At 46.6% G+C, this 207,940-nt stretch overlaps 3 protein-coding genes across 5 annotated transcripts; all 3 read left to right on the top strand.

The window, feature by feature from the left end:
• On the top strand, window positions 27,280-33,681 carry ITPRIPL2 (inositol 1,4,5-trisphosphate receptor interacting protein like 2). The gene has a single exon (XM_013974950.2). The coding sequence runs from the start codon at window positions 27,491-27,493 to the stop codon at window positions 29,087-29,089; it is 1,599 nt and encodes a 532-aa protein (XP_013830404.2). The 5' UTR covers window positions 27,280-27,490; the 3' UTR covers window positions 29,090-33,681.
• Window positions 92,731-176,026, top strand: SYT17 (synaptotagmin 17). Of its 3 annotated transcripts, none has more exons than XM_018040977.1 (8): window positions 92,731-93,143; window positions 96,682-96,699; window positions 97,318-97,466; window positions 103,662-103,810; window positions 106,987-107,606; window positions 142,353-142,473; window positions 144,139-144,294; window positions 174,574-176,026. In XM_018040977.1, the coding sequence occupies exons 1-8, from the start codon at window positions 93,129-93,131 to the stop codon at window positions 174,768-174,770; spliced, it is 1,425 nt and encodes a 474-aa protein (XP_017896466.1). In that variant the 5' UTR covers window positions 92,731-93,128; the 3' UTR covers window positions 174,771-176,026. The 3 variants fall into 3 exon arrangements, with proteins under 3 accessions (XP_017896466.1, XP_017896465.1, XP_017896467.1); XM_018040976.1 differs by lacking the exon at window positions 92,731-93,143 and adding an exon at window positions 96,223-96,544 and having other exon boundaries at window positions 96,677-96,699; XM_018040978.1 differs by lacking the exon at window positions 92,731-93,143 and adding an exon at window positions 96,225-96,544.
• CLEC19A (C-type lectin domain family 19 member A) lies at window positions 183,457-207,525 on the top strand. Its single transcript, XM_005697970.3, has 5 exons — window positions 183,457-183,544; window positions 195,539-195,704; window positions 202,452-202,545; window positions 205,802-205,934; window positions 207,446-207,525. Exons 1-5 carry the CDS (start codon window positions 183,457-183,459, stop codon window positions 207,523-207,525), a joined length of 561 nt encoding a protein of 186 aa, XP_005698027.1.

The raw sequence follows: 207,940 nt of genomic DNA, 5'->3' as shown, positions 1-207,940 counted from the left end.
TCTCTCTCCTCTCTCTGCTTTCACAGTGTTGACATTAAACTCAGAGTGGCCCCTGGGGTCTTCTTCAAGTATGAGCACATTGTTATCACACAGCGCTTTCATACATCACCTCCTAACACTCTTCAATCCAAAAGAAGGATGAGGGTCTGTTCCTCTAGTTTCTGCAGAAGAGGGAGAAATTTTTGTTTTCCCAGAATCTAAAACATAGCCCTCCCCCACCTCTAGCTTCATTTCTCTCCAATCAGATCACATTCCTGGCCCTCAACCTGGCCTGGGGGATTGTGACTAATCTCATTGGCCATGCCTCATTACACGGTTGCTCCTGAAGCAAGTGGAGTGGGGACAATTCCAGCCAAGCCATGTGAGTCAAGAGTGGGTAAGGTGGTTCCCCCAAAGGAAACCAGAGTCCCCTCACCAGAAGGGAGAACAGATATTGGGCAGATAAAAAGGCCTGATGTCCCCTGAGCCCAGGAAGTTGTGATGGAGACAGGTCTTGAGTGGATGCAAGTGGGGCAGAGGGTTTCAGATGCGGTGGAAGGCTGAGACCCAGGGGACATTACTATAGCCTCCCCTTGACGGTGAACGAGGACCTCAGTCAGGGCTCTGGGGTGCCAGGTGGCCTAGAGAGATGGTCTGCACCACCCGGGTCTGAGTTCTGGCTCTACCACTTACCAGGTGTTACCTAACCTCTCTGGGCCTTAATTTCCCCCTTGTAAAAGATGGCACTGGGGGTATCATGGATAAATACGAAAACAATATGCTATGTGGAAGGAACCAGTTGCAACGGCCACAGAATATGTGATCCATTTACATGAAATGTCCAGAGTAGGCGTATCTATAGAGACAGAAGGTAGATTCGTGATTGCTTGGGGCTGGGGGAAGTGGGGGTAATAAAAAGATTCTAAAATTGATCGTGGTGATGACTGTACAACTGTGAGTATACCAAAAGTCAGTGAATTATACATCTTTTATCTGTGAATTGTATGGTATGTGAATAAAAGCAACCATGGAGGTTTTTTAAAGATAATACATGTCACGTGTTTTGAGCAGTTCCAGACACACCTGCTCTACCAGCACGATCAGACCCAGAGGTCATGGCCACTCTGACGCTCCCAGGTCCCTGGTGCATCACCATCCTGAATTCCCTCCGTCTGGTCCTCACTTTTCTGAACAGTCCCATCATTCAGTCCTTTCCGTCACTCCACTGATGTGTGTGCCTCTCTCTCCTGGCAGGATACTGACAGCATGGAAAGAAGAAGGGCAGGACTTGTTGGCTAATCAGAAAGGATTCGTGATGGTCAGTTTTATGTGCCCGCTTGACTGGGTCTCGGGGTGCCAGACATTTGGTCAGATGTGATTCTGGGTGTGTCTATGAGGGGGCTTTCGGTTGAGATTAATTCTTGGGTGAGTGAAGCATGTGCCCGCCCTCCTGTGTGTGGGCTTCATCCAATCAGCTGAAGGCCTGATTAGAACAACAGGCTGACCCTCCCGAATGAAGGAGGAAACTCCTGCCTGGCTGCTGAGCTGGGACAGCAACCTTCTGCCTTCGGACTCAGATGGAAACACTGGCCCTTCTTGGGTCTGGAGTCACCAGACTTGACAGAGAACCACGCCATTGGCTCTCCCGGGTCTCTGACTTGCTAGCTGCAGATCCTGGCCCTTGTCAGCCTCCCCAGTCACATGAGTCTCTTCCGTTCTCGCTATGCGTCCTCTTGGTTCCGCTTCCCTGGAGAACCCTGACTAACACAGAAACGAAAAGAAAGATGAGTCAGTGGGGAGTTTCAGGCTGGATGACTAGGAAAACAATCAGAATCTAAGACAAAAATAAGGAATTCAAATCAAGGAAGAGACTGGTTTGTGAAGTTTTCTTTCATTCACAAATACTAATTCAGCGCCTGCCCTGTGCCAGATAAAGTGCCAGTTGTTGGAGATTAAAAGCTCCACCAGTTGCTAAAACCAGAGGCCAAATCTGTCTTTGCCTCTGTCTTCAGCTTTGAGCCTGAACATGGAATGAATCTCAAGATCTACAGTTTAACTCCTCGAATTGCTCTCGGCTCTCTTTCCTTGGCAGGTGGAGAGGCCTCTCATTGGAATCACCATCCCCTGGTGGTTCTCGATGGTAAAGAGCCTGCCTGCCAATGCAGGAACCGCAGGAGACACAGGTTGGATCCCTGGGTCAGGGAGGTTCCCTGGAGAAGGGCATGGCACCTGATCCAGTATTCTTGCCTGGAGGATTATATGGACAGAGGAGCCTGGCATGCTACAGTCCATGGGGTCACAAAGAGTTGGACATGACTGAACATCTAACACTTTCAGCTTCATTTTCACCCATCTTTTAAAAATTCACGACATTTAGTAATGATTTCATTTAAGGTTCAGGAGGACCATGGAAATATTTGAGGTATTTGAAGAGTTACTGTATATGAAATTAGAAAATAGAAAGTTATTGGTATTGATCAAGGTGTACCGACATAAAGTATTTTTGTAGTCCCAAGCAAGTCAAGGTGATAAGAGTGTTAAATACTAACAGTGTTAAGTGCTTGTTGGGGAGGATGAGATAGTGTTTAAGGGAAAATTATCTACATTTTTCAATATAATGCCATTAAGCAAAGCAGGGCCTAAAGTATAGAAAAAATGGGAAGGGGAAAGAGAGCCTCTTCAGACAGGGAGAAAAAGACACCCATCCTGGAAGCAGCTAAGGCTGAGTCCTGCCTCCTAAGGGTCACTCCCTACCTCATGTTTTATTCCCATCTGAGGAAAGGGGATCTTAAGAAAGCCACTCGAAGAAGGGACAGCTTAGGCCCTGATTGCCTCCTTGCAGGTCCATAGAGCATCATGTTTACCCACCCCTAGGAGCCTGGGGGGCATTCAGACTGTTAAATCATCTTGGGTCAAGGGGTGGGGGTCGTCCATTCTCCAGTGGCAGGAAGTCTTGTCTTCCTCTTCTCCATTTCCTTCTTTGTATTCTAAATAGAGTTAAGGGAGGGAATTAATCACTCTAAAAAGGAGACTGCCTTTGGTATTGATTCCTAAGTAGACTTGAGCAAAGCTGGAGATTATCTGGAAGTTTTATCAGGTTTTAAAAAAATGCAAAACCATTCCATTTTCTCTGCACTGCAATCACCTCTTCCCAAGGAGTGGCCCCCGTTATCTCTTACCTGACGTCACTGTCTCTGTTGGGCTCAACGCAAAGGATGTTGTCTCCCCCTACAGTGCAACTGGGTGTGCCCAGACTCTACGCTGAGGTCAGTGAAATATAAACAGAAGTTCTTAGGTGAGACTGTCAGCTCCTTAGGAATGGAGCAGACAGCTGGACCTGGTCCTTTTTACACGCTCCTAACTTGCTTCCAGCCTGGAATATGGATACGATGGCTTACTCCAGAAGTTACTGTGAACTATGAGGCATTGTTGGGGATGAAAGCCCTGGCTAAGGATGACAACCCAAAAAGAGAGAAGACTTCTAGATCCCCGGTGACCACAATACTGCCACCACCATTTCTGGACAGCCCACCTTCTGACCTGAAACTCTTACCATGTTTAAGCCATTGTTACTTTTGGTGTCTGCTAGTAGCAGCCAAAAGTTATCAACCCTAACTGACACTTTTAGTGAATGGCTTCAAGTCTTAGGGTAGACCCCCTTTTTCCAGGAGGCTTTCTCTGATTGCCAACCCTCCACCTGAATTCCCTTCTGTGGGTTCCTGTAATGCTCTATCTGTCCTATGTCAAAGCTCTACCATAGCCTTGTCTCCAAGCCCCACCAGGCTTTAGCCTCCCAAGACTAGGGACCTTGTCTCTCCTGTTATCACTGTAGTCCCAGCTCTAGCACAGCATGGGACCCATTGTGGGTACTTGATACATATCTGTGAATGAATGGATGAATCAGGCACTCACTGTGGACCAAGACAGTCTCTTTTCTCAGGAAGCTCACAGTTTAGATTTCTGCTTTAGATGGAATAGATGTGAAGAAATTAGTTCAAGATCAAGAAGGCAGAATTGATAAAAGTTCACCTGTCCCAGCATAGCAATTTAGTCATTCATTGCCTCCTAGAGTTACCTTTATCTGGAGGCTAATCATGGGGTTTGTGCTTGCCAGCATGGGAGATCAGCAAGCTAAGCATGGGATGAAGGAAGGTTCTACAGTTCTTGGATCACCCGTCTTCACACGGCTTCTTCACAAGAGTCTAGTTTCCGGCAACATGTCTTAGATGCTGGAAGCCCCAGTCCCTCTCCTAGAAATCTGCTCTGAAGATACAGTTCCCCTGGAGCCAAATGACTTTGCAAAAGGAGGTTTATGTCATCATATTTGTGTTAGCAAAAAATATAACCTACCTCCAGACCAGAAGGTAGAACTTCATCCATTAACCAGAAGAGGATCAACTAAACAAACCATGATTTAACTGCCAGGGATTGCTCTGCAGCAATTAAAAAGAATGAGATGGCTGTTCATTGTAATACGGAAACATATCCAAAGAAACACAGTAGTGGAGCAAAACCAAGACGCAGAACAGTATGTATCAATGTTGCCCATCCTTCACCAGCCTGACGAGCTTGAGCTGGAATTCACATCTGTAGGTCAAAGGTTCCCACAAACTATGGCCAAAAAGCCAGCTCTAGCTTTTTCTTTTTAATATATGTATTTTAGTGAAGTATAGTTGACTTACAATGTTTCAAGTGCACAGCAAGGTAATTCAGTTATACAAATACACGTATATTATTTTTGAAATTATTTTCCATCATAAGTTACTACAAGATATTGAATGTAGTTCCCTATGCTATACAGTAAACCATTGTTCCTTGTTGCATATCTATTTTAAATTAGAAATCTAGCATTCTGTTCATACTGTCAAACAAATAGAATCAAAATGTCATAATTTTTTTTGTTAGGCAAAAATTCATGTTTTCTAAAAAATATTCAGTTCAGTTCAGTTCAGTCACTCAGTCGTGTCTGACTCTTTGCGATCCCATGAATCGTAGCAAGCCAGGCCTCCCTGTCCATCACCAACTCCCAGAGTTCACTCAGACTCATGTCCATCGAGTCAGTGATGCCATCCAGCCATCTCATCCTCTGTCGTCCCTTTCTCCTCCTGCCCTCAATCCCTCCCAGCATCAGAGTCTTTTCCAATGAGTCAAGTCTTCACATGAGGTGGCCAAAATACTGGAGTTTCAGCTTTAGCATCATTCCTTCCAAAGAAATCCCAGGACTGATCTCCTTCAGAGTGGACTGTTGGATCTCCTCGCAATCCAAGGGACTCTCAAGAGTCTTCTCCAATACCACAGTTCAAAAGCATCAATTCCTTGGTGCTCAGCCTTTTTCACAGTCCAACTCTCACATCCATACATGACCACAGGAAAAACCATAGCCTTGACTAGACGGACTTAGTCGGCAAGGTAATGTCTCTGCTTTTGAATATACTATCTAGGTTGGTCATAACTTTTCTTCCAAGGAGTAAGAGTCTTTTAATTTTATGACTGCAGTCACCATCTGCAGTGATTTTGGAGCCCCCCAAAATAAAGTCTGACACTGTTTCCACTGTTTCCCCATCTATTTCCCACGAAGTGATGGGACCGGATGCCATGACCTTCGTTTTCTGAATGTTGAGCTTTAAGCCAACTTTTTCACTCTCCTCTTTCACTTTCATCAAGAGGCTTTTGAGTTCCTCTTCACTTTCTGCCATAAGGGTGGTGTCATCTGCATATCTGAGGTGATTGATATTTCTCCCGGCAATCTTGATTCCAGCTTGTGTTTCTTCCAGTCCAGCGTTTTTCATGATGTACTCTGCATATAAGTTAAATAAGCAGGGTGACAATATACAGCCTTGACATACTTTTCCTATTTGGAACCAGTCTGTTGTTCTATGTCCAGTTCTAACATGTCCAGTTCTTCCTGACCTGCATACAGATTTCTCAAGAGGCAGGTCAGGTGGTCTGGTATTCCCATCTCTTTCAGAATTTTCCACAGTTGATTGTGATCTACACAGTCAAAGGCTTTGGCATAGTCAATCAAGCAGAAATAGATGTTTTTCTGGAACTTTCTTGCTTTTTCCATGATCCAGCGGATGTTGGCAATTTAATCTCTGGTTCCTCTGCCTTTTCTAAAACCAGCTTGAACATTTGGAAGTTCATGGCTCATGTATTGCTGAAGCCTGGCTTGGAGAATTTTGAGCATTACTTTATTAGCATGTGAGATGAGTAAATCTGTGCAGTAGTTTGAGCATTCTTTGGCATTGCCCTTCTTTGGGATTGGAATGAAAACTGACCTTTTCCAGTCCTGTGGCCACTGCCGAGTTTTCCAAATTTGCTGGCATATTGAGTGCAGCACTTTCTCAGCATCATGTTTCATGATTTGAAATAGCTCAACTGGAATTCCATCACCTCCACTAGCTTTGTTCCTAGTGATGCTTTCTAAGGCCCACTTGACTTCACATTCCAGGATATCTGGCTCTAGGTGAGTGATCACACCATCGTGATTATCTGGGTCATGAAGATATTTTCTGTACAGTTCTTCTGTGTATTCTTGCCAACTCTTCTTAATATCTTCTGCTTCTGTTAGGTCCATACCATTTCTGTCCTTTATTGAGCCCATCTTTGCATGAAATGTTCCCTTGGTATCTCTAATTTTCTTAAAGAGATCTCTAGTCTTTCCCATTCTATTGTTTTCCTCTATTTCTTTGCATTGATCGCTGAAGAAGGCTTTCTTATCTCTTCTTGCTACTCTTTGGAACTCTGCATTCAGATGCTTATATCTTTCCTTTTCTCCTTTGCTTTCCGCCTCTCTTCTTTTCACAGCTATTTGTAAGGCCTCCCCAGACAGCCATTTTGCTTTTTTGCATTTCTTTTCCATGGGGATGGTCTTGATCCCTGTCTCCTGTACAACGTCACGAACCTCATTCCACAGTTCATCAGGCACTCTATCTATCCGATCTAGGCCCTTAAATCTATTTCTCACTTCCACTGTATAATCATAAGGGATTTGATTTAGGTCATACCTGAATGGTCTAGCTGTTTTCCCTACTTTCTTCAATTTGAGTCTGAATTTGGTAATAAGGAGTTCATGATCTGAGCCACAGTCAGCTCCTGGTCTTGTTTTTGTTGACTGTATAAAGCTTCTCCATCTTTGGCTGCCAAGAATATAATCAATCTGATTTCAGTGTTGACCATCTGGTGATGTCCATGTGTAGAGTCTTCTCTTGTGTTCTTGGAAGAGGGTGTTTGCTATGACCAGTGCATTTTCTTGGCAAAACTCTACTAGTCTTTGCCCTGCTTCATTCCGCATTCCAAGGCCAAATTTGCCTGTTACTCCAGGTGTTTCTTGACTTCCTACTTTTGCATTCCAGTCCCCTATAATGAAAAGGACGTCTTTTTTGGGTGTTAGTTCTAAAAGGTCTTGTAGGTCTTCATAGAACTGTTCAGCTTCTTCAGTGTTACTGATTGGGGCATAGACTTGGATTACCGTGATATTGAATGGTTTGCCTTGGAGACGAACAGAGATCATTCTGTGGTTTTTGAGACTGCATCCAAGTACTGCATTTCAGACTCTTTTGTTGACCATGATGGCTACTCCATTTCTTCTGAGGGATTCCTGCCCACAGTAGTAGATATAATGGTCATCTGAGTTAAATTCACCCATTCCAGTCCATTTTAGTTCGCTGATTCCTAGAATGTCGACGTTCACTCTTGCCATCTCTTGTTTGACCACTTCCAATTTGCCTTGATTCATGGACCTGACATTCCAGGTTCCTATGCAATATTGCTCTTTACAGCCTCGGGCCTTCCTTTATCACCAGTCACATCCGCAGCTGGGTATTGTTTTTGCTTTGGCTCCCCCTTCATTCCTTCTGGAGTTATTTCTCCACTAACAAAAGCTTTTCTACTATACTTGATAAAGCCTTGAGAAATAACATCAAAAATTAAAAAAGGAAGAGATGGAGAAATTGGAGAACATAAACTAAATGAAATGGGAGCACTGAGTATGAAATAGAAAAAAGGAAACAAACTAGATAAAAGTAAAAGACCATCATATAGTCTAGTTGTTTTTCAACATGACTGTTCATTAGAAACATATCTGGAGTTCTGGAGGAAAAAAAAACAATACCTGGGCATTGGGCATTTGTATCTTTCAAAAGATTCTAAGATAATTATGATATATGACGTGCATCAGATTTTAAAAAATGATTGCAGGTTTTTCTATTAGATCCTAGTTTTGGTGATATGGAACTCTATCATTTTTCTGTTGACCAGTCATGATACAATGATATTAAGTGAATAATAGCTCTATAATCACAATAGTAAAAGATGTTTATCAGTTTTCACAATCAAAAGTATAAAATATAAATATAAAATATAAATAAAATATAAATATAAACTCAAAAAAATATCATTACAATTGCAAGCCATAATGGGAACATGATTGACTTAACAATATAAAATAATTACATACAATTTGGGGGTTTAGGCAGAGTGAAATAATAAGTGGAAGTGCATACATGCACAAATTTTCACCCACCCAGGCAGTTTTGCTAGGTGCATTTAATCTATTTACATTTAAAGTAATGATTGATATGTATGATCCTATTACCATTTGTTCTCATAATTGTTTGGGGTTTATTTTCTGTAGGTCTTTTCCTTCCCTTGGGTTTACACCTAGAGAAGTCCCTTTAGCATTTCCTGTAAAGCTAGTTTGGGGGTGCTGAATTCTCTTAACTTTTGCTTGTCTGGAAAGCTTTTGATTTCTCTATCAAATCTGGAGGAGAGTCTTGCTGGGTAAAGTGTTCTTGGTTGCAGGTTCTTCCCTTTCATCACTTTAAATATTTCATGCCTTTCCCTTCTGCCTTATAGAGTTTCTGTGGATAAATCCTCTGAACAGCCAAACGGGAGGTCCCTTGTGTTATTTATCCTTCTTCCCTTGACGCTTTTAATATTTTATCTTTGTCTTTAATTTTTGTCAGCTTGATTACTCTGTGTCTCAGTGTGTTCCTCCTCGGCTTTATCCTGCCTGGCACTCTATGTGCTCCCTGGACTTGGTTGACTGTTTCCTTTCTCATGGGAGGGAAGTTTTCCGCTATTATCTCTTTGAATATTTTCTCAGGTTCTCTCTCTCTCTTCTCCTTCTGGGACCCCTATAATGCAAATGTTGGTGCATTTAATGTTGTCCCAGAGGTCTCTTAGGCTGTCTTCGTTTCTTTTCATTCTTTTTTCTATATTCTGTTCTGCAGCCGTGATTCCCACCCTGCTACCCTCCAGGTCATTTATCTGTGCTCTTGCCTCAGTTATTCCGCTATTGATATCTTCTACTGTATTATTCATCTCCCTTTGTTTGTTCTTTAGTTCTGGTAGGTCTTTGGTAAACATTTCTTGTGTCTTCTCAGTCTTGCCTCTATTCTTTTCCCAAGATCCTGGATCATCTTCATTATCATTATTCTGAACTCCTTTTCTGGAAGATGGCCTATCACCACATTTAGTTGTTTTTCTGGGGTTTTATCTTGTCCTTTCATCTGGGATATAGCTTTCTGCTTTTCCTCATGATTAACTTTCTATAATATGGTTTTTGTTTTAGCCGCTGTGAGACTATGCTTCTCTTTGCTCCTTCTGTCTGCCCTCTGATGGTTGAGACAAAGAGGCTTGTGTAAGGTTCTTGATGGGAGTGACTGCATGCATGCATGTTAAGTCGCTTCGGTCATGTCCGACTCTTCGCCACCCTATGGACTGCAGCCCACCAGGCTCCTCTGTCCATGGGATTCTCCAGGTGCATGTTAAGTCGCTTTGGTCATGTCTGACTCTTCACCACCCTATGGACTGTAGCCCGCCAGGCTCCTCTGTCCATGGGATTCTCCAGGCAAGAATACTGGAGAGGGTTGCCATGCCCTTCTCTAGGGATCTTCCCCACCCAGGGGTCAAGCCTGAGTCTACTACATCTCCTATGCTGCAGACAGATTATTTACCACTGAGCCCCTGGGGAAGGCCTATGGGAGTGACTAGGGAAAACTGGGTCTTGCTCTGGTGGGCAGGTTCTTGTTCAGTAAAGCTTTCATCCAATTATCCGCTGATGAGTGGAGTTGCTCTCCCTCCCTGGTAGTTATTTGGCCTGAGGCGACCAAGCCCTGGGGTCTACAGGCTCTATATAGGGTTAAAGGTGAACTCCAAGAGGGTTTATGCCAAGTGCCTGTCTCTGTGATGAGCCCCTGCCAACCTCTGCCTCAGCAGGAAGCCCTCCAACACTAGCAGGGAGTTTTGATTCAGTCTTCTGTGAGGTCACTGCTCTTCTTCTCTGAGTCTTGTTGTATGCAAAATTTTGTTTGTTCCCTCTAAGACAGGAGTCCCTGTTTCCCCCAGTCCTCTGGAAGTCCTACAGTCAAATCCCCCTGGCCCTCAAGGCCCTGGAGAATCCCAGTCCCTTTGTCAAATCCCCCGGCTAGGAAGCCTGACGTGGGGTTCAGAACCCTCACAACAGTGTGAGAACTTCTTTGGTGTTATTATTCTTCAGTCTGCAGGTCACCCACCTGGTGGGTATAGGATTTGATTTTATCATGATTGCACCCCTCCTACCATCTTGCTGCTCCTTCTTTGTCTTTGGACGTGGGGTATCTTTTTCTGGTGGGTTCCAGCATCCTCCTGTTGGTGGTTGTTCAATAGCTAGCTGCAATTTTTGTGCTCTTGCAGGAGGAGATGAGCCCACATCCTTCTATGCCACCATCTTGAACCAGAGTAGCTGTTGTTATAAATAAAGTTTTATTGGATCACAGTCCAGTCACACCTTTTGCTTCAGTTCAGTTCAGTCGCTCAGTCATGTGCAACACTTTGCAACCCCATGGAGGTCTCCCTGTCCATCACCAACTCCTGGAGTTTACTCAAACTCATGTCCATTGAGTTGGTCCATTGTCAACTCAATGGACCATCTCATCCTCTGTTTTCCCATTCTCCTGCCTTCAATCTTTCCCAGAATCAGGGTCTTTTCAAATGAGTCAGTTCTTCACATCAGGTGGTAACAGCATTGGGGTTTCAGCTTCAACATCAGTTCTTCCAATGAATAATCAGGACTGATTTCCTTTAGGATGGACTGGTTGGATCTCCGTGCAGTCCAAGGGACTCTCAAGAGTCTTCTCCAACACCACAGTTCAAAATCATCAGTTCTTCAGTGCTCAGCTTTCTTTATAGTCCAACTCTCACATCCATACATGACTACTGGAAAAACCAAACTTTGACTAGACGGACTTTTGTTAGCAAGGTAATGTCTCTGCTTTGTAATATGCAGTCTAGGTTGGTCATAACTTTTCTTCCAAGGAGCAAGCATCTTTTAATTTTATGGCTGCAGTCACCATCTTCAGTGATTTTGGAGCCCCCCAAAATAAAGTCTGTCATTATTTCCCTTGCTTCCCCATCTATTTGCCATGAAGTGATAGACCAGATACCATGATCTTAGTTTTCTGAATGTTGAGTTTTAAGCCAACTTTTCCACTCTCCTCTTTCACTTTCATCAAGAGGCTTTTTAGTTCCTCTTCACTTTCTGCCATAAGGATGGTGTTTTCTGCATATCTGAGGTTATTGATATTTCCTGGCAATCTTGATTCTAGCTTGTGCTTCATCAAGCCCAGCATTTCTCGTGATATACTCTACATATAAGTTAAACATGACTGCTTTCTTGGTACCATGCAAAATGAATAGTTGGACCCTCAAAACCCAAAATATTTAACTCTCTGGCTGGCCCTTTACAGAAAACATTTGCTGACCCCTGATGTAGACCTTACTCTCCTTATCTTTAAAATGAGTCAACAAAACCATGACCTGCTTCATAGAGATTGTAAGGATTATGAAACACAATGAACATAAAAATGACTTAGCATTTATAGAAAACATTCAATAAATATAGGTATATTTACCCCTTTGTGTTGTGATTAGTATATAGAGGGAGTGCTTATTATGATTTTCTCACTGATCTTATCCTCCTTTTCCTCTAGCAGAAACAAAGTTTCATGCAAATCTAAGTAAACTACTTTAGATATTCAAGAGTAACTTATTAGATTTATAAATGTGTGTACGTGTGTTGTGTGTGTGTTTGGGGGATGGATGGCATTGAGTTGAGTTATGGGAAACCAATCTCCAACCCATGTGCCAAGTGCCGTCCATGTGTTTCTTCACTTAATCCTACTACCCAGGGCACCTGAAGACTAGAAAACAAGAGACACAGAGTTGATAAGATCCAGTGAGAAAGTCGCTGAGCAGGGGCTGAAACCCGGCACGGTTTTCCTCCAGAATGCCTGTACTTCACGCTATAGGAGCACCTGCCTGTGTCCACTACAAGCAAGCTCTTATAACACCGCGTATCTCCCCTGTGGTTTGCCAGGAGGACCTGGTCAGTGCCTGTTGCCCTGCCTACTTATCTGTGGCAACATTTTCCCTCAAGAGTGTCTGAGTCAATAAATTCCAGGATCTTCTCTACAATGTCAGCCCAGGATGGCTGAGACCTGTGTTTTGTCCACTGGGTGCATCTGAGGCGCTTACAGAAGAGCATGGCACATAGTAGGTGCTCAACAAGTCTGTTCTGAGTCAATGGATGGTAAGTGAATCATCAGTAACCCACCTGCAAGTGAACAAAAGCCACACAGCAGCATGACGACTGTCCTGTAAGATGACTTTGGACACACAAGGATGCCAGGCTCTTGGTCCCTCTCTGTGCTGTGACAAGCTGGACTCAGTTTGGATTTGGGACTTGATTCATGGGACTGAATCACCCACTTCACATCTGGCATGGTCTGGATGGCTCGCCCCAGAGGAAGGGGGTGAGTATTGTTCAAGGCCTCCTACAGGCTAGGGGTGTTGGTAGGCTGTGTCACGCAGGAGCAGAAATGAAACACATCAAATTGAGCCCTGGGTGGCTTGGCTGAAGAAAAGCGAGGTAGAGCATGTGCTCAGCACAGCCCTGACATGAAGGCCGGGCTGATAATCTATCCCTTTGATGCCTGCAGTGTGTCATGGGCCACTTTCAGCCTCAGAAGAAAGCCTGACCTTTGGAGAGGCTATAAAAAGACTGCCTAATTCACTGCTGCTTTCCTCTCCAGCCGCCTTTAACAAAGGAGGAAAGTGAAGGGCCTCTGCTTCTGTGGAAGAAGCACAAAAGCAGCTCAGCATTTTGCGAAGCTGATGGCCAGAGCACCCTGCCACAAACATGCTGCTGCCCAGGCTCAGGGCAGCCTGGTGTGGCCGGGGAGGCCCTGACAGCGGCGGGCAGGGGGGGCATCCTTTCACGCCCACCCCTGGCACCGGCAGACTGAGCTGAGGAGGCATTTGGGAAGGCTGCTCCCAAGGTCACTGGCAATGCCAGCTTTCAAAGACTCAGAAATCACATGTACGCCTATGGTGTATTCACAGGGTCAGATGAAGACCGCCAGACCCTACAACAAGAGCGCCCCGGGCTGCAATTGACCGAAACGCCCCAGAGGATGAGAGTTGCTGCAGGTTTCACAGAAAATGGGCTGTGTGTTCATTCTCCCCATCCTTTCCAGTGTAAGGATGCAACGGGGCAGGGTCCAGCATCAGCAGGGACGATGAAATCCACGTACTGGGAAAGATACCTTTGGACTAGTTTCTCAAATTCCTGGAATATACAGCACTGTATTGATGCATGTGCTCAGTCAGTAAGTTGTGTCCAGCTCTTTGCAAACCCATGGACTGTGGCCGTCTGGGGTTCCTCTGTCCGTGGGATTTCCCAGGCAAGAATACTAGAGTCGGTTGCCATTTCCTCCTCCAGGGGATCTTCCCACCCAGGGATCGAACCTGCGTCTCCTGCGTCTCCTGCATTGCAGGTGGATTCTTTACCACTGAGCCACCTGAGAAGCCTGTACAATCTGTCTGTACACCTAGCGTATTTCTTTCAAGGCTGGATCCCACCACTGTGTTCTCTGGTTGAGCACTGTAAGGGGTTGTTTCTTGGGGCCGTGTTGAAGGGGACAGCAGACTACCAGCTTCCATCTCATGTGCACCAAGATGGGGGCGTGTGCTCCAGACTCAAGCATAGATGGGCAAGTTACCTGCATATTTCACATAAATTAAAAGCACTCCAACTGTGTTCCAGACCTGAACAGTTTCCATCCATTTCCATACATCCTAACTTCATTGCCAAGTACATTCTCCCGAACTATCTTAGAGGTAGAAATGGCCAAATTCTAAGCCTTGTGGGGTTCAGCTTAGGGAGGGGGCTTTGCTGTTTGACTCTTATAAGAAAACTAAATGGTAGAGATTTGGATGCCCGTTGGAGGGGTTAAGATACCACCAAAAAGTGACCAGTATTCAAAACCGGGCATCTTTTCCAGGTCAGAAGCTTCCACCAGACCGGCTCATCATTAAGTCAGTAGTTACAGCACCTTTGATGTCTTTTCTGAAAGGCTCTGTACCCTTGGCAATTCTGGGCTCCTCTCTGCTTTGTTTCTTTTTGGTGTCTTTTTTTCCTCATCCAACAGAGATGCAAATCCACAGTGACCCTCCCTTGGGAGTCAAAACATGCAGGTCCTCTAGGCTTTCAAGGTGCATCACAGAGCCATGCTTTCCGTCCCTGTGGGAAAGATGTCCCAAGCGAAGTTTACGGAGCGGGGGTGACCCTGGGGCATCACGGCCAGGTTGCAGTCTGCTCCTGTCGGTTGGAGCGCCTTGACAACCGTGTCCTGAACAGATGATCACAGGACATCTGTTTGGGGCCGGGTACCAAGCAGTCCACGGGCTCAGTAAGGACTTCTTGTATCTTGCTGCAGGCTTTCATTCTCCCCAGCCCTTCAGATTTCACAGGCTTGTAAAGTGAATTCAACAAATATTTATTCAGTGAGTGATTCTTGTGCCAGGCACTGGGGAGATAACGGGGCATGAAGCAGATAAAAGCCCTGCCCACATTTGAGAGGCCTGGGATCGCCGAGTTTTCACTTTGTTGTTAGCATTTCAAGAAAGAAACCCCTTCCTGTGAACATCATTGCTATCCATTTCTCCTCAGAAGAAAATGACTACTTAACCCTGTAACAGAGTGGAAGGACATACTCTTAAAGGACAGACTTTTTAAATGACTATATTAGAACCATATCATATGAAAATTTAAACTGTTGGGATTCAGCTATGACAAAAAAATCAATCAGCTAATATAAGAAAGAAATTGAAACATGTATTATATCATATGTGAAATGAATCGCCAATCCAGGTTCGATGCATGATACCGGATGCTTGGAGCTGGTGCACTGGGATGACCCAGAGGGACGGTATAGGAGGAAGGTGGGAGGGGGGTTCAGGATGGGGAACACATGTACACCTGTGGCGAATTCGTGTTGATGTATGGCAAAACCAATACAATATTCTAAAGTAATTAGCCTCCAATTAAAATAAATAAATGTATATTAAAAATAAATAAATAAAGACAATAATTAAAAAGGAAAAAATAAAAGAAATGGAAAGTTTTATTTGAGCCAAATTGAGGATTATAACCTGGGAACAGCCTCTCAGAAACCTACAAGAATTGTTCTCTTGGTTGGAGGTCAAGCATGGTTATAAAAGTTTTTGAGACAGAAGGATGTACCGTCAATGATAACAACAGTTTCACAATTTAGCAGAACAGTAGTGGGTCTTGGGTCCTCATGGCGCCTTAGAGGATCAAGAAGGGAAGTTATCTCCTCAGGAGTTGTCCTTTTGATGTTGGGAGAATACTGCTCTTTAGAACTGAGTAGGTATTTCTGCCAATGGGGAGGTTTGCTCGATGAATGACGCAGATATACAACGCACAGTGCAGGCAGAGAGGAGGGCAAAGGGCAGAGAAAACTTTTTATGTTTAAATTTTTCTTGTCTTGCAGTACAATATGAACTTTAGTTCACAGCTACGTAAAAATGTTTCCGGGTGTGGCAGAAAGCTCTTTAAATAGTATGGACTGTCCTGTTGATCACTTTACTTCAAGCTGAGTGCCCGAAGATACATATGATTGCCACAACTTGGCCCATAAACTCAAACCAACCACTTCATCGGGTCCTCAACCACTAAAATTCGGTTTTTAACACTGGAGAAAACTCTGACTGTGATGGCCAACGGAGGACAGAATATCAGTTTCTGCAATAGCAACCTCCTAACAGATTTTCAAATATTCCTTTTCTCTCTCAACATCATATTAAAAACATCTTCAAATATACAGATAAATTGAAAGAACTGTACAAAGAACACTGATGTACCCACATCTTCTGTTCTACCATTACTGTTTAGCTTGACACCTTTCTCACATTTGTATATTCCTCCATCCCTCTCTCCATCTTTCTCATTTTTTTCAACATTTTGAAAAAAAAAATTGGGGGCTGTACCGCACAGCATGGGGGACCTTAGTCCCCCAATCAGGAACCAAAGCTGTGCCCCCTGCAATGGAGGCTCGGAGTCTCAACCACTGGACTGCCAGGGAGGTCCCCGTCTTATTTTTGTTACATTTCAAAGGCAATTGCTGAGGCAGCACATGTCAGCATATGTATTACTTACTAGAATCTGATGTGTGTATGTGTGATTTCTTGGAGGCAAAATTTAGATACAGCGAAATGCCCAAACTTGAAGAGGATCACTTAATGAATTTGAATGTAAGTGTGATCCGAGCCCCTATGCTGATCTACTTTGAACTAAATTTGACTTTCTTTTGCCATGTGCTGATTTTCAAATGTCCCTACCCTGTGAGTCGAGACTCCCCTGTGAATTGAGCTTTATGAAAAATTCCCTTCATATGTCTTATTTTGGTCTGTTGCCCCAGACCCAGGAAAACATGCCCATTTGAAAACATGAGGCAGTTTGCGTATGGGGGGTGGGAGGGTGGGCAAAAATACCAGCTCAGGAATACCCAGGAAGCGTGGGTTTGAATCTCATCTCTACCACTTTCTAGCTCTATGACCTTGGGCAAAGTATGTATCCTATAGCTAGTCCTCAGTTTCCCCAGGGACTGTGGGTAAAAATAGACCATCTCTCATCAGGTTATTCTGTGTGGTGGAGGCTGAATGCGGTTAAATCATGCAGAGTCCTAATGAGAACATCCCTTGCTGAAGGGTGAATTCTCAGGACAGGCTGACCCTCATCACCGCCCTGCGAGCAGGCAGCAAGGACGAGAGGCCTGCAGCCAACTCATTAACTTTATAGACAATTGACTTTGTGCCTTTTGAACTCAGACATTTTATGTTCCACTCAGCTCTGAGTCTCCTTGGCCTCCTTGGCCCTCCAGCCAGAAATGTAATGACTGTCAAAATTCTCTCTATGACATCACCAGGCAATGTCCGGGGAAGTCTGTGTTCGTAAAATGACTCAAACTAGAGGAACTGTGGCAGGTAGGGGTTGGTTGCTTGCTCTCTAATTGGGTGGGATTTCTAGTGTAAATCCCACGGCCTTGAGTTTAATATTGCACCATTTTATTGGCACCAAATTGTATTACAGACTCAGTAGCTCTCTCCTGGCCCTTCATCTCTGCAAGACGGAGCTTCCCTTTGACGGATGCTGGTTTCATTATTCACGACTCTTGTATCAACAGAGGCTTTGAAAATGGAGATCAGGAAAGAGCATTTTCTGGTGAAAAGCTCTTTATCAGTATGGAATTGCTTTGGTGCACTTCTGAAATAAATTGACTTGTTTTCACTGTCAGTACTGAGCAGTGCACTGGACAGGTGTAGCACCTGCTCACAAAAAAAAAAAGCACCTCAGGATATATTTAGAAATATAAACGTTTAATGAGTAATCACACAAATAGTGAATCACAATTAGAATGGAGCCCATTGATCAGATACTGTTGCTTGCCTACTATGGCAAAGTCTGATGACTGCCTTGGAGCATTTATTCTCTTTCTTTTCCATAGTAATGAAACATTTATTCTTAGCAAGATGCTTGCTACCTATGATAACAACAACATTTCCCAGCCTCCTCTGCGGCCATATGTGGCCATGTACAATTCTGGGACTAATCTATTTTTCAAGAAAATATTTATTTATTTGGCTGCACCAGGTCTTAGTTACGGCATGTAGGATCAAGTTCCCTGATCAGGGATTGAACCTGGGCCCCCTGCATTGGAAGCTCGGAGTCTTAGCCACTGGACCACCAGCAAATTTCCTGGGGCCAATTTCAATGTGTGGAGGCATTCCCCTGCCCCCACACTTGCAAGAAATTTTCAGACACCAGTTGGATGTCCTACAATTCAACTCAGTTCTTACATCTGTCTGGAGATAGTGTTGGATCCCACAGGTTAAGGACTCCGTTTTCCCCTGCCTCTCCCCCGTCAGATACCAGTTATCACCTGTGCTTCTGACTGACTGGCTATAGATTGGATGTTCCAACAACTCCCATCCCCATTTTGGGTTTGGTCAGCTTCCTAGAGCAATTCACGGAACTCAGAGAAAGCTTTTACTCACCAGAAGCGCCTTATGTAAAAGGCTGTAATTCTGGTACAGCCAGATGGAAGGCACGCACAGGGCAAGGTGTGTGGGCCAGAGCTCCCATGCCCCCTCCCAGCACACCACGCTCTCTGCACCTCCATGTGTTCCTCAGCTGGAAACTCTAAACCCCTCATCCTTTTGAGTTTTTATGGAGACCTGATTACATAGGCCCTGCTGCTGGGAAAGATTGAAGGCAGGAGGAGAAGGGGATAACAGAGGATGAGATGGCTGGATGACATCACCGACTCAATGGACATGAGTCTGAGTAAGCTCTGGGAGTTGGTGATGGACAGGGAGGCCTGGCCTGCTGCAGTCCATGGGGTTGCAAAGAGTCAGACACGACTGAGCAACTGAACTGAACTGAACTATTACATAGGCACAATTGATTGAATCATTGGCCGCTAGTGGTTGAGCTCAATCTCCAGCCCCCTCCTCTCTGTGGAGGTCAGGGTGGTGGGACTGAACATTCCAACGCTCTAACCAGGTGGTTGGTTCTGGCAACCAGCCCCCATACTCAGGTGCTTCTAAAAGTCACCTCGCTAACAACACAGGACACCTTTGCCTCTTCCATCACTTAGTATATTCCAAGGATTTTAGGAGCTCTGTGCCAGGAACAGAGATGAAGCCCAAATATATATTTCTTATTCTAAGTCACAATATCACACATGTGTCTAAGTCCTGGCCAAGGTAATGTGCAGAAGCAGCATGTGCAATTTTATGTCATGCTCTTAAAAGGAAGAGCGTGCCCTCTCTTTATACTTCTGCTCCCCTGTGGGCTGCAATGCAGGTGGGGGTGTGTGGAGCAGTCAGGGTAGCACCTGGATGTGGTGGGTCAGTGAGATGGAGGCAGTCCGGCTCCCAACCCCATGACTGTTTCAGGAGAGACAAACTGCTATTTTGCTTCAGGCACGGTCATTTCAGGTTTTTCTGTAACGACAGCAGAACTTACATTCTAATACATTGATCTATCACCCAGTCCCCTTCTTCCTTATTAAGAGAGCCCCAAATTTATTCAAGCATCAACTCTTAACACAGATGACTGTACCCCTAACTCAGAGGTAAATTCTTGTTAATATAAACCAATCAGGGCAATGGGCCTGGACAAGATGTAATTCTTGGCCTGGACAAGATTTAATTCTAGGCCATGAAAATTGCTGAAAGTTCTGCTGGGGGATTTCTGTGAAATTTTCCTTGTTCTAAAATAGAGATCCAAGGGAGACGGCCACCTCTCCCTTGTACCTAAAGTACCAGGCAGGGTGTTAGGTCCATCTTGTGATGGATGCTATTGTGTCTGGGTATGATGCTTGGATCTGTGGCAGTTATTATGTAACCAGGAGGAGAGCTAGTCTATAGCTGGAAGCAATCTGATGGCATGATTGAGTCAGTAAATTACATGAGCCTAGAACCATTCCACCTTCAGACTTCCAGTTTGTGAGGTTGTAACATGTCCTGGCCAACCCTCGGGGACCCTGGCCGCTCTATCAGCCAGTGGGGAAGTGTGGCCAGTTAGTGCCCTGTGGGCACACTCTCACAGAAGAGGGGCAGGAGATGGGAAGGACCCATCCCTTCAATTGTCTGCCTTTTTCCTCCCACGGAGATCCAACCAGTCCATCAGTCCTGAATATTCATTGGAAGGACTGATGCTGAAGCTGAAACTCCAATACTTTGGCCACCTGATGAGAAGAACTGACTCGTTTGAAAAGACCCTGATGCTGGGAAAGATCGAAGGCAGGAGGAGAAGGGGATGACAGAGGATGAGATGGTTGGATGGCATCACCAACTCAATGGACATGAGTTTGAGTAAACTCTGGGAGTTGGCGATGGACAGGGAGGCCTGGTGTGCTGCAGTCCACGAGGTCACAAAGAGTCGGACACGACTGAGCGACTGGACTGGACTGAACTGAAGATATTGTGAAGGGGCTCTGTGCAGCCTCGCTGGTGGCTGAGGGGCCTGCTGTGTTTGCAGCAATGCTGTGACCAGCTCTGTATGACTTGAACTGTATGTTCCCCTTCCTTCCCTGCTCCCCCTCTGCCCTCACTCTTGCTTCCTAGGTTTTGCACTCCCAGTAACACATTCATACGCAAGCTATACTCTTAGATTCTGTTTTTCAGAGAACCAGGCTAAAAATCCTCTCCACCCCTGAGTCTGCGTTGCAGGGGAGAGACACACTCATAAGATCTCAGAGCCCGGTGGGGATGGCAAGTATTTCACAAGTGGGGAGTATTATCAGATTCATGGGAACTGAGGCAGCTGCTCCTAAAACAGGAAGGGGGCCTGGAATTTTATCTGGGCTGCTCTAATGCCCCCGTATCAACCCACCATCCTCGGATCAGCTGCTTGCTCTCCTGACTTCTTCTTACCCTCCTCTGAACTGCAATGATTTCTGTTTCCTTAAGGCCTCTGCCTGTTCCATCCTTCTGCTTATACACGAAGTGAAGTGAAGTGAATGTCACTCAGTCGTGTCCGACTTTTTGCTACCCCATGGACTATATGGTCCATGAAATTCTCCAGGCCAGAATACTGGAGTGGGTAGCCTTTCCCTTCTCCAGGGGATCTGCCCAACCCAGGGATCGAACCCAGGTCTCCCATATTGCAGGTGGATTCTTTACCAGCTGAGCCACAGGGAAGCTCACTTATACATGGCTTCGGCTTAATTCTGAACTCTGCTTCTTATGGCTTCTGCGTCCCATTCAGACTCCCCAAGAGAGAAGACAGGTTTGGGTCCCTGGGTCACCATCAAGTACTGGGGGACACTGTTGGCAAAGCTGGGTGTCAGGCCCCCATGTTACAGGCTGCCCTGGCCCAGTCACTTGAGAGTAAGTGTTCAGACACATTTGCAAAAACTTGATTTTGCTGTGATGTTCACCAAAGTGACTGATGGGTGTGTCTCTCTGAAGAGACGACAGACTCGTGTGGGTATTCTGAGCTGCATGCCATGAGCTGTGTAGTAGTACACAGGAGAACCCACAGGAGAGCTTTAGAAAAACAACAGATCATTTATCGCAGATACTCTGAGAATCACTGGAAAAGTTGCAGGAAAGGGCTCTGAGCTCAACTTCCAGAAAACGTCTCCAAGCCACACAGCAGAACCTGGTCAGCACTTGGCAGCTGAAGACAAGCATAAATTAACCTGCCTTCCCAGAATGTGCCCTTTCTGTGCTACACAGACACACCCGAGAGATATTGCAGGTTCAGTTCCAGCCCACTGCAATAAAGCAAATATCACAATAAAGTGAGTCACAAAACTATTTTTGCTTTCCCAGTGCACATAAAAGTTATGTTCACACTATACTGTAGCCTATTATGTATGCGATGACATTATGTCTAAATAAACAATGTACGCACCGTGATTTAAAAATACTTTATTGCTGATCATCATCCTAGCCTTCGAGTCAAAGCAGTAACATCAAAGTTAACAGATCACAGATCACCATAACAAATATAATAGTAATAATACAGCTTGAGATATTATGATAATTACCAACATGTGACAGAGATACCAAGTGAGGAAATGCTATTTAAAAAAAAACGGCACCGATAAACTTGCTCCCAGGGTGATCAAACACATTAAATTTGTTAAAAAAAAAAAAAAATCCATGAGGCAAAGTTAAGCAAAGTGCCATAAAACGTGTGCCTGTAAAACCTTTTACAATGTGAAAGGGAACGAAGCCGAGGGGTTCAGAGTCCAGCTCCAGAGTCAGCCTTGCCAGTGGTGTGACTTTCTCATCCTGTCTCTGCCTCGCTCTGCCCATATGTGAAATGGCACTGATAGCTGGGCTGGTTCTGAGCTTCTCTGCAGAAACCACAGGGCAAGAGCCGAGTCCAGGAGGCACATGGTATTTATCAAAGGGCTCTGGGCACTCGTACCTCAAGCATCTTTGCATAGACATCCTTTCCACAAGCATTTTCACTGCAAAATTAATTGGTCATGAGGCAATTTTGCTGTAAAAGATAAAATAACTGGTTGACAGTTGGGTTTGACTGTTGGCTTTCAACGGGTTGACAGTTTGGTTTCATTTCTCCATTAACATAGGACTGTCCTTCTTCCATCCTGTCAATCTCAGCCCTCATGATCTGTACAGTCATGAGCAGGCATGGCAGTCTTAAAATAGAGGATGATGACAACTATGTATATGGACTTGATAGAAAATATGGTGATAAAATTTACTGCAAGTGTGAAGTAAGAGAGTAAGTCAGAGCACGTACTTATGGCTCAGTTGGTAAAGACTTGGCCTGCAATGTAGGAGACCCAGGTTCAGTCCCTGGGTTGGGATGATCCCCTGGAGAAGGAAATGGCAACCCACTCTAATAATCTTGTCCGGGAAATCCCATGGACAGAGAAGCCTAGTGGGCTACAGTCCACGGGGGTCTCAAGAGTCGGACACAACTTAGCGACTAAACCACCAGACGCCAATAGAACATGATAACAGGTCAGTCTGCAGATCCTTTGGTGATTTGAAGGTACAGAGTTGAACCCACAGCTTCTGCAGAACTTTGGAACATCTATCAGGGGACATGCAACAACCTGCCAAGAACAAACAGCTTTCCCAACACGACACAAAGGTCAGGTACAAATACGTATCCTAGTATTTGGAAGCTGATACCTCTCTTAAAGACAAAAGAAATTTTAGAGAAAAAGCAAAGCTGAACAGGCAGGTGAGACCAAAGCAAAAGAAAGCTTTAAAATATAAGAACAAAAGACTTGGAGGACAAGTGCTTCAGCTCAGTTCAGTCGCTCCGTCGCATCCGACTCTGCGGCCCCATGGACTGCAGCACTCCAGGCCTCCCTGTCCATCACCAACTCCCGGAGCTTATTCATACTCAAGTCCATTGAGTCGGTGCCATCCAACCATCTCATCCTCTGTCATCCCTTTCCCCTCCTGCCTTTAATCTTTGCAAGCATCAGGCTCTTTTCAAATGAGTCAGTTCTTCACATCAGGTGGCAAAAGTTTCAGCTTCAGTGTCAGTCCTTCCAATGAATATTCAAATTGATTCCCTTTAGGATTGACTGGGTTGATCTCCTTGCTGTCCAAGGGACTCTCAAGAGTCTTCTTCAACACCACAATTCAAAAGCATCAATTCTTCGGTGCTCAGCTTTCTTTACAGTCCAACTCTCACATCCATACATGACTACTGGAAAAACCATAGCTTTGACTAGATGGACCTTTGTTGGCAAAGTAATGTGCCTACTTTTTAATATGCTGTCTAGGTTGGTCATAACTTTTCTTCCAAGGAGCAAGCATCGTTTAATTTCATGACTGCAGTCCCCATCTGCAGTGATTTTAGGTACAATCTATAAAATAGAATCATTATCTGTGAAGTATTAACCATAAATTGGCACACATTTTAAATGTATTCAAATACATTTGTATTTTGCCATAAAGTCTTTTAAATTTTGTTATTTATTTCTCATGTTTCATTATTTCCTTTTTAATGCCCCTTTTTTATTTTTCACTGATTTATCTTTTACAGCAACATTGCCTGAAGGCCAATTAATTATGCAATGAAAATGTCTGCAGCAGAAACACCAGATATTATCAAACACACTGTCCTTTCCCATCCACCAAAGCCTGATCAGGTATCACCCTCCTCCCCGCTCCAGGCGCCTTCCCTGGGCCCTCCCTGGGAAGTGAATCACTGCCATTCTTTCTTCACAGGACACACCTCTGGGGAATCAGAAATGTTGGGAGGGCTGTGTATATATATTTGCTGAGCATTAAAAAAAAAAAAAAACCCAAGAGAAGACTTTGTCAAATATTAACCATTAAGGATTTTTAATGAAATAATGGTCAAAAGTTGATGAAACAGTGGCATTTTTTGAATCTACCCACACCATGTGGCATGTTAGTCCTTAAGCAGAGAGCCCCTACTCTTTTACGGCACATCCCCCTCTGCCTGGCACATTGTATGCTGGGTAATAAATTAAGGAAAAAATGAATTTGTACTTGATCTGAAACATACAGTAGATTTTTCCAAGGGCAAATTTCCAAAGTCTGTACCTTGAACTCTCTGGAGGAAATGAGCTATGGAAACTGATTATAGGCAGAAAAGATGATAGTAATGGTAATATCCTACAAGGCAGGAGACGAGGGAGACATGGGTTCAATCTCTGTATGTGCGAAGATCCCCTGGAGGAGGAAATGGCAACCCACTCCAGCATTCTTGCCAGTTAAATCCCATGGACCGTGGAGCGTGGCAGGCTACAATCTATTAGGGTCACAAGGAGTCAGACACGACCACGTGACTTCACACACACACACACACACACACACACACACACACACACGCACACACAGTAATACAGTACATCATTTACTGAGGGTGGCTCCCCCAAAAGGCTTGTCCACATCCTAACCCTGAAACCTGTGAGGGACCCTGTCCCTAACTTAATTTAGGGGCAAAGGGGCTTCAGCATGAGAATTTTGAGGAGACACATTTCAGTCTATGGCACCACCCCAGTTCAGGTTAATCACTGCATTCTCTTCTGTGTGTGCACTGTCGCTCAGTGGTGTCTGACTCTAGCAACCTCATGGACTGTAGCCCGCCAGGCTCCTCTGTCCATGGAAGTTTCCAGGCAAGAATACTGGAGTGGGTTGCCATTTCCTCCTCCAGGGGGTCTTCCGGTCCAAGAGATCGAACCTGCATCTCTGGCATCTCCTTGGCAGGTGGATTCTTTACCACTGCATTCTCTTACTTGGTCACTTCTAGCATAGGACTCAGGGTTTCCCTAAGCATGACATTTGCTGCAACTTTCAGGCAACCAAAACCTTCTTTTCCCTTGCATTGAGGACAAGGTCAGGTTAGAGCAGCCAGGGGCCTCTCCAGACAGATTGGCAGAGAGTGCAGCCCACTTAGAAGAAAGCAGAGCTAAGAAGTGGTTTGAGCAAACCTAGATCCAGCCATACTGAAGTATTCTAGGATCTTAAAGAACTTGGACTGCAAGGAGATCCAACCAGTCCATTCTGAAGGACATCAGCCCTGGGATTTCTTTGGAAGGAATGATGCTAAAGCTGAAGCTCCAGTACTTTGGCCACCTCATGCGAAGACTTGACTCGTTGGAAAAGACTCTGATGCTGGGAGGGATTGGGGGCAGGAGGAGAAGGGGACGACAGAGGATGAGATGGCTGGATGGCATCACAGACTCGATGGACGTGAGTCTGAGTGAACTTCGGGAGCTGGTGATGGACAGGGAGGCCTGCGTGCTGCAATTCATGGAGTCGCAAAGAGTCGGACACGACTGAGCGACTGAACTAACTAAAGGACGTCTCAATTAACCTGACAATAAATGGACAATAAATGCTTTTAAAGCTGCATGTCTGTCACTTGCAACTCAAAGACTCCTGACTTAATAGACTTTGATCTCATGGTTAATTGTAATAGGAGTTGGAGACAGGTACCTGAGTACAGTTCTGCTTCGCTCTGAGAGGCTTTCCTGGGAGTAATCTTGGGGCTTAAGTCAGAAGCCGTCCTCTGAGTCCTGATTCCCAGATGACTTTTGAGTTCTGACATTTTTAATATATTTACCTTTCTCTCCTTTACTGGTGGTGGGAACAAAGAAGGTGCAATGAGTGTAAATAAGTTGTTTAAAAATTATAAGTTCAGATAATTACATAAATGCTGATAACTTCAGGGAGTGCTCCCTGTTATGAAACGAAACAAGGATTCCTGGGCTGGGGGCCCAGCGTAGGCCCTGACAAAGGACCCTTCTCAGGAAGGGACGGCCTCTCGGGTCCTGCTTCCCTGGAGCCAGGTGCAAATGTACAAAGCACAGCTCTGCTAAAAGCTGTGTGACACTGGGCAAAGGCTGAACCTTGTCTGTGCCCTAGTTTCCTCATCTGAAAAATGCAGAAAAATAATAGTGCCCTTTTCATAGGAGGACGTGAGGAGCCAGCGTGTGTGACCTGTATAAAGGCTGTGATCGTCCCTCCAAGGCTGGCTCCTCCTCAATTCCAGGTCTCAGGAACCCACCGTCACCCTCTACAGAGAGCCTCCAGCTTCCGTGGGGCAGCCCCCACCTTGTCACAACCTCACACAGTTTTATTCCTTTCCGCAGCATTTTTCTGCTGTGGGACGCCTCCTTTTTTTTTATGCTTTCCTCTTTTAAAAAGGCCGTTAAACTTTAGGAAGGGCATCATTAGCCCGGTCTATTTCGCCAACTGCTGTTTCACCAGCCTTTGGTCTGCCGGGCACACAGTAGGTATTCAGTAGGTATCGGTTTGAATAAAGGACGGCGGCACACTGGCAGGGGCCGCTTCCGCTCCAGGACCTGCCACGCCACCAATACCCCGCCGCCGCGGCTTGCTGGGGTGAGGGGGGCGGTTTCGGGGGAGGGCGGGGGATCGACGGGCTCCTCTGCGCCGTCTCCCCCTCCTTCCTTTCAACGTCTCAGAGCAACTCTGTGTGAACACAACTCCAGAAAGCTCCCTGGACAGGCCACCACCCCGCAATCAGAGCCTTTCTATCCGCCTTCGGGGAGGGAGGACCGGGGAGGCCAGCTGCCAGCGCGTCCTGAAGTCCCTCCCGCCGCCCCGCGTCGCTCGAAGGCGGAGGCCCTGGAGGGGGCCGACCCCGCCCGCCGGCTCGGCGCGCGGCTTCCAGACTCCGGCATTTCCTCCCCGCTAGCTGGCGCGGTCTCGCCTCCCCTCGGAAGAGGAAACTCCTGGGGCCGAGTAACGGGAACAAGCGCGGAGGGGAGCGGCGAGGGACCTCCGGGTGGGTGCCCCGCAGCTCCGGGAGGGCAGCCCCGGGTAGGCGGCGAGCGCGGCGGGACCAGAAGCTGGCCGCGGGCGGCGTGCCGGAGCGCGGGGCGGGGAGGGCCGCCGGGCCGGACGCCGCGCGCAGTCGGCACAGGGCGCGGCCGGGAGCCGGGGCGGGCGGGGCCGGCCGCTGCTGGAAGGAGCGCTTGAGCTGGGAGAGGAGGCCGAGCTGGAGGGCGGCTTTCCCCGGCCCGGCGACGGGGGAGCCGCCGCGGAAGCGAAGGAGACCGGGACAGTGGGGCTGCCCGGGCGCTGCGCGCATGCTGGGCCGGGGGCGCCGCCGGGGCTCGCGCCCTGGGCTGTTCCGCCGTCGCTGCCCCCGGCGCCCGGCATGTCGGTGCACTACACTCTCAATTTGCGCGTCTTCTGGCCCCTGGTGACCGGCCTGTGCACCGCCCTCGTGTGCCTCTACCATGTCCTGCGGGGAAACGCGGGCGCCCGAACCGAGGCCTCCGACGGCGCGGATGGCGGCTTCCCGCTGCTCAAGGTGGCGGTCCTCCTCCTCCTTGGCTACATCCTCCTGCGCTGTCGCCACGCTGTCCGGCAGCGCTTTCTGCCCGGGCCTCCCCGCATGGGGGGCCACTCTGCCTTCTCGGCTAAACACTTCCCCGAGCCCAGCCTAGACATCTTGCTGGAGAGTTACTACGAGCACGAGGTGCGCCTGTCTCCGCACGTGCTGGGCCACAGCAAGGCACACGTGAGCCGCATCGTAGGCGAGTTGGTGCGGGCTGGCCGTGCCCGAGGGTCCCCAGGCCCCATCCCCGGGGGAGCGCTGGCCTTGGCCTTCCGCGGAGACTTCATCCAGGTAGGGAGCGCCTACGAGCAGCATAAAATCCGCCGGCCCGACGGCTTCGACGTGCTCGTGCCGCTGCGCCTCCCTCCCCTGGTGGCCCTGGAGCCGCGGAGCCTGGGCGCAGAGCCCGAGCTGGCTCCAGCCTTCCACGGCTGCTTCGTGTGTGCACTCAAGGCGCCGCCAGGGGCTTCCGGCGGCCACTGGCTCCGGGACTGCAAACCCTTCTCCGACGGCTTCTGCGTGGATGTCCGCGGGCGGCGCCTCCTTTCGGCCACACTGGTACTGCGCTGGTTCCAGGCGCACCTGCAGCGCTCCCTGGCCACCGTGCGCTACAGCCTGGAGGGGCGTTGTCGGGTCAGCCTGACCCCGGGCGGTCTGGAGCAGCCGCCCACCCTACACGTCTTGCCCTGCCGCACCGATTACGGCTGCTGCCGCCTTTCCATGGCCGTGCGACTCATCCCTGCCGTCCATTTGGGCGACAGCGTCTTCCTGGTGGCGCCACTACCGCCGCCCTCACCTGCCGGGCCCCTGTCGGAGCTCCCGGGAGGCCTGCGTGCCGATGCCCTGTGGGGGGTGAACACAGCGCGCCAGGAGCAGAAGCTGCTGAGCTGGCTGCAGGAAAGGGCCCCTCCAGGAGCCTGCTACCTCAAGTGCCTGCAGTTGCTTAAAGCTCTGCGAGACCTTGGCGCCCGCGGGCTGGACCCGACGGCCGCCGCGCAGTGGGGACGCATCCTCTCCTCGTACGTGCTCAAGTCGGCGCTGCTGGCGGTGCTGCAGCGCGAGGGGGCTCCGGCACCAGGCTGGGACGAGGCGCACCTGGGCGACCGCCTGGAGGAGCTAGTGCAGTTCCTCAGGGACTGCCTGCTGCGACGCCGGACGCTCTTCCACTGCGTCCTGGGCCCTGGAGGGGCGGCCACCGAGGTGGGCCCGCTACCCAAGGTACTGCGTGAAGCTGCCCCAGTTGACCTCCTGGCGGCTTTCGACCGGCAGGTTCGGGAACTCACAGCGGCGCGGTTGCTGTCCACGTGGCGAAGGCTGCCCCAGCTTCTCCGCGCCTATGGCGGTCCCCGCTACCTTGTCAGGTGCCCGCCACCCCGGAGTCAGCGCACCCAAGGGTTCCCTGAAGATGAACCATAAACCCTGTTAGAACCCCCACCTGGCCCAGTGCTCCTGCAGCCCCACTCCACAGGTGGGGCGGGGATGGCAGTGAAGCCTGTTTAAGGCAAGGAAGATGACCTGCAGAAGGGGTTGGAATATTCAGAACGTGGCATCTGGCAGCTTAAACATCACCCCGGCTCCACTATCCAGATAATCATGGCATCGTCACAGCCACCAGAGTGTCCTGGACGAGCTATGGAAAGAGGGCAACTGAGAGTTGGTCCAAATGTTGGTTTGTGTGGAATGATTTTGTAGAAGGATTTAGCTTTTAGGGAGGTTCAGTAAAGCAAGAACTAGCTGCAGAAAAATTCCCTCTGCCAGTTGTTTAGATCTCTCTTGCCCCCCAGTTTAAAGAAGCTAATGTGTTTTTTTTTGACATAACTACTTGGTAGGTCCTGGTTTCCTGGCTGTCTTTTTAAAAATCTGAACCTTTCTCTACAACTGGAACTGTAATTCTATTACAGGGGCTCATGTTCTGAGGTACAGAGTTTCCATTGTTCAGATAAATATCAAGGTATTTTTAAAGGGTCCCATCAAGGGTGTTTGACAGGATTGTGAAGAATTAAGTCACAGGTGTTGAGCGGCAGTCAAGAGCTGGTTAATGAAACTTTCAGAGCAAACAGCACTATATTGATCAGTCCTTTCATTTTGGGGTAATTGCTAGTGCCACGTGTGGCATCGAAAAGGGAGGCCAGTTATATTTGCTATGAAGGGAGGTGCAGTCTTGAAGAGCAGGCTTGCTCAACACCGCTGCAGGCAGGCGCCGGGATGAGCACTCGTCAGCCCCTGCTGTGAGCCATGCTCAGGGCAGAGTGACAATGCTTCAGACAGCACTGGTGAGGGCAGAAAACATGTTGAGTCTCGAAAAAGATGAAGCTCACTCTGCCTAGCAAGGTGGCTCGCCAGGGCTTGCTGCTGGCTAGGGAAAGAAACCTTTTTTGTTTGTTCGTTTTTGTTTTCAAGTCTTTTTAGCAAACTCCTTTTCTTTCTGAGCTTAATGAGATGGTGAAGAGGCAGTGCCTGCTCTCAACCAATCTCAGTGATCCTTTGTGGTTGGGATGTTTTGCTCTGATTGCCCAAGCAGCCTTTTAGCGGCCTGAAGGCCACCTTCGAGAAGCAGTTGATTCAGCACAGGTCTTGCAGTGCATTTCACTTAGAGTTCGGCATCTCTGGGCTCTGTGCTTGAAGATCAGTTATTTCCCAGTCAGTCGACAGGAGGAAGACAGCAGGGGAGGGCAAGCTAGGGGGAGATGGAGGGAGACAGCCCTTGTCAGCTGTATGCTCTTTCTTTTCTTTGGGCATAAACATCACCAGGCTGAGTGTATTTTGCAGCTCATCCATTCTGAAATCCCTCTGTCCTCCCAATTTTCTACTAGCTCTCAATTGCATCAGTCAACATAAAACTCACTTGAAGTTTAGAATGGGCCATCATCTGCTGAGTAGAAAATATAACCAGTCCCAGTGATACACTTTAGGTTTTTTAACTTTTTTTTTTTTTTAACAGAGACTTTTAAAGGTAAAACTTGGAAAACAGAAGTAGTCACATGAATTGGGCCACTGTTTAATTGCTGAGCTATTTGGAGGGAACTTTTAAAACTTTTTAGGGGCCCTCCTTGGCCACTGTGGGAAAATAGTTGTGAATAGATGACTTATAGGGAATCCTTCTCATCAGAACTGCAGAGATTTCTTAGTCCTTTGCAACCTTGGACTGCAAGAGAAACAGTTGCAATGTGCTGTCTCTTTGGGGTTGCGCTGGGGACATTTCCCCTCGATACCACAAAGTCATTCCTAGTTTTTGAGGTCAGTGTTAGGTCGTAAGGTACTGCATTTAGCAAAGGAATCAGTCTACCAACTTCCTGCAAAGATATAAACTGCACAGTTTTTTTTTTTTAATTACTTTTTAAATAAATTTCAAGAGTAAGTAGATCTTTATATAAATATATATTTATAATGTTTCCATACTCAGCTACAATTTCCTCTGTAGTTGGAATAGGGGAAAGCGAGGCTATTGGGAGGGGGGATTGTAAAGCTTTAAAAGCTGAATTTTCCAAATATTTCTAGTTAAGTTGATAGGTTCCTTTTTTGAATAGCATTTTGATGTTTGAATCTAGTAACATACTTACTGTTCTTGTAGTTTCTTTTTTTTTTTTTTTTTCAGGTTAATTACCCAAAGCCTCATCCATCCTCAAGAGTTTTAAATTTTATTTTTTTTAATTAATGGGGCATTGTGTTTGTGAATTTTTAAACTATTAATGTTTTATTTAAATGCCATGCTTGAGCAATTGTTCTCTGTACATGGTAACCAAAAACTTGGAGATTTCGATCAATTTTGATCAATGTTTAGTAATCCAAAACATGTACTGTGTACAAATGAAATAATATGGCATATTAGCCAGGTTCGTGATGGTTGCCCATGGCACTTAAATTAAGCTCAATTCTGTATTTTATTAGGGCTCCATCATGTCCTTGATCTGAAATATATACATTTTTGGTGTATGCTTGGTACTGGAGATTCATATATGCAAATATTCTCATTCCAGAAGGCTCAAAATTGTTCATGCTCTAAGAAAAAAGATTAACTGTCCAGCCAGTGTCTGAAGAAAATGTTTTGGGGAGATGATTCAGCCTTTTTGCCGTAAGACACACTTCGGTAACTCCCACTGACCAGTCTTGGGAGCCATGTCGAAATGCTTGTGGGCTGAGACGGAGATTTTTTTTTTTTTTTTTCAAAATGAAACTGAAGCTGAAAGAAGGGAAAATATGAGCGAACGAAGAGAAATCTGAAGATTTCAGGAAGGAGGACTTAAGATGGATGTGAAAGGAAGAGCTGGGCAGAAGATTTCACTCCATGGGGTGAAATCACATGAGGGTGTGAGAGAGGTTTGGGTTAGGAAACTCGTTGTTTAGATATGTGCTATTTCAAAGCAGGGGTCGCAAACTCAGCAGCCTGCAGAAGCAAGACAGGGAGGTAAATAGGGGAGGGGTGGGTGGTGGGGGGTACTCTGCCCATCTTCAGGGTGCACATTGCTCAGTTCTATGCAGGAAAGAGGGTAGAGTAGGGCTGGAAAAAAAAAAGGATTGTTTCTGAAAAAGGAAGCTTTCTGATTTTTAAACAACATAAAAAAAAAAAAAATCCAAAACACATGTGGGCCAAAAATACATTTGGATGAGCCTGGGGGCTATCAGTTTGCGACCCTTGCCTTACACAGTTAACCCCTCAAGTATGAATAAGGTTATATTTATTGTTATGGGTATGATGTAATATGTGGTTGGGGGTGATATTTCAAGTCTACTTTCTCTCTCAGAACTAAGCTTTATTGTAGAAACAAATCCCCCAAATTAATACGGCCACAGGTAACACTTAACTTTCAATTCCCAGGAGGATTCTCCATCCTAGAACCGAAGAGACTCGACGTCAGGCCCCTGGGGGCCAGCTCTTAGCATTTCCTTTGTGGTGAGTTGGGCCTGAATTCCTTGGCTCTGTCAGAGGCTGCAGATGAGTAATCAGGAAGGATTGTAGAATAACTTGTTTCTTCTTTATTTGTGTGTTATTCTTATTTTTAATTTAGGTTTTGTTTTTTAGTAGTTTCCTAGCCTTTGGGATGATAGTTGGTGGCCGTGAACACCAGAGAAAAATGCCGGGGCCTCCCTGCCAAGCTTCTCAGGCTTGTTACCAGCCCCACTGTTAAGAGCACTGTTCTGATCAGATGTTTCTCTTTCTGACTCAATGGCTCCCACCAAAACTGACATCCTAGCTGGAAGAATTAAACTAATAGCCTTCCAAAGTGTTTCCTTTAGCCTCAAGAAGTAAGTCACTTTTTCTATAAAATGTGGTTTTTGATCTTGATGATGATTTAATTTATCATATACACAGGGAGGAAGATTATTATTATCCCTCCCCAGTGGTGAAAAAAATAAACCTCATGGACATTTCCATTATCCCTTGGGAGGAAAAAAAGTTCAGCGTTATCATTGTGGCATTTGTTAATTTTTTTTTAATTGCTTGTCTGTTTCTTAGACACTACTGTTTATTTTTTTTATACTTTCATAGCACATGATTTTGTGGGAATAGAGCAAGTATAAGTTGGGAGAGGATGAAGATACATGTGATCATCTGTACAGAGAATGGACTAAAACGTGCAGCTAAAATACATGTAATCTCATTTTTTAAGTATCAGATATTCAGGAATATTGTGAGCACCGTTTACTTTTATTTTTAAAGTGCCTTGATTCAGTCACTTGACTTTAAAACATTCCTATTATTTTACTGTTATTTTTAGTGTGGATTTTGACCCTAAACTGTGTATTATGATGCTGTCTATCGGCTGCGGTCACAGCAAATGTTTTGTTCCAATAACAGAGACCAAAGAGGTGATCAAATATGGTTCCGCTGCTACAGTTGTGTGATTAAAAGGTGCTTTAGTCACACCAAATTCCCATGGTCCAAACTGTCGAGGCCAGCCATTTGTTTTCTGTTTCAGGTTGAAGTAAATTTGCACTTTTAATCATATGGGTCACTGGGGACCTTGTTCTTTCATACTTTGCTTTATTAATAAAGGAACTTATAGAAACCTCTGGATTGAACATCAGATTTAGAGAGAGTTCTCATATTCCGGGAGGGCAGCGTGTGGCTACAATAGCTTGTGATTCCTTACACAGGCCACCTGCTTTCAGCGAGTGGGTGTATGGGATGCTTTTCCACACAGCAAAGATGGGATCATTGTACAGAATTGACATCGTGCATGGGTGGGGAAGGATGCCAGTTCATGGCTCTGTGGGCAGCCTGGGGTCTTGCCTTCAAGTCATTTTTTTAGCAAGAAGCTTCTGGCCCTGCCCTTCCTCTCTGCCTCCCACGTCCACCCGCCTCTACCCTCAGTTCGGCTCTCACACACCAAACACAACTCAAGTCTTGGCCTGTGGCTAATTTGTAGCTTAGGAATTTTGCCCAGAAATTTCTTAGCCCCCCTGCCCCAGGCCCTCTCCAAATGGTAAACATTAGCTAATAAGAAAAACCACAAGGCTTTGTGAGAGATGGAATCTCAGAGGCTGCTAGGACTCTTCAAAGTCTTTAGAACCAGGTGGAAGTTGGCTAGTTAAACAGTGGTTGTGTAGAACACTTGCCTAAGGGAAAGGGGTGTGTTTTGATTAGTTTTCAGCAGTTCGTTCTTGGGTGGCTCCTGTCCCCAGGGGGTGAGGACACACAGAGGTAACAGATAGGGTCTCTCTCCTGAATTCACAAGATGCTGCAAGAGGCAGTCAGTTAAAGAAGTCATTTCCATGCAGTGTGGTGGGTGCTAGGTGGGAGGAGGGCCTGGATGCACAGAAGTAGTTTCAGGGAGGGCTGCTTGAAGGAAGCGATTTGCAGTTGAGATCCAAAGATAGACAGGAATTCGCTGATTAAAGGGAGTTGGGCTGGAGAGCAAAGCTTCAGACACAGAGGTGACGGGAGCAGTCAGTTTGGCTGGAAAGTGAGGGTGGGTGGGAGCAAGGGGGCTCCGGTGGCAAAGGATGAGGTGGGAGAGGCAGGAAGGCACCAAGCCACAGGGGTTCCGGAAGCCTGAGCTTCTCAAACTGCATTGTGCAAACCACCTGGGCATCTTGTTTGAATGTAAGTTCTTAATTCCACAGGTCTGGGTGCAACCTGAAAGCCCACTTTCCTCACAGATGATGGCTATGCTGCTGATGCAGGCATAGCACTTTGATTGCAAGGTTGGAAACCACACTGAAAGTCTGGACTGACCCCCAAGATACTGGCAATCCACCTTAGGAAGGAATGGCAGGGTCACATTTGAGTTTGACTCACTCTGAATTGCAAGGTGGAGAATGAAGAGGGTGGCAATTCATCTATTTTTATAAAGTTTTACGGGAACACGGCCATACACATTCGTGTACATACCATCTCTGGCTGCTTCCATTCTCCATCAGCAGGGTGAATAATTGCAACACAGTACTGAAAAGAATCTCTTTGGCCTCTTACAAAAAACCCTGGCTGGAAGACATCTGATGCTGCTGTGGTCCAAGCCAGGCAGAGGGATGGGGACAGAGACACCAATTACTTTGAAGACAGACCAGTGTCATGTTTGGGCCAGTGCTTTACCTTCAAGAGGCCTGTCTTCAAGTCTTGGGTCTTGTTCTTCTCCTCTGTGTGTCTGCAAGTTACCCAATCCTGTCTGAACCTCAATTCCCTCATCTGTAAAATGGGATTAATAATAGAACCTCCCTCATAGGAGTGAGTGAGATTAACTTGACTGTGTCTATAAAGGACTTGCCACATATTCAGCACCCAGTGTGTGTCAGTGTGGAACTAATCATTGAATGGAATTGCCCTTTAGTCTGTCTCCAACCTCTTCGTCTGCTCCCTTTGGGCTCATTCTTCCTCCTCAGCAGGGTCCACCTGACCATATTTCTGTTCCCAGATTTTGTTCCTCCTGCTCCTTGATGCCCATAGTGTTCCCCTCTAGGGAAAGCTCTTACTCGGGTACCATGGTAGCCTGCTTATAAAAGTTGCCCCTATTCTCCAAAGCTCCCTATTCCTCTGCCCCTGGCAAAGTGACTTTGCATTCTCTGCCATCCAGAAGAAAGCCTTTTCACCCACCCCTTGAAACTGAAACAGCTTTGTGAGTTTAGTCAGTAGAATGTGGTAGAAAGGGCATTTTGCTAATTCCCAGCCTAGGCCTGTCTGGTTCCAATTGTTCTCTTGGAACGTGTGAACGACTGGCCTGCTGGGGAATGAGGGACCATGTACCCTGTCGCCAGAGGTGACTGCCACCTTCAAGATGTGACGGAGGCCATTCCCGATGAGCTTTCCCTTCCCGCCCACAACCAAGCAGACAACAGAATGACTGAAGCACTTGAGCAGCCGAGCCCAGCCAAGACCAGCCCAGATCAGCAAGACTGCCCAGCTGGCCTGTAGCCACCAAGCAAAACTGAACACATTATTTTAAGCTGCTGAGTTAGTGGTAGCTTGTAGCTCAGCAATACCCGAATGATTTGGAAGCTCAAAAAAAAAAAAAAAAAGGGAAAGAGGGGCTGCCAGTGCAGTGAACAGGCAGCCTTGACTTCTATGCATTTGACCTTCAGGCAGCCAGACTTTGATAGAAACCACCTTCCCACAGTGAATCCAGGCTTCCCTCATCTGCTGAAGCGCAGTGAGAGTGGGCTGAGTCGTGGCAGTGTTACCATCTTTTGGGGGGCATGTTCACACAGTTGTTTGTGTTCCTGCATTTGCCCTTATCTTGTAAAAGCAAATGGAAGCTGGAAAATGAAAATGCTGATTCAGGTGACAACATGCTGTAGGTCTCAAAAGTAATGCAACTGACACTCATTCAGTGTCCCCTCATGATTAAGCTTCAGCTTCAGTCAGATGCTGGCTGATGTTGAACTTTTGGGTGGTATGTTCAATTGTAAAGGGAAAAACAACAGTGATAAAAAGCATGCTGGGCAACTATCACTTAGGAAGACATTTGGCCACAACCTACAAAAACTTAACCTATAGTGACTTAAATTATTTTTTCTCATCATCTAGAAGCCTGGAGGTAGGCAGCCAAGAGTTCAGGGAATCAGGGACCCAGGCATCTCTTTGCTCTGCCATTCTGGATATTTTCACTTTTATCCTCATTCCTGTTCTGTCAAGCTGCCACAATGGCTACTTCAGCCATGGAGGAGAGAGCCTGGATTAAGGAAGGCAGTAGACTTCCCTGACATCTCATTGGCCAGAATGGTGTCACATGACCACTCCTAGCTGCAAGGGAAGCTGGAAACAGAGTCTGGCATTTAGCAGCCCTGAGCAAAATATGAAAGAAGGATCCGTATTAGTGAATAAATAAGAGTCTGACACAGAAATGCTAGAAACAAATAGCAGAAGATTGTGTCAATGAAATGAGAAGTAGTTGGGGAATTTATAATTCCATAATTATATAATCTAGGACAGGGAGGCCTGGCGTGCTTCGATTCATGGGGTCGCAAAGAGTCAGACACGACTGAGCGACTGAACTGAACTGAACTGAACTGATGCCCATCCAGAGGCCTAGCATATAATAAATGTTATAAATATTAGAACTGAGTGAGTGCATGAGAGTTGCTCAGTCATGTCTGACTCTTTGCAACCCTAGGTACTGTAGCCTGCCAGGCTCCTTTGTCCATGGAATTCTCCAGGCAAGAATACTGGAGCGGGTCACCATTTCCTTCTCCAATTAGGATAGAAGTCCCAGCTCTACCATCCCCTGACTATAATCTTTTAGGCAAGTCCATCAACTTGTCTGAACATCAATTTCCTCATTTGCAAAATGAGGTTGATAATCCCTCTTATTGGCTTATTGGAAGAATCAAAGAGAAATGCATGTGGGATTGAGAAGCACTACCAAATGTTAGCTACAGTATCTTAGGAGTGGTAAGGTGAATCCATATCTTAAGGGAGGGGGCCACCCTGAGGCATTCTGCCCAGAGCCTCCCCAATCCCAAACTTCGGCATTGCTGGGTTGGTGGTAGAATCCTTGCCTCCCCATCGTCAAGCTTCCTTTCACACAGGACTGTGAGTGAGTGCACTTGTGCATATTTGTTGTACATGTTCCTAGAAAGGAGGACATCCAGTGAGAGATCCATCCATACTTGTATCTTTCTTCTGAATTGTGTCATCTTCCAAGCCTTCTCCCCACTTCATTCCTTAAATGAAATTTGAGTCCTGGTGGAAAGCTCTGGCTAGTAGTTCTCAGGCCTGGCCCCGGCTACACAAGGGGCTTTGTAAAATTATCCCCGCTCAGGACTCCATCCTGGCCCAGTGATATCAGAGACTCCCCAGGTGCAGCCCAGGCATGGATACAGCTCTGTGGATGACTCTAGAACGCAGCCAGGGTTGTGAACCACTGACTTAGGTCAGATGGCTCCTCTGAAACCTTTCAGTAGAGAAACTGGGATCTCCCCACCAGCTATTGTGGAGCCACCAGCTGGTATCTGTGAGGTTTGCTTTGTGACAGAGATAGGCAGCTGAAAGGGTGGAGGTGGTGGTGTGGGAATAAAACCCAAGGACAGAACTCTATGACTGGAATGTACAAGGCAGAATATCACTAAACGGGCACAGGATTTAACGCCACTAGCAGTTCCCTTTATCTACAACCCCAGGGATATGGAAACATTTTTAAAAAAGGCATCCGAGTCACCCTGAAACTTCGCGCGAAGAAAAGCCTCTTTAATAGAAGGGATAGTTCCCTCATCCTCTTTGTCTTCTAGCCTGGAGAAAACACACATCATACACAGCCTGCGTTCCCAAAATGCTGGCTCTTTTCCTGAATAGTCAGTGGTTTTGCCTGCACTTCGTCTCAGTGTCTCCCCTCCCCCGCTGCCATCTTGGATGCAGTGACTGAGCCAGCACTTAAGATCAATTGCAGTCCATCAAATCATCTTCCAATGAAGTCAGGGGAAAAAAAATATATTAGGAGTCCCACTGTGTGCCAGACTCAAACTAAAAGCTTTTAAAGACCTTATCGAAAGATGTTTATCTTTATGGTTTATTTAATTATTGGTCTCCTCGAATTCAGAGCTAAGCCTCTGATGCGTGACTGTTGAGCCTTATCAAAGCGAAACCATGAAAACGTATTTCAGTATAGCACAGAGGACTGTACTCACTGCTCTGTGGTGACCTAAATGAGAAGGGAACACAAAAAAGAGGGGCTATATGTATACATACAGAGGATTCACTTTGCTGCACACAAACTAACACAACGATGTAAAATAACTATACTCCAATAAAAATATTTTTAAAAACTTATTTCAACCATGGAGAAAAATGGTTGTGACATTTTAAGATGGGGCCTTCAGGGTCTTGTATGGCAAGAAACTGCACTGAAAACATTGCACGATATTTTAAGCAAAGGATTTGTGATGACTGGTTATTTTTCTTCCTCTGATAAATAACCTGATTTTCAAAAGCAGTCTAATCAGTAGGAATCTCCACTTTCCAAGCCTTCAAAATGCATTCAGACATCCTCACTCGAAACCCAGACCCATGAGAATGGCCAGGAAGTCTGAGTCATTCCTATGTGTGACGGAGACTCTTCTGCTGCTAGCTGAGCATCCCCGAGCAGCCCAGTATCTCCCAGTGCCCCTGGCAGGTTGACTGGGCTGAGCGGCTGGCTCTGACCATTGGGCAGGGAGCAGAAGGGACTAGTGGTGATCCTGCAGAGGCAGTGAAGGCCACACGTGAAGATGCCAGCAGCACAAGATGGAACTGAGAACAACTGCTCTTGCCAGACACCTGATTCATGCTTTGAGTGAGAAATCCACCTTCGTGGTGCTGGGCCTCTGAAAGGAAACATCAGGGTTGATGGTTTCAGCAGCATAGCCCAGCCTGACTTAACTCACGCAAGAGACTGTCCTGGCCTAACCCCGTTTTAGAAGACCCCATTGGAAGCCTTTCAAATTCATGTGTTGATTAAAAATGAGGAGCTGTTCTTCCCTCAGTTCAGTTCAGTCGCTCAGTCGTGTCCGACTCTTTGCGACCCCATGAATCGCAGCACACCAGGCCTCCCTGTCCATCACCAACTCCCGGAGTTTACTCAGACTCACGTCCATCGAGTTGGTGATGCCTTCCAGCCATCTCATCCTCGGTCGCCCCCTTCTCCTCCTGCCCCCAATCCCTCCCAGCATCAGGGACTTTTCCAATGAGTCAACTCTTCGCATGAGGTGGCCAAAGTATTGGAGTTTCAGCTTTAGCATCAGTCCTTCCAATCAACATCCAGGACCAATCTCCTTTAGGATGGACTGGTTGGATCTCCTTGCAGTCCAAGGCACTCTCAAGAGTCTTCTCCAACAGCACAGTTCAAAAGCATCAGTTCCTTGGCGCTCAGCCTTCTTCACAGGCCCCAGATAATCCAAATTGTGAAGTTTTGCATCTCTGTTCACTCATTCAGTAACTGATTATCGACTGCCAACCCGGTGTCAGGCCCTGTACTGGCCCTCGGGACAGAGTGGCTAGCAAAGCAGACACCGTCTCATCTGGCTGCAGCTTTCAGTCTGCTGGAGGAGACAGACACTTATCAAATAAGCCTGCCAGTGAGTGCTGTATAACTAATAGAGGTAGCAATTTTGAAGGAAAGAAACAGGTTTCTATGACTCCGTAAATCAGGAGTTTAAGGCAGCCCTGGTGGGAATTAGGGAAGACAAACTGCAAATCTTGGAGCCCAGCACCGGAACCCATGGGGTCTGTCTCAGAGTGTCACCTTATAGAGTATTTACTGTGTGGGAAGCTCCTTGTCAAAGGCTAGATGCACAGAATCCTTATTTGATTGTTGCAACAGTCCTAGGAGGTGATGCTAATAGCATCCTCGTTATACGGGTAAGGAAGGCTGAACGCCCCATGCCACTTAGTAAGTAAATGCAGACGGGGATTTGAACCCACATCTGCTGGCTCCCCAGCTAACATTTGATGCATTTCTGGCCACCGACAAACTGAGCCAAGGTTAGTCATGCAGGAAGTAGCCCCTCTGGAGTCCCACAGTGGGGGATCAAAATGAAACCAGCAGGCAGATGTTTACAAGTTGCCTGGAAAAGCCACTCGCTGCAGGAGAGGGATAGCTTTCTCCCCACAACCACCCTCAAGCCCCTCCTTAAAGCTCTAGAGTTCCTTTTTCATTTTTACCGCACCTCCCCCGCCGCCCCGCCCCGCCCCGCCCCCAGGGGACTGACTTCATTTTCCTTTCCGCCAACAGGAAGCCCTGGACTCCGCCCTACAGTAGCCCAGCCACGATGGCTGCCCTCCAAACTCAGCCCAGATGCAAATGATGGGACCGGCCAGCTCTCTCTGTTCTCTTGATTTTCTCCCATGCTCCCCTTTCTCCTCATAATAGAAGCAGGAAGGAGGGGTGGGGAGCAGTCATTGACACATCAGCTGTTACAGCTTGTTGATGTGTTTTTACAGGACTAAACAGATTCCATGAAGACACATAGCTACACAGACATACAAACTATACCTTTATATCATATACTTTCATATTATGCTTCACATGTACCACAGACATGCACACTTGACCTTACACACATGTACTCATAGCTGACACTTTTATGTCATATACTGTGTCTAGGCAGTTTTCTGGGTCTGGGCCAACATTTGCCGCCAGGGCCAAATCCAGCTTGTTTGTATGAATAAAGTTTTATCAGAACACAGCCACCCTGGTCACTGTCTTGGTTGCTTTTGCGCCACAGTAGCAGTGCTGAGTAGTTTTGACAGTGACTATATGGCCCCCAAATCTAAAATATTTACTCCCTGGCCCTTCACAGGAAAAGTTTGCTGATCCCATGTTCTAAGTGTTTGAAAACTCTATGAAGTAAATTTATCTATTGCTGCATAACTAACCACCCTAAAACTAAGTGGTTTAAAAATAGCCACTATCATTATTATCTCTCAGGAGTCTGTTGTTAACTGAGCGCTGCTGGCAGTTCTGTTACGGAACTGAACCCGGGTCCACAGCACAGCAAAGCCACACCAGGCTGTAGTGAAGGAAAGTGCAATGTTTATTGCAAGACATCAAGAGAAGAGAATGGGCAGTTTGTGCTCAAGGCCAAAGCTCCTCAACAGCTTTCAGATGAGGGTTTTTAAAGACAGTATTAGGAGTGAAGGTTGCAGGGTACATGATGGACTTTCTTCTGATTGATTAGTAGTGAGGTAACAGGGAAGTGTTGTAGGACCTTCTGGCTCCAACCAGTCTGGGGTCTGCATGCTTGTGGTCAGCATGCAGTCACCATCCTCCTTCGGCTGGTGAGAGGTATCTTAGTTTCTGTAGAACAAGTCGAAGATATGCATCAGAATGTTATCTACACCTCTTCAGGAGGACATATTGTCCTCCCTTCTCTGATCATTAACTGTTCCGGTTCGCTCTTTGGAACCCAGGGAAAGCCTAAGAGACTAAAGCTTTTTCTACAAACAAGAAGTGGAAAGAGTTGTACCCACGAGGGCCCCGCAGGGTCCTTCTGAGGTAGGAGATAGACTGGGCTCCAGGTTGGACCTTTACAATCAGTCAGCCTACTATGTGCATTTCCTGAAGCAAGAGATAGGTGGACTCCAGTTGAGGAATTCACAACCAGCCCCCTGTTGGAAGTAACAACAGAAACAGGGTAAATAGCCAGTCTTTGTCTCTTAAGAACATCTCAAGAGAAAAATCATGGCAAGGACAAAGAGAGGCAAAAACCCTGTCTGAGTAAAGGATAAGGGAGACACTACACAGGCGCAGAAAGGCTTCTTAGAGTCAAGTCAGGGGATAACCCCAGGCCATAATGAGTCTTGCTCCTCCCAGAAGCCTTCACTTCGAGATTCATCTTGGCTGAGAGGTGTGTGCGCATCCTAGAAGAGGGCCCTAGGGTAGGTCAGGTATGGAAAAAGAAACCAGATAACTGGCCTGAAAGGAGACAAAGACTGGGAAGGACTGACCTATATAAATGACTTAACCACGCTTTACTGCGCTGCTCCTCACTAGGAGGGACAGCTACACCTTTTCTCAATGGGTGTGCATCCTTGCCTTGCTTCTTATCGCAACTAAACTGTTTCTCTGTGTGCTCTCCCACTTGTACTGTGTCTAATAATAAACTTTGTACCTGCATTTACAGTTTCTGCCTCTGTGATAGATGCATTTTTCATAGGGGCAAAGATCCAGGGAAAATTATCTTCTAAAGCCTCTAGCCCTTGCTGGTCTGGAGGCTAGGATTCCTGGTTTCCATCCAGGCTACCCAGGTGCAATTCCTGGGCAGGGAATTAAGATCTTGCTTCATGCCATTGTTCACTGCTGCCTCACTTCTCAGGTTCAGTTCAGCTGCTTGTAACGTCAATTGGGACCACAGGGCCATCCAGGCCCATCCACTGGACGGGCGTGCCTCAGTTTCCCTCTATGTGGCGTCACTGTTTGGCTCTAGCTTCTCATGAGTAGGCTACTGGACTCTGAGAGGAAGAGGTCCGTGTGTGCAAATGCAGAACTGCAGGCCTGGTATGGCCCTGATTCCATAGGTCAGAACAAACCATAGGTCCAGCCCAGTTCAAGGGAAGTGACGTGGACTCTACGTGTCAATGGCAGGGGTGGTAAAGAGTTTGTGACCACCTTCTACCCACCACAGTAATTACTTATCTTCATTTTAGACATAGGGAAACTGAAGCACAGATAGGTTAAGTAACTTGCCCACCAACACCCAGCTCATAAGACAACCTCATACATGCCCACTCACACAAATCTGGAGGTGCATACATAGTCACACATCAAACATATATCCACCACACACATCCACAATTCATGTACATGCACACAATTACATCATCATATAGACTGTCGACTTGAAAAATAATCACAGCCTATAAGTTGAGAGAGTTATGTTTTATCTGGTGGGAATTTTTAGAACTTCAAGCCGGGGAGACAGTGTGTCAAGTAACCCTGAGAGAGGCAAGCGGAGGAGCCAGGTTATATAGAAGTTTTGTAACAAAGGGCAGGTAGTTTGAACATCAAAAGATTATTGTTAGTTAAGAAAAACAGACATCACAAGTTAAGGAATTTAGCGCTTTTCTATGTACGGGAAGATCCAAGAGTCTGGGCTCACTGAGATCATTCCTTTCACACTTAGCTATCCTGGGCCAGTATCCTGTGTTTTTTACTTCCTGAGCTCCCTTGGGGCTCACTGTAGGGAGTGGATCGCAGGTATTCTTCCCCTTCCTGAGTGCCCTTAGGACTCAGAAACTCACATCAGAGGGCTGGAATCATTGATTCCACTGTGACAACTATGACATCCATGTTTATTGACATGGCAGGAAACATTCTAATTCTCAACACCAAATTATTGTGCAAATTCATATATACACATTCATATTTGCACACAGACATTCATATACACACACTCCTGGCACACACGCACCCTCACAGATTCCATCCCCCACTCTCACATAATTACGCCTATCCACTTGCGCGTACACACACACGCACAGTTTCCTCCCTCTCCACTGACCATAGTGACTTCCTTCAGTGATTCAGAGGACCTTTTCCTCTCCGTTTCTGCACAGGGTATTGTCCGCATGCCAGAAAGCCCTGTGCCTTCCCACCATTGTGCAAAATCTCTCTCTACCACTGCAAGGCCTATGGGCCTGGGACCTTCGGTCCCCAGCCCCACTTGCAATGGCCATAGGGCTTGAGACCCAGGTGCCTCAAGCTGATGTTCAATGTGGAGGAAATCACTGAGAAACAGGAAAGCAAAGTACATAGCCTGGGGTCACACAGCAGAAGCCATCCCCCCTTCCCCCTGCAGCACACCCTGACCTCCCAGCATGCAGCTGGGTCAGACACTGGGGTTCAGTGGTTCCTGATGCATGAATACATTGGAAGCACTTGTTCAGTGTTGATTTTTTTTAAAATACTTTTTTCTTTCAGAACACAACACAATTGACTGAATGGTATAGAGAGATCCCCATGTACCCACTGCCCCCTCATCATCAACATCCCTCACCAGATGGTACATTTGTTACAACTGATGGACTTCGTCAACTTCAAAAATTGTCACAACCTAGAGATTGAGAGTTATGTTTTATTTGGTGGGAATTTTCAGGACTTCAGGCCCGGGAGGCAGCATCTCAAGTGATCCTGAGAGAACTGTTCCAAGGAGGTGGAGGGGAGGAGGCAGGTTATGCAGAAGTTGCAGCAAGAGACAGATAGTCTGAACATCAGAAGATTATTGTTGATTAAGGAAAACCAGATATTTCAAAGAATTTAGCACTTTTCTATGCATGAGAAGATGCAAGGGTCTGGGCTTACTGAAATCATTCCTTTTATATGCATCTCAGCTACTCATTTGAAAAGACCCTGGTGCTGGGAAAGATTGAAGGCAGGAGGAGAAGGGGACGACAGAGGATGAGATGGTTGGAGGGCATCACCAACTCGATGGACGTGAGTTTGGGTAAACTCCGGGAGTTGGTGATGGACAGGGAGGCCTGGTGTGCTGTGATTCATGGGGCCGCAAAGAGTCAGACATGACTGAGCAACTGAACTGAACTGAACAGCTATCTGGGGCCAGCATCTACGGTTTGATTATTCACATCCTTAGTTCCTTGTTCATCGTAGGGAGTGGCTCAGCTTGTGGTGGCAGCTCCATGGCCACCAGATAGCAGCTATTGTTCTTCCTGGGCTCAAAATTCACGTTTGGAGCACCAGAATCAAGGATGGCTGTGACATCCTTGTTTAACTATATGGCAGGGAATACTCCATTTCATAACTTACACTGACACATCATTATCACCCAAAGTCTACATCAGGGTTCACTCTTGGGTTGCACATCCTTTGGATTTGGATAAATGCCTAATGCTGTGTGCCCACCATTCTATAGCATACAGAGTATGTCCATTGCCCTGAAGTTCCTCTGGGGTCCACCTGTTCACCACTCTCCCCTCCCCCACACCTGATCTTTTTGCTGTCTCCATATTTTGCCTTTTCCAGAATGTCCTATAGCTGGAATCATACAGTATATAGCCTTTTCTGATTGACTTTTCCCATGTTATATTAATAATATGCCCCTAAGTTTCCTCCCAGATGTTCAAGCTGGTTTTAGAAAAGGCAGAAGAACCAGAGATCAAATTGCCAACATCCAATTTGATTTTGCTGGATCATCGAAAAAGCAAGAGAGTTCCCAAAAAACATCCATTTCTGCTTTATTGACTATGTCAAAGCCTTTGACTGTGTGAATCACAATAAACTGTGGAAAATTCTGAAAGAGATGGGAATATCAGACCACCTGACCTGCCTCTTGAGAAACCTATATGCAGGTCAGGAAGCAACAGTTAGAACTGGACATGGAACAACAGACTGGTTCCAAATAGGAAAAGGAGTACATCAAGGCTGTATATTGTCACCCTGCTTATTTAACTTCTATGCAGAGTACATCATGAGAAACGCTGGGCTGGAGGAAGCACAAGCTGGAATCAAGACTGCCGGGAGAAATATCAATAACCTCAGATATGCAGATGACACCACCCTTATGGCAGAAAGTGAAGAGGAACTCAAAAGCCTCTTGATGAAAGTGAAAGAGGAGAGTAAAAAAGTTGGCTTAAAGCTCAACATTCAGAAAACAAAGATCATGGCATCTGGTCCCACCATTTCATGGGAAATAGATGGGGAAACAGTGGAAACAGTGTCAGACTTTATTTTTGGGGGCTCCAAAATCACTGCAGATGGTGATTGCAGCCATGAAATTAAAAGATGCCTACTCCTTGAAGGAAAGTTATGACCAACCTAGGTAGCATATTAAAAAGCAGAGACATTACTTTGCCAACAAAGGTCCATCTAGTCAAGGCTATGGTTTTTCCTGTGGTCATGTATGGATGTGAGAGTTGGACTGTGAAGAAAGCTGAGCACCAAAGAATTGATACTTTTGAACTGTAGTGTTGGAGAAGACTCTTGAGTCCCTTGGACTGCAAGGAGATCAGTCCTGGGTATTCATTGGAAGGACTGATGCTAAAGCTGAAACTCCAGTACTTTGGCCACCTCATGCGAAGAGTTGACTCATTGGAAAAGACTCCGATGCTGGGAGGGATTGGGGGCAGGAGGAGAAGGGGATGACAGAGGATGAGATGGCTGGATGGTATCACCGACTCAGTGGATATGAGTTTGGGTAAACTCCGGGAGTTGGTGATGGACAGGGAGACCTGGCGTGCTGCGATTCACGGGGCCACAGAGTCGGACACGACTGAGCGACTGAACTGAACTCAAGTTTCCTCCAAGTCTTTTCATGACTTGATGGCTCATTTCCTTTTAGTGTGGAAAAATATTTCATCTGGATGTACCACAGCTGATTCACCTACTACAGGACATCTTTGTTGCCTCAGAATTGATTTTTATTAGTGGTTGTCCAGAGAAGGTAGAATAGAAAAGGTCTTCAAATTTTATAAGTCAGACACCAAGGATGTTTTAGAGACACATCAGGTGTAAAGAAGAAAGGTCCCACTCTGTGCCTTCATTCAGTCACCCATTGCATCCCTCTTTAGCCCAAGCCAGACACTACAGTGACCTGGGGAGATTCAAAAATATACCAAGGCCTGGGTCCCATCCACAGAGACTATAAATCTATTGTTTTGGGGTGGGGTATGAGCGTCAGGATTTTGTTAAAGCCCGCCCCCCCCAGCACCACCAACCAGGTAAGTGCAATATGAGCTTGAGAACTACAGGTCCACCTGAGGCAGGAGATAGATGGGCCCCAGGCTGAGCAGCTGGACTTTATCCTCTGTGGACGGATGCTCCAAAATAGCAGGATTCAGGGGAAGCTCAGTCCTGCCAAGATAAGAGATAAAAGACTAAAAAAAAAAAAAAAAAAAGAGATAAAAGACTGCATATTCCTTCTTCGAAGAGTCAAGGACACCTTCCCGACTACCCAACTACACACGCACAGAAAGACTCCTTCCAGGTCAAAAGGGAGGGGGCACCGCCCCACAGTAAGTGATGTCAACTACTGATAAGCTTCGCTAGAATCCATCTTGGCTAAGAGATACATGTGCACACAGGGGAGGACCCTGAAGTAAACCAAATACAGACTCAGAACCAGGCAAAGCAAGATGACCGGCCAACGGAAACCCAGAAGAGATGCCCCATATAAGCGATTCAAACTACCAGAAGGGCGTGACTCTCTCTGAGCCTGTCAGTGTGTCTATCCACACATACTTTTTTTCCTTCTAATAAACTTCCCTCTAGCTCAGATGGTAAAGAACCTGCCTGCAATTTGGGAGACCTGGGTTCCATCCTTGGGTTGAGAAGATCCCCTGAAGAAGGGAATGGCAACCCACTCCTGTATTCTTGCCTGGGAATTCCCATGGACAGAGGAGCCTGGCAGGCTGCAGTCCATGGGATTGCAAAGAGTCGGACGGGACTGAGCAACTAACACTTTCTTCTTTCTTCTCTACTTTCCCTCTCTATGTGGAAATTCATTTCTACACAGTTGACAGGCAAGGACCTTGTCACTGGCCACCGTCCCTGGTGGTCTAGTGGCTAGGATTCATCCCTCTCACCGCGGCCTAGACTTCAATGTTTGGCTGGGAACCAAAACCCTGCTTCAAGCTGCTGCAGGCCAAGACCACCTGAGATCACCCCAGACTCTACTGCAGATACACGATGGTTCTGATGGCTCCAGAGTAGAAGCTGAAGGTTGCCTGTTGGAAGTTTAAAATGAGTGGGTCTGGTCTGATAGTGCAGCATCGCTTAGTATGTGTAGGGTCTCGGCCAGACACACTCTCTTCATTTGTTTGCTCTCAAACACCATCTCCTACTGCCCGTCACAGGCAACTTCACGCATTTAGATGGCTTGATACCTGGAGACATTTGGTTTTACCACCAGTGGGACCTGGCTTTGGCCAAAGTAATCAACACATCTCAGTTTGCCCAGAGCTTTGAAAGTTTTAGCTCTGAAAGTAACATGTCCCTGGAACACCCTTGGTCCCAGGCAAACAGAACAGTTATTCAACCTACTTTGGTCCTTTTTACAAGAAAGTTAAGACAGGTGAATGAATCCCTCTAAAACGCCAGTTTTCAATCTCATTATTAGTTGCTCAGTTATGTCCAACTCTGCGACCCCATGGACTGTAACCTGCTGGCTCTTCTGTCCATGGGATTCTCCAGGCCAGAATACTGGAGTGGGTAGCCTTTCCCTTCTTCAGGGGATCTTCCCGACCCAGGGATCAAACCCAGGTCTCCTGCATTGTAGGCAGATTCTTTACCGCCTGAGCCACCAGGGAAGTCATCTTAGCTGTATGTTGAAAGCATCTGAAAGTGAAAGTGAAAGTCGTTCAGTCGTGTCCAACTCTTTGTGACCCCATGGACTATACAGTCCATGGAATTCTCCAGGCCAGGATACTAGAGTGGGTGGAGTGTTAATAAATATTATTGCCAGGCCTCCAGTATTATACTCTATCATACCCCCAAGTTACTTTTACACCCTTGAAGATTCTGATGTCATTGATACAGAAACAGCTAGGAAACAGGATTTTTAAAAAGCTTCCCAGATGATTCAAATGTGAAGCCAGGGGCAAAGAGCCCTCGGCCAGGTAGCTGAGAATCAGTCCCTCATAGAGGTACCACTCAGGGAAGTGACACTGGACTGAATTCAGACTTGACGAAAAGATGTGCCAGGCAGAAGGGGCAATGTGGTCTGATTTCAGTACTTTGGGAACGTCCCTTTGTCTCTCGGAACCTCAGTTTCCTCATCTGTGAAGTGAGAACCTGTCTCTCAACCAAGTATGCAAGCAAGGTATTTGGCATGGACCATAGTTAAGACTCATGAATAATAATGGAGGGGCCATTTATTGAGCTCATTAGGTACTTGGAGCTCATTAGGCTCTGTGCTGGATAGTTCTTCGTCTGTGACTCACCTGTTGAGTCTCAGAAGCAGCTAGTGTTCTCCCTTCAGAGCAGTCTGCAGTTGGAGGAAGTAGAAAGCGGCTCCCAGTCTGTTAGATTATTTTCACAGAGAGCCAAGCGAATGAGCAAGTGATCCACATAGGTCGGAAACTGACCCTGGGGATCTAAAAAAGTGCACTGGCGCTGGGTTGTTTTTTTTTTTCAAAATGAAAATAGAATTCTTGTTTATTTTTGATCACAGAAATAATATATGCTCACTGTAAAAAGTTCGAATAACACAGAAGCATGTGAGGAAGATCTTTGAACATTCCCATGAGCCACCAGGAGGGGAGAGAAGGGCTGCCCTAGGGGGCCCTTCCCCCAGCCTTGCCTGTCCCTTTCCACCAAAACAGCAGTTCCCATGACATCATCTCCTGCCTCGAGGTCAAAGTGTCAGAGACAATGGCAGGAAGCAGACTTCCAACTTAGGATTCTGATATCAGCTGAGTTGGAAATGGTTTGGCCTGGAGCTGGGACTTGTCTCTGATCAAGGCCTTCGTTTCCTCAGTGGCACATCTGGGCTAACAACTGAACCTGCTTCTTGGGCTTTTGGGGAGTGCGAGGATTGGACGAATTACCAGATGTAAAGCACTTATATCACGAGTTAGCGTCTTTATCACCACCATCAGTGTGGGAAAGAATTTGACTTTCTGGTGCTGCGTGTGCACTCAGTTGTGCCCGACTCTTTGTGACCTTTTGGGCTGTAGCCCACCAGTCTCCTCTGCCCATGGGGTTCCCCAGGCAAGAATACTGGGTGGGTTGCCATGCCCTCCTCCAGAGAGTCTTCCAGACCCAGGGATTAATCCTGCGTCTATTTCTTCTCCTGCATTGGGAAGTGGATTCTTTACCACCGCACCACCTGGGAAGCCTCTCATTCTTATGGATGATCACATATCAGAAGAGAAAGCAGAAGAATACCTCAGATTCTAGCAAGAGTTTCTCCAATGTGACTCCTTTTTCACCCAGGGGTATTTCCCCATGTTTACTTATGCTCTGTCTTTAAAAGTGTTAGCAGCTCATTTCAGCTGAAAAGAACGGAGCCGTCTTTGATCTCTCCAGTCAGCTCACAGCTTCTCCCTTCCCAAAGGCAAGAGCCACCATTGGCTTCCTGCCACCAGGCGGTGGGATCCGCCAGCCCGGGGCCATCTGCCATCACTCCTGGGTTGGCTGGGGCTGCGGGCAGGGCTGCCAGGGCCCTTGAGGGAGGGCCATTCCAAGTTAGCTCACAGCATTGAGGAGAGAGGGGCTTTTCCTTTCTCTCCTCCTTCCCCCAAGGCTGGCACCTCCAAGGAGGGGATGATAAAAGGGGGCATTTTGTGATGGAACCCCAGCCTGGGAAGGAAACAGACTTCTGAGGGGTGGGGATGGGCTGGCAGCCTGCGTAATGACGCTGCCCTCACCTCCTCACTGCGAAGCCTGCCTCCTGTGAATACCTGCAGCTCTGCCCAAGGACACTTAGCCAGGACCGTTCATCCACGTGCAGGAACAGCGGAAGTGCTTGAGAGTTAGAGCGCCTAGCGGCCCTCAACCACCTGGGATCAGATCCTGGCTTTCTGATTCACAAGCGGTGTGATCTTCAGCAAGTTCCTTAACCGTCTGAGGCTCAGTCCTCACACGGTGAACATTCCCTGTCTGAGTCTCCTTGGACAATGGGCAGGAGTTTCTCTAGAGCGCACCCTGAGGTCCAGAGGTGCTGAGTCGTGGAGTGCGGGCGGCTTCAGCGTTTCTAGTGAGGGCGCTCTGACGTGGTTAACAACTTACACTCCCATCAGGAGTGTGTGTGCTTTCCTGCGCTTCTGGAAATACTTTATAAATAGAATTGCAACATTCGTAGTCAACTTTTTTTCCCCATTAACCATGTATATTGGAGAGTTTTCCATATCAAGCCATGTAGATGTGCCTCATTTTTTAAAAAACATTTTTATTGAATTAAAAATGTTAAATGTGCACAACATGATGAGTTTTCAGAGTTTAAAACACCCAAGTAGTCAGTACTTCAATCCAAAAACAGACTGTTAGCCTCATCCCAGAAGCCCCTTGCCTGCGTCTTCCTTCTCCCAACTAAAATAGGTTTATAATAATATGTTCTCTTTTTTTGGCTCTACCACCCAGCATGCGAGATTTTAGACCCCGGACCAGAGATTAAACTCATGACCCTGCAATGGAACCATGAAGTCCTAATCACTGAATCGCCAGGAAATTCCCCATATGTACTCTTTGTGTGTATGTGTGTTTTTGTTTGTGAGATTTATCCATGCAATATTTTGACAATGTCTGAAGATATTTTTGGCTGTCACGACTTTTGGGGCTGGGGGTGATGTTGGCATTTTTGGGTGGGGCCCAGGAATGCCCATAAATATCCTAGCACGCACCAGACAGCTCCCCCACCACCACACACACAGAATATTCGGCCGAAAGGGTCAACAGTGCTCATGGTGAGAAAAACCTGTCGTAGGCCAGACTGAGAACTTTGAATTTTATTCTGATAGTGAAGTTGAGGGAATCCTGAGTTACTGTGAGTCCATCTTAATCGGACATTGCCAAGCTAGTTCCCAAAGTGGCTGTGTGTTCATTCTTTATTAAACATGCATCTTCCTCTGTCATCCCATGGGCAGGTCGTTTTGCCAGGTCCCACTGATTAACTTTACATTGTTTCCAATCTTTTGGCCAATACACCAATGCCAGAAACGACAACCATTTGTCAGTTTGAGAGAATATCATGTTTGAAAGCAAATACCCACTCTTTCTCACACACACATATTTACTTTTTCTGGAGACTCTGTACAATGGGAACACAATCAAAATTTAATTTAAATATAAAGTTCCTTTTTCCCATCTAAATATAAATTACCTTCCTCCCAGCATGTTTGACACTGAACTGACAGAAATGTAAGTCATTTTGGCTTCTGCCATGGATTCATGTCTTGTGCAAGTGGACCCACGATCTGGAAAGATCAAGAGGAAACCCCTAACAGTGTGGGAAATAGGGCAGGCCTCTGCGCCTCCGAGAAGTGGGATTTGGAAAAGCTGAGTGCCAGCCCGGGTGGCCCAGGGGACTGAGAACTGACCCTCCTCTCTGCCTGCAAATAGGATTGACCTACTCTGGGAATCATTTACAAATTGTTTTTCCCATAAATGCTTCATCTGAACTAATTCCACTTCTAAATTAATCTCTGGCTTCTCAGTGCCTTTTATCTTTGTCTAAAATTCAAGTAATAGATAATGCTTTGATTTCAAACGCATGGCCTTAACCTGTAACTATATTCAGTTCAGTTTAGTCGCTCAGTCATGCCTGACTCTTTGCGACCCCATGGACTGCAGCATGCCAAACCTCCCTGTCTATCACCAACTCCTGAAGCTTACTCAAACTCATGTCCATTGAGTTGGTGATGCCATCCAACCATCTCATCCTCGGTCGTCCCCTTCTCCTCCTGCCTTCAATCTTTCCCAGCATCAGGGTCTTTTCCACCTTCGCAGCAGGTGGCCAAAGTATTGGAGCTTCAGCTTCAGCATCAGTCCTTCCAATGAATATTCAGGACTGATTTTATTTATAATATGAATTTCATTTTCATAATAACTATATTAAATGTCTTGATTATTTTTACCTACTTTTCAAGCAGCTGGATTAACAATTTTTTGACAGTAAGTGTTATAGGACAATAAAGTTAATAGAACAAAAAATGTTTAATGCATATAGCATAAAGGAAGACTAAGCCTAGATTCTATTCTATCTGGTTATTGTTAATAAGAATGGGATTTAGCGCTGAATTTTCTGGTAGCCAACGCAAAGAGGAAAACACACACATCACACAATTTCTTGTTTTCTTATCAAGGGAATTTTGCAATAAGGAGTTCATGATCTGAGCTACAGTCAGATCCTGGTCTTGTTTTTGCTGACTGTATAGAGCTTCTCCATCTTTGGCTGCAAAGAATATAACCAATCTGATTTTGGTATTGACCATCTGGTGATGTCCATGTGTAGAGTCATCTCTTGTGTTGTTGGAAGAGGGTGTTGCTATGACCAGTGTGTTCTCTTGGCAAAACTCTGTTAGCCTTTGCCTTGCTTCATTTTGTACTCCAAGAACAAACTTGCCTGTTACTCTAGGTATTGACTTCCTACTTTTGCATTCCAGTCCCCTATAATGAAAAGGACATCTTTTTTTTTGGTGCTAATTCTACAAGGCATTGTAGGTCATTATAGAACTGTTCAACTTCAGCTTCTTTGGCATTAGTGGTTGGGGCATAGACTTGGATTACTGTGATATTGAATGGTTTGCCTTGGAAACAGAGACATTCTGTTGTTTTGAGATGGCACCCAAATACTGCATTTCAACTGTTTTGTTGACTATGAAGTCTACTCCATTTCTTCTAAGGGATTCTTGCCCACGGTAGTAGATATAATGGTCATCTGAGTTAAATTCACTGATTCCAGTCCATTTTAGTTCAGTGATTCCTGAAATGTCGATGTTTGCTCTTGCCATCTCCTGTTTACCTTGACTCATGGACCTAATATTCAAAGTTCCTCTGCAATGTTGTTCTTTACAGCATCGGACTTTACTTCCATCGCCAGTCACACCCACAATAGAATGGAAAACACTAGAGATCTCTTCAGGAGAATTAGAGAAACCAAGGGACTATTTCATGCAAAGATGGGCACAATGAAGGAAAGAAATGGTATGGATCTAACAGAAGCAGAAGAGATTAAGAAGAGGTGGCAAGAATACACAGAAGAACTGTACAAAAAAGAGCTTCACGACCCAGATAACCACGACGGTGTGATCGATCACTCACCTAGAGCCAGACATCCTGGAATGCAAAATCAAGTGGCCTTTAAGCATCACTACAAACAAAGCTAGTGAAAGTGATGGAATTCCAGTTGAGCTATTTCAGATCCTAAAAGATGATGTTGTGAAGGTGCTGCACTCAATATGCCAACAAATTTGGAAAACTCAGCAGTGGTCACAGGACTGGAAAAGGTCAGTTTTCATTCCAATCCCCCAAAAAGGGAATGGCAAAAAATGTTCAAACTACCGCACAATTGCACTCATCTTCTACACTAGCAAAGAAATGCTTAAAACCAGCCAGGCTTCCAATGATCTCCAAGCCAGGGTTCAACAGTACGTGAACCAAGAACTTCCAGATGTTCAAGCTGGAAGACAGAGGAACCAGAAATCAAATTACCAACATCCATTGGATCATCGAAAAAGCAAGAGAGTTCCAGAAAAGCACCTACTTCTGCTTTATTGACTATGCCAAAGCCTTGACTGTGTGGATCACAACAAACTGTGGAAAATTCTTCAAGAGATGGGAATACCAGACCACCTGACCTGAGAAACCTATATGCAGGTCAGGAAGCAAAAATTAGAACCAGACATGGAACAACAGACTGGTTCCAATTTGGGAAAGGAGTATGTCAAGTCTATATATTGTCACCCTGCTTATTTAACTTCTATGCAGAGTACATCATGTGAAATGCCAGGCTGGATGAAGCACAAGCTGCAATCAAGATTGCCGGGAGAAATATCAACAGCCTCAGATATGCAGATGATACCACCCTTATGGCAAAAAGCAAGAGGAACTAAAGACCCTCTTGATGAAACTGAAAGAGGAGAGTGAAAAAGCTGGCTTAAAACTCAATATTCAAAAACTAAGATCATGGCATAGGGTCCCATCGCTTCATGGTAAATAGATGGGGAAACAATGGAAAGAGTGGCAGATCTTATTTTCTTGGGCTCCAAAATCACTGCAGATGATGACTGCAGCCATGAAATTAAGACACTTGCTCCTTGGAAGAAAAGCTATGACCAACCTAGACAGCACAATAAAAAGCGGAGACATTACTTTGCTGACAAAGGTCCGTCAAGTCAGTTATGGTTTTTCCAGTAGTCATATATGGATGTGAGAGTTGGACTATAAAGAAAGCTGAGTTCCAAAGAGTTGATGCTTTTGAACTGTGGTGTTGGACAAGACTCTTGAGAATCCCTTGAACTGCAAGGAGATTAAACAATTCAATTGTAAAGAAATTCAGTCCTGAATACTCATTGTAAGGACTGATGCTGAAGCTGAGACTACAATACTTTGGCTACCTGATGCAAAGAACTGACTCATTTGAAAAGACTCTGATGCTGGGAAAGGTTGAAGGCAGGAAGAGAAGGGGATGACAGGATGAGATGGTTGGATGGCATCACCAACTAGATGCAGGTGAGTCTGAGCAAGCTCTGGGATTTGGTGACAGACAGGGAAGCCTGGCATGCTGCAGTCCATGGGGGTTGCAAAGAGTCGGTCACGACTGAGCGATTGAACTGAACTGAATCAAAGAAAAATGATGCATCTTTAGCTGAGATCATTATTTTTTGATCCTAAGTTCTAAACAGGCTGGATGTGAACAATTTAAATTTATTCTTCCTGTCTGTGTTTCTATCTTTGCTCTTCTTCCTTCTCCCCCATTTGGTGTGGATGCACCATTGTCGCTATCACAAAATGATTGCTGCCAGGCACTGGGCTAGGTGCTTTTCACTGGGGAAATGAGCTGTTATCGCCCTTATTTTACGCTAAAGGAACTGAGGCTACAAGAAGCTAAGGAACGACCCTCAACTCGCATTTGGCCAGCCCTGGAGGTGACAGGTGGGCAGGGTGTCCTCTGGAAGATAAATAACTTGTCCAAAGTCACATGGCTGGGAAGTGTCAGAGCTGGAATTCAAGCAGAAGTGAGATGCCTTAAATATCTTTAGCACATTTGTGTAATTGTAATGGGACGTAGGTGGAAGTTGATTTGGGTTCAGTTCTGCCTCTTAACAGCATCGTAAGGGACTTCTCTAGCGGTCCAGTTGTTGGGAGTCCATCTCCTTGTTGGGGGCCATGGGTTTGATCTCCGGTCGAGTATCTAAGATTCCACATGTTGCAGGGCAGCTGGGCCCGAGCGTGGCAACTAAAATCCGTCGCAACCAAAAATAAATAAAATTTAAAAAAATAGCCACATGATCTGGGCAATTACTTAACTCCATTGAGCCTCAGTTTTTTCATCTAAAAAATAGGTAAATAATAGCCCCAGCCTCAGGAAGTATTGTCTGGATTCCATGAATTGATGCCTAGGGAGGATTTAGTACTAAGTGCGGCAAGGAGGGTGCTCATTATTATCAACTTTTGATACCAAGAGTCCTTGATGATAAAGAAAATGTGGTATACACATATGATGGACTACTATTTATCCTTATAAAAAAGAAGGAAAGGTTATCATATATAACAACATGGATGAAACTTGAGGATATTATGCTGAGTGAAATAAGCCAGACCACAGAAAGTCAAATACAGCATGATCTCATTCATAAGTGGACGTAGACATAGTCAGATTCATTGAAGCAGAGAGTAGAATGGTGGTTGCCAGGGCCCAGCAGGTGGTGGGCCAAGGGCTTCAGTTATGCAAAATAAAGTTCTGGAGATCTACTGTACAACATAGGGCTGATGACTAACAGTGTTACATAATATACTTCAAAATTCACTAAGAGGATAGATCTTATGTTAAGTGCTCTTAACCATTAAAGAGGAAAAAACAAAGGGGCAGGAGGAACTTTTGGAGAGATGAATACATTTATGGCATCGACAGTGATGATGGTTTCACAGGTACATACTTGTCTCCAAACACATCTCGTTATATACATTAAACATCTACAACTTTATATACATGTATAAAGAATCCTTGGTGAGGCAGAAATGGCCAGTTCTGGGCCTGAGATGGGGTCAACCTCTCTTTTCAATTTTATAAGCCTTTCTTTCCCTAGCCTGCACTCCCCCAGCTATCTAATTGCCCTGGGGACTGAAGTGGAAGCAACCAGGACAAGGGCTACAGTTTAATAAACTCCCCTTGAAATGACCGGGAGGCCCCAGCTCTGAGCTGTCTGCAGTGGTTTTCACTGCAAGCCTCGCAGTAATACCTCTGCTTTTATTTGTATTACATTTCCCTGTTTACTAAGCATTATTGCTACACACCCTTGTCTGCCCTCCAACTGCCTCACTTCACCTCTCTGGCAGTTCTGTGAATGGGCCAGGTTCTCATCCCCATTGCATAGATGAAGCGAAGGAGAGGGTTAAGTGGCTTCTTCAAGGTCACTCAGTAGAGTGGATACAGAACCCAGTTATTCTGGTTCCAAGGTCGGGGTTTTCCTCTACCACTTCCTGCTGCAGGCCAGCAGTTAATAAAAACCACTTCTGGAAATAGTTAGGAGCCAGAGCCAGAAAAAAGCACATTTTGAATTGGCCAAGAGGGATTTGAAAAACAACACATGTCAAATCCTTGGCTCTGCTCCTAATGTGGATGCTTATTCTTGTCCCCCGTCCCTGCAGTCTTCATGTGTCTTTATTCTCCTACCCAGAAGCAAAGCGGTAGACTGGTCCATTCATTCACTCAGTGTTATGACTGAACTGAGTTGAAGTTCCTAACGCCCAGTACATCAGAATGTGTCTGCCATTTGGAGAGAGGACCTTTAAAGAGAGAATGAAGGTGAAATGAGATCAGATGTGGGGCGAGGGGGGCCTAATACAATATGACTGGTGTCCTTACAGGGAAAGATGAGGACACAGAAACATGGATGGAGAGGGGACCACGCAAGGGCACAGGGGGAAGGTGGCCATCTGCAAGCTAAAGAGAGAGGCCTTAGGAGCAAACTGCTGACACTATGGTCTTGGACTTCCAGAACTTTCAGAACCAAATGTTCGTTGCTTAAGACCCCCAGTCTCTGGGATTTTGTTGTGGAGGCCCCAGCAGAGTAACGCATTCACGTATTCCCTCATCATACTTTCCTCCACACCTTGCTGCCTGCAGGTCTCTGCTTAACTGTCACATTCAGCGAGGTTTCCTGACTACCCTCTTTAAAACTGCAGCTCCACAGCCCTTTGCTTCACACCCATCAGTTCCCTTTTCTGCTTCATTGTTCTCTGCGGCACTTACCACTATCTGGAAACCCATGTATTTGCTTATTTCTATCGCCACCACCCGCCCCCTATACACTTAGATATAAACATAAAGAAGGCAGGGATTTTTTTTTTTTAACCTGTTTGGTTCACTGCTACATTCGCAGTGCCTTATTCACAGAAGATGCTCTATAAGTTGCACTCCTTATCCTCCTGGCTTGCCATCCATGGCTTGCAGCACTTTGAGCTGCTCTTCTAGAATTATATGCTGCTGCTGCTGCTAAGTCACTTCAGTCATGTCCGATTCTGTGTGACCCTATAGACGTCAGCCCACCAGGCTCCCCCGTCCCTGGGATTCTCCAGGCAAGAACACTGGAGTGGGTTGCCATTTCCTTGTCCAATGCATGAAAGTGAGAAGTGAAAGTGAAGTTGCTCAGTCGTGTCCAACTCTTTGTGACCCCATGGACTGCAGCCCACCAGGCTCCCTTGCCCATGGGATTTTCCAGGCAAGAGTACTGGAGTGGGGTGTCACTGCCTTCTCCAAGAATTATATGTACTTGCCTTTAATTTTACTCATTTAGATATTTTTACAAAGGTGGAAGTTCAGCATGGATGAGAAAAGCAGCCACATAAAGGCACTTTCTAGGGTGATAGAGATGTTCTGTATCTGAATAGGGGTTGGGGTTACACAGCTGTGTACATTTGTCAAAACCCATTAAGGGGTGTACTTAAGATCTGTGCAAACTACCATTTGGAATTTTACCTATACACAAATACTGGATTCCGGGGAATGATAATCTTGCTGAAAAGTCTTTAGGAAGAAGTGAACTGATATCTGCAAATCCTCTGAAATGCATCGACAGCACTCATGATGGATTAAGAGATGGAAAGTGAGATGGACAGATTCAAGATGAAGCACATGGAATAAAATACTAAAGGCTGAGTTTATGTGATCACTGTAAAATTCTTTAGGCTTCTTGGTATGTTCAGAAATTTTTATTTTAAATTTTGGAGAATAAAAATCGTAAGCAAGGCACTCTCTCCTTTTCTGAGGAGAAGGGTACACAGGTTCCTTGAAATACCATTTTCAGAAAAGTTTTCACCAAGCTCCTGATTCATTTTCCTTTTGTATTTTTAATTTCTCTTTTCTCGACTGTGCTGGGTCTTGGTTGCTGCATGCGAGCCTTCTCTAGTTTCGGTGTGCAGTCTTCTCATTGCAGCGGCTTCTCTTTCTGCAAAGCGTGGACTCCAGGGTGCAGGGGCTTCACTAGCTGTGGTGCACGGCTTGGTTGTTCTGTGACTTGTGGAATCTTCCTGGACCGGGAATCGAACCTTTGTCCCCTGCATTGGCAGGTGGATTCTAAATCTCTGGACCACCAGGGAAGCCCTTCTTTTTCCTTCTTGAGTAAACTGTTGGATCATTGGTGCCATTGTAAATAGAACTGTGACTCCTGATTCATCCCAATCTCTTCCAATTTATAAAGTGGATTGCAGGTATTAAATATTTTAGAAAGCCCACCATATTTTTAACATCTATAAACTTTTTTCTTTTGGAATCTGGGGACACATACTACCCATTCAGTCCACTCACTCACTCATTAACTTATTTATTCATCCATTCTTGTCTCTTTCCTTCCTTCCTCCTTCCAATCTTTCTTTCACTAACTCCTTTAATCACCATAATACCTCACTGTTATAATTAAAATCAGACAATGAAACAAGGAAGAATACTTTTTCATATTAATAATCATGTGTTAGAATCTACAGTTTATGTGCTATCATTTTAAATAATTGGAGAAGGAAATGACAACCCACTCCAGTGTCTTGCCTGGAAAAGCCCATGGGCAGAGGAGCCTGGCGGCTTATAATCCATGGATGGAGTTGCAAAAAGTTAGGCACAACTGAACACGTACGCACATTTTAATAATAAGGTTTATTTCTACATCTTCATCAATGTTACATCTGGATATCACTGCCAGATTTAGCAAATAAAAATTCAGGTGAATTTGAATTCCAGATGAACAATGAATATTTAAAAAAATGTATTTATTGCCCCATGCAATGTTTGGGGCATATTTATACTAAAAATCAGTGTTTTTCTGAAATTAAAGTTTAGCTGAGCTTCCTGCATTTTTTTTTCTGGCTATCCTACACACAGACTCACCTCACTTTTATCACCTGTAAAATACAAACCTGGGGAAACATCACTTGTTTTAAAAAATCTTTCGTAATAATTTTATATTTATGGAAAGCTACAAAGACAGCATAGAAAGTTCCAGTATACCCTTCACCTAGCTCCCCAGTATTAAATTTTCTAAAACCATAGTGCATTTGTCAAAACTGAAAAATTCACATTGGCACAGTGGTATTCACTAACCTCCAGACTTTATTCAGATTTTACCAAGTTTTCCACTGATGTTCCTTTTCTGTTCCAGGATCCAATCGAGTGTAACACATCATATTTAATAACTCTGGTTTTCTTTTAAAGTTGCATGTTTTTGGAATTGAGGTTGAGTGTGTTTATCTGCCTTTTCTTATATAAGGGCAACTTTCTATGATTTTAAAAAAATGATTAAGTTTTCACGGCTGACAAAATGTGTATAGGAGAAGCACAGCAAAGAGAAGGATAGGGGACTTCCCTGGTGGTCCAGTGGCTAAGACTCCCCACCCCAAGGCTTGGGGTCCAGGTTTGATCCCCGGTCAGGAAACTAGATCCAACATGCCACAAGTAAAGATCCCGCATGCCGCAGGTAAGACCTGGCTCAGCCAAATAAATAAATATTTTTTTCTTTAAAAGAAGAACATAATCTAAGGCACGGATTACTTCCTCATACATTTTCATTTGGTTACAATCTGGGCATGCTGGTGGGAGTACACTGCATGAGTGAATCTCTTTACATCTGAGCTTCAATTATATTAATAGTAATAATATTATTTATTGAGATATTACTATGTGCTCCTTGGAAGGAAAGCTATGACAAACCTAGACAGCATATTGAAAAGCAGAAACATTACTTTGCCAACAAAGATCTGTCTAGTCCAAGCTATGGTTTTCCCAGTAGTCATGTACGGATGTGAGAGCTGGACCATTAAGAAGGCTGAGTGGGGAAGAGTTGATGCTTTTCAACTGTGGTGTTGGAGAAGACTCTTGAGAGTCCCTTGGACAGTAAGGAGATCAAACCAGTCAATCCTAAAGGAAATCAATCCAAATATTCATTGGAAGGCCTGATGCTGAAGCTCAAGCTTCAATACTTTGGCCACCTGATGCGAAGAACTGGCTCCTTAGGAAAGACTCTGATGCTCAGAAAGATGGAAGGCAGGAAGAGAAGGGGACAACAGAGGATGAGATAGCTGGATGGTATCACCGACTCAATGGACATGAGTTTGAGCAAGCTCCAGCAGTTGGTGATAGACAGGGAAGCCTGGCGTGCTGCAGTCCATGGGGTCACAAAGAGTCGGATGTGACTGAGCAATTGAACAACTGTGAAGTTATGATTATGATCAGATCACGAGCCCCGTGAGGACAGAGACAATCCTTTACTTGTTTCTGGAACCATGACACAGTATGTGGCATACAGTCTGTGCTCTGTAAGTGAAAGTGAAAGTGAAGTCGCTCAGTCGTGTCCGACTCTTTGCGACCCCATGGACACTAGGCTCCTCTGTCCATGGGATTTTCTAGGCAAGAGTACTGGAGTGGGTTGCCTTTTCCTTCTCCAGGGAACTTCCCAACCCAGGGATCGAACCCAGGTCTCCTGCATTGTAGAGAGACACTTTACCGTCTGAGCCACCAGGGAAGTCAAACACTTACCAAATAAAGGAAGTATATCATTGTTCTCCCCAAGTCCCTCACCACCAGTTTAACTGGTTTAAAAGTTTAGATTTTAAATTAGTCAAGTGAGGCTAAGTCATATAGGGGTAATAACTGAATCCCTGAATCTCAGTAGCTTAAGAACATGAACGTTTCTTTCTCATTCCTGCTTCGTGAATGAATTTGGGTAGAGGAAGCAGGGGTGTAGCTCTGCTCCATTCTGTCACTCATAGAGGCTCAGGCTGACTGACGTTCAGACCTCCATCTCTGCATTCTTGGACCCCAGGCCAGAGAACCAGAGAAGGGAAGGTTGCACCTGCTTCTGGTTGCACCAGAAATGACACTGGTCATTTCTGTTATGTGTTTTGGCTAGAAAGAATTACATTGCCTCTCTTAGCTGCAGAGAGGCTGTGAAATAACTTCCTTTATCTGTCCAAAAAGAGGGAACAAAAAGACAACTTGGTGGATCCGTGGCATTATGCTCCATGCGTTTAAATTAGTTTCCTTTAAGCGGAGTACTTGTCATATGTGGCTAAACAGTGCCAAGGTGGAGACAAATTATTCACTTTTATCCACTTGCCTGAACTCCCAGCAGAGGTTGGCACAATGAAAGGTGCATTGTCAGGGCTTGTGGACTGAATAAATACATGAATAAATCAAATGAATGATCACCTAACTTTTCACCTGGCTTTGGAAAGCACATACTCTGAGTCATACTTAATTCCCTCACACCCAGGCTGAACCCTTTAAAAAAGATCCTAGCTAGATTTTTAGAAGAAACAATACGCTTCAGACAAACAAATCACAGGAGGTTGCCTGTGGAGCTAAACTCCAGGCTGAGAAAATGTAATAAAAGAGCCTGTCCCTTCAGGGACTAGACAGAAATGAGGGAGAAAGGTCATGTCAATTCATAGTGGGCACCATTCCTTCAGGAATCAGCATCCTACTCACTGCTGTTCTGACAAGGAAGAGGCATCTCTTTCATGTGACTGTAGGGACTTACTTTGTTTCTGATAAATTAAACTCCAGAGAGTTCCGGGTTGTCAATGAGGGTGTTTTACAACCAAAAGGCTGTATTATGGGCAATATGGGGAAGTCAGAAACATCTCTGCACTACCATTTGGCAAAGCACCAGGAAGGCCTCCTGGGAAAGCATAAGACCCCTTCCTGTTTTTTATTCTCCCGTGTGACTGCACATGGTTTGTCACAGTATCATAAGGTCTCAGAAGGGGCCTCAGAATCATTCTAGAATGACCAGCTTAATTTACAGATGAGGAAATTGGAGCCCAGATTGAACTTAGCAACATTAAACATCTGTGGCTGGGCAGGCTGGGCACTGCACAGCTTAGAGTGTTAATGATGCAGGCCCCCTGAATAGCGCCTCCTGGAGGTGTGTGGTTCCATTGTCCTACATCCTTCCCTCGTGAGGAAAAAATGGTCTCCTGTTGCTTTGAATGAAAAAATGTGTGTAAATTTCAGGTAACTTTGACCTGACATGATTTAAAGGTGATTAGAATCTCAAATTTTTAAAGAGTCTCATTGTTTTTGCTTTCTTTCTGAAAGTCAGTATCCCACTGCAACTAAGAGCTCAGACTCGGGAATCAAGGGAGAATTGTAATTTGATCATTAATTTGTTGTGACCTTCGGCAAGTCAGTTTATGAATACTTCTCTAATATTAAGCTATTCATTTGTAATATGGACAAGGTTACCTACAAGTTATCCATCCTTCTATTTTTTTGCCTACTCTGAATTTGTTCCAGGTAGGAGTGGGCTCACCTTAGACTATGGATCACTAAATCAATCAGGAAATGCTACTTCCTGCTGTCCCAGACTCCTTTGCACCCAGGGGTATCTGTACGATCCTGTTTTGGCCGAGGAGAGGGCAGTGTTCATTTCCAGGGGATCTGATGACACTTGAGCCCCTTTCATTCTTTCACAGACTTGATAGGTCTCGGAGGCTGTGGCCAGCTGGGAGGAGAATCCATCTGCCAAGCTCTGAATCAGAAATCAGAAACCCAAGCTCTCACTCCAGCTGTGCCAGGGGTCTTGTTGTGTGACCCTGGGCTAGCTACTTTTCCTTTGGGGATCTTGGTTTTCCCATGCAAAGTGAAGGGGGTTGGTGCCTAAGAGGTTATTGATGTATTTAAGTCTTCAGAGAACAGGTTTCCCTTGTGGCTCAGCTGGTAAAGAATCCGCCTGCAATGAAGGAGACTTGGGTTCGATCCCTGGGTTGGGAAGATCCCTTGGAGAAGGGAAAGGCTACCCACTCCAATATTCTGGCCTGGAGAATGCCATGGACTGTATAGCCTGTGGGATCACAAAGAGTAGGACACGACTGAGCAACTTTCGCTTCGTTTCAGAAAGCAGTCTTCAGACTTCTTGCCTGGCCCTACTAACCATTACCCTTTTGGCCCCTCTATGAGGGCAAGATGCTAGCCAGCTCCCCGAGAATCCTGGACTCCCTGGGCCATGTGTCACTAGTGGGAGAGGTCACTGTGGGGCAACGGCTGCCCTTCTGCTCTACCCCCGCTCCCTGAGGCTGAGCCAGCTCCAAGATTTATATTCATGAATGGGGGTAGGGGATTAAGACACCCATTTTATTCTAGAGCTTAAACTGAGTGCTCTAATTTAAATTTTAGAAGGAAATTTTTTATTCTTTTTTTAAAAATTGAAGTATGTAATTTCAATGTTATGCTAATTTCTGCTGTACAGCAAAGTGTTATACACATGTATACATTCTTTTAAATTTTCTTTTGCATTATGGTTTATCCCAAGTGATTGGATATAATTCCCTATGCTGCATGGTAGGACCTTGTTGCTTATCCATTTGAAATGTGGTAGTTTGCATCTACCAACCCCAGACTCTCAGTCCACCCCTCTCCCTCTCCACTCTCCCCTCGCTTGGCCGTCATACGGCTATTCTTCTATGTCTGTGAGTCTGTTTCTCTTTTGTAGGTAGGTTTATTTGTGCCATATTTAAAGGAAATTTTACATTGATGATTATTAGGTCTACGTTCAACTATTAATAAAGAAGTGCTTGCGACTCTCTATAGTATAGAAGGGCTGGGCTTCCCTAGTGGTTCAAACACTAAAGAATCTGCCTGCAATGTGGGAGACCCGGGTACCGTCCCTGGGTTGGGAAGATCCCCTGGAGAAGGGAATGGCTACCCACTCCAGTATTCTTGCCTGAAGAATTCTGAGAACAGAGGGGCCTCTCGGGCTACAGTCCATGGGGTCACAGAGTCGAACATGACTGAGCGACTAACACTTTCACAGCAGCTCCCTAAGTAACTTTGAGAGGGAGGAGGAGGAGAAGAGGGGTGGTAAAAGTATTGACGGGGGAAGATTTAGGCTTTCCTGGATCCCTGGGCTCTTCAGCATCTAAAAGATGAGCAAAATCTCAACTCAGGCTAATTCTTACTGTGACCAGGTAGGACCCTGTGAGGACTTCCCAGAATATACCCCCACCCATGTCCACTGCCTGTGTTTTGTCTGTAGGAAAACTTGAGTCAAAGAAAAACTTCAATCAGAGAAGCGAGAAAATGCAGAAAGGAAGGAAAACTGTCAAGCAAGACAAATAATAATAATACTTTAGCCATTAAACCAAGTCAAGGACCCTTAGTTCTCCCTCAAGAGCAATAGATAATATTCTGAGCCATGTCCTTTGAGCTGTTTTCTAGATACTGAAACTCCCACCAGGTGCAATAAGTTAACTGTGTGTTGCCCACAAGCACGTAGTCTCCAGACCAGTTGCAACTAGAAGTTTGACAACGCTGACTCCTGATGACCTCACCACTAACCAATCAGAAGAATGTCCACGAACTGATCACACCCCGCCCCTTGAACACTGTAGCACACTCTTCACTACTCCCTCCAGGAAGGGACACACAGTTTTGAGGGCATTAGCCCACGGTGGCCTCCTTTGCCTGGCAAAGTGATAAAGCTGTTCTTTTCTACTTCATCCAAAACTCTGTCTCCGCGTTACTATTCAGCATTGGTAAACAGAGGCCGAGTTTCACAAACACTGCTGAATTTTTAAGAAATATTTCTGAAACACTTATCTTTTGCCATGTCCCAGCTCTGATATGTTAAGATCCTAAAATCCTGCTAGTCTGATTTGAGATCAACCCTGAATCCCAAATAGCTATCTTTCCAATGGTTTGTGGTTTCCATTCCTAAGACCCAAATACCATTGGTGGTTCCCAGGGGACAGCATTATATGCGTGTGTGTGTGTGTGTGTGTGTGTGTGTGTGTGTGTGTGTGTGTGTACTGGGGGGAGTTTCGTTTTCCCCATCCTTCAGTTTCCATCCATCCACCACTCTTTAATATGCGCAGCTGACATTTTCTTAATCCACTGTGCTATTCAACATCCTCATCGTCAAACCTCCTTTCCACCAGCGTCCTAACTCCCCTCCTTCCATAAAAATCCCGGGACTACCTCTGCTGAGGAGTCTCCAAACATTTTCACTTCCAAAAGGAGCGGAATGGGTTCCATTCTGAAAAACTACTTTCCTCAAAAGCAAACATCCAAGTGACATAGCTGAGTCTTGCCTTCCAGCACCTTTGGTTGGGGTGGAGGGTGGTGGGGTTAGCTCTGCAACCAGGGACCCCAGGGCATTGTCATGCTTTTTAAAGTGGAACAGGCTATTGTTGAGGATACAAGTAGATGCTGTAAATCGGCCATGTGATGCGGATTCTTGTTCTTTTTCCCTGGGCAGGATTTGAAGAGAGAAAAAAAAAAAAAAAGGAAGTAGCCAGCCCAGGTGGCTTAAGAATCCACCTGGAAGACAGGAGATGTGGGTTCAGTCCTTGGGTGAGAAAGATCACCTGGAGAAGGAAATGGCAACCTACTCCCAGTGTTCTTCCCTGAAAAATCCCACGGACAGAGGAGCCTGGCAGGCTAATCCAAGGGGTCACAAAGAGTTGGACATGACTGAGCATGCACACTCTACTTGATAGAAAGTAGGTGGTCCCAGCAGTTGACTGTGCCAAGTTCTGTAGCAGGTATTCAGGAAAGAGAAGTGGAAGAGGTGTAGTTTTGTCCTTGCAGGGCTGGTGGCCTAGGGATGAAACAGACAGAAAGACAAGTAACTAAAATACTGACTAGCTTTGGCCAGCGCCTCTCATAATTTAACATTCACAACTACCTGGGTTCTTCGGAAAATGCAGACTCTGAGAAGTAGATTTGGGAAAGAGCCTGAAATCTGCATTTCTCACAGGTTCCCAGGTGATGCTACAGCTGCTGCCAATCTAAAGACCACACTTGGATTAGCAAGGGGCCGGGCACTTGAAGCATCGTGTCTGGAGCCTAATTCAAATGGATTCAAATCCTGACTCCTCCACTTACCAGCTGAGTGAGTTTGGGGAAGTTCCTTTAGCTCCCTGAACCTCAGTTTCCTCTTCTGTATGAAGATGATAATTCCTACTCAGGGTATCGTGTCAGCATCAAATGATATAATTCAGGTTAAGTGCTCAGCCCAGTACCTGGTACACAATAAGCACAGAAAGCAAAGAGGAACTAAAAGAGCCTCTCAATGAAGGTGAAAGAGAAGGGTGAAAACACTGGCTTAAAACTCAGCACTCAAAAACTTAAGGTCATGGCATCCAATCCCATCACTTCATGGCAAATAGATGGGGAAAAGTAGAAACAGTGACAGATTTTATTTTCTTGGGCTCCAAAATCACTGCAGACAGTGACTGCAGCCATGAAATTAAAAGACACTTGCTCCTTGGAAGAGAAGCTATGACATACCTAGATGCCATATTACAAAGCAGAGACATTACTTTGCCAACAAAGGTCCGTCTAGTCAAAGCTATGGTTTTTCCAGCAATGAGTATGGATGTGAGAGTTGGGCCATAAAGAAAGCTGAGCACTAATTAACTGATATTTTTGTATTGTGGTACTGAAGAAGACTCTTGAGAGTCCCTTGGACAGCAGGGAGATCAAACTAGTCAATCCTAAAGGAAATCAGTCCTGAATATTCATTGGAAGGACTGATGCTGAAGCTTCAATATTTTGGCCACCTGTTGCAAAGAGCTGACTCACTGGGTAACACCCTGATGCTGGGGAAGATTGAGGGCTGGAGAAGGGGAATGACAGAGGATGAGATGGTTGGATGGCATCATTGACTCAATGGACATGAGTTTGGGCAAACTCTGGGTGATAGTGAAGGACAGGGAAGCCTGGCGTGCTGCAGTCTATGGGGTCGCAAAGAGTCAGACACGACTGAGCAACTGAACAACAACAAAGCGCTCGCTAAATTGTAGCTGTTATTGGGAAAGGCAATTAGGAATTCTTTAATTAATTTTCTGTGCATTTTGCAGAATTCTTAATTTTAAAATCATTTTATTGAAATATAGTTGATTTACTATGTTGCATTAATTTCTGCTATAGAGCAAAGTGACTCATTATACCTATATACACATATATATAGTCTTTTTCATTATGGTTTATCACAGAATCGTGAGTATAGTTCCCTGTGTTATACAGCAGGCCCTTGTAGTTTATCTATTCTATATATAACAGTCTGCATCTGCTAATCCCAAACTCCCAATCCATCCCTCTACTACCACTCTTTCCCTTGGCAACCACAAGTCTTGTTTTCTATGTCTGTGAGTCTGTTTCCGTTTCAGGGATAAGTTCATTTGTGTCATATTTTAGATTCCACGTATACCATTGCATGGTATTTGTCTTTGTCTGGCTTACTTCCCTTAGTATGATCGTGTCTAGGTCCATACATGTTGCCGCAAATAGCATTAGTTCATTCTTTTTGATGGCTGAGTAGTATTCCATTATATATTTGTACCACGTCTTCTTTATCTGCTCATCTGTTGATGGATGTTTAGGTTGTTTCCAGGTCTTGGCTATTGTGAATTAGTGCTACTATGAACATATGGGTGCATGCATCTTTTTAAATTATAGTTTTGACTGGATGTATGCCCAGGAATGGGACTGCTAGATCGTATGGCAACTCTATTTTCAGATTTTTGAGGAACCTCCATACTGTTCTCCATAGTGGCTGCACCAATTTGCATTCCGGCTCTGCTCCAGCTGCAGACTTTTTAATGATAACCATTCTGACCGGTGTGAGGTTGCACCTCATTGTAGTTTTGATTTGCATGTCTCTGATCATTAGCAATGCTGAGTGTAATTTTCATGTCCCTGTTGGCCATTTGTATGTCTTAAAGAACTGTTTTAGAATTCTGAAGTTAGAGCTACGGGCATTCAAGGAAGGCTTCACGGAGATGGGGATACGTGAGCTGTTGGGCAGAATGGGAAGAAGTATAGGGCAGCGGGATAGCACGAGCAGATGTCTTACATGTGGCAATGTGCTGGGCACAACTTTTCTTTGGTCAAGATTCAGAGTGACGTGGGATTGGTGGAGGCTCTGCTCTCTCTGCTCCCTCTGCTCCCTCTGCTCCCTCTGCTTCTTACTCATTCCTGCTGCCACTGTTGCTCTGGAAGGGACATGAGTAGGGGTCAGCATGCTCTGTCCAAAACACTAGCTGTGTGTGGCTAGTCAACATTTGCAATGTGCCTAGTGCCACATGTCGAAATGACAACATTTTGGATACACTGGGTTAAAGGAACTATATAAGAAAATATGTAACAAGATACATTATTAGAATTAATTCCACTGTTTCTCTTTAGAAACATTTAGAACCGTTTTAGAAAATGTGGCTGGGGACTTCCCTGGTGGCCCAGAGGGAAGAATCTGCCTTCCAGTGCAAGGGACACAGGTTCAGTCTCTGGTTGGGGAACTGAGATCCCACTTGCAACTAAGCCCAAGTGCCACAATGAAAGAGCCTGTGCGCCACGATGCCCCACATGCCACAACGAAGACCCAGCACAGCCAAAAAAAAAAAAAAAAACCAACTAAAAGTGGGAAAGTGGCTAGTAACAAATATAAAATTAAGTGTGTCTTATTTTATATTTTTATTGGTTTGGAGCCTCCATCTGGTCCTGACTGATTGCCTTGTTGAGACTGGGGCAGGGTCAGTGGGGAGGTCCGACTTGGGGTCTAGGATAAGGTATCATCCCAGTGACTGGGGCAGCTAGGAAAATAGATGTGGGACAGAAATGAGGGATGGATTAGGGGAAGTAAGGAGATCAATCACCTTTCCACCAGAAGTTCACAATGTTCTGTGTGTCAGTTAGCTACTGCTGCATAACAAACTACTCCCAAACCTAGTTGCCTGAAACAAGACCCATTATTAATGCTGACACCTGTTATCATTGTTTGTGGGTCAGTTGGGCAGTTCTGTTGATTTACACCTGGCTGGGCTGATTTTGATCTGGTGTTTTTATGGGCCTGGGATTTAGTTGGCCTGCAGACGGGGCTTAGAGATCCTAATACAACCAGGACGGAGAACTATGGATTTAGACCCTAAAGTAGCAGTTCTCAGACTTGAGCATGCAACAGAATTCCCTGGAGGGCTTATTAAAATATAGATTGCTGGGTCCCACTCTCAGAGTTCATAATTTAGAAGGTTTGGACTGGGTCCTAATCACTTGCTTTTTTTTGTTTTGTTTTGCTTTTTACAAGTTCCTAGATGCTGCTGCTGCTGGTCTGGGACCACAGGAAGAAAAGAACTATGAGGTAATGATGAAAGAAGATTCCTACCAGACAGAATGGGGAAGTAGGATCCACTGGGAGGAGGAAGGAACAGAGAGAGAGGAAGTGAGGTAAGAGAACAGAGAGTCCTCACTCCTCACTTCCTGGAAGAAGTGGCAAAGGCCAGTGAGTTGTTGAGGTCTCCAGAAAGGCTCTGGGGGATCTGAGAGAAACCAGCTTTCCATGACACAGCCTAGGGAGATCATAAGTCTCCAAAGAGAAACCTGCTTTGGGTCAGGGAATCAAATTCAAGGTGGCTCCGGAATGGTAGATTGACAAAGATTGAGGAGGACCTGGGGTGAAGGTGAACTTGAGGGTGGCCTCCCAGGGTCTGGACCACTGCAGAAACTCCCTCCATTCCAAAGGTTTACAACACCCGCCCCCGCCCCCCAACCTTGGGGGCACAGCAGTCACTGTGGTTGACAAAGCTTGGGATTGTAAAGATGCAATCACAGGGACAGGATGATGGAAACATCAGCAGAACTTGCAGTCATTGGTTCCAGCACAAAATCTAGGAAACAACGCAGTCCAGGCCAGTGTAGATGGGCTACTCCATAGCAGACAGCAGCAAGAAGAGAGGCTGATGAGCAAAGCAGGGCTAAGACTAGAGTCAAGCAAGGGAGGCACTTTAGTATCCAAAGTTCAAGTGCAGGGTCAGCGCTCACTGTAACCCCAGGCCCCACACAAACACAAGAGGGGAGGTGAGACCCCTTCTAAACTGAGGTCCCACAGCTGCAGCACTGTAAGTCAATTATGCGTGGGTGCCTGCTTAGTCACTTTAGTCATGTCCAACTCTTTGAGATGGTATAGACTGTAGCCTGCCCGCCTCCTCTGTCCATGGGATCCTCCAGGCAAGAACACTGGAGTGGGTTGCTATGCCCTCTTCCAGGGGATCTTCCCGACCCAGGGATTGAACCCAAGTCTCTTATCTTCTCCTGCATTGGCAGGCGAGTACTTTACCACTAGCACCAGCTGAGAAGCCCAAGTCAATGATACTTCAATTTAAAAAATGTTTTATAATTGCAAAAACAGGTTTTGACAAATGAAAATTTGTCTGAGGCAAGAAAGAGTTTGATCCTCAGAAGACTTGGATAAGGGGTTTGCTGGGAAGCTCAGACATGCCTGAGCAAGGTGGGGCGATAGGTGGGTGCACGTGCCTCTCTGAGAAACTGGCTGAACCGACAGTGTGAGAGCAGGTCTGGGATTAAGCAGACCAGCCCTCTCAGGAACTATTTGATTACTCACTCAGTCAGCAGCATTTCCTTTGGAGAGGGAGGGCCCCTTAGTGGCAGGGACAATCTCCAGGTCTTGCCAGATCCAGGGAAAAGCCTAGGGTTACAGACTTAACATTACTGTTCTTGCTCAGCCACAAGACTGAAGGAAGTGCCCAGAGTCGGTGACAGAGGCCTCAGTGGTTTAATGGATAGGGGATCATACAGGTCTGAAGCAAGGGCCTGGAGTGACCCCCCACCATCTCTGGTGCACAGTGGTCAGGACGTAGCAGCAGCCTTTGCTATGGGGGTAGTGGAGGGGAGGGAGGTGGTTACCATTATAGAGGGAACTGGAATCAGCTTGGCTCATCAGTTGCCAGGGAAACCAGCAGAGGGGCGCGCCTCTTTGACTGACTATCATAGTGGAGACAGCTCTCATCTGAAGATCAGAACGATTACAAGCTGGGGTCAGAGCAAGGATGCTGGCATCATCTGATTAGGCTCCATGGTTAAGAGGGAAAGTCAGTCCTATGAGTGGGGTGTAGGTGAAGCAGGGACTGATTGAGCAGGGGATGTAAGGAGAACAGGAGAGTGGCCATCTCGGGTGGCCTGGTCATATACCCCCAGACAATGGGTATGTAGGCTTATGTGTCAGACATCATCCACTCCGAGACTGTGATGGGGCCTCTGATCTCATCAGGGAGGTCTGTGGCTCTGGCGGTCAAGAATGCAAAAGGTGGTCCCCCAGACAGTGAACAGTTGTGGTGCACGGGCTTAATTGCTCTGCTACATGTGGGATCTTCCTGGATCAGGGATTGAACCCTTGTCTCTTGCATTGGCAAGCAGATTCTTTACCACTGAGCCACCAGGGAAGCCTGGAAGTAGTTATTAAACATCACCAAGTGGTGACAGCCCTGCTGACTGGGATTCCATTCAGGCAGCTACTCATCTTCAACCTGAGGCCCATGAAAAATGCTAGGGTTGTTTCTGGGTAAGGATGAAGAAAAGCACTGTAAGACACACACACTTAGAGGTACTCAACATGCAAAACTCTCTTGGCAGAGCACTCTAGCCTCAGAGATACTTGGATTTAAACTTGCTGGGTAGGTGGGGTTTTGGTTTTGTTTTCATTGTTTTTTTTAATATGTTTTTAATACTAGATAACAGTGAGGCTAGGGTAAAGGAAGAGGGGAATCACAAGTGACTGGGAGGAGTGGGACTCGTGGGGTAGGGCAGTACTGGAGTCTTCTAAGCAGGACAAAGAAGAAGACATTTATGTCATAAGGACGGGGCCAGCTTTAGTGGCAGTGGCACAGATCCCATGCTCAGAAAGACCCTGTGCTTGCATTCATGTTCTGCTGGTCATTGTCTTAAAATTGTTAATATTTTTGGTCAAGGGGCCCCTCATTTTCATTTCGCACTGAGCCCTGAAAAGTATATAGATAGCCAGTCCTGCATAACTGTAAAGGTGGAAGGGACTCGGTAGACACTGAGCTGCCTGCTGTGGACCTTGAAAATATTTGAGATTAAGTTATTAAAACAGCAAGTTGTTTTGCCAGCAAAGTGACTTTATCTGGGAAGAGCAAAGAATTGTGATTGGGGACATGCAATCTTTGGTAAACCATAAGCATGTCCAAAAAACAAAATAAGGGGAAAGAGGGGCAGAGGGAGTTGGAAGGGGCTGTTCTAAGTAAAATTCACTGGGGGAAAAGTAGGAGTTCTGGCAACCCACTCCAGTACTCTTGCCTGGAGAATCCCATGGACAGAGGAGCCTGGCGGGCCACAGTCCATGGGGTTGCAAAGAGTTGAACACAACTCACACTTTCACTTTCAGGAGTTCGGGGCGGTGATGGCTTTTCATTAGCTGAGCCGCAACACTTCTCACTGGCTGGGCTGTTGCTGAGCAGGGAGAAATTCTTCCTTGACGTCTCCTGTTGCAGAGAGCAAGGTGCCTTCTTCCTGTGGGGCAGGCAATTGAGACGGAGCAGCAGTGCCCGAGAGCGCCCCCTTCTGGCCTCTCAATTTTATTTTATTTGTTTTTAAAATTTTTAATCCGACGATAACAGCTTTACAATGTTGTGCTGGTTTCTGCCCTACAATATCATGAATCAGTCATAACTCGGGCCGGGCTCCCCGTGTTCTATAGCAGCCTCCCACTAGCTGTCTATTTTATAGTGTATATACTTTCTCAGTTCGTCCCGCCCTATTCTATTTTTTCATATATATGCTTTAATGGGGGCTTCTGTTTTCACACTGCCGGTGTGGATCATCCAGAGACCATCACCTCTGGACCACCGGCTATCCCAGAATCCTCAACACTTGTAAGTCCCTTGAATGGAGAGAGAGGACCTGGACACATTTGGGGCTGGCTCGTAGAAAGGAAAATCTAGCTGCCCCTGATCGAGGTGGATCTGAATATAACCAGGAGGGCATTTCCCTGTGAGCAGCTGTTAGACCTGTGCTCTCTGAAGTCCGCACTGGCTTCCCCTGCCCAGAGGACATCTTGCTCTTTTTCTGCACATGGGAGGAATACAATGGCTATCTGGTGTTTCTACCTTCTCACCATCTTTAGTTCCTTTGTGGGAACGTCCCTTCTCTTTTCCTTGTGTTTGCAGTGGGCTGCCTTTCATGGTGACCTGTCCCCAGGGCAGGCATGGGCACTGGACCCAGGTTGGGCCAGACCTAGGGCAACATCCCCCTTGTATCCGCACTTGCTGCCAAAGTCGAAGGTACCTCTGGCCTCTGATTGCATTGAGATGGAAATGGCAGGTCACCGAGACAAACTAATCAGAGTATTTTCGCTCTTTCTCATCAATCTCCTGTAATCACAATGCAAGACTCTACTGTGCTGTTCCTGTTGCTACGTGAATCTGGATTCTTCAGTTGCTCGATACGCACAGATCCCCACAGCTGGCACAGTTCACCCAGGGACAGGGTCAGCAGACAAAGGTCTGCACACATGACCAGAAAACCACTTCAAAGGGTCTCAATGTTATGACCTTTTTATTGGCTCAGGGCAGAAACAAGGCCTGATTATTGATTATTTTCATTTATATGACTTAGGACACCAGTGGGAGGATTTTCACTGACCTTTCAGAGACACAGTCATCTAAAAAGTGAGGGAAGTGTAATTCTCAAAGAGAAGTTGAGAGGAGGTCCTTCAGAGATTGAACCAAAAAAAAAAAAAAAAGATTTTTCTCAAGGGCTTTTCATTTTATTTTCTTTTTAAAAAGAGCTTTGCTGGGACTTCCCTGGTGGTCCAGTGGTTGAGAATCCACCTTTCAATACAGGGCACACGAGTTCCATCCCCACTCGGGGAACAAAGACCCCACATGCCAAGGAGCAGCTAAGACCACGTGCCATAGTGCAGATGCAGTTCAGAAAAAAAAAAAAAAAAGCTTTGTTGATGGACACGCCATAAAATCCATTCATTTTTAAGGATGAATTCAGTGATTTCTAGGAATTCACTGAGTCATGTAACTACCACCACAATATGGTTTGAGAACATTTTCATCACTGCTGCCCCGCACGCCGCCCTCATCTGCGTTCATTTTCCATCCCCGGCGCTGGCCCCAGGCAGCCTCTAATCGCCCTCCTGTCTCTGCAGGTGTGGCCTGTCTGGACATCTCATATGAATGGAGTCAGGCAGTACATGGTCATTCTTGTCTGGCTTCTTTCCCTTAGTAAAACGCTTTTGAGGTGACCCATGTTGTCGTTTGCTGTTTCTTTTTACTACCGTAAGGCTAGCCATCGAATGGCTAACCCTCACTTTACTTTTCCATTCAGCCACTAAGTGACATTCGGCGTGTTCCCACTTTGGGGCAATTATGAAGAGCGCTGCTCTGGATGTTCACCTGCAAGTTTTCGTGCAGGTCAAGGGCTCTGTAGACCATGTGAGCTCTCCTTCCTCACCTCAGAGACGCAAGCTCTCTTTTTTTGGAAGAGGACGTACCCAGGCCTCTGGGTGAGCCTTGCTCGACAATGATGGGCAGAGTGTTATGATTCCCTGCTTCTGAGGAGGCTGACTGATAAGCTGTGCCTGAGATGGCAGAAGGTCTTAGGCACCGTACAGGAGATTTTGCCGTGTTTCCCTCAACAAGGCGGGACCAAAGCCACCTGGGTCCAATTAGTCCTTTGCTGGATCAACACACACTAGTCCCCTCTTGTCAGCAGGGTGGGGGTACATTCCCCTGAAACCACAGATAGCACCAAACCCTTTGTATACTGTTTTTCCTATGCATACATATGATAAGTAATTTATGAATTAGGAACAGTAAGAGATTAATAACAGTCATAATGAAACAAAAGTTTAACAATACAGTATAATGAGTCACGTGAATGTGCTTACTCTCTCAAAATATCTTATTGTACAAATATAATGCCTTTTCCACCTGAGTTAAGCACTTATTACGCATTGTGGCGTAACTTTTTTAGTTTGGGGTGCAACAGCGAAACTAGCGGATTTCTGTTTCCTTCTTTACAATTTCACGGAGATAAGATTCATTCTTACTGTGGATCTTAGCAATCTAGCCATACAATTTTTTTTCTTCTCTTGTTAAGTCAAGGACTTTCGCCTTTCCTCTTAAACGAAGCACTTACAGCTGCTCTTTGGTATATCCCAGTCGCCAACATCATGAATTGTGTTTTGGGGATTTGCGGTTGTTGTCCACTTGCTAAGTCATGTCCAACTCTTTGCGACTGTGGAAACTCTTTGTGGACTGCAGCATTCCAGGCTCCCCTGTCCTTCAAATCTCCCAGAGTTTTCACAAATTCATTTTGTTTGAATCAGTGATGCTATCTAACCATCTCATCCTCTGCCTTCTCTTTTTGCCCTCAATCTTTCCCAGCATTAGGGTCTTTTCTGATGAGTTGGCACTTTGAATCAGATGGCCAAAGTGTTGGAGCTTCATCTTCAGCAACAGTCCTTGCAATGAATAATCAGGATTGATTTTCTTTCAGTTTAGTTCAGTCACTCAGTCATGTCCGACTCTTTGCGACCCCATGAATCGCAGCACGCCAGGCCTCCCTGTCCATCACCACCTCCTGGAGTTCACTCAGACTCATGTCCATCGAGTCAGTGATGCCATCCAGCCATCTCATCCTCTGTCGTCCCCTTCTCCTCCTGCCCCCAATCCCTCCCAGCATCAGAGTCTTTTCCAATGAGTCAACTCTTCGCATGAGGTGGCCAAAATACTGGAGTTTCAGCTTTAGCATCATCCCTTCCAAAGAAATCCCAGGGCTGATCTCCTTCAGAATGGACTGGTTGGATCTCCTTGCAGTCCAAGGGACTCTCAAGAGTCTTCTCCAACACCATGGATTGACTAATTTGATCTCTCAAGATCAAAGGACTCTCAAGAGTCTTCTCCAGCAACACAATTCAAAAGCATAAATTCTTCAGTGCTCAGCCTTCTGGTCCAACTCTCACATCCATACATGACTACTGGAAAAACATAGCTCAGACTATACAGATCTTTGTCAGCAATGTGATGTCTTTGCTTTTTAAGCTGTCTGAGTTTGTCATATTTTTCCTTCCAAGGAGCAAGTGTCCTTGAATTTCATGCCTGCAGTCACTGTCCGCAGTGATTCGGTAGCCCAACCAAAGAAAATCTGTCCCAGCATTAGGGACTGCTTCCACTTCTGTTTGCCATGAAGTGATGGGACCGGATCAGTTCAGTTCAGTTGCTCAGTGGTGTCGGACTCTTTGCAATACCATGGACTGCACGCCAGGGTTCCCTGTCCATTATCAACTCCTGAAGCTTGCTCAAACTCATGTCCTTAGAGTCAGTGATGCCATCCAATCATCTCATCCTTTGTCATCCTGTTCTCCTCCTGCCTTCAATCTTTCCCAGCATCAGGGTCTTTTCCAATGAGTCAGCTCTTCTCATTAGGTGGCCACAGTATTGGAGTTTCAGTTTCAGCAACAGTCCTTCCAACATTCAGGGGTGATTTCCCTTAGGATGGACTGATTTGATCTCCTTGATCCAAGGGACTCTCAAAATTCTTCTCCAGCACCACAATTCAAAGACATGAATTCTTTGGTGTTCAGCCTTCTTTAACGTCCAGCTGTCACATCCATATATGACCACTAGAAAAACTATACCTTTGACTAGACAGACTTTTGTCAGCAAAGTAATGTCTTTAATTTGTAATATGCTGTCAAGGTTGGTCATAGGTTTTCTTCCAAGGAGAAAGTGTCTTTTAATTTTATGGCTGCAGTCACCACCTGTAGTGATTTTGAAGCCCCCCAAAATAAAGTCTCTCACTGTTTCCATTGTTTCCCCACCTATTTGCCATGAAGTGATGGGACTGGATGCCACAATTTTAGTTTTCTGAATGCTGAATTTTAAGCCAACTTTTTCACTTTCATCAAGAGGCTCTTTAATTCTTCTTTGCTTTCTGCCATCAGGGTGGTGTCATCTGCATATCTGAGGTTATTGGTATTTCTCCCAGCAATCTTGATTCCAGCTTGTGCTTCATCCAACCCAGCATTTCACATGATGTATTGTGCATATAAGTTAAATAAGCAGGGTGACAATATACAGCCTTGATCTATTCTTTTCCTGATTTGGAACCAGTCTATATTGTTACATGTTTGGTTCTAACTGTTGCTTCTTAATCTGCATACAGATTTCTCAAGAGGCAGGTCAGATGGTCTGGTATTCCCATCTCTTGAAGAATTTTCCACAGTTTGTTGTGATCCACACAGTCAATAAAGCAGAAGTAGATTCTTTTCTGGAACTCTCTTGCTTTTTCGATAATCCAACGGATGTTGGCAATTTGATATCTGGTTCCTCTGCCTTTTCTAAACCCAGCTTGAACATCAGGAAGTTCACAGTTCATGTACTGTTGAAGCCTGGCTTGGAGAATTTTGAGCATTACTTTGTTAGCATATGAGATGAGTGCAATTGTGTGGTATTTTGAACATTCTTTGGCATGGCCTTTCTTTGGGATTGGAATGAAAACTGACCTTTTCCAGTCCTGTGGCCACTGCTAAGTTTTCCAAATTTGCTGGCATATTGAGTGCAGCACTTTCACAGCATCATCTTTTAGGATTTGAAATAGCTCAGCTGGAATTCTATCACCTCCACTAGCTTTGTTCCTAGTGATGCTTTCTAAGGCCCACTTGACTTCACATTCCAGGATATCTGGCTCTAGGTCAGTGATCACACCCATCCTGGTAACCTGGGTCATGAAGATCTTTTTTGTATAGTTCTGTGTATTCTTGCCACCTCTTCTTAATCTCTTCTGCTTTAGTTAGGTCATACCATTTTTGTCCTTTATTGTGCCCATCTTTGCATGAAATGTTCCCTTGGTATCTCTAATTTTCTTGAAAAGATCTCTAGTCTTTCCCATTCTGTTGTTTTTCTCTATTTCTTTGCATTGATCACTGAGAAAGGCTTTCTTCTCTCCTTGCTATTCTTTGGAATTCTGCATTCAGATGCTTATATCTTTCCTTTTCTCCTTTGCCTTTAGCTTCTCTTCTTTTCTCAGCTATGTGTAAGGCCTCATCAGACAACCATTTCACCTTTTTTGCATTTCTTTTCCTTGGGGATTGTCTTGATCACTGCCTCCTGTACAATGTCACAAACATAGTTCTTCAGGCACTCTGTCTATCAGGTCTAATCCCTTGAATCTATTTCTCACTTCCACTGTATTATTATAAGGGATTTGATTTAGGTCATACATGAATGGTCTAGTGGTTTTCCCTACTTTCTCCAATTTAAGTCTGAATTTTGCAATAAGGAGTTCATGATCTAAGCCACAGTCAGCTCCCAGTCTTGTTTTTGCTGACTGTATACAGCTTCTCCATCTTCGGCTGCAAAGAATATAATCAATCTGATTTCAGTATTGACCATCTGGTGATGTCCATGTGTAGAGTCATCTCTTGTGTTGTTAGAAGAGAATGTTTGCTATAACCAGTGCATTCTCTTGGCAAAATTCTCTTAACCTTTGCCCTGCTTCATTCTATACTTCAAGGTACAGAATGTTGCTCCAGGTATCTCTTGACTTCCTACTTTTGCATTCCAGTCCCCTATAATGAAAAGGACATCTTTTTTTTTTTTTAATTATATCTACTACTGTGGGCACGGATCCCTTAGAAGAAATGGAGTAGCCCTGATAGTCAACAAAAAGTCAAAATGCAGTACTTGAATGAAGTCTCAAAAATGGCAGAATGATCTCTGTTCGTTTCTAAGACAAACCATTCAATAGCACAGTAATCCAAGTCAATGACTCAACCAGTAATGCTGAAAAGGCTTAAGCTGATTGATTCTATGAAGACCTACAGGACCTTCTAGAACTAACTTCCAAAAAACATGGGACTGGATGCCATGATCTTAATATTTTAAATATCGAGACTTAAGTCAACTTTTTCACTCTCCTCTTTCACTCTCAGCAAGAGGCTCTTTAATTCCTTTTCACTTTCTGCCATTAGAGTGATATCATCTGCATATTTGACATTATTGATATTTCTCCCAGCAATCTTGATTCCAGCTTGTGATTCATCCAGTCCAGCATTTTGCATGATGTACTCTGCATATGTTAAATAAGCAGGGTGACAATATACAGCCTTGATGTACTTCTTTTCCAATTTGGAGCCAGTCTGTTTTTCCATATCCAGTTCTAACTGTTGTTTCTTGACCTGTATACAGGTTTTTCAGGAGACAGATAATGTCGTCTGGTATTCCCGTTTCTTTAAGAATTTTCCAGTTTGTTGTGATCCACACAATCAAAGGCTTTAGTGCAGTCAATGAAGCAGCAGTAGATATTTTTCTGAAATTCTCTTGCTTTTCCTATGATTCAACAGACATTGGCAATTTGATTTCTGGTTCTGCTCCCTCTTTGAAACCAGTTTGTACTTCTAAAAGTTCTTGGTTCACAAACTGTTGAAGCCTAGCTTGAAGAATTTTGAGCATGACCTTGCTAGCATGCAAAATGAATGCAATTTTACAGTAGATTGAATATTCTTTGGCATTGCCCTTCTTTGGGATTGGAATGAAAACTGACCTTTTCCAGTCCTATGGCCACTGCTGAGTTTTCTTAATTTGCAGCACTTTCACAGCATCAGTTTTTAGGATTTGACATCACTCAGCTGGAATTCCATTGCCTCCTCTAGCTTTGTTCGTAGTAATGCTTCCTAAGGCCCACTTGGCTTCACACTCCAGGATGTCTGGCTCTAGGTGAGTGACCATACCACTGGTGGTTATTCAGGTCATTAAGACCTTTTTTGTACAGTTCTTCTATATATTCTTGCCACTTCTTCTAAATATTTTCTGCTTCTGTGAGGTTCTTGCTGTTTCTGTCCTTTATTACGCCCATCTTTGCATGAAATGTTTCCTTGGTATCTCCAATTTTCTTGAAGAGCTCTCTAGTCATTCCCATTCTATCATTTTCCTGTATTTATTTGCACTGTTCATTTAAGAAGACCTTCTCGTCACTCCTTGCTATTCTCTGGAAGTGTGCATTCATTTAGGTATCAGTTCAGTTCAGTCAGTTAGTAGTGTCCAACTCTTTGCAACCCTATGGACTGCAGCACGCCAGGTTTCCCTGTCCACCACTTACTTCCAGAGCTTGCTCAGACTCATGCCCATCAAGTCGGTGAGGCCATCCAACCATCTCATGACAACCACTTAGCATTCTTGTATTTCTCTTACTCTGGGATGGTTTTGGTCACTGCCCCCTGCACAATGTTATAAAACTCTGTCCATAGCTCTTCAGGCACTCTGTCTACCAGATCTAACCCTTGGAATCTATTCTTCCCCTCCACTATATAATCAGAAGAGGTTTGACTTAGGTCATACCTGAATGATCTTGTGGTTTTCCCTACTTTCTTCAATTTAAGCCAATATTTTGCGATAAGGAGCTCATGGTCTGAGCTATAGTCAGCTCCAGGTCTTACATTTTACTGACTGTATAGAACTTCTCCATCTTCAGCTGCAAAGACATAATCTGATTTCAGTATTGACTGTGTGGTGATGTCCATGTGTAGAGTCATCCTTTGTGTTGTTTGAAAATGGTGTTCACTATGACCAGCGTGTTCTCTTGACAAAACTCTGCTAGCCTTTGCCCTGCTTCATTTTGGACTCCAAGGCCAGCTTCAGCTTCTTTGACATCAGTGGCTGGAGCATAGACTTGGATTACTGGGATGTTGAATGGTTTGCCTTGGAAAGGAACTGAAATGATTCTGTTGTTTTGGAGATTGCACCCAAGTATTACATTTCACATTTCAGACTCTTTTGTTGATGATGAGGGCTGCTCCATTTCTTCTAAGGGATTCTTGCTCACAGTAGTAGATATAATGGTCATCTGAATTAAATTTGCACATTCCTATCCACTTTAGTTCACTGATTCCTAAAATGTTGATATTCAACCTTGCCATCTCCTGCTTGACTATATCGTGGACCTAAAATTCAAGGTGCCTATGCCATATTGTTCTTTATAGCATCAGGCTTTACTTTCACCACCAGACACACCCATAGCTGAGCTTTGTTTCTACTTTGGCTCAGCTACTTCATTCTTTCTGGAGCTGTTAGTAATTGCCCTCCGTTCTTCCCCAGTAGCATACTGGACACCTTCCAACCTGGGGGGCTCATCTTCCGGCGTCCTATATTTTTGCCTTTTCCTACTGTTCTTGGGGTTCTCCAGGCAAGAATATTGGAGGGGGTTGCCACTTCCTCCTCCAGTGGACCACATTTTGTCAGAACTCTTCACTGTGATCTATTTTGGCTGACCCTGCATGGCATGGTTCATAGCTTCACTGGGTTATGCAAGCCTATTCACCACAACAGGGCTTGGGGACTTGAAAGCGACTTTGAGGATTATTATTAAGTAAAAGAAGAGTTACTGGAACACAAGCACTGACATACAGCAACAGTCCACCTGATAACTGAGCTGCCACTAAGTGACCAGTGGTAGGAGATGCTGGACAAAGTGATGGTTCTTGGCCCAGGAGGACAGAGTGTGATGGCACAAGATTTCACCACGCTTCTTGGAAGAGCACGCAATTGAAAACAGATGGATAGTTTATTTTTGGAATTTTTCACTTAATAGTTTTGAAACACAGTTGACCCCTGGAACTGAAACTGCAGATAAGGGAGGACTACTGTATACAGATGTCTGGAAAAACCTCCTTCTTCACCGGGTTGCTATAGTGAAAAACTGTAAGGCTTTCCCCACTGTGTGGAGGAAGACAGTCAGCTGAATTCATTCATTCATTCAACAATATTACTGAGTGCTTTCTACATACTCGGCACTACTCTTGGTACTAGGGATATAGGGATACAGGTATGGGAGAAAAAGACAGAAAACAAACAAAAAAGCAAACTCTGAGATCAGAAAGCTTACTTCCAGTGGGAGAGACAGGCCATAAAAATATGAAGAATATAAGCTCTATCACATGGTGATATGTATTATGGGGGAAAATTAAGTGGTGAAAAGGAATAGGGTGTTCTTGGCAGAAGGTGGAGGTTGCTATTATAAAGAGGAAAGTCAGGAAGATTCAACTGAAATGGAGACATCTGAGCCAAACCTGAATGTATCTAATGCTAACAAATTACCACAGCCTTAAGCTGCTTTCAAACAACATTTATTCTGAATCTCACCGTTTCTGTGTGTCAGGGGGCTGAGCATGGCTTAGCTGGACCCTCCGCTTCAGGGTCTCTTACAAGGTTTTAATCAAAATGTCTAATAGGGTTGGGGGTCTCACTCAAAAGCTCAGCTGGGGAAGGATCTGCTTCAAAGTTCACATGGTTGTTGTCAGAACTTCAGTTCCTTTTCAGAATTAACCACCCCTTATTTCCTTGTCATGTGGATCTCTCTGACATAGGTTGTTGTCATTGTTCAGTTGCTCAATTTTGTCTGACACTTTGTGACCCCATGGACTGCAGCACATCAGGCTTCCCTGTTCTTTACTATCTTCTGGAGTTTGCTCAAATTCATGTCCATTGAGTCAATGAAGCCACATCCAACCATCTCATCCTCTTCTCCTGCCCTCTTCTCCTGCCCTCAGTCTTTGCCAGCGTCAGGGTCTTTTCCAATGAGTTGGCTCTTCATATCAGGTGGGCAAATTATTGGAGCTTCAGTGTCAGTCCTCACATGGGAACTTTTGTCATCAAAGCCAGCAAGGGAAAGTGTCTGCTGCTGCTGCTGCTGCTAAGTCACTTCAGTCGTGTCTAACTCTGTACGACCCCATAGACGGCAGCCCACCAGGCTCCCCCATCCCTGGGATGCTCCAGGCAAGAACACTGGAGTGGATTGCCAGTTCCTTCTCCAATGCATGAAAGTGAAAAGTGAAAGTGAAGTTGCTTAGCCGTGTCCGACCCTCAGCGACCCCATGGACTGCGGCCCTCCAGGCTCTCCCATCCATGGGATTTTCCAGGCAAGAGTACTGGAGTGGGGTGCCATGCTACCAAGGTAGAAATTACTGCTTTGTGTAACCTAATCACAGAATTGGCATCTCCAGGCCTATGGTAGATCCCACTCACACTCAGTGGTTGGAGATGAGAAGAAAGTGTCAACAGCAGGAGGCAGAGTAACAGTGGGCCACCCGAGAAGCTCCCTGTCACAGAGGTGAGAGTGAGCCACGGTGGAGCCCAGGTGGAGGAGCAAATACAAAAGTCCTGGGTAAGAGCTTGCTAGGGTGTTCAAGGAACAGCAAGGAGGCTAGTGTGGCTAAAGCACAGTGAGAAAAGGGTAGGGGAACAGAAATGAGCACAGCAGGGTAGATAATGGGGGCCAGGTTACATGGGACCTCTTGACTTTACTTTAAATGAGAAGGGAGTCACTGGAGGATTTGAAGCAGAGCAATGACATGAACTGGCATAGTTCTGGATCCTCAATACTCAAAACTTTTATCCAGGGACTAATAGCATCGGCATCACTTAAAGCTCATTGCATTGTGGTTGTTCAGTCGTTCAGTCGTGTCCGACTCTCACAACCCCGTGGACTGTAGCCCACCAGGCTCCTCTGTCCATGGAACTTCCCAGGCAGGAACACTGGATCAGGTTGCCATTTCCTTCTCCAGGGGATCTTCCCAACCCAGGGATCGAACCTGGGTCTCCCTCATTGGCAGGCTGGGTCCTTACCACTGAGTCACCAGGGAAGCCCACCAAAGCTCACTAGCAATGCAGAATTCAGGCCCCACCCCAGACCGACTGCATCAGAAAGTGTATTTAACAAGAGCCCCAGGTGAGAGGAATGCATAGCAGTGGCGTCAGAATCACCTGGAGCGGTTGTTGAACTACAGCTTGCTGGTCCCCCTAACTCCCCGAGTTTCTGATTTAGTAGATGGGGGTGGGGTCTGCGATTCTGCAATTGTAGCAAGAGCCCAGATGATGCTGTTGCTGCCGGGCCAGGGGCCCTTCTTTAGAACCGCTGGTCTATATGTGCCCAGTGCCGGGGCCTAGGGCCAAGTAAGATAAAATCCCTGTCTTGACGTGGCTCACAGCCTCTGGGAGGGAGATGACACTTCAGATCCCAAGCTCCTTCCCTGCCATAAATTCCAGGAAGGTAGATTTTATATGCTGCCCCTTGAAATCACATCAGTGATATAGGTTCATGCTTACCCTGGCGTCCTGTTTCATTTCTGTAGTTAAATCCCATCTCTGTGTCTCCTAGTCACAGCGGAGAGAGGGAACAGGTGGTCACCAGCTCCCTGCTAATAACTCTTCATATGTTTGCAGCCCGTTATTAAATCGCCCTCAGATTTTCCTTCTTGAAGGCTAAATAATTATCTACCCTGCTCTGAATCACGGAGCAGAGAGGGTTGGGCTGACTATAGCTACCAGCCTCAGTTAGGACCGTATGTGGTAGAAATTCTTGAACCCGTGTGGGGGCTGGGGGTGATACAGGGTGGGGGCTTCAGCGGAGTTTCAAAGTCGAGACCTTCAAACTCCTTCATCTGAGCAAGAGCCTGAGAAGTGATGCCAGCAGACAGCAGGCAAGATAAGGAGATGTTCAGTGGGATGCAGGGATCAGCTGGAGGTCAAGCATCACTGATGAGTCAGACATCTTTGGGACTTATGGGCACCATCAGGCCTCCATGCAACCTCCCACCCTGATCCTTTGAAGCCAATGTAAGGATGCTCCCAGGGTAGCCTGGCTGATGGTGATCATCTTCCTCAGTGGAAGTGTGTGACCTTCATAAAGATAATGTTCTAGTGTGCAGAGGTCAAGGTCAATCTTTGGACCACCTGCATCAGCGTACCCTAGGAGGCTTGTTAGGAAATGCACATTCCCCAGACCCCACTGCACCGGAATTTCAGGTTAGGAGTCTGAGAATGCGGAAATTAACAAGACAGCCACTCCCCTACTCTTCTGTGCAGTCAGGTTTGAGAACGAATGTCCTAGTGTGTGATCCGGCTCCCTCTCTCCCCTTTCTTGGCCATGAACAGAAAAGGACAATGGTTCAGGGTAAACAAAACATCTAGTACACCGACTAGTAATAATAGAGTGACTTGTTTGTGTGGTGTGTATAATATTTTGAAAGTGAAATGTAGTAATAGCATTTCTTGAGACCTTCCTTGGTGGCAGGCACTGTACTAAGGAATGAATAGAAGGTGGCCTGTAGAATCCTCATCTCCAGAAAATAGTGACTCTTAGCATCCCATTCACAGAGGAGGGAGTGGAGGTGCTCAGAAGGTGTGAAATCACACAGCTGCTAAATGGCAGGTGGCATGACTTAGACCCAGGTCCAACTGTCCCCAGAGGTGAGGACTTTAACCTCCAAGTTATCCCTGCCTCCTCCCTAACATGCTCTTCCCTTCCAACTGTAAAGCAGGAAGAGGCACCATGGTTGCAGATTAAGCATATGTTCTGGGGAAAGAAGCCACTAGTTTTGAATTACGTGCTAGTGTTTCATATGCATTTTTCTCATTGGCCTCATCTCATATCTCTCCCTGGGAGAGAAGCATTATACCCATTCTGCAGGCGAGGAAAACTAAGGTTCCCCAGGGATTAAATGGCTTGCCTGAGGCCACACAGTTATTTTGTGGGTGAAGTTGGACTCAAACCTTTCAGACCATACTGCCCCTGATGAGGATGGGGATGAAAGAGGTCTGACTCCTACGCAGGGTTCCTCAGAGGGTTACTCTGGGATGTCAGCCCTTGGGCTGCCCTTCCTATTTCCAGACCAGCTGTTTAATTAACCCAGAGACTTCTTATTTCCACGGTGTTCAGAAACACTGCCCAGGGTTGGCGCTAAATGGCATGTTCTGGAAGCTGTATAATTAAAGCTGACTTGGGAGACGATGCCGTCAGCCCGTAGGGCAGAAATAGAAAGTCACCTAACCAGAATGTGTGTTGCCCATATGGATGCCACCGACTGCTTTTGTTCTGGTGCTTTTGATTATAATCGGTATCCTGAGGTCTGTGGTTTGCAGTGCCACCTCTCACTACCTTCTTAGGGATCATAAAGAGAAAATCATTATTATGTGCCTGCCTCTGCCATCCAGGGCTGGGTCTCTGAGGGAAGAAGGTGAGAGGCCAGGTTCCTTTTAGACCCTGTAGATAGAGATGAGCCCAGGAGTGCCATCAGGAGGTGACTGAAGCCTCATCTCCTGATCTTCAACTCTGTCCTTCTGTGTCAGGAGGGGCTGAACATGAACCATTGGCATCTCCATCCTAGTGTTCCACTGCATATCATTATGGGCGTTTTTGTTGTTGTTTTGTCTCCCAGAATCTTTCTTAGAGAACTGCTTCTCCTCCTCTCTGGGTCCTTGTGAGGTCATGCTGGTTCATGATACCCACACATATCTGGTCACCTGGTCCAGGCTGACTCAGACACAGTACTGGATCCTCTGGACACGGTGCTTGGTCCGGAAGTAGGCACGTGACCTAAGCAGGACCAATTCGAGTTTTTCCCTAAGATTGTGTACAAAGTCTCTCTTCCCTTTGAAGCATAAACTGTCAAAATATAAGCTCAAGGCATTAGTAGCCATTTTTCTGCCGTGTGAATCAAGCCTACTTCCGGGGGCAAAAAATCCAGTGTTCCGAGAGAAGCTGTGAAGAGGTGAGATATGGAGAGAAAGCGATTTCATTGCAGCCCTAAATCCAGCCGTGACTGGGATTTGCCCTTGGCCTTCCAAGTTAATAAGCCCATAAGTACTTTTTAGCTCAAGTTGAATTGAACTGGGTTTCTTTCAGGAACCCTAGACAATGCACATCTGAGGTTCAACATATTCAAACACAAAACCTGAATTCCTCTCCTGGCAAACCTGCCCTCCTCCAGCCTCTCCTGCCTTCCACACCCTTATCATTGTCTATTCACTTTCAGGCATTGATACATTGCCATGACCTTGGTTTAGACTCACACTGCTTCTTACCTGGTTTGCTGCACCAGTCTCTCTGCCTTCAGGCTTGTCTACTCCGTGCACACACACACACACACACACACACACACACACACTCATGCCAAAATCTTTCTCAACCTCACCCTACTGATCTTCTACTGGGTAACTTACAAGGCTACCAGACATCGGGCCCCTCCTACTTGTTAAATCTCACCCGGCACCTCCCTCCCCTCACTTTAGCTAAACAGCTGCTTGAAGTCACCCTCTGAGCTCTAAGCAACCTCCAGGGCTTCTTCATCCTTTCTCTGCCACGGAGATCCTGCCAGTCTTTTGAAGCCTATAGACCCCACCTTGGAATAATGTCTTTTCAACATAGAGTAGGATATATAGGATTATAGTGAAATTATACTGATATACATTTATCAAAATATTAAAACCAAATTTAAATTTAAATATGGTAATATATGTGCTTCTTCAGGCTTCCCTGGTAGCTCAGCTGGTAAAGAAGCCACCTGCAATGCAGGAGACCCTGGTTCGATCCCCTGGAAAAGGGAAAGGCTACCCACTCCAGTATTCTTGGGCTTCCCTGTGGCTCAGATGGTAAAGAGTCTGCCTGCAGTGCGGGAGACCAGGGTTCGATCCCTGGGTTGGGAAGATCCCCACTCCAGTATTCTTGCCTGGAAAATCCCATGGATGGAGGAACCTGGCGGGCTACAGTCCACGGGGTTGCAAAGAGTCGGATATGACTGAGCAACTTCACTTCACTTCACCCACTCCAGTATTCTTGGGCTTCCCTGGTGGCTCAGATGGTAAAGAATCCACCTGCATTGCAGGAGACCTGGGTTTGATCCCCAGATTGGGAAGATTCCCTGGAGGAGGGCATGGCAAACCACTCCAGTTTTCTTGCCTGGAGAATCCCCATGGACAGAGGTGCCTGGCGGGCTATAGTCCATAGGGTCGCAAAGAGACACAACTGAGCAACAAAGCACACCGCATGTGCTTCTTCATTAATGCATTAAAAAGAAAGATCTAGCGTGGAGGCCCAATAATGGGTGTAATTTTCAAACAGTAAAGAGTGTCAATGAAATGTCAAGTTATTTGCAACAACTGTAATGTGATAGGAATATACATGATTTCTGTTGGTGATAAAGTCCCAGGTAGGGCTTCCCTGGTAGCTTAGCTGGTAAAGAATCTGCCTGAAATTCAGGAAACCCCAGTTCGATTCCTGGGTTGTAAAGATCCTCTGGAGAAGGGACAGGCTACCCACTCCAGTATTCTTGGGCTTGCCTTATGGCTCAGCTGGTAAAGAATCCACCTGCAATGTGGGAGACCTGGGTTTGACCCCTGGGTTGGGAAGATCCCCTGGAGAAGGGAAAGGCTACCCACTCCAGTATTCTGGCCTGCAGAATTCCATGCACTGTATAGTCCATGAGGTTGCAAAGAGTTGGGTGTGACTGAGTGACTTTCACTTTACAGTGACCATGCAGATGTAACTTTATGCCTTTCTATAAGTTTATGGACTCCCCCACCCCAATTAAGCACCTCTGAGGTCTAGAATAATCTCTCCATTTTCAGTTCTTTGGGATTCAGCTTAAGATCACCCTCAGATGGTAAAGAGTCTGCCTGCAATGCAGGAAACCCAGGTTCGATCCCTGGGTCAGAAAGATCCCCTGGAGAAGGAAATGGCACCCACTCCAGTATTCTTGCCTGGAGAATTCCATGGACAGAGGAGCCTGGTGGGCTACAGTTCATGGGGTCGAAGAGTTGGACATGACTGAGTGACTAACACTTCACACTTAAGGTCACACCTCAAGAAGCTTTCTCTGATTCTCACCACATTAGTTGGGGCCACTGCTACTTGGTACCCTGACAGCCCCTGGACTTCCCTTTATCCCACCACAGGTCACATGAGATTCCACACGTTTGTCCTGGCCTGGGCTTCTCTATTGAGATCCGTGAAAGTGCCAGCTGCCTTGTCCAAACAGGCGCAGCCTTGGTCTGAGTCCAGGCTACACCCCAAAGCTGGACTGCGGGTCCTCTCTAGGGCAGGGAGAGGCTCACAGAGCTGGGGACCCCGAAGTGACTTCTGACACTCCCCTGATGAATGACGCAGGACCCATTCCTTTGTTCCTCCTTTTGCTGGAAGCAGGATGGTGCAGCCCTAGAGAGTTGGACCTTTCCGGTCAACCAGATCTCCACTTTCCTCCTGGCTCTGCCACATTCTCCCTGTTTACTTTGGGTGACTCCCTTCCCCTCTAGAACTTCAACTTCTTCACTTGCAATGATGATGACAGTACCTACTTCGTAGGGCTCTGGTGAGGATTATACAAGAACATATGTGAGTGAGTTGGAGGCACCCACATTAAGCTAATAATACCATCCATGTATTTATTCAACAAGCATTTATTATGTACCCATTGCCTGCCAGGTGCTTGACATACATGAAAGTGTTTTATTGATGTAATTCCAGGGGTATGTGCTCTTATCCACATTTCAAATAAACTTCTTCATTGGAGGAGGGGTGTTTGATATTCTGAGACAGCTGTAAATTTTTACAGATTGAAGTATGAAACTAGCCCTAAGGATTTCATCCCCCTCCCCTCAATAACCAGCAGTGGCTAGGAAAGGATTTGGGTTTAGGGAGTCTAGGTTTGAATTACAGCTTCTTGATGCTGTATGTACAGCCCCTAGGCAGCTTCACTGCTTTGTGCCTCCTTTTTTTTTTTTTTTTCTCATCTAAAAGAGTGGAACAGTAACAGTACCCACCTCAAGCCTATCAGAGAATTAAAAAATTGAATTTGTTGTGAAAGGTTTTAAAAGGTTTAAAGGTTAAAAGGTTTGAGACTGGCAGTCTCAAACAGCTTAGCTATTCCTCAGGAGCACCTGGGAAACTCCTCCACTTCCCTTAAGTACCCCGGGGGGGGCACCCATCCCAGGAGGAACCCCTCCTCTGTGAAGCCCTCTCCTCACCAAGCATCACTTCCCATCACTGCAAAAGAAACGTCGTGGATACACACCAAGTTTTACGAGTGCAGACCACGTGGGTTCAAATGCCAGTGCCCCCAGCTGCCAGCTGTCCTGCTTTGGTAGTGACATTCCCTCTGTGCATCTCAGTTTCCCCATCTGTAAACTGGGGAGAGCTGCAGCGCCCCCCTCGGAAAGGTAAGAGGAGTCAAGCACTCTGCTGGGCTTCCTAGGTGGGTTCAGTGGTAAAGAATCCACCTGCCAGGGCAAGAGACACAAGAGATCTGGTTCAATCCCTGGGTCTGGAAGATCCCTTGGAGGAGGGAATGGCAGCCCACTCCAGTATTCTTGCCTGGAAAATCCCATGGTCAGAGGATTTGACTGAGCATCCACACATGCTAGCACTCTGCCAGACATACAGGAATGAGCAAGGCAGTGGAGGACAAGAGGAAACGCTTGAGCGAGATGCCTGCGAAATTATAAGCACTCGACATATGTTACATGCCATGTGCTACAAATGAAATATCATACTTAGAAATGTATATGTATGCTAGATATTTACACGAAATATTTACACATATGTGTATTACACCTTTTGTTCATAACTTCCACGTTCATTTCCTCATCTACTCCCACAAAAACAGTCCTGGAGGATAGGCAGGGCAGAGATTTTATGCTGTTTTTATTGATGAAAAGCTAGAGCCGCCGGAAGGTTAAATGGTTGGCAAATTGGCAACTGAAGATGTCTGGACATTTAAAAAAGAGAACTTGCGGAGGGCAATGTTCCACCTCAGATACCGCAGTGGAGAGCCAGCCCCAGCGCAGTGGCCTTGGGGTGGGAGGACCGGTTTGGGGGAAGCCTCCAGGCCCAGGGCGCCCAGCCACGTGGGCAGGCAGGCTGGCGCGTGGACACGCCCGGGGGAGCACGCTCGCTGGCGCGGAGCTTCCAGCGGGCAGAGACGCGCAGGACGCAGGGCGCGACGCTGGGTGGCGCTGCTGGGCCGCCCCGCGCCAGACCTGTTGCGCCCAGGGCGCAAGTCGAGCAGGTTTAGGGTGAAGGGACGCTCGGGTCTCTCCGCGCGCCCCTGCCGCCCTCGCCAGTGTATCTCCCTCGGGGCGCCCAAGGCCCCATCTTAACTTGAGGCTTCCATTCGCTTGGCCTCTGCATTCCTCGCCGCAACAGTTCTAGGGGCGTCAGCTGGGGCGGGAATAAAGTTTTTCCAACCCGGTCTAGGAAAGGGCTGGATGGGGAGGACCCTCCCGGCTCCAGACTCTGCGGCGGGCTGGACCGTGCCCTTTCAGCTTCACGGCCGCCCCGGGGGCCCTGCTCTCAGTAGGTGCCAGCCCTGGTGCCGACCGGATGGGCTGACCCGCGCACCGCCCCCTCCCACCTCCTTGCCCGTCCCGGTCCCCTCCCCCGCCTCTGGCGCGCCCGGGCCCCAGCGTCTCCGGCCCCGCCTGTGCTGGGGTCGCTGCAGTCCCCGCGGCTGCCCCGGGCTCCCTCCCCAGGCGCCCCGGCTTTAATCCCGCCTGGGGAGCGCCTCGGGGGGAGCGCGGGACGGCGAGGGAGGCCGAGGCGGGGGCCCTGGGCGCCCGAGCTCTCCCAATCTGGGAGGCGGCCCCGACTGCCGGAGCCGGAACGCAGGGGAAGGCAAGGACGGGGCGGCCGGCGGAGGGGCGGGCGCCGCTCATCAGCCACGCCAGTCACGTCTGGGGCCACCCGGCTGCCTTTTTCTTCCTTTCCCCCTTTGCTTTCTCCCCTCTCTCCGGTTGGCGAGGGCAAAGTGGCCGTGGCGGCGCCATGCCCGGGCCGGAGTGAGTGCGCGCGGGCGAAAATGGCGTACATCCAGGTAGGGCTGAGGCCGGGGGGCCAGGTCCGCGGTGTGGGGTTGGGGGGTGCCGCGCCCCCTCCGACTGTGAGCGCGCGGAAGGGAGGGCACAAGGCTAGGCTGCCACAAACTTGCCTCGAGCAAAAGGGTGCCTGAGCGCAAGGCAACCTGTGCAGCAGCGGGGGTGCGCCCCAGGAGGAGAGGCTGGGGACCCCCACACCCCGGGATGAAGGGCCCCAAGTAGACTCTGCACGCGCGCCCTCGCCTCCCGGGGAAGGAATGGGGGTGGGGCGGACTTTTCTTCCCCCCTTCCCCCACCCCGTCCCTCGGGCACCCCACCCCAGGGGAGGGGCCGCGGGGAGGGCGGCCCGGGGCGCGCCAGCCGCCCGGCCCGCCAGCTGTCGTTGCCTTGGTGACGGCTCTGGCTAATTGGCCGGCGGAGCGAGCCGGAGGCAGCTGTTCCGGCCAGGAGGGACAAGGACATCGTCTCTCCCGGGCACTGGGTGCTGAGAGCTGGGGGACACCCCGGAGGCGCGCTGGTGGTGTTGGGGGGCAGCCGATTACTTTGGGCCATTGCCTCGGGAGTTGTGGACCCTCCCTCCCTTCATCTTGGGGACACCCCACAAGAATCCTTAGGCTGAAATAATTTCCAGGCACCTTTTCTTGAGGAGGGCATGCTTGACTAAGAGACCTGTCTTCTCCTTAGGAGGGGGAAGCGGCGATGGGTCAGCGCCAAGGTCATGCGGTCAGACCCGCTGAGCTGCTTGTTTCTGGCACTGGGTCCTTTGCCTCTGGCAGTGATACCGACGGGCTCCTACATCCTGCCTCCCCAGAGGCAGACGGGTGCCTCTGGGCTCGCTTCTGCCCTCGCCCACCACTGGAGGGGCTTCTGGTACCTCCTCCCCCTTTGGCTCACACACCCCCCTCCTCCTGCCTTAGTCTTTTCCACCTGCCAGGAACTCTGACCTGCCATCCGCCCATAGCCGCCCCATCCCTCTCCTGGCTTAGAATCGCTCCACTGACTTCCCTTTCATGGAATCCTTAGGTCATCTTTTCAAGTTCAGTGAAGGTCACATTTACTGTTCACCTACTGTGGGGATGTTGTTGGGGGGAGTGGCCACTGAACAGGTTCAGCAAACACTTGGGTGACATGTAATATGTGTGGGCACTGGGAACACAGCGGAGAAAGCAGCATGGTCCCTGGCCATCAGGGACCACTCACTGGGACATGAACCACGTGAGAACGGGGGTCTGCGGTTCTTAATGACTGTCTTCCGCACAGTAATGAAGAGTAATGAGTAATGAAGTGACTTGCCCAAGGCCACTCAGGGGCTTAGAGGTTGTGGTGAGGCCTAGCCGGGGGTGGGATGGGGATTGGTGAGGGATTTGTGAAGCATCTGGTATGAGGATGGCCTGGTGATGTTGACTTTTCTTCGAGAACAAGGTGTTCAACTTTTTCTGTAAAGGCCTACATAGTAAGTGTTTGTTTTTCTTCGAGGGCTGAGTGATCTGTGTCACAACACTTCACTTCTTGATTATGGCACTACACAGAGACACTAGTAAATGAATGGGCATGGCTATGTTTAAATAAAACTTTATTTGCGGACGCTGAAACTGAATTTCATATAGTTTGCATGAGTCAAGAAGTATTCATCTTTTAAGTTTTTTCAACCAGTTAAAAATATACAAACCCTTCTTAGCTGGAGGGCCATAGAAAATCAGGCTGCAGGCTGAATTTGGGTCTTTGAGTCCTAGCTTGCACCCCCTGTTCTAGAATATCTGGACTTTCCTTCCTCCTTTTTTTTTTTTCTGGCTTGAATCAGTTCTCCATTGGGTCAAACACATGAGCCTGAGGCCCAAAGGCTCAGCACGCTTGGGAGCCTCAGCGCATCTCCCCTTTCCTCTTCGTCTCCCTTGGTTTCTCTACCCCCTAGCACTCACCTTGCACCTAGGCAGGACCCCTGAGGTAGCCTTGCCTCTGCTCATCATGGTTTTAGAAATGGTTCTCTTTTGATCACTATATACCCAGGAAATGCCTTCCTGCGAGCCTGGATAGTTGGGAAAAAGCATCCCTTTAACCCTGCGCCTTACCATAAGCATGTTAAAGTACTTTCTCATGTAAGCCCCATGAGGGCATAGCTGTTTGCTGCTTTCTTCGCCTCACCACTCTGTCGGCCAGGACAGTCCCCGGTACCTGGCAGAATCCAATTGGACTTGACAAACTGTCTGGTTCTCATAAGCCACAGAAAGCATGCAGATACTAGGCAGCACAGAGCCTTTTCATAGTGTCCTAGCTTAGCCCTTCCATTAAAGGAAAGATGTAACTGAGGCTCAGACTCCCAACTTGCCTGAGTCACATGACTGGCCACTGATGAGGCCAGGACGAGTACCTCTTTTCTCAGTTTTGTCTCTCCCCCTGCACCTTGTGATTGGTGTCCAAGACTTCCCCCCCCTCAAAACTGTAGTAAATCCCTTATCACTTCAAGGATTTTGAGTTTTTCACGAACTATGTTATTTACTTAATTTCTTTTCTATAAATGGACTTGTGCTTTATTTTAACTTTAATATGAAAAGGAAACATCATGTCACTACCATAATAGAAAACCAGGGTCACCTGATAGAAACTGAAGGCAATAGGAAAAATAATGAGAATAATGCCACGCTCTTGGATTCTAGCTAGCTAGTCTGTTTGCGAGGCTCTGAGCTGGGGTCTGCTGTCTGTTTAAAAAGGAAGGCAGGGGTGGGATTTGCAACTGTTAAAAAGATGTTACATATAGTGGTACCAAATTAAGACCTTCTTCACCTTGCAAAAGAACTGAGAACCATGATTAGCTTTCTCCTTGACTCAAAGTTCTGAGTTCCATAGGAGACTCCTCCTAACCTATCTGGTTTACTTGGCCTTTTGGAAAACTGTGAAGACCCTTCCCAGAAAGGGGGTGGGGGGAGCCTGTGTCTTGGGAACCGGTGAGAAGAAGCTGGGGTGGAGGTGGGGCTGAAGATGGAAGGGAGCCCCTCCCTTCTTCCTGGGGACCAGACTGTGGCTTTCTTTTCCGCTCCCTCTATTTGTGGGTGGTCATATGAAGCTCCCCACCATTGGAGCAGAATTGGAAGGTAGGGCCTCTGGGAGGGCGGGGGAACCAAGTGACATCCATGCTGTGCCTGCCTGCAAGTTAGCTAATCATGTCCTTCTGGGTTGGCTTCATGGCTATTTCTGTATAGGAAGGTTTGCTCCTCTCCTGAAGTGTGGCTGCATTGGATAGCATGACTATCTATCCACCCGCTCTGATTCATAACAGCATACGGTGCAAATCAAATCGAAATGCTAAAGTTTCCCATTTATTCGGTGTTGGTTAGCCAGGAGGCTACCAGCAGCCCTGAAGGTAGCAGCACCTTGTTAGGAGGTCAGCTCCCTTCCCAGGATGGTAAGTGGAAAGAAGCAGGGCTTGTTTGTTTTTTTTTTTGAGTTGCAGGAATATTGCTAAACTGGTCTTGTCTCTCTCTCTGTGTCATCCCTCGCCCCCTGTGCCCCTTGGCTTCATGTGGATCTCTAAAAGGGCAGTTGGAACCTTTAAACGAGGTGAGTGAATTCGGTGATTTGTTTGGTCTGGCTTCTAATCAAGAAATGCTTGCTTTTCATTTTGGAGCCTTTCGTGGGGCTGTGGGGATGCTGAATATTAAACAACAACCGGATGTTGATAACAGCCATTCTAGGGAAGGGAGATCCCGGTGAAAAGATACTAGTTAATGAGACTAGGTTTCCCTTCCCACCCTCTACTATTCCATTTGATTATTCTGCTTACTTTAATGTCATGAAATTATTAAAAAAAAAAAATTTGTGCTTCGCTTTCAAAAAGACAGAGTAATAATCATTGTGTTTTGCGAACATATTGCATAGCCCTCACGATGTTGAATAAACCACCCACATGTCAAGAAAGACGTTCATATACAAAGGAAAATACCTGCAAACGTTTTGCTTGCTATTAATGGCTCGAGCCGGTTGGTGTTTGCCATCTTTGTACCTGCAGTTGGTAAATAGGAATGGAAAACAGTTTGTTCTAAGAGATCAGCCGTGGAGACAGACCTCCTGAATGTCGTTATTTCTCATCAGGGATCGGCTGCTTGTAACTGTGGGTGTTTTTCCTCTTCTTCCTCCCCTTCCCATCTCTCCTCTGCCCACCGCCCCCCATGGGCTCAGGGTTTCCTTTCTAGAATCTCCGACCTGCTGCTCTGCAGATGGACTTGCCGCCACTGCTGTCAGAAGTGCTATGAGTCCAGCTGCTGCCAGTCGAGTGAGGATGAAGTTGAGATTCTGGGACCTTTCCCTGCCCAGACTCCCCCCTGGCTGTAAGTAAAACTGCTCCGAACTTCCTGGAAAGCCACCTTAAGACCTTTCTTTTCTCTGTTTCTGCGAGGGGTGTGGGACATCTAGGGGTATGGAGGGGGGAAAGGCTGAGTTTCCATTGACCTCTTAGTCGCTGACGGCTTGTACTGTGTGCCTCATTGCGTTTGGCAAGCTGCTGAGACCAGCTCGGGGTGGGGCTTCGGTTCAGCTGGTTTTCACAACCGGCCTTCTGAGATACGAACAGTGTAATGCTAAGCATGTGGGCGCTTTTAATCATATTGAATGTCGTTCCAAGTGGAAAAAGAGATCTGTGAGCGTCTCTGTTCTTCAAGGGATGTCCAGATCCTAAAGGTTTTCCATTCAAGTCAGGATGACGAACCATCCTAGCACCTGGCCCATGCTAAACACTCAGTGAGTATTTGGTGTGGGTGACATGAACAAACAAGTGCCTCTTTGCTGATCTGAGCAAGAACTTCAGTAACAGGGAAGCAGAACACACCTCCAGGCTCCATCGTGTCCTCCAACGCTGTTTATGCTCTCTCTGGCATCTTTCGTTTTATTTCCAATTCGTTCTCCTCCCGCGCCTGCATACAACATCTCCATCTGCCAGTCGCTCAGATATTTTGGGAATGCAGTTTTGAAGCTTTTCAGCCACGTGTCTGGGCCACCTCTCTGTGGCTGGGAGAGGAGCGTGGCCAGAGTCTGGGTTGAATCTAGAGGGCCAGGGCCTGGGAATCGTCCAGTACAGCTTCCCATGATGTAGAGAAGAGGGAGGCAGGAAAATGGTGTGAGGGCCCACAGTTGGAGCCTCAGTGGGGATCCTGTGCTGTCTCAGGTAAATCCTTGGGCTAAGATTCCAGAAGCCGCTGGCACCCCATCTTTTCCTTGGGGGTCATGCCTCAATCCTCTTTTTTTTGAGAAGCAAGTATCAAATATTTTCATAGCAGAATGGCTTTGGGTCACAATCTGTGAGTTCAAATCCTACTTCTCCTAATTTTTTCCAGTTCTGTGACCTCAGGCAATTTGCTTGATCTCTCTGTGCCTTGATTTCCCATCTGTCAAATGGGGATGATAAAACAGTATTTATCTTATAAAGTTGTTGCGATGATTGCATGAATTAGTTTATGGAAAAATACCTTGTTGGCAATCATAAACATAAGTGATTCTTTTTACCCTATTTTGGTCTGGGTTTCCTCATCTGTAAAGTAGGGGAAGTTATAGAACTTATTTTATAGGGTTGCTATTAATAATAGTGACATATGCATGTAACATGCTTAGCACAGTAGTAAGTATTCATCTCTATCATTATTAAGTTATTGAGAGATTCTTTAAATTGATGTAACAACTATGTGAAGGAACCTTCCCTGACTCACAGGCTGTAGCCTGAATCCTGCAGTTGTGCACAGAGTTGAGATGTTTGGTGAAACCAGCTCATTAATGAAGGGATTGTTCCCATGTTCTAGTGATGGAGGTTGGCTCAGCCCATCTGGTGTCTTTAAAGCCGTGCTCAGAAGAATTCCAGCTCTGTGATGGCACGGCAATTATCTGTCTTTTTTCATTCCAAAAACTAGTTATTGCCCAGCTGATTAACCTGAAGGCAGAAATTGAGTCCTGAAAGTGTCAATTATGCTGTTGGGAAGTTAAGCTCAGTTTTTCTGGTAGTTATTTCTTGAGGCTGCCCTATGTACCAGGCACTATGGGAGGCACAAGACTAGATGGAGTCCTGTTCCCAGGCTCAGAGGATTTAATATCTGGTATAGAAGATAAGGGCTTCCCTGGTAGCTCAGCTGGTAAAGAATCCTCCTGCAGTGCAGGAGACCCCAGTTCGATTCCTGGGTTGGGAAGATCTGCTGGAGAAGGGATAGATTACCCACTCCAGTATTCTTGGACTTCCCTTGTGGCTCAGCTGGTAAAGAATCCAATCCACGTGCAATGCAGGAGACCTGGATTCAATCCCTGGGTTGGGAAGATCCCCAGGAGAAGGGAATGGCTGCCCACTCCAGTATGCTGGCCTGGGGAATTCCACGGACTGTACAGTCCATGGGATCGCAAAGAGTCGGACACAACAGAGTGACTTTCACTTTCTTTCACTTCACTATAGGAGATAAAGCAGGTAAATAAATTAGTTGTGCATTCACATCCTGCACACACATATGACAGTTCTGCATAGAATTTTGTTATGGAAAAGTTCTGGGAAAATGGCTTCAGGCATGACTGGATCCAGGGGCTCAGACGGTGTCATGGGTGTGCGTGTGTGTGCTCTCTCTCTCTTTCTTTCTGTTTCTTCTGTATTGGCCTCATTCTTAAGCCTTCTTTTTCCTTTGCATTATGTTTGACAGTAGCAAAATATCGGGAAAGGCTCTCACTGCTCTGGTTTGGGTCACATGCCAGTCACTTGATCCAGTCTCTTTTGCTTGGAGGAAAAAGCGCTGGGATAATGTCTGGGTTTCCGGACCTGAAACGAGGGAAAGCGTTATTCCTCCTGAAACACATGAACTAAGCTAGTCGAACAGGAGTTGGCAGACTTTTCCTATAAGGGGCCAGAGAGTAAGTATTTTAGTCTCATGGACTAGTTTTTATTGCAGCCATTCACTTCCATCCTTGTAGTGCGAAAGCAACCATAGGCAATTCACTAGTGAATGGGTGTGGCTATGCTCTCATAACACTTCTACAAAATCAGGCAGTGGGCCCCAAGTTTGCTGACCTGGGTAATAAACAGTTTGGACGCTGTGACTGGATCCAGGGTAGACAAACACCACAGATGGGACACTGCATCTTGGAAGAGTTGGGGGAATCAGACAAAATGAGCCTGCAAGTTCAGGTTGTGTGGGGTCTCAAATGCCAGATTAAGGAATTTGGATTTTCCTCTGAACCAGAGGAGACCCCTGATAGACACTGAAAATCACAGCCTGTTTGCCTCAGATGTTGAGTGTTACAGATGTATGGTTTACTAAGCTGAAGGACAGTTGTGTTTTGCTCAGGTCGCTGACCCTTTGTGCAAGCAGGGTGTTTTTTCTGGGATGGCATCCTCAGGGAAGGCACTTATTTTGGTTATGCTACAAGCAGAGAACTTTCCAGCAGCCAACTCACCACATGGCTTCAGGGGGCATCCTTCACATGGTGGTCATGATGAGCGAGACCATCTAGACTTGTGCAGTGCACCATCTGAACAGCTGTACATGACCTGTGTGCTTCCCAAGGTGACCCAGGTCTTCCTTGAATCCTGGATAGCACTGAGGACATTTTTGATAGTTAACATCATACCAAATGTTAAGAGAAATCTGTAAAGAGGAGGCAGGTTAAATCCTCCAGAAAGAGAATTTACAGCTTGTGCTTTCCCCAGATTTATTTACCAAGCGGGCAGTTGCATGTTATCAAACAGGCAGGGAGCAGAAATGTCAAGCATACAGGCTTTGCAGTACCATTCCTACCGTGCCATTTGAGCCAGGAACCACAGAATGTGCCTCTCTGTGGGGTGGCATGTGGCAGGTGAGCTGGGTCTTTGCCTGTGTGATCAGAGGGGACACACCATTAATTGTCACATATGCTTTTGACATGTGGGACCTGCAGCTTTCCTGGGCTGGACTGGGCTGATGAGAGTCAGGAAAACCAACTCACCATATGGTACCATCCGACTGGCTCCTTCTGTGGCAGTGCCAGAAAGACCCCCACTGAAGAGTGAATTAGGTTATTTCTTTGTTCAAGAAGCATGTGTTGAGTACCTACTATGTGCAGGGTTCTTCCAGGCCTCCTAGGGGATGCCCAGCTTGGTAGTGTGGGGCATGTAGTCCGGAGTCTGGTACTGCTGGACTCCACTGGGGTTCTGCCATTCAGTGGTGCAGATCCATTCTCCTTCCCTCCTGCCACCTGACCAGGGCTCCATTTCCCTGTCTGTAAAAGGGGTAGGGGTGGTTCATAACAACTAACTCCTGGATTGTTTCAAGCCTGAAATGACGGTTCGGATAGAGCATTTAGCACAGTGCCTGGCACACAGTAGGTGCTCAGTAGCTACTGCTACCTTTGATCCTAATAAAGCAGATGCCAACATTAAGATTTGTAGGCTGTTATGGGAGGGGCGACAAGTTGTGCCCTCCGGTGATTGTGACTCAAGATAAGTCAGATAAAAGCCACCAGAAATGTGTATTCATTCATTCACTGAAAAAATAAATCAGAGCACCCCACACGTGCTGGGTGCTGTGCTAGGAGGGCAGTGGTGAACGAAGAAGACACTGCCTCTGCCCGCATGGGCCTCTGGCTTAGTGTCAGATGCAGAGGAGAAGCAGGCAGGCAGCGCTTAAAGAGGTATATGCTGGAGGGGGACAAAAAAAGGTGCAGGGGTAAGGGGAGACGGGCTGGGAGGAGGCGACTGGACTGGTGGGTCCTCTCTGAGGAGGTGCTGTTGCAGCTGAGATCTGAATGATAAGGAGGAACGAGACAGGTGATGGGGCAGGACGAGCATTCCAGGTAGAAGGGACAGAGGGCCTGGAGGTTTGGTGGTGGCAGAGGAGGCAGGGGTGGCCCAGGTATACCCTGGTACTATGTCTGGGAGGAATCAGCCAAGGCTTCAGGAAGCGATGGCATTTAAGCTGACTCTTGAAGACTGATGGGAGTTTGCAGCTGGAGGCAGCGGCCGCCATGAGGTGTGACAGCTGGGAAACAGGCCATGCAGGTGGAGGGCCCCAGTGGCCGTCACACGTTTTTGCCACCTTCCTGCGGAGATGCAGCTGCTTTCCTTTATGGGAGAGAAAGATTGATCTAGTGTGATCCCGTCTCCCTTCCATCCCTTCGCTGGCCCCACGTTTCATCTGCTACGTTCTCCTATTCTTGACCAGGAGTGGGAGGCACTGGGCATTGCCCCTGTAACATGCCTGCTTGTCCCAGCTGTGGCCCTAGCTTTGGAAGAACATCAGATCCATTTCATGTCATGCACAGCATGCGTCTGACTTCCCAGAACTTGAAAGTTGCATTTTTTGAGATTGGTTTCTCTGCAGGTTTAAATGTCAACTTGGGGGATGCAGTTTTGGAAGGTATTGGTCTGTGGCTGTGATGGCTGAGGGGCTTGTTATCAATAGCATCAATCTCATGGCCCCTTTGCCAGCTCTCTCCCCTCCCCTTACCCCCACTCCCAGCATCCTCACTAGCTGTGTGAGTACTGGGGGACCTTAAAGCCACCTCTGCTATAATATTGCTAACAGCTAAAATGTATTAAGCATCTACCTAGAACATACCAAACACTGTTCTAATCATTTTATATATGTTAGCTCGATATTCAAAGTAACCATGTAAGGCAGGTGCTATTATTAGTCCCATTTTACAGACAGGGAGATGGAGGGAGAGAGAGAGACTTGCCTTGAGCCAGCCCTTAAGTACTACTTTGTACCCCAACCCACAAAGAGTGTACTTTCTATTTTTCCAGCATTTCTAATCTTTATTAGGAGAACATTAAGTTGTGGATGCTGCTATTTACTGGTGTTTCTATGCACTGAACTGTTGTTCTTAAATCATTGATTCTCAGGGCCATTTTGTAGCTCAGAGTCTTAGCTGCTGGACCACCAGGAAAGTCCCAAGAATCTTTGAGTGACATTGTTACAGGATATTTTTTCAAGATGTTATAGACATAGTGACTATTGAAATAACAAGATAATTCTTACTGAAAACTATTTGCAGAAGTTCTAATGCATTTAAACAGCCACGTGGTTCCTTCCAGACTGAAGACTGAGAGGTCCCATCTTGATGGCATCACCAACTCAATGGACATGAGTTTGAGTGAATTCCAGGAGTTGGTAATGGACAGGGAGGCCTGGTGTGCTGCAGTCCATGGGGTTGCAAAGAGTCAGACATGACTGAGCGACTGAACTGAACTGATCTTGGTTTAGTCAGGTGGTGCCCGTGTGGCAATATCTTGAATAAGTTTACATACCCCTTCCCCAGCCCCAGCCTCAGGTTTGAAATTATGCAAATTCTTGGCAGATTGTTCTAACTGGGAAGTAGTCATTTACTTCACATCACATTTTGTGCAAAAAGCAAGACATTATTAAAAATTAAGGGCTATTGAGAATTTATTTCAAATTTGCATTATTCCGAGTTGCATAGACTGGGCCTGAGAGCAATTTCATCCTTGGTCTGTCCCCCACGGGACAGAGGTGCCAGTCCCTGAGGATTCTCTGACAGTCTCTGAGACCTCTTCCTTCCTACAGGTTGGCCAGCCGGAGCAGTGACAAGGACGGGGACTCTGTGCACACAGCCAGTGATGTCCCGCTGACCCCACGGACCAACTCCCCAGATCGGAGATGCTCATCCTCAGACACATCTAAGTCTACATACAGCCTGACCCGGAGGATTTCAAGTAAGCCTCTCTGCTCTGACTGTCGGGGGTCCTGGCTCAAGTCAGCTGCCCCTCAGGGTCCATGGAGTACAACCCTATTATCTGGGCCCCCAGGATAAAGGGAAAGAGCTGGCGTTCCCAGATGCTCAACAGCACCCCCAGGGAGAGACATGAAGGACAGGGTTGCTTCTGGTGGGGGAGTGGAGTGTGGTATGACAGTCCAGGAGACAGGATGACGGAGAGGTGACGGCAGTGTGACAGAGGAGGGCATCGTACCTGATTTCTGCCAAGTTCAGGCAGAAGCAATCATTTTGATTGATTTTTGTTTATACTGATCACAGGTTTCATTGAATTGGCTCAGTTGGTAACGTCGGCATATATCATTTCAGACCCCGAAAGGCAAGTGTTAGTTACCATGTTACACAGCAGGGCCTGCAAATTCAAGTGACTTGAGGGCCCAGGTGGATTGTGTCAGTGGCTAAGTGCCAAGGGCTGGAGGGAGATAAATATCACCCTAGTGAGTGACAAATGGCAGCCGACTCTTGACCTGGCACTAGGGCAGGGTGGGGACTGGGGCCAGTTGGGAAGCCAGTGTCTTATTGAAGGGGAGCAGCTGCTACTCAGCTGTAGCCATGTGGGATTGTATTACCTGACCTTTCTAAAGAGAAACTGGCAGTCTGGGTTTTTATATGAAACTTCCTTACTTTTCAACCCAAACAGAATGTATCTCTGGGTTGAATTTGGCCCTTGGCCCACTCTAGAGTGGGCACTCAGCACACACATACTCTGTAGCCTGGGTGTAGACCAGAGGGTGTGATTTGGGTGGGGAAGAGAAAGGGTGATAAAGCCTAGAGTCTCCCAGCCTCTTGTTACTAGCCAAGTGTGTCTCCTCTGTCTCATGCAGCTGATGTCTGAAATTCACTTAACAGAGGGAAAAGGCTTAAATTCATGAAACTAATCCACTCAGCTGGAAATGATTGAGATCTCTGATCTTTTCTGGGAGTGGATGGGGAAGAAGAAAGAAGTAAATTTCAAGAGCTTGAAATAGTGAAACAGAATGGGTGTCTGGCTTCTGTATCCTCCATCTCTTCATCTGTAGAATAAGAGGGCCTGTCTGCCCTGTGCAGCCCGCTGTCCAATACAGCGTCCACAGGCGTGTAGCTGAATTGAGATGCACTGTACGTGTCATATACCCCCTGGATTTTGAAGCCGGTATGAAAAAAGAGAGAATTTAGAATGTCTCACTAAAATGTTTTTATATTGATTACATGTTGAAATGATTGTATTTTGGATATATTGGTTTAAATAAAATATAAAAATTTCACCTGCTTCTTTGTACTTTTACATAATTGTGGCTACAGGAAAATTTTAAGTTACCTTTGTGGGCTTCGATGGACATGAGTTTGAGCACGCTTTGGGAGTTGATGATGGACAGGGAAGCCTGGCATGCTGCAGGCCACTGGGTCACAAAGAGTTGGACATGACCGAGTGACTGAACTGAACTGTGGCCTTGTATGTCTGTATCTGGTTCACGTTTTATTTCCTCTTGGATAGCGCTGGTCTAGATAATTCCTAAATCTTACTTCCAGCTCTATGTAGAGATGACCGTGTTTAGCACACAGTTATCAGTGCTGCCATGCACTGGCAAGGGCTCACGGTTTTAGCCAACAGGCAGGTATTTGGGCAATCAACAAGATGCCACGAAAGAACAAATACTATGTAATTTTCCCAACAACATGAGGAATCTCATAGTCAGACTCCTAAGCATCTGCAGAGTAGCACATGGTTACCCAGGGAGCTTGAACCAGGCAGGTGTTGGTTTCACTTATACCAGATGAGTAAGTTCTAGAAATCCACTCCAGCAGAGTGTGTAAAATTAGCAGTACTATGTGGAGTACCTAAACATTTGCTAAGAGAGTAGATCTTATGTTCTTAACAGACACACAAAAGTAAGTAAAGAAGGCAGGAGGAAGCTTTTGAAAGTGATGGATAGTTTATGGCACAGATTGTGGTGATGGATTCATGGGTGCATACTTATCAAAGCCATCAAGTTGTGTAGATTGAATATGGACAACTTTGTGTGTGTCAGTCATACCTCAATTAAGTGCTTTGAAAGAGAAAAGAGTACCATGAGGTTATTGCTAGAATAGAGAGATGAGCAAAGATGGCAACAATGAACCTGGGAGCGGTGAACTCTTCTGCTTAATGGGGAGGGGAGAGGCACCCCGAACGTGATGAGCTGTGAATGTGAGCCTTGAAGGTGAATAATAGTTACCATTCAGTGCCTCTCACCACATGCACGTTCTGTGCTGGGCTCTCTCCACGAATCGCTCAGTGAGTTTTCACCACCATCTTTGATGTGGTTGCTATGACTGGCTCCATGTTACAGATGGGAAAACCGAGCATGTAAAATGTGTCTGGAGTCACTTGCCTAGTTACTAGAGAGTCACGTGGTTCACGAGGAAGTAGCTGGGTTGGAATTTGACCCAGACACTGGCCCCAGAGCCAACTCTGTGAAATCGGAGGCTGGGAATGGTTAGAGTCGGACCCTGGGGCCAGATAGGTGGGGCTTGGATCCTGGCTCCTCCTCCTACCAGTGGGGTGCCCTTCGGTGAGTTACTTAGAGTTTCTGTTTCCTCTTCTGTAAAGCGAAGGTCATCAGTTCAGTTCAGTCGCTCAGTCGTGTCCGACTCTTTGCGACCCCATGAATCGCAGCACGCCAGGCCTCCCTGTCCATCACCATCTCCCGGAGCTCACTCAAACTCACGTCCATCGAGTCGGTGAAGGTAATAGTCACTGGCTAATGCCTTGTGAGGGTTATGAATGTGAAAGTGTTAATCGCTCAGTCGTGTCCGACTCTTTGCAAGCCCATGGACTGTAGCCCGCCAGGCTTCTCTGTCCATGGAATTCTCCAGGCAAGAATACTGGAGTGGGTAACCATTCCCTTCTCCATGTACGCAGGGCATTTAGAGCAGTGCCTGGCAATTAGCTGTCGTGGAGATGGGGATATTTGTGCCGCTGCCCTTCCTCTCATAGAGTAAATAAGAGGATTTCCAGGAGTGGAGAGCATATGGAAAGAGCATTATGAAGCAGAGCAAACAATGTGAGAATCTATGAAAGGTCCTTGATCTCACACATCGGCCCAGATCCAGTCCAGTACTTGGTGGTGTTAATTGTTATTTCTGCTGGGTGTGTAGGTCTCGAGTCCAGACGGCCCAGCTCTCCACTGATTGATATTAAGCCCATCGAGTTCGGCGTTCTCAGCGCCAAGAAAGAGCCCATCCAGCCCTCGGTGCTCAGACGGACCTATACGCCGGATGATTACTTCAGGAAGTTCGAGCCCCGCCTATACTCCCTCGATGCCAACAGTGACGACGTGGACTTCCTGACGGACGCGGAGATCCTGTCCAAGTACCAGCTGGGCATGCTGCACTTCAGCACGCAGTACGACCTGCTGCACAACCACCTGACGGTGCGCGTGATCGAGGCCAGGGACCTGCCGCCCCCCATCTCCCACGACGGCGCGCGCCAGGACATGGCGCACTCCAACCCCTACGTCAAGATCTGCCTCTTGCCGGACCAGAAGAACTCCAAGCAGACCGGAGTCAAACGCAAGACCCAGAAGCCCGTGTTCGAGGAGCGCTACACCTTCGAGATCCCCTTCCTGGAGGCTCAGAGGAGGACCCTGCTCCTGACCGTGCTGGACTTCGATAAGTTCTCACGCCACTGCGTCATCGGCAAGGTGGCTGTGCCTTTGTGCGAGGTCGACCTGGTGAAGGGTGGTCACTGGTGGAAGGCGCTGATTCCCAGTTCTCAGGTAAGGGGTGGGTTGGCAGTGTCTCCTGCTGGGAGCTTTGTAAAAAACGATCATTATTTTTTTAATCTCAGAATTTAAGTTTTGTTTGTTTGGGTTTTTTTTTTTTTTTTTTTTTTTGCATTTTTAAAACTTTTGATTTTGAAATAATTTTTTGACTCCCAAGAAGTTGCAAGAACAGTACAGGGAGTCCTGTGTGTTCTTCATCCACCTTCCTGGCTGGTAAATCTCATACGATCTGTGTACGCTAGGACACCAAGAAACTATTTGGTAGCTAAACTAGGCCTTATGCAATTTTCCCCAGTTTTTTTTTTTAATGTTTATTTATTTATTTGGCTGCATTGGGTGTTGGTTGCGGCACACAAGATTGTGAATCTTTGTTGCATCATGTAGGACCTTTAGTTGTGGAGTGTGGGATCTAGTTCCCTGGCCAGGGTCAAACCCAAGTCCCTTGCATTGGGAGTGCAGAGTCCTAGCCCCTGGACTACCAGGGAAGTCCCTTCACCAGCATCTTCTGTGTGCGTGTGCGTGTGTGTGTGTGTGTGTGTGTGTGTGATTCTATGAAATTATAGCACATGTATGGATTCAGGTAACCAGCACTACCCTGGGAACTTTTTGTCATTGATGCTGGCTTATTTACTAAGAAGAATTATTGTCCAGAGTATGAAGCTATCTGTCATTTTGACTTTCAGGAATTGATCTGGGAAAAATAAGATGAGGGCTGAAGACCGGGATAATGGATGATTGCTTTTCAGGTGAATTGTAAGATTAGCTTCCTTCCCTCTTCCAGCGCAGTGACACGCAATGGGCTGCCTGGGGAGCTACCCATGGACCAAACTCTCTCCCCAGTGGGCTTTAGGGTCCCTTTCTGGGGCATTTTGTGGGCTGGAGGATAGCAGTGCACTCACTGCGGGTGGAAAGATGTGGGGGGAGTCCAGGGGAAAAAGATCCCGTGCTGGTCAAGACCATCCATGTCTGACAGTGATCCTTGTAATGCAAATAGGATTACTTTGCATCGAATACACCAAGGTGCTCCTAAAGCTGAGCTCCTCCAGGGATTTGGTCATCCAGCATCACATTTGGGATGCACGTGTTAAACGAGGACTCGAGGGGCTGCTACATTGTATGTGCGTATATATACATCTTCAAAACTATCACTCTCTTAGTTTGGATTCCCCAAGAAAAAGAAGACTCTCAGGCAAGGAAGTCATTTAATAGGGAGGTGACACTGGAGGAAATACCAAGAGCAGGTAGGAATGTCACTTAAAAGATGCAGATATCAGGCCAGCCACCACTGTGGTGACTGGAGCAGAAACCTGTTAGAGGAGCCAGAAGCCAGTGTCGGACATAGGTCTAAGAGCCTTTCCTCCCAAGAGGCGAGGGAGCTGGGGTGTTAATACACCACCTCCTGTCAGTCACTGAACGAGGGCTGGGGGGTGGGGAGGTTCATTTCCTGGTATTTCTGGCTTGTGACACTGGTGGGTACAGAGCCCCTTGACATCCACAGATGCAAAATATATACAAGAGCTGGCAGATTCATATAGGCAGGAATGATCACGGTCAGGAGAAGGTAGTTAGTGTCTGCTGTAATCCTAAGTTTGCCTTCCCATCACACAAGCAGGATATATGGGATCATGTCGTGTATCCTCCTTGATATTTGAGATCGAGGTTTTCAACTGTCAAGTAAATTATGTGGACAGAGGGAGACCCACCAAACATGATAAATTCCAGATTCCACTCTTTGTGTCAGGGCAGAGCCCTGGAGGGGGAGGGTCTGGACATGCCCACAGGTTGGCTCCCCTAGGTCTTGGCTGAAGTGTTATCGTGGCTGAAATGGAAAGTTCCAGGTGCACCTGCCCTGGTATGGTTCCTGAAAGCTGGGGCCAGGGGCTGGGGGTGGGTGCAGGTCGTTAATTTAGGAGGTGATCCCAGGAAGCAAGAGGAAGGGTTGAGGAGGAGACAGAGAAGGAGGGATGTCAAAGCCAGGGGTGGTTCTGAAGGGCGCCATTCTGGCCCTGGGGTGGGCGTGGACTCCATCCTTGCCCAGTGGCCAGGTGAGCTCCCCAAACCTCACAGAAGGGCTGGGCAGAAAAGAGAAGGCGCCCAGGCGTGCTGTTCTCTGCCTGAACTGAAACTGGGCTGTGGAGCATCTGTCGCTTCACCCCTGCCCCGGGCACGCCCCATCCCCTTCTCCTCCTTTGCTTTTCTCCATGGCACTTACCATCCCATAGACTGGGCATTTTATGGTCTGTCTCCCCTGCTGGTATGTGAACCCCGCGAGGGCAGTAACTTTTGTCTGTTTTGTTCTCGTCTTTCTCCCCTGCTCCTGGAACAGTGATGAGCAGCTGATAGTGCTCAGCACTATTTACTGAATGAGTGGAGGATGGAAGGATCCCCAAAGCGAATTTCCTTCTTCCCTCCCTCCCTCTTTCCTCCCCTCCTTCTTCTTCTTCCTTCTCGCGTAATGAGAGGCTCGTGGAAATCGAGGCGAGAGTCTAGACTCATCTCAAGCTTGCTCTGGAGTATATGCTGTTTGAGTGGGCACATCAGCTGTCTGTTGGGGTGTCTAGAAGCAGAGCTTGAGATAGAATTTCAAGGTGGCTTAGTTTCCTTAGGGTTGTTGTGACAAAGCACCACAAATTGGGTGGCTTAAAACTGTAGTTTATTGTTTTACAATTAGGAGGTTTTGAGTCCAAGATCAAGGTGCTGGCGGGGCCGTGCTTCCTCTGAAGCCTGGAGGGGATCCTTCTTGCCTCTTTCCAGCTTCTAATGGTTGTTGGCAATCTTGGATTATAGCTGCATCACTCTGATCTCGGCCTCCCTCCTCCCATGGCCTTCTCTATGTGTGTTTCTGTGTCTTTTCTCATAAGGACATCAGTTGGATTAGGGGCCACCCTGTTCCAGGATGACCTCATCTAATCATATCTGGAAAGAAGGTCACATTCTGAGGTCCTGGGGGCCGGGATGTCAGGTCACCTTTAGGGAACACAATTCAACCCACAAAGGGGATGCAGGAGAAAACCCTGCAAGGCAAGCTGTGAAGGGGCCTAGGTGAGAGGGTGACCACTGAGCGAGGCTGAGCCTCTGCCTGGTGTGTGGTTGGGAGGGGAACTCTGGATCCTGGACTTCACTGCAGCGTTTCTTCCTTTAGATAAGGGAGCCAGCCGCCCTGATCACAGGTCTTTGGTGGGGACCAGACTGGGAAATCTGATTTTTAGCTGGGCAGCCCTAGGCCTCCCTGAAGCCTCTGTTTCTTTGAAACAGTGGTTCTAAACAGGGATAGTTTTAGTCCCAGGACATTTGGCAGTGCTGGGAGAAATCTGGGGTTTGTTGGATGGGATAGTTCTGGTGGGTAGAGATTAGGAATGCTGCTAAACTGCCTACAATACACAAGACAGACCCCACAACGCAGAAGATCTAGCCCCAGATGGTCCACAGTGCTGAGGATGAGAAAGCCTGCTGTGTGGTGAAGGAGAGGGTGGAGGGTGGAGGACAGAACAGGGTCTCCCATGAAAAGGTGAGATGGGAGCTGGGCTGTTCCCTATTGGGGAAGGAGGGTTTTCCAGGGAGAGACGGTGGTCAGGGTTAGGCCACAGGACAGAGCTCCAGGGAACTGCTTTGCTTGTCGTTACAAATGTGGTAAAGGAGATACTGGTTTTGAACAAAAATCCACATCAGGCAAAATAGGCCTGCATTGGAGACAGAAGATAAAATCCACACACAGTGTGCCCAGGCGGTCACATGGCCATCACCGCTGATGTCCACTGGAGGCGGGCGTCTGTCTTCAGCGAAGCGCTCCGAGAATGCAGCTGTGTGTGGGGTGGAAGCAGTTTCTCATTTTCAGCCTGACTTCACAGTTTGTGGGTCAGAGTGACTCCTAGGGTCTGTTAGTCCTACAGTCTCCACCGTGGGGACCCCATGCGGACATGGGCTGCTGGTTGTAGGATCAGCATGTAGGCATCCTTTGGCTCATGCAGAATGTCTCAGCTGTTTTGTGCCTTTGAACACAAGACATGAGTGTGTCTTTGATCCTGGCATTCAGGAAGTCAGCAGCTAATGGAACTACTGCAGACTGGGCCTCATTGAGAAGGTTGGCTCAAAAGATAGTGGAAATGAAGACATAGGGAATATGAAGGGTGTGGGATGATTGATGTGGTATGAAGTTAAAATGGACCCCAAGAGAAATTCTCTCATCCGAGTGGATTGAAATGAATTGATGCTTTGGCCATTTAGAGGTGAAATCCATGTAGTCTCAACTCTTTTTAAAAAAATTGTTAATAATTGTGACAAAACACATGTAACATGAAATTAACCATCTTATCCATTTTTAAGTGTACAGTTCATTGGTATTGAATACATACACATCATCCCCATTCATATCCAAACTCTCTTCATCTCACAAAATACAGCTGTGTCTTCATTAAACAGCAGCTGCCCACACCCTGCTGGCCCCAGCCCCTGGCAGCCACTACTCAACTTCCTGTTTGACTCCTCTGGTTACTTCCTATAAGTGGAATGACACAATGTTTTCTATTTGAGGCTGGTTTATTTCACATAGCATAATGTTTGCAAGGTTCATCCCTGTTGTCGCCTGTGGCAGGATTTCCTTTTGAAGGCTGGGTAGTATTCCATTGTGTGGGTAGATCGCATATTGTTTGTTCATACATCCATTGATGGAAGCTTGGTTGTTTCCACCTTTTGGTTATTGTGATTAATGCTCCTGTGAACATGGATGTACAGTTATTTCTTTAAGGTTTTTTTAAGTCAGAAAAAAATTCAGGATGAAGGGTATTCATTTCTCTAAAGATTGTGTTGTTTGGGGAAGGAAGGAGGAGGGAGCTGGAGAGAACAGAGGCCCCGTGGACATGCTGGAAACTTACAGAGCTTTAGGAGGAAACAGAGTTTTTGTTCCAGCCCTTTCACTAGTTCCACTGGGACTGGCGCCATGTAACCTCATGAATCTTGGTTTGCTCATGTCAAGTGGAGACATGGTACCTACTCCCGCCTCCCTTGCAGTGCATCTCTCGGAATGTAAACTGTCCTCAAGAGAAATTAACTTCTGACTGTGAAGGCCTCTCAAATTAAGGAAAATTGTAAATAGACTGAACATTAGAAATATGCAGTAAAAGTATTGTACATACATAAACCATCCATATAGGTAGTCAATGAGTATTTGTTGGGTGCTTGTCATTTTCTAGGGACTGGGGCTGCTAATTTCACTTTACACTCATGGGGGTCAGCTATGAGCTAAGCAGTGTTCTACACATGCTCACTTGTTTATCTCACAAGCGTTCATTTTACAAAGGGGGAAAATGGGCTGTGGGTCTCCCAGACCTCAGTAAGTTCTCTCAGCCCCTTAAGGCAGAGAAAGGTTAAGTGATTTGTCCATGCTCAGTAGTAGAACTGAGGCCCTTTGGCTTAAAAAATGGTATGTCATAACCAAGACATTAGACTGGTTCTCTGCAGCAAGCAAAACAAAGCCGCTGACCTCAGGGAGCTTATGTTCTAGTGGCAGAGGTGGGCAGTGAGCGAATGAGTTACCACATCATGCCTTTTGGCACTGTCTCTGCCAAAAGGAAAAATAAAGCAGGATTAGGGGCTGGAGAGGGGTGGCCGGGTGGTGAGAGTAGGGAAGCTGTTCCAGACGGGTGAGGAGATGGCATTTAAGTAGAGAGCCAGGAGGACTGAGGGAGTGAGCCTGGGAGATGTTCAGGGAAGAGCATGCAAACAGTGAGTACAGAAAGTGCAAAGGCCCTGAGGCAGGGGGTGAGGCTGGAGAGTGAGTGAGGGGAGAGCATCAGGAGGTGAGGCTGAACTGGGAAAAAAGGCCACATCACTTCGACCTTGTAGGCTGAGGTAGACTTGGATTTGTTCCTAAGGGTGTGGAGTGTTTATTCCCTGGAGTGTTTTGAGAAGGAGGGGTGACCCAGCCAGGCTGCCTGGAGAGAACTGTCACTGGAGGAGACACTATACTTACTTCCAAAATACATAAAGTACTCCAATGACTCATAAATAATAAAAGACAGAATTCAGTATTTAAATGGGCAATAGTTTCAAACAGATGTTTCACAGAAGACACATGCAAACGATCTAAACGCACGTGGAAAAGTGCTCAACTTCATTATCCATAGAGACATGCAGGCTAAAACCTTAGTGAGGCCACACCTGTCAGAATGACTGAAATCACCAAGACCGACAACACCCAGTGTTGGTGAGCACGTGGAGCCACTGGAACTCTCAGACAGTGTTGTGGGCGCATCATGTGATGTGACCCCTTAGGAAGAAATTCTAGTAGTTGCTTGTAAAACTAAACAAATCTACCCCATGCACCAGCAGTGCCACTCCGAAGAGAAATGAAAATGTAACGTCTACACAAAAACTTGTAGATGCACATTCAGAAAAACTCTATATGTGATGCTGCTGCTGCTGCTAAGTCGCTCCGGTCGTCTGACTCTGTGCGACCCCATAGACAGCAGCCCACCAGGCTCCCCCGTCCCTGGGATTGTCCAGGCAAGAATACTGGAGTGGGTTGCCATTTCCTTCTCCAGTGCATGAAAGTGAAAAGTGAAAGTGAAGTTGCTCAGTTGTGCCTGACTCTTAGCAACCCCATGGACTGCAGCCTTCCAGGCTCCTCCATCCATGGGATTTTCCAGGCAAGAGTACTGGAGTAGGGTGCCATTGCGTTCTCCTCTATATGTGATAGATAGCTCCAAACTAGAAATTGCCCAGGTGCTCATCAACAGAGTAAGGGATAACAAATTTATTGTTTATTCATATAAGGAAACATTATTCAGCAATAAAGGAAAAAGGATACACACAGGTATTGATACACACAGCATGGATGAATGTCGCAAACATTATGCTAAGTAGAACATCCTGCTGACAACCATTATGCAAAATAGAAGCCAGACCCAAGAAAGCATGACTTGCATATATATAAAGTTTAAGAACTGTATAAAGTTACATATATATAAAGTTTAAGAATCACAAAATTAATCTATGGTGAAAAATTGAAACGGTGGTTGTGAATGGAGAAGGGGATTGACTGGAAAGGAGCCAAACGGAAATTTCTGGACTCATAGTATCGGGACATTGGATACACAGGTGTATGTGCTTTCAAACTCGTCACTTAAGGTTTTTACACTTTGTTGCATATAAATTTTACCTGGAAAATGAAAGAGCCATAAACATTGCATTTTGGTTAATGATATGCCTGCTGAAGTGTTCAGGGCCCTAGTGCTTGCAACTTACTTTAAAATGCACTCAAAAAAGATCAATAGATATGCAGTAAAGCAGTTACAGCATGCTTTTAAAATATTAGTTGCAGAATTAACGTTAATAACTGTTCATTTTAGGGTCTTGGTGATGTATTTGAATAGGTCCATAGTATAGTTATTTTAGCTTCTCTGTATTTGGTAAAGTTCATAAGAAAATGTTGGGGAACACCGGTTAGGAGTAATATGCTGCAGGCTTCCAGGCGGGAGGTGGTGCTGGCTGGGCCCGGGTAGAAGGAGGAGTAAACAAATGGCCAGCTTGGGAGACGATTTGAAGGCAAAGTCTTTGATGCCCAGGGCCAGCCCTTAGACTTTACACTCCAGTTTCAGGGGTGCTGTTCCTGAGGGCTTTCAAGCAGAGGGGGGATTTTCAAACAGGGGATGCCACTGTTGTCTTCACCAGCAATCGGAATCAGTCAGGAGCTGTGGCCGTGGGGCTCCCAGATCTCAGCCTCCCAGATTCCAGTTTCCTAAGACTTGAGTGAACCTGCTCTTGAGGGAACATGCTGGGAGATTCTGATGCAGGTGAACTGTGGACCTCATTCTGGGAAGTACTTGGGTGGCCGGTGGAAGGCAGAAAGGGCTTGGCTATTAGAGCTGGACAGACACGTCTGAGGTGTGGTCTCGCTGGTCAGCTGGATGATGGTTTAATGAGCCAGTCTGGCTGCTGTCACCATGGTATTTTATGGAGCCATTCGAGCAGGCTCAGGGTGATGTGCTCTTAGACATTCTTGGGAGATAATTCTGACTCGTGTGGGGTGTGGTATCTTTTATTAGAAAGCCAGATTGCCTGCTGAGGAAGAATATTTGCTTTGAGCCTAGAAGAAAATGTGCTTAGTGAAAAGTGATATTTGCACACCTGGCTGCTGGATATTTATGTTTTGAAAACTACTTTAATGTGAGACTTGTTTTATCCAAAGGAACCCCTCTTAGATCTTCGATGCCTATAACTCAGAATCCCATGGCCTTGGAAGTGAAGCCTGTGTGTGTTTCCTCTGCTGCAGAAAAGTCAGTTCAGTTCAGTTCAGTTCAGTCACTCAGTCGTGTCTGACTCTTTGCGGCCCCATGAACTGCAGCACGCCAGGCTTCCCTGTCCATCACCAACTCCCAGACCTTGCTCAAATTCGTGTCTATCGAGTTGGTGATGCCATCCAACCGTCTCATCCTCTGTCGTCCTTTTCTCCTCCTGCCCTCTGTCTTTCCCGGCATCAGGATCTTTTCCAATAAATCAGATTCATTAGGTGGCCAAAGTATTGGAGCTTAGAAAAGTCAGAGGTTGTAGCAATAATTGTGTTCTGGTTGTCACCACATGCCAGACCCTGGGCTCAGTGTGACTCTTATGATACCCCTCCAGATAGATGCCGTTGGCACCTGCATGTTATAGTTGGGGACCCTGAGCCTCAGGAGGGCTTCCCTTATGGCTCAGCTGGTAAAGAATCTGCCTGCAATTGTTCCCTGGGTTGGGAAGATCCCCTGGAGAAGGGAAAGGCTACCCACTTCAGCATTCTGGCCTGGCGAATTCCATGCACTGTATAGTCCATGGGGTCACAAAGAGTTGGATGTGGCTGAGTGACTCACTTTCACTTTTCTGAGCCTCAGGGAGGTTGAGAAACTTACCCAAAATTGCACAGCTGTGGTATGGGCTTGAACCTGAGACTCACTCCAAGCCCACATGCATGACCACTACAGATTAATCTAATAAAGGGGAAAATCCTGGCTGAGGACTTTCAAAACTGACTTAACTTGATAAGCGTAACTTGAATGTGATAAGACTGTATTCTTCATAAGTATACCCAGATTTTTATCTCACTATGTATCTTGCTTCTTTCTTAAAAAAATTCTGTTTGCTTGGAACCTCTGAAGTGCCTTCAGAGTCTAAGGAGTGAGCTGGTGGCCGTCCTTAGGGGCACCAAACTGATTGGATCTTTGGAAATGGCCAAAGGACAGTCTGATTTGGTAACCAAGAGAAATATCAGTGTGGGGACTTCTGTTTCGGTTGAGCAATAGAAGCAAAATTGCATGCTGCTGCTGCTAAGTCACTTCAGTCGTGTCCGACTCTGTGCAACCCCATAGACGGCAGCCCACCAGGCTCCGCCGTCTCTGGGGTTCTCCAGGCAAGAACACTGGAGTGGGTTGCCATTTCCTTCTCCAGTGCATCAAAGTAAAAAGTGAAAGTGAAGTCACTCAGTCATGCCCGACTCTCCGCGACCCCATGGACTGCAGCCTACCAGGCTCCTCCATCCATGGGATTTTCCAGGCAAGAGTACTGGAGTGGGGTGCCATTGCCTTCTCCAAAATTGCATGACTCTGAAGTAAATAAATTTACTTTCTTATGTGTCCCCAAATCTTGGTTACAACTGACAGAACCCTGTCTCAAACTTCCTTCTGCCAAAGACGAAAGTCTGGTTGTGTGAGCTCCAGCTACCACCGAGTCTGAGGGGTCTGGTTGTCCTGGGAGCCCTCAGCTGGAATGTTCCTCAGCCTGCCGCCCTCTGTTGTCTTTCTTCTCAGAAAGGCGCTTCCCCTGGGGAAGCAAAAGTGGCCGCGAGTTGCCCCGGGCTTACGTGCCAGTTGGGCAGTACTTGTGTAAAGTTCCAGAAGTCCCAGGGAGGAGTCTCAGGGGCCTGGCTCCCCTCACCCCACCCTCCTCATGCACAGTGGAGGCTGGTTCATCACAGCCCTTGGAGGCCTGGAAGTGAGAAGGACTGTGGTTTCAGAGAAGGAGCATGACTGTCTCCTTACTTTGCAACCATGACCACAGTTTTCTCTTTGTTATTGTAGAGCATATGTTCACCAGCGCCCAACAGACACAGGTTGAAGGATGCTTCCAGGAATCCATATATCCAAGGAGAGTGTGTCATTGAACCAAACTAGGGTCCACTTGCCCTCAAGCAGTAAAGCCAGTGTACTAACATCAGGTTGTGGTGAAGGAAAGTACAGCCTTTATTTCAGGACACCAAACAAGGAGAATGGGCAGCTCATGTTCAATAGACCCAAACTTCCCAATGAATTTCAGGGAAGAAGTTTTAAAGGCATTGTGAAGGAGGGGGCTTCAGGGTACATAATCAGCTTGTGCACGATTCTCAGGTAGGTTGGCATCAAGGTGAAGTTTCAAGCATCAACAGGCCTTCTGGTTTCAACCAGTCTAGGATCTATGTTCTTGCAGTCAGCTTTTTCCGTCTATTGGGGGAAGAGGTCTACTTCCCGTAAAAACAACTTAGGAATATGTGTCAAGTCTTTATCTGTTACATATCTTTCAGAGAATCGGGGTTTTTTTGATCTGTGGATTTATAGTCTAAATTGTTACCAGTGTCTGAGTCCAGTAGCTATTCTTTGTTTCTACATCTTCAGTTTCCTAATCATCAACTTCTGAGCCGGTCTTTAGAGACTCGGGGGAGGCCTGGTAGAGCTAAGCAAGAGACTTTGACTTCAAAGGACAAGGACACAGGGTCTTCTGTGTGGTTTCAGTGCCCCCTTTTCTTTGATGCTCCACAATCTTGAGGGGAGCAGGTTCAGGAAAAGAAAGGAAGTAAAGTTTTGGATAGAGAGGCTAATCATAAACTCAGCAGAGGAACTCAGTTTTAGGGGGATCTCAGTCTCAAGAGGACCCTGGCATCCAGAGACTCCATGGGCAGAGAGTCTGAGGGCTGGCCAGGGCTGGGGGCTGTGGTGCACCCACAGTATCACCACACTTGACCTTGTCATGTTGAGGGCTCTGAGTGTAGGGTCTTCCACGTTCCCCCTTCCCTCTCCATTCTTCTTTTCCCTAGGCAGGAAGGTGTGAAGCAGGTGAGCAAGACCGCTGACCAAGCAGATGCCCGTGGAGAAAAAGGCTCTGGTCTCCCCTCCTTGAGGAGGCACCTGACCTTTGCAAGTGACCCTCCAGGCAGCCATCTCTCTCTGTTTTGAGTGGGTGGGCAGGGACAGTCACCGGCCCTTCCCACCTGGCCAGTGTCTCCCCTCTGCTCATAGAGGTGGGGAAGGGGGATGGTTTTGAAAACTGCTGGACCCAGTCTCTGCTTCTTACAAATCCCAAAGGGAGGTACTGGGTCCAGCTGATGCTGGCCCTGTTATTCCCTCTCTTTGGTTCCCCAGCTTTGGGCCCGGGCAGCCAGCTCTGTGGTCAGTAGACAAAGTCCACCCACCCCCCACTGCATTCTGTCCATGTACAGCTAAAGGCTTGGCCAGACCCTCTGTGACATCAGCTTTTGTGATTCATTCTTTGTATCTTTTTAGAAGGAACTTGATAGGAAGGAACTTGATAGGTGTTTTTTTAATTGAACAAATATCGTTGTGTAGAGAGTATTAGCTTTTGAGTTAGACTGACCTGGTTACGGTCCTGGCTTCACCATTTACCAGCTGCATAAACTTGGGTCCTATTCCTCACCAGTAAATTAGGGATGATAATTCTACTGTGACGGGAGTTGGGGGAGTAATGTGAAGATAAGAGTAATTTGAGTTGACTTACAGAGCACTCACCATGTGCTAGGCACAGTGCTAAAGCTTCTGTTGTAGTCACTATTATCATCATCCCATTTTATGGATGTGGAAACTGAGGCATGTATGAAGTAACATGCCCAAGGCCACAGAAATGGGATTTGAACCCATGCTGGTTCACTTCAGAGGCTGTACTCTTAGCTACTTTACTACGTTGCCTCTTAATAAACCAAGGTCTGGCTGGCAACTCACATGGCGTATATTATTGCACTGAGTAGCAGTGGCCAGCTACTCAGGCACCAGAAGGTTGGGAGAGGGAACTGAGGAGGGAGGAGGCCAGAAAAGGGAGAAGAGTTTGGGAAGCAACTGAGACTGAGCTGTGAGGAACTGGCCGTAGAATCCAATTGGTGTTTCAGTGTATAATTTACTTTGGTCTTAACCATGCTCCAGCCAATTTAGGCCATCTTTTAATAGCGAAAATGGTGATGATTTGAAGCACCCAGAGTCATGTGTTGATTGGGCCTAGTAGCTGGAATCTGCTTGGGGGCCATGCATGCCCCAGCTTCCCCTGGTTGCATACTGTATTTGGTGATCATTCATCCCCTGATGGGGCTTCCCAGATGGTGCTTGTGGTAAAGAACCCATCTGCCAATGCGGGAGACATAAAAGATGAGAGTTTGATCCCTGGGTTGGAAAGATCCCCTGGAAGAGGGCATGGCAATCCAGCCTAGTGTTCTTGCCCAGAGAATCCCATGGACAGAGAAACCTGGTGGGCTACAGTCCATGGGGTCGCAAAGACTCAAACACGACTGAGCATATACCCACACACACCGCCTGATACCTTCACAGGCAAGGCCCTCAACAAAGCAGATGTCAGGTTTTTAATGAGAATCCGTCTTTAACTTGTCCGGAGCTGTTGTCAGTCTTGATTCTCTTGGCATAATCCTGGCCTCTGTGTGTGTGTTAAAAGGGTTTCCTGCCCAGGTTTGGTGAACAGCTGTTTTTTGGCAACACTGTGTAGCCAGGGCTGGACTCAGTCCAGAGCCTTACAAGGTAGCATTAACTAGTAGTTACTATCTATGTGGTCCTTCTTGTTTCTTCCTCCTAAAAGAGAAATGTAGGTTACATTTCAGGCCTTAACACAAGCTTTTGATTCCTAGTTATAATGTGAACTAGAAGGGGAGCCAGAGATGGTTTGAACCAATCCTAGTTTATAGATGAGAAAACTGTAGCACAGAGAGGTTAAGTGACTTGTCCAAGGTCACACAGCCCTCAGTGACAGAAAGGAGACTAGAGTTAGGTTACCTGATCACCAGGCAGGAGGTCTTACCACCAGCACATACTGCTCTACCCCACAAGAGAAGGGATGGTGGCTAAGAGCACAGGCCATAAAGTCGTACAGACCTGGGTTCAAGTCCTAGCTTTGCCACCTTCCGCAGATAGGGGCCTGGGAAAGTTAACTTATAATTTCTAAGCCTCAGTTTCTTTGTCTATAAAATGGGGATTGTGTGGTATGCTGGAACTAGTCTGCACTGGCTTGTAGAGGAATTTTCAGGAATTTCACAAGCCAGCTGACTTCATGTTGGTAGATTGAAAATCAGCTATTGTGTATGAAATTGACAAATACTGTAGTATTTTAATCAGAACCTCCCCCCTCATGCTCCCCTCCCCACAGAATTAAACATTTACCAGCAGACCACTGATCGTAGTAACACTGCTATGTTTCAATGGGCAGCCATAAACCTAGTTCACGTGAGATTCAAACCGCAGAGCCTGACACGTGTATACAGTGGTGGCATGCTGTGGTCAAGAGCATGACCCTGCAGTCCCCAGAATCTTCAGGCTGGAGTCAGTCCCACCACTTCCAGTGGGGTTACCTTGGCCAGTTACTCAGGGTCACTGGTGATGAAACTGTTGACTCTTCCTGAGTGCTTCCCGTAGACCAGAAACCGTTCTAGGGCTTTCCATGTAAGTTTGAAAACCACCACCAGAGACTCTCAGTATTCCCATTTAACAGTTACGGAAAGTAAGACAGAAAATGTGAGTGACTTGCCCAAGGCCATGCAGTGAGCGAAGAAAGGAGGCTCCGCTCTGATGCCAGCATCTGCTCTTGGCCGCCACCCTGTCTCACTGAGGTTTACCTTTCCTTTTTTGGAAAATGACAGGAACAGCAACCCCACGCTCAGAGATTGTGGCATGTGATAACGCCTGTGCTGTCTACCCAGGCCCCCACGCGGCAGGGCCTCGGTTAATTGGCACTCACTGCTGGTTAACACTGAGTGAATGTCGCTGTCCATTGTTACCATGAAGATCGTGCTCAAACCTTCCCAGCCGAAGGACTGCAACTCAGATTGACCAAGGAAATTAAAGCAACTGGTGCCAACCAAGCAATCCATCCTCTCCAGCTGGCAATGAGAAGATGAGGCTCTCGCTCTGAGTGGCCAGCAGGGTGGGTGGTCCAGGCATCTGGCGGTGAGCCTCAGAGAGGATTAGCAAGGATGCTGGGGCTCTGTTCAAAGAGGGAGAGGCTGAAAATTTCCATGACTGTCCCAGTTGGTTGAACGCATCCAGATGGCAGGTTCTAGGGCTACCAATGTGAGTGAGACCTGGTCCCTGCCTTTAAGACTCCATCACCATACAGACAACTCTCCATATACATGAATTCCGAATCCAGATCCACTTGGTTGAATCTGTGGATGAGAAGCCATGGATACAGAAGGCAGCTGTACTGCACCATTGGATATAAGGGGCTGCTCAGCCACCCCCAGAAGGCATGGTCCTGTTTGATCTGGAAAGTTACTCCTGGTGTTGGCCTCAAGATGTGTGTCGTCCCAGTGCTGGGGGGAAGGAGAGAAGGAGAGATGGGACACACAATTCACTTCCTGAAGTGTTTCTGCGTATGCTGATAACTTCAGCTCTTTTGGCTCTGTACTGGCCTAGGAGTTAAACCAGGCAGACGGGTCGGTTTGTGGAGGCTGAAGGTCAGATCAGCTTGCAAACACATCTGGAAGAAAGGCTGCACATCCCAGTGGGGGGAACCCACTGGAGAATAGCTCTGACTCCCACCATCCAGGGCTCTCTCGTTGGCCCCTCCCATGTTCTCAAGGCCCATGGCAGAGGTCCCCTTCAGCAGCAGGCCCACTGTGGCCCTGACCACCCCTGGATGGTCCAGGTGACCATGCAACCTGCACTTCAAGCTTGCGTGATACGGGAAATTGGTTTCTGGTTGGCAACACAGTGCGAACGGAGGCTGCTTATCTGTAGCACAGAGAGACCAGCCACCCCTCGTCTTCTGGCAGGAATGGGGGCTTGGACTTGCCTGCTGTGACATTAGTGAAGTCTGTTGAGACCCTTTGGACCGCCAGGGACACAATCCCAACTCAGGTGTCCTTTACAGGAGATGAGGAGAGAGATTCTGGCTCAGGGAACTAAGACCCCCAGAAGTTTCCTGAGCTTCAGGCACAGCTGGATCCAAGGACTCAAGCCTTGTCATCCAGGCCTGCTTTTTCACTTTCTGCAAAACTCAGATAGACTCTTAACTATTGTTAGACAACCACTCACCAGCTCATACATAGCCTGGTACCCGGCGTTCGTTTTCTGTTACTCCATTGTTGTTGTTGTTCAGCCGCTAAGTCCTGTCCAGCTCTTTGTGACCCTGTGGACTGCAGCACTCAGGCTTCCTAGTTCTTCACTGTCTCCTGGAGTTTGTTCAAACTCATGTCCATTGAGTCAGTGATGCCATCCAACCATCTCATCCTCTGTCGTCCTCTTCTCCTCCTGCCTTCAATCTTTCCCAGCATCAGGGTCTTTTCAAATGAGTCAGTTCTTCGCAGCAGATGGCCAAAGTATTGGCACTTCAGCTTCAGCATCAGTCCTTCCAATGAATACTCAGGTTTGATTTCCTTTAGGATTGACTGGTTTAATCTTGCTGTCCAAGGGACTCTCAAGAGTCTTTTCCAGCACCACAATTCAAAAACATAAATTCTTCAGTGTTCAGCCTACTTTAATGTCCAACTGTCACATCCATATATAACTACTGGAAAAACCATAGCTTAGACTATACAGATCTTTGTTGACAAAGTAATGCCTCTGCTTTTTAATATTCTGTCTAGGTTTGTCATAGCTTTTCTTCCAAGGAGCAAGCGTCTTTTAATTTCGTGGCTGCAGGCACCATCTGTAGTGATTCTGAAGAACAAGAGATCTGTCACTGCTTCCAGCTTTCCTCATCTATTTGCCATGAAATGAGGGGACTGGATGCCATGATCTTAGTTTTTTGAATGTTGAATTTTAAGCCAGCTTTTTCACTCTCTTCTTTTATTCATATCAGGAGGCTCTTTAGTTCCTCTTCACTTTCTGCCTTTAGGGTGATATCATCTGCATATCTGAGATTGTTGGTATTTTTCCTGGCTTGATTCCAGCCTGTGATTCATCCAGCCTGGCATTTCTCATGATGTACTCTGCATATAAGTTAAATAAACAGGGTGACAATTTACAGCCTTGGCATATTCCTTTCCCAATTTTGAACCAATCTGCTGTTCCATGTCCGGTTCTAACTGTTGCTTCTTGACCTGCATATAGGTTTCTCAGGAGACAGATAAGGTGGTCAGGTATTCCTATCTCTTTAAGAATTTTCCAGTTTGTTGTGATCCACGCAGTCAAAGGCTTTAGCATAGTCAGTGAAGTAGAAGTAGATGTTTTTCTGGAATTCCCTTGCTTTCTCTATGATCCAGCAAGTGTTAGCAATTTGATTTCTGGTTCCTCTGCCTTTTCTAAACCCAGCTTGTACATCTGGAAGTTCTCAGTTCACATACTGCTGCTGCTAAGTCGCTTCAGTCGTGTCCGACTCTGTGCGACCCCATAGACAGCAGCCCATAAAGCCTGTCTTGAAGAATTTTGAGTATAACCTTAGTAACACGTGAAATAAGTGCAATCGTATAGTAGACTGAACATTCTTTGGCATTGCCCTTCTTTGGGATTGGAATGAAAACTGACCTTTTCCAGTTCTGTGACTACTGCTGAGTTTTCCAAATTTGCTGACATATTACGCTCAGCACTTTAACAGAATCATCTTTTAGGATCTGAAATAGCTCAGCTGGAATTCCATCACCTCCACTAGATTTGTACATAGTAATGCTTCCTGAGGCCCACTTGACTTCACACTCCAGGAAATCTGACTCTGGCTGAGTGGCCATGCCTTCGTGGTTATCCTGGTCATTAGGGCCTTTTTTTGTGAAGTTCTTCTGTGTATTCTTGCTACCTCTTTTTAATCTCTTCTGCTTCTGTTAGGTCCTTAATGTTTCTGCCCTTTACTATGCCCATCCTTGCATGTAATATTCCCTGGATACTCCAGTTTTCTTGAAGAGATCTCTATTCTTTCCCTTTCTGTCATTTTCTTCTGTTTCTTTGCATTGTTATTTAAAAAGCCTTCTTATCTCTCGTTGCTGGTCTCTGAAACTCTGCTTTCAGTTGGGTAGATCTTTTCCTCTCTCTTGCTTTTCGCTTCTCTTCTGTCCTCAGCTATTTGTAAAGCCTCAGTAGACAACCCCTTTGCCTTCTAGCGTTTCTTTTCCTTTGGGATGGTTTTGGTCACCGTCTCCTGTACAATGTTATGAACCTCTGTCCATATTTCTTCAGGTACTCTGTCTGCCAGATCTAATCCCTTGAATCGATCTGTCGCCTCCAGTGTATAATCATAAGAGATTGGATTTAGGTCTGATCCCATCACTAGAAATACCCATGTTATCAGCTTTCCTTGGGCACTTGTTTAAAATATGAATTCTCAGTCTCCTCCTCTGAAGAATCTGGTCAAGTAGGGTTGACGAGGCCCCACAAACCTGTGTTTTATAAGCATCCTCAGTGATGCTTCTGAGGAGGGTAGCTATGGAAACATGGAACTTTATAAGCCTAGGCCTGTCCCATGCCTAGATGGTGGCTGATGCCTCACTCAGAACACATTCAGGGTTGAACTAAATTGCTTCTGCCTGCATGTTCTCCATATCCATCAGTGATATCGCCATTTACTGTCAAACCTAGAAGTCTTATCTTATACCCATCAGCAAACCATGCCAGCCCTACCCACCACTCCAGTACCCTCCACTCTGACCAGCTGGTCCAAGCTGCCATCACCTCTGACCCGGGTTATCATAACTCCTTATGGGTTTGTCTGCTTCATCTCTTTGCCGCCCTCAATATATTCTCAACAGAACAGCCAGGAGAAGGTAGTAAAATGAGAATCAGCTTAGGTCTTTCTCCTGCTTCTAACTTTCCAGTGGTTTCCCATCTCGTTGAAGATAAAAATGTAAACAAGACCCAATCCCTTCTCCCTCTAACCTTTTTACCCCGTTGGTGGCCTCCTTCACTCTGCTCCAGCCATACCAACTTTGTTGGGTTTCTCAAGCACACCAGCATGATCCTGCCTCAGGGCCTTTGCACGTGCTGTCTCTGCTTGGAATGCTGTCCCTCCAGATACCTGCATGGCTCTCTCCTTTCTTCATTCAGTTCTGGCCTCAGTGTCACCATCTCAGAGAGGCCGTCCTTGACTTCCCTCTTTAGGGGCAGCCCTGTCACTTTCTATCCCCTTAGGCAGCTTTATTTTTCTTCACAGTACCTACCACTAGCAGACATTACAAGTTGGTTTCTTTACTGTCTCTTTCTTCTTCTACAATATGAAAATCAAGAGGATGGGGATTTTTTTTTTTTCTGTCTTGTTCACTGCTGGTTCTCCAGTGCCTGGTACATAATAAATGTTCAATAAAAGCATTTATGGAAGAGAATCAAGTAAGGGAGAAAGAAAAGGAGAAGGAGGAAAGAAAGCATATAAGGCTTAGGCAAGACTAGAGCTCAGAAGAAATCAGCATGTTTGGGACACACGGAAAGTATGATAGTTGAAACCCTAGGCATCAACAGTATTCTTATATAAGAAACACTGTATATATAATGTGAGAAGAAAAGGGGACCACAAGTTGAATTCTTGGAAAAACTGCATTTGTAGGCAAGGGAAAAGGATTAGGAACGATGAAGACCAGGAGACAGAAGCTAGACTGGGAGGGAAGGTAGGCGAGAACCCTGTCATGCATGGCAACAGAAGTGTAAGAAGAGCTGGTCTCTATACTCGAATAGAAACTTTAAAAAATAAAAATAAAAGATGTGAGTCATCAAGGTTAAAAATATAAGGACAGTTTGTAAAGACTTAAACAGCCAAAACAAGCTAGATTGAAATTTAATGATCACAAGCTTATGTCAGTTACTCAAAATACATTTCAAATGAGAATTTATTGGAGTGACTGATTAACTCCATCAGGTTGATTTCTCTAAAAAAAAGAAATGAAAGTTTATAAGAAAAAGAAAAAAAAGAAGAGCTGGTCTCCCCTAGAACTTTGTGGTTTGTCCCCCATTTTCCCCAGGAGGAAAGGAAATGAGGCTCAGAGGGGTTCGGCAGCATGTCCAAGGTCACACAGTAGGTCCGCGATGGAGCTGGCATTGGGATGTAGGGCTGTGACTCAGGCCTGCTTAGCCTACCATGGCATCAGTTTCCTGTGGCTGCTGTGACAAATGACAACACATCATGTGGCTTAAAACAAGAGGAATGTGTTCTCTCCCGGATCTGGAGGCTAGAAGTCCAAAGTCAAGGTGTCGGCGGAGTCGTATTGCTTCTGGAGGCCTTGAGGGAGATTTGGTTCCATGATCTTTTTGAGGGATACAATTCAACGTGTAACAACCCTCCTACCTCCAAACACTTGGAGTAGGAAAGAGAAGTGAGAACATAGAAGGTGTGGTCTTGCCCTGGAGAAATGATAGCAGATGAAAAGTAACATAGGCTCATAAGAGAGCTTGTTACCGAGATGCGGAGAAGTAACTAATTACAACGTGAGTGGAAAGGGGAGTCAGAAGGAGAGACAGCTTCTTCGGTTGGAAGAGGAAGGAAGTGCAGCCAGAGAGAACTTGTATTTTATGTTTTGACCTCACCATGGGGCATGTGAACCCATGCCCTGCAGTGAAAGTATGGAGTCTTAACCACTGGGATCACCAGGGAAGCGCCCCAGAGAGATCTCTCTAACACGCACGTCTAATTTGGTGACTATCTGAAGCCTCCAGTGGCTCCCTATTTCTAGGAATAAGTCCAGACTCGTTACCTGGCTGCAAGGCATGAGCTGACCTGTTTTTGCCCAGCCCCAGCCCTCCCCTGGACCCCCTTTACTTGCCCATGCTGGCCTTCTCCACTATTCAGTGGGCTGCCCTCTTGGCCCTCTATCTACTTCTGCTGGAGAGTTTTAGGAAGATTGGTTCCCACAGCACCTTGTTATTCTTCATGGCACACACCACACTGCTAATTAAATCATCTTATAATGAATTAGTTCTACATAATAATTCACTGAAGAATGTTTACTATCAGCAACCACATTACAGTGACCTTATGTCTTGCTTACTGCTGTGTCCTCTGTGTCTAGCACGACTGCCCAATCAACAGATCATTACTGAGCACCTACTGTATGCTTGCCCTGTGCCCGACATGTGGTAGACACTTTAAATATCTGTGGACTGAATGGTTGGGTAAGGGGTGGTCTAATCAGGTGACTAAGATGCAGAGAAGCCGAAGGGGGGCTTTCTATGCAGAAGTGGGATGAGCTCACAGAAGAAAGGTCTAGGGGCTGGACCCTGCTGACTCGGAGGCCCTCCCTTAGCCACTTCCTTGTAAGTATCCTGGCTGCTCCCACTGCTTCTACTAGAGGCGGTTCTCCCTAACTGTCCACTGTTGGTCCTTCATTATAGACAGTGGGTAGCCTCATGCCTGCCATGAGGTTTGGGTTGATAGTGTTACATATTCTGGAACCATCTTTGCTAGAACAGCTGTCCCTGCTGCAAGATGCTCACTGGGGGCCCAATTTGGAAGAGAGTCAGTATCTCATTCTTTCAAGATACTTGAATGGATCTGAAGTAGGTTACTAATTTGGATGGCCATTGACCCTTAAATTCTTCAGACATCAAGAGGTTAAGCCTCTCTCCCATCTTCCCTGAAAGGTTTAGCTTCACACACAGGATATAAACAGATGTTTCTCTTGGCTCACATTCACCCAGGGTCTGTTCTATACCTGAGGAGATGGCTGGAGGTAACATAAAATCACTACCTTCGAAGAACTTATAGCCTGGTAGGAAGAGAGATAGGAGAAAAGAGGGGCACTCCCTCAGAAATGAAAACAGAGCCTTACCTCACACCACACACCAAAGCCAAGACCAGGTGGTCCAAGCACTTACTTTTTGAAAAGCCAAACTTCAAGTTAAAGGATAGAAGGAAAAAAAGGAGAATATCTTTATGACCTAAGTAGAGCAAAGCATATCTGAAAAGATCCTAGAGTGTAAACCATAGAGGAAAAGGGTGACTGCATTCTGCCACTTTAAAGCTGTGAACTTCTACTCATCAGAAAACGTGGTAGAAAAAAATTTTAAAACAAACCACAAACTGGGAGAGCTATAAACATGCATTAGTGGGCTGAGGCTGTTTTAACAAAGTACCACGCACTGGCTGAAACAATGGAAATTTACCATAGCACAGTTCTCAAGATCCAGAGATCAACAGGGTCACTCCCTCTGAAGGTTCTAGGAAGGATCTACTCCAGATCTCTCTCCTGGCTCATGGTAGTTCCTTGAGAATCATGGCATTCTTCCTGTGTGCATATCAGTGTCCAGACTTTCCCCTCCTTGTAAGAACCCCAGTCATATTGGGTTAAAGGCCCACACTACTGCTGTACGACCTCATCTTAACTGACTTCTGCAATGACCGTGTTCTCCTCTTGTGACTGAGATGGTAAAGAATCTGCCTACAGTGCAAGAGACCTGGGTTCAGTTTCTGGGTTGGGAGAATCCTCTGGAGAAGGGAATGGCTACCCAATCCAGTATTCTTGCCTGGAGAGTTCCATGGATGGAGGAGCATGGCAGGGTACAGTTCATAGGGTTACAAAGAGTTGGACATGGCTGAGAGACTAACACTTTCGCACTTTATTCTCAAATAATATCACATTCTCAGGCTCTCGGAAGTGGAACTTAAGCATATGAATTTGGGAAAGGACACAGTTTAACCCATAACTGGTGAATAATTTTATAGTCATAATATTTGAGGTTCAATTCAATCACTCAGTCCTGTCTGACTCTGCGACCCCATGGACTGCAGCGCACCAGGCTTCCCTGTCCATCACCAACTCCAGGAGCTTGTTCAAACTCATGTCCATTGAGTCGGTGATGCCATCCAAATATCTCATCCTCTATCGTCCCCTTTTCCTCCTGCCTTCAATCTTTCTAAGGATCAGGGTCTTTTCCAATGAGTCAGTTCTTCTCATCAGGTGGACAAAGTATTGGAGCTTCAGTTTCAGCATCAGTCCTTCCAATGAATATTCAGGATTGATTTCCTTTAGGATTGCCTGGTTTGATCTCCTTGCAGTCCAAGGGACTCTCAAGAGTCTTCTCCAACACCACAGTTCAAAAGCATCAGTTCTTCAGCACTCAGCTTTTTTTATGATTAAACTCTCATATCCGTACATGACTACAGGAAAAACCATAGCTTTGACTAGACCGACCTTTGTCGGCAAAGTAATGTCTCTGCTTTTTAATATGCTGTCTAGGTTGGTCATAGCTTTTCTTCCAAAGAACAAGTGTCTTTTAATTTCATGGCTGCAGTCACCATCTGCAGTGATTTTGGAGCTCAAGAAAATAGTCTCTCACTGTTTCCATTGTTTCCTCATCTATTTGCCATGAAGTGATGGGACCAGATGCCATGATCTTAGTTTTCTGAATGTTGAGCTTTAAGCTAGCTTTTTCACTCTCCTCTTTCACTTTCATCAAGAAGCTCTTTGGTTCCTCTTGCTTTCTGCCAAAAGTGTGGTGTCATTTGCACACCTGAGGTTATTGATATTTCTCCCGGCAATCTTGATTCCAGCTTGTGCTTCATCCAGCCCGGCATTTCGCATGATGTACTCTGCATAGAAGTTGAATAAGCAGGATGACAATATATAGACTTGATATACTCCTTTCCCAATTTGGAGCCAGCCCGCTGTTTCATGTCCAGTTCTAACTGTTGCTTCTTGACCTGCATACAGATTTCTCGGGGCAGGTCAGGTGGTCTGTATTCCCATCTCTTTAAGAATATTCCACAGTTTGTTGTGATCCACACAGTCAAAGGCTTCGGCGTAGTCAATAAAGCAGAAGTAGATGTTTTTCTGGAACTCTTGCTTTTTTATGATCCAATGGATGTTGGCAATTTGACCTCTGCTTCCTCTGCCTTTTTTAAATCGAGCTTGAACATCTGGAAGTTCATGGTTCACATACTGTTGAAGTCTGGCTTGGAGAATTTTGAGCATTATTTTGCAAGCATGTGAGATGAGTGTAATTATGCGGTAGTTTGAGCATTATTTGTCATTGCCTTTCTTTGGGATTGGAATGAAAGCTGACCTTTTCCAGTCCTGTGGCCACTGCTGAGTTTTCCAAATATTTGAAGGGCTGCTTATAAATCAGTAGGTGGCCAATAGAAAAATGGGCCAAAAGAATTGAACAGAGTCTTCAGAGAAGAGGGAAAAAGATGAATAGCTGATGAACATGAAAAGACGCACAGTCCTTTTAGCAGGCAGAGAAATACAAACCGAATCCATCATAAGATGTCCCGTGGACAGGAATAATTAGGAAGCCTGCCAGTAACAGATACAATCCAGTGTAAAATGTGTGTGGTCAGCCATGCCATGAGCATAGCAAGGAGGAGCCCTGAACTCACACAGAAAGAAAGTCAGTGTTTCCACGCAGAGGAGGAAATGTAATTCAGTATGTGGCTAGATATTCAATCAAAGAAATGCAAACAAAAAATGTTTTGGCAGCCACTCTGATCCCTCGCCCTTCCGTCACATGTTAATACCCAGTGCTGGGGATGCTGTGAAGACATTTCTGCCCTCTCCCTTTCCTGGTGGCTGTGAAGTTAGTTCAGCCCTTTTGACAAACGGTCTGGTGGTTCATACTGAACAGGAGACAAGTATCTGGACGTTTTTCATGGTTTAATATATTCTTTGACCCAGTGATAACACCCTTGGGTTTTATTAGAGGGATGCAGTCTAAAAGAGGAAAAGTGCCAAAGTGCCCTATTTTAGGTCTTTAAAAATAACCTAAGTATCTAGCAATAGAAAGTGGTTAAGGTAAATTACAGTGTTTCAGCCTAATGGAATATTCTAAGTAGACATTACAAAAGATATTTGTGATGTCTGGGTAGTAACTTGGAAAACGTGTGTGTCTATTTAAGTCTTAAAAAGGCCAGGGGCAATATTTCAGAATTCACCTGTGTTGTCAGTGCAGCTATGCAAATATTGTTTTGATTATTGACAGGGACTGGAAGAAGAATCTGAAAGGGTGGCGGTGGAGAAAAGAAAGCTTTTGATGAAATGTGTAATGTGCTGGGATTGTGGCTGAATTTTGCTTTAAAAAAAAATCCAGTCCTAATTTAATATTGTTCGTGCAGTAAATTAAGAGACAAAAGGTTTCTCCTGACTCTTGGGAACAAAGGCATGAGCACACAGCAGCTGTGTTTGGGCATCATTAAAAGTGTGTGCACACATCTGAAATCCTCTGCTAGGTGAGTGAGAGCAAGGGTGCCCTCAAAGCACTTCAAAGGATGTCTGTCAGGAGGAGAGCCTGCTGTTTTTTCCCAGAAAGTATCTTTTGTCCCAAATGGTTTTCTTTGATTTCCCTTTTATTGATGAAGACTTAGCTGTGTTCAGAGGTTGCAGGCAGGCAGAGTTTTTCTCTGGGTGGAAAGCAGGGCTGCTGAGGGGCTGGCAGGGTGGCTTCTGGATTCATTTGAGTAATTTACAGATGAACTATTTCCGTTTTCCTAAGCCTACCCAACGTGGTTCAACCAAATGAAGTTCATCAGGCCCTTTAAAAAGGAAATGAGACCTATTTGCAACATTGTGTTGAATTGGGAGAAGGCAGGTGTGGTGCCAGTCACCCAGGTCCTTCTCCCACATTAGCTTCAGTTTTCTTGGGTAGGGCTGGTGACAGACCCTACGATTGTGACGATGACCCCTCTTGTCTGGGATGTGGTGCAGGGGGCCTCCCCCTTGGGGCCACATAGCTTGGTCTCATGGCCTCTGGCCTCAAGTTCTTCCTGGTGCTCTGCAGATAGTGGTGGAGAGACGGACATGGATGAGTGCATGAAGGAAAGAGAACAAGGTGACGTGGTAGAAAGTGGTGGGGGCGGGGGGCTCTTGTCCACTGGGTGGTCATGGAAAGCCTAGAGCAGGAGGTGACATTTGAGTTGAGATTCCCAGGCTGAGGGAACAGCAAGCTCTGGGGTAGGAATGGCCTTGTGTTTTCAAGAAATAAAGCAGAGGCAATTGTGGCAGCCGGATGAGGTCTGAGATGGAAGCAGCGGTCAGATTATTTAGATCCTGATAGATAAGTGGTTCTCAACTGGGTGATTTTGCCCCGAGGGAACCTTTGGCAATGTCTAGAGACATTTCAGGTTGTCACAGTTAGGGGTGGTGTGCTGCTGGCGTCTAGTGGGTGGGGACCAGGTATGCTGATAAACATCCTCCGGTGGCCAGGACAGCGCCACGACACAGAACGTTGTTGTTGTTGAATCGCGAAGTTGTGTCCAACTCTGTGCGACCCCATGGATGCAGCACGCCAGGCTTCCCTGTCCTTCACCATCTCCTGGAGTTTGCTCACACTCATGTCCATTGAGTCAGCGATGCCATCCAACCATCTCATCCTCTGTTGCCCTCTTCTCCTCCTGCTCTCAATCTTTCCCAGCATCAGGGTCTTTTCCAGTGAGACGGCTTTTTGGTGGAGAGCAACACGGAATGATCCTTCCCCAAATGGCAGTAGTGCCAAGGCTGACAAATCATGTTGAAGACTAGGCCAAGGATTTTGAATTTCATTCTAAGAGTGATGGAGGGTATTAAGCAGGGAAGTGAGAGAATGGCCTGGCTCTGTTTCCTTTTGTAAACCTAGAGTACTGAATCCAGTTCTTCCAGCTCTGACATGCCAACCTTATCAGATGAAATTTGAGTTGGAGAAAGAAGACTTCATAGCATTGGAGATCCCCTCAAAGTAAGCAATCCATTCTCCTTGGGCTGGTTGAACACATCTCCCAGAAGGAGTTTGTATCTGGTGCTTGGGTTCCTGCTTGCAGTGAAGAAAAGGATGGGAACTGTAGCTTGATCTTTGACTTACAGCTGGTGCTCTGGCATCTTCCAGTCTGGAGAGACTACCCAAGACAAGTTCAGCAGAGACAGTGAATGGACTTTCTTCCTAGTCGTTGGAGTAAAATTCTAAGTCTTTAGTTGCTGTGAACATTTGTTCAGGCTAGAATCATGTATAAGAGAAGAATCTGAACCAGTACAAGGTTCGTAGGTTTTATTACGATTTCTCAGCCTCAGCACTATTGATATTTTGGGCCAGATCAATCTGTGTTGTGTGTGTGTGTTTGTTGGGGTGGGGGGAGGGGGGAGGTGTCCTGTGTTTTGTAGGATATTTAGCTGCATTGCTGGCCTCCACCCAGTAGGTGTCAGTAGCAACCCCTTCCCCAATTGTGATAACCAAAAATGTCTCCAGACTCTGCCAGTGTCTCAGGAGGTTGTGGAGACGGCAGAATTAGGTTGCAGGGAAGGCATAATTGCCCAGATTGATGAAAGTTTAATGAGTCAGTATGTCATTGGTGTCCACAAAGATCACTATAAATCCCATGACCCTTCGGGGCGGGGGTCAGGTTGGGGAGCTACTGAAGTAGGTGGTCCTGCTTTTTCTGCGGCCGTGTTCTGAGCTCCTTACCAGCTGTGCTGGTCAGCTTTTAAATTTAGCACCAGGTACTTCTTCTTCTAGGGAAGAGAGACTAAGGGGACACTGGCTCCAGAAACCCTCCAAGAATATTCCGCCCTTGGGCTTGATGTCCAGTACGTGTTGTCCATATGTGGGCGCAGTCATGGGCAGAGGCCCCCAGGGTAGCAAAGACGCTCCACTTTCAGAGCTGGGTTAAGGCTTGACCTTGACATAATGATAGAGCCTCTCATCCTTTGTTGTTCAAGATGGTTATTCTCAACTGTTTATCCCAGCAGTGGTCTAAATTCCCTGCAAGGGACACTTCAGGATAACTTCTGAAATATCAAATTCTTGCCAAAAAAATATATTTCTGTCTTTTTTACTTGGAGTGGAGATGGGGGGCATCCCCCACTTGTAAGGGCTCAGAGCACACTTCTTCAGGCACCATTGTCTTTCCCGCTTAAAAAAAACAGACAAACACAAACCAAGAATGCAAATGAGTGAAGATAATATTACCTGCTGTGAGCACTAACGAATGCTCACTTGCTTTAGTCGTGTCTGACTTTGTGACCCCATGGGCTGTAGCCCGCCAGGCTCCTCAGTCCATGAGGGTTCCTAGGCAAGAATGCTGGAGTGGGTTGCTATTTTCCTTCTCCAGGGATCTTCCCAATCCAGTGATCAAACCCTCATCTTCCTTGTCTCCTGCACTGCAGGTGGATTCTTTACCCACTGAGCCACCTGGGAAGCCCCTATTTATAAAGAGACTCCTCACTAATTTATTTGAGAAACATAAATTTTTAATCCTCTTTGGCTACTTTGTTATTAATAGCAAGTTACTTGGAAATCCAAGGACCGAGGAGCCTGGTGGGCTACAGTCCATGGGGTCACAAAAGAGTTGGACATGACTTAACAATAAGCAACAGCAACAGCTCGGGAGTTTGTGTTAGTAATATCAAGATTGTTCAGGACCAGAGCAGCAAAGGGTGCAGGGCTGCAGTGAAGGATCCCTTCATTCTGTTTTATCTGCAAGGGGTGCCCCTTCCTGCATCATTTGATGGACAAAATCCTACTTCCCTTTCTTTTGTTCCAACTTTATTGAGATATAATTGACATATAACACTGTGTAAGTTTAAGGTATACAATGTGATGACGTATATAGAACTTTGTATGTATTTTGTATGTATTTTGTATGTATTTTGAAGTGACTGCCATGATCAGCTGAATCAACACATCCTGCCTCTCTGTTAGGGATTAACTCAAATGCATCCTGAGTGAAGAAGCCTTCCCTGATCACGCCCCTTCCCAGAGTGGATGGTGCTTCAGTCTTGTACTTGGTCTGGTTCATATGGCTTATTAACACCTAGGACACATTATATTTTTTAATTGAGGTGAAATTCACATAACATCAGTTTAATCCGAAAGTATACATTCCAGTGACACTTAGTACATTCTCAATGTTGTAAGACCATCGCCTTCTATTCCAAAACATTTCTATCTCCAGGGGAGACCCTGTACCCACTAAGCAGTCACTCCCATCTTCCCCTCCTCCCAGATCCTGGCAACCACTAATCTGATTTTTGTCTCTATGGATTTACTGATTCTGGGTATCTCATAAATGGAACCACACAATATGTGACTTTGTGTCTGGCTTCTTTCACCTAGTATCATGTTTTTGAGGCTCTACTACACAATACTGAAGAACATGTCACTACTTCATTCATTTTCATGACTGAACACCACCATTGAACGAATCATAGTTTGTTAATCCATTCATCCATTGATGGACATTTGGGCTGTTTCCCCCTTTGGCTACTGTGAATGGTGCAACTTGAAATTCATGTGCACATTTTTCTGTTCTCTTGGGTATATACCTAGGAGTGAAGTTGCTGGTCATACCATATCTGTATGTTTCATGGAATGGCCAAACTGTTTCATAGAAGAGTGGCTATGACATTTTACGTGCCCAGCAGCAGTGTACATGGGTCCCAGTTTCTCCACATCTGTGCCAACACTTATTCTTTTCTTTCTTTTTTCATATTTTCCCTAGTCTTCCCCAGCCGACTGACTTGTTGATGGCTGGGATCATGCTTTAATTAGCAGCAACGCGATGTGAGAGTTAATACAGGGACTGAGCTTGCTTCCTGTCCTTCCTCATTGGTGTGCCTCAGCTAGAATCTCTTCATCTGTAAAATGGAAATCTCTAGGCTATTAGGGGAAGAAATGAGATTGAGCCTTAGCTTGCCAGGATCAGTGCCTGGTCCAGGGTGCTTTCTTCATAAAGATTTGCTCTAATTACCATGTTCACGACTTCCCAGGCCCAGGCCCCAGTAACTGTTGAATAAATGTTTGTTAAATAAATCAAGCCTTCGATATTGCTCAGTTAGTCTCCTTTTTGATTTCTACCAACTGTTCCCCGAATTCCAGACAGCTGTCTTGCAAGTTGATCACTCCTGAGACAGAGAGAAAGAACAGCTAGATCAATGGACCTGCTTTCCTGGAAAAACAGCATGAAAACCTTGATGTGCTTGTGTAGGGTGGGGGTGGGGGGCACGGGAGAGGGCTGCCAGCTTGTATCCTACTAATGGAGTGAAGGCTAAAAGAGCTTCACTTTTTTTCCTTTAGATGAAAAACAACCTTCTCAGAAAGGTGATGACACCAGCAAACTGCCTTGTTGAGGGTTCTGTCAATGGCCCCAGGGAGAAGGCGAGCAGCCCTCTCCAGGAAGCACTCTACTTAGAGAGGGCTTGAGGGCCTCTTAGGAGCTGAGGGCTGGGAACTGGCCTCGGGTCCCACTCTCTTCATCCATCTCTTTGCACTGGCAGCTGGGCCGTGAGCAGGCTCCCACTGGGTCAGCCACAGGGCAGCTTTCTCTGGCTCCGTGGACCCTTCCAGAATCCATCTCCTCTCACCCTCAAACCCACTGGCTTTGTTCCTCCCTCTTTTCACTTGCTCTTCTCTCTGCCTGGCGTGTCCCCCTCTGCGTTTAACATGCCTCCAATCTCCCCTCAGTGGAAAGAGTGGCTGACTTTATTTTGGGGGGCTCCAAAATCACTGCAGATGGTGATTGCAGCCATGAAATTATAAGACACTTACTGCTGGGAAGGACAGTTATGACCAACCTAGACAGCATATTGAAAAGAGGAGACATTACTTTGTCAACAAAGGTCCGTCTAGTCAAGGCTGTGGTTTTTCCAGTGGTCATGTATGGATGTGAGAGTTGGACTAGAAAGAAAGCTGAGCACCGAAGAATTGATGGTTTTGAACTGTGGTGTTGGAGAAGACTTTTGAGAGTCCCTTGGACTGCAAGGAGATCCAACCAGTCCATCCTAAAGGAGATCAATCCTGGGTGTTCATTGGAAGGACTGATGTTGAAGCTGAAACTCCAGTACTGTAGCCACCTCATGCGAAGACTTGACTCATTTGAAAAGACCCTGATGCTGGGAAAAATTGAAGGCGGGAGGAGAAGGGGAGGACAGAGAATGAGATGGCTGGATGGCATCACCGACTCGATGTACATGAGTTTGGGTAAACTCCAGAAGTTGGTGATAGACAGGGAGGCCTGGCGTGCTGCGGTTCATGGGGTTGCAAAGAGTCGGACACGACTGAGCGACTGAACTGAACTGAACAATCTCACCTCACAGAGAGGCCTTGCCCACCAACCACCCTGGCTGACGTGGCAGCCCCGTGTGTGCCCCATCAGTCACCATCTCTGCCTGATTTTCTTGCTTTCTTTTTTACTATTTATTTTTATTTGTGTTTTTAAATGAAATATTTCTAACAGAAAACAATACAACAGTACCCACCTGCCCATCTCCCAGACTTGACAAGGGCCAATATTCTGCTCTGCGTGCTCGCTTTAGATTCCCGCCCCCTACTTTACTCAGGTATAATGTATCTACAATAAATGAGAAGTAGAAATGTTAGTCACTCAGTTGTGACCAGTTCTTTGTGGCACCATGGACTGTAGCCCACCAGGCTGCTCTGTCCATGCAGCTCTCCAGGCTAGAATACTAGAATGGGTTGCCATGCCCTCCTCCAGGGAATCTTTCTAACCCAAGGACTGAACCCCAGCCTCCTGCATTGCAGGCAGATTCTTTACCGTCTGAGCCACCAGGGAAGCCCATAGGCCATAAACACATACATTTTTAAGTATATAGTGTATTGATTTGGGGGCAACTGCACCTGTGGAACAACTACCACAGTCAAGATATAGAATATCATCTTCCCCAGAAGGACCCTGCGTCTCCCTTGCCCTGCTGGAGTTTTCTTCCTAGTACTCAGCATCATCACCTGAAATCACCTCATTCATGACTTTTTTTTTTTAGTTTACTGTCTCCACTTCTAGAAGGTATATTCCATGACGCAGGCATCATATCTCATTCCAGCCCAGGCACATAGTAGGCCCACAGGCAATCAATGGAAGCCGTGATAAGTACTCATTACCCTTGCGTGCTCACATCCTGACACATTTTGCGTGACGATGTCTGTAGGGTAGGTTGCTGGAAATGGAACTGTTGGGTACAAGAATATTTACTCTTTTTGTTAATACAAAGGAGACTGCTGTCTCCCTTTCTCTTGTCTATTCAGCATTTCTCAGCCTCAGCACTGTTGCCATTTGAGGTTGGGTCATTCTTTGTTTGGGGTGGTGGCTGTCCACTAGATATGGGTATTCTACAAAGGGGGGGTACCAGGAGCATCCCCCGTCGTAGCTGCGACAACCTAAGATGTCTTCAGACATTGGCAAAAGTGCCCTGGGGCAAAATTGTCCCCAGTTGAGACATAGGCTAACTTCTTGCCATCATAAATTGTTCCTCAGTTGAGCCCATCTCTAAACTATCCTCGATGACTAGATTGGTTGAATCTGGTTTTTTTTTTTTTTTGGCCTGTTTATGCAGCTCAGCTGACTGAATTACAAATCCTGATCCCTGTGTATACAGTTGCATTATGAGATGAGATGCTGGTTCATTTTAGAAGCAGGGAAGGCATCACTCTGACTTACGAACCTGGGAGAAACCAAGCCCACAGGACTTTCAAATGGCTTCTCCCTAGCCTGGGCACCAGCATAATGCACAGCACTCGTTGCCTGGGGACAAATACATATTCCAGGGCTTCGAGAACAGGAAGGAAACCCTTAGCAAATGTGTAAAGGACTCTGAATGTCTCTGATTACTCAAGACACTGAGTTGGCCGTTTCTTTCTTGAAAAATCTGCAAGCTTGTGTGCCCAGAGCTGGACAGCAAGAATGTAAAAGGTGAAGGAAGACAAGTGGGAACCTTGTGACATGAAGAGACAGATCCCGTCTGGAGGGCACTGCATTGTGCCCAGGTGTTGCCAGGTCGGGATGTGGGCTCAGCCTTGCCAGACCTTCCTGTTTTACAAGAAAGGCAAGAAATCTAGGCTTTTTTATGTGTGAAAAATCTTGATTCTTGAATTTTATAAATGTTAGGAAGTAGTTATCTGTTCGCTGCTGCTGCTAAGTCACTTGTCGTGTCCGACTCTGAGCGACCCCATAGATGTCAGCCCACCAGGCTCCCCCAGCCCTGGGATTCTCCAGGCAAGGACACTGGAGTGGGTTGCCATTTCCTTCTCTAATGCATGAAAGTGAAAAGGGAAAGTGAAGTCGCTTAGTCGTGTCCGACTCTTCGCTACCCCAAGGACTGCAGCCTACCGGGTTCCTCCACCCATGGGATTTTCCAGGCAAGAGTACTGGATTGGGTTGCCATTGCCTTCTCCAAATTATCTGTTTAAACATGATGTGAACCAAACAAAACATATCTATAGGCTGCCAGTCAGCATCCTCTGAGTTGATTTCCAAGGTTGTTTCATGTTTGGTGACTAACTCAGTGGGTTCAGAAATATTTTGGTTTGACTCTTCATCCAGTCAACAAATGTTTATTGAGTATCTGCATGTACCAAGCATTGTTCTAGAGCTGCCACTTGGTATTGACTTGTTCAAATGACTGACACCAAGAGATAGAGATTATGGGTGGGCGAGTATGTGGGTGGACAAGGGATGGGTGGATGGATAGACAGATAGATCAATTTCATCATTGAGAGATACATGCTAGAATATTACAGATAAAATAATGTGATATTTGGGAATTACTTCAGAAAAAGATGAGGAGTTGGATGAGGGTTTAGGTGAATCAATATTGGCCATCTGATGGAATTATTGAAGTTGAGTGACAGTGCTATGAGGAACCCCCCCCCCCGCCCCCCCGGTGGCTCAGAGGTTAAAGTGTCTACCTGGAATGTGGGAGACCTGGGTTCAATCCCTGGGTCGGGAAGATCCCCTGGAGAACAAAATGGCAACCCACTCCAGTACTCTTGCCTGGAGAATCCCATGGAGGGAGGAGCCTGGTGGGCTACAGTCCATGGGATCGCAAAGAGTCGGACACGACTGAGCGACAAATTACTACTCAGAAAAAGATGAGGAGTTGGATGAAGGTTTAGGTGAATCAATTATTGGCCATCTGATGGAATTATTGAAGCTGAGTGACAGTGCTGTGAGGAAGCCCCTTATACGCTTCTGTTTTCTTTTAAATGTGATTGGAAATTTCCCATACTAGAAATGCTTGGGTTTTTATTTATATATTTCTGGCTGTGCTGGGTCCTCATTGCTGCCCGTGGGCTTTCTCTAGTTTAGACAGACGGGGGCTACTCTTCGTTGCGGTGCACGGGCTGTTCATTGTGATGTCTTTTGCTGCAGAGCCCAGGCTCTAGGGTGCAGGCTTCAGTAGCTGTGGTGCTTGGGCTTAGTTGCTCTGAGGCATGTGGACTCCTCCTGGACTAGGGATCAAACCCGTGTCCCCTGCATGAGCAGGCAGATTCTCAACCACTGACTCATGATGGAAGTCCAAAATATTTGTCTTAATGTCCTTATCAGAAAAGCACTCTAAAAGATACATAGGTAAAATAGCATCATGTCTGGGACTTGGTTTAAAATATGCAGCTAAAGTTTTTCACAAGTCAGGGTATAGATGTGCTGTGGTCTGAATGTCTGTGGTCCACTCCCCCCAGCCCCTGGGAAGTTCACATGTTGGAATCCTAACGTGAAATGTAACAGATGTTAGAATGCTCAGCCTTTGGGAAGTGATTAGGTCATGAAGGTGGAGCCCACCATGAATGGGATTTAGTGCCCTTATTACAACTCCAGAGAGCTTCCCAGCCCTCTGCTAAGGAGTCTGCCACCCTGAAGAGGGCCCTCACCCAACCATGCAGGCACCCTGATCTACCAGCGTCCAGAACTGTGAGAGAGAAATTCCTGTTGTTTATAAGCTCCCCAGTCGGTGGCATTTTATTATTATAGCAGCCTGTATGGACTAAGACAAGATGAAACGTGTTACAACGTGTTGATAACTGGTATAATTGGGTGATGGGTCTATGGAGATTAATTAAACTGGACTATTTAACTTGCATTTGAAATTTTCTACAATTAAAAGAATGTTTACAGGGATAAAGAAGTGGGGGCCTCTTGTTTCTTGGTACTGTTGGAAGGATGGAGTCATGCACCGGGTGCGTATGTGAACTGCCCACAGCTTCCCACAGTTTGGTTGTATTAACAACAAAGGAACGGATACGCTTCAACAAGTGACGTCCCAGTCCGAGCTTGCTGTGGTGAGGCTAAAAGCACAGGCTTTTTGTGGGCTCAGCCTGCAGGTTGAGAACAGATTTCTCAACTGGTATAATATTACAGATAAAATAATATAATGTCTGGGAATTACTTCAAAACAGTATGAGAACCTGCAGGCTGGTCTGCCTCCCCGGCATCCTGCTGGGAGGCAGAATAGCACAGTGGTCAGAGAGTCTGGAATCAGCCTCCCTAAGTCCAAGTGTCCGCACTACCGCTTTCTAGCTGTGTGGCCTGGGACATGTTTCTGAGCCTCTGTCTCCTCCAAGCCTCAGTTTCCTCTTCTGTTAAATGTGAAGATTGAACTAATAATTTCATGTAAAGTGCTCAGCACAGTACTTGGCATGTGGCATTTATTTATTATCATTATTGATACCTTTGTTCTTACTATGTTGTTGCTGCTCTTAAATATTCTAAAAGCAGAACAAACTTTCTGAGATGGATGGAAGAAAATAATTGGGGAAAGAGGCTAAAAGAAGTCAGAAAAAGGGGTACCCTCTGTCAGCTGATCCACCCATAGAAGTCCATTTGTGAGCTGCTGGAATCAATTTCCTGCATGAGAGGTGCAAAAGAAATACAAGAAAAATGCAACTTCCTGATTCTGTCCTTTCTCCACAGAATGAGGTAGAACTCGGGGAGCTGCTTCTGTCACTGAATTATCTCCCGAGTGCTGGGAGGCTGAATGTTGACGTCATTCGAGCCAAGCAACTTCTTCAGACAGATGTGAGCCAAGGTTCAGGTACAGTGTGGCCCCTCCTAAGGCATCTATGTTTGTTTGACACAAGGGACCTGATTTTCTGCATCTTGGATGCTGTTAATTAATAGGACCTTATGAGGATAAAATAGTATCCTGATCTAGTCTGTTAGTTCGAGAGATAAAATAAATGATCAGATGTCTCTTAGGATGAGGCAGGTAAATGATACCATTCCATTTGAAATGGGGGTTTGATTGAGAGCAAGTGTGGTAACTATTGCAATCTAGATCCTCCTTGTACACATGCGGCCTGGAGGAAGTTGCTTGCCTGTCCAGATGCTACGCTTCCCTGGTAGCTCAGCTGGTAAAGAATCTGCTTGCAATGCGTCATACCCCGGTTCGATTCCTGGGTCTGGAAGATCCCCTGAAGAAGGGAATGGCTACCCACTCCAGTATGCTGGCCTGGAGAATTCATTCCATGGACTGCATAGTCCATGGGGTCGCAAAGAGTGGTACAGGAGTGAGCCACTTTCACTTTCCAGATGCTATGCCCGTGGAGACACCATGATCCAGGTGGCCGTAGTGTGCACTGACGATGCTTTCTAGTCCGTGAGACCAGTGGACACCCTCTGGGGCTCTTTTTCTAGCTCATTTCAAGTGTAGCATACATCTTTATAAATCCCAGCTCCGAAAACACTGCTGTATTTCAAGTGTCTCTAACACACCAATCTGAACGTGACTTTTAATGAAATAGAACAGATTACATTCCCTCCTCATGTAGCTTTCCCATGACAGCAAAGGATATTATCATGAAAGTAGTCATGGTTGCTGGGATCTCTTCAGCTCAGTGGTAGAAATGTAGTCTTTTCTAAGTGCAATAGCTAAAATAAATTACTTTTGCTATAAAGTGACAGCTGAATTTAGAAGACAACTTGTATTCTCAAAAACCACATATTAAAAACAGATTTTGAAGGGGCCAGTGGAGGGAATGGTATTAAAGCTGGAGAGTTTCAGATTCACCACAGTGGGAGAGTCAATCTGATAGGATGATTAAGGGCTCCTGAGTAAAACTGCCTGGAACCAAATCCTAGTTCTACTTCTTATAAATGATGTGGCCTTGGGGAAGTTACTTAACCTCTATAAAGCTCAATTCTCTGTCTGAAAAATTGAGATAACAGTATTTATCTCGTTGGGTTGTTTAGACGAACATAAAATTAGATGATGTACATGAATTTCTCTGTAAGCTGTAAAGTGATCTAAGAATAATAGTTATAATTCTGCCGTCTCTGTTTTCCCCTGTGTGGGCTTTGGGCTCATGACATGGTGATGGGCTTCTAAGGGCAGAAAAACTAGGACAGGCTCTGGGTCTAGCTATTCTTCCACTAGTCTTATCTTAACATAAATCATTTCCTATTTGAGTTCTCAGTTTCTTCATCTGTTAAATGAACACAATGCCTAACACTTGCGGGGAGCTCAGTAAATCTTGCATGGCTTAGAGAAATAGAGAAAAGGGTGAGCAGAGAAGAAGCTGGATGGGAAAAAGAAAAAAATATGTGGATAGATGGGGAAATGGATGAATGAAAGAAGTGGAAACCTGGAATGGATGGACTGATGAAAGATGAAAGAATGGGTAGGCCACTGGGTCAAATGGTTGGAAAGTTAGGTGATTAGATGGATTGGGTTTCATGATCTCCAACACTCTATTCTCAGACCCATTTGTGAAAATTCAGCTGGTACATGGACTCAAGCTTGTGAAAACAAAGAAGACATCCTTCTTAAGAGGCACAATTGATCCCTTTTACAATGAATCCTTCAGCTTCAAAGTTCCCCAAGAAGAACTGGAAAATGCCAGCCTAGTGTTTACAGGTAGGTAGTGTTCCAGACATTGAGAACTACAGGTGAGACATATTCAACATATTGTCCTAGGGATAGAAGGTGATCTCAAGAGGGTGATATTTAAGAACTTCATGTCTGGTATTTAACTGCCTGGGTTTGAACTCGCCATTTGTGAATTTGGAAAAGATTTATAGAACCACAAATAATAATCATTACAAATGCAAATTTTGAAGCCAGATTTCCTGGCAGTTCCACATAATTATTAAAGTCTTAGGCAAGTTACTTAGCCTCTCTGAGCTTCAGTTTCTCTTATCTACAAAATGTGGGCGATAATAGTACTTGTTTCATAGGTTTGTTGTGAAGATGAAGTGACTTATGACTTTGAGATAATCGTAAGTACTATGTGAGTTTGATGATACGATGATTCACGTAGCTTATGGTCTAATAGGGAAACATAAATGATCACCTAACTCAGAGAGGAGGATTTTGAAAGGCTTCCCAGGGGACATGGCATTTAAGTAAAGACTTCAGGTGCCACACTCTGGCTGAATCTATTGTTTCCAAAGTATGATTTCATCTACTGTTTCCAGGATGTATTGGTTATCTTTTGCTGCAAAATCACCCCAAACTTTAGTGGTTCAAAGCAATCAATATTTATTATTTCATATTTGCTGTGGGTCAAGAATCCAGGCATAGCTTTGTTCGGTGCTTCTGGCTGAGGTTCTCTGACAGGGCTGCAGTTAAGGTATTGGCTGGGACCGCAGTCTCATCTGAAGGCTCACCTGAAGATTGGGTGGGGATCTGTGTTGGCAGGATTCAGTTCCTTGCAGAATGTTGGCTTGGGGCCTCAGGTCCTTCCTGGATGTTGGCCAGTGACCTTGCCCAATTACTTACCACATGGTCCGCTCCTTAGGGCAACTTACAATATGGCAACTGGCTTAAAGTGGGCAAATGAGGGGGTAAGAGAGGATGAGCAAGAGGGAAGCTATGGTCCTTTTGTAACCCAGTCTTGGAAGTGACAACCTATCACTTTTGCCATATTCCACTCATTAGAAGCAACTCACTAGGTCCAGCTTACATTCAAGAGGAGGGGATTATACAAGGGGGTGGATACTGGGAGGTAAGGATCACTGAAGCCGTTTAGAAGCTGCCCTCATCCACCGCCACAACATAGATTTAATAGAAATAATGGTTACTATTTCCTGTGTCCTTTTCACAGACTTCACCTGCATTATTGCTAATATTCATCATAGTCCACCCTGTCAAGTCAACATCATCCTCATCAAGCAAGGGGCTGAGGCTTAAAACATGAGCAATCAGCCCAGGGACTCCAGCTGGTAGACAGGATTCAAGCTCTGATCTTGCTAGCTCCTAAGATCAAGGGATCTGCATTTCCTTAAGCACTAAGGTCATGATGGCATTAGGGATCTGACCTCATATTTTGAGGAGTCTTGCTCCAGAGTAATTGGAAACCATCATCTGTTTAGATCCAGTCTAGAATCCTTGGCTTACAGGTCTCCCAAGAAAGCAGGCCATAACTGAAAAACCCTACGTGCAGTCCTTGCACTGAAACCTTATTGCCTCTCATCCACAAGACTGCAGATATTCCATGTTTCAAGACCCCTCCAGGCAGGCTGGCCTGGGGTTTGTCAAGACCTGTCACCCCGAGAGTCTGCATCCAATCAGGGCTGCCTGCCCTAGCAGAGGTAATGATTTCTGATAGAACCTGTGATGGCTTCTGTCCAGATTGAGTTACCAACAGACAGGGACCCCGCTCTCCACAGTGTTTCAGGTCAAGACGGAAAACAGGGATTCCATTGAGTCCTTAAAGGTGGCAAGCAGGCAGCGGGAACCATATTGACCCAGACTGGATCCAAGCATGGAATACGAATCCTACCTCCCTCCTGAGAATAAAGGACTTATTGCATGTTTAGATCAGGAAGGGATTGGGGCAGGGGGCATTGAGAGAGCCCATGTGGAAAGTCCTGACACTTTTATATTTTACTTAAAATTTTATGACCAAAGTATCACAGGCTTGTGAGTGATACAACTGAAAGAAGCGTATGAATGGAGAATCAGAAGAACAGAAGGGTTCACTGCATAGCCTGGGTCCTAACTTTATGGCCTTGGGCAAGATCTGTGTGCCTCAGTTCTCTCGTCTGTAAAACAGGGAAACCATACAAGGAGACCTCAAAGGACTGTTACCTAGATTAAAAGAGATCCATTCATAATCAGTGCTGGGCACTCTGTCAAGCACAGAGCAAGCCCTCAGCCCTCAGGAAATTATACTCTCTTCCCACCTCCTTCCAGGCCCTTCTCCCTGAAGTCACCACCTTTAATGCCCTGGTGTGTCCCACTCCACACTTTTCTCCTTGTTCACACAAATGTCATCCACATATGAAAGAGTCAGTTCTTTTAAAGAGTTACTCATTAATTCCAAAACTGTGTATTTAGCAATCCCTGCTCTCTTGTGGAGGTTTCTGGACCATTATGACGCTTGCTCCTGTTTCAGCAACAGTGAATGTGTTCAGTCCCTCCAGATCAGTGCAGATATGGATGGGTCTAAGTCCTTATTTTTAATAACTGCATCATATAGCATCATGTGGCAGACTATGATAAAAAAGCCAAGGAGCAGGGATGGAAGTGTGCGACAGAGCATCAGAGCCCGTGATAGGAACTCTGGAGGACCCTCCCCGGAAAAATACACAGAAGGACAGAAAATATTGCATACAGTTCTGAGTTTATTTATTTTTTGTGCCACTTTAGATCCCATATGCGAAGCCCATACAGCTGAAGTCTCAAACCGTAGCGGCACTCCCATCCCCCACCCCAGCTCACACCCTGCATCCCTGTTTTGACAGCCCCCACCCCAACCCCAGCTCCAGGGGGCTGTTGTCGTCTGTGGCCATCAGACAAGGGCTGTACTCTCCATTCGTGGAAGACCTGCTTCTCTCCTTCAAAGGCCTTAGCTCAGATTTTTCAGGTTAAAAGCCCATTGAAAATGTTCTTTGTAGAGTAGGAAGGGTTGCAGATTTCTGTGTCCTCCTAAGCGAGGGAGTCTCAAGCCTGGGTGTGCTTTGGAATCAGCTAGGAGTTTTCACCTGCTGCCAGTGGCCAGATCCCACCACAGAGCTGGGGTCCTGGACTCTTTAGAAATATCTGTATTTTAAAGCACCCCAGATAGTTCTAATGCTCAGTCAGGGTTCCGAACCACACACAGCTTTGAGTGAAAATCCCCACTGGGGTGGCATTTGCAGAAAGACCACTGGCTGGAATAATAGAGAAATGTGGATTGAGCTGGGAGCTATCTCAGCAAACCTGTGACTCTCCGGAATTTAAATCCATGAGGTTCTAACTTGCTTTATTTATCAGCTGGGGAAAGAGCTGTCACCTCCAGGCTAAGGATCTGAAACCCAGCCCATTAGCATGTTTCCAAACACTTCCTAACAAAGGGAAGGTTGATCTGCAATTTAAGCATTTGCCGAGAATCCTGGTAAAAGCCTGTAATTAGCTGGTGGGCTGGGCTTTCTGAGCAGTTCATTCCTGTGTGGGATGAGGTTCTTCAGCAGTTTTCAATCAGGTAATTTTTGCAGCTGAAGTTTAAAAGAAAAGAGGGGGGAAATGGCTTTTTGATTCCTGAGACAACAGTGTGCAGTCCAGAGACCTTCTAGAAAGTAAAGTGGAGTTGGCCACTGAGGTTATTGGGCTGTTATTGAAAGTAGGAGCTAAAAAGAAAGGAAAGAAAAAAAGAAATGTAGCTTGATAACAGCTCTTTGAAAAATTAAAAATAGAATTGCCATATGATCTAGCATTTCTGCTTCTGGGTATATGCCCAAAAGAATTGAAAGCAGAATTCAAGACATTTGCACACTCGTGTTCATAGAAGCCTTATTCACAACAGCTAAAAAGAGCAGAGGAGGGGGGGGCGTTGAGGAGTGGCCAACCTAAGTGTCCACTGATGGGGGCATAGATGGATAAACAGAACATGGTGTATACATACAGTGGCATGTTGCTCAGCCTTACAAGAAGGGAAACTGATACATGCTCCAACATAGATGAGTTTAGAGGACATTATGCTAAGTAATAAGCCAGATACAAAAGGACAAATACTGTATCATTCCCCTTATATGAGGTACTTGGAGTAATCAAACTGATAAGAGACAGAAAGCAGCATAGGTTATCAGGGGTGGAGGGGAGGGGAGAATGGAAAGTTAGTGTTTCATGGGTAGAGAATTTTAGTCTGGGAGCATGTCAAGATTCTGGAGATGGATGGTGGTGATGGCTGCACCTTGTGGATTGTCTTAATGCCACTGTATACCTCGGGGCTTCCTGGATGGCTCAGCAGTGAAAAGTCCGCCAGCAGTGCAGGAGACGCAGGAGATGCGAGTTCGATCCCTGGGTCAAGAAGAGCCCCTGGAGGAGGGCATGGCAACCCACTCCAGTATTCTTGCCTGGAGAATCCCATGGACAGAGGAGGCTGCTGGGCTGTGATCCATAGGGGTGCAAAGAGTCAGACTTGACTGAAACAACTGTGCGTGCACGCATACCTTAAAATGGTTAAAATGGTCCATTTTATGTTACATGCACTTTACCACAATTTTAAAAAGCAAGAGAAAGAGAAGAAATGCAGCTTAAGCTCCGTAGAAGCCCAGGGTTTCTGAGTGCTTCCTGGAGGCTGAGGCCGGACCCTCTCAGACTGTCCTCTCTGAAGGGTTAAGAACAGTGGTTACGGGCCAGATCCTTGAGCAAGATTCCCAGGGTTCACTCCGTGATCTTGGCACTTTTCTCAGCTTCTCTTTGCCTCAGCTTCCTCATCTGTAAAATGGGAACAGTGGTCCTGACTTCAGTAGATTGTGGTCAAGCCCAAAATGAATTAATACATATGAAGGCTTAGAATGGTGCTCAGCTCAGAGAAAGTGCTCCTTAAGTATTGGCTACTGTTATTACTACTAGACAGACACCAAATTTATGCAGCTAGATGCCATCTTAAAGCTTCTGAAAGAAGATGGGTTATTATATATAAATAAATACTTTGTTCTAGCCACTTTGTCAGTTTGGAGTCTGAGATTCTGTGGAAAGCTCAAAAAGGGAAGGAAGCACTTATTTTGTAGACTTAGACTTACCTGGGTGGGGTATTTTCTCCTCTTCCAGTCACTTCCAGAAGAAGACCGTCTGTCTGCTTGGAGGTGAAGTTTGGGGGCGCTTGCTAGATTAGAAGTAACTGAAGTTCATGTCCTGATCCTCTGACCCGGCCTTCTGAAAAGCATTCAAAGCTCGACCTCATCTGGTGATTGTAGTCAAGAGGCAGTTAGCTTAGAAAAGGTTCCCAGCACCTGGGGGCAGCAGTAGGGACCACTGCCTACAGGTGGCCTCTGATGCCAGAGCTGGGGACCGGCAGGGTGCAGCTCCCTGGTCCAGGAGCCATCCAGGCATCCATCCCCACTGAGTGACTTTTTTGAGCAAATACTGTTTGCTGTTGTTCAGTCGCTATGTCATGTCCAACTCTCTGTGACCCCACGGACTGCAGCATGCCAGGCTTCCCTGCCTTTCACTATCTCCCGGAGTTTGCTCAAATTCACGTCCACTGAGTCGGTGATGCCATCCAACCATCTCATCCTCTGCCGCTAGATGCTCCTTACTCAGTAGACCACCAGGCGTTTGTGACACGTGTTCTCACGGAGCTTACTTCTAGCAGAGGGACATTAATCAAATGCCACAGCAGTAACAAACTCATTGTGAATTGCTCTGAGGGTTATGAGGCGGAGAGCAGGGCCTGTTGCAGAGTGCCCGAGTCAGTCTGGGGAGTGAGAGGAGGCGATGTGGGGGCTGGGAACTGTAGGGTGTAGGGAGGGAGGCGAGGTCAGGCAGGGCTGGAGGAGAAACCGAGCCTGACTTCACACTGCAGCCTGGTGCTCACGAGCTGCCAGGGGTCAGCAGGGAAGACCCGTGCCCTGCTGACCCCTCAAACCTGCTAGAGTTTCTCAAGGCAGCTGCTACAGGAATTGACCTGTGCATAGGCTTAGAAAGGGAGCCTTCAGTAATAACCAGCGCTGAGCAGCTGCACAGCACCCGGGAAGGGAAACCAGGCAATGACTGACACTCCTAGCTTTTTACCAACTCTCAGCGTCTGTAGTGAGAACTAGAAAACTTGGTACCTCACACTTTCACATGTACAGGCATTCACCAGGGGTTTGTTAAAATGCAGATTCTGACTCTGTCTGGGGTGGGGCCTGGGATTCTGCATTTCTGACAGCACCCAAGTGATGCAGATGCTGAGGTCTGCAGACCACACTTTGGGGAACAGATACATAGAGACCCAGGAAGTGCTTTAGGGTGAGTGACAGTCTTTCTGCCTGTGTTAGAAAGAATCAAACTCTCCAGTAGTGATCCTAACCTCTGCACATCATTAGATTTTCTAACCCCATCTGTACGTTAATATTACATGGGGTCTTAAAAATATCCTGATGCCCAGGCCCAGAGCAACTACATCAGCCAGAGCACCTGTATCTTGGATGGGGTGGATGTATCTTTCAAAGCTCCCCAAGTGGATCTCTTGTGCAGTCTGGACTGGCAAGCATTTGCCTTCCTGTTCTGCCTCCCTCCCCATCCCGCTGTCTGCTTGGAGGCCTCCCAGACCCCTCTCTGATAGTGAGTTCCAAGGCACCTGGTCTGTTTTCCATAATTGCTTGGCTTTCTGCAGCTGTAGCATCAAATTGGTTAATTGAATCTGCTGGTGAGATGAGACGGGTAGAGAGGCATGGAGGAGAATGAGAAGGGAGGTCTGGAGCACAGTGTGCCGCCCTCTTGCCTGGAAAGACCTCAGAGTTGAATGGGCACCAGAGGACATGCTGGAAAGGTGTCAGGGTTTGAGACGTGGGGCAGTGGTTTTCCAGTGGAGGAGAGGAGGGCCAGCCAGTCTGAGAGGGGCATAGCCATTCTGTGAGAGCCAGAAACCCCCTTGAGATCAAGATGCTGTGGATTTGTCCCAGGGTACACATGTTCCCCAACATCTGGCCTTGGCCCACCTATGCTCTGCCTCCTCTCTGCAGCCTCCTGCATGCTCTGACTTCTCCCCTCCAAGACCTGCTCACTGGGCAGCAGGCCCATCTCTGCCTCCTAGAGAGATGGTTGCTCAGAGTATGGATTGAAGTGTGCAATTTGGTTCAGATGTCACCTTTACCACTCAGCAAGTGCGTGTGACCTTGGGCAATTGAGATCTCTCTTCTGAGCCTCAGGTTCCTCCCCTGTCTCTTCCAGTCTCAACAATTCAGGTAAAAAGCTTTGGGCAATGCCTTGTACATAGTTGTTGCTCCATAAATCCCAGATTGATTATGATGATGATGGTGAGTGGACCCTGGAATGACCCAGACTTGGGTTTGAACCTTGGCCCCACTATGAACCAGCTGTGTGACTTCAAGAAAATTACTCCACCTCTTTGAATGCCAGCTTTCTCTTGTATAAAATCCAGCACGTCATTCCTATTATGGGAATTAAACACAGGTCAGCTTGTGGACCTTTCCATCCAGAAATGACCGCTTGGAAATTCATATCTGCTGTCCTAATCATTGCAAAGTGCATGAGAATCAAAACGCTGACATTTTTGAGGTTAGCCGCTCAGCCCAGCATCTGACTCCTCACCTACACATCAGCATCCTGCATCTGCCAGAAGCTATAGTGTCCGGGAGCCAGGGCTGGACACTAAAGCTGTGTGGACTCAGTGCCAGAACCAGGCCAGCTTGTGCTGCCTGCAGTGCCCTGGGGGTGGAAGCGTGTGAGGAGCTGGCAGTGGGCACTTGGCTCCACCCAGACCTGGTCATGGGCAGTGAGCAGCAGAGTGGGGAAACTAGAGCCTCGGCTTTCTAGCCAGAGGGGCTTGAAAGTGGATCCCTGGGAGCCAGAGTGGGAAAGATGCAGAGAGGACGCAGCTCCAGAAGGGATCCAGTGAGCTTGTGTGTGAACTCCTAAACCTATCCTCAGGCTGTGCAGGAGCGGAGATGACCCCACACAGTGTATCGGAGGCTGAGCCCAAAACCGCAGGGTAGACCACCACCCAGGTCCTGAGCTGGCCCCTGGGGGATGCAGGTGATGGGCAGATAGTAATAACACTGCAACGGCTTTGAAAACTGGCCTGTCACTGGAGTAACGGCGCAGGAAGGCAGGTTAGAGCTTGTGCTCTGAGCCTAGCCTGTGACCAGTTGCCTGCTGCAAGTAAAAAAGATCAGCACATTCAGTAGAACTGGGACAACACCTATACTGTCATAAGATTTGAAATACCCAGGTTGCAATCCCAAATTACCTGATGTATGAAGACTGAGCAAAATTGGACAAATTCCTAGAGTTACTATAATCAACAAACATTAACCGCAAGATGATCCAGATGTTGAAATTATCAGACAAAGACATTAAAACAGCTGTTATAACCATGCTTCAGAAAGGAAGGTGAACCATCTTGAACGATAAGATAGAGACGATCAACAGACCAGAAGATACAAGAATAGAAGGTATAAAAAAGAACCAATGGAAAATTTAGAGCTGCAGAGTACAATAACTGAAATAAAATATTCATTGGACGGACTCAATAGCAGAATAGAAATAACAGAGGGAAGAGTTTGTGAACCTGAAGCGAGATCAGGAGAAATTAGGCAATCTGAACAACAGAGAATAAAAAATTCTCTGCGTGGTGGCAGGGGAGAGGGAAAGAATAGAAAAAATGACTTATGGAGAAATATTAAAAAGTCTAATATTCATGTCACATGAATCTCAGAAGAGAAGAGAAACAGTGGGGAGCATTGGGATGGGGGTGAATGACTCCAGCTCAACAGAACCAGTACTATCTTTCCCTTCCCAGAAAGCATCAGCACATCATGAGTAGACAGTATTGCATGTGGACAAGGTCAGCTAGATCTAGCTTCACACTCTGTGTGACTGCAGGCAAGTTGCTTTACCTCTCCGAGCCTCAGTTTTCTTGTCTGAACAATGGGAACAGTAATATTTGTAGTTATCGTGAGCCTCCTATATCTCACTTATCTTTCAGCACCATATAATGTATGATCTCTTTGATGGCTATTTTTCAGTTGGGGAAACTGAAGCTCAGAGAAGGGAAATGTGATGAGTTGAATCAACTGCAAAGACTGAGAGAGCATCCCCACAAGGCTGTCCTCGATTCAGACATCCAGCTCAGGGATCCTCAGAACCACCCTCACTTCAGGCCAGTTGGCTACAAATTCACAAGCGCTGTGACCACACTCAGGTTTAATAATTTACCAGAACAACACACAGGACTCAGGAAAGCACTACCTATGACTACAGTTTTATGATAGCTGCTGCTGCTGCTAAGTCGCTTCAGTCATGGCCGACTCTGTGCGACCCCATAGACAGCAGCCCACTAGGCTCCTCTGTCCCTGGGATTTTCCAGGCAAGAACACTGGAGTGGATTGCCATTTCCTTCTCCAATCCATGAAAGTGAAAAGTGAAAGGGAAGTCGCTCAGTTGTGCCCGACTCTTAGCGACCCCATGGACTGCAGCCCACCAGGCTCCTCCGTCCATGGGATTTTCCAGGCAAGAGTACTGGAGTGGGGTGCCATTGCCTTAGGATGCAAATTAAAATCCGTCCACCGACTCGATGGACATGGGTTTGGGTAGACTCTGGGAGTGGGTGATGGACAGGGAGGCCTGGCGTGCTGCGCATCATGGGGTCACAACTGAGCGACTGACCTGAACTGAGGAAAGAGACGCTCAGGGCAGGGTCCAGAGGGTCCTGTCATCCTCGTCCTGTGGAGTCATGGGTGGCAGTACCTCCACCTGTTCACAAGGGGGTGACAGTGTGCACTGAATTACCAACCAAGGAGCCTTTGATCTAGAGTTTTAACTGGGGCTTGATCACACTCTGTCCAGTGGCTGACCTTCCGCCTCCAGTGCCGCCTGGAGGTCCAACTTGTGCCTCAATCATCAGGGGTCTGACTGAACTGAGTGACTGAAAGCTCCCTTCATAAATCACATTGTTAGTCCCACGGCCAGAGCCCCCAGGCACACAAAGGCATGCCTGCCGGACATTCCAGGCTCTTGGAGATCACCTCCCGGGAGCCAAGGGCGTAGACCAGACCTCGCTTTCGGTAAGTGAATTCTTCATTGCACAGTAAGTAACTAGTCACTTGTGCCAAGTCACCCAGCTGGTGAGTGGCTGAGCCAAGCTTCCCACTCAGTCTGTTTGGTTCCAACTGACTCTTCAGCATACACTTATGTGTGTATGAATCACCTGGGGGAATCTTGCTAAAATGCAGATTCCCAATCAGTCTGAGATAGGATCTGAGCATCTTTATTTCTAATACGTTGCATGGCACCAGTGCTGGTATGAGGACCACAGTTTGAATAGCAAGAAGACCCTCCTCTGTTCTCCCACATTACTTCAATACATGGAGAAGCAGGAGCTGCTGCTGCTGCTAAGTCACTTCAGTCGTGTCCGACTCTGTGCAACCCCATAGACGGCAGCCTACCAGGCTCCCCTGTCCCTGGGATTCCCCAGGCAAGAACACTGGAGTGGGTTGCCATTTCCTTCTCCAGTGCATCAAAGTGAAAAGTGAAGGTGAAGTCGGTCAGTCATGTCCGACCCTCAGAGACCCCATGGACTGCACCCTTCCAGGCTCCTCCGTCCATGGGATTTTCCAGGCAAGAGTACTGGAGAAGCAGGAGGGGGCAGATCAAATAGAACGGGTAGGGCCAGAAGCTTGCAACTTTTTCCAGGTGCTTTGGAACACTTTTGGGCGGGGGCGGGGGCAGGGGCGGGGCGGGGGGGTTGGGTGTTGACCGGGAAGTGATAGGATTTGGATAATGTTCTAAAGTTTCATTCCAGCTGTTGAGTCGAGAATGGGCCATCAGGAGCTGGTAAGGGAGTGAAAAGTCCATGTGTGAGGCTGTATGCTGATGATCCAGGGGAGGGGTGAAGGTGGCTTGGGCCAGGGAGGTGGCAGAAGGGTTTCAGAGAAATGAGGCCATGGGATGTAATTACATTGGCAGAGACAACAAAACATGCCAGTGGATTAGATGTAAAGGACAATTCGCTACCTTGGCAAGCTACTTGACTGTGAACTAGGATTTCCCTGTTTGTAGATCTCAGCTGCCACCTCACAGGGTGTTGCAGGGACAAAAGGAAATCGTGTTTGCAACATGCTTGGCACAGTGCCTGGTGGGGGTTCTGTGGATTGTGGCTTTGACCTTGCACATGGGTAGAGGCCAAGTCATCAGGAGGTGGGGGTGAAGACCTGTCATAGTGGGGCTCCCCTGGCAGGATATGGAGCCCCCAGCAGCACTCCCACCTCACCTCTTCTCCAGAGAGCTCCTTGAGGCTACCAGAGTCCACTCAGGGGGTATAACTTGGCTGGATCTTAAACACTCATTTTGGATTGCAATGGCAGCGTTTGAAGACCAGGCCAGCTGCCCGAGTTCCTGGGGACCTTTATTCCACTTGCATGGCTATTTAATGGTTTTGGTGCCTTTGGATGAAGCCTCATTCCAGACAAGTCCCCATGAGGGCCACCATCAGGGGGCTGGGGATTTATCCAGTCGTCCGTGTCCCTCAGGGCCTGAGCTACATGGAGTGAGAAAAGGGAGCCAGGGGAGGCCAGGTTCGGCTTCGCCTGTACCTCAGTGCTGGCTGCAAGTGGTCAGGCTCCGCAGCCGAGGCCAGCAGTTGGGAGAGGGGGCGGGCTTGTGTGTAGAATAAAGGCAGAAATCGAGAGTATCCTTTCAGACGTCCCTTCTGTCCATTGCCTCCTCCTGGCCCTGCCAACCCAGAGCTTCCAGTCAGCTGGAGAAGGCTTAACCTTTAAAATGCCAGGGCCTGCAGAGCACAAGCTGTCTGTCTATATTTCAGGGAAAGCATTTGCTCTAGTGATATTTCCAGAGCTATTTGCTGTATCTTCAAAATCAGAAAACCAGATTCCAGAGTTTGGTCGCTGTATCCCTTTTAATATCTTTGAGCTGCCATTCTTCATTTTGCAGACACATATAGAAACTATCTTGGAGTTGTTCATTTTCCCCCCCTGGTTTCTTATTTTGAATTTGTTTTTTTTTTTTTCCCAGTTTTATTGGGAAGTAATTGACATACATTAGTGCGCATGTTTAAGATGTACAGCAGGATGGTTTGATTTACATATAAATTGTGAAATGATCACAATAGGTTTCTAACATCTATCATCTCCTATAGATACAATTTTATAAAAGAAAAAAAATTTCCCCCGTGATGAGAACTCTTAACTTTCCTGTATATCATACTGTGTTAACTATAGTCATCATGTTGTACGTTACGTGCCCAGTACTTATTTATCTTACAACTGGAAGTTTATACCTTTTGACTGCCTTCTTCCTCACCCCTCCCCTCCCCAACCCTGTTCATTCAGTTTTTAACAAGGATAATGGCACATATAGCATCTCCTATATGCCAGGAGCTACTCCAACTGTTTTCACATGAATTAACTTATTTAATCCTCATGGAAACACTGTGATGTGGGAGTCGTCATCAGGTTAGTGAGGAGACTGACTGATAGGATGGGGACCGGGTTCAAGACCCTGGAGCCAGCATTCAGACTCGGGTTGTCTGGATCCAGAATCTGGGCTCTCCACTGCCTCAAATATTTATCAAGCCCCTACTGTGCTGCGGCGCTGTGCTTAGTTGCTAGAGAAATAACAGAAAGGTAGAAATAATCCATCCTTTCATGGCTGGCATCCTAGTTGGGGTGAGATAAACAAGAAACAAACACACACTGAAAGAGTAAAGGAAGGCAACAGAGGGGACCTGGAACATTACTTTATTATTATTTTTTAAATATTTATTTAGTTGGCTGAGCTGGGTCTTAGTTGCAGCATGCAGGATCTTTAGTTGTGACATGTGGGATCTAGCTCCCTGACCAGGAATCGAACCCAGACCCCCTGTTTTGGGAGCTACAGAGTCCCACCAGGGAAGCTGAGAGAGGACCACCAGCCCTGCAGAGATGGGAGAGAGGGACATGCTAGGCAGAAGAAATGGCATATGCGAAGGCCCTGAGGTAACAATGACCTTGTTCAAAGAAAAGGACGGTAAAGTGACCAGAGCACATTAACGAGGGGAGTAACTCATGCAGTGATGGCAGTGATAAGTAGGGGCCAAGGGGGGGTGGCGCTTAGGGGATAAGGACTTACTGACCACCTCCCGCACACCCAAGGCTGTGCAGCGCTGGAGACGCTGGAGACGCAAAGGTGAGCAAGGCAGATGTGGCTCCTGCCTTCACGGAGGGTGGGTGAGCTGACACGAGTGCAGGACACTTGGCACACAGCAGATGCACGGGGGGGTGTAATTTTCTTTCCCTGTTTGTAAGTTGACATGAAAACTGACTCCCTGGGTGTCTGCCTGACCCCCACCCCCTGCATTAAATCAGGACAGACTGTAGTTGACTTATAATGGCAATTATGTCTAGAGATGGCCTTAGGCAAGGACATGATTTACCAGGAGAAAAAAAAGCGCACAAGTGGGTGAAGAATAGGCAGAGTGGGCGGAAAGGCTCAGCCTTCCCTCTGTCTCCAGGAGCTGATGTCTACACTGGCTGGAGAAGAGGAGCAGCAGGGTGGGGAGGGGTGTCTTTGGGGCTTAACTCTCAGCCACTCCCCTTAGGATCCCGAGTTACAGACATCCAGGAAGGGTGTCCATTGGCTTGGTGCCAAAGACCCCATTATGTGTCTGCTTTCAGATACTATTCTGCCTCGTTTTGTTGGGGCTGGAGAAGCAGAGGAGAGACATCCTGTGATGATTCATGGGTGCGGTTCTCTTCCATCCTTGTTCAGGGTCACTTTGACTTCTCAGTGGCCTCAGTGGCCCCTTTGGTACAGAGGGGCCAAGATGCTTAAGAAATGCCTGGACAACCATGTGATAAAACTAGGGTCCCTAGCCTCATTACAAGAAAAGTGAAAGTGAAGGTCACTCAGTCATGTCCAACCCTTTGTGACCCCATGGACTATACAGTCCATGGAATTCTCCAGGCCAGGATACGGGAGTGGGTAGCCTTTCCCTTCTCCCAGGGATCTTCCCAACCCAGGGATTGAACCCAGGTCTCTGGCATTACAGGCGGATTCTTTACCAGCTGAGCCACAAGGGAAGCCCAAGAATTGTCCCTAAAATGCCAAAGTGTCCCTAAGGCGTTTGAAGATGGGGCAGATCATTCTCCAGTGATCTGGAGTGTGACTTGGAAAAGAATTCATGGAAGGGATAATGCCAGGGGCAGGAGTTCAGCTGTGGTTCTTCTCGGCGCTAATCATTAGGCTCCGGCTTCCCAGGTGGCTCAGTGGTAAAGAATTCACCTGCTAGTGCAGGAGCCACAGGAGACATGGGTTTGATCCCTGGATTGGGAATATCCCCTGGAGGAGGGCATGGCAACCCAGTGTGGTATTCTTGCCTGGGAAATCCGCATGAACAGAGGAGCCTGGCGGGCTGCAGTCCATGGGATTGCAAAGAATCGGACATGACCGAACACGCACACGTCAAGCCTTACTGTACTCCAGGCACTGTCCCAGGTGCTCTCTCAGTTGGTCTTCACAACCAAATGAGGAAGGTACTGGTGTTATCCACATTTTACAGAGGAGGAAACTGAAGCTTGGAGAGTTCAAGTGACCCGCTCTTTCCAAGGTGCCATTATTACTTAAGGGTAACAGCCGCCAAGGTTTTGTGGTCCTTATTTCTTGCTTGCAAGTCCTTTGTGGGTCTTCTCCCCTGTGGCCTTCCATGCAGTGATTCAGCAACCCAGACCCCTTCCATCTTGGGGCTCTGCCATCTTCTCAGGCCTTGGAGGGTTTCATCTCCAGCTGGCGGTTGGGGGAGAGAGAGTTGAGGATTGCGCTTTGCGTGGGAGGTTTTTATGAGGCGGACCTTGAAGTTAGGACTATCACTTCCGCTTCCGCTCAGACTCTTTTGGCTACAGCTCCCTGCAGAGGAGGCTGGGAAATGTAGTCCAGTTGCTTGTCCAGGAAGAAAAGGCTTTGGAGACCACACGGCTATCTCTGCCACAGGCACCCAAGAGGCAAAGCACAGAGCGAGCCAGACCCTGAACCTCCCCGCTCCTCTGCCTCCCTAAGCACGTGTTACTTCTGGGTTCATGGCCAGTGTCAGCAGGAGACCCCTACCACTGAGTTCCGGGTTTGGGGAATTCAGCCTAACAAGAGCAGTTCTTGCACTGAATTCACCAAACACATTTTGGCTGGCTGGCCCTGGGCACCTACTGACTTAGAAAAGCAGTTAGACTGGTGGTTCTCAGCTGAGCTAATTTTTGTCACTGAGGGGATGTCTGGCGCTGTCCAGAGGCAGTTTTGGTGGTCACAACTTGGGGGAAGCTATTGGCATCTAGGAGGCAGAGGCCGTGGATTCTACTCAACATCCTACAGTGCACAGAACAGAGAAGGACATCACGGGTGCTGAGGCTGGGACACGCTGAGCGGGGGGCAGTGACTCTGCTGGTCTCCTTGGGGTTTGTGGGTGGGGTTGTGGCCTCCAGGAACTGTGAAGGGCAGGTTGGCATGGACTCGGAGCCAGTCTGCTCCTGTAATGCACCTGTTTGGGGCGTGTTTCTTCGCCTTATGGCGTTGTGGCCTCTCATCATTCTTCGAGGTTTTGCTTTAGCCATCTGAGTGTGAAGAGTTCCGAGGCAGAGCATGTTGGCTGAATTCGTGCTCATCTGTGCAATTGCAAACGGCTTTCCTGTTTCTGCCCATCAACACTGGGTCAGACAGAAATATCTCGCTCTGCAAACAAGCCCCATGTCACAGGTGTTGCGGCCTGACTCAGTGGGAGGCGGGGCCCGCTGACCCTCCTGGGAAGATGAGTGCAGTACTTTTCACTCTGGTCTCTACTCCACCCCACATTGTGGCTTATGGGTCCCTGTCACCCTCGTGTGGTGATGGGACAGGGTCACACGGGGTATGGAATGCTGTTGGTTGTTGTTCAGTCACTAAGTCAAGTACGACTCATTGCGACCCCATGGACTGCAGTATGCCAGGCTCCTTTATATCCTGGAGTTCGCTCAAAGTCATGTCTGTTGAGTCAGTGATGCTATCTAACTGTCTCATATTCTGCTGTCCCCTTCTCCTTCTGTCTTCAGTCTTTCCCAACATCAGGGTCTTTTCCAATGAATTAGCTCTTCATATCAGGTGGCCAAAGTATTAGAGCTTCAGCATTAGTCCTTCCAATGAATATTCAGAGTTGATTTCCTTTAGGATTGACTGATTTGATCTCTGTGCAGTCCAAGGAACTCTCCAGAGTCTTCTCCAGCACCACAATTCAAAAGCATCAATTCTTCAGCACTCAGCCTTCTTTATGGTCCAACTCTCACGTCCGTACATGACTACTGGAAAAACCATAGCTTTGACTACACAGAACTTTGTCGGTAAGATGATGTCTCTGCTTTTTAATACACTGTCTAGGTTTGTCATAGCTTTCCTTCCAAGTACCAAGCCTCTTTTAATTTCATGGCTGCAGTCACCATCTGCACTGATTTTGGAGCCCAAGAAGGGAAACTCTGTCACTGCTTCCACTTTTCCCCCTTCTGTTTGCCATGAAGTGATGGGACCGGAGGCCATGATCTTAGTTTTTTGAATGTTGAGTTTCAAGCCAGCCTTTTCACTCTCTTCTTTCACACTCATCAAGAAGCTGTTTAGTTCCTCTTCACTTTTCTGCCATTAGAGTGCTTTTATTTGCATATCTGAGGTTGTTGATGTGTCTCCCGGCAATCTTGATTCTAGCTTGTAATTCATCCAACCCAGCATTTCTTATGATATACTCTGCATATGAGTTAAATAAGCAGGGTAACAATATACAATGTCTTAACTCCTTTCCCAATTCTGAACCAGTCACTTGTTCCATGTCTGGTTCTAACTGTTGCTTCTTGTCCTAGATACAGGTTTCTCAGGAGGCAGGTAAGGTGTCTGGTATTCCCATCTCTTTAAGAATTTGTTATGATCCACACAGTCAAAGGCTTTAGTGTGGTCAATGAAGCAGAAGTAGCTATTTTTCTGGAAATTCCTGCTTTCTCCATGATCCACTGACTGTTGGCAATTTTGTCTCTGGTTCCCCTGCCTTTTCTAAACCCAGCTTGTACATCTGGAAGTTCTCTATTCATATACTGTTTTAGCCCAGCTTGAAGGATTTTGAGCAAACCTTGCTAGCCTGTGAAATGAGCGCAGTTGTATGGTAGTCTGGACTTTCTTTGGGATTAGAATGAAAACTGACCTTTTCCAGTCCTGTGGCCATTGCTGAGTTTTCCAAATTTGCTGACATATTAACTACAGCACTTTAACAGCATCATCTTTTAGGATTTGAAATAGTTCAGCTGGAATTCTGTCACCTCCAATAGCTTTGTTCATTATAATGCTTCCTAGGGCCCACTTGACTTCGCACTCCAGGATGTCTGGCTCTAGGTGAGTGACCACACCATTGTGATTATCTGGGTCTTTAAGACCTTACTGCATAGTTCTTCTATGTATTCTTGCCACCTCTCCTTAACCTCTTCTGCTTCTGCTAGGTCCTTATCATTTCTGTCCTTTATCATGTCCATCCTTACATGAAATACTCCCTTGAAAGCTCCAATTTTCTTGAAGAGATCACTAGTCTTTCCCATTCTATTGTTTTCCTGTATTTCTTTGCATCATTCATTTAAGAAGGCCTTCTTATCCCTTCTTCTGTGGAACTCTGCACTCATTTGGGTATATCTTTCCCTTTCTCTGTTGCCAATACAGGAGTTTTTTTTATGTTGTTATGCATGTATAAATGTATATACATATATGTATGTATAATACATATGTGTATATAATACAAACATACAGGAGAGAGTAGAATAAAAAATAAAAGTCCCTCAGTCCCCCTACTTAAAGGTCACAACTCAACAATTTACTGTAGCTTTCTTTCCAGGAATGTGTGCACCTACGTGTGTGTGTGTGTGTGTGTGTGTGTGTGTGTGTGGTATGTGTGCGTGTGTGTGTGTGTGGTATGTGTGCACGTGTGTGTGTGTATAGATCTCCATCCTCTGTTGTTAACATCCAGAATATAAAATGTATTTTTCTGCAACTTGCTCTTTTTACATAATATATCTTGGATATTTTCCATATTAATGTATATATTCATTCAGCAAATATTCATGGAGTCTCTTGTGAGCCAGGTGCTGTACTTGCAACAATGAACGAATCAGACAAAAATTCAAGTTTCACCAGGTGAATGCGCTAACGCTGTAAACAAAACAGGCAGTAAACAAAATGGCTGAATTATGCCGAGTAGAAATGATGTTAAGTCCAGGGAGAAAACTTGATATACTTAAATGGATGGGTTTTATTCTACGTAGGTGATTTTTTTGAATGAAACAAGTGGCTGTGATTTTGATTTGCAGTTCCCCAGTGACTCATGGTGTGGATCAGCTTTTCATGTGGAAGGAGGAAGTGTGCAGGGGTGTGCTCTGTGGTCAGTGGTCCAAAGTCAACGTGAATTTTGTTTGGTGGTGTGAGTGGACAGATCCTCAGGCGGTGAGACCCCTCAGTTCAGGTGCAGGACAGTGTTTCTGGCAGAGTGGGGTCTGGTTACTGTGGTCTTTGGGACAAGCTGGCAGGACCCCCTGGGGGCTCTTCACCGCCTCCCTAGGGAGTCTTGTCCTGCTTCTGTCTGTGTCCCCGCTGCCTTCTGCTGCAGGATCCAGAGCCCCTACGAACCACTTGGTCATCCAGAGCTGGAAGTTGATATTTCTGTGCTATAAAAAAGCAAATAAAGGCTATGAAATATAAAAGTAGGACAATTGAGCTGTTTATGTCTTTGGGTTTTTTTTTTTTTTTCAGTTCTTTCATTAATTTTTTTTTTCTTTAATTTTTTTTTCTTTAATTCTTACATGCGTTCCCAAACATGAATTTATTTGGCTGTACCAGGTCTTAGTTCCCTGACCAGGGATCAAACCCAAGCTCCCTGCATCGGGAGCATGGAGGCTTAGCCACTGGACCACCAGGGAAGTCCCTGGGTTCTTTGTTTAAATCTCAACATTTTATTAAGAAACTTTAAAAATTTTGAAAGAATGTTTCATCAACATCCATATTCCCACCACCTAGACTTCTGCTTGCTTTATCATCACATATCTCCATCTCTCTGTCTCTTGATTCATTTTCTTTCATGCATTTCAAGGTCACTTATAGACGTTAGTGCCATTTCGTGTTTTTTAAAATTGACTTTTTGTTGCAGTGTAATATACATATAGAAAAAGGGCATCAGTCTTAAGCATACAATTCATGAATTTTTATAAAATGAACACACCCATGTGACTGGCACTCAGCTCAAGAAAGAGAATGTTCCCAGAAATTTTCTTGGGCCCCTTTCAGTTACTGCTTCCTCCCCCAGGGGAACCACTGTGATGACTTCTCTTACCATACATTCATTTTGCTTCTTTTTGACCTTTATAGAAATGGAATCATACCACTTCTTTCACTCAATATTATCCTTATGAAATTTATTCATATAATTATGTATACTTGTAGTTTTTCATCACATTTTTAATATAGTATTTCAATGTGTAACTATATAACAATTTATGTATCTATTCTAAAAGTAGAGTGATATTTAAACATACTAGAATGTGCCCTTAGGACTTCCCTGGTGGTCCAGTGATTAAGACTTTGTGCTTCCAATGTAGGGGGAGTGTGTTTGATCCCTGGTCAGAAAACTTAAGATCCCATATGCCAGGGTGTGGCGAAAAAAACGAATGTGCCCATTCAAATTAGTGTCATGGCTTTCAAAGCATAATTTGGGATGTTGTAAGTGCCAAGAGAAGTTAAGAGTAGAGACCCAGGAGGTCATCAGGACTTGAGTTCACCCCCAGCCCTACCACTGTCATGCTGGCTGGATCCCACGTGGGCCTCCACCTGTCACTAGGATTTGATACCTTGTCTTGCTCTAGGATTCAAGACACATGCAGCATTGACCCACATTGCAGGTTAAGGAAGAGTGCCTGTTGGGAAACAAGAAAAATTATATAGGACAAGGGTCTGATTCAGTAGATCCATGATGGAGCCTGAGAACTTGCATTTTTAACAGGCTCCAGGTGATGATGAAGCTGCTGGTCTGGGGACCATACTCTAAGCATCACTGCCTCATATAGATCAGGGATAGGTAAATCACAGCCCCTGGGTCAAATCTGGCCCACTTCCTGTTTTTATAAATAAAGTTTTATTGGAACACAGTGAAAACAAAAATCTGTCTTTCCATACTCACATTTCTGACACCAAACATGTGGGAAATTTTTCCCCAGTTCAGCTACCAATCCAATGGATATTTTGATCTGCTTCTGATACAGAGTGTCTAACCTGACCACACGTGAGAATCCTCTGGGGAGCAGTTCTAGGACACTGGCATCCAGTCTCCCACTCCTGAACCAGTCAACAGAATTTCTTGGGGTGAGGCCCAGGCACTGGTCTCTTTAAAAGCCTTCCAAGTGATTATCATGTTCATGGTATTTCTCCTTTATTTCCTCAATTATTTTAGAAGACGAGGGGCATCTTCTAAAGCTTTAACAGGTGTCTCGTAACCAGCTCAGAAGACAGTTTGCCGTGAACATTTTCTCCCAAAGCAGGGCCAGCATCTCTGAGACAAATATATAAAGATGATCCTCATTCAGATGTGTAAGTTTTGGTTGTTCATGTAAAAACAAGCACATTACATTATAGTCACACTTTTAAATGCTTCCTCCGAGACGGTGTGATTCACACACAGATCGGAATGTGATTCTCCAACCCATATGTTGTCCCTGTAAATGCGGGCTCCACATGGCTCAGTTTCCACATAGGCACGAAGAAATGGTCCAGCTGTGGTCTGAAGGAATTGTCAAACAAATCTCAACCTTGACTTCTTTCTCTTGGGAAAGGAGGACAATCTGATTCATAAGCCACGGCGACATTCTCAGCAGCACCTTCCCCCTTCACCTCAGTTTCCTCTTTCCCTGAATTTACTCTGAAATTTCTTCTCTGCTGAGCTCCCAAACGCTCCTGAGCTCAATGAGGTGGCTTCTCTCCCTTCATCTCCCCTCCCAGCTCTCTTTCCCTGCAGATCTTTGTAGCTTCTTGGGTCTCAGTGACTTTCCTTTGATGTTGATGGATTCGGTCTTAAAGAAAGGAAACCCCAAACACATGCTTTTCCCTTAAGGCAGAGTTTCTTAACCCCTGCACTTGATGGCATTTGGGGCCAGCTTCTGGCCACAATTCTTTGCTGGGGGGTTGTCCTGTGCATTGTAGGATGGTTAGGAGCATCCCTGGCTTCTACCCTCTAGATGCCAGTGGCTACCTCTCACCCCTACTTGTGACAACCAGTTGTCTCTTGACAGTGCCAAATTTGGGGGACAGAATTGGCCTCAGTTGACAACCACTGCATTAAAGGAATCCAACACTTTAAGCCAGCATCGCCTGCACACCTGGGCAAGAGGAGCCTCTCTCCTAAGCCTTGTACTTTAAATGGGGTGACAGGTCTGAAGGCAAGGAGTCTAGGGAGTCCAGGAGATGTCCCCACCTGGTGTCTACATCTCCCTTTCTAGATCAATTCAGAGTACTGGTATCCCAGAATTTTTCACCCAAATGACCCAAGCCTGCTTAAGGCTTTGTCCACGTCCATCTGGGAGGCAGGCCATGATGCCAATGTGTGACCTCTAGACCCTAGCAGATAATAATAATCCTCTCCTTGTAGCTAGAGCTGTGTGGACAAAATAATTTAGTGTATTGATAGTCTGTAGAACAGGGTTGGCACATGATAAGCTCTATATAAGCGTTAACTGCTATTATTATACTTTTCAAGAGTCCCTAAACATGAGACAACTCCCTTGGCTGCTGTGCCCCTGAAGAAGCAGCCATCCATTCAGATGTTGGAGGTGAACCTGGCCCTGCTAGGCCTCAGAGAGGTGGTGTGAAGGTCTCCAGCCAGGCACCATCATGAGGGGATTTAGGGCCATTCTGACTCTCAGCACCTCTGGCCTTGACATGCAGGCTTGAGGACCTGTTGTGAATATTTTCACTCCTCATCTTGTGTTTGTCTTGTGCCAGGGTCCGTGGAAGGGAGGAATGGGTGAAACGTCTCTTCTTTCTGAGATGGGAGGAGAAGAAATGAGCTTTGAGTTTCACTTCCCTCTGTGCCCATGCTTGGAGGTTTCCTAAGCCCTGTGAGCCTCCCAATTCCCCATCTGTAAGACAGGGCTATAAATAGCACCTTCCCTAACAGGATAGTGGTGTTAAGTCAGAAATGTCAGTAAGGTATTGATATTTACTCAGTGCCTAGTAAAAAGAAGTCAGGATTCAGTATTGCTGATTTTAAATTATTGTAATACTGTTATCTAAATAGTCATGATGACTGTTAGAAATGAAAACATGGAGAAAAAGTTCTGTCCGAGCAGCTGCTGTGAATCACAGAATGAGCCAAGAAAGGGTAAAAAACATCATCCTTAAGTCATGGATGAAACGTCTTCGAACCAAAGACATCTCAAAGCTGAAAGGGACCTTAAACCCCCACTTATTGTGTAAATGGAGAAACCAAGGCCCCAGAAAAGAATATGGTCTACCTGGTTTTAAAGAAAAACCTGAAACAGTTTCTAGGTCTCAGGGAGAAGAAAAAAGAGGTATTTGCAGACTGTTGGCTCCAGGCTCACTTCCAGTCCCAAACTCTGGATGCTCAGGCCCCTTATACTAAATGGTGGGGTACGCTCAGCCTCCATGTCCACAAATGCAGGGGACCAACTGAAGTTTGAGGAGGTTTTGCAGAAGTTGAATGGGTACCACATTTGTGGGGTGTCAGTGCTGACCCATGGGGAGGGGGAAGGAGAGGAAGCAGGGACATGTAGATTGCTTTGGGTTCCCCCAAGAGCTAAGTCACATCAGCCTGATGAAGCATGAGGATCCCTCCCCAGTGAAGAGTTTGGGAGGACTGTGGAACAGCGAGGATGGGTTTTTATCGCTTAGTGCAGGTTTTTCAAAAATGGGGGAGCAGCTCCACTCAGCACCCAAGAGGTGGGGTTCCATGAGTGGGGCCCTCCCTGCTTATGGGGACATCACCTTGTGAACCAAGCATGCAAAGTGGGGAGCAGCCAAGTCTGCTCCTGCTGGTAAAAGATCAAGATTTTTTTTTTTTTCCATTTGCAGTGTTTATCACACCCACACTTTTAAGTCATCTAGCTTCCCTCCCAGAACCGTCTGCCTTGGCAAACTAAATTAGCAACCAAGAGTTTAGCTCTTTCAGGAAAGAACAAAATCGTTTTTACAGCAAATATCAACATGTGCAAGCCTCATCTGGCCCCTGACTCACTCAGGGCACCTAGACGTTGACTGGAGCAGGAATCTCCCTGCACCTCTGGGCCTCGGTCTCCCCAACTGTAAAATGGACCGATGACAGCAGCTGCCTTAGAGCAGTGTTTCTCAGTGGAAGGGGATGGGGTAGATTATGTTTGGCTGAGTCTGGAGTTGCTTTGGGTTGTCACACCTGGGAGAGGACTGCTAGAGGCATCCATGGGCAGAGGCTGGGGTGCTACAGGGCATCCTGCAGTTCTCAGAACAGCCCCCATCACAGAGAGTGATCTGGCCCCAAATGTCAGCAGTGCAAAGGGTGGAAAGTGCCACTCTAGAGGGTTGGTGTGAAGATTAAGTGAGTTAATCCATGTGATGTGCTTAGTCCTGGCCATATGCATAGTAGGTGCTTAGTAGAGAAGTGGTACTCTCCACACTCCTTCAAAGCCTTGAGCCTCTCATCCTGCTTTGGTTTTGCCAGTTGGGACTTCCTCAGCTGCATGGCCGTGGTGACTGGCACCACAGAGGCACATATGTTGGTGATTCTGTAGAGAGAAATTCCAGAAAGTGTAACGTGCCGGTTGTGTCTACTCTGCATCTGAGGGTGGAGAGAGATGGACTTCGGTGACTCACTGGTCCACACAGAGGGCGATGCTTGGAGATTGTGGCTGTCAGGGTGTTTGAGGTCTGTTGAGGTTGAAGGGAGAGCAGTGTGACAGTTCAGAGCTGTTCCTGGCACAGCTGGTACCCTCCTGTAATCAGGCAGGAAGGAGAAGTAAAGGGGTTTGAGTAAATTTTCTACTTCACAGATGCTTTCCACTTACACTTTTAAAAAGGCTTTAAAGTTTTAACTGTTTGATAGAAAACTGTTTGTACTTCATTTGACCCATTAACCCGGACACTGAGCCTTCTTACAGATTCAGAATCTTAAATTATAAAAACAAATGATCACGTGATGCTTAACATTATTAAAACAACCCACTCAGAAAGTGGGCAGAAGACCTAAACAGCTATTTCTCCAAAGAAGAGATACTGATGACCAATAGGCACATGAAAAAAATGTTAACATCACTAATTATTAGAGAAATGCAAATCAGAACTACAATGAGATATCACCCCACACAAGCAAGAGTGGCTAACATAAAAAAAGCCACAAATTATAAATGCTGGAGAGGGTGTGGAGAGAAGGGAACCCTCCTACACTGTTGGTGGGAGTGTAAATTGGTACAGCCACTATGGAGAACAGTATGAAGATTTCTTAAAAAACTAAAGACAGAGCTACCATACTCCTGGGCATATGTCAGAGAAAAGCATGATCAGAAAGGATACGTGCATCCCAATGTTCATTGCAGCTCTGTTTACAATAGCCAAGACATGGAAGCAGCCTAAATGTCTGTCAACAGAGGAATGGGTAAGGAAGATGTAGCCCATATATACAGTGGAATATTTGTTGTTGTTTCTCAGTCGTGTCCGACTCTTTGCGACACCATGGACTGCAGCACGCCAGGCTTCCCTGTCCATCACCAGCTCCCGAAGCTTGCTCAAACTCATGTCCATTGAATTGGTGATGCCATCCAGCCATCTCATCCTCTGTCGTCCCCTTCTCCTCCTGCCCCCAATCCCTCCCAGCATCAGAGTCTTTTCCAATGAGTCAACTCTTCGCATGAGGTGGCCAGAGTATTGGAGTTTCAGCTTTAGCATCAGTCCTTCCAACGAACATCCAGGACTGATCTCCTTTAGAATGGACTGTACTACTGTACTTTTTTAAGTTCTGGTATCTGTCTGGTAGTCATGGTCCACTAAATTGATTAAAATTACTCCAGATGGAGAAGACTCTTGAGAGTCCCTTGGACTGCAAGGAGATACAACCAGTCCATTCTGAAGGAGATCAACTCTGGCATTTCTTTGGAAGGAATGATGCCAGTACTTTGGCCACCTCATGCAAAGAGCTGACTCATTGGAAAAGACTCTGATGCTGGGAGGGATTGGGGGCAGGAGGAGAAGGGGACAACTGAGGATGAGATGGCTGGATGGCATCACGGACTCAGTGGACTTGAGTCTGAGTGAACTCCGGGAGATGGTGATGGACAGGGAGGCCTGGCATGCTGCGATTCATGGGGTCGCAAAGAGTCGGACACGACTGAGCAACTGAACTGAACTGAACTGAACTCCAGATGGGGAAAGCAGATGACCAAGTATATTTGAATTATGTCTAAATTCATGAAGAGTAAATAAGATCTAAGAGAAAACTTGAGGCCCCCTCTACATAGGTTTTGTGCTTAGACTTTGTGACATCTATAACTTTTAAAACATTGAATATAGTTAATTTGTAGTGTTGTGTTAAGTTCAAGTGTACAGCAAAGTGATTCAGTTATACACATACACACACATTCTTTTCAATTATTTTCCATTATAGGTTATTGCAAGATATTGAGTATAGTTCCCTATTGCTTTACAATAGGTCCTTGTTGACATCTGTGCCTTTCTGTCACTCTCTGGATTATTCAGGTTGTTTGGAAAATCCCTCCAGATGATGAGGATAAATTAGAGCATATACATTGTGCAGATATATGCTAATGATGGCAGTAAAATGAGTCCCCATGACAGTCAGTGGGGATATTTGGGGTGCCTCACAGTAAAATTGCTAGATATTATTGTTTTTGAAAAGGAGAAATATAGGGATCTAGTTATGAGGAATTCACTTCGTATACAGGGGTTTTTTTTGCCGCAAATACTGCATGTTACCACCAGCTCGCTCAGTGCCTTGGCTTCCTTATGTACAGGGTGGAGGGGGGCAGGGATATCTAGCCTCCTGTCTCTGAGCCGCTCTCTGGATTCAGTCAGTATCCAGTGTCATTCCCTATGCTCTCCACCAGCACAATCCCTGCAATTGATAGAGATGGCAAACTTGATGTTCTCCCAGGCAACGTTTATGATAGAAGTCATTAGTTTTATTCAGGGTATTGCAATTTGCATTTTAAATGTTTGGCTTTTAAAAGACTGTTAAGATTGCCATAACTTTTCCAAGTGATTTGCAAGTCCCGAAGCCTGCCAATTAGCTCAGATGGCCGTAGCAACGACTGCTTCCCTTCAGAAAGGCTGAATCGCTGAAGAGCGACCACCCTTCAAGAGCTGAATGAGTCACCAAGCCAAGTTACTCTGCACATTGGGATAAGAAGCGTAGGCTATCAGATTTCCGTTCATACTTCTGCCCCTTCTGCTGATATCGATGTAGATTCTCTAATAGAGGCTTATTTTTTTCCTTTGGTTTTTTTTTCCCCAAAATTATATATTCTTGTTAGAAGCTCAAACTGTACATACTTATATAATAAGTACAGAAAGTAGAAAGTTCCGTTTCCCCTCCCTAGAGAGAGCTGCTCTTAACAATTTTGTGAATAGTCTTCCAGATATTGTTTTCTAATCTATATATTGGGTTGACCAAAATATTCATTTGGGTTTTTCCATATGATCTTATGGAAGAAGCTGAATGAACTTTTTGGCCAACCCAATATCACTTTTTTTTTTTTTTCCCAAAGCAAAAAGAGATTGTGTTTACATATACTATTTTGCAACTAGATTTTGTCTCCTAGCAATATGTCTTGGAGACGTTTCCATCTTGTATATATAGGTCTGTCTCATTTTTAACCATGGTGCTGGTTTCCATGGTATTGTCACATCAGAAATTATTTAATTAGTCCTCTCCAGTCTTTGTCTGGGTGCTCCCAAAGCTGATCCTAAGACAAGACTTGGGTACAAGCAGGCTACTAGGAAGGTGATCCCAGGAAATACTGATAAGAGATTGGGCAAGTGAGACCAGAAAGAGGCAGGCCAGTGAAGGATGATCCATGAGTGGGTAACTGGAGCTTGGGAGGCAGGAGCACTGTCAGGCTCACTGATCCTCCAGGACTCACAGAACCTGGAAAAGCTGTTATACTCATGGTTACAGTTCATAGCAGTGAAAAGATACAGACTCAAACCAGCAAAAGGCAGAGTCCAGGAGAGACCAGGCATGAGCTACAAATATCATGTGGACAGCATTTCATTCTCCCAATAACGACGTGTGGCAACATGCTCGGAGGATCACCAACCAGGGAAGCTCACTGAAGGCTTTGTGTCTAGAATTTGGCTTAGGGGTCAGTCCTGCAAGCATGGCTGACAGTCCGGGTGGCTGACCCTAGTCCCCAGCCTTTTCTGAGGTCAAGTTGCTCTTGTGTGGCCCCAGGCCCCTATGAAAGTCACGTGGTCAGCATACACGGGCATGTCCCAGGCAGAGAGCAGCAGGCGCTCATGGTAGGATGCTAGCAACAAAGGCTAGGGGTAGCCTCCAGGGTGGGCAGGATATCAACAGCCTCAGTCACACTTGCTGATGAAGTGTTTCTGTTGTTTCCATTTTTCGTGCTCATAAATGATGTTCTAGAGGAGGGGTTGGCAAACGTCTTTGTAAAGGACCAGGTAGTAAATATTTTCAGCTTTAAAGGCCTCTTGCAGCTACTCAACTCTGCTGCTATAGCGCAAAAGCAGCTGCAGGCATTGTGTGAACAAAAACGGATTTGACTGGGTTCTAGTAAAACTTTATTTACAAAAAACAGGTACAGACCAAGTTTGGCTTGAGGGCTCCAGTTTGTCAGTCCCTGCTACAGTGGATAATTCTTTTATGTGTATCTTTGTCCCTTTGTGCAGGTAATTCTACGGGATAGATCTCTGGAGGTAGAATTGCTGGGTCTTAAGCAATGACATTCTTATTTTGAGCAGATACTCTGCCCAAAAGATGAAACTGCTTCCTCTTTCACCAACAGTACCTGAGAACATTTGAGATTTCTTTTCTTAAAACCACTTCCCAAAGAAGCAAAACCGCTAGGCTGTTTCTCCATTTTCATTCTTGAGTTTTGGAGAGGCAGAGGAAGATAGAACATTTTATCCCCAGGGAAAAAGTCCAAATGGGGCCTGAAATGGTCTCCTGATATCTTGCTTTAGATGTGAGGCCTACAGGGAAAGAGACTCTGGTAACTTGTTTTCATTTGGTGAAAGTTTAACCTTCCATTCCTTACAAGGTGTGATTCAAGAGTCGTGCATGTTGCCTATTCAAAACAGTTGCACTTGTTTGTTTTTTCAGATGCATCAGAGAGCTTCTCAGCAATTTCCTCTATTAAGCAAAGATTCTAGTCCTAATTCTTCTCTTCTGTAAAGGGTTTCCCTATAAATAAGGTCTACCTATGCATAGTGACCACTTTATCGGATGTTGGAAAAATGAACATGGTCCAATTTTTGTTCATGCACCTGATAGGTATGGGACACTGTTGATGGAGATGTCACTTAGCCCAGTTCACTCTTGGCCTTTTGGGGCTTAAAACAATGGATAGAGTTTTTGTTTTTCCACTTTTCTTCTTTTCCCCTTATTTTTGCCATTTGGAATTCTTGATGTGAATCCCACAGAGGAGAACAGAGATTTGTTAGCATTCAGCGTCTGTTTTGGGTTGCATATTTTAGCTGGTTTGTGTGATAACGGGCACCCCTTCTGGGATCTTGCTCGCCTGTGCTCTGCTCACGCTGGGTGAATCTTTGATAGTCCCCATTCTGTAGTCCTTCATTTATAACACAGACAAACACAGCCTGCTTCCCCGTCAGCGAGATGGCATGCCCCGACTCCCCACATGCAGATAAGGAATTAGGCAGAACTCGGCTGGGAAGATAAATCAAGCTATCTCATTAGGCTTGAAAGACACGAATTAAGCTTGCATGGGAATTAACAGCCTTCTGAAGGGACATACAGCACAACAAAGGGAGAAGAAATTGCCAGAGCCCTTTCTCTCAGGAACCTTGCCTCTGCAGCCTGTCTCTTTCATGAAGGTCAACAGGTAGAAACTGAGGATTGAAAGAGCAGTGTAGTGTTTGTTGAGCACTTATTAAGTGTCAAGGCTGCACTTACTAAGAAGAGGGTGGCAGAGGATGAGATGGTTAGAAAGCATCACCTACTCAATGAACATGAATTTGAGCAAACTCTGGGAGACAGTGAAAGGCAGGGAAGTCGGGCGTGCTACAGTCCATGGGGTTGCAAAGAGTCGGACACAACTTAGCAACTGAACAACAGTAAGTGCCAGAATCTCACTGCAAGCTCCTAAGGCAGTTAAGATTCCCGTGAAACCGAGGAGGAAACTTAGTGTCAGAGGGGCTCCTTTGCTTATCTCAGGGGTCCCAGAGCTGTCGAATGACAGAGCCAGGATTCACTCTTTGCGACCCCATGGACTACAGTCCATGGAATTCTCCAGGCCAGAGTACTGGAGGGGGTAGCCTTTCCAAACTTCTCCAGGGGATCTTCCCAACCCAGGGATCAAACCCAGGTCTCTCACATTGCAGGAGGATTCTTTACCAGCTGAGCCACAAGGGAAGCCCGAGAATACTGGAGTGGGTAGCCTATCCCTTCTCCAAAGGCTCTTCCCGACCCAGGAATCGAACCAGGGTCTCCTGCATTGCAGGCAGACTCTTTACCAACTGAGCTATGAAGGAAGCCCTAGGATTCACCTAGGATGTCTGTTCTCATGCCCTACAGCTTAACCAGGTGGTTCTTATCTGGGGTGAATTGACCCCCTGGAGATACTGGGCCCTGTGTGGAGATTTGGGGATTGTGACCGCTGGGCTGGGAGTGCAAATGGCAGCTGGTGGTAGAGGCCTGAAGTGCTGCTGGACAGCCTACAGCGCACAGGCTGCCCCCACAGAGAACTATCGAGGCCCTGGCGTCAGCAGTGCGGCCTTCAGAACCCGGTTCAAGCACTCCAGTGATGGCTGCGCGGTTCCACCGGGACTACCCGGCTGTTGTGCCCTGAGGGCAGCGCGGTGAGGCTGCCGGGTCAGAGGTCAAAAGCTGCAGCCAAGGGACTTATGGGAGGATGAGGAGGGAATCGGGGATTCTCAGGGGTTAAAAGAGACAGTGTCCTGAAAACAAGGACTTCGCGCCCGCCGTCGAGGCATATGGAGACTAACACTCTGCCCCCCCCCCCCCCCCGCCCCTCTGGTTAGTGTTCGGCCACAACATGAAGAGCAGCAACGACTTCATCGGGAGGATCGTCATCGGCCAGTACTCCTCCGGCCCCTCGGAATCGAACCACTGGCGGCGGATGCTCAGCGCCCACCGCACGGCCGTGGAGCAGTGGCACAGCCTGCGGTCCCGGGCCGAGTGCGACCGCGTGTCCCCTGCCTCGCTGGAGGTGACCTGAGGGCCGCGGGGACAGCAGCTGTCGTCTGCGGAAACAAGGAAGAAAACTTAGGACCAAAAAAATGCCATATGTGTATACCGTTCCATCCACACACACACACACACCACACACACACACACACCCATGCACACCCAGCTCCTCTCAGAACCAGGAGGACGCTGACTATTGATCACACACTGGCCGCCCTTGAGGAGCGAGGCCTGAGAACTTTCCAGAAGCCCCATCCATCCATCAGCCACGAGCTGAGTGGGCTCTGCCCGAGACTTATGGGCAGTGCTTGCTCTTGAGGATCCTTCTGCCCCCCAAATGCTCTTTCAACCCTCAGGCCAGAGAAAAGACCTCCCCGAGGGTGCCAGCCTCCACTGAGATGAAGTTTTCCAAGAGTCTGGCCAGTGTCTCAGAGTCAGACACGACTGAGTGACTGACACTTTCACTTCGCTTTCACTTTGGCCAGTGTTGGGAGGCCTGACCCCCCAAACCCAAAATGCGCACCCACTGGGTGGCTCCTGAACAGTCTGCTGTTCCCAGAGGTTCCTCGAACCTGCTACCTTTGCCCCATCGTGTAAGTACTTTGTCTCCTCTTTGTGGGTGTGATACATAGATTAGACTATTTGAAGAAACCAAACGGCAACAAAAAATAGTCCCGTGTCAGAAGCCTCTCCTGGCTTCACTGAAGCCGTCCTTGTGTTAGCTTCTCCGTGGGGACTCCCCGTGGGTATGTGTGTGGATGTTCTGGCGTGTGTGCCCTCAGGTAAGCGTGTGTGTGTGTGTGCGCCTGTGTGTCCCCTTGGTGAGCAAGGCGCTGGCCGGGACCTCAGGCCTGAGCACTCCTTCTGTCTGCCTTGCCGGTCAGTGAAGTTTCACCCACCGCCCTCTTGTGTGTCAAGACCCCACCTTCAGTAACAGTAGCGTGTGTGAATAGCAAGTTAATAGAATATGATAGAGCAGACGAAACATTTTTTGAGTGAATCATGGTGATTGAAACTCCCAGAAGACCTGCAGAGGACATGGAATAAAAAGGCCACCACTCCCACCACCCCCCCACCCGAGTCTCCCTCCTTGTCACACTCTGAGGGTCTCACTGTGTTCTGTGTGTGAACCAAAGTCATTTCTCTCGTGCTAAGAAATTAGTGTAGTTAGAATAGATCTCTCTCTCTCTCTCTGTTGGATGCTTCTGTATCTTTTCTCACAGCGTATTGTCTGGTATAATGGAGAGTTGTTTATTGAAATTAAAGATTATTTATTTGTGCCATGCATTTGAGTTATCTTTTTCTTCATAAACACGGGCATGGAGGGTAGGAGGGTATTTCAGTTACTGTCTCTGTGTAAAAACTCAAAACACTGGTGTTTATCATGCTCACAGATCTCATGGGTCCAGAATTCAGACCAGGCACAGAGATGGCTTGTCCCTGCCCCATGATACCTAGGGTCTCAGCTGGAACACTTGAGGGCCACAGTGGGTACAACCAGACGGCCAATCATGCTGGACATTGTTGGTAAGACTTGTGTGTGGTCTAGGCAGAAAGAACAGTTAAAACATTAAGGTCTATTCATCTGACAACTGACAGGAGAACTTGTGTAAAAGAAGATAAGGAGTTATGTTAGGTCCCTCCTGTTGCAAGCAATGGGGACTCAACACCCAATTGTTTAAGCCACAGAGGGAGTCCTTGCTTTAGGCATAGCTGGATCCAGGGGCTCAAATGAAGTAATCAGGGCTTTGTTTATCACTCCTGGACAGGCTTTCCCCGTTCAGGGAGCATCATGGTTACCAGCAGCTTAATGATTTCAACTCATACTCATCATTAAGACCCAGCTTCAATTGCCAAGACAGAAATGACAGCTCCTTCCTGTCCTCCCCACAAGAAGCTTTTATTTCTGTTTAACTTTTGTAACAACAACTACCTCTAATTGAGGCCTTACTGCGTGCTAAGCCCAATGCCAGCACAGCCTTATTTAATTCTCACAACAACCTCTTGACAAAGGAGCTATTGTTATCCCCATTTTCCAGGTGAGGAAAGGAAGAGTTTTTTCCTATAAAACTGTTCACTTGTTCAGGACAAGAGCCATGGCTACTTAGCTTTCTATTGGCCGTGCCCAGTAAAAGGGGCTTGATCTAGATAAACCTCATGGGCTGAGATGGGTCCACTCCTGGCCGCATTGGGCTTTCCAGGGTCCCCTCGTGGGTCCTCTGGTGCCTTCCGCTCTGGAGTGGAGGTCAAGGGGGAAAGACAGGGAGGTTGCCTTAGGTTATGTTCCTAAGGAGAGAAAAGGAGAAGCCTTTCCTTCTTTATAAAACGGCTTCCTGCCCATGGTTGCACAGAAGAGGAGAGAAATATGAGAATAAACAGAATGAGGGAAGACAGGACTAGAGATGAGGTTACATGGTGATTGGCTTTGGAGCCAGAGAAGCCACAGTTCAGACCTCAGGCCCAGCACTCCCTGCCTGCACCCTCATCAAGTCTTAGAGCTACTCTGGGCCCCAGGTTCCTCATTATCTTACATGGGGCACTTTCAAAGCTGATGTTGAGGGAAGGACTTGGGTTCAGTTCAGTGCAGTTCAGTCGCTCAGTCGTATCCGACTGTTTGCCACCCCATGGACTGCAGCACACCAGGCTTCCCTGTCCATCACCAGTTCCTGGAGCTTACTCAGACTCACGTCCATCGAGTCGGTGATGCCATCCAACCATCTTGTCCTCTGTCATGCCCTTCTCTCACCTTCTATCTTCCCCAGCATCAGGGTCTTTTCAAATGAGGCAGCTCTTCCCATCAAGTGACCTAAGTATTGGAGTTTCAGCTTTAACATCAGTCCTTCCAGTGAATATTCAGGACTGATTTGCTTTAGGATTGACTTGGGTGTAATGGCTTATTTGGGAGATGACCCCAGAAATCATAAACGGAAGGATAAGTCAGGGGAAGGAGGAAGACCATCAAAGCCTGCTTTAACTGGCATTGTGGGCAGCTAGGGCTCAGTCATGCTGGGGACCCAGATATTAATAGAATACACTTGAGAGTGACTGCTACAGGGAAACTGGACTTTTTAACCACTGCATCTTATTGCTCAGGGCCTGAGGGGTGTCCCCGTTGGCGTTCAGTGTTGGACACTTTAGCACTGTCCTGTTCGGCTGAGCCAACTTGGGTAGCATAGAGAACTCCCCGGGCAGAGAAGGAGGGTGTGCTCGAGCAGGGGAGCTGTCCCCATGGGTGGTCCAGCCCACGGCAGCCTCGTGGGCCCTTGGGTAACTGAGGGTTGCAAGTGGGGCATCCCCAGCACCTGCTACCCTCGTTCCTGATAACCAGAGGGCTGACCAAGCACCAGGCCAAGTGCTAAGGGTCTCATTTCATCCTGCAGCAACCCACGTGGGAGATGTTGTTAGTTCCCTCTTATAAATGAGGAAGCTGAGGCTTCATGAGATTAAGTGGTGAGTAAGCAGTGGAGCTAGAATGCCAGGCAAGGCCTGGCTGACTCTAGAGCCTGGTGTGAGCTAAACTGTATCTCCCCCAAGCTCGTGTACTGAAACCTTAACCCCCCCTACGACCTCAGCGTGTGACTATGTTGAGAGATGGGGCTCCTTAAAGGTGATTCAGGTTAAATGAAGTCATCAGGGTGGGCCCTGATCCAATACAACTGGTGTCCTTACATTAAGGGGAGGTGAGGACACAGAGACAGACACGCACTGAGGGAAGACGATGTGCGGAGACATGGGGAGAAAGCGGCATGTACAAGTCAAGGAGAGAGGTCTGGAGACCCAGGCCGAGGACAGCGTCTTCCCAGGAACCGCTTCTGCCAACACCTGGACTTGGGACTTCCGGCTTCCAGAACTGTGAGGCAGTGAAGCTGGGCTATTTGAGCCACCCCATCTCTGGAACTTAGTTGCAGCAGCCCTAACACACTTAACTCAGAGTCGGTGTGGCTGATCACTGTGCTGGACTGACTCACCTGAAAACAGGATGACAGTTTCTACCCCGCAAGCCTGCAGGTGGTATGAGGATGAGCCAGGATAATGCCGGCAAGGTCTTAACGCGCCGCGCTTGCTGGCTGTTCCTACGGGACATGCATCGGGCAGTGTTTGCTGATTATAGACAGAACAGTGAAGCACAGGTGTCACAGCCATCCACGCCTCCTGATTCCTTTCCTTTCTGGGTGGCCTGTCTTCCACTGCCAATGGGATCGCTTTCCTTTTTTCAGGGTCAAAAATACCATTTAAAATAATTAGGAATGAGCACCACTAAGCAAAAATTTTAAACTTATGCCTAGAAAAAAGACTGGAAGACGTTGCCCTGAAGGTCGCGGGGGTTATCTTTTGGGAAGTCATTTTGCTACAATTTTATACCTTCCAATTCATTGTTTTTGAGGGTCCTACAGTGATCTCATGGTAGTTTAACATGTATCGAGCACTTACGTGTCAGGCATTGTTCTAGGCACTTGTATGAGGGAAGGTATTGATTTGTTCCCATTTTTCAGATGAGGAAACCGAAGTTAAGAGGGATTAAATAATCAGTGTGTGGTCACACAGAAGGAGGTCTGAAATTTGAACACAGATACAAATATGCCTGAATTGGAACGTATGAAATAAACTAGCCTCTACTGTCCCTTTTATAATGGTGGTGAGGGGCAGGGAACTTTATTTTACTTACTAGTAAATAAATAACAATTTTTAAAAGGCAAGAAATTAAAGGAGATGATAGATAGATGATAGGAAGAAAGAAATAGATCTTTGCTGAACCCGCAGGCCACCGTGAGCACAGTGGGTGTATGTGTGCATGTATAGGGTCGAGGGGAGAGTAATGTCTTTAAGAAACCAGAAAATATATTTTGTGTTACAAAGAGATCTCTGCTGCTGCTGCTGCTGCTGAGTCACTTCAGTCGTGTCCAATTCTGTGCAACCCCATAGATGGCAGCCCACCAGGCTCCCCCATCCCTGGGATTCTCCAGGCAAGAACACTGGAGTGGGTTGCCATTTCCTTCTCCAATGCGTGAAAGTGAAAAGTGAAAGAGAAGTCACTCAGTCGTATTCGACTCTCAGCGACCCCATGGGACTGCAGCCTACCAGGCTCCTCTGTCCATAGGATTTTCCAGGCAAGAGTACTGGAGTGGGGTGCCATTGCCACCTCCAAATGGCAGCAAAGGTCCTGTATATTAAGTGAATAAATTGTCTATGTTCTAGACAGTAAACTTGAAGTCTGGAGTGGGGGGTGCAAACTATGGCCTACAGGCCAAATCTAGCCCACTGTTCTTTTTTGTAAATAAAGTTTTACTGGAACCCAGTCAGGCTCATTCCTAAGATTCAGAGTTGTGGCCTGCAAAGCCACTACTATCTGGCTCTTTACAAAAAAAAATTAAGTTGCAGTTATGTAGGATGAATAAGTCTAGAAATCAAAGGTGCAGCATGATGGTTATATTTAACAACACAGTACTGAATGCTGGAAATTTGCAAAGAGTAGATTTCAGGTGCACTCAGCACACACAAAAGGAGATGATATGTTAATTAGTTTGCCGTATCATTTCAATATATATATATATATATATATATATATATCACATCATCATGTTGTACTCCTTAAATATATTCTTCTTAAAAGAATTCTTCATTCTTCTTAAGAAATAGAATTTTTAAGAAAGTTTGTTTGCCCCTGTCTAGAGCAAAGTAACGTGAATGTACGTATGACTCCCCGGGGATCTAGTCAAAACGCAGGTTCCAATTCAGCAGGTCAGGGCTGGGGCCTGAGATTATGCACTTTTAATGAGCTCCCAGGAGATGCCACCACTGCACGTCCATGAACCACACGCTGGGCTGAGCATGTCACAAATACTTGTCGTGTTTTCTTCCATGAGCAGGGTCATGATCCCATTTACCAAAATCTCCAGCCACCACATACTATCAACACGGATCATTTAGGAGGTTTACTTGCCAAATGAAAGGACCCTCCACTTTTCAAAAGCATTCCCAGTGGCCTGTGTCTGATGACCCTCCTTGTCCACCTGGTCCATTCACACAGAGGGTGTTTGACATGACAGCAGGGGCCCCGAAGGACAGTCAGTGCACCAGATGATGGAGAGTGGGGAGAAAGCATCCCAACTGTCTTCCATGTTTATGTTTTTGTATCAACTTTTAAAATAAGTCAATTTCAGGGAGGGCTGTTTTATAACAGGGTATATTAGTACAGTAAGTTGTATGTACATATCACATATAATAAACATGTCATTTCTAAATGAATAAATGTGCAAGCTCCGGGGCACACCCCCACAAAGCTTGGAGACAGGGGTAGACAAGAGTTCTGCTGTGGCTGAAAACGGGCCTGGGCTGTGCTCCTAGCGTGAGTCAGGCCTTGGCAGGCTTTCAGCCCTGTGTGGGCTGGCAAAGCACGCTATGTGGGCACGAGTTGAGTTATTCCTCGCAGGCATAGCCGGGTGTTGCAGAGAGAAAGTGAGTGATTGGGACACGTTTGTGCCCCGTGAATGCCAGCCACACAAAGTGTCAGGGCATCTGGCTGAGCATTTCAGGAGAGAAAGGGGGGAGTGTTCAAAGAAGGCCAGGTAAAGACCTGCACAGGATCAATGACAATCACAGCAAAATTTGCTGTCATGTGTTCAACACCTGCTATTTGCCAGCTTCTATGCTGAATATTTCAGACAAATGATTACATTTAAACTTGGTGAGCTAGGCACTGTTATTGGGGGCTTCCCTGGTGGCTCAGACAGTCAAGATTATCTGCCTGCAGTGCAGGAGGCCTGGGTTCGATCTCTGGGTTGGGAAGATCCCCTGGAGAAGAAAATGGCAACCCACTCCAGTATTTTTGCCTGGATAATCCCATGGACAAGGGAGCCTGGGGGCTACAGTCCATAGGGTGGCAAAGAGTCAGACACGACTGAGCAACTAACACTTTCAGGTACTGTTATTATCTTCTATTTTATAAAGGAGGAAAGAGAGGCTCAGAGAGGCAGAGTGACTTGCCTGAGGATACAGGAAGACTCCGATTTTTAGAGGTATCAATTCATAAATGTGTGACTTCCCTGGTGGCTCAGACGGTAAAGCGTCTGTCTACAATGCAGGAGACCTGGGTTCAAGCCCTGGATTGGGAAGATCCCCTGGAGAAGGAAATGGCATTCCACTCCAGTACTATTGCCTGGAAAATCCCATGGACAGAGGAGCCTGGTAGGCTACAGTCTATGAGGTCGCAAAGAGTCCGACACGACTGAGCGACTTCACTTTCACTTTCATCCATAAATACAAGATTCCAATGAAACACCATCATTTAAGTTTGAACACACTAAAACCGTACACTAACAATAACATTTGCTTCTCTTTGTTGAACACTTCCTCTACATCAAGAACCTTCTACCAATGCCTTCTTTAACCTCTGAAAGACGGGGGAGGAGTTGCCACACCTGGCCTGCCTCCTTGCTGTGGGGAATCCAGGGCTCAGGCACAGACAAGGTGGGGACCGGCTGAGCCCAAGTGCTGAGGCCCTGCCTGAAAGGGGCGCCCTCTCTCAGTTCAGTTCAGTTCAGTCGCTCAGTCGTGTCCCACTCTTTGTGACCCATGGACTGCAGCACGCCAGGCCTCCCTGTCCAGCGCCAACTCCCGGAGTTTACTCAAACTCGTGTCCATTGCGGGGAAGGCAATGGCAACCCTCTCCAGTACTCTTGCCTGGAAAATCCCATGGACAGAGGAGCCTGGTGGGCTGCAGCCCATGGGGTCACAAAGAGTCAGACACGACTGAGCAACTTCACTTTCACTTTTCACTTTCATACATTGGAGAAGGAAATGGCAACCTCCTCCAGTATTCTTGCCTGGAGAATCCCAGGGACAGAGGAGCCTGGTGGGCTGCCGTCTATGGGGTTGCACAGAGTCAGACACGACTAAAGCGACTTCCGCGAAATTGTTCCCGTGAGCAAATGAGGCTTAAGTATTGTCAGATCTTCAGATTCTCAACAAAGTGCATAAATTTGGACTTACACTTAAAATCTCCTGATTGTATACCCCGATAACAAATTTTTAGAAATTTTAAAACACCGCACGTGTGTGTGTGCTAAGTTGATTCCGTCGTGTCCCGCCCTTTGCGGCCCCATGGACTACAGCCTGCCAGGCTCCTCTGTCCATGGGGTTCTCCAGACAAGAATACTGGAGAAGGTTGCCATGCCCTCCTCCAGGGGATCTTCCTTCCCGACCCAGGGATCAAACCTCGTCTCTTATGTCTCCTGCATTGGCAGGCAGGTTCTTTACCACTGGCGCTGCCCACGCAGCACGGACCCAACAAATCACATCCAGGGCTGAGTTGCCCCAGGAGACCTCAGCTCTAGATGCTAGCTTATATTTTCACTTTGTCCGAGAGCACCAAGATGCTTTGTCTCCTGTGCCAGGCTGGGATGTGCATGTTGCTATTGTCCCATCTTACAGTCCCAGGGGATGCAAACCCAGGCCCAAGGTCACTCGTGGCTTGGAAGCAGGACTGTGCTTCCTCTTAGTTCTCCGAAGCGGGCCGGCCAGGGGCAGCCTTCGGGCTGTCACTCTGAGCTGACCTCGGTGTGCAGGAAGGAGGGAGGTGGGAGAAGGAGGGGAGGGGAGAGGGCGGAGACTGGGGTCTCTCTACCCAGTCCTCCTGAGTTCCGAGCAGGAGAGCCATCGGACCTGGCAGGGCCTCTTTCCCCTGCTCAAGCTGGGAGGTGGCTTTCTCGGGGCCCAGGATGCAGAAGTGGGGGCTGTGGACCGTGTCCGTCCTGACCCTTCTCTCCGCACAGGCCTTTCCACAGACGGACATCAACATCAGCCCAGGTGAGTACTGGGGCCAGGGCCGGGAGCAGGTGGACAGGAGGACATCTGCAAATACTTGAGTTGTCACTGAGGCCTCACTGACTAGGCTGCAGGCCTGCCTGACCCAAGGAATATTGGGGAGCCAAGCCGAGCTTCCTGACAACCCCCATCCAGCTCCTCTCCCTCCAGCTGATGGACACTGTCCTAGGGCCAGACCCAAAGAGACCTGGTGATAAAGCCCAGCATTGCATCTTGAAAGCTGTGTGACCTAGCACAAGTTTCTTGACCTCTCTGAGCCTTGGTTGCCTTTAGAAAACAGTGGTCACAATGGCCCCCTCTGGGGCTACTATGCAAGGGAGATGAGATAATGTGAGGAAAGTGCCTGGCACTATAAGAAGATCTGAAAATGATGTTTTTGTTAGGGATTTGGCATCTGAGCTACCCACCCTCGCCTTGGCTGTGATAGCTGTTCCCAGGGAGCTTTCAGACTTGCTGCTGTGCCATAGCTTTGGGCACACAGGAGGACATGGGGGTCCCTCTAGTGACCTCCCTGGTGCCTGGCTTAATGACACTCAGCTCTGCAAATTTTTTGGATCTCCTGGGATTGGGACCCATCAGACACAGGCATGTGGCCTCCCAGTGTCCCACTTGAAGGACACTGGGCTTCAACTCAATAGGGAGGTCGGGGTGCTGACTCTGGGGTAGGAAGAGTCCTGAGGCCTTTAATCTCTTCAAGGCAGAGGATCTTGCCTGTCACCTCTACCAGGAGGGTGCTTTCCAAACATTGTTTTAAAACTATTAATAATACCAATAACAACAACTGATGCTTGTGAGCCCTCACTATATGCCAGGCACTGTTTTAAGCACTTTTTATATATGGAATTATTTAATCCTCACAGTAACTCTATGGCTTAGATACTATTTCTGTCTCTATTAAAATGGAACTAATACTGTAATAAAACATCCGTAAGATCCCCATAAGACCGTATTATTGAGCTGTTACAGTATTGGTGTGAATCTAAATAGAAGGGTGATAGGATTAACAGATGTCCAGGTAAACTTGAATTTTAGGTAAACAATAAATCATTTTTTAATGTGTCTCAAATATTGCATGGGACACACGTTATGCTAAAAATTATTTGTTTATTTGAAATTCAAATTTTTCTGGACATTTTTTAATCTAGCAACCCTAGTGATGGGGGATGTAAAGGGTGGTCAGTTCATTTGGGCAAGCATTGGGGGCTCTGGTCTGCCATAAACTTTCTGAGTGTTTGTATTAGTCAGCTCAGGCTGCCATAACAAAACACCACAGACTGGGTGGCTTCAACTACAAGAAGCATTCTGGAAGCTTCATGTCCAAGATCAAGGTGCCACCTGATCTGTTACCTCGAGAGGGCCTTCTTCCTGGTTTGCAAGTGGCCACATGGTAGAGAGAGAGAGAGTGCTCTGGTCTCTCTTCCTCTTCTTATAAGGCCACTAATCCCATCATGGGGACCCCATGACTCCATCTAACCTTCATCATCTTCCAAAGGCTCAACCTGCAAACACCATCACACTGGGGGTTGGGGCTTTGACATGGGAATTTGGGAGGGCACACAGACATTCAGTCCATAATGGTGTCTTTGCATCCTTGTTCTTGTGCCTCAGTTTTCTCATCTGAGCAATGGGTGAACAGGAGAGAAACTGGACAGAATATCTTCAAAGGATATTTGTGTGTTCCAAGATCTTGCCTTTCTGCCCAGCAGTAAGTGCAAAGGCCTTAGGCTGAGTTTGAGAGTGGGAGCAACTAGGGAAGTCCTCCTCCTCTCTCACTAGTTTGTGCCCGTGGGACCTTTCTCAGAGCTTAAAGTTTTCTCCTCTGGAAAGTGGGGATAATAATGGTTTTAGAGAATCTTCAAGGAGATCACGCAAGTGAAGAGCTTAGCACATAGTAAGCATTTGAAAAACAGCTTTTACCTTACTACTTCTGCCACTGTGGTTGTTGATGTTATGATAGAATTGGCCAGAAGACACAGTTTTCTGCTGTGACAGAAATGCCTTCAAAAAGGCACTTCTGACCTCTAGCCCCATGCCTCAGTCCCACTGTACTGATAGGGAGACTGAGATCCCTGCCAACCCAGCAACTTTGGAGACCTCAGAGTCAGAGTTGGAAGGACAGGTCCCAGAAGTCCACTCAGCCTGATCCTTCCACATTACAGTTGTACACACTGAGGCCTATGGAAGCCAAATAATCTGGCCAAGGTCATCATACATCCAGCCCAACGGAAAGCCCAGTTCAAGCCTGAGTGGACAAACCCACTAGAGCAAAGTGATTTCGGAAGGAATGTGTGAGCTAAGTGTTTGCGTTTGTAAGTGTGAGTGTGTGTGTGTTGATGTGGGACTAGAGAGTGCTTAGCTGGGGTCTTGGTGAGCCTGTGCAGACCATGAGGGTGGGCGCACAGCCAAAACCTGTCCTTATTGAGAGTGGGCCTGGTTCGTCTTCTTCTCCTGCACCCCTAGCCTTTAGGTGTAAAATTCCCCCTCAATCCCACTGCTCTGGATCTTTCATGAACATGCAAATATATTCAAATTGTACAACTCAGCCATACCCCTAGATCTGCTTTGGAAACAAACCTTTAGACCAGCGGTCCCCAATCTTTTTGGCACCAGGGACCGGTTTTCTGGAAGACAGTTTTCCCATGGACTAGGGGTGAGGCAGTGTTGGGGAGGGGTAGGATGGTTCTCATAAGGGGTGTGCAAACCTAGATCCTTCACAGACAGAGTTCCCACTAGGGTTTGAGCTTCTATAAGGATCTAACGTTGCCGCTGATCTGACTGGAGGTGGAGCTCAAGTGGTGCGAGTGATGGGGAGCGGCTGTAAATACAGATGAAGCTTTGCTCACTCACCCACCGCTCACCTACTGTAGTGCAGCCTGGTTCCTAACAAGCCACAGGCTGGTTCTGGTCCATGCCCTAGGGGTTGGGGACCCATGCTTCCTGCTTTAGACAATTCTGAGAGACTTGGGAGGATTTAGCCAGACTAGATCCTTTTCCTAAAACCTTTCTCAGAACCTGGCTTTGATCACCTTGTTTATGTGGATTCACAAATATTAAGTGCTTAAAAGAGGGCCTGGCACCTGGTAAAGTCTACCAAAACATTTGCTATTATGATTCTTCAAGCATAACCATCAAAAAGCTTCCTTTCCTTGGCTCATGAGCCAAGAACTTTTCACAGCAAAGGAAATTCTAACAAAGTGTTTCGATGCTCAGAGCCTGCTTCTACAGGGCTTCAGGGTTGGGGAGGGAGAATCAGTTACGTTCCGTAGCCTTTTCCTCTCCCCTCCAAAAAGCTGGCACTGTGGAATGGTGTTTGGATGTGTGAGTGTGTGTGTGTTGATGTGGGACGAGAGAGCGCTCAGCTGGGGTCTTGGTGAGCCCGTGCAGACCACAAAGGTGGGCACACAGCCAAAACCCATCCTTATTGACAGTGGGCCTGGTTCATCTTCTTCTCCTGCACCAGGAATATTTCCAGCTCCAGGAATATTCCAGGGCCGAGGCTGTTTCTGCTGTAATAATATGTCATGTTTACTAGAATGCCTACTATGAGTCAGGCACTGGCTTACCTGTGAAGTAGGCACTATCATCATGCCCATTTTACAGAGAAGAAAACTGAGGCACAAAGAGTTGAGTTTCTAACTAGAGTAATCTAACTCCAGAGTCTAAGCTCTGAGGCTGGCACACAGAGGCTTGGGCAACAGAGAGTCCCTGCTTCCCAGAGTACATCCCTCTGCACCCTCTAGTCTGGATCACAGAGTTGGATCCTAGAGTGCCCCCCTCGCCCCGACCTGGACACTCTAGCCTATTCCCTGCCCCCGCTATATGGTCCCAGAGCCCTCTGCACACTTCTAGAATGTCCCTTAGCCTGTAAGGACTCATGGCCAGCTGTGCCACATGTTCCTCCCTCCAGACTGTGACTTGAGGGCACAGACCTCAAGCCAAATAAGCACCCAGGAAATGGTGAATTATTTGCTTGATCATGATGCTCCTAGTTATCTCAGGCTGCTATCACAAAATACTGGGCTGGCCAAAAAGTTCATTCATGTTTTTCCATAAGACATTTTGGAAAATCCCAAAGGAACCTAGTACCATATACTGGGAGGCTTAACGCCCTGGAATTTCTTTCTCACAGTTCTAAAGCCTGGGAACTCCAAAACTTAGGTGTTGACCAATTCAGTTCCTGGTGAGAGCTCTTTCCCTGTCTTGCAAATGGCCACAGAGAGGAGAGCTCTGTCTCTTCTCTTCTCATAAGGGCACCAACCGCATCACGGGGGTCCACCCTTATGACATCTTATGACCCTAATTTCTTCCTGGAGGCCCCCATCTCCAAATACCATCACATTAGGGGGTAGGATTTCAACATATGAACCTGAGGGTGGGGCACAAACATTCAGTTCATTACACTGTTAAATTTGGTGTTTAATATGTTTGTTTTACAAATGAGAAAACAAGACCAAAAAAAGATATTTTCTGGAGGCACTGGAGTGCTTCAGTCCTGAGTTTCATCCTGACACTGCCACTTTTTAGCAGTGGGAACTTAACCTCTTTGAGCCTCAGTTTCTGCATCTGTAAAGAGAGGATGATACAGATATGCACCCCCAGTTTGAGCCTCAGTTTCTGCATCTGTAAAGGGGGGATGATGCAGATACCCACCCCCAGTTTGAGCCTCAGTTTCTGCAACTGTAAAGGGGGGATGATACAGACACCCACCCCCAGTTTGGTCTCAACAGGTATACTTAGCATGCAATGAATGGCCACCATTATAAGCAAAATAAAAAACCACCCAGTGCTGTCTCCTCTGTATCATATGGCCACAAGAGCAGCCCTGGAGAAGGGAAAGCAATGCTCAGGCATGAGAGGCCTGGGGCCAGTAGTTCTGCACACCACAGCCAGGACTCAGTGGGAAGGCCCCCTGAGGGTGGGGTATATGGACCAGGGAGGCACTGAAGGTGACTGAGCTCTCCCAAGGGCCACCTTCCCAGACACTGGGAGACACTTCTGAACCCCTGGGACACCTGGGGCCCAGTAGTGATGTGGAGGGGGGGCAAATGTAGCCCCCAGAGCCCCCTTCTCTCCCGGCTGGCTCCCAAGGCTGATCTGGGTAGCAGGCAGCAGGGTAGTGTGTTTGTGGGAGGCTGGATTGGGGCCAGGGGAGTGAACAGCAAGATCGTGTGGGAAGGTGACAATTTATTCTTTTAAAAAAGAGAGATTAAAAAAATGAGCCCCAAACTCTGCTGGCGTGTCCTCTTTCCTTAACAAGCTCAAAGCTTCCAAAAGCTTTGACTCCCACCCCAGCTGGGAGACCTTGGGGGCCTTCGGTGCTGCTAATTGAGGTAAAATACCATGTAGTTTGGCCTCTTGGTTTCCAGGGCAACAAGCTTCTTTGTGCATCCCGCCCCCATATCCCACCCCTCCTCTGCATCACCTCCAGCTTCATCCCTCTCTCAAATTCCCAGCCAGGCTGAACCATTCGCAATTCTCCAAATGCTCCCTTCTCTCTCATACCTCTGGGCCTTTGCACATGCTCTGCCCTCCACTTGGAACACTCTTCTGCTGACTCTTCCTCGTCCTTCAGGTCCCAGTAGGGGTCTCACATAACCCCCTCCAGGAAGCTCTCTGGGTTTCTGAATCTGGGTTATGTACCACTTTCAGGTGATCCTGTATCCTGTATAACAGGTGTTATACACCCTGCATTTTCCCCGTCCGGGAAGGGGACTCACTCTGGTGTCATCGTAATCACCAGTGGGCACCCTGCAGGCAGGGTGGGGATGGCCCTCAGTTCAACTCGGGAGAGAAAAGGGACAAACAAATGACAAATTTCTGAAATAATTTGGAGCTGCTCCCTCAAGTTTTTGCCTGCATGACACAAAGCCATATTACCTGTGTATTAATGACATTTTATTTCTGTGCTTATTTTTCTTAATGTCAGTCTCCATAGAATGTAAGATCCATGAGGCCAGAGGCGGGGAATACCTACCTTACAAGATGTGTGAAGGTTAAATGAATTGCCATGTACAGAACACCTGGCACATTGCATGGCTCGGGTGGAAGCTCAGTAGGGTGGGCCCTGGCCATTATGTTGCCATTACTCCCTGTCAAGCTGTAAAACTATAGACATCTCTTCACAAAAGAGACACAGCTTAGCCAAGGCTACTTTGAGCTCCAGGTTGATGAAAGTCCTCTGAAACACTTCTAATGCTTGTTTCTAAAATCCCAGAGGTAAAAGAGGTGGGGGGTGGGGGACGCCAGGCAGGGTGGAGTTCATTACCATCCCAGTGCAGGCAAGCGGCTCCTTTGCCTCCCAGGACCTCCCAATTAAAGGCCTTTGCCTGCCCAGGTGGAAAGGGGATTAATTGAGCAGTGACCTGTCACAGCCCCATTTTCTGGTAGGTTTCACCCCAGGCATTCATAACCACCACTTGCTCAGTGGAGAAAATCAAAGGGACCAGGAGTGGGGAGGAGGGTGGGAAGGTGGGGGCTGAGGCTCTCCATTGCTAACGAGCTCCCTGATGAAGCTGGTACCGCTTCTCACAGCAGCCATTGTGCTAAACAGTATGGAAAACCAGGGTCAGTCAATGCCCTCAGTGCTCAGCTGGAAAAGTCCAGGCACGCCATCCTAGAGTCAAGATAGACCAGTTTGGAGGCATCAGGACACATGGGTGGTGCCCACACCCTTCTCACCACTGTCCCCCCACCCCTCAAAGGGACAGTTGACCCAAAGGAGCAGTGTTTGATTCCCTGGCATGCATTTAGTCATTCAAAACTAGTTACCTCCTATGTGCCAGCCACTGGGGAGAGGGATAATCACAGAAGACCTTGAGCAGGGGGAGGTCAGACTGAACAAGAATTCCTGGGGACATGTGAATGGCGGGTGCAGGGGCTCTAGGGGCTCTCAGAGAGACTCCTACCTCGTCTTCCCTAAAGAAGCCACTGCACAGACAAGACTCAAGGAAGAAGCTCAGATCGGCTGAAGACAGGCCAAGACAAGTATCTGCAGAGCTGAACACACAAGAGCTGAAGCAAATCTGGAGCATGTTGTGAGAGATGGCATAAGCTGCAGGGGCAGGAGGGAGCGCTGTTCCCAAAGGCGACGGGCACTCCTGGAGGGCGTCTGTGAAGACCAGCTCAGGGTTTTGGAAGGATCTCTCTGGATCTGCAAGGTGAGATGAGGCAGAAAGAACGGCCAAGAGACAATTAAGGAGGTTTCTGTGAGAGACTATGGGGGAAGGAAGAATGTGGAAGGGAGAGACACAGACAGAGAGAAGGAGGGAAGGAGAAGGAGGAGGGAGGAAGACAGGAAAGAAGGAAGGAAGAAAGAAAAAGAAGGAGAGAGAGAAAGGAATTGGAGAGGCACTGGGAGGTGGGACAAAAAGACTTAAAAACTGATTGGATACGAGGAGAGAGAAAGAGAAGAGGTAAAGATGATTTGGGGGAAATATCCAACAATGCCAGACAGTTCTGGCCAGTTCCAGCCAATTCTTGTCAGTTTTGTCTAATCAAAAGTGTGTGTGTATATATAGGACTTGCCTGGGAGTCCAGTGGTTAAGACTCCTTGCTTCCACTGAGGAGGCAAGGGTTCATTGCCTGGTCAGGAACTAAGATCCCACATGCCACACAGTGAGGCCAAAAATAATGGGGGGAGACTGTGTGTGTGTGTGTGTGTGTGTGTGTGTGTGTGTACACATCACTGGGCAAGTTTCTAGAGAAAGAAAGGAACAGTTGCTTTAATCAAGACAGTGATAGTATTTGATATCAAAAATAGTTCATATCAAATAAAACACAAAGGTAGAGTGAATATATGGGGTTTCCTAGGGTGGATCTGGGAACAGGTAAAGAAAAAACTGGTGAAATCTGAATAAAACGCTTAGTTTAGTGAAGAGTGCATGCGTGCTAAGTTGCTTCAGTCGCATCTGACTCTTTGTCACCCCACGGACTGTAGCCTGCCAGGTTCCTCTGTCCATGGAATTCTCGGGGCAAGAGTACTGGAGCGGGTTGCCAGTGCCCTCCTCCAGGGGACCCGCTCCACCCAGGGATCGAACCCTAGTCTCACGTCTCCTGCATTGGCAGCCAGGTTCTTTACCACTAGCACCACCTGGGAAGCCCCGAAGAGTATGTACCTACACTAATTTCTTAGTTGTGACAAACGTACCATGGAAATGTTAAGATGGTAACATTAGGAGAAACTGAATGAAGTACATTCAAGGACTCTGTATACCATTTTTGCAACTTATCTGTAAAGGTAAATTTATTCCAAATTAAAAGTTGCGGTGTTTTTTGTTTTTTTGTTTGTTTGTTTTGGTTTTTTTGTTTGTTTGTTTGTTTGTTTGTTTTTTATGAAAAGAAAAGAGAGGACAACGAGGGTGGAAACTTCCAGATCAGACTTTATGGTAAATTGGAGAGCAGAAAATGGCTCCCCTATAGACATCTAGAAATGCAGATAAACTTGACAAACATCCACTGAAAAGTAAGCTGGGCTTCCAGGAAAGTGTTTGGGGCGCCCAGGGGCAGGAAACAAAGAAAAAGAAACCAAAGCAGTGGGCACATGAGCAGCAGCGCTCTGGGTGCGGAGTCGGCCTCCCTAATACCGAGGCTAGGGTTTTACATCCATCTGGGGCGCGGGGGATGACGGCTGAGCCATTTGAAGCAGAACATTGAGAGCGGGATCCCCTCATAGAGCAGAGAGAAGGTAAAAAGTTTCACCTTCAGGGGAAGATTACACCGGATTCGAGGAGCGGGGAATCCTCCCTCCGTGGGAGAGATGACAAAGAGTTTGTCACCTCTTTCAGACTCGGGATGAAAAGCAAGGCTTGCCCTCTGCCCCATCCTTCCGTGAAGTCTGTACAGTTAAATTTAACCACAGTGTTCCAGCCCCGGGGCTTTTAAGCCACGGGTTTGTGACAGTTTTACATTTTAACTGTAAAATAAGAGAAAGAACCCGAACTCTACTTCTAATCAGTTTTCAGATGCGTTTTTGTTGGAGAAACTACAGATGGGCTGAGGAGTGTGGACATTTGCTGTGATGTTTTATGTTGTGGCTCCGTGAGGTTATTTTACATTTTGGAATTCAGCTTTCCATCTAGGGCAGGAATTCTGTTGACATTTTGTTGTTGGGTTTGGGTTTTTTAAATGTTTGTTTATTTATTTGACTGCCCCAGCTCTTAGTTGCAGCATGCAAGGTCTTTGCTCTTGCTTGCGTCATGCAGGATATTTAGTTGTGGCAAGTGGGGATTGAACCCAGGCTCCCTGTATTGGGAGTGTGGAGTCTTAGCCCCTTAGGGGGACCACCAGGAAGTCCCCCTATTGACATTTCACGTGTGAAAATGCTTTGTTGTGGGGGCTGTCCTGGGCATTGTAGATTGTTTAGCAGCATTTCTGGCCTCTACCCATTGGATGCCAATAGGCCCACCACCAAGAATGTCTCTAGGCATTGCTTCCTGTCCCCTGGGAATCAAAATCACCCCTGGTTGAGAACCAGTGCTCCAGGAGATCAAATAAGGGTTGGGGGTTGGGGGCTGGGATGTGCCACTTTCAGATTTAGACCGGGGACAGTCCTGGGCAAACTGGGATGGTTATATCCTTTACTTCCATCTCTAGTATGAATACTTAGTATGTAAAGTGATTGTAGGATGGGTGAGAGTGGGGAAAGTCATTTAGCATCAACAAATATCGTCTTGGGCCAGTTGTTCCAGCCAACTCCTGCACAGACATGGCCAAGTGCTCACCAATGTGTGTCCATGGTTGTAAGTGATGGGTGAATAGTAGATGGAAATGACTTGCTGCTTCTCATTCATGCAAAGGGGGAAATGCTCCAAAAGGAGACCCTTGGGAGTGATTCAGCTGCCTCTCTCTGTGAGGAAGGCACTGGCAAAGTCCCCACAGGGAGCTCAGCAACACCCAGCCTCACAAGGGGTCCTTCAGCCCTCTCAGCATCGAGGCAATGTCCCCCTAGACCAGTGCTCTCGACTGAGAAAGGAGACTGAGGTCCAGAGAGGAGCAGGGAAGGGCCAGGGGTACTGAGCCCACTAAGTCCATAACGCCCTTTGCATATAAGGGAGGGTTAAGAGAGCAGATTTTGGATCAGCTGACCCCAATTTGGATACTGGCACTCTGAAAGACGATTGGCCAGGACTGGTGGGGAGGGGTGGGACAAGCCAGGATTGACCAGTACAGCAGTCTGGGATGAGGGGAGGGCTGGTTCTGGTCAAACAGAAAAGCCCAGTGGCTTTCATCGGGGACAGATAGCCCCCAGCTGGAAGCTGCCTGCCTACGTGTGTGTGCTAGTCGCTCAGTCGTGTCCACCTCTTTGCGACCCCATGGATTATAGCCCACCAGGCTCCTCCATCCATGGGATTTTCCAGGCAAGAATACTGGAGTGGGTTGCCATTTCCTTCTCAAGGGGATCTTCCTGACCCAGGGATTGAACCTGGGTCTCCCGAATTGCAGGCATACTCTTTACTGTCTGAGCCACCAGGGAAACTCAGCTCTGTTGATTAAAGCAACTGTCCCTTTCCTTCCCTGAAAAATTCATAGAGTTGTATGTGTACATTCACTGTGCCTGTACTCATTAGCTTCAGTCGTGTCCAACTCTCTGTGACCCCACGGACTGTAGCCCACCAGGCTCCTCTGTCCCTGGGATTTCCCAGGCAAGACTACTGGATTGGCTTGCCATTTCCTTCTTGGGGGGATCTTCCCCACCCAGGGATCGAACCTGCATCTCCTACATTGGCAGGCGGGTTCTTTACCCCTGAGCCACCAGGGAAGCCCCAGCCAGTCTTTGGCACATCATAAATGCTCAGTAAATGGGGTCCACTGCTTCCTTATTCATGAGCCCAGCCAGCTAACAGAGTGGTTTTGAAGGCAAAGATCCACACCCCGGGCACCACAAGAGGTGCCAGCCTGACCTCTGAGAAGGAAAGGAAGGTGCCAGCATTATATGGCATTGAGACGCACAGCTGGGGCTGGGACCCAGGCTTCTGGGCTCCAGTCTAACAATTTCACCACTGCCTGGTACCTGCTTTTACAGATGAACCACACATCCAAGTTCCAGGCAGATTCTCAGCATGCCTGTCTCCCCGGCTTGGTCGTCTTCAATCGTGGTTTTCCAAACCACACCAAGAGGCCCCCAGAGGGGCTGAGAGTTTGGAGAACTTTACTGTCCCCTTTCAGAATTAAGAACACGTCCTGAACCCCAGTAGTCATGGGCTAAAGATATAAATAGTCTTGGCTGTCCTTTGTCATTAAACATATAGGGAAATATCTGCTTTTGCCAGAGAGTCCAGAATTGCAGATTGAAATAAGATATCATTTTTTTGCCTATAAAATTTGCAAAGATTGCCATTAAAGTGGTAACAGTGCTGGCAAGGGCACGATGAGATGGGCATTCTCAGACATCACAGTGGGAGTAGAAATTGCTTTCAGGAGGCAATTTAGCAAATTATATCAAAGCCTTAAAAATCTCTCCCCAGAAAATCAGAAATGCTGCAAAAGCTTTGTAGACAAGGCTGTTCATCTCAGCACTTTTTCGAATTATTTCTTTTAAAAAGAGGAAACAATATAATTAGACCAAAATAGGGAATGATTAAATAAACTTGGGGGGGGTGGGGTGGACACTCAGGGGAGTATTCAAGAGCTGTTTGAAACAATGTTTACAAAAATTTATAATGATATGAGGGGAAATGCTTATACTCTAATTTTTAGAAATCAGAATACCGATGGGGGTTTATGGACAATATAATCACAATTGCATTTTGAAAAATCACTGCCTTCAACATGACAAGAAGAAAAACACTCCAAGGCAGTAACGTTTTCCAAGGATTCTATAACGAATACATATTACCTTTACTATTTTGTAAATTTTAGGCATGTGTTAATCATACTGGGATCACTTTTTACTTTTATACTTTAAAAGATGTCATAAGCCATAGCATCAATGTTCACATGGCCAGCCTTCTTCCCAGTCCATTTTCTCTCTGTCCCCAGCCATGCCAGAGCTGCCCCAGGCTTCCCTGTGCCCACTGTTCTGGATGGAGTTCAAAGGCCACTGCTACAGATTTTTCCCTCTCAATAAGACCTGGGCTGAGGCTGACTTCTACTGCTCAGAGTTCTCCATTGGCAGGAAGTCTGCCAAGCTGGCCTCCATCCACAGGTGAGTGGACTCCTCTGTCCTTTGCAGCCCAGTCAAGCACCCCCTTGGAAAGGGATGTAGAGAATGGTGTCTTCCATTGGTATTTCTCTTTGGTAATTTTAGCTGTTATTGTCACTGAAACTGGCCTTGGCAGTAGAGGACAAAGCATTTAGCAAGGGTTGCAAACAGCAGGCTGGAAGGTCTGTTTTTATAAGTGCCAAACTTATGCCATGCCTTTTCCAGTATCACAGGGGGGTTGAACCAATGAAACAATCCATATAATATACATGTAAATAGCATAACATAAAGCGTAATAACTGACAATTATTTCCTAAGAGTTGGGCTTTCCAGGTGGCACTAGTGGTAAAGCATCTGCCTGCCAAAGCAGGAGACACAAGAGATGCAGGTTTGATCCCTGGGTTGAGAAGATCCCCTGGCACCAGACTCCAGCATTCTTGCCTGGAGAATCCCATGGACAGAGGAGCCTGGCAGGCTACAGTCCATGGGGTTGCAAAGAGTCAGATGCAACTGAAGTGACTTAGCATGCATGCTAAGCATCAAGTTCTTGCAAACCATATTAGGTTGGTACCCTCATGTCACAGATAGGAACCTAAGGCTCCAAGAAGGTATCTTGCTATGAAGTGGTGGAGCCAGGATTTGAACCTGAGCAGCTGGGTTCCATAGCCCACCCACCAAGCCTCCTTCAACATTCCTCCAAGCCTCCCAAGCCCCAGCCACACTGACCATCTTGACATTCTCCAGTGTGGTCTAGCCCATCTACTCCTGCATATCTGCACATTCTGTTCCCCCCACTGGGAACTCCCGTCCTGTCTTCTCCAGGTAGACTCTTCCTTAACCTTCCAGGCTCAGCTCTGCCATCTCTGCACTGAAGTCACTCCAGACTTGGTAGCAACTGACCGCACACATCCACCTCCCCAGGAGCACATTCTCCATCACTTTAGTGACCTCTTTGCACGTATGATTTCCTTGCTGATTTGTGGGTTCTTTGGAGCCAGATGTGATGCATTCCATTGCCACTAAGCTACAAATTTACAGTCTTGCCTGATTTTCCAAGAATCTCCGAGCCTTGAAGTTAGAACCCTGGTTGGTTGTTTATGCTTCAGAGTTGCCAAGGTTGGTTACAAACGGGGAAGGGGTCCTCAATCTTAGCTAAAAACAAACAAACAAACTCTTGAATCCTCACATTGATTCATCTACCAGTGTATCCACTGTATCCTTGGTGGTGCTGAAGAATATAGTGAGGCAATCAACATCTGACCAGGAAAACAGGAACCGCTACAAATGTTTAACATGGAGTCTCATACATTCGCAAGTGATGGACTCTTGAGTATTTAAAGACGCAGTAGTTTTTCTAGAGATTCACACCAGCAGGAAGCCAGCTCTACCTGTAACTGGAGGGCAGTTCAGTCCTATGAGAGCTGGAGCCGCAGAAACCAGGCAGCCCCTGCCAGCACCTCCCCAGGCAGAGAGAGAACGAATCACCCTGGCTTCTCTCTCCCTCCCAGCCTCCATCAGTGCCTCCCCTTGCATGGAGGGCAGCTGACGTGGAAGCCTGAGCAAGGCAGTCTTCAGAGTCAAATCCCCTGTGATACAGAGCTCAGTGCAGCATATGACTGGCACGTATAAGGATGGATAAAATAAGTTCCCCAAAATTCCCTGCCTATAGAGGAAAATTAAATATATGTAATAAAGAGGAAATTTAAAGGTGATTCCACATGATTTCCCTTTGGTGGTCCACAGGAAGGACAGCCCAGCCTGCCCCATGGAGCCCTTGGCTTAATAGGTACTAGGAAGGATTCCAGGTAGATTTGGGGGTTTTCCAACAGCCCCTGACTCAAATTCTGTTCTTTTCTGCCTCAACTTGCCTCCTTTCTCTCTTCTGAATTCCTGACATCCCTCTTTTTTTTTCTCTTATATAAATGTTCCTCAAATTTTATGCTAGCATTTCCTATCTTATACAGGTAGTTTTCCACTCTGGCATATGATACTTTGCTGAAAACATGTAGAAAAGTTGAATTTGCACAACACATTCATCTGTTATAAACCAAGTTCAGTTCCCATAAAGCTAGACAATATTATAAAATCTCTAATTACATCTTGTCTCTGAGACACAATCCAATACTCTAATTCTGGCATTTTTTTTCATGCTTTGTAATTTTGTTCTTTTCCTTCATAATTAAACGCACAATCAACTTATGTTCATGGAGCATCTAATTAAAGTTTAAGTTTCTCATCCTTTCAGCTTACCGAATAATTTCCATCTTTGCTTCAAGTGACAGTTGAATTGAATTAAGTTCATTTGATTTTCGCTCCTTATTACTTACAGTAGCACCTCGGGCATTTCTAGCTCCCAGTTATTTTGACCACATATGGGGAAAACACAATAAAATATTGAAATAGTTTTCCAAGCAGGTGCCATTGAACAAAAGTGGCTCTCAGTTCAGTCGCTCAGTCGTGTCCAACTCTTTGTGACCCCATGAACCACGGCACGCCAGGCCTCCTGTCCATCACCAACTCCTGGAGTTTACCCAAACTCATGTCCATTGAGTCAGTGATGCCATCCAACCATCTCATCCTCTGTCGTCCCCTTCTCCTCCTGCCTTCAATCTTTCCCAACATCAGGGTCTTTTCAAATGAGTCAGTACTTCGCAAAATATTGGAAAAAATATTGGCCAAAATATTGGAGTTTCAAGTTCAACATCAGTCCTTCCAGTGAACACCCAGGACTGATTTCTTTTAGGATGGACTGGTTGGATCTCCTTGCAGTCCAAGGGACTCTCAAGAGTCTTCTCCAACACCACAGTTCAAAAGCATCAATTCTTTGGTGCTCAGCTTTCCTTATAATCCAACGCTTACATCCATACATGACTACTGGAAAACCATAGCCTTGACTAGATGGACCTTTGTTGACAAAGTAATGTCTCTGCTTTTTAATATGCTGTCTAGGTTGGTCATAACTTTGCTTCCAAGGAGTAAGCATCTTTTAATTTGATGGCTGCAATCACCATCTGCAGTGATTTTGGAGCCCCCAAAAATAAAGTCAGCCACTGTTTCCACTGTTTCCCCATCTATTTGCCATGAAGTGATGGGACTGGATGCTGTGATCTTAGTTTTCTGAATGTTGAGCTCTAAGCCAACTTTTTCACTCTCCTCTTTCACTTTCATCAAGGGGCTCTTTAGTTCTTCTTCACTTTCTGCCATAAGGGTGGTGTCATCTGCATATCTGAGGTTATTGATATTTCTCCTGGCAATCTTGACTCCAGCTTGTGCTTCCTCAAGCCCAGCGTTGGATCCATCCATCCAGCCCAGGTGGATCTAGTGCCATTTTAATGGCAGGGCAGCCACTCCCCTAGATGACCACTCACCACACATGTTCAGCAGTTAATCTAGGACACTATGAATTGTGCATGAGAGGGGCACATGAGAATGCCTGTGCTTCGCTGGATAGGACCAACAGCAAAGACACACTGGACTGAAGAATACTTTGTCCTCCCCCCCAAATCATACCACTCTAATGTTAGACAAAACACATGGTCTCAGAACATCAACACTGAGCAGAGACTGGTGGTGGTGTGAGATAAGATGCCATATAGAAATAAGGTATGAGATTGGTCCATGTGGTCCTTGCAGCCCATTTGTAGAGAAGAGACCTTGAGAAATGGCTTCCCAGGTGGCACTAGTGGTAAAGAACCTGCCTGCCAATGCAAGAGACATAAGAGGCACGGGTTCGATCCCTGCTTTGGGAAGATCCCCTGGAGGAAGGCATGGCAACCCACTCCAGTATTCTTGCCTGGAGAATCCTATGGACTGAAGAGCCTGGCAGGCTGTAGTCCACAATGTCACAAAGAGTCAGACAGGACTGAAGTGACTTAGCATGCACACACAACCTCGAGAAGCAGAAAACTAAGCCAAGCAGCCCACCCTGGGGAGCATGGAAACTTTCTGCTACAGGTGTTCAAGGATTATATAGAGGGTGCTCACAGAATGTTTCCTGGAAGAACTAGTCCTGAATCAGGATCTTGAAGGTTTGGGAAGCTTAGGAGATGGGAACAGCAGGTGTTATAAAGGAAAAAATTAAGAGGGCTTTAGAGTTAGGCAGCCACAGGCTAGTCCCCGCTCCACCACTTCCTGCCTGGTGATCTTACCCAAGTCACATAAATTCTCTGAGTCAGAATCCTTAGCTGGGAAACATCAATAGTTACACTGAGCTTTTAAGATTGAGGATTTTAGAGGAGATAATGGATCTGAAGTTCTTACACAAGCACTCAGGTAACACAATGCTTCATAGTGAGAGTTGTTAATTATTTTTATTAATTGTAATCATGGGCTACCCTGGTGGCTCAGAAGGTAAAGCTTCTACCCACAATGCGGGAGACCCGGGTTTGATCCCTGGGTCAGGAAGATCCCCTGGAGAAGGACATGGCAACCCCACTCCAGTATTCCTGCCTGGAGAATCCCATAGACGGAGGAGCCTGGTGGGATATATATATGGTCCATGGGGTCGCAGAGAGTCTGACATGACTGAGTGACTTCACTTTCACTTAATCATGGATGTCTCAAGAGGTCAGCACTTACTTAGTGTGCCCACATCAGATCTTCTTTCTGAGGGCAAGTAAGCCTTGCCCCACCCGCCATCTTTCCTCTCCACTGCTTCTGATATCTATCTTGGCCCGTTTAGGCTGCTGTTACAAAAATATCACAGACTGGGTCACTGATAAACAACAGAAATGTGTTTCTCACAGTTCTGGAGCCCAAGATCAGAGCGCCTTGTGCTGTCAGGTTCTGGTGAGGGCTCACTCCCCAGTTTGCAGCTGGTCATCGTCACGCTGCATCCTCACAAGGCAGAAGGAGCAAGGACGCTCTCTAGGGCCTCTTTTATAAGGGCACTAATCCCACTCATGAGGGCTTCACCCTCATGAACTACTCACCTCCCAGGGGCCCCACCTCTTAATACAGTGACATCAGGAGTTAGCATCTCAATATATGAATTTGGGGGAGGGGCACATTCAATTTATAACAATTTTGATTAGCAACTCCTAGTATGAGACTGCCTAGAACACTGTGTAAGAAAGATTCTGAGAACCAGAATTCTGAGTGCTTCTGGGATGGATTAGTAATGTCTTCCACAAACACATAATTAAGGAGAGTTATTATGTGTGCTTAGGGCTTCCTTTATAGCTCAGCAGTAAAGAGTCTGCCTGCAATGCAGGAGACCTGGGTTCAATTCCTGGGTCAGGAAGATCCCCTGGAGTAGGAAATGGCAACCTACTCCAGTATTCTTGCCTGGAGAATCCCATGGACAGAGGAGCCTGGCGGGCTGCAGTCTATGGGGTTGCAAGAGTTAGACATGACTAAGCACACACAGCACAGCACAGCATTCTGTGTGCTTGGACTTGCTACCAACACCTTAAGCAAAATGAAATTGATGGGCAGGTGTTCTAGACAAGGTGGCAGCCTATAGAGAGTGGCCACTTAGAAGAAGCCATCAGGAGCAGATGTAATCTGTTGCAGCGTAAAGGATACCTCAGCATAATCCTGTTTTGAAAGGAGTTATAGATTAAGTGTTCTTTTAGGCAGCAGACTACTTCCAGGGTCCTCCACCAATTTCTTTTGTTAGGTAAATTACTTTATAAGCTCTTTGAAATAGGAGGTGAGAATCGCACCAATGCTTTCTGCTGTGTTTTAAATGTTTTGGTCCCCACAAGATTCATATGTTGAAATTCTAATGCCCCATGTGATGGTGTTAGGAAGTGGGGCCTTTGGGAGATGCTTAAGCTCTGAGGATGATGCCCTCATGAATAGGATTAGTGCCTTTATAAAAGAAGCTCCACAGAGCTCCCCGGCTGCCATGAGGGGGCACAGCAAGAAGTATGCACCCAGAGGTGCACTCACCTGGCCATGCTGGCACCCTGTTCTTGCATTTCCCAGCCTCCAGAACTGCGAGAAATAAATTCCTATAGTTCATAAACCACCGAGACTGTGGTATTTTGTTGTAGCAGCCTGAATGGCCTAAGACACCTGTTGAAGAGGGTGGATGGTTAATTACAGGATTTGGTTTTAGTGAGTCGATTATGCAAGTTCAAGCCTCTAGCTGAATTTTCCAGCAAACTCAAAGATTTTGAAGACGAGAAAAAAATTTAGGAGAGAGGAGGCTATGTAAGGACTGGCACTGTAGGGGCGGGGGCTTTTGAGAAAGAGCAGAACATCCAGTGGAGATTTTTGTTATTTGGTATGTGCAATACAATGTCAATGCCTCTTTTTGTCTCTTCAATATAATCCACCTTATTTGCTAGTGTTTTTGAGATAGACTTAAATTTATAGGATGAATAACAGTGCTGAGTCCTGCTTTGCACTGGCATGGAAAAAATGCAGAAATGCCCCTGACAGGACAGCCCATGTGGGTGCCCTAGTTAAAAAAGAAAAAAGGAGAAAGCCAGATTGCATCACATCCTCTATTTACTTTGATCCAGTCGGACACGACTGAGCGACTTCACTTTCCCTTTTCACTTTCATGCATTGGAGAAGGAAATGGCAACCCACTCCAGTGTTCTTGCCTGGAGAATCCCAGGGACTGGGGAGCCTGGTGGGCTACCGTCTATGGGGTCGCACAGAGTTAGACACGACTGAAGCGCTTAGCAGCAGCAGCAGCAGCAGCAGGAGGGTTAACAAAGGCTGCTGTCGATTTGTAACTCAATCCTGCGCCAAGAGGCAATGAGTAACATGTACCTGGGTTTCTTACCTTTGCAGCTGGGAGGAGAATGTCTTTGTGTATGACCTTGTGAACAGCTGTGTTCCTGGGATCCCAGCTGACATCTGGACAGGGCTTCACGATCACAGGCAGGTGAGGAAGTGCTGGCCATCAGGCCCTCTTGGAAGCTCCAGCCAAGATTCCACTTTGATTTAACCAGCTTTTCACGTGGAACCTACATGAAATGTGCCGGGTCCCTGCCACATGCCCTGCATACAGAGAAATCAGACACCAAGACACCCCAGTTAGAATACGATAAACGTTGTGAAAGAGAGGAGAATGGAAACATATCAGATGGGCAGTGATGGGCTCCGTTCAGGTTTGGATTCTCAAAAAAACAGACACAAAAACTTGATTAGATGGATAAGAGGCTTTTGAGGGAAAATATCTGCAAAGGAGAAAAAGAAGACAGGTATGTGGCAGGAGGAAAGACTTTCAGCCCATGACGAGCCCTGTGAAAGGAGATGGGGGAGTGTGGGATGGGGAGAGCCTCAGATGGATTGCAGAACACTCTGGAAAGTCTTGGCTAAGCCAATGGGATGTCCCCTGGCAGAGGATGCCCGTTCCAGGACTCCCACTTGGGCAGGAGTGGGCCAGCACTAATACCTGTGATCAGGAAGGAAGCATGTTCTCCCTGTGAATGCAGGGCTAGGTCCAAGGAGCTGTCACCCTCAGCCATGCTCCCTCAACAGATCTTCCTGAAGGAGCTCTGAGCAGGGCACGTCTACAGCTGCTGCAGCCTCCCTGAGGAAGAAACATTTAAGCTAATGTCCAGTGGACAAATAGGAGTCAGTCAGAGGAAGAGCATTCCAGGCAGCTAGGCATGGGCAAAGGTCTTGAGGTGGGAGAGTCACAGCACACTCAAGGACACTGAAGACCAGTGTGTCTGGGAGGCAATGGGGCAGGAGCAGGTGGAATGATGGTGGGAGAACAAGGCCAAAGAGGGCTGGCTTGGGCCAGATCGCATACCTGGCAATATCACAGCAGACTCCACCTGGAGATGTTGTCTGCTGACTTACCCCAGGCAGGCTGCATCCTGAGCCTCTCTCCCATATGTACACCTCCAACCCTGCCTCAGAGCACCGCAGGGAATAGGATTCCATTTCCAGCGCCTGTTCTACCATTTAGTTTATGGTAGCTGACTCGGGCCTTCCCAGGTGGCGCTAGTGGTAAAGAACCCACCTGCCAATGCAGGAGATGTAAGGGACACAGGCTCATTCTCTGGATTGGGAAGATCCCCTGGAGGAGGGCATGGCCACCCACTCCATTATTATTGCCTGGAGAATCCCATGGACAGAGGAGCCTGGCAAGTTACAGTCCACAGTGTCACAGAGTCACACATGACTGAAGCAGCTTAGCACACACACACAGGTGACTTTGAGACAATTTTTTTTTTTTAATATCTCTGGGGTTCAGTTTTCTCAGCTATAAAATGGAGTGATAATAACAGTGCCTGGTTGTACAAAGTAAATGGACCAATATATGTAAAGGAGTTAGCCTGTGCTTCGCACAAGCTCTCTTGACACAAGAGCTCATTTAGCGTGGTTGAACTCGCTTATCAGTGAAGCAGAAGTAACAGTAGTGGCCAGGCTCAGTAAAGATAGTTTAACAATCAGTAGAATTCACCTGGCAAGAACTTGTATAGAAGTTGTAACTTAAAAAAAGAACCAAAATGTCCCATTATAATAGTAATTTTAAAATTGGCTTATGAATACACTTAGAGTTAAGAAACTTGTATTACAAGACTTAAGAATAAAAATAAGAATAACAAATGATACAGTAAAAGGACTTGCTTTTATATTTTTCTTTTCAGTCCTAGGCACCACATGCAAGGCACTAGTTAAATCTCTTAGTGCTTTTAACCTCATTCAGTTCTCACAATAATTCTCTGAGGGACATATTCAGTCCATTTTACAGGTGTGGAAACTGAGGCTCAGAGAAGTTAAGTAAGTTGTCTAGATTGCAGAGCTAGGAAGTGAGAGGAGCTGGAATCCCAGGCTCTAGTCTCTCTCCCAGAAGGTGCATGCAATTTCCATTATACAACGTGGCTTCCATAATCATTGATGTTTCAGTAGAGACCCTTCTAAAAACTTGAATAAATGGAGAAATGACTTTTGTTCCAGGGCATTGCAAGGAAGTCATTCTTTCCACAGTTAATTTGCACATTTATTGCAACACCAATTAGATTCCCAACAGGACTTTTCTTGTAATTGGTCAGAGTGGTTCCACAGCAGACAAGAAAAATACACACTATTTGGACAGATAGAAAAAAGATGAAGGATGATTTTCACTCACTGGTAGAAAAAAAAAATTTTTTAATGTAATAGTTAGGGTCTTGAGTACTGGAGTCAGATAGACCTGGGCTTAAATCCTGGCACTAATGCTTTATTAACTATGTGAATTTGGGTAGACTAATCTAAGTTCCAGTTTTTTCATCTATAAAATGGAGATGACAATTTCTGATTTGCAGGATGGTGAGGACAAAATGCCCAGTGGCATGATATATAATAAACCCTCAACAAACAACAGCTAGTAATATTACCAGCCAGAGCTGGAACCAAACTCAGGCTTGGCTGCTCATTGCTCAAAAGACAGTGTTTGAGAGACAGGGTTGGTGGGATAAGAAAGATGCTGTATTCTGAAAACCTGGGGAGATGGCGGATGGGTCCCCCAAACTGTCTCCCAGTTGCTGATTAGGAGGCAAAGGTTTTCAAGGGGAGTTTCAGGAGTGCACAGGCAGGGGGCTGCATGCAGAACAGCACAATCAGCTCCCACAGTCATCATGAAACTTGTCACACAGTGGTCAGATCAGCATCATCTTGATCTTTCAACTCCAGGATCAGTTTGCCCTCATTTCCTTGAAGCCAGTTCTGGGTACTGTGCCAGCCATAGACCCAGTACTGCCCAAGATGGAGAAGCTTGTCAGAGCTGCAGTCTGGTCCTCATGCCGTCAGCTTTTCCCCTCTTGTGCCAGTTACAGTAGGTTGCCAAACAGCTCAGGTGTGTGCATTGGACACTGCCATCTCTATCTTCAGGGAGGAACTAAAGATTCTGTGATTCCAGTGTCCTAATCATTAACTGTTTGAACCTGCTCTTCTGTGACTCACGAGAGGCCTGGGAGACTACAGCTTTTCTACAAGCAAGAGGCAGGGGACATGAAGGGGCTTTTGTGCCCACAGGGTTTCACCATTACCAGTTATGGTGGTAATAATAGTATATCAGATGAAAGCGAGGGCTTCTGCACTGTTAGATATGAAGGCATTAGATGTTACTCCAAGCTGGAGATGGCCTGAATGCCTGATCTTTCTCTCCTTGGCTTGCTTCCTTGCTCCTGGTTGCGACCCCCCAGGAAGGGAAGTTTGAATGGACAGACGGCTCACCCTATGACTACAGCTACTGGGATGGGAGCCAGCCGGACGACGGTGTCCATGCAGACCCAGAAGAGGAGGACTGCGTGCAGATATGGTACCGGCCCACCAGCGGTGGGTGCCCCTGAGACAGGGCTCTTGCAGGGGTGCTGGGAGGCACCAGGGATGGTAGAGGCACTGTGAGTTATTCAACACCTTGGAGAGTGGCCAGAGGTCCCTTGCGGGTGTTACGGACGTGGCCATTCTCTGTGGTGGATGCATTTTAAATAATAATTAATGGTGTGTTGTTGACATGCAAACTGTGATTTGGATGGAAAGACATTAGAGACAGAAGCATGAAAAGAAAGCAAGAAACTTGCATAGAGACCAAAGGATGGTGCTATTATGTCAGCTCACCAACGCACTAAATGTGGCTCGCGCTCATGGACATCAGAACAAACGGAAGCCAGGAAGAGTGCGCAGGCGCAGTAGTGAAAAGCGTGTCCAGTCGGGCGGAAGTCCTGGCCCTGTTGCGGTCTAACTCTGCGTCCTTGAGGCAATAGCTTATTCTCTCTGAGATTCGCTTTCCTTGTCTATAGAATGGATTTAATAATCGGTCCTACCCACAGGGCTCTTCTGAGCACTGAAGGAAATACAGCTGATATGTCTAGTGGCAAGAGCATGGACTCTGGAGTTGAATGTCCTTGTCTGAATTCCAGCTCCACCGCTTATAAATTGGGTAGCCAACTTCTTGGTGCCTCAGATTCTTCATCCATAAAATGGGGCTGCTGCTGCTGCTGCTAAGTCGGTTCAGTCGTATCCGACTCTGTGCGACCCCATATACGGCAGCCCACCAGGCTCCTCTGTCCCTGGGATTCTCCAGGCAAGAATACTGGAGTGGGTTGCCATTTCCTTCTCCAATGCATGAAAGTGAAAAGTGAAAGTAAAGTCGCTCAGCCGTGTCCGACTCTTAGCGACCCCATGGACTGCAGCCTACCAGGGTCCTCCGTCCATGGGATTTTCCAGGCAGGAGTACTGGAGTGGGTTGCCATTAACTCACGGGGTTGATGGGAAGGAAAAAGAAGGTAAGGGGCATAAAGTGACTACAGTGGTTTGCATGTGCTATCAGCAGTCATCACCATCATTATGAACATCATCACTGCTCATACCAATCTTGAGAAATAAAAATTATTAATATTTCCACTTTACAGATTAAGAAACTGAGGCTCAGAGAAGTTAAGTGATTTGTTTGAGCTTTCACAGCAAGCAACTTATGGAGCTGGATTTCGATATCTACTCCAGATCCAAACACTGAACTGCTCCTTTTTCTTCTTCTGATTAGGGGAGGGAGGCATGGAACATCAAATTGCTATTCTGGGAGCTGTCTGGGAGCCTAGGAGTCGGAGCTGGGTCAAGCCTCTGAGTGAGGCTTGTCCTGCCTCTCCACAGTAGCAAGTCAACACTAGCCTTAGGAGAGAGTAAGGCTGGACAGCAGCCCCATCAAGCATCAGCAAGAAAGGGATGCCAGTGTAGACACCAGGCGTATGGGAGAGGACTTTTACTTTGGTGGGATGGTGGGGATACTTTTACTGTGGTAGGTGTACCTTCACACAGTCTCTGCTTCCCCCCACCCCCACCCCCCACAGCTCTGAGGTCATGGAATGATAACACCTGCAGCCGGAAGTTCCCTTTTGTCTGCAAGATCGCAGCTCTAACTTTTCACTGATCCATTCTCACCCTCACGGCGCGAGCCCAACTCCAGCATCAACTTGTAGCTGTACCTGATGTAAAGTCGACGCTCAATAAATGTCCAACACACAGTGGAGACAAATATCTCAGACAGATTTTCTACAAGCAAATCTTAAGATACAGTGTAATCAGTTGGTCACGAGTGACGGGAAACCCAACTCAGACTGGCCTGATACATGAAGGATGGTCAATTTATTGGTACAAGTAATGAAAGCCCAGGGGTTGTTCTAGATTCAGAGTTGAATCTCACTGCCCTGACTTGGGGCACACGCCCATTCTTGAAGCAGTCTCTTTGGCACATGCTGGTTGGCTAGACTCTGCTTGGATGCACATGGCTGACGCAGAGGGGTCAATATTGTCTAATCCACATGAGCCCAAACAGGAAGGTGGTT

The sequence above is a fragment of the Capra hircus genome, chromosome 25 (assembly GCF_001704415.2).
Source record: "Capra hircus breed San Clemente chromosome 25, ASM170441v1, whole genome shotgun sequence".
Taxonomy (NCBI): Eukaryota; Metazoa; Chordata; class Mammalia; order Artiodactyla; family Bovidae; genus Capra; species Capra hircus.
The sequence above is the reverse complement of the archived record's forward strand: the minus strand, read 5'-3'. Positions and strand labels throughout refer to the sequence as shown.

Coding starts and splice junctions, on each gene's coding strand:
- ITPRIPL2 (XM_013974950.2), top strand. CDS start 27,491: ATGTCGGTGCACTACACTCTCAATTTGCGCGTCTTCTGGCCCCTGGTG.
- SYT17 (XM_018040976.1), top strand. CDS start 96,442: ATGCTAAAGTTTCCCATTTATTCGGTGTTGGTTAGCCAGGAGGCTACC. Junction 97,467..103,661: donor GCCCAGACTCCCCCCTGGCT/GTAAGTAAAACT, acceptor TCCTTCCTACAG/GTTGGCCAGCCGGAGCAGTG. Junction 103,811..106,986: donor CCTGACCCGGAGGATTTCAA/GTAAGCCTCTCT, acceptor CTGGGTGTGTAG/GTCTCGAGTCCAGACGGCCC.
- CLEC19A (XM_005697970.3), top strand. CDS start 183,457: ATGCAGAAGTGGGGGCTGTGGACCGTGTCCGTCCTGACCCTTCTCTCC. Junction 195,705..202,451: donor AAGCTGGCCTCCATCCACAG/GTGAGTGGACTC, acceptor TTACCTTTGCAG/CTGGGAGGAGAATGTCTTTG. Junction 202,546..205,801: donor GGCTTCACGATCACAGGCAG/GTGAGGAAGTGC, acceptor GCGACCCCCCAG/GAAGGGAAGTTTGAATGGAC.